Source organism: Nomascus leucogenys, chromosome 3 (assembly GCF_006542625.1).
Source record: "Nomascus leucogenys isolate Asia chromosome 3, Asia_NLE_v1, whole genome shotgun sequence".
NCBI classification, from domain to species: domain Eukaryota; kingdom Metazoa; phylum Chordata; class Mammalia; order Primates; family Hylobatidae; genus Nomascus; species Nomascus leucogenys.
In genome coordinates, this window is record NC_044383.1 from 44594938 (window position 1) to 44883295 (window position 288358).

Below are 288358 nucleotides of genomic sequence, written 5' to 3' on the forward strand. Positions count from 1 at the left end.
GCCAAGTTCAATCTGCGAACTTGGGGAAGGGAGAGTATATGATTGTAAGATTTTGCATTGGAGCCCAATGTGGACATGTCACAGCAAAAAGCAATACCAGGCAGAACTTAGCCAGCATATACAGAAGAAGAATTTAGTCCAGCCCTAGCCAGGGGCAAATCATCCATCCCAGCTATTGGAACCTGAGTTCTGTCAAGCCCTGCTACTGTGAGCTAAAATTCCCCGGGGTCATAATAAACTTAAAAACCAGTCTAGTCCACAAGGACTGCAATTCCTGGGCAAGTTCTGGTGTTGTGCTCGCTCAGAGACAGTGGACTTTGGGAGCACACATCCTAGCAAGATACCAGCTGAGGTGGCCAAGGGAGTGCTTGTGTTTCCCTTCCCCAACCCCAAAAAGTGTAGCTCATAGCTATGGGAGAGATTCCTTCCCTTTGCTTGAGACAAGAAATGAGAGAAAAGAGGACTTTGTCTTATAACTTGGATACCAACTAAGCTACAGTAGGATGCGGCACCAGGCAGAGTCCAGGCCCTAGATCCTAAGACAACATTTACAGATGTACTTTGTGCCAGAAGGGAAGCCAGTGACTTGAAAGGAATGAGGCAATCCTGGCAGAATTCATTACCTGCTGACTAAAGAGCACTTGGGCATTCCATAATCAGCAATGGTAGCTAGGTAGTACTCGCTGCAGGCTTTGGGTGAGACTCAGAGCTGTGCTGGCTTTAGGGTGTGACCCAACACAATCCAGCTGTGGTGGCTACAGGGAGAGACTCCTGCTTGAGGAAAGGAGAGGGAAGGGTAAAGGGGACTTTGCCTTGTAGCTTGGGTACCAGCTTAGCCACAGCGGGGTAGAGCACCAGGTGGACTCCTGAGGTCCCCAACTTTTGGCTTTGGTTCTTGGATGGCATTTCTGGAACTGCCCTGGGTGAGAGGGGAGCCCACTTCCCTAAAGAGAGTTCCAGGCCTGGCAGCATTCACCAAATAATGACTGAAGAGTCCTTGGGCCTTGAGTGAACATTGGCGTTGCCAGGCAATACTCGCCATGGGCCTGAGTGGTGGTGGCCATGGGGAGTCCTGCTTGAGGAAAGGGTAGGGAAGAGTGGGGAGGGCATTGTCTTGCAGCTTAGGTGCCAGCTCAGCCAGAGTAGAATAGAGTGCCAGGTAGATTCCTAAGGTTCCTGTCTCCAGGCGTTGGCTCCAGAGAGTATCTCCAGATCCACTCAGGGCTGGGAGGAACTCACTGTCCTGAAGGGAAAGACACAAGCCTGGCTGGTCTTGCCATCTGCTGATTGTAAAGCCCTTGGGCCTAAAGTGAACATAGACAATAGCCAGGCATTTGTCACTGCAGGTCTTGGATGTGTCCCAGTGCTGTGCTGGCTTTGGGTCTGACCCAGTGGAGTCCCAAGGATGGAGGCCACAGGGATGCTGTGTCACCCACCCCCACAGGTCCAGAGAGAGAGAGAGAGAAAGAGAGGGACTGTTTATCAATGGGAAAGTAAGAGAGGAGAAGAAGAATAATTGTTGGTAAACCAGGTAATTATCCTGAATTTTACCCCAGACCAACAAGGCAGTACATTTATGATTCTGCAAGAGCCACAGTGTTACAGATACAGCTGCAGTGACCAAAGATTTAGATCACAACACCCAAGTCCCTTTAAATACTTCGAAAGCCTTCCCAAGAAGGATGGGTACAAAAAAGCCCAGACTGTGAACACTGCAACAAATACCTAAGTCCTCAATGCCTAGACACCAACAAACATCCACAAGCATCAAGACCACCCAGGAAAACATAATTTCACCAAATGTATAAATAAGACCTCAAGAACAATCCTGTGGAGACAGACATCTATGACATTTCAGACAGAGAATTTAAAATAGCTATTTTGAAGAAGCTCAATGAACTCCAAGGTAACACAGAGAAGGAATTCAGAATCCTGTCAGATAAATGTAACAAAGAGACTGAAATAATTACAAAGAATCTTCATCAACACCAGACCTGTCCTACAAGAAGTGCTAGCTAAAGAGAGTTCTTCAATCTGAAAGAAAAAGAACTTAATGGGCATTAAGAACTCATCTGAAGGTACAAAACTCACTGGTAATAGTAAGTACATGAAACACAGAATACTGTAAACTGTAACTGAAGTGTGTAAGCTACTCACATCTTGAGTAGAATACTGAAAGATGAACCTATAAAAAATAACTACGGAAACATTTCAAGAAATACACAACATAATAAGATATAAAAAGAAACAACAATAAAGTTTAAAAGCAGGGGGAGGAAGTTAATGTGTGGAGTTTTTATTAGTTTTCTCTTTGTTTGTTTATGCAATCAGTGTTAAGTTCTCATCAGTTTAAAGATAGTATAAATTATAAGTAATCAGTTTAAAGATAGTATAAGTAATAAGATAGTGTAAGTTATAAGATATTATTTACAAGCCTCATGGTAACCTAACATCAAAAAACATACAACAGGTACACACAAAATAAAAAGCAAGAAATTAAAACATACCAGCTGAGAAAATTGTCTTCACAAAAAAAGAAGACAGGAAGGAAGGAAAGAAGGAAGGAAGAGAAGACCACAAAACAACCATAAAACACATAACAAAATGCCAGGAGTAGTCCTTACCAATCAATAATAACATTGAATGTAAGTGTACTCAACCCTTTAATCAAAAGACATAGAGTGGGTTAATGAATAAATAAGCAAGACCTAATGATCTGTTGCCTACCAGAAACACACTTTACCTATAAATGCACACATGTCTTTTTGCATGATTATAAAATAGTTTTTGGTTTTTGGAAAAGATAAGCAAAACTATAGAATAGTCATGCAAAAAGATATCCCACACAAATGAAATTCAAAAAAGAGCCGGAGTAGCTGTAGTGATATCAGACAAAATAGATGCCAAGACCAAAAGTATAAAAAGAAACAAAAAAGGTCATCATATAATGATAAAGTGGTCAATTCAGCAAGAGGATGTAACAATTTTAAATATATATTCACTCAACAGATATATAAAGCAAATATTATTAGAGCTAAAGAGAACAATAGACCTCAATACAATAGTAGCTGGAGACTTCAACACGCCACTTTTAGCACTGGACAGATAATCCAGACAGAAAATCAACGAAGTAACATAGGCCTTAATCAGCACTATATACCAAATGGATCTGATAGATATTTACAGAACATTTCATCCAATGGCTGCAGAACACACATTCTTCTTCTCAGCACATGGATCATTCTCAAGGATAGACCATATGGTAGGCCATAAAACAAGCCTTAAAACGTTCAAAAACATTGGCCAAAATAAAATAAATCTAGAAATCAATAGCAAGAGGAGTTTTGGAAACTGCACAAACATGGAAATTAAACAATATGCTCCTGAATGACAAATGGGCCAAAGAAGAAATTAAGAAGGAAATTTAAAAATCTCTTGAAACAAAAGAAAATGGAAACAAAAACTACCAAAACCTATGGGATTCAGTAAAAGTAGTACTAAGAGGAAAGTTTATAGCAATTAGCACCTACATAAAAAAAGTAGAAAAACATCAAATAAACAATATAACAACGCATCTTAAAGAAATAGAAAAGCAAGAGCAAACCAAACACAAAATTGGTAGAAGAAAAGAAATAATGAAGGTCGGAACAGAAATAAATGAAATTGAAACAAATAAATACAAATAATCAATGAAACAAAAAGTTGGTTTTTGGAAAAGATAAACAAAACTGAAAAACCTTTATCCTGACTAAGAAACAAAGAGACCTAAATAAATAAAATCAGAGATTAAAAAGGAAACATTACAACTGATACTTTACTGCAGAAATTCAAAGGATCGTTCATGGCTGCTATGAGCAACTATATTCCAATAAATTGGAAAATCTAGAGGAAATGGAGAAATTCCTAGGTACATACAACGTACCAAAATTCAACCATGAGGAATCCAAAACCTGAACAGGCAGATAACAAGTAATGAGATTGAAGCCTGTAATAAAAATAAAAAAGCTAATGGCTTTACTGCTGAATTTAGCTAAACACTTAAAGTAAAACTAGTGCCAATCCTACTCAGACTATTGTGAAAAATAGACTAGGATGGAATACTTTCCAACTTATCATATGAGGCCAATATGACTCTGATACCAAAACCAAAGAAAGGCACATCAAAAAAAGAAAACTATAGGCCAACATCCCTGATGAACATTGATGCAAAAGTCCTCAATAAAATACTAGGAAACCAAATTCAACAACACATTAAAATGATCATTCATTATGATCAGGTGGGATTTATTCCAGGAATGTAAGGATAATTAACATATGCAAATAAATCAATGTGATACATCTTATCAACAGAGTAAAGGACAAAAATCATATGATCATTTCAACTGACGCTGAAAAAGCATTTGATAAAATTTAACATCTCTTCATGGAAAAAACCCTCAAAAAACTGAGTATAGAACAAATATATCTCAACATAATAAAAACCATATACAACAGACTCACAACTAGTATCATATCAAGTGGGGAAAAATTGAAAGCCTTTCCTCTAAGATCTGGAACACAACAAGGGTGCCCACTTTCACCACTGTTATTCAGCCTAGTACTGGAAGTCCTAGCTAGAGCAATCGGACAAGAGAAAGAAATAAAAGGCTTCCAAACTGAAAAGGAAGAAGTCAAGTTATCCTTGCTTGCAGATGATATGATCTTGTTTTTAGAAAAACCTAAGACTTCATACACACACACACAAACTATGAGAACTGAAATTCAGTAAAGTTGAAGGATATAAAATCAACATACAATAATCAGTAGTATTTCGATATGCCATTAGCTAACAAATTGAAAAACAAAAAAGTAGTCTCATTTAGTAGCTAAAAATAAAATAAAATACCCAGGAATTAACCAAAGAAGTGAAATATCTCTACAATGATAACTAAAAACCACTGATGCAAGGAATTGAAGAGGATACTGAAAAGAGAGAGAAAAATATTCCATGTTCATGGATTAGAAGAATCAATATTGTTAAAATGTCTATACTACCCAAAGAAATAATCCACAGACTTAATGCAATCTCTATCAAAATGACAATGATATCTTCACATAAATAGAAAAATAATACTAAAATTTATATGAAACCACAAAAGACCCAGAACAGTGAAGTAATCCTGAGCAAAAAGCACAAAATGAGAGGAATCACATGATCTGACTTCACATTATACTACCGAGCTACAGTAACCCGAACAGCATGGTACTGGCATAAAAAAAGACATGTAGACCAATGGAACAGAATAGATAACCCAGAAATAAATCCATGTATCTACAGTGAACTCATTTTTTACAAAGGTGCCAAGAACATGCAATGAAAAAAGGACAGTCTCTTCAATAAATGGTGCTGAGAAAACCAGCTATCCATAAGCAGGAGAATGAAACTAGAGCCATATTTCTCACCATATACAAAAACCAAATCAAAATGGATTAAAAATATAAATATAAGACCTCAAACTATGAAACTACTAAAAGAAAACATTGGGGAAACTCTATAGGATACTGAACTGGACAAAGATATCTTGAGTAATGCCCCAAAAGCACAGGCAACTGAAGCAAAAATAGACAAATGGGATCACATCAAGTTAAAAAGCATCTGCACAGCAAAGGAAACAGTCAATGAAGTGAAGAGGCAATCAAGAGAGTGGGAGAAAATGTGTGTAAACTATCCATCTGACAAACGATTAATAACCAGAATATATAATGAGCTCAAACAACTCTATAGGAAAAAATCTAATAATCCAATGAAAGAATGGGCATAAGACATAGACTTTTCTCAAAATAAGACATACGAATGGTAAACAGTTATGCTCAATATCAGAGAAATGCAAATCAAAACTACAATAAGTTATCATCCACCCCAGCTAAAATTGCTTTTATCCAAAAGATGGGCAATAACAAATGATGGTGAAAACATGGAGAAAAAGAACCCTTATACAGAGCTGGTGGGAATGTAAATTAGAACAACCACTATGAAGAACAGTTTAGCGTTTCCTCAAAAAACTAAAAAAAGAACTGCCATATGATTCAGCAATCCCATTGCTAGGTATACACTCAAAAGAGAGGAAACCATTATACTGAAGGGATATCTGCACTTCCATGTTAATTGCAATAGCTAAGATTTAGGAAGCAACCTAAATGTTCATTAACAGATGAATGAATAAAGAAAATTGGCACATATACATAATGGAATGCTATTCATCCATATAAAGGAATGAGATCCTGTCATTTTTAACAACATGGATGGAACTGGAGGCCATTATGTTAAGTGAAATAAGCCAGGCACGGAAAGACAAACTTTGCATGTTCTCACTTATTTGTGGTAGCTAAAAAAATGAAAATAATTGAACTCATGTAGATAGAAAGTAGAATGATGGTTACCAGAGGCTGAGAAGTGTATTTGGGGTGGGGGTGGGGGTTGGGGGGTAGAGGTGGGGCTGGTTAATGGGTACAAAAACTATACTTAGAAAGAATAAATAAGATCTATTATTTGATAGCACAACAGTATAGCTACAATCAACAATAATTTATTGTACATTTAAAAACAACTAATAGTATGATTTCATTTTTTGTAACACAAAGAAAGCATAAATCCTTAAAGTGATGAATACCCCATTTATTCTGAAGTGATGATTTTTATGCATTGCATGCCTGTATCAAAATATCTCATGTACCCCATAAAATATATTCCTATTATGTATGCACAACATTTTAAAAAAATTAACTATGTGTACATGCACACACACACATACAAAGTAAAGAGATAGAAGAAAAAAAGACTAAAGTCCAAATTCTGTCTTTACCTTATGAGCTATATAACTAGAGTGGGTGGGAGCTTCAGGAGAAGAAGAAATATTTAACTTCTCTGAGCCTCAGTTTCATAATTTGTAAAATGGAGACATAAATAGAGTTCACGGGTTTTTGTTGGAATAAGACAATGTGTCTAAAGTGTCCAGCTGTGGGCCAGGCACTTGGTAATTGTGCAGCAATATTTATTCTTCTTGGTGGTGATTTTTAACTTATTTTCAACATGGATTTTAAAAAGCTGATGAACAAAAGGCGTTGCTTCCTAGACAAATTTATTTGCAAGCCAAATTTAATATATAATTTTAGAGGATTCCAAGCCCCTTGAAGACCATCTACAGGTTCCTTATTTCTCAAGGGGTTATCAATGGGAACACATTAGGGATTTAGATCTCTGTGCTGCACCTCTGAATTAAAATCTCAGGCATGAGTACAGTCCTCCACATTTTAAACATCCCTCCCACCAAGTAATTCATGCACACTCACTGCCGTATGTTAAATGACCACAGTTAAGATGCCCAACCTGCCATCCTGGGTTGCTGAAGAATGCTACCAATGTGCACTCGGAATGTGTTTATATGTGCTTGGCTTGGCTTTTCCACTAGACAGCAAGCTCCCAAGTAGTGCAAACTCTCTTCAACATCTTCCTTTGCATGCACACATGGTATAGGTGCTCTGACTTGAGTGGCTTCTTCATCAAGGAGGTTCAGCTCTTGGTGCTGCAGGAAAATTAGCCATGTGTGATAGCTTCTATTAGAGTCCAGCAGACGCTGACTGTATTTGAGTTTGTAATGAATATTTTGCAATGTGTCCCTTGGGAAAAATGCAGTATCTGAGATTTCCGAAGTCCCTGTGTAAGTATCAAATAGTTCCTGAGTAAGTCAACGCTACAAAGTCAAAGGCACAAAATCAGCAGAGTAATTCCCCTATAGATTTGAATCAATTGTGCCTTCAACAAATGCCTGTGTACTTTATCTGCATAGTAAATGCCTTTGAAATATAATTCTTGTGGATATTGTTGGGATTCAGGACATTCTGCCCCAAAATATGGCACCTTGGAACTTGAAAAAATAGCAGAAGCAGGAAGGTTACTCTCACCTTACACTGCCCTTCTCCCCTTAAGCATGTCATAAGACCCTCATTCAAGAGGTACCTTCCCTATACCCAGAGGAAAGAAGCATTCTTATCTTCAAAGACACAGAAATGTCAAGAGGAATCTAAACAAACAGGGTTTGCTAAGTTATTCTCAATTACTCCTGTTAGATCATACCACCGTTGTCCAATCCTACTTGCTCATGTCCATCCACCTCATCAAACCCAGCATTAAAAATAAACAAGTTTACCTGTGTCTTTGGATCTTTTTTTTTTCTTTAGGACAGAGTCTAGCTCTGTCTCTCAGACTGGAATGCAGTGCTGCAATCATAGCTCACTGCAGCCTCAAACCCCTGGGCTCAAGTGATCTCCCCTCTGCCTCCCCAGTGGCTGGAACAACAGGTCTTTGAATCTTCATTTCTGAAGGCTTCTGTGTCACATCAAACTTACGTTAAATAAATTCGTAATGCTTCTCTCCTGCTAATCTGTCTGTGTCAGCTCTCTCAGGGACCCTAAGAGGGTTGAGAGAAACCTTCCTCCCATATTATATGAATACATATGGAAAAAATAATCCCACATAATTCCACTGCCTGGAGATAGTCACCTTTAAGTTTTCGTGATTATCCATTCATGTCTATACAGAGATACATTTAGATATGGAAGGAAACATAGGTCATTTCCTCGGGAAGCCTCTCCCTGATCTTCCACCCACGCCCCAGTCTAAATAAGGTTTTCTTGCTATATCAGTTCATAGCATCTGTACTTTTTCTTGATATTCTTTATTAGAGTAGACAATATTTAATTATTATGTTTATTTTCTGCTGTATATTTTCATCATGAGATAAACTCATTGTGGTAATAACATTGAGTACATTGCTATATGCGCAGCATTTAGATGAGTGCTAGGATGTAGTTGGACAAATATTCAATACATATTTTTTCAGTTAACAAAATGTAACATGACAGGTGTGTACATATGTTTCTAAAGTCAGCGAGCTGCCGTCTCAATCATATTGCCAAATGCCATCAAGAAAGAATCACCTGGAAACAAACAAGGCCACTGTAGCTCTTGTTAGAAACCACTGGATCTTGTAAACTTGAAACAGAATACAGAATAGGGACTTCACAACACATACACACACGCACACACACACACACACACACACACACACCCCACATGTTTGTGAAAGACAGTATGAGGCACAGAAAGTACCTGGGTGACCTGAGCCTGGTCTGTTCACCTTAAAAAAAGCATCAGTTGAGAACTGACTCGGGGTGAGGGACAAGCACCCACTCAGCTAACTCTAGATCTCAGGCCAGATGCCTGTTGGTGTTCAGTGAAAGTTCATTAGGCTTCCAGTGAAGGCATGACCACGATTTCCAACAAATGACATTACTCATATTAGGAATCTCTCTGGAGTACAAGAATTCAGTTTGAATTGTCAGCAGAAAGACGTGTGAATATGTACAAAGTCATCTTCTTGGAGCCTCAGTTTCTTTATCTTTAAAATGAGGGTAATAAGACCCACTGCAAAATGGAATATATATATATATAGTACATGTAAAATACAATATTCGTCCTTGAGGATGCAAAGATGCCTTCAGCAAAGTCCTTGTCCTCCAGTATATATATATATATATATACACACACACACACATATATACATACACATACACATATACATACATATGCATACATATATGTATGTATATGTGTATGTGTATGTATATATATGTGTGTGTGTGTGCGTGCGTGTGTATGAAGTGATTTTATTATCTTGAATAATAGTATTATATTTATCCTGCAATTCAAAAAGGTAGATTAGTTTAGAAAGAAACTATTTTGTGGGCATGAAAATCAAAACTTGATCCTTCTGTTGATACAATTTATTTAACACCAAGTTTGTGCAAGGTGCTGTGATATATATGATGTATATGATGTCATATGATATATGATATATGATGCATATTTAGATATATGTGTATGCATGTGTGTGATATACATGATACATACAAATATATGAATTATATATACAGGTTAATATACAAAAGTTTATTGACTTACTATACACATATATGGATTGATCTTCAAAACATCATATTGAGTGGAAATATCATGAGATATATTAACATACAATCAACCTGGGAGGTGGAGGTTGTGGTGAGCCGAGATCGCGCCACTGCACTCCAGCCTGGGCAACAAGAGCAAGACTCCGTCTCAAAAAAAAAAAAAAATTTAAGTACACAAGACAGCAATAAATAGTTCACATTACTACACACAAAGAGAAAGGTGCATTTTAAATACATTAGAATGGCTACCTATTAGGAATGCCAATAGAAGTGGAGTCTGGGAATAAAATACATAAATGAAAAAATGTTTTCAAGTGTTCTTGCATGGACTGATGATAATATACCACAAACTGAAGAATAAGACAACCTCAAACCTCTCTTCACTCCCACCCGCCACAGAAAACCAGCACAGTAAATTTACCTGTTCTAACACTTGCTGTTATTGACAGCTAAGGGCAGAACATGAGGTAAGGTTGTGAGGTGATCTATCAGAGCTATTACTGATGTCGTCCATATTCTGGATCTTTATCCAAAGCTTACTGGCTCTAGGAAATAGAAGTCTGACAAGCATTATGTACATTTCATTTTCCTCATGTCACCTTCAGAAGCTGAAGAAATCTTGAAAGCCTTGGACTGCTGCCATCAGACATAACTAGCTGCCACTGCATTACCTTTCTGACTATGCAGTAATTAAAATTTGCATCTTTACTGGATTGTTTTTAGAGTTAAGAAACGCATTTCCATGAATGAAACTGGATGCACAAGGCTACACAGAATATGATTCTATTTACATAAAATATCTGGAAGAGTTCGTCTCATTAAGACAGAAATCAGATTAGTGGTTTCCAGGGACTGAGGAGAGGGAGGGGTGGGGAGTGACTGCTTAATGGATTTTCTTTTGAGGTGATGAAAATGTTTTGGCACTAGATGGAAGTGGTGATTGCACAACATTGTGAATGTGCTAAATGCAACTAAATTGTATACTTTAAAATGGTTCATTGTTATGTGATTTTCATCTCAATTGAAAACAGAAAGGGGAAAAGGAGAAAGGGACTTTCCGCATTCCAAGTTCTCAAGAAAGTCCTTTCTCAGTGAAAGGATGACTAAGGTGTTATGCATAGGTCAGTTGAGTGCTGAGTGGGCAGGGGGCGGGGTGGAGAAAAGGTCACAGGCACAAGTAGAATATGGGAGGATGGGGTGTAGAAAGTGCTGCAGCGGGGACCTTTCCCCATACTGATTTAGGGTCCCATTAATTCAGCAAATGCTCTTCTGCAGCTCTCCACACTGCAATTGAGTCCAGCATGCATAGCATACCCACTTCTCGTGAATTATCTCTTTTCCCAAAGGGGTGCCCATTCCCTGAAGGCTAGCCCTTCAGCTCTTTCCTGTGGCACAACCTCCCCCAAGGCTTTATCCTATCCTGAGGCCAATCCATTTGAGCATCTGGTGCATGCAAAACACAATATTCGTCCTTGAGGATACAAAGATACCTTCAGCAAAGTCCTTGTCCTTCAGTAGGACCAAGTCTATGTGGTCTGGATTCCCGTGATCTCCCTCAGCTCATCCACTGAAGCTGCACTGGCCTCTTTGCTATGCCTCCTGAGTGCCTGGCATGCTCTGGCCCTAGACCCTTGCTCTAGTTATTTTCTCTGTTTGGACAACTCTTCTTCAAGTCTTTGTTCCAATCTCACAGAGGCCTCTCCTCACCATTCTATTTAATAATACACCTTGCTTCTTCCCCTCACTGACTTCTCCCCAATCTCCCATACCCGCATTACTTACCAGATCATATATCCCTTCCTAACATATTTTATGCAATCATTATGTTTATTATTTTTCCATCTCCTGCTGCTGGAATCTCAGCCTCACGATAGCAGAGTCTTTGGATATTTTACTCACATTTTAATTAAAGGCCTAGAATGGTTCCTGCTGAAAAACAATTGTTGCTCAATAAATATTTGCTGAAAGATTTAAAAGCCCATGGTTCAATTTAAGCATTTTCCTTTCTCTATCAATGTGAAATTTGAATACAGCAAGTTTCTGTAGCTGCCTCTGACAACTTTGCTAATAGTCTTCTTTGCTGTTACGTAAGAGGAGATTTGAATATCCACATTTAGGGGCTGGGGATATCACATTCGAGCTATTGCACCCTGGCCACAGGCCCAAGGTGCTAGACTGCACATCTCTCCTGCTATATTCACCTTTGAACTCGACTCTCTCTTAGAGCAACAGCTCAGCAGGGAGCACCGTCTGAGGAGTAAGGGGGCTAAGTCTCTCTTAAAGACCCTGAAAATGCTGCCAGTACTGGTTGAAAAGCCCTGGTGATCTGTGATAACCGTAGTGACAGAAAACTCTGGGAGGTTTATGGAACCTGATTGCTAAATTTCCTGCACAACTGTTTCAGCAGAGTGAAGCCCATGATTCAGCAATTGCTAAATGGCACTGATCACATATTAGGTGACAAAAATGAGCCCATGGGGGTACAAAGGCAAAGCTCAGGTCAATTCTATTGAGTCTACCAGGTCCTATCACCAAATATCCCTATAAATGGACTGACATTGCTAGGGATGCTCTACAGATTACCTCCATTAAAGATTCAGATAACCATTGTTATCTGATTATTATCCAATTAACATCCTAACAATTGCTGTGAACATAAGGAGGTGAATAAAATATAGACTTCTACCCTCAGTTAATCTAAGGGTAGTGGAGTGTTTGTAAAACTTTTACTCAAAATAGAGAAAAATAAATACCGTTACATGAAAAGGTAAGAGAAACTTTTTTTTTTTTTTTTTTTTTTTTTTTTTTTTTTTTTTTTTTTTTTTGAGACGGAGTCTTGCCCTGTCACCCAGGCTGGAGTGCAGTGGTGCAATCTCGGCTCACTGCAAGCTCCGCCTCCTGGGTTCACGCCATTCTCCTGCCTCAGCCTCTCCGAGTAGCTGGGACTACAGGCGCCCGCCACCACGCCCTAAGAGAAACTTTTGTGCCTTAACCTCTCACTTTCTACTGGTATGTATTTGCATAGTGTAGTTTCTCAAATTGTGGTCCCTGGGCCTTCATCATCTTGATACCTGCAAATGAATATGTAGTAGTATACAAACTCTCAGGCATAGGCCTGGACTTCTTGAAACATCTTAGAAGCTGAGCCATGAGGGTGTGTATTTTTAAAATTTCCTCGTGTGATTCTTATATTAAAAGTTAAGAACCAGTTTTATAGTACATTATAATTGACCACACTTGCATATATAGTTTATTATTGTGCCTGACAATTATAAGAAGAGCAGGCGAGATGTATCTTCATTTTGTGGATGAGCAAATTGAAACTCAGATATGGTAAATCCAAAGTTACACAGTTAGTTCACGGCAGAGCTAGAATTAGAACCTGGACTACCTGATTTCACATTTAATCCTTGCCTTATCCCATGCTGGCCTGTTTCTCTGTTGGGGAAAAAAAAAATGAACCAAAATGTGAAATGACAGACATTGTTTCCCTAGGGAATAAGTCTTTTTTATACAAGCTGGAGCAAATTTTAGTACCAGGAGAAACACTGCCACCTTGTGGCCATGTGGAAGTGAAGCACAGCCTCGTCTGTCATTAGAGAAGTTGATTCCTCCCCGCCCCCACCAACCTCGCCCCTGCCTTGGTTGCATTGCTTTCAGTGATGGATTTGTGTTGAGCTATCCTCACTTTCTACTGATGAAGCTGACGAGTCCTTTGGACTTTGGCCTTTGGTTTTGTAGCTAAGATTTTTTCTCCTAGCTGAGGTTAATTTACTCATTTAGGGCAGGGAACACGAGGTCATCATGCCATGCAATAGCCAGCAAAGCCAAGACCATTTATCTTGGTGGATACTTTTTGCAGCTGACACATGTCTAGGTTTCTAGAACTTTGGCCTTAAAATGAAAATTTTAAATATATGTATATATATATGTATATATATATATATATATATATATATATATATTTGTCATAGTTACAAAATTTTCCTGAAGAAGCCAAGGCTGATTTCAATGTTGGGAAGAGGGACCGCCATCCGTTTCAATTCCCAGGAATATACAGAGATAAGAGGGACTCTTCTCCATTCAATTTCAACACACTAACATCTGCAAATTCACAAGAAAATCTTCATGGGGGGTTGCACTTGGCAGACACATGATACAGACCACAGAACTACGTGGAAAGCCCCAAACATAGCTAGTGCTGTATGGCTAGGCGGACATGAAACACGAAACATTCAGCCTTCAAGATAACAAAAAAGTTTGCTCAAGTCATCCCAGGAATCTGTGGAAGTTGCCAGCTACTAGTAAGTCCTCAGTTTGGGCAGTCTTTACAAGTACTTCTCCTGCCTTGAATGTCAAACCTCCCAAGCTGCTGTATAAGTAAAGCCACAGTCAGTGACCACCCCCACATGCCCAGGCTTCATGCTGTTCTTGATCTCCTTTCCTCCAATCTCTCTGCTCTTCTTGCTTGCTCCTGCCAGGGAACCTTTAGCAAGCCCTTCCTTTCTTGAGATTTCAGATCCTTGGTCACTTTCCTGACTTCATACAGTAAGTCAAGTCCTCCTGTCATGCTCCCACATTACGTTTTCTTCTAATGACATCTGTGAAAGTTGTGTTTAGCATTTAACTCTGTCACTATCCCATTAGTGTCTGCCTCTTGACTAATGGTTCCAGGAGGTAACCATGTATATAAGCCAGACCTAGTACAGTGCCTGGCACAGAGTAGAAATACAATAAGCATTTATTGAATGAATGAACAAACCCATAAACAGGGCTAATTTTGGTTCAATAACTTCATTTTTATTCCCCTCAAATCACATCTTCCAAACCACATATTTGATGAACTTTCTGCTGCAGCCTCCAGAGTGAATCTGATATCATTTGTTGTTTAGCATCTCCAAGTTGCTGCTGAAACCCTATCTATCAAACTCAGATTTCAAAGTAGGGAGAAGAAAGACACAATTTTATAGTCCTAGCAGGACTTTAAAGATTGCAAATGTTCTTAACAATAGCCTCCTGATTTCTTAGAATTTTCTTTGTATAACTTTATACAAGTTAATTGATATTTTCAGCCCTTGTCTCCTCTATCTGTAAAGTGGGGACAACAGAACCATTGGATGGAGTAGTCAGATAACATACATTCAATTCTTTTCCATTAAGTCTGATGTTAGTCAATGGTTTTTCCTAGATGCCTTTCACCAAATTGAAAATATTCCCTCCTATTTCTAGTTTCATAAAAATTTTTATCATAAGTAGATATTGAATTTTGCCAAATACTTTTTTGTGTAAGCATATACCATGGTACATAGTAGGCACTCAAAAAAGTTAATTTCCTCCCTCTTTAATTAAGTACTTTCTTTTTTTTTCCTCCTCCCCATAACTTCCTGGCTAGCTGTTTGGCCAGTATTGAGTCATATGGAAACGACCTTGTTCTGTTAGGAGCAGCTCCAGAACCTACACCTTTGAACTTGGCTTAGGCTTATACCGGAAGTTGAGAGTTAGAGAGGCCCAAAGCCCCAGACAGGGCCAACCCAAGTATATCTACCTAGAGAAGTCCATTTCAACATCGATCTGTTCTCTTTCATCCTTTGTCCAGAGCCCTCCCTTTCCTCAGCCATCTGGAGACACTCTGTTCACCTAAGCCTGCTAACATAGCAGACCTATGCCCAATTCCTGGGGCATTGCCTCCTTGCCCTCCCCTACCAAGTCTTTAGTTTAAGGTTAAACAAGTCAAGTAAGAACTAAAGTGTTCCTGACCCATAGTGGTTAAATGTCTTCACGTTCTTTAATAACATTTATATTTCAGCAAAATAAATTATGATAACATTTGTATTTTACCAACATATGATACCCCAAAGCAGTGAAATATTATGTACCAAAAAAGAATATTATTGTATTACTCTATTTTCACACTGCTAATAAAGACATACCTGAGACTGGGTAATTTACAAAGGAAAGAGGTTTAACGGACTCACAGTTCCACATGGCTGGGGAGGCCTCACAATCATGGCGGAAGGCAAAAGAGGAGCAAAGTCATGTCTTACATGGTAGGAGGCAAGAGGGTATGTGCAGGGGAGCTCCCCTTTATAAAACCATCAGATCTCATGAGACGTATTCACTATCATAAGAACAACATGGTAAAGACCCATCCCCATGATTCAATTACCTCCCATCACGTTCTTCCCATGACACATGGGAATTATGGGAGCTACAATTCAAGATGAGATTTGGGTGGGGACAGAGCCAAACCATAACAATTATATTTAAAAGGAATATTAAAAAGAAATTATTTTTATTTATTAACATGGAAGAGCAACCATAACCCATTATTGAGTAAAAAGCATGTTATAAGCGTGTATGGTGTGATCACCTTTCTTTAACTTTGTGTGTGTGTGGATATCTAAAAATTCACAAGAGTTACCTTTGAACAGTGAGATTGGGATTAATTTGCACTTCTTTTTTTTTTAAACAGATCTTGCTCTGTTGCCCAGGCTGGAGTACAGTAGCATGATCTTGGCTCACTGCAACCTCCACCTCCCAAATTCAAGTGATTCTCCTGCCTTGGCCTCCTGAGTAGCTGGGATTACAGGCACGTGCCACCACGCCCAGATAATTTTTGTATTTTTAGTAGAGATGGGGTTTCACCATGTTGTCAGGCTGGTCTTGAACTCCTGACTTCAGGTGATTCACCCTCCTCGGCCTCCCAAAGTGCTGGGATTACAGGCATGAGCCACCATGCCTGGCCTTTTGCACTTTCTTTTTAAAACTGTTTTGTGTTGCTTGAATTTTCTAGATGACTATGCACTGGCTTCATAATCAGGAGGAAAAACAATGATATACTTGCTGGGTTGTACTGCAGATTTAGAAACACACAGCACCAGAAGTCATTTGCACATTATGTTGTCTCAAGGATGAGTTAGATATCATTTCGCTCATTAATTTGTATGATCATTTGTACAGCAAATTTTTCTTGGATGCCTAGACCTGTAAAATTAGTCAAACATAATCCTTACTCCCTTCCACTGCCTTTAGGATAATAAGCTCTATATATAATAAATTAGGATGAGAGTGATAATGATAATAATTTCTACCATTTTTGAGTAAGCCAGACACTGTTCTAGGTGCTTTTCAGAATTGTCTTTAATCCATACCACAAAAAAATGAGGGAGGCATTGTTGGCCCTAATAAACAGATGTGGCCTACAGTGTCTTTAGCCTGAGACACCAGAGAAGGTTTCATAAAGAGGTGGCCTCCAACTAAGACTTGAAAGAGGGGTGGTATTTGACCTTCATGGATGGGAAGAAGGGAATTCCAGGTCAAAAGCTAAGAAAACGTATAGAAGAGAGGCATTCATGAGGTCAAGTTATGAACCATTTAGTTTGTTAGAACTGTAGGGAAGGCTTCCAAAAGAGACAAGGTTATTGGGGGTAGATTGAGGAGGAGAAAGCTTTGAGTTCCAGATTTAGGAAACAAATCTGAAATCCTTGCAATCCAGAGGTTTGCTCTGTGCTCTTTAGACAGAGCGGTTTGGATGGCTGGTGGGAGGGTGCCACCCTGGAAAAGAAAGTCCATTTTGTTGCACTCACTTCAGTGTCTTTTGTTTAGGTGAGTAGGACACATTGCTCCCACTGATGGCCCTTTCCCAAATTCCTTGCTGCAGCAGTATCCACAAGAATGGAAGGAAAGCACACAATGAAGGGACACTTTTACCTGTGGCTATTTCATTTGTCATGACCTTTGAATGAGCCTTCTTGGTCACTTCCCTGCATTTTACTGCAGACTTGTGCTTTTTATTTATAAAGCAGATAGCCAGAAGAATCCTGCAGCTGGGGAAGTCAAGCCCAAAGCTCTGTGTGAAATCTCATGTGTATTTGAACATTGTTAGCTCTTTGTGTGTTCTCCTCAATCTGCCAACTCTAGCATCAATGTCATACTATTCCTGTACTGGTGCTGGGCTGGGCCTGTGGAGCCCCGGGCATTACTGTAATTATAGGAAAGCTATATTTAGCACTTATCACGTGCCAGATACCATTCCATGTGCCCTAAGTGGAGTATCTCATTTAATCCTCAGAGCAGCACTACATGGCAGATACTGTCATTTTCCCTCTTCTAGAAGTGAGAAAACTAAGGTGCAGAGGAGGTAAATAAGTTGCCCAAGGTGACAAGCTCCCAAATCTAGGAATGGCAGGGATTCAAATGCACAGTCTTCAGAGCCTACACTCCTACCCACTTCTTTATGCCTCCTTTTCTGCCTTCAAGGACCTTACAATGTATATGGGATACAAGATCTATACATGCAGACCACAGGTCAAATAACATAGGAGTGCCTGATGGAACGAGGCCAAGCACAGAAGACCTCAGAGAGGACTCAAAGCTTTCAGAGAGCTGGTTACAGCCTACAGCCTCCCGTGGGAACTAGTGATTTCCCTGGGCCTGTGAAGAGGGGTGGAATTTGGGTAGATTTTTTTGAGAGAGAGGAGAGCACAAGGTGCAGACAGTGAAGAGCAAGATTTGGACTGGGAGTAATAGATCAGAAACAAGAATGGGGGAAGCATGGAAGGAGCAGCTGGATACAGCTGGAATGACACAGGGATGGCGGCAGGGAAACTCAAAGGAGCTTGGATACATGTGATAAGTTAATGATACAATGTTTAAAAAGAAAAAGTTCAGCTTCCCTAGCACTCGCTATGACTTTTCCATCAAATGCCAGTTACACAGAACACAAATGACTACTGCATACATATGTTTCTTCATTAACTGATTCATTCAAGAAATGTTGACTGAACACCTACTCTGTGCTAATCATGATTTCTGCCCTCAGATGGCTTATGGCCTAGCAAAGGGGAGATAATTAAACATCTACAGAAGACAATTATATGTGAGCGCATATCAGAGGTGTATGGTTTGGATGGCATAAGGGTAAGAATTCCACAGGAGTGGCCTTTGGACACCCACAAGAGTGGAATTCCCCTTATACCAAAGCAAGATGGTGGTTTGGACAATATGCATGTGTTATGGAGGAGAGGGGAGAAGGGAGGAAAGGAAAGGAAGATTGAATGTCTGGATAAATCTGCACTATATTTTGACACAGGGATGAGAGACCAGTGTTTTCCCAAGCTTTGTAAAATAGCTCTTTCAACTTTCTTTATTGATTTTTCTTTGCTTTCATCCATGGGCAAGAGATTTAAGCAATAGACGCCAATCTATACTGAAAATTAATGTCACCAATTAAGGTGTTCTTAATAAACAAAATTCACCATGCCCATTACCTTTTTCATGCAGAATGAGTTATCCCATGAGACACCCTAGTCCTTCTATACTTAGACATCTCAGCAGCCTGCTCTTTGCCATAGACACTATTGGACCCTGAATCATCAAGAGATCACCTGCTAACAAATGTGACACATGGCCTCCTCCATCTCTCTGCTTAAAGGTGTCTGTCCTCAGGATACCAAAGCTGGAGGGAAGAAGACAGGCCAGAAGTATTAGGTAGTTAATGCCCTAGAAAGGCCCCTCAACCAATGAAAGACTGGAGTTGGTGCCAAGACTCAGCTTCCCTGTGCCTTATTGGTACAATGTGGAGGTTTGTCCTACATAGCCTTTCAGAGGGACCCCAGTAGAATTGGGCCCCACTTGTCTATAGCAATAGCGTGGTTATCAGGGCCCGCACTATGGGCTTTTCTTTATTCCCTGTCTTACTTTACAACATCATCACCATGTTTCCTGGAATCACCTCTTAAATGAACCATCTGTATCCAAACCTTGCCTCAAGGCTTCTTTCAAAGAAATCCAATCAAAAACATTCCCCAGCAGCCATGGCTTGACCTAGACTCAGTTGAGAGTCATTTAAAAGGTGTAAAGATTCTTGAAGATCTCTTTACTTCATAAAAAAGTCCATGTGTCTCTTTTGGGGGTTCTGAAACATAGTAAGGCCAATAACAACCACCTTCCTTTTGCCCTAGGATCTAGATTTCCTCTATAAGTGCTTACTCAACTTGTGAAGGACTTGGAGAATATGTGTAGTTGACATTGTTTGTTCTTTTCTACAGAGGAAACTATCCAGCATCCATTTCACCCTTTTGTTTTTCTAGTAGTATTTCCATTTTGATCTACTTTTTCCCATAACTCATAAAGCTTAGGAGAAACTGATCCTGTCCACAGCTCCAGAGGTGGCTCCTGAGTTGCCTAAGTCAATCAGTATATGGCAGACCACACGGGTAGGCAGATGACTAAATTTGGCTCAATCATACTAAAAGGCCAGGTATATGATCCATATCTGAGGGGAGAATTTTTTCCTGTTTCTCCCTCTTTTCTTTGCTATTGGATATGGATAAGGAATCATGCTGTTGATTCACTGATAAAGCCATTGGATGACCATGCAAAAACAAACAACTCTAGTCAAATGCCAATGTTGAAGCTACAGATTGGAAAACTAGAAAAGAATCCTGTGTCCCTGATAATATCACTGAGACACTGAATCAGCCACCAACACTGACTTCTGCCCAGTAGCCAGTAACTGTCTTTGTGGGGGTCGGGGGAGATTCCTGATCTGTAGCCTTTGACAATTTCTATAGTGTAAATACTCCCAGTATGACAATGTCAAGCTATCAATGATTTAACAACTGGCTTTCAAAACTCCTGAGAATTTAGTAATTAGCTTTTGTGAGCTGGTACAAGTAGGCTTCAGTGAGCCACACCTTTGGACTGCCTGTCATATGAGGTAATACATTTTTTCTATAGTTTAAGCCAGCTTGAGTACCTAAACACATCCTGACACTCCTACCCAGAACCCTCTATCATCCTCTTAACAGAAGTCCTCCTGCCTCCCCACTCCCAATCTTTTGACACTCAGGGGAAGCTGATCCTATGCCAGGCTCCAAGAATGGGGCCTGTGGATTAAGCCAATCGACATATCCAATTCCCCACTCATAAGTCATTAATTCAGAGGTCGTTTATGATCTAAACAGTTGAATAAGAATGGCTCTCAGAAGCAAGGACCAGCAGGAGCAAGGATCAGGGGAGGTGCTTGGAGGGCTGGGGTCATAAGTGTCATTTCTTCTGGACTGTGATATTTAGATAGGTCGAGAATGGTTGCAGGCACTTTGTCACTATCAGTTTGGCAAGCAAATATATGAAGAGATGGACAAGAAGTAGATAAATGAAGAGGGTAGATTCAAGAAAATAACAAGGAATCTTGACTGGAGACACTGGTTTAGGTTAGTCAAACCCACCCCATATCTGAGCATCTAGTAAGATATGTCAGTAAGTTTCCATTTTGCTTAAGCATCTGAGGTTTTTTATTGTTGTTGTTACCATCTATCAAGGTACAGAGCTAAACACTGTGGTAGATACTTCATATACACTTTAATCTTCACAAAAAAATAAGGAAATTAAGACTCGAAGAGATTAAGCCATTTGTTTCTACCTTTATGAGGAAAATAAATATTTGATCCCAGATCTGTATGACTCTCAATTCACCACTATCATAAGATGCAGATCTATGTGGGAAACCCCACAGTCTCTTTTCTTTTCTCCTGAGTCCTATATTAGTCTGTTCTTGCATTGGTATAAAGAAATAACTGAGACTGGGTAATTTTTTGTTTGTTTGTTTATTTTTTGAGATGGAGTCTCGCTCTGTCGCACAGGCTGGAGTGTAAAGGCACGATCTTGGATCACTTCAACCTTTGCCTCCTGGGTTCATGCAGTTCTCCTGCCTCAGCCTCTCTAATAGCTGGGATTACAGGTGCCCGCCACCACACCCAGCTAATTTTTTGTATTTTTAGTAGAGATGGGGTTTCAGTATGTTGGCCAGGCTGGTCTCAAACACCTGACCTTGTGATCTGCCTGCCTTGGCCTCCCAAAGTGCTGGAATTACAGGCATGAGCCACTGCACCCAGCCGAGGCTGGGTAATTTATAAATAAAAAATGTTTAATTGGTTCCTGGTTCTGGAAGCTATACAGGAAATATAGCTTCTTCTGCTTCTGGGAAGGCCTCAGGAAACTTACAAATATGATCAGAGGTGAAGGGAAAGCATGCATGTCTTACATGACCAGGGAAGGAGCAAGGATCAGGGGAGGTGCTACATACTTCTCTTTTTCTTTTTGAGATGGAATCTCACTCTGTTGCCCAGGCTGGAGTGCAATGGCACCAGAAGGAAGAAACTCCGAACACATCTGAACATCAGAAGGAACAAACTCCGGACACGCCACCTTTAAGAACTGTAGCATACACTGTGAGGGTCTGCGGCTTCATTCTTGAAGTCAGTGAGACCAAGAACCCACCAATTCCGGACACACTAGGGCTCAGCGAGGGCAGAAGGAGGAAGGGACGGATCCAGGCACTGATCCCTTCTGCCTGCTCTGTGGGCACCTCTGCTGTACTAATAAATTCTGTCTGCACTGCAAAAAAAAAAAAAAAAAAAAAAAAAAAAAAAAAAAAAAAGAGACAGAAAAGAGAAAGAAGAAAGAAAAGAAAAAAAAAGCAGGAATGAAACATATACAAGTAAAAATGTAAAAGGAACAATAAGAAACATGAAGAATGAAAAATATAGAAAACAAAATACATACCTCAGTGGATAGACTATTCTAGCCAGGCTTAGTAAAAACTAAGAGTTAATTTAAAAAGAGTAATGAGAAATTTCCTAAAATGCAACATATGGAGACAATTATTGTTTTAAAAAAAATTAGGAGACCTAGAAAATAACTCAAGAAGCTTCAACAGATAATAATAACAGTTTCAGAAGAAGAGAATGAGAATGGTAAAGAAACACTATTTAAAGAGAAAATAGCTGGGATTGTTCCAGAAATGATGAAAGCCCTTTCTAATTAAATTAAATCTTATTAAATAGATTAAGTAAAAATAAATACACGTTGAAAGTCATTGTTGTGAAACTGCAGAACACATAGGAAAATGGTAGGGGAAGCTTTAAAAATTACCAGAGGAAAATAATTAAAGATTACCTACAAAGGAATGATATTTACACCAAGAGCAGATATAATCAACAGCAACAGATGTTAAGAAAACATGGTTTAATATTTTTAAAGTGCTGAGGAAAATTACAAATGGCCTGGTATAGAATTCTAAACCCAAACAAATTACCATTCAGGAGTGAGCATAGAAAAAATTCTAAATTTCATTGATGATATGCCTTATTCAGATAGTTGTACAGAAACTGATGATTCAATATCTAAAAAGTGTCTGATCTAATCAGAGGTCAGAAGAGCCTGTGGGCATGCCAATAAAGAAGACCAAGATGTTTGAACATGCAATGCTTTCAGTGTGATCTGTGAGCTCCTTCTGCAAATAGCCTTTTTTCTGCAGATCATGAGTGACCTTTGGGTGATTCTCCTACCCAGTATGCCCACCACAAAGAGAACCAGGTTCACCAGAATGAGGATGATTCTGGACCATGGGGTCACCTCAACTCGGGAACATGGCTGTGCTCGTTGACTTGGGAGAAGTCATGCTTGGGGCCACTGGGTGAAGCCATGAGGAAAAAAGCCACAACACCAAGTACAAAGACTTCTCCACTGCCCTCCTCCCAAAGGAACTCAAAGTTCTTGCTTTGAGTTCACCAAAGTGGAATAGGGTGTTCTCTAGCTTAATCTTGCCTTGAAAAGTAGAACTTGCACTTCTGGCCATGAAGAATAACTAGTACCTGACTTGCCCTCCTTCTGTCTAGAAATAGAAAACTGGAGAGCAGAAAGCACAGACTGTGATCGCTCAGAGAAGAGAAATTAATGAGCGAACCCTATGATCACTCAGACTTTCTGCCTAAAGACACTTTCCAGACCATAACACAGGAGGGAACCCTAAGCAAAGCACAACTATCTCACCGACATGCTTACATGTTGAAATGCTAATACTTTGGGAGTCATGGGTTAAATAGAATATATTACTAGCATTAAATTGCAGAAAAGAAAGATGTCCTACTGGCCAGCATGTAGCTAGAATGGATAATATGCAGGAAAGAATATTTCAAAATCCTCATTTGGCTTTCTTAATAATAAAACCTACCCCTTGAAATGTATACTTTCTTATCCACATTCCAGTATCTGGAATATGATGCTGTTTGACAAATAATCATGTGCTGTCTGGAAGAGGTCTTCTTGGCAGTAGCAACCTATGGAAATAATTATTTAACTACTAAAAGGGTTAAGGTTAAAAAGGAAGTACCTTCTAAGGGACCCAAAAAGCATTAAAGATTCATAAACAAGTTATATTTAGCAGCAGTTAGAGAAAAGGAACACAAAACCAAAAAGCAAGCCCCTACCAAAAAAGAGAAAACCAGAAATACCAAAAACGTTATTATAATTAAGTATTTTTACCTATATTTTATAATTCCAAACACAAGGGGCAAAAAAATCCTCCATAAATGGAAGTTCTTTAGGTGGTTCCAGGTATCTGCTTCAGTTTATAACTATCTTCACAGTTTACATTTATAGAAATATAAATATTATATCTTAAAATTCACATTTAATACAAACTTTCAAAGATATTTAAATGTAGGATAGCAGTAAGGAGAAGGCTTTTAAATCTAAGAAACTTCAGGGCATGACAAGAGCAATTCCTAAATCCAGATGATGATTTTACTATTGCTAGGTATAAGCTTCCATTGGTAGCAGGTTTTACGTGGGACATTATTGAACATTTTCGGGGGTGGGGGAAAAATAAGAATCTATTTTATCATCTTTGATAGCAAACGTGGGTTCATGACATGTCACAAAGCTACTTTCTCTGAGAGCAGTTAGTATCTCCAAACCAGGCTAGAATTTCTAAGGACAGTCTTGCCTTTTGGTGGACTATTAAGTATTTTTTTGGTGATACTTCCATGTTTGTGGGTGCATTAGGCCATTAAGATGAGCACCAAGGCAAAAATGGAGAGGTGGCAAAGCTCTAGTAATACTCTCCTGCTCAAAATGCTTTTGATACCTGAGAAAGAAGTAGGCAGTTTTGAGCTAGTAAAATGCATACACATATATAATAGTCAAACATTATAATTTAATGTTTTCTATGTGAATTCATAATTGAAATATTGTATAATATGACACCAATAATCTGTGCAAAGGTCTTTGAGGTAGAGCCTTATTTAAATTCCGCATTCAAATGCATACACTTTACATAAATATGATCTTCTCAGAGCTATAAACAAAGTTTAGAAATATGGTAAAATCTCTAGAATTATCAGAGGTAATTTAGAGGCAAAGTGGCCTGTTCAGTAACTGATATTTCAACAAAAGGTCATAGCTTTTTCTATTGATTCATGGAGTGGGGTTAGCCTGTGGATAGACATTTGTACTAACACAACTGATTACATTCATACTACAGAATCACATGTTAGATACCAGAGCATAATCTTAATCTTTCATCCTCTGCATACACTCCTATTTGGGTACTTAGCATGCCACTGCATTTACTCTTGATGATGTTTGTCTTCCCAACTAGATTTTAAACATCCTTGGAGGCAGAATCATGAGATATTAAAAATCTATAAATATGTTGGCTCTTCAGCGCTAATAAATGATAAAATGTACCCAGTAAAAAACCAAGCAGTATTTACAGCCAGGTATTAAGAATCTTTTCAAACACTAACTGCATATACTCAGAACTGAATTTGTTGTTTTTCACTCTAGACCAAGCTTTGGATTTCATTTCCGAAGTTTGAATTTTCTGAGTCACTAGTAATGTCCTTGAGGATGATAGTCTGAATTTTCTCTGCAAGAGTACAAAGATTGGCTTTTTTGAGACCTTTAATCAATGTGTCATACGCATCTTTCTTTCCATGAAGTTGATGCCAATTACGAAGCAGCTGAACTTTCTGTTCTGCTGTGTCTTGGACATTGTCATTCTTGATCTCATCTATTTTGGCTTCATTGACACCATTCTTTCGAACAAAGCCTTTAACTTGACTTAGTGTCATGACTCCAGCAATAGTGGTGATATATTTACTCAAGTCAACATCTGAAAAATAGAAAATAGTCGGAAAATTTGTTTTTCTAAATGAAATTCCCATTACTGAAAACCATGTTTATTTCTCTTTTTATAGTACTTTGGAATATAGCTAAGTCCTAAAGGTCTATGAAGAGCTGGCTGGGGGAAATACAGAAACAAGACAACCTTGAGTTCTAACCCCAAATCCTGCCATATACCCAGTAATTTGTTAAATAAACTGGGCCACAATACATAACATTTCTGTATCTTCTTTTCTCATTTATAAATTAAGAGGATTGGAAAAGATCACCTATAACATCTCTTATGGATCCAATGATCAATGACCCACAAATCTAAAACTATAAGCAAAGAGCTTATAATCATCTTAACTCTAAATCGCAGATCAAAGAACAACTGAATGGAATCATGTATGTTGTCATAGAGTTGAGTACACTGATAACACCTGAGTCTACAGTGCACTTTCACCTCTAGATCTTTTTAGGCAGGAGTTCTGTAATACATCTAGCTGATTATGAAGGAAAAGTTTCTTAAGCCTCAGACTATTGTGTCCTATTGTTACTTGATTATTTTTAACTAAGAGTATTCATTATAAATTTAAACAAACTGCCTGCTAAACGCTTTATGCTGAGCAGGTAGAATTGTATGAGAAATAACAAGATCCCACAATATGTCACTGAAATTAGTAACATTATTTTACTCTGAAATTGGCCTATTACTCTAAAGGAAGCCATCTCTATGAAATAAAATGATAAAAGCCTTACCAGATAAATTTATTGCCACTGTTTCCTAGAAAGCAAAAAATGGAAGCAGAGAAAGACAAATAAAAATATATCTTTAGAATATTCTAAATGTGAACTTCTAATTTTTCCTTAATTCGGAAAGAAGTACAATCAGTTGCTTGATGTATAAAATTAGAAGCTAGACTAAGTGATTAAGAAGGATACTTTTACCATTCAATTTTTATTCTGAAAGGTTCCAGCCTTGCCAGAAACTAAGCAATATTGTCTTAATTTTTAAAGGCAAGAAACCTAAAGAATTCATAAAATAGGTTGAGGTTGTTTTTCATATAGACTTATTAAAATAAATAATAATACTCTAAAATTTCCTTCCTTGTAACTATTCTTACTTTTAATACCAGAAAACGGCTCAAATTGAAATTTTTTTTACCATATTAATTAAAGAATCCTAACTCCCACTGAGCCCTGGCCCCAAATAAGAAAATAATTCCATTAAGTGCAACTGGTTTTTTTTCTCGGTGTATTTCTTGCTATCTGAAATGTATTGATACCATGTTGGGAAAAGATATGGTGAGACATAAGGTTAACCGGCAGCCAGAGAAAGTTAAGCTGTGCCCTTATGACAAACTTTAAGAGCAATCTCTTTGCTCAGGCTTGCATAATGAACCCATGCCTGGTAAAGGCTGTTTCTCTGCAGGGATAACAACAACACAGAACATGGAGGTTGGCCATGTTCTTTTTTCAGCTCATTTTCAGCACACTCTCAATTCCCTCCTTAGTTGATTCTTACGGTTTTTGTGTACAAGTTTACTTTTAATTTGGGTACCATATCATAATTCATCTGTGAGGCCCCTTTAACCTATGCACACACAAACACAAGCAATGTTTAAAAAAAGAAAGTAACAGGCTGGATGTGATGGCTCACACCTATAATCCCAGCACTTTGGGAGGCTGAGGCAGAAGGATTGTTTGAGGCCAAAAGTTTGAGACCAGCGTAGGCAACAAAGTGAACCCTGTCTCTATAAAAAATAAAAAATAAAAATTAACCTGGCATGGTAGCGCATGCCTGTAGTCCCAGGGTCACAGTTGAGGCAGGAGGATCACTTGAGCCCAGGGCTTTGAGGCTGCAGTGAGCCATGATTGCATCCCTGCACTCCAGCCTGGGCTATGGAGCAAGACTCCATCTCAAACAAAATGAAACAAACAAGAAACAAAAAAGTAAAAGGAAGTAACAAAAAGCCAAATCACTAATTTCTCTATTTTTCTTTTCAAAGAAAGCTGATACCTATTTCAATACCTACAGGATTTAAGGTTGGAGATTCATGAGGACCTTGGTTTTCCTTTCTGTGCTTTCTGCATGTTTTCTGTATTTTCTTTCTCATCACTGAAAGAACAAAGAAATTTTATCAACTCAGGTCTCAGCCTTGTAGAATGCATGTGAGAACATACTTTCACACTAAGAGAAATATAAGAAGGAAAAAGGAGAAATTCATTGAAACTTAAAAGTGGCCAAACATCGCGGGAGACAGCTGATTTTGGAACTTTCGTACCACTAAGTCAAGTGTTCTAGTAAAAGGACATATCTTAATTGGTCATCTAATTACCACAGGCTGGCCTAGCATGGAGATGACTTTTGACTTACCATATGGCAAGCACCACTCTCTGTCCAGCAAAGATGTGCACGGCAAGACTATGGCAGGAGGCAGAAACCGTAGGACAAGCAAGTCAACATCAACTTGCTATGGATGCCCAGAAATGAAATAACACACACAAATAACTCAAGCATACATACCCAATAGGTGTATGCATTAAAGTCAATGTGAGATAGAAGAATCTGTATGTCTCTGAGCACAATTACAGTGTTTAAATATCCCAAATGTATTTTCAGCTAAACAACCGCTAAAGGCAAGGCAAACTTTCTTCTTCAACTGAACTGAAGAAACAGATAATTGTTCTGAGAAGGGAAAATTGGATACTTTTAAGTTATTGAAAGTTGGTGTGACCCTGTAGTTGATGAATGACTTAAAGGGATTTTTCTAGACTAATTATGATTATACCTAATTTTGGCTTTTCTACTGACTCTACTAAGTCACCTTTGTATAACATGTATCCCCATAGTATTATAAGTTAAGAAGGAGAAATAATTAAAAACAAGCAATTAGGCCAAGGAAGAGGAGGCAGAGAAGTACAAGTTTTTAAAGTGTTCCCTGCAATGTGTTTCCTGGGAATGTCTTTGCTTCTTGTGTTCTCTTTTTGCATAGGGAAATCTCAATGAATAGTGAAGAATTACTTCTGATTTCTGCCAATTCTGCTGCTGCAGAGAACCCTTGTTCATAGGAAGGATGAGAATACCACTCAATGCCCCAAAACTGTTGCTCAGAAACTAGCTGAGGAATAATTTCATTTGTTCTTATCAGTCAGCTCTCAAGGCTGCATTCAGGGGCAAGAAATTAACAATATATAAATCTACCAAACTGGTGGCTTTTTATAGGTAAGAATGAGGCAAATCTTTGAGAACTACTTCCCAAGTTATTTCAATCTGCAGTTTGAACAAAGCAAGAACTTACCCCAAACAGTTAGTAGAATTGGGAAAAGAAGAAGACAAAACCACCACAAGTTAGATCTGGATCCTGTAGGTTGGAACATTGGACATTTTATATGAAAATAAGCAATCTTTAAGATTAAATAAAGGACTTTCTAGTAATCAAGAGTGATTGGTTTTTCTTCACATCTTTCCATGGGGATGGGGGAAAGGAGAATATAACCATAAAAAAATAATTACCTTCCTCTTTGCACTTGGTATTGCTGGTGAGTGTGCATTCGTTGATGATTCCATGTTCACATCTAGAAAAAAAAATACAGGAGAAATTCAAAAGCCTGGCAGAATAATTCCTTTATCATTTTCAATGGCACTTTATAAATTAGGGGCCATTTTATTCATCTTTGCATCTCTGGCAAATGTATTCCCTCAAATATTTCTAAATTAGTATCTAAAGCTGGCACAAGTTAATATAATTTGGATGGCTGGATGAAAAATATCATAAGGAATGACTCTGTTTTAAGATTTCAAGAGTTAAGGAAGCTAGGAAAATAGTGACACACAAGTGAGATGAAGTGGATACAAAAATAAACTTAAACCTGGTAATAAACCGAACATGTAAATCCTATAGCTTAAACTAGCTCTTAAAATAAACTGCCAAAAGTAATTTCAAAAAATTCCTATAGACCAAGAAAATGGCTAGGTGATAGCCACGCCCATGATGCAGCTCAGGGAGGGTACTCAGCTGGCCCTTAGAGGCTGCCACTTTTAGCAACTGGTGGTGATCAGGAGACTCAAGAGGTTCATGTGTGATTTCCTTCAGACAGACAAACATTCACAATCAGGTTGTCTGAGTTCAGAGTCTCTGCCCATTACCTGACTAGGTGAGCTTGGGAAGTCACACTGCCATGAGCCTATTATCTCATCAATAACATGGAAATAATATTATCTATTTCAAAAGGTTATGATGGCAAGAAAATTAAATCAAGATTATGAAATATTTGGAACTACTATTATTGTTATTATTTTACTAAGTCAGTGGCTTCCCCAATGCCTACCTAGCCTGTCATCATAGGGGCACTCTCAGACACTTGGGGCCAGGGGAGAGCCTGGGACAACTGTACATAAAATTTTCCTAGCAAATAAAACATAAGGCATCATGTCCTTATTTCTTAAGCCTATTAGATGAACTCCTAAAAGCGTCCCAAGATGACTTACAAGTCAGGTTCTCTAACTTTGGGTCAAAACCAACCTCTTTAGCCTAAAAGACAAGGCCCTTCATGATTCAGCCCTGACCACTTCTCAGTCTTTCCTACACTCCAGCCAGGTACTCTGTTTTCCTGAGCTTCCTTTGTCTCCTTGCAGCTGCTGTTTCCCTGCCTATCATGTGCATTCCATCCATGTGCACCTGTTAATGCTCTTTCTTTTCTTTCTTCAAGATTCAAGTCATGAGATACATTCACGTCTTCACCTCTATCTCCTCAGGCAGAGTTGAAAAGTTTTCCTGTATAATTTGTAACATCTGGAACATAAGTCTCTTCTGATGCTATTTTCATGCTGTTGAAACACAATAACCATTGCTTTCCTTGACTGTCTGTGCTTCTGGACTGATACCTTGATGCCGGGCATATGTCTAGCTCATATCTTTAGCTTAAGTGGCCAGCAAAGTGTCACCTACACAGGAAGTGTTCACTAATGTTTAAATGAGCAAACAGTCATCTAGTTGCTTGGAGGCAAAGCAGGACTAGAATCCTAATTCTTAACTCTCAGTCAGTGTTACTTCCCTAGGAAAATGGTAACTCTCATGTTATATCTAGTGTTTTAATCAGAGAAAGACTAAAACTTACTTGGTGCAAGGGTCACAGTGTTCACATACAGCAGAGTTACAAAAAAAGTTTGGTTTACATCTGCACTTGGTATTCTGGGTCCGGGTGCAGTTTATTTCCACTTCTAAGCCTAGAAAATCAGTTTGGAAACTATTAGTTATAGCAGCTAATTATAAGTGGACTATGAAAATGGTGGGCAGGAGCTGCATGGATTTTTGAGATCCACTGCTTATATCAACAGTCACAGCATGACACCAGTAATATAGTCGGTGTTTAAACACAGAACAGGAAACCCCAGGTTGAAATGGCCAGCAATCATTTAGTAGCAACCAAGACAAACCTCACCATTGCCTAGACATCTCCCCTGTTCCTCTAGTCTCTAGCCTTGACACTTAAAGGGTGATTTGGGGACTCGCAGCATGAGCATTACCTGGGAGCTTGTTAAAAATGTAGAATGTTAGGCTCTACCCCAGACTTACTCAATCAGGCCAATACCAAGGTCCTCACTCAGAGACTCTGATGTAATTGCCCTGAGGTGGGACCTAAACATGAAACACTTTTAGTAGCTCCCTAAGCAATTCTAATGCACTGCCAGGGATGAGAAACATTGCTTTATAGGCTGAATAGGGATGGGAAAAGCTTTATGTCCAGAAGTTTCTTCATGTCAAACAAAACTAGAAACACTTCTGTTATACTTTAATCTGGGTCCTTAGAATACATTGAGATATCCATGAAAATTTAGGTCCCCAAATGGAATTATCAGGACAAACTAAATCCCCAAAGAAAGGGGGAGCATTCCTACCTACCTTATGGATTTCTGTGTCCTTGTATCTGCAGGCTTCTGAGTTTTTTCTGGCCAGGAACAAGCACCATTATATAAGCATAAGTCAAGGCCAGAAAAAAAATAATTTCTGAGCTTTTGATTTGAGCTGATGAACCCTGTTCCTAGGGTTCATATTTAGTCATTCTCCTATATCTGGAAGAATTCCCTAGACTTACTCATAAAGGTCTAGACCAGTAATTAGCTCGGTACCTGGTCCTGCGGTACCCTAGCCACCTGTCCTTCCCTTTCCTGTGTGTCAACATAGCACCACAGTAGGCCCCAATTTCAAATTGTCTTATAAATGGTTCTACATGAAATTCCAAGATTGGTTTCTTTCAATTGCTTTTTAAGACTCTTACCATGTCCTTCATCACACAATCTACATCTTCTGCATTTGGAAGAAAAATGGACTTTGTCTGTGTACTCCTTCCCTTCTTGGCAGGGCACGCAGTCTGGTTCATCCTCATTGACTGTGCAGTCCCTAGCTTTCCTTTCGCCTGCCCAAGGAAAAAACGAGCAAGTGTTTGAACAGGACACAGGCAGGTAACAGGGTGGGAAGTATGCAGGGATGACAGACAATAAAACTCTTCTAAAACACAAGGGGAGTGGGGGTAGGCTAATGATATGTAAATACAATGGGGGAGAAGATTATTTTAAAAGTCATGTCAAGAGCCAGAAAGTCTCCCAAGACAAAAGCTAAAAGAGTGACTGAAGCCCATAGAAATAGGATGATTAGCAACAGGAGCATACAAAAAAAAAAAAAATGGAAGGTTAGAATGACAAAGTACACTGCACGAAATGCCTTTGCCAACAACTAACTTCCTTGGAGAAAGGGGAGAGGTTGGTTGGTATATATTCAGAGTGGGGATAGCTGTTACTGGCCACTGAGATTATCAAACTAACTCACATTGCTCTGACTTTTCATTTTACTTTCCAAAGTCCACAAATCCTGATAAGAAACAGTGTAGTAAGGAAAAGAACATTTGAAGTTTTAAAAGCTTTGGTCAAATCTTGAGCAGCTATAAAATCTTTAACAAAGTGTTGTTTTCTCCAAGCCTAAATTTCATCCTGCATATGATGGAGATAGTAATATTTCTCTTGCATTGCTGTCAGAACTGCACTCGGCCTGCCTAGTGAGCACGACAGTTCTCTTTGTTCTCCCCTTTCTATTACTTTTTCATCAAAAGACAGGGTACGTACTGATGAGTTTTGATAAGCATTAACATATTTATGCCAAAATTTATTATCTATCAGGCTTTTTATTTTAAAAACAATTTTAAATAATATACACATTTGCATTAATTTACTTTAAAAATAAAGTTTGTCACTGTATTGCTGTTAGTAAGCATTATGCAATGTGTTCTCTTAAAAAATTCATTTATCTGATAGGTGTTTATTAAATGTCTATTGAGTTCTAGGAACTTTTTAGAAGTTTGATATTATGCAGGAAATAAGATAAAGCCTTCATCACCAAAGACTTCACCTTCTTGGGATGGAGGCAGACAATACACAAATAAATATATTGATATCAAGTGCTAAAAAAATTCTATGGGGAAAGCTAGATGAAGGTAAGGGAATGGAGAATGAAGAAGAAAATGACAGAAAATATCAAGGGAAGTGTGAGAAAAACATTACTAGTGACTCTAATTGTTAATGGTATAACTAGTTTTAAAAAAATAAGCAGTTTAATCTGCTCTGCTCACCTATACAGCAAAATTAATTTCTGCTGTTTCCTAGGAACATGAATTCCTTAATAACTTCATATATTCTTTTTGATAAAACAAAATATTTACTACATGAGCAAATTATGACATGTAAACATATATGCTATTTTAGTAAGTAAAGATAATAGTCTGTCAATAGTAAAAAACAAACAAACTGGAGATTCCCAGAACAAAATTCAAAAATAGTGCATAGAGCTATATAACATTGTGGCAATATTTAAAGAAAACAGAACCCAAGTCCAAGTATAATTTTATTTTTTGCTAGTGGTATTATACTGGCCTCTGAATGAATTGGTCTCTTTAATGAATTGTCTTGCAAAATGTGCCTAGCACAACTTCCTTGGTATAATGGAGATACAGTAAACCACAGGTTCTTTCGTTCCTCCAAAGTATGAAAACAAAATTTATTAAAATAAGAAAATAAGTAGTTGTTTTATGGAAAATCAGATTTTAAAATACTTTTTTTTAGTATAATGGTACATATGCTTATTATAGAAATGTTGGAAAAGGCAGGAAAGTATAATAAGAACTTATGTATCAGGCCGGGCACAGTGGGTCATGTCTGTAATCCCAGTAGGTTGGGAGGCCAAGGCAGGCAGATCACCTGAGGTCAGGAGTTTGAGACCAGACTGACCAACACAGCGAAACTCCGCCTCTATTAAAAATACGAAAAATTAGCCTGGTGTTGTGGTGTGCTCCTGTAGTCCCAGCTACTTGGGAGGCTGAGGCTGCAGAATTGCTTGAACCCAGAAGGCAGAGGTTGCGGTGAGCTGAGATCATGCCACTGCACTTCAGCCTGGACTACAGAGTGAGGCTCCATCTCAAAAAAACAAACAAACAAAAAACTATATATCAACAATCTTGAAATATTGTCGTTATTTTGTTGCATTTGTATGCATATAATACATACATACATGTATATGCATGAGCATATATATAACAGGTGTGTGTGTGTATCTATATAAATATATGTACAATGTGTAGATATGAAATATGTGTGCAGTATACCATACAATCCTTCTTATTGAATATGATGATGTGGGGAGGACTTCTTTGGTCATTTAATCAAAAATGTCAATTTACATAGGAAATCACTTAAAAATACTGTAAATATTTTGTTTTAATTTATAAAATATAATTATATAGTCATTTGACAATCTTGTGATATAGAAGTTATTATAACCCCAGGTTCTTTCTTACGTAAGTCACATCCATAATGCATCACCTATAATTTCCTGTTTGTCTATTTTTCTCTTCCTTTCTTCATTTCTTTCTTTTTTTCTCCTCCCTCCCTCCCTCCCTCCCTTCCTTTTTGATGACATGAAAACATAAACATACCAATAATCTGTATGAATGGCTTTAGAGATTTTTGTGATTTTTCCTACTACTTAACTTTTATTTTTCCCTCACAAAATTCATCAACAACATTTTAGCAGCTCATCTTTATTGAATTATCCAAAGCACTCAACCTAGTTTTCATAGAAATAAAATCTGTCTTTTCTCTGTATTTGTATTTCATTAATTTATGCAATATTCAATCAAATTACATATGAATATCACAATGCCAATGAGCATAAACAGATTTGGAAGCAACTTAAATATTGATAAGCCTAAAATTCAACAAGAGGGAATTGAAGTGGGAAGAGTATTTAACATGGTTGGATGCCATCCAGGATATTTTATAGACGGATCAGGGAGAATCAGTTAATCCAGCCAGATCAGTTGGAAATCACTTAAGAAGGTTTATATAATTGAGGATTATATTAGAAATATATCAGAAAACATGACTTTGTTTGATACATACTATTTCAGTCTTTAAATATTCCAAAATTTACCTAAGGAATCCCACATCATATTGATAATGAAATATCATGTGTACAATATTTTCCTTTATTTTTGATTATTTTCTCAGGGTATTTTCGTATAAATTAATTGCTATCTTAGCAAGTATAAACATTTTCAAATTTTTGACTCATATATCCAAATGTCTTTCTTAAAAGTTTGTAACAATTTACATTCACTTCTTAAATTAAAATAAAATAAAGCAAAACCAAAAAGCAATAGACAAAAATCCTTGACAGTTTGATGTGCAAAGCATATTTTGTTCATTTTAATTTGCATTTTAGGTTTTAAAATTATGAACAAAGATTTCAATTCATAGAGCAAATTGATTGTGTTTAGCAAGTTATAATAAAGCCAGGAAGCCATTCTTTATTTGTGTTGGAGAAGATTTAAGTGTAAATGGGTTTAAGTATAAATGGGTTGGGTTATTGGGGAGATTTTTCCATAAGGGTTATTAAAATCTGGACATGAAGCACAGGGAGACTGGTAGAATCTTTTCACAAACAGGACCCATCCTGTTTTGCAGCTTGAGTGCTGGAAGCCTGGGAGGCCAACCATGAAACATACTGCAGTCCTTTTTTGTTCTATTAATCTATCACATGAACCCATGTGCTATTTTCCTTTTTTCAACTCTACTTAAAGTTGAAGAAATGTTTGCACAATTGCATTTTGCTTAGCTTCTAATTTACCAGTGTTTGAAGGATTTGTGATCTGAAATTAGTTTGCCCTTCAAAGTATTGATTTAAAAAAAAAAAAGCTGTTGGTTTTTGCCTGTTGCTTTTCTTATTCGTCTAGTTATTCAGCTGCAAAATGCAAATATATTTTGCAGGCTTCAGTGCCAGGACAGCTTTCTTAGAGACCTTCTGATTGAAGGGAAGTGCTGAGAAATAGCCCTTAAGAGTAGAAGTCTCTTGCTTTCAGAGTTCCACTATTGTTATGATAGATCCTAATCAGTTTTGACATGATAAGCTTTCATATTCACAAATGAGTCATTTTTGCTTAGAAAAAAATGGAGCCAAATAGACCAATATTCTCATTTCAGGGGTGCATGTCACTTGTAAATTAAATTTATCCATAACCACATCAAATAAGCTTGATAAATATAAATAAAACTCATCTTTGGAAAATAATTTCATGATTGTTTTTCTCTCAGTTATGTTATATAATATAAGGGAACCAAAAGCTGTAAAATTATTATAGTCATGATTACTATGTGCTACTCCTAACTGTGACTTTCACTGTAATCTCTGGGTGTTTTGTGTAACATACCTGGAGGACAGGGCTTATGGCAGAATTGGCCATCATGATGCAGGCCTTCCAAGTTCTGAGTCTCAATTGTAGTAACAGTCTTCCTCAGTTCCAATCCCTTGGAGTTGATATCAGTCACTTGGGCATTAACGCTTTTGGACAATAATCTAGCAACAGACGTAAGAACCTGTAAAATAAAAGCATGAAGAGAATTTTATTGATTTCTGAAGTAAGCAATGTGGTAAACAAGTGTAACCCACCCAAAATTGGCAGTATCTGCTGTGCACAGGCAAAGCCAATGTGAGGGCTCCACTATCTTTCAGATTTCTCTCCAAGAAGGCAGCAGGTCACCTGTATAGCAGTTCAGACCTCAGGTTCTTCAAACCACACTAGAAACAGCACCATGGATGATAGAAGCCAGGTGTTCTAAGGTGAACAGGGCCTCCCACTTACTGCCCTGTGTTTGTGAGTAAAATCACTTACATTCTCCAAGTCTCAGTTTCTTTATCTATAAGTGGAAATAACCTCTTCCTCACAGGCTTGTTGTGAAAATAAGTGGAATAATGCACTTAAAGCTGTTAGCACAGAACCTGGCACATAACAAATACATGCCCAATAAGTGTGCTACTTTTATTATTAAAGTTTCAGTGAGGGGGAGCATAGTGGAGGAGGAAAGAGAAATTTCAAAACAACTGTGGTTTGAACCCCAGGTCTGCCACCAAAGATGAATATCCGAGAAAGGCAAAGAGACAGAGAGAGAGAGAGAGAGAGAGAGAGAGAGAGACCCCTACGGGTATAGTGCCCTGCCTTCCTTGATATACTAAATTCACCCAATATTTAGGAGACAGTATTATGAGAAGGGCTACAATTCCTGGTTTAAATCATCAAGTACCCAGGTGACAGATTACACAGAGTGTGAGAAATGATTTGTCCAATAATTCACAGTTAAGAGTGGCTAACAAGAGACTCAGAACCAGGACTTCTGGCCCAAAACTGGGCTGTTTCATATTTGTAGAATAGTTTCCTAAATATTTTACTCCATCTAGGAATGCAAACAACTCCATTTGTTTTAAGACAATTATCGGCAAGAAGCCTGCAAAGAACCATCAAAACAAATGGATATTGGGGAAAGGGGAGGTGTTTGGCAGGAATTCGCTAAGAACTAAAATCCAGCCCCAAGACCTCCAGTCTGGGAAAACTGTAGCAAGACCCCTAAAGCCAGGGCTCTTGCTGGTGGAGAAGGCAAAACTTGCCAGCCCTGCCCTGAAGCTTGGGAAAAAGCTGAGTTTGCGATCCCCTCCCTCCAGTTTGGGCACTGAATTTCTCAGAACAGCCGTGACCATGACTGCAACCTCTCACAGGGGTGAGGAAATGGAATGCACAAATAGTTAGAAGCTGGAAGTCATCCTATGCTAGAATCTGTGCATTTGCTCCCTTTGAACCCCTCAGAAACAGGGACACATGAAATTTGTTCTTTGTATCCGATGACAAGAAACTGAGAGAACAATTGGATATTCACCCATTGCCTGCAGCATCAGTGAGGAAGAATCACTTTTCATAGCCAACCAGGTTACAGAGTAGAAGAAATGATGCAAGAATTAGTAGACACAGAAGATAATGACTGAACCTCTGCCCTAGCACCATGCCAGTCTGAAAGGATCTCTACACTTTCTCAGGAATAGTCAGCCCTCGGATCTAGCATGATGGTTACAAATAGAGCAACAGCTCAATGACCGAATTAAACTAACTACTGGAAGAAATATAGACCCCCATTCAGGCTTATTCCATTGTCAGTGTGGCAAATGGCCTTGATGAGCTAGGATCTGAAAAGGAACCAAAAGAAGAAGGAAAAAAAAAAACCCCAAAGACAAAATAAAAGCATATTACCTTCTTACCCCCTGTTTTTATTGAAGTTCAAAGCAAACAGGAAAAGACTTTTAAAAAGAAGCAAAAAAAAAAAAAAAAAAGGCATTCAGTGGTGAGAAATGACAGCCCTCAGCATGGCAAGAATGAGTAGACAGAAGCCTGGAACAGTCAGTGAGAATTCTCAGTTTTGAGCATAGCATCAGACTGCAAATGGTTTGTTTTGATTTAGAGAGGCAAAAGCAAGCTTTAGAGTCATCACAGTGAAGAGGGTTTTACTTTGTTTTTCTTGTTGTTGTTGTTGTTGTTGTTTTTAGACTGAGTCTTGCTCTGTCACCCAGGCTGGAGTGCAGTGGCACAATCTAGATCTCGGCTCACTGCAACCTCTGCCTCCGGCATTCAAGCGATTCTTCTGCCTCAGCCTCCCAAGTAGGTGGGATTACAGGAATGCACCACTATGATGGCCAATTTTTTGCATTTTTAGTAGAGACAGCATTTCACCATGTTGGCCAGGCTAGTCTCAAACTCCTGACCTCAGAAGATGCTCCCCCCTCAGCTTCCCAAAGTGCTGGGATTACAGGCATGAGCCAATACCCCCAGCCAAGAGGATTTTATTACCTCTAGGCAAAGCCCCACAAGGGAATTTCTTCAATATGACCATTGTGCTCAGCTACTGCAGAAAAAAATGCCCTGTTGATGAGGGGGTATAACAGTGGTCCAGAAAATTCAACAGTAAAAGGTTAGGGATTAAGAAAATGAAAAGCGAAAGAAAAGAGGGACATTTCAAGAAAAAAAAGTTTCAGCAGTATATTATCCTTTAACACACAGAAATTTTAATGGTGCTTATTTCTAGTTGCTAAGACTATTTTTCTTCATTTTGCTAAACTCATCTTTTCTTGATAATGCATATGTGTTTGTTGTATAGTAAAAAAATTTAAAAGGTAGCAGGGTTGTGTTGAGCCTAAAGATCTATACTGATTTATCATAATGACCTGTGTTTTTATTTTTTAGTAAAATGGAAAATCTGGGTAATAATAGTAGTAAATCTGTAACAGCAACTTAGTATTTGAAAGGTGGAAAAAATTCTAAACCTTTGAATTATTAACATTTAATTCTTTATATAAATTTTGGTTCTTTTGCTCTTCTAGTTTTCTTTGGTAGTCTTATAATTTTACTAAATCAAACATCATAAATATTAATGTCTGTTTAATCGGATATGTTTTCTTAAACCAGCATAATCAAAGCCATTTTATTTCTCTTTGGTCCTCTAGGACTAAATATATCACCACTCATTATAGCAACGTTGTTTGATGGTAAAGAAAATTCTCTTTTATTTTTGAAGTAAAATTATTGGACACAAAAATATGTTACACTAAAGAGAACTTTTTAATTTTTGAAATCAAAAGCTCAGTTATACAAATCACCAGAAACTGGTAACTACAGTTTGCAGTAATTTCTGTCTCTGATGAAATCTTGGTTTATTTTTTCTTAAAGAATACTTACCATGGAAATGTACTTTATTAACCACACCCTGATAGATTCCCATGTCAAAAATGCAACAGGAGTTGCTGGTTGCCAATGAGACAATAAGATAAACAAAAGGTACCTCATAATTTGGGATCTCATTGCGCTGTTACTGAACTAGGAATAAACAGATATATTTCTCAGAACACTGTCTATTTTTATGCCTCTAGAGACGACATGGGTTAACTTTCTTGTGTGGCTTATAAACTGAAAAAAATCTAATAATGAAGTATTGTTTAGGCACCCGTAGAGACTACTCTGGGGAGAAAGACACATATAAGTTCTAGGAGGTTTGTCATAAAATATTACGAATATTATTTTATATTTGAACCGAGTGTTTTTGAAAGTGCACTTTATTATACAAGCATAATAGTTACCCTTCTGTATGAGCTTAATAAAATAAAATGCTTAGCTTAAAAGTCACTTAGAAATGCATGTTAATAGATTTATCTTAAAGTTAGACATCTCAAATTGAAAGTGGACATTTTAACCCCTGGCTTTGAATTTCAAATAGATTGATGAAAATAGATGGGTTATGGGGTTCCACAGGAAAGAGTGCTCCCCACCCCATTCCTCTCAGAATGCAGCAAAGAAGTAACAGAAGGCAGAGGGGTACTTGAGAGAACAGTAGAAACAGAAAGTGAGATTTTTTTTTTTTTTTTTTTTGAGACGGAGTCTCGCTCTGTTGCCAGGCTGGAGTGCAGTGGGGCGATCTCAGCTCACTGCAACCTCCACCTCCTGGGTTCAAGTGATTCTCCTGCCTCAGCTTCCCAAGTAGCTGGGACTACAGATGCACACCACCACGCCCAGCTAATTTTTGTATTTTTAGTAGAGACTGGGTTTCACCATGTTGGCCAGATGGTCTCAATCTCTTGACCTCGTGATCTGCCTGCCTCGGCCTCCCAAAGTGCTGGGATTACAGGCGTGAGCCACCGTGCCCGGCCGAATTTTTTTTTTTTTTTTTGTAAAGGGGAGTGTTGACACCAGCAAAGCATCCAGTTAGCTTCTAAAATTTTAAACAATTAAACTAAAAGTTGGTATCTCATTATATTTACAATTTAGAGCAGAAAGGACTTTATAGATGACCTAGCCCAAACCCCTTTTCTGATAGAGCTGGCAGTATCCCAACTGGTGAAGTGACTGGCCCACAGTCATGCATCTAGCAAAGGAGATTCAGGACTGTCATGGGCTAAATTGTGTCCTCCCCCAACTCCCAAATTCATATAGTGATACCTATACCCTAACTTCCTGAGCATCTGAATGTGACTGTATCCGGAGATAGGGTCTTTATGGAGATGATTAAGTTAAAATGGTGTTAATAGGGTGAGCCTTAATCCAATGTGACTCCTGACATTTTAAGAAGAGGAAATTTGGTATATACAACTTCCAGAGCTCTTGTATTTGGAAGGTTGGAAGGGTCCAGACTTTGGAAGAGTGTCTTGGCTTCACTGTTTTTGTTTTTTTTTTTTTTTTTTTTTTTTTTTGCTTTTTTTTTTTTTAACTAAAGCTATATAAAACTTGTAGATTAGACAGGATAAATTTCTAAATTAAAAAAAAAGAAGAGGAAATTTGGACACACATACAAACAGAGGAAGATAATGTGAAGACACATGGAAAAGAAGGCCATCTACAAGCCTGAACAGATCCTGCCCTCGTGGTCCTCAGAAGGAACCAGTCCAGATGGCACCTTGATATCAGACTTCTAGCCCCTAAAACTGTAGCCACCCAGTTGGCAGTCCTAAGAATTTAATATAAGGAATGAACTATAGTCTCTTGATTCTCTTGGATTCTTGATTTGTGAGACATTAGTGGTACATATAAACTTGAGATCCCTCACAGTTGAGCCCAAGATTTTCCCGTCTTGGATGATCACTGAGCTAAATAGGCAAGAGATTTCCCATGGTCTTCAGAACTAGAATTAGCAGGTGCCAATATGAACTAGAGCTACTTCTTTCCAGACTTATTGGTCCTGCTAGGCTGGGTTGAAATCTCACCACCCTCTACTGCTGAGGACAAAAATGGAGCAAGAAATGAAGTTCCACTGACTAATTCTGCTTGTCTGCTTGTAGACTTTCAGTTACTTATCAACACTTGAGGAAAAAGAAATTCTAAAAGACTAATAGTTTATTATTAAGTAGCTTAAAATTTCCAATAAGATAATGCATCTCTAATATATCTGTGTAAAAAACAGGGATATAGTGATGCCATCTTGTCCTACTACATTATTGAAAACCTGAAATAGAAGTAAAATAAATTTTTCTACATGAAAGAGATAAGCAAAGATCCCATTCATTTGTATGTTTTTCAAAATGTGTACATAAAAATACACATGGTAATCTTATCCCAGGGATGCCTTTCTTTCTTAAAGCCAATCTCTGGAAAGTCCAGGACAGAGGTAGTTGAAGCAACAGTTGCAAGTTACTGATTAGATCCATGACTGGCCAAGCCATAAATAAAACAAAATGAATGAGCCTAGGAAATTCCATCTGAAATTACATTTTGAGTTTAGTGCTAGAGTTAGAAAAATAGTTCTCAAGACACTGACAGACATCAGAATCCTGTGGTGATGCATTATTTATTAAAAAATGCTAAGGCCCCCACATAGACCTAAGGAATCAAGATCTCTGAGAATGGGGAAGTACCCTTGGTGATTTTGATGCTCATCACAGTTGCAGGGCAACTAGGTTAGAGGAAGCAGAGTCTGAGGTTAGCAGGTTACTACATTTACATGTGAAAATATAAGAGTTTTATAGACTAACGGCATCTGTGTTCAGCACTTGCAAATCAGAATTTGACTTCTCATGAAGAAATAATGACCCTTCCAAAAATAAGCTTGAAGATAAGAGAAATGACCTTTGGTAGAGGAAATGGGTAATGTAAGGGCTATAGAGTCCTGAAATACAGCCCCAGAGCCCTTACAAGCCCAGAGGGGCCACGTGGGTCATATAAGAATAAAGCAACCTGGGATAAGGGACTACAGAGAGAGGGAGGGGATTGGGACCAGCTCCGCCTGTGGCCACTACCTATGGGCAGTATAGGCCCAGGGTTTTTTTGTATATTTTTATTTGACAAATAAAAAATTGTATATATTTATGGTATATAACATGATGTCTTGAATTATGTACATATTTTGGGAGATAATTAGCTAAATCGAGCTAATTAACATTGGGCATTCCTTCACATACTTATCATTTTGTGTGTGTGGCGAGAACACTTAAAATCTACTCTTAGTAATTTTCAAGTATACAATACATTGTTATTAGCTATAGAGATCAAGTTGTACACTAGATCTCTTGAACTTATTCCTCCTAACTGAAATTTTGTATCCTTTGACGAATATCTCCCTAACTCCCCCAACTTTGCCCCCTACCAGCCTCTGGTAACCACTATTCTACTCTCTACTTTTATGGATTCGAACCTTTTAGATTCCACATATAAGTGAGATCATGCAGTATTTGTCTTTCTGTGAGTATAGGCCCAATTTTTAAAATCAAGCCTAAAACCTTACAGACATTCATGTGAAAAAAAACAACCACCACCAGTTAGTTAGGACCAATGATCTCTTTGTGAGAATGGCTAAAAACCAAAGCTAAATCCTCAGCAAAAAAACAAGAGCCTTCACCCGCATACTCTGACTTCCTCTTACGCTCTTTTTCAAGATCTCTGCCCTCACAAATAAAAAGTATTCACATTTCTCATATCTTATATTTCTATAGCCTCATAAAACACAGAGGTGAATAGAAACACAATGCTGCCTGACTTCACTGAAGGACAGGCTGTCATTAATGAATCCAATGTCAAATTGTCAAATTTACTCTAATTTTGCCAGTTTATCACAGTCCATGCCTTAACACAGCCTACAGTAAGCTTGCTCACTTTGCTGGGCTGAGTATATCTGCTGATTGAATTTGTAGTCAGATTTGCTAATTTATAAGGCTGGCCTTGCTCTAAAGGTATAATTTTTTGTTTCTTTGTTTTCTTTGTAGACGGAGTCTCACTCTGTCGCCCAGCCTGGAGTGCAGTGGCATGATCTTGGCTCACTGCAACTTCCACCTCCCAGGTTCCAGCAATTCTCCTGCTGCAACCTCCTGAGTAGCTGAGATGACAGGCACACCACCACACCCAGCTAATTTGTGTATTTTCAGCAGAGTCGGGTTTTTGCCATGTTGGCCAGGCTGGTCTCAAACTCGTAATCTCAAGTGATCCATGATCCACCCACCTTGGCCTCCCAAAGTGCTGGGTGACAGGCGTGAGTCACCCGCCCAGCCTAAAGGTACAATCTTATACTAAATTCACTATCGTTTCTACTTAGTGGGACTCAGGCTAGTTGTCCTATATAACTATGATTAACATTTCTAAATGCCTAAAGATGGGGTGACTGGGCTGTACAACAGTTTATTTCAAATCAAGAAAGCAGTTGTGATCAAAGGGAAGAACCACCTCATTTCCTTCCGGGGAAGGTGAAGTTACCACCTTACAAAAGTCAACTTCTCTCTGATTTGGGCTTTACTACTCACACTGTCACTTCAAAGACGATAAAGGTAGGCAAGTGGACTGAAGATTTGTTCCTGCTTGAGACTGAATTGAAGATATTTAATTGGTGTTAGAAGTCGAACTATATAAAAAGCTAAAGACTTTTTTTAAAGCAAGGATTTTCCAGAAAATAAAGAGGATTTATTAAATGTTATTTTTCCACTTTTATGAATATATATATACATACATAGCAAAAAGAAAACTACACACTAAGGTTCTTGTAGTGTTGTACCTTATAAGGAAGTACAAGGTACAACATATAAAATTATGTTGCTTTTTATCGTTTTAAATTATTTTATTATTTTTCATCATAAGTCCTACAATTTTATTATGTAAGTTCTGAGTAATTTTTTAGTAACAAGAAAAAGTCATATATATATGTATCCCAGTACATTTAAGAAATGCTTTCTTTCTAATAGTAAATTATAAAAATAAGTAATAAATTTAAAAATAAATAATAAAAATTATAGTAATCCCAGCTCATTTAATAAATGCTCTCTCTATAATGTATCCAATAAAAAATACGAGATAAAAATTATGTAGAAATAGAAAAAGGCTTGTGTAACATGCAAAGGAACAAAAAGCAGACTATATATAGCTCAAATTAAACATGCAATTATGTATATGTGTAGAGAAGGCTAAGAATTTATAAGTAAAATCAAATTCTTTACATTAGTATGGTGAGATAAAGTATAAATATAGTTTTTAAATATTTGCTTTTTGTTTCACATCATATGGTCATTTTTTCTATATTTACATATTTAAAAAGAAGAAAGGGATGGGTTCACTGTCCTAAATTTGGTTTCAAGTTGCTTTTTATCAATTTCAAGTTTTAAATTGTGTTATTTTATTTTTCATCATAAGTAAATAGTCTTTAGTACCTATTACAAAACATGTGCTCATCAAGGGACTTTTGGGGCCCAAGATAATTCGCCAAAAGCAATTAACTTCCTAGGGGCTTTCAAGTGGGGGGATTTCCTTACTTAGGTTTCAGACCATCTCTTAAGAAACAGTTATTCTCTCAAACTGGCAGTTTACTCTGGTAATTTGGCACCCCTAAAGCATTCTAGTAGCCTTCAAAGAGGTTCCTTTGAAACACTGACACTTCTTCTATGTGTCAGTATAAGAGTATTCAGAAGGAAATTACTTGTCCAGTGTCTCAAAGAGCTTACTCAGAGACAACGTCCAAATTCCAGATCTTCTTTGCCTCTAATTTGCTGCTAAGGGTGTTAACTGTATTTCAGGCATGAACATTAGAGGATTTTTCAGTAGTCTAACTGTAGCTGGTAGTGGGGGTGCTGCCATTTATCAATTTAATTTTTGCTTGCAAACCTGGCCATCATTTACAAATTTGTGTTTTTCCATCCTGGTTGCTAATGTCTTAATTCATATTTTATCATTTTATTGTATTTATAAGACTTCTCAAGTCCTTTGTGATGTAAATATGGCCCATTAAAAATGAAAATAAGTAGCCCAGTTTATGTTCGTTAGGTTGACTTAAGAAAAATTATTAAATTACAAATTAAGCTACAAAAATGATTAAATAGTCTGTTTTATGTTCTTTGGGTTGGTTTAAGAAAAATGATTAAGTTACAAATTAAATAACTGTTCTTTATTTTCCCCACAAAACTATTCTGTATGACTACTTGTAAATACACAGCTTTATTTTCCAAAGGCCCTCTCCTTTCCTTTGACCATAAGATAACCATTCTACAAAATGTAAAGGAGAGCAAACTGGCTGTCCAGTGATTGCCTGGCCGTCCAGTGATTGCCTGGCCAATGTCCTAAATAATGCAAGACAAAACCTGTTGAGGCCCAATAAAATAAAAGTCCATGGACTCTTAGAGGCTTCGGAATTCAAATGAGCCTCATGGATCCACATCTCTTCGATTAGCAAGCTGGCATTTCTGAGCAAGGGACTTTCCAAAACAGGCTGCTCAAGCTTCTTGGCCAATAACAGGGTCATGCACAATTAAAAAAAAAAAAAAAAAAAAAAGCAACCCACAGCTATTTCTCAAACAAATTTGTAAAGTAAGTTTGACTCTTTTTCTGTCTCCTTTAGAAATTTGTCAACGTTTTGGGATTTCAAACTTTTTTATTGTAAGTGTCAGAGTAAAAACACTCAGAAATAGGAAAGAGAAAACTAACACCGGGAAGGTTGAGAGAAGGAAAGAGAAAGAGAAGCAAAAGGGGTTAAGGATGGGGATACTTGTTGACTATAGTTATCACCAGAGTCAGAGGACTAGGGGAAGAGGGGAAAAGCAGAAAACAGCTCCCCACCCATCTATGTCCAGCCCATTAATAGAATTAAAATTTGCTTCTGTATTCCAAGTAATTAGCACTTTGCATCCATTTTATTTATTGCTACTAGTAAGAAAGCATAACCGTGAAGGCATAAAAGCAAACATTTTCTGGAGACACATGAGGTGACACAAGAGTGTTGAAACTTCTTTAAGGATAAAGGCCTGATGTTAGCGCAAAACCAATTTCTGTGTAACTAAGAGTCATATTAGAGGGGAGAAATGGAAGATAAACTGCAAAACATAAACAATGATTACTTAGGTGATAGAGTTATGTCTGATTTGTGTATTTGACTCACCCGCATTTATAAATTTTATTTAATAAGCCTTAATTTCCTAGGCCATATATCATATACAAATATGTTATACCTAACTTATAGGTATTATAATATGTATATATATATATAAATGTATGAATATTTATATATGAGTGTGTGTGTGTGTGCGTGTATTCTTTCAGAAAAGCAAAGTTTTCTTCAGGCTTTAAACACGCAGCCTCTGGTAAAGGTGCTATTGGTACAAAAGTTCAACAAGCTTTGACAATTTTCTTACACTTTACTAATACTGCTGTCCAAAAACTATGAGATTTTCAAAGCAGCCAACATTGCAGTAGTGCAATGGTTAATAACAAGAGAGAGAAGAGTGTGGTCTGAGGTTGTATGAATGTTTTCTCAATCTTGAATCATAAATTTTCTCCAAGGAAGTTTCTAAAGAAGCCCAAATAGTGCACATTATTTCTGAAAGGAACAGGATTTTTTTTTTCTAATCATAAAATGGACCCAGACATCTCAGCCTCTTGGTGTAATCTGGATATCAGATGCAATCAGCGAACAGCCTGAGTTTTGGAATTAGATCTGAGTTCAATCCCATATCTGCCATTTACTAGCTGTGTGATCTTGGCTGAATTACTGAAGCTCTCTGAACCTCATTTCGCCATCTGTAAAATGGGGATGTGGTCATCTTCCCCACTACATGGCTCTCGTGAGAATCCACAGAGGTCACATTTGTAAACACTTCTCTCGCTGTGCCTGGCACTTTGTTGGGGCCCAATAAAATAAAAATCCATGGACTCTCTGAGGCTCCGGTACTCAAATGAGCCTCCTGGATCCACGTCTCTTCGATTAGCCATCTGCAAGCTGGCATTTCTGAGCGAGGGACTTTTCAAAACAGGCTGCTCAAGTTTCTTGGCCAATAATAGGCGCCGGGTTCTGTGCAGTGGGAACGAGTACCACCAACCGCAGCAGGAGGCCAAGCAGAAATCACCATGGGAGTGCAAGCTAAGAAAGGGCAAAAGAAGAAAGAGAAGGGCAGAAAAGCAAAACAAAATGAAACCACTCAGGCAGCGACTTACAGTCTTAAGGAGAGAATTCCCGGAAGGGAGACAAGGCAGTTTCTTTTTCTGTGTGACAATAAAAAACGGTAAACAAGCCTCCAGAAGCTCATTCAGCCCCCATATAACTTTTTCGAGAAAGAAACGGTGCCGTTCTTCCGAGCCCTCCGGCTTAACCACTGCTTCGGGGCTGACTTATTTCCTACGTCTGAGAACTGCCAGAAAATGAGCAATATCTGTTCTGAAGGCTGCAGGCTCTCTCCCCGCCCCCGCGGGGCGGCGCGCACTCACCCACCCGCGCCGGAGCGGACCTTTGGCTTGGCTTGTCAGGGCTTGTCCAGGAGTTCCGCTCCTCTCTCCAAGCGGGGTCCCCCTCCAGCGACCCTAAAGCTTCCCAAACTTCCGCTTCAATTCCTGTCCGCCCCCCACGCCCACCTCAACGTGGAGCACAGTGGTCCCCGAGGAGCGCTGGAGCTGCCCCGCCTGCCCCGCGGGGTCAGCACTTCGCATCAAGACCCAAGAAAAGCAAATCCTCCAGCGTTCTGAGCACCCGGGCCTGAGGAAAGGTCCTAACAGCCCCCGGGAGCCAGTCTCCAACGCCTCCCACAGCAGCCCGCCACTCCCAGGTGCCCGCGTGCGCCGCTGCCGCCGCAATCCCGTACGCGTCCCGCGCCCGCCCCATTTTGCCTATCCCCGGGACCAAGACGGGGTAAGCCTCCACCCGGGCAGGAGAGGGCTCACCAGAGGTAGGAGGGTCCAGATGCCCAGCATGGTTGTTGAGCAATCCTTTGAAGTGAAAGAGCCTCTCCAACTCCGTACCGAGCGGGTCCACCAACCCGGGAGAAGAGGCAGCTCCGCCTGGGCAGCCAGGGCTGGCCTCAGGGTGTGTTCCGTGCCAGTGCCCGCCCCCGAGGCTCCAGCCAAGTCACTCGTAAACCGCTTCCCTCACTCCCCAGAAGCGTCTTTGAACACCTGTGTGTCACTCTTGCGCGAGATCAGAGACGAGCTCACGAAAAGCCCCCGTGGTCAGGAGGATGGGAAGGAAGCCTCGCTGGGGAACGCCCGGGTTGGGGAGGGCTCCATTGATTCAGCAACTTGGCCTGCGCGCGGGTAGTGAGGGGGAGAAGTCAGGGTGAGGAAGGAGTCAGGGTTGGTTGCACAAATGGGCATTCCTGTCCCGGGGCATTCCTGCAGTGGCTGGCATGCTCCCTTCAGGTGAGGACCTCGAGAGCCGGCCTGCTGTCCTTTCTAAAGGCTTCTGCTGTCGTTCAACCTGGGAAGGTGGGGAGGTCTTGAAGGAAAATGGAGCTCAGAGCGCAGAGGTCCTACCTGGGTGCAGGAGCCTTGGCTAATTGCTGGACTCAATCAGAGGAAGACTTGCAGGGCATTTGACTGGGCTGTCCATGTTGTGGCTGCAGCATGACAGGCTCACAGACGTTCCTGGAATGGACAGTTGACCATATGAAAAAGTACAGATATTGCGCCATAGGGCTCTGAAAAGGGAGGGCCCCTTAGTTTTTATTTCTCAAGAGGAAAACAAAGCTAACAACTTAAGGCAAATCGCACAGCCCCAGCTATATTAAACATTCACAATTACTTCCTGTCCTTCGTTACTCATTATTTCCTGGCCAATTTTCTTAAAAAAAAAAAATCTTGTAATTCTTTCGTGCTCTGGTGAACACTGTTCAAAGTCACTATTGTTTTGGAACGGTAGATAGCTCTTAGGTAGTTTTGCATGCATTTTACAGAAGGTATGTTTGGATAATGACATCATTACTGAACCTGAATTTGGATGCAGTTCCAGACTGGACACATTGAAGGTTTCAGTATTCCTTTGGCATCGTCCACCAAGCTCTGCACCTCACTCTGCAACCTCTCTCCCTTCCCAATTAGATTCAACCCATTAATAACACATTAATAACCCTTTGCTTGGCTCACTGTTCATCCTTCAGGCTTCCTCTTAGTTGACATTTTCTTCTGGAGCCTGTTTGGGCCCTCAAATCCAGGTTAGGTTACCCTCCTGAGTGCTTTCCATCACCCTGTGTTTTGCATCTGTCACTGCACTTACCACCAGCCTTGTAGGTGTTGATAGGCTTCTCTCTGTTCCACGTTTCGGTAGACTGCTAGTGCCATGAGGAAGACCCTGGGCATGCCAGCCTTGTGCACACACTCTGAGCATCTAATAGACATAAAAAGAAGTGGGATAGGGAGGATGGTATATGGGCATTCTCCGTATTATCTTTGCAACTTTTTTGAAATCCTAAAATTATTCCAAAATAAAAAGTTCATTTAAATAAAAAAATGTAAAAAGAAGGAAGGAAAAGAGGTGGGAGGCAAGGAAAGGAGAGGTACGGGAAGAAGGAATGGAAGGAGGGAAGAGAGAAAAAAAGGGGAAAGGACAATTGACAAAATCAGTATCTCTTGAGTGTGAATTATAAGCCAGCAACTCGCATATGTGGATCTTTCTTACTTAATACTTATCATTATAGCCCAGTGAGGTGAGTGATTATTAAACTTACTTTACAAATAAAAAAAAATGTAGCCAAAAAAGCTTAAGCAACATTGGCAAAGATGGTTAGTTAATAAATAGCAGAGTCAGGAATTAAACTTAGATATTCTTGCTCCCAAGGTCCTGCTCTTTCTATGCCATACCCCCTTCCCCTACCCTCTACCCATGTACATCTAATTATCCTCAAGTTCAAGGAGACAGGAATAGGTGCTTTGTGGGGAGAAATATGTTTCATGGTCAAATAATCTTAGAAAATTCTGGGTTACTTTAACTTGAAAGCTTTCTTAATCCAAAACTTCTCAGGGCCCTTAGTATGCTAATATCAAAGGGTGGGGTAATTATATATACCGTTCCCCAAACTTCTTTGTTTATGGAACCCTTTGAGGAATCTATTGAGTGAACACCTAATGACTGCTGGTGTTCTGGGGAAAACAGTTTGGGCACCTCTAAAGGTTATTTTTATTTTACCAGCATATTCCTGAGAGTCCTCAGGCCTTCAAGGGCAAAGAAATAAAATTTTAATAATAGAATTTCAGGCACTCTACCAGATGTTGGAGATATTTTGGACAACCATCCTTATTCAAACCATACCATATAAGTTAAAGTTTGTTTCTTGTACTCGAAAGACATCCTGGTTTCTGAACATTCTGAATAACATTTAAACAAATATCTGACTATGTAAAAAACTGGAAGAGTTAAGATTAAAAAAAAAAAAAAGCTTCTACATTGTTTACCACTAAGACTTTTGTTCTTTTCCCCTTTGGACCTAATGTTTAAAAAATGTTGTCAACCAAATTGTTTTTACTAAATAGCAATAAGTTGATTTTAATAACTTCCAACTATAGTGTATATCCATGACTGTTTATCCTGCCTTTCTCCTTCTTCTTCCTCCTGGTAATAGTACTTCCAAGTTGTCTTTAGAAAAACTGTCCCTCTCCCCTTTTCTTAACTATTTGATGTGAGTGGTTCTTTTAGTCAGGGTTCTCTAGAGAAATAGAACCAAGAGAATGAACAGATAGAAAGACAGATAGATAGGAGTTGGCTCACATGATTATGGAGGCTGGCAAGTCCAAAACTTTAGCATTGGCCAACAGGCTGGAGACCCATGACAAAGTTACAGTTCAAGTCCAAAGTCAGTCTGCTGGCATAATTCTCACTCTCTCAGCGGAAGTCAGTCTTTTTTTTTTTAAGGCCTTCAACTAATTGGATAAGGCCTATTGACGTTATAGAAAGTGAATGTTTTACTCAAAGTGTAAAGATTTAAATGTTAATCCCATCCAAAACATTGCTTTACAGAAACATCTAAGATAGTGTTTGACTAAATAGCTGAATGCCATGGACTAGCTAATTTGATACATAAAATTAACCATCACAGTGGCATTGATACCAATCCCAGGGCTTGGGTATACATGTAGGTGGAGGGAGGTAGTGGGTGGGAAACGTGACCTGGCTTAAGCCAATCAGCACATCACATTCAGTTGGAGTAGATTTTGGGACCTTTACTGGAAACACTAGGGCACAAACCCTTTCTTTTTCATTGGATTTGAAGTAGAAATATGTGAGATGTGAAACTGATGTGGTTGGTTGTGAAGGGAGCTTGTGGCCCTGCCAGAGCTGAAAACAGTCAACTCATGCTGAGAGGAAACCACACTGAGAGGAAACCATGCTGAAAGATCAAGGTTGGTAGAGCCATCCAAGTTCTGGATGCATTTGGTTCTGAAATTGAACCCTGGACCACCCACAGTTACCCAACTCTACAAATTCTTAGTTTTTGCTTAAGCCAGATTCTTACAACTGAAAAAATCTTAACTGATAAATTATCAGAACTTTGATCAGTATAATAATTCTTTTGTTACAAAAGTTAATTGTTACAAATTAGCTATTCTAGTTTCAAGCTCAAGTAAAGATAATTGCTTAAACAATTCTGTAGACTGCTGAGTATCTGGGGACATTACTTCTTCTATCAGATTTTTTTCTGTCACTAGAGGGCGTCAGAGCCCACAGCGGCCAAGTGACAAAATCTATTAATAATTGTTTCTACCAATTAATAGAAATATGTATGGGTTCTTGGGAAAGGAAGAGAGAGGACGGAGATCTTAAATTTGGATAGCTAATCTGTGGATCTAATCATATAGACATTTTCACCTCCCAAAGAACATATTGTTTCCTATAGGATTAAAGAAATGATGTATGCAAAGCACCTAGTACACACAATAAATACTAATTTTTACTTTTACATTGCTTTTCCTAAATGAAGTGACTTCACAAGACAAATTGATAATTTGGGGTCACAGTTCAGATGGAAAAAAAAGTAAGTTAAATGGCTTACAACCACTTTTCCTGTACTACTCCCTTCCTCCACTACTTCCTTCCTATACTTCTTCCTTCCTGCACTACTTCCTTCCTGTACCACTTCCTTCCTGTACCACTTCCTTCCTGCACCACTTCCTTCCTGCACTACTTCCTTTCTGTACTACTTCCATGCTCACATTCCTGAAGGCTAGGAAAAGTGTCCTAAAGCCTAACTGACCAGGGCTGGAAAGCTTGACCACCAAGATATGGAGCAAATTAGTAAGTCTCCTAATTTTTTCCCACTATGAAAACTTGTATACTAACCTACCTCTTGAGCAATGGCTGAAAAAGACAATGCATTAAAGAATGTTTAGACTGTGGCAACTAAGAAGCAGAGAGCAATTGGGTTAGTAGGGTGAAAACATCTGTTCTGTGGGCCCTGGCTTCTTAATCCAATTGAGTACCCGTCCCCTGACATTTTTGCATATGGTGGTCCCCTGAAAACACAGATATTCTATGAAACCAAACATGAGAAGCATGCCTACCCCCTGGGTGTTAAGAACTGACACAAGGAAAGATAAGGACCACTTTTCAAGAGGTGTTGATTTGGGGGCAGATAAAACTTCATCCTGAGTGGGCTTAGCTTAAGGCAATGTTTCTTCAACTTCAGTCTATTTTGCCATTTCTGTAGTCTACTTGTATATACTAAATATATATTTAACTAATAACATATTTTTAAATCAACTTATTTTGTTCCCTAAGTCATTTTGTTTTTAAAATAAAACATTACATTATAACCATAAATGGAAAATCAGCATTCCTTGCCAAAAATAGAAGGTATCCATAAAAATAAATATGCCACTATTGAAACAAAATATTTGCCTGCATGCCAATAAAAATTGTTTCCCAAACTACTAGTGGCAAGGGCATTATACTTCTGGAAAGGTTGGCTTAAGGCATGGCAGCGCCTTCTCTCTACTTTAGACTTCCTCCCTGCCCCCAAACAACCTCCAGAGAAAAGACTAGCTAGTGTGGGCCTCAGGCCCTCCCCATGGGCCTGGAAGGGAGGTGACTGGAAGGAACAAGAGACATCAGAACAGCATGAGGGAGGGGCAGTCATTGTCTCCCAAGCCCATCTAGTGCTGGGGAGTGGGATAGGGGTGGGGGACTCTTTACCAGGGCACCAGCCTTTCCCTGTTAGAAAAGGCTGAGGAGACAGCTTGAGGGAGATAATGGATGGGCAGGGAGGACTACAGGGAGTCCTGCAGAGATAGAGAGAAAATGTGGAATGGGATGTTGGAGGAGAAAGGGCAGGGGAGGAGCCCAGAGCACTTGGGTAGAAAGGAGACATAGATGGTTTTCTGCAGAAGGCAATCTTAGTCGACTAATACAATAGTGGTATTAATATCTAGTTCAACTGAGAAAGAAGAATTGGGAGAAAGAGTTTTGATTTGGATAATCTGTGCATATGAGCATATAGACATTTTCCTCTCCCTGAGAACACCCCCAAATTAGCAACTTGTCCTATGAAGGATAGAGTCCCTGGATATAAATCCTAGTTCAGTTACTTCACTAGATGTGAGAAGCTGTGCATAATATTTAACCTCTCTCAGCATCAGTTTTCTTACCTGGTAAACATTTCTTTCCAACAGTAATGATATGCCCAGATAGATTATGGGAGATAAACTTGGATTTTGTTATTTTATTTATTTTCTTATTTTGTTGTAGCAATTTGCCACTGGCCCCCTAAAGACCATCACCAATGCCTTTTATAGGTGACGATTGATATAGGCCCTGCCTGTATTACCAACTAAATGCCATTTTATTTACCTATACTGCTTTCCTCCTTACTAGGCTAGAGAGCATAAGCATTGCCTGCAGCCTAACATCTTGGCTTCTCCATGAAGAATACCATATTTTTTAAACTTTCCAGAAAATAACTAAAAAGGAATCATTGGATCAGGCTCTCCCCTCCCATGGTCTCCCATTATTGCCTCTGATCAGGTCTGAAGGTGAGAAGATGTCTCTCTCTCTTTCTCTCACTCTAGCTCTTGCTCTTGTTCTCCCTTTCACTCTGTCTCTTCCTATACCACTTGGCCATTTAGACAGGCCCAGTGGTTTCATGAATAACTAAACATAAGAAGTCAAGAGAGGCCTGGCTCAGAGAACATGGACCACGTCAGCCTTTTGAAGTTCCCTTAGTGTATTAAGGCAAAACAAAAATCAACACAATATTGAACCAGTTTGCAAACACTGGGATATCTTATGTTTTCATATAGCAAATAAATGCATTTAATACTTATAACTTAAATGCAGAATCACATTTGGTGCTAGTGTCATTTGCCACTTGACATATGATAGTAGCACTAGTGTGCTACTATCATTTAAGGCCTTTCATGGATGTGAGGTGTAATCCATTCCTACTCACTCTTAATAGATTCTGACCTATACAGGCAGAAAGGTAGTGTGGGAGAGACCACTGGGACCAAAAGATCAACACCTCCCACTTTAAACTCTTCTCTACAACAGCCCTAGGAGACTACGCCAGCCTTAGCTTGACTCCTTCCAGCACGGGCTCCTACTATTTCTCAAGGCAATTTATTACATATCAGAACGCTTTGCAGTGGTTAGAAATTCTTCCGATGTTATAACTTCCTATAGTTTGACAAGTGTTTGCTCAACATCCACTATACAAAGAACACTACTTATAAACAGAACTAGAATAGCTCCATGAAAAAGGAATTATAGTAACCCTCCCATCACCTGAGGTAGGAAGAAGGATTTTACCATCTGAAACCTCCCCACGAACTCTACACAAACCTGCATGCATCTAAAGAGTTTTTTGTCCAGGCAACAAGGATAACTAGGCAGTCTGAGTCTCTGATCACAGTAAACTGAGGGAGAAATTGAGGCCTTTATCAGCCTTTGCACTGAGGAAAGACACTAAGCAGGCATTCCTCCACCTGGCTTTGAAATCCCCTTGGAATTTCCAAGTCATTCAATGGTTTATCAAAGTTCTTTCTGAAATGTCTTCAAACTTATTTTTATTTAAATCACACAAATATGTTGAGAGGAATGGTTTAAAGGGACAGATATTTAAAAACAAACAAAAATAAGATATCAGTAATATCTAATGCTTATATAATGTCCAGAACATTTATGTGTGTGTGTGTGTGTTTTTTTTTTTTTGCATAACCTGTTAACTTATCTGAACCTTACAACTCCCTATAAAGTAGGTCCTGTTACCACCCTATTTTATAGAAAAGAAACTTGGAAAGACTTGCCCAAAGTCACACAGTTACTAGGTAACAGAAGTGAACTTCCAAAGCCTGTGCTGAATCCATTTCCTCTTCAGTTACCTCAGTGGCCTTATCATCAAGATGTAAACTCCCTAAGTAAGTACAAAGCCTTCTTGTTTTGTTGTTCTGTTGAACACATGGTTTCCGGTTGATTAAAACCATACTCTTGTCATATTATTTTCTTAAATTCCGGGTTATATTGACTAAGATCATAATATGGTGAGCTAAGCGAACTCTTTCTTGCACTGAGTAAGCCTGCTAAGTAAGAATTTTTGCTGTTTATGTTCACTCCTCTATCTAAGAATCACAGGTCACATAGCCATGCAAAGTGGATTGAAATAAAGATAATCTAATTAAGATAGTGTGGCCATAACTCCACACTCTAACTCAGTGCATTTCAAACCTCAATATGGATATAAACTGCCTGTCAATATTATTAAGATTAAGATTCTGATTCGGTAGGTCTAAGACGTGTGAGGTTATGAATTTCTCACCAGCTCCCATGTGATGTTGATGCCACCTTCTGGAAAGGACACATGAAGTAGCAAGAGTCCTTGCTCAGGGAAACCACTCATCAGTTCGGTTGTTTACCTCAAACAGATAAGGACCAATTAACCCCACTTCTGCCACTTTGGCCAGTTATATTATTATTGCAGCACTTCTTTAGTGGTAGTAGATGGGAAATGTAGGGAAATCAACAAATTCAATAATCTCATTATGAACATATTTGCATCCAGTCTCCATTTAGCTTCATATTATACTACTTAGGCTGAATTTTTACTTAGCAGAAACAAGTCTTACTTGACTACATAAATACATTTTCCTATCAAGAAAAAGAAAAAAAAAACTTAGTTCATTTTCAAAGACACTGAGCTTTTATTTCTGTGAAAAGCAAGAAAACTGGCTAGAAGCCTGCTGACTCCCTCAGCCAATCAGGATAATATGACCATAAATGTCCATGAATTCCCCCCTCAGTGAATCTCTGCCTTTTTTATTTCTGTCGTGGGACATGTATCTTACAGTTCTGTACCACATATTCTGCCGTTTATGTCTTCCTTTCCTCATTTCAAAAAAAAAACCACACATTTAAGCTCGGTGAGATCTCTCACCAAATAATCCATTGTCTTTTATGTTAAAAGCTGTTAACTTCATACACATGCAATTTTTAATTGCTTCTTAATGATAACACCTCTCCATTTAGATCACTTAATATGAGCCGGGTACCATTTAGTGGGTTTTGTACATATGATTTCATTCAATGCTCATAAAAATCTTGGGAGGTAGGTCTTCTTATTGTGTGCACAATATAGGTGAAACAACCATGGGCCCAAGCACTTGAGGATCTTGCAGTAGTCACCCAACCAGTAAGCTATAGAGCTGGGATTTGAACCAAAGCAATTGCTTCTTGCATATAACAATGTACTGCCTTCTTGAACCAACATATACCAGTTAATCAAGCACTCACTATGTGTTAGACCCTTTTATATATACTAACTTATTTAATTCTCATACCCACACCTACAGGGAAAGAATAGCTTTCCTGATTCACATAGAGGTAACTCGATCAAGTTCATGTGTCAAGTAAAGGTATCAAGATTTGCCTGACTCTAAAGCCTGGGCTGTTTGCACAGTATCATGATAATTCCTGTCTTTTTAGTGAATGGGACGGTTTGCCTCATTGCTGTTTTTCATAGAAAGCCCATCTGAAACCTTTACATACCCACGAGCACAGACTGAAACACGTAGTATCTGGGACTGGGACTAAATTACTTTGCCCAACATTTTATCTACCGTTTCCCCCATCCAGCCTCTCTCTCACTCCCTACAGTGTTCCCTTCCCAGGACATGATGCGTTTCCCACCCTGCCCACCCCACTGCCTGTGGCACTGTTAACAAAGCAGCTGTTGGATTGAATTGGGAAATGTCTCTGTTTTGACCTTGGTTCTTCCTCTGTCCTAGGATCACACCTCTTCAATTTGCCTTCCTTTCCACGGATACTAGTCTAGACCTCATCCAAAATGAAATTTACTATCAACTTTTCCTGGTGTGAATATAGTTAAAAAGTATAAATCACAATGATGGAAGATAAAGCAATGGCCAGTTCTTTCAAAAAAAAAAAAGTCATTTATCTCTTAACCCGATGGTTAATAAATGGCTAATATTTATCAAGGGTTTAACTGCATAGGAAAAGTGCTTTATGCACACAATGTCTCATTTGATCCTCACCCAATCTTAACATCTAATATTATCCTCATTTTACAGATTAAGAAACATAGGTTAGGTGAGTTTAAGTAATTTGCACACAGCTAGTATGTGGCAGAGCTCGAATTAGGACACAGGTCTGGAGGCTCCACACTGAACACCCTGTGGACTGGCCCCGCTCTCTCTTGGATGTTGCTGGGCCTGCCCTTTGCTTGTGCTGACTTCCTCGCAGTTGGCCTCCCCATGCCCTGTTCCTACTCTGTCATTCAAGCATCCCTTCTGGAAGGACCCTATTCCTCCATAGTCCAAATCCCACTTTTCATATAAGGCAAACCAAAGCCTCCTCTGACTCACTTTATCCCTTTGTGACCTTTCCAAATTTAGAACTTTCTCAGCACTTTCGAGGAGGGAGTGAAACTGATTTGGCATTTGGAGTCTGGGAAAATTATCTCTCTCTTTTTAAATTTACACATCAGATAAATCCAGATTCATTTGGAATTGAGCTATCTCATTCTTTCTTATCATTGCCTTGTAACTGTACTTGACTTTATATGGCTTGAGTCTCATTCCTAATCAGAATGCAACTTGCTCCAGAGGGGGGACATATTGGCCACTTTCTTTGAATGGAGGCTTTGAGCTTAAGTCTAAGATCCCAACAATTTTCCTTAACGAAACGAATACTTATGAGTACCTACTTTGTACCATGGACTGTGTTAGGCCTCAGGGAATAGCAGTAGGCAGGATAAGAACATTCCTTGCCTTCCTAGATTCTACAGATTACTGGGGATAACAAATTAGAGTAATTACAAGCATCAGGCCTGGCCTCTCTTTGCCTGTGAAATGCATCTCTCTTTTGGCTCACCAGACACCACAGTTCTGGCTCTCATTTATCTCTGGCTGTTGCTTCCCTGTCACCTCCACTGTGGTTATGTTCAGCGTCCTGATGCTTCCTAATGTGCTCTCCTCAGTCCTCAGGTCCCCTAGCTTCAAAGAAGGACTGAAGTGTCAACCATCACCTCCTCCCAGATGCTCTTCAAATCTATACCTCATGCCGTGACTTCTTAGTTTTACATTTAAATGCATTATGTTTAATTCCTGCTCATGTTCCACTCACCAACTTGAATTCTTATCGTGCCTAAAACTGAACTATTTCATTTGTATCCAGACCAGAAGGGTGAGAAAAGTAGAAGTGGTGAACAAAACTTAAAAATTAATAAATGAAATAAAATTTCAAGTGGAAAGAAGTCCACTTTATCTTTCGGCTCAGTAGGCTATCTTCTGAAACTACAGACTTTGCATATTAGCTTTGCCTTTTTCTGCATCTGTCAAGCTCCATAAATAGCTTGGAAGCTCTTTGAAAGTAAGAACTATATTTTCTATTATTCCATTTTGCCAGGATCTACCCCAAAGCCTTTGTAGGTGCTTTACACATGTGTGAGGAGGTGTGTGGTGAGGACACAGGCACTAGAAATGACCTTTGCTGTTGCTTTCTGGATCCTCCTGGCATTTGATTAGAGAGTCAGGACTAAACAAATGGCTAGCAAATTATACAGTCAAGCACATGTAACCTTTTCTGATCAAATTGAGTTTGGATTTTGTCCTGATTTTTGATAGGAGTATCAAAACCATGGCATTTATGCTGTTCTCGCCCCATCTCACAGGCTATGTAGACTTGTTAAAAAAAAAAAAGTCACCATTAACAATTAAAAGAGAGGGAGAGTAAGAGAGAACAGCCCTAGTTTGAGACTCTCACATTCTCTTTCCCCATACTTCATTAGGGTTATTGCTGCCTACGCTTATTACTGTTTAAAATCATCCCAAATGAGTAGCCTGCATTTTAAGGGTTCCTGACAATTATTTGGCCAGACTCTCATCTCTCCTGAATGCTGGCATCTTCTCCTTGTGAACATCTCTCTTTGAAGTCAGCAAGAATCTGGTCTGTGGCAAGTCACAAGTCTTCCCTTCCCAGGAGCCAAGGCTGGCAAGGCACCCTGCTGCAGAGCCGGGAAACTTGCTGACCCCGTTTTTTTTTTCTGCTTTTTTATCTCAGTAGTCACTTTCTTCCCTCCCTTATCTCTCCTCCCCAGACCCTTACACTCACACACAACATCATAACCCATTAAAATCAGCTTAGTAGAAGCTAAAGAATCTATAATTTTAATTGTACTTAATTTTTATCCATTTTTTTTCAGTGTTTCAGGCAGTGGACAGGGTTCCTAAACATAAAAAGGTTTTCTGAGCTTTTAGTTTTCTGATTCATAAAACAAATGTTAACAGAATAAACTTTATATGCTTATTAGGAGGATTAAAGGAGGTAATTCATAGAAAAGATGCTATGCAGTGCCAGAAACATAGTAAATTCTTGATGAATATTAGTTCCTATTAATAATAATAATAATATAATAATAATAGAGATCAAATTCAAGGACAGAAAGAATAAGGAAGGTTGCTTCTAATAGCTTCAGGTATCATAGAAGGCTTTTTGGAGAAATTACCATTAGACGTGGAACAATTTAGCATGAATTTGTAGAAGAGAGGATTCATTTTAATAAACTCCCCCTCTCAGGGTGACCCAGACACCTAGACATCTTCAGTTCCCTGAAGTAGGGTGAGCTGGAGCCCTGGTGCAAATGAACTGAGCCTGGCTCATGACTAGACCCATCTCTCAGCATGAGCCTGACTGGTTGTCACTTCTTTCCATTGAGATTGGCTTTCAATAGAACACAATCTTTTCTCTCTCTTACCACTTTCTGACAGGTCAGAGCAGGGGCGATGACAGCCTGAGCAGAGTACAACAAATGTATTCACAGTTATGTTTTCTCAACTTCACCCACTGATGTGAAAAGGACAGTCAAGAGCTTATTTTAAATTTTTTAACAATTCAGTCCACACAAGCATTAATTCATTAGATGTCAAAAGAGCAGAAAATAAGCTTCTCCTTTGGGTTATGTAGGCATACATTTTGCTGCTAATCTAAAGGAATCTGGGGAATGTGGGCAAAAATTACCTTCATCACATATAAGGATCTCAAGCACAGTGCAACTTCTCTACAAACATCAGCGTTGGTGTGAGCCTCTAAGAAGCTCTAATAATATTTAATGAAAGAATTATTTTATTCAATTTTCAAGCTTCAACTCTACCCAACACCTGGACCTTTACATTTGGTTTTATTTAGTAAGAATATTTTCAAGAAATTCTGTTCAACACTTTATTTCTATCATAGCTTCTTAATTATGAATACAATTTTGTTAATTTAAAATTATAATGTCTTAATAGTTGGTGTGTATTTTAAAATAACACAATATCACTGAATTGCTGCTCATTATGTTCAGGGTACATTAGAGATATGTTAGTCATTTTCAATTTAGTGGAGAGGAAGTGGGTTTTTGCTATAGAACTACAAAATTTTAGGGTCAAAACACTTGAATTAGTTCAGTACAATGGAAGGACTATTCAAATCTAATTAATGTACTAATTTTCTCCATTTTGCGTGATCCTCGTAATGAACCAATATATTTTCCTTGGACTATCAATCCTTTTGTTAGAGTTTCCCCTTGTTTACTCAGGCATTTGTGATAATATCGATATATTAATTATATGTTATCTATTATACCAACCTTGTCCAATCCATGGCCCATGGGCCACATGCAGCCCAGGATGGCTTTGAATGCAGCCCAACACGAATTCGTAAACTTTCTTAATACATTATGAGATTTTTGGCAATTTTTTTTTTTTTTTAGCTCATCAGCTGTAGTTAGTGTTAGTGTATTTTATGTATGGCCCAAGACAATTCTTAGTCTTCCAATGTGGCCCAGGGAAGCTAAAAGATTGGACACCCCTGTATTACACATTATATTATTACTATAATTAATTGATAATAGTAATGTATGGTTGGGTCCTAATCAGGATGGGACATAAGATTCAGTGGCTGGGTCATTTGACCTTGCCTCAAACTTGAAAGAGACATCAGATTTTGGTGACGATTAATTTGTCAGCCAAATGAAGAGGAACGAAATTTGGCTTCTATTAATCTCACTGCATAGTATTATGGTATAACACAATGGGAGTAGTACTGTATACTAATAGTGCACTAAAAACTCCCCGAATCTAAGCATAGAGGACAGATTCAATGGAGGTGAGCCTCAAAAGCTCGAGTCACCAAGTCACCTCCTGCTCTTCAAGTATCTCCTAGTTTGTGGCCTTTAATTCTAGAATATTTATTAAGAGGCCAGTATGTGCCAGGCACTGTTTTATGACCTGGAGATGCAGCATTGACCAACATTGAAAAAAAAAACCCTACTCTCATGGAACTTATGATCCAGTGCTAAAAGTAGTCAGGTCCCCATTTTCCTAAGCCCAGAGCCCACACATTTATTTGCTAATAGTTTGCTTTGCTCTCCATGCCCCTTCCTGTACCCTCTCTACTGTTCCACCTGATTCTTTACATATTGGAGCACTGGGAAAGCAGGAATGACAGTAAAATTTTCATTATGTCTAGTCTGTAATAAGAAAAAAACAAACACTTTCAGTACTTTCAGTTCTTAAAAAGTATGACAGTACTATTGTCCTTCTCAACTAATTTTTCTGCGTGGAGCTAATACCTCATTCAAATGCACACGCTACTCTGTATACGGTTTCTTCTGCCTCTGATTTATCTCCTTCCTTTTGTATAAATTTAGCAATCTTTTCCTCACAAACCTTAAAATAGCCAAGTGTCAAAGATTTGGAAAATGTAGAGGCAGTATCATTGTTTGCTCTTGCTTGAGAGTTTTTTTTTTTTTTTTAATCGTTGACAGCATTCTGGTTTCACTTTCACTTCAGTCGGTAATTTAATGTGATACTAATACAACCTGTAATAACAGTTAAATGCATGGAGCACGAACTACATGCTAGAAGTTACAGTAAACAATTTGCATCATCTAACTGAATTTCCAAAATAACCTTATTATTTTCCTCACTTTAAATATGTCTTTTGAGAGGTGAAGTAAATGGCCCAGAGTCACAAAGCCAGCAAGGGGCTGATCTGTATAGTATTACAGTGATCTAGGATTTAGGATTTAGAGTGCTATATAGTAGTATAATGATCTCAGCTCATCTAACTGCAGGGCCACATTCCACATACTTTTTGGGCCCACAACATTAGAGCATTAATCAGCTTCCCAAAAATGCTTCCTAATTAAAGTGAAAGAGATTTATTTTATCAAACAAAGTCTTAAGTGAACTATGCCAAAGTCAATGATCTGGTGGAATTCAAAGAAATGTTTGTATTACTTAATAACCATTAACTAGCCAGGCATGGTGGCTCGTGCCTATAATCTCAGCACTTTGGGAAGCTGAGATGGGAGGATAGCTTGAGGCCAGGAGTTCAAGATCAGCCTGGGCAATATAGTGAGACCTTGTCACTATTAAAATAAATAAATAAATAAATAAATAACTGATCTCACTGGCTACAAGAGGAATTCATTTTTTAAAAGACCACCAACATTTAATAAATTGCATTCTCTAGCAATTGCTTTTTTCATATTTTTCAACTAATTGGGTAGGATTTAGTTTCAATATCACTTTTAATACATAAAGTACCAATTTAAAGTGCAAAATCTTTAGAAATCTATTTTGGGGAAAATGTCAAGAACATTTTTCTATTTGGCATTGGTTCACTAAATTGAGTCCTTGAGAGCCTGATTTTTTTTTTTGTTTTCACCAAAGAGTCAAGCCAAATGAAATTCCACCCACTTTATTCAGGGTGTATTTCTGGGTCCTCTCAATGTCTGGTTTAGTTGCAGTTTTAAAATTTAAGAAGAATTTAAAGCTCTGGAGACATGTATTTATGTAAATACACAAAACGGGCAGGGCACAGTGGCTCATGTCTGTAATCCCAGCACTTTGAGAGGTCCAGGCGGGTAGATCATCAGAGGTCAGAAATTCGAGACCACCCTGGCCAACAGGGTAAAACCCCATCTCTACTAAAAATACAAAAATTAGCTGGGCGTGGTGGTGTACACCTGTAGTCCTAGCTATTCGGGAGGCTGAGGCATGAGAATCGCTTGAACCTGGGAGGTGGAGGTTGCAGTGAGCTGAGATTGTGCCACTGCACTCCAGCCTGTGTGACAGAGCGAGACTCTGTCTCATAACAAAAACACACAAGACATAGAGGTAAATATTTATGTATGCAAATATATATACCTGTTAATATTTGGCCTGGCAAAAACTAGCTTGCTAGATGATTTTTTTGGAAAAGGCTTTGGTTCAGTAGCAGAAATGAATATGGGTGTTATTCAAATGTCTGTAAATTAATGAGAGCCCTTTGAGGTTAGTTCAGCTTAAGCATTTTGAATCTGAAGAATGAATGGTCTATGTTAAAGACGCTTTTGGGAATGGGGAGTGGTGGCAAACACAACATTGCATCCTAAACAGCGCCAAGGTGACAGGGTACCTGGCCTCACATCCATGAGTACTTGAGAAATTTGTAATCAAGATGAAACAACGTGTTTTTCTTTAGAAAGGAAAGGCAAAGATAATGGCTAACAAGGAAGAGTTTGTTTCATTGGGAACTCTATGAAACATTTTCACAATTGTTCCCCTGGCAACTCTGGGATTACCTAATCACCTTCTCCATTCCACTTCTTGTCTCTCTCAGAGCTGTTCAGATGGTGATGATAACCTAGAGATCCCCAGGAGTGGGAATCCATTTGGTCCATAGCCAATTTCCAGGGGCTCCATCTCCAAAGCAGTGCCAGAAATTATCCCAACAAGGAATTTCTGAATCTATGGGTCACACAGAAGAAAGGGAGGGTGGGAGGATTGGGAGGCAAGGCCCAGGAAAAATTAAAATAGAAAAATAAAACATAGAAGTTAAAATTATTTTTTGAAAGACTAAGTACTTACAAGGTTAGCTTTTAAAATAAAACAACTACAAACTCTTTATGGTTTCAATTTTGCTTTAGTATTCTGCAATGTTTCTTTTCAATAGATTGGCCCTCACATATAAACACATACACATACACAAACACAATCTTCGTATTTGCCATCTAAAACACCTAGTATCCTACAAAATTACCTGTAAGAGTCTCAGTTAAGTAGACACTGGAAAAACAATCAGAAACAGATTAAAAGATAAATGGGGTCTCACTTTGATAGCACATATAGTTAACTAGAAACAATGCAGAGAAAATTAAAGTAAAAATCATACCATTGTATGAGGCTTATAATATACATTATAATGGGATGAACAGGGGTAAAACCGATTTATACATTTGTAAGGTTACAGTAATTTCCATGAAGTAGATGGTATTTAAGGATGTATATTGTAATCCCTAGAGCAACTTTGTAAAAATAATGCCAAAAGATATAGTTAAAAAGCTAATAGATAAATTACAGTGAAATTTAGAAAAAAAATTAAACAATATAAAAGAAGGCAGGAGAGAAGAAAGAGAACAACAAAAAAGGCAAAAAATAAAAATAGATCAAAGAACAGTAAATCTAAATCGAACTGTATCAAATATTACATTAAATATTAACAGACTAAAAATAAAAGATCAATTTTTTTTCCTAAACTCCCTGTTCTCAAAACTCCTTTTGTGACATCAATTACTATTACAAATAACAGTTACCAATCCCTTAATTTCCTGCTGCCTGAAGACCAGACAATAGCTTAATTTACACTCCTCTCCCCTTAATCGTTAGCAATTGAGGACTTTGTTTCATTTCATTTTAAATGGCCAATTAATAAGTAGTCCCTGGCTGGGCGCGGTGGCTCATGCCTGTAATCTCAGCACTTTGGGAGGCTGAGGCGGGCGGATCACAAGGTCAAAAGATTGAGACCATCCTGGCCAACATGGTGAAACCCTGTCTCTACTAAAAATACAAAAATTAACTGGGTGTGGTGGTGTGAGCCTGTAGTCCCAGCTCCTTAGGAGGCTGAAGCAGGAGAATAGCTTGAACCGGGGAGGCAGAGGTTGCAGTGAGCTGAGATCACTCCTCTGCACTCCAGCCTGGTGACAGAGCAAGACTCCATCTAAAAAAAAAAAAAGGAGTCCCCTTGGACAGCAGCCTTCCAGCACTTCAGAAACTATAAATTTGGCTTAAATAAACTGTTAGGCAAACTGTAGATCTTCTCACCATCAGAGCATCACCCTCTGAACAACAATTCTTGGCTGCTTTCTAGGGGGAAAATATGCAGGAAGGACAAAAAGAGGGATATTGCACAAATTGCTAAAGCCATTACATGCTATGACTCCTGTTTGTATTATAGTCTTACTTTTACAAATGTCCTATTAGTTACAAAAACATAGCAACAAAATAGAGCAGCAAAAGAACTCTTAAAGTGGTTGCCATTATGACTTTTATTATAAGAAAAAAAGGCAAATCCAAATCATCTAAAAAAGGAAGGAGTTAGTCAAATGACAAAATCTGGATCTAAACCTGTATCAGATGGGATTTGAGGAAATATGTCTGCCACTCATTCTTAGCTTATTCTGTTTACCCAAACACTCAGATCCTAACTTGAATTTAAATGGGCCGCGTTGCCAAAGACTGCAACAGAATCAGATGGCTCCATGCCATTGGCACCCTTTACAAAACACAAAACATACTGCATGAAGTTTTCTCATTTCGTGTTTGTGTTTGTCCTTAGCTGTACTTATTTTATCAAGTTAACTCTTTGAGGATGGAAAACAGATACATCATCTGTTACTTCACACACTTGGAGATGAGATACTCATTTAAGTAGCAGAAGTTGTGAACTTTAGGAAAAGTGAGGTCAAGAAAAATATCTGCCTTTTCCAGCTCAAATGCTCAGTACAAACCTTTTCTGCCCAAATCTACAATTGGCTAAGCATTGCTTGAAAATCAGACTCCATTATTCGGGAAAATGTCTATTATTTGTGCCTTCTGTAGATCATGACAGAAGAAGACAAGGTTTGTCTTTACATTTTAGTATTATTTTATTTATTGCCTTTGGGTGGAGGAATCCGAATGTCAGACATGAGCTCAGACATTGTTTTTGTCAGTTTTTGGATGTATAAATATTAAATGGGGAATCCTTTATGTATATATATATATATATATGTACACTTTTTTATTATACTTTAAGTTCTAGGGTACATGTGCACAACGTGCAGGTTTGTTATGTATGTATACATGTGCCATGTTGGTGTGCTGCACCCATTAACTAGTCATTTACATTAGGTATATCTCCTAATGCTATCCCTCCCCCCTCCCCCCACCCCACAACAAGCCCTGGTGTGTGATGTTCCCCGTTCTGTGTCCAAGTGTTCTCATTGTTCAATTCCCAACCATCATTCTCAGCAAACTATCGCAAGGATAAATGGAGAATTCTAATGCTGTGTGAACTGTCTAATTTCTGAACTATCTAAATGCAATTTTAGTAAAACAGTCGAATGTCCTTCTTCCTACCTCCTAGCATTCACTACCCCTCTGAGTTGTGAGTAGCTAGAACCAGACCTATTCAGATAGTCTCAGCACTAACTGAACACCCTCCTCAACAAGCAGGGGCCTAAGCTCCTATGAAACTGAATAAAAGTGAAATGGAAGTCAGAAAAGGGCACAGCAATTTGCTGCATTCAAAAGGAAGTCAGTGAAGAGGACAGACAATCAGGTCAATAAGACTTTACTAGAATTTCTCGGTGGTTCTGGAAGGTGGAATACAAGGGAGAGATTGAAGAGATGTTTCTTGAGATGGAAACATCTGAAGAGCTACTTAAACAGGGTAGTGACTTTGCCTTTGAGTAGAGAAAAAGTTGGTAGGTGCCTTGATCCAGGTACAGTAAAACCTTTCTTTAGGTATCATATCCTGAATTTTAACATTAAGTATAAGGGATTTATGGACTGCTTGAATATTAGAAACATTGTTCTATCTCTAAAAACCCATCTAAATTATTTTTCTTTCCAGTTATCAGTGTGGTTACATCTGAGGTCTGCCATGAGCAATTTTTTCCAAAAAGTGTTTATTTTATGAAGAGTTAGAGGCATTCATTCATTCGTTCATTCATTCATTCAACATAAAGGCCTTGGCAGAGTTTACAATTTAACAACATCCTTGCAAGAGATATTTACTGAGCCCCTCCTATCCCCTAGGCACTGTGCTAGATACTGGGATACAATGGTGAACAATCAGAGTCCCTTCCCTAGGCTGATGAGGAAGATGTATACGAATGAAATAATTGTATCAAATGTATTACTACAAACTACAATAAGTACTATGAAGGAAAAATAGAGTGCTATCAACGTATACGAAAAGATATAGTTGGGAGGATGGTATGGTAGTCAGAGGAAGCTTCCTTCCTTGAGAAACTGGTTATCCCAGAGAGCCAGAAACAATTTGAGTAGGAGTAAACCAGCCAAAAAAAAAGTGATCTTGATGCTGTGAACATAAAACTGATCTAAAAAATAGTCTGTTTGAAAAACGATCATGACAGATGGAGCCTAAAGCTCTGAAAGTCTCCTTTGCACAACAGAGACCATGCCAATGGGGGCATGCTTTCTTTGGATTTGTAGGCTTTTTCAAATACAGACATCAAAAGCAGAGTGGCCACTCAGCCTTACAAGCATGGGTCTGGGCACAGCTGATGCCCTAAGGCATAGCAGAATGTGGGAATACTCACTTCTTCCAAAGATTTTTTTTTTGATGGAAAATTGACACTAAAGACCTTTTTTGGGAAATGAAAGAAATGGCAAGGTAATTTGGACAATATGGAAATCTATGCTGATCCTATGGAAATAATAATGTGCTCCAATTTCCCCCATTCTCACTGCTTAAGATTATACTTCTTGCCTCAAAAATCGAGATCCTACTTAGAAAAGTGTTTGTCTTGAGTATTATTTAATAAGAGAAAGAGAGAAAAAAAACACAAAGTTGTAATACAACCCAGATAACAGCTTTCCAAACCTTTCCTTCTTATTTAGGAGGATCTTCCACCTAAACACATTTTTCATCTCTGTGTAGTATTGCGGGGTGGGGGGTGGGGGGAGACATCAAATAATGTAATGTTTTATGAATACCAAACCTACACAAATTTCTGAAAGACAGAAACTTTTCCAATTCTAGGAGATCCTCCACATCTACTTTCCAAGAAGAAGGCTTTAAAAGGGGCGAGTAAGGTATAAGGGACCTGCAGAATCTCTTTAACATGCACACATTATGGTACTAGAAAAGAGGACAGAAATGCCTATATCAACAGCTGCCTGTAACATTTTTAGCAGAGCTTCATTCCAGGCCAGCCAGTGAGAATTAAGGAGGAAAAGGCTTTCAGTGATTCAGAAGCTCCCTTCCCTTATAAAGTCAAGGTTCTCTGGAGTGGTATTTTGACTACTTTTGGAGGAGGGATTGCCTACATCCACTTCTCCAAAGAAGCCAGAATTTTCTCTTCCTCTCTACCAAAAAAGTACTCTACCGACAAATATGTGTGCAAAATGCAGACCGTGCCTGCATTCTTTCAGGTCAGCAGAGTGCTTGTGTTACCAATGTTCACAGCTGGTTTTGGAATAAAGTTATTGTTGTCATGGATTCAGGAAAACAAACATAGTTTTAATTGTTCCATTATGAGTTTTAAACCCAAGATGATAAAAAACCCTGCATATAGATTTGTCCAGCTCCGGTCGCTGAAAGGAATCACCTGTATTACATATCCTGGCTACAAAATAAGAACATTCATTAAATGCACAGATAGGACCACTCAAAACATAATTAGGTGTCTGGTTAGTCAAATGTTCTGGATAAATGAGGATGTCTATACCTAACATTTCTGAGTTACCAGTTTTTAACGATTTAAATACAAATTAAATATGCAAAATACAAGTTAAATACAAATAACTGCAAACACAGAAACTACTGAATTAAATAGTTTACTTCTGCAGAAATGTCAAGACCATGACAACACACCTTAAGGTCACAAGTAGAAAACTCCAATTACTGTTATATGTTACAGAAAAAAAAAAGGACTTTTATCTGGTTACTATAGTTGTTTGATTTCTGGATAAGCCATAAACTTGAAGTATGATAATCATACTAACAAACTCTTGAAATATCATTCATGTAAAATTCAAATTCATATTTATTTCAAGTAGTTTCTCCAGCAGAAGAAAGGGAACAACTTTGCCAACCATTTTCCCGTTTTAAATTTAAGGATGATTGAAATGAGTTCAGGTGTGTGAGCCATCATTTCTTCTGAACCTGCTGATGTAATTCACAGAGATTCAGCCCATTTTCCTTGTACTGGCCTTTGCCAGACATGGCTTACAGTAACAAAATCATGAAACAAAATATTCTATTTTATATGTTCATCTTCTGTCTTTGAAAGTTCAAGAAACAAGGGCTCTGATACCTGATTTGGTTAGTGTTTGAAGGTTACCAAGCTGTACTGCATGTAATAATTTGGGCTTAGGTAACGTGGATTGTCATAAAATGCATATAAGCATGGGACAGTGCTGAGGAATAGAATATTGAAAGTCACAAGAATTCAGTATTCCACTGTATTCTTGCATCTGTCCTCGTCACCACCTGATGAAGCAGGTGTTACATCCTTCTCATTTTATAGATGAAAAAACTGAGGTGAGATGCTAGATAATTTGCCAAGGGACTCAAAATAAATTGTTGAAAACTGGGATATGAATCCAACCTACCTCCAGAGTCCATACTCTTGCCTTTACTTGATGATGCCTTTTATCATAGATAATAAGAGTCTTGTCCTGTTCCAACTATCTCAAACTCCAATCAGGTTTAAAGAAGTGGGAGCTCTTCAGTACAAAATTACCCTATAGGGTCTCTATTTTGTTGGAAAAGGAAGTGAATGCTTTGAATTCCAAGTTGCAGCTTTTAAAATTCTTGACGCATCCAAAGATATCTCGAGGGTCTCTTCCTGTTCACTTTCTTTTCTAGGGGCTAAAGTATGTCTGATGCTAAAGTAAGTGTTGTATAAACTCCCAGGCTGATCTTGGCACACAGCCTGCCCTCTTGGCGCTGTTTGAGCCATGTTGCTCTTTATGGGATCTTCTCACTCAAGCCTCAGGATCTTCTAATGGTATCCTAAGCTTCCAGTGCTTCCCATGTCACTCTGGACAACAAGGATTTAAACAGCACCTGACACCTAACATCTGCCCTAATTAATCCAAATTTGAGTGACAACTGATAATCTGATTGGCACTTAATAGTTTTCAAAACGTTTGAGCAGGCTATGTCTTTGATCTGCTCAGGAGCCCTGAAAAGTGGTGGCTGGCAAGTGCCATTGTCATTTTGCAGATGAGGAAACTGATATGCAGGTGATTGCCCAAACACAGACAGCCGGTAGATGAGAAGGTCCTGGCTCCCAGGACAGAATTTTAGGCACTTTATCTAAGTCATGCTTTCTTTTTGTGAAACTATCAACCTCTTCTGCTTATTACCTCACAGACACCACAGATAAGCAGAAGAGTTTATACTGCCTATTTATATTTTCAAATTCAGTATTTCAATCAGAAATTGTTAGAGGTAGACAGGATATTAAAATAATAGGCCCACACACTTATAGATTACAAAACGAGGTCCAAAGGGCTTAGTGAACTCTTCAAAGCCACCCAGACAATCAGAGGCAGGGCCTAAAATAGAATGCAGGCCCACAGTCCTGTCCAATCCCCTTCCCTGTCTATAAATCCGCTCTCCATTCTGTTCTCTGAGGACATAAGCCTGGGATCCTATAATCTAAGAAGAAAAAGCTATGATAATATTGATGAAGATCATTCCTCACTATTCTTCTGTACTTTTGAGAGTTCAATATCACATTCCCTTCTTACCCTCTGTCCAAGTGCTTCTGTGTGGCTCTTGTTTAAATGCAGATCTCTAGGCCCCATGCCAGAGAGCCTGGCTCAGGTGAGCCCCAGGAATGTGTTAGAACCCTTACTTTCAATGGCAAAAACCGTGATTACTTTTGCACCAACCTAATAAATTTTAACAAATTGCCCAAGTGATTCTGTTGACTATGGTTCTGTAAATTCAGGCCATGCTTTAGGAAACTCTGCTCTAACTCACTATTTTCAAGGACTGGAGTGGAAAAAAACATTGGTGTACCTCATTTAAGGAATATTTATTTTTGGCAGGGCTCTTTCAAAAGTTAGTCATTATGGTGATCAATAATTAGTTAAAAGCAAATCAGCCCAAACCAGCAGTGGATCATAAATTTGACACTCTTCCATGGAGTCTGCTGTTTCTTTAGTAAGGGGCTCTTTGCTCAGCAATCCCTGGGAAAATCTGTGCTTTGCAGAAACGCAGGGGGAAGCATGATGGTCACCCTTGGATGCTTTGCTTAATGGCTTGACCTTGCAACTATGGTACAACCTGCTTGCCCGAGGACCTCTGTTCTGTGCATTGGCTTTTGGTGGTCAATATGTTGGTATACCTAATGTGTTTGACCTCCTAAAGCAAGTACACTAGGCAGCCGCGTGCTGCTTAAGGAAAACAGGGCAAGGCTTGTACGTTATAATAATCCTGAAATGTGCTAAAGAAAGCCTACAGCCAGAGAATGTCCCTTATCTTACGCATCTTATCTGTTCTTTCCTTAAAATAAATCAGGGAAACTTTCTGAAAATAACAACGTCTGAGATGGTCATTTCAGACAGCTCTTTTAAGGTTTGGGGAAAATAGAAAGTTGCTTAACTAAATTCCTGAGTTTCTACTATATGTAGAAGGGCAGGGTGCCTTAAGGGGAAAATGTACACACTGGCTGCCTCCAGAAGTTTACAACCTAATGGTGAATATACTGCAAATGTGAGAAAATATAAGAGCTTACATCAAGTAAGTGTGCTGATGAAATCACTGGAGCAATTGGAGCATTCTCCCTGTAGAAAAAATGCATCTAAGAAGGTTTGCTGTGGATGAATTTTGAGTAGGCTTTTAAAATAAGGCAGAAACATGTTTTGGCAGAAGAAGAAAAGGGAAGCTATCCCAGCTCTGGAAATAGAATACACAAGGGCTGGACTATATGAATTTGTGTGTTGTGGGGAAGGAGGAAACTTAAGACACTAAAAATGTTTGTAAAGCTTGGAGTGAAAGTTGCAAAAGAGCAGCAAACAGAGGGCAAAGGAAAAACAGGCAGGCAAAAGAAAGTTGCAAAGGAGCAGCAAAAATGGTGCCTCCTTTGAATGACCATGCTTTCATAATAGCTTAATTTGTATAGCTGCAGACAGGGAAAGAGACCAGTTGGTACAGGACATGTAGATACTATATGCTGCAGGGTAGCTGAATATGCCACCCTAAAATATGCCTCTCTGGCATAAGGATTATTTTGAGCTGAAAGCAATCGAGAAGTAGATACAAAAAATCTCTCCGCCCTACCCGTATTTGCTTAAAAGCAGGACATACACTTACAAAGATGTCCCTCCTTCCCTCTCTACCAAGAAGGACAAAGGTTGATCACCAGGGATGACCTTAGGCCCTTGCTTGCCTGAAGATGGCACAGAGAAATCTACATAACAGACTTTACTATATAACCTTTTGTCTACCATTAGTTTCCCATGTATTTGTTTTCCCACAATTTGCCACCCCTAGAAACTCAAGATCCTTTCCCCTTGTCTTGTTACTTCCCCACCAATGTGTTGTTCTTCGTTGATGATGCCACATAAACCAGAGTTCTAAGTCACCTCTTTGAGAATTGCTCATTCCCTGGGTATCTCCCATATATACATGAAGGCTATTTGTTAATAAACTTCTGTTTGCTTTTTTCTTTTTAATCTGCCTTTTTTTTGCAGGGGTTCTAGATAAGAATTCAGAAGAATAGAGAGACAATTCTTTTTTCCTCCCATACAATGCAAAATATATGAAACTAAACTAAAATATATTAAAGTAAATATATGAAACTAAAGTAAACTAAAATATATAACAAAATATACAAATTATATAATAAAATAAAAATAATATAAAAACATACGAAACTAAACCAAAGTAAAGTAAACTAATATAGAACTAAACTTAGATAGAGCCTGTTAGGAAAAATAGGAATACAAAATTAGACGCCAAAGTAGGAAAGAGCCTTTTAGTCTAGCTAAAAGATGATTAGAAACTGTAGCATTGTAATAAAATGTAGACATGCAGAAAAAAAGACAAGTTTAAGAAAAGCTGCCAGAATGTATAGCTAAACGGAGACTGTACATCCTGGTTCTTTACAAGCCAAACACGGATATTAGTTTGATTACTCTAGAATCTACTTCTTTTTAGACCCAAAATGGTAATGTCCAAGCTTGTCAACTCACCTTCTTCACTAGCCTCCAATGAGAATGGCACTTGGCTGCAGACAAAAATCAAATTCACTCTCCAGGGACAGAGACGTGCCAACACTACAGTGATCCGAAAGTATTTGCTATTGGTTTAAATAGGTCCAGAGATCTGAGCATTGGTAAGCATTGCTGAAACTGCTTAACTTCCCAGAGTGGCCTCTAGGAGAGGGACAAAAATGTCTTGACTAAATAAAATAAGGTGACTGTAAAAAATTTAAAATTCTCATGAGATTCTAGTCATTCCTTTCCTAGTAAGTCAGACTTACTGTTTAATCCCTTACTCCTGAAGAGTAAGAAATAAACTATTTTATTCATCTTATTATCTATATAATAAGTACTATACTTGGGGACATAGTAGGCATTAAATAAATGTAAGTTCCATTCCCCTCTGAGAATCTCTGGAAATACATTTACACTAAGACATTAGTAGGCATTTGCTCCAAACCTAGGCTCCTCGAAAGCTTCCCAGAAAATTGGCATCCTGGAAATTTTCCCAGGTTTTCTTATTGATATGGTTTGGCTGTGTCCCCACCCAAGTCTCATCTTGAATTGTAGCTCCCATAATCCCCATGTCATGGAAGTGACCTGATGGGAGGTAATTGAATCATGGGGGTGGGTCTTTCCTGTGCTGTTCTCGTGACAGTGAATAAGTCTCACGAGATCTGATGGTTTTATAAAGGGGCGTTCCAGCTTCATCCATGTGACTTTTTGCAAAAAAAAAAAAAAAAAAAAAATATATATATATATATATATATATATATATATATATATATATATAAATGGGCGTTCCCTTGCTCTCACTGTCTTGCCTGCTGCCATTTAAGAAGTCTCTTTGCTCTTCCTTCACCTTCCACCACGATTGTGAGGCCTCCTCAGCCATGTGGAACTGTGAGTCCATTAAACCTCTTTCCTTTATAAATTACCCAGTCTCAGGTTATGTTTTCGTTAGCAGCATGAGAACAGAGTAATACACTTATGAAGTTTATTCCACATCATGGTAATCACATGCTGATAAAATGGTCATTTCTTTTTATTTTAGACACTGAAATAGTGTGTGACACTCTTATGTTCATACACTTGGGATATAACACATCTGTGGTATTTGTCACCAAAGACAATTAGCCAAGAGCTTTTGTTACTACTTCCTTCCTAAGCGAAAGTTACAGAACCACATCTAAGAAGCTGATAACAAAGTAAGGCAGGCAGATACCTGTCTGAAATATCCTAACTGAGACTATCTCCTCTCTTTTTTTAAACCACTAATCCTTGATGACATTTCATACTTTTGTTTCTTATTATTTAATTACCTATTGAAATACTGTAGGTTGGGGTGTCAGGAAGCACTGGAGCTGTGATTGGATTGGTTATTGTTGTTTGTAGATCAGAATTTACAAACTGAAAACCCACAGAAAACATTGATTTAGCCTGTTGTCCTTTTTTAAAAATGTTAGTTAACTGCCATCATTTTAAATGAAGGGATTTTTGCATAAAGGTTACAATTTCTACCTTCTCATAAAAAGTGGAAGATCTGGCAACTCTGAACTAGCATTACAACAACAGATGGGGCTGAGTGGTGGCCAATCCCTTGCAGGAGACCTAGGTCCTCTGTTTATCAGAAGTATCACTTGGCCTTTTCAGTCATCCCTGCCCCAATAGGCATCTGAATTTGCAAAACTTGTCTTAGATTTTGGAATATAGATTACTGATGCATGGCAAAAATATCATATAAAGGGTGTGCACATAGAGAAGTTAAGAAGTAGAAAGGCAAATCAATGCAGCCATAATAATCCTGTCATTTATATTTTCTAAGGCACCATCAGTAAACACTAACGTTTGTGATTTTCACTGAATAATAAAGCCTAGTGCCTTTTCATTGAAACCTAGCAAACACCGTTTGAGAATAAGGACAAAGGGAAGACTGTATAGAATGCCAGAACTAGAAGAAAACTGAGAGGTGAATTAGCACAAAGTCTTCATTTTAGGAAAGATTATTGAGATTCAGAGATGTAAAGATCTTGTCCTCTTTCATAATAGCGTCTTGATGGCAAAGTCAGGACTGTGGATCTCTACACTGAGGGTCTCTCTCTTACTCTGTGGCTATTCTTGCCTAAGTTATGTCTTCCTCTGATGTGTATAAATCAGCCAGTTTAAGAAAAGCAACACACTCTTCTAAGTGCACGTTGTATATGTGTAACAGCTGACACTGATGAAGAAACAGAGATGAGCAGTGACATCCCAGACAGTTGGCAAGGTGTCACTCATACTATATCAAGAGGATGGAAAGTGAAAGAATTAAAGGATCCTTAAAAGTCTCTTCACATTTTCTACATAGTACACAAACCTTTTCTATAATAGCCTTGAGGTCATCTTGCATCCACTTACTTAATTCAATGGACAAAACCCTCACTATCCCATAAGGCAATCTGTCCTCTGTGTTGCTAGGTTGTTAGAAACTTTAACTTATGTTTCTAGGTGAAGGCGAAGGAAATCTATTTCTTTGTAGACATAACCCATGAGTGCTACTTATATTTTCACAGGGAACATGAAAACCACTCACTCTTCTACCTCACATCACTTCAGTGCATTAAGTGTCTTCCCGTAGTCCTCACTTCTGACTAAACATTCTCAGTTACTCAGAGCTGCTCCTGTGTGTGACCAGGCTTCTAAACCTCCCACAATTCTCAATACACACACACTCCTTGATTATTAAAATTGAACAATGCACTAATTAATGTTCTGAGAAACCAAGAGGTTGAGTTTCTAGCTGTAGCTTTACCAAAGCCAAGCAGCGATCCAGAGAACAGAGACTTTCTGTGGCTTATAAACAGCAATAGTAAAACACTTTCCCCTTGGTAAGACAGCTTTGTTGCTAGTTCAAGGAACCCACTAGTGACAAAGGGTGATTTCTGAATCATCCTTTACACCGTAAACTAACTCTGCTAACGACTTAGTGAATGTTTGTCATTGTTGTCAATAATGGTATTGTAGCTCTAAAGTGTCCTGTACATGCCAGTGGGTCATGGTGGTCCTCTTCACATGGCCATATATCCCAGGAACATTCTGGCCACCAGTTCCCTATTTCTCTACCTGACACCACTGATATTTTTTCTTCTTTAGGGAATGCCTCTTAGTTGCTATGATTTTGGTCCAAAGCACTATATGTATCCTTCTTGGTATGGCTTTTTTCTCCTCTGATATGCTGGATTCCAACTCCAAAACACTCCTTGGTGGTAATATCAACAATACTATGTTTATTCACTGTTCTGTGTTTAGACGAGCAGTGATCTGGTTTCTAGACTAAATAAGTGACTATCAGCTAGTCTTCACAGAAGTCTAGCAAATCCGCCAGTTCACCATGTCATCCACACACAGAGAATCAGGGTCAAACTGGATGTCATGTGGTTCTGCCTCCTTCAGCTGTTTGTCTGAGTGATTCCCAAATTTTGTTATGAAAAAGAATCATTGAGGATTGTATCAAAAATAGATTTTTATTCTGGATAATTTATATAAATACTCTGTCCTCAAGGGGGTTAAGTGTAACTCTCCATTCTTTAAGTGTGTGCTGTACTTAGTAACTTCTATCCAAAGAGTATAGTATGCAAGATACTGACAGAAAAATAATTTTACAGTAGTGAAACCTGGCAAACATTAGTCAAGTGATTAAGATGAACATCTATAGTGATAAGTCATCCTGGTAGCATCTCGTCTTGATATCAAGGGATGAGAATAGCAACTTACCTCTAGGGTCTTTTTCCCAAAAACATGTGATTTCAGTCTAATCATGAGAAAAACATCAGACAAATCCAAACTGAGAGACAGTTTACAAAACATCTGACCAATACTCCTCAAAACTGTCAAGGTCATTAAAAATAAGAGAAGTCTGAGAAACTGTCACAGCTAAGAGGACATGGCTAAAGAGACTTGATTTAAATGCAGTGTGGTATCCTTGAACAAAAAGGAACATTAAGTAAAAGCTGAGGAAATCAGAATGAATTCTGAAGATTCCTTAATAATGTGTAAATATCAGTTCATTAATTATGGAAAATGTACTGCAGTAATGTGATATGTTAATATTAGGGGAAACTAAGTGTAGGGTATATGAGAACTCTCTGTACTATCTTCACAACTTTTCTATTCTAAGATGAAAAGTTTATTTTGGAAAATTGACTCTAAGGTCTTCTCCAGGGATTATAATTTAGGAGGTGTGTTTAAGGGGAAAGAGAGTCAGCTTTGCATATTATTAATACACTCTTCTGTTGATTCTGATGCAGTCAATTCATAGGCCATATTTTGGGATCCCTGGTCTATTCTGAAGGTTCTTATTCTTGGATACACATTAGACATCTGTGTCCCATCTCAGATGCTCTGATTTAATTGATCTAGAGTGTAGCCTGTGCATTGGGATTTTTTAAGCCCCTTAGGCAATTTCAGTTGCAGCCAAATTTAAAACTTATTACTCCTGTGCTGTCCAATATGAAAGTCAGTAGCCACATGTGGCTATTCAAATTAAAATTTAATTAAGATTAAATAAAATTTAAAAATTCCTATAGACATTTCAATGATCAGTAGTCACATGTGGCTAGTAGTTACTGTATTGGACAGCACTGATGTTGAATATTTCCATCATTGCAGTAAGTTCTGTTGGACAACGCTGGTCAATACCATTGGTATAAATGGCTGTTTGTGGTCTTCTCCAAAGGCTTCTGAAAGGAAGAGTCCCTATGAGTAATATACAGGACAGGCTGCTCGAATCATTGATGATGATTCAAATAACCCACTCATCCTAGATTTCCTGGGACTTTTTAAAGCACTGAAAGTCTCATATCCTCCCTTCCCCCCCAGGACCGAGGAAACCCCTCGGATACACCAGGAACCTTGGCCATCCTGTAGATCCAAAGTCTTTTGTGAAGGAGAGCTTCAATCAGTAGGAAGCTGGGGCAGTTGGGTCTAGTCAGCTTGAGAGAAAAGAGCTAATACTGGGTTCACTTGAGCTAGCTGGTGCCAATATTGTCCTGTGTGCCCAGGCTTTCATGAGGCAAGGATGTTGAATAGTGAGGTCATCTGCTTTTGCTTGATGATTTAACCTCATGCTCCCTACTACCTGGGTGGAGCCTGACATACAGGCCACTACCCACACCTCTGTGCATGTGCTTCAACTCAATTTCTGGTGTCAGATGGGTCTGGGTTTGCATCCCTGCTCTACCACTTACCAGCTCTGGGGCCATGCAAGTTATCTGGCTTATTTGATCCTCCATTTCCTCATCGGTAAATGGGAAAAATAGTATTCCTTATGGCTGCTGTGAGGATTAAATGAGTTTATGTATGTAGAGCAAATAGCTCATAGCATTGTCTGATAACTATTAGTTGATTTATTTTTATTTGCCCTCACTTCAGAATATCCTTGACCATTTGCTAAGCATTTTCTGTGCTTTATTCAGTTCAGTTCAATAAACCTTTACTGAATGCTCCAGGCTCTAGGAATGCAAAGATGAAATCAATTTAGTCTGCCTTCAAACACATTATAGTTGGACATATTATTATAGAACAATATAGTGAGTGCTATGAGAGAGGCAAACACAAAGTAGTATGGATAAACAGAGGAGGCACCCTTAACCAAAATGAGTTGGGTAGAACTGGGTAGGGAGTCACGTCTGTAATCCCAGCACTTCGGGAGGCTGAGGCAGGCAGATCACGAGGTCAGGAGTTCGAGATCAGCCTGGCCAAGGTGGTAAAGCCCCATCTCTACTAAAAATACAAAAATTAGCCAGGCACAGTGGCAGGCGCCTGTAATTCCAGCTACTTGGGAGGCTGAGGCAGGACAATCGCTTGAACCTGGTAGGCGGTGGTTGCTGTGAGCCAAGATTGCACCACTGCACTCCAGCCTGGGTGACAGAGCAAGACTCTAGCTCAAAAAAAAAGTGGGTAGAGAGGGCTTCCTAGGGGAAGGGGGTACTTAAGCTGAGTTTAGGAGGATATGTAAAGTGTGCTAAAAGAAGAGATGGCATTAGGAAAGGAGTTAGAGGAGTAAATGGGGGAAATACTGTTTCAGGCAGAGGAGCAGCATGAGCAAACCTCCTCAGTTATGAGCTTGTCTGACTTGTTAATGGGAAAGTCCATTGTTCCATATCACCGGGGCAATATTGGCACATATTAGTTCTGAGTTGGGGTAGATAAGGCAGGAGAGGCAGGAAAAAATGTAAGTGCAATTGACAAAGGAGTAATAGATATTATCCTTCTTTTCCAGGAATTTAAAACATCTTTTAAAGCTCTCTGTTCTTCATGGTTAAACCTAATTTCTCAGGTTATCTTTGATGACAAAGAGAATGTTAAAAGTTGTTCTGTCTCCTAAATCTAACGGTGCTATTCTGCAATCTGACATGTATTTCGTTCTTTCATAAACAAAAATAAAATACAATAAAGCTCTTGAAGGTGCCTCATGAATCTTATAAATACATTACGTTATCTAGACATTCTGAAAAGCATAAAGGAGTGATACGAGTTTATTCCACTTTCCTAGTTGGCCATTACAAGATCATGGGCATGTAGCTTTACAGTTTTCTGATCCCTTTCCTAAGATAAGACTTGTGTACCGTGTCTTAAGTGTCTGCTATAATCTTAATATGTCTCCCAAAATTCATGTGTTGGAAACTTAAACCCTAGGGCAACAGCGTTGAGAGATGAGGCCTAATGGGAGGTGTTTAATTGATAAGGGCTCTGCCTCCATGAATGGATTAATGCCACTATAAATAAGACTTGTGGGAGCAGGTTCGCCTTTTCTTCCACCATGGGATGGCACATCAGGAAGGCCCTCACCAGATGCTGGCACCTTGATCCTGGACTTGCCAGCTTCCAGAAATGTGAGAAATAAATCTCTTTTTTAAATAAACTATCCAGTCTCAGCTATTTAGTTACAGCAGCACAAACAGTCTAAGGTAGTGTTTATTAAGTGTAGTAAGTACATCTGATGCCAGCATTATTGGTAGAAATACTTTTTGGAAACTGAGAAACTGGTATAAACACCTTGACATGTAATGGGAAACACATTGGGTGGTGAGATGGGGGTATGTAATAGGCGGGATAATGAATCCTCCCTGCAAGATGTTCACCTGCTAATCCCCTAAACCTGTGGATATGTTACCTTACACACAAAATGGTGACTTTGCAGATATGATTAAATCAATAACCTAAAAATGGGAAGATTATGTTGAACTATCCTGGATTATCCATCAGAGCCCAATATATTCACGAAGGTCCTTCTAAGAGGGAGACAGGAGGATTAGTGTCGGAAAGAGAGTTTGAAGATGCTCTGCTGCAGGCTTTGAATAAAGAGGAAGCAGCCGTGAGCCAAGTGGACTCTAGAGACTAGAAAATACAAAGACACAGACCCCCACAAGAGCTTCCAGAAGGAATGCCTTGATTTTAGCCTATTGAAAACCTGTTTTGGACTTCTGACCTCAAGAATCGTAACAGAAAACATTTGTGTTCTTTGAGGCCAGTAAGTTTGTCATAATTTGTTAGAGCAGCAATAGGAAACACAGTGTCAGAGTCTTCTGGGTAAGAGTTTACCTCTGCACTTTTGTTGTCTGAAAAAGTGTCTGTCTCACCTCTAAAACTAACTTCCTCATTACAGAGCATCCGACGATAATAATAGCTAATAATTACATCATGCTCACCATGGGCCAGTGTTCTAGGTGCTTCTAACCCATTAATGCCTCATATCTCATTGCTACCTTGTGATAAGGCATGAATATTAACCCTATTTTTCTTATAAGAAAGCTAAGGCACAGAGGGGATACAGTGGTAGTAAATGATAGCTTTGGAATTTCAACTCTGAATCGTAACCCCCGTGTATTGATCCAAAATGTTTGCCTTTACACAAAGTCAAGGTCTGAGGGCCAATTGTCACTGCATTCCTTCCTCACATCCTCATGTTGCATGGTTCTTCTCACATTTAATATACCATATATCTTCTCTCTGATCTTCTCACATTTTGAAATAAGTGAAAACATTATGAAAATACAACCCTGAAATACCAGCCTTTAGACCTTGATAGAAAGTGTCCAATCAAATTTCCCATGAAGAATATTAATTATGCTCAAATGAGGAACAGAGCAGAGCCTGGCAAATCCCTGCAGATGTGGTGGGATGGCCATTGTGCCAGCGTAGACTCCATTCCTTTGTCTTCCTGGGCTGTCTTAGGAGAACTGTTTGTGACTCTCCTGGAGAATTCCAAAGATGGGAAATGGAAAGGTTGCCTTGCTCTCACTGTGTCTTCTCAGAAAAATGAATTTTATGAACTGAACAAAATAGCCAATGCATATGATCAGTCTAGAAAAAAACAATTTCTACAGCCCAATTTTTCGGCACCAGCAGAAAATCATTTTTCTTACCAGACATCAATATTATACAGCTATTTGCCAGTATTTACATGGCCTAATCTAAATCTACAGAGTGCTGCCCCAGTGCTCAAGGAATTTACAATAAATCATAACTAAATAATCTTACTAAGATGGTGCATGATGTTTGCAGAACAACCTGTCTGGAAATGATTCTTGGATATGTTCTTTAGCTTGGAATTTATTTTATAGTGTCCCTGAACTGCAACCAAGTTACCCGACGCTACTGTTTTTCTTTCTTTTCCTCTTCTTCTTCCTCTTCTTCTTCTTCTTCTTCTTCTTTCTTTTTTTTTTTTTTTTTTTTGACGCTACTGTTTTTCTAATTGTTCCATAACTCCTTGGATACATGGCTGCTGGCCCCAGGAAGTATCTGGCCGCTTGGCTGGAGATATCTTTGCACACCCACTCATACCCATACAGTGCTGGTTTCTCTCACTGAAGAGACTTGGATGGGATGTGAAACTATAAATCTCAAACCCAGGCAATAAGATCATTTAATCACCTGTTTAGAAATTTATTTTCAATCGTAAGTCTTTCCTGGTTAGTGTCATAGATTATTCGGAAAAAAAACTTGCAAGAAAAACTAAACCTTGAGTCCTCTTTCAGTATGGGTCTCTTTATTTCATCATAGTCTGATTATTTTCAGAGCTTTGGATATACACTACCATAATCAAGGAAGAAATGATGTAAGAATCATAAAAGTGAATGCAAAAATTCTTCTCTTTGGTGTTTAGATGAACAGTAACTTCATAAAGATCGCAAGGACTACACAGACACTGCGTGAGTCAGAAGCAGGAGGAAGGGGAATCCTTCCTCTACTCAAATTGCCCTCCTACTCAAGAAAATATGCAAATTTTGCTTCACATGATTCCTGTGATGAAAATTAATGAATTAACCCCAAATGCCCAACTTTATGTTGTACCGTGTAGATTTTATATTTTAACATTCTAACGGCTGTGTTTTCTGGTTGGTAAAAGCTAGACAAATCCCGAGCAGTATAGAGAAATCCTGTTATGATTTAGTGTTAAGCTATTTAAAATTTTCTAATCAATAGTGCAATTCTTCAAAGATATATATGTATGTATATGTGTGGGCACCATTAATCAAACAGATCTGACATAGTAACATGAGTGAACAGCTGGTCATGGCTGTAAAATAAAGCCACTCATTCTGGGATTTTTCTCACATGTCCACAGTCCAGAAATACTCACAGTGCCCACAAAAATATTTCTTTATGAGTTTAGTGAGAACCTAGTAGACAAATATAAAATCATTGAAGCTATTCATTGATGCTTGAGATGAGGGCTTATATCTTTGAGAAATGAGAGGGTCACCTGGTATCTTAGTCCATTTTCACACTGCTATAAAGACATACCCAAGACTGGGTAATTTATAAAGAAAAGAGGTTTAATTTACTCACAGTTCTGCATGGCTGAGGAGGCCTCAAGAAACTTAAACTCATGGCAAAAGGGGAAGAGGCGTGTCTTACATGACAGCAGGCGAGAGAGAGCAAGCAAGAGCAGGGAAAACTGCCTTATAAAACCATCAGATCTCGTGAGAACTCACTCACTTTCATGAGAACAGCATGGGAGAAAACGCCCCCGTGATCCAGTCACCTCCCACCTAGCCTTTCTCTGGACACGTGGGGATTATGGAGATTAGAATTCAAGACAAGATTTGAGTGGGGACGTAGAACCAAACCATATCACCTGGTCTCTCTACTTCCTGTCAAGTAGGTTAGTGGGCGGAGAGGAGGGCTAGAGAGGCTTCCTCTGAACAATCTCCTTTCTTTTCCAAACTATTTCTTTGACAGGCTGCTGGGTAGACTCTCTGGTCAAAGGATGGTCCCTACTTATGCTGCTAAATTGCTCGGTGACAAATTAGTAGACAAAGCTAATGCACCAAAAAAATGAATGTAGTTATAGTAATGCTAACATCCAAATTCCTCTTTGTAAGACATAGGCCTGTCAACCTTATCTCCATACTTCAATTCCTATTTCCACTCACATCCCTCAAGAACTTGATTTATAAACAGTGTGCCTACCATAAAACCATCAATCCCTCTATGTATTTATAGACGACTGAAGGAATATCTTTCTTCCTTTCATGCTACCGTGGTAGAAGAGTTTTAAAAGTCCGTGCTAGGCAGAGGCAGCCCTTTCTGCCCCTTTCTGTTCTCAGTTTATTAGGAAATGGCCTGAAATTCCAGCATGATAGCAAGCTGGCATCCTCTGTGGAATGTGCAAACCATGCCTGCATCTGCCCATTACCCTAGCTCAGTGTCTCTGGGCATTTCTGCAGTTGTTCTGAAGGCTTGGCGTGTTTATCTCCCACAGGCAGCTGAGCCGCCTCCCGTTTCATGAGCAGACCAGTGGAATGCAGTGGGAGAGACCCAGGCCTCCGGCCACCCAGATTAGAGAGTTTTGTGCTGAGGTCCCTATATGGTTGTGTTAGACTGAACGACAGGCTCAAGTCTGTCTTTGTTCCTTGTTTGGGAAGCAAGTGGGAGGAGAGCAGGCCAAGGGGCTATATAACCCTTCAGTGTTCAGCTTCCCTGAACACCACCCAGTGTGGAGAAGCCCAGCCAAGCACTGTCAGGGTAAGTGGCGTCAGCCCAGGGATGTGACTTATAGATTCCAGTGGCTCTTTTAATTACCCGGTATAATAAGACATCGTCTGCAGGGATTTGGCTGGGTACATGCACTGATATTTCTGAATGAAGATTGTACTACTAAAATGATTGTAGCTTTTGGCTTTACTGATCTAACATTAAAGACAGGGCTAATATGTAGTTTGGTATGATGGAGGGGGCAGAGAAGAATATGAAAATTTTATTAAAGCATGTCATCTGTAAAATGTTCATCCTAAACAAACAGCCCAGATCTTTCAGCACAATACAGGTATGCAGGTTAGCTGTGTGCAGTAAGTTATACATTTATTTGTATTTAGGCACTGGAAACTCAGATTTCTTTTTGGTTCTGATTTGGTGCAGGAGTTTTTTTCATTGGGCTGTATTATTGGTGCAGCTAAGGTGTCTGGAAGTGGATTCTGGAAGTGAACAGAGAATAATTGCCTAGTCTTTGATTGTGCCTGAATTTGTGTATTTGCTTCTGGGTTTCCCTGGCTCTAACTGGTAGTGTCTTTTGTTGGAAATGTATATCTCTTTTTTGTTGGAAATGTGTATGTGTGACCTTACAAGTTCGGATCTACATCATTGGTCATTTGCAGCAGAGCACAGCAGGTGACCAGCTGAATTTTTCTCTGGAAAGAAAGAGGGAGGGAGCAGAGCCTGCATCTGACAGCTGTGTGTGCCTCCCGGCTGGATATCTGGTTTGCATCTCTCTCAGCTTAAAGCTCCCTTCAGCCTGGTGAGGCAAGTGTGCCTGTGGAGCCAGCCCTGCCACCCCAGGCTGAGTTTCACTGCAAATCAAGGCTTGGCAGCTTCAGCCCAGACTGGAGTTTTCATGCTGTGATTTTCCGAGCATTTTGTGTTTCATGACTAAATATGGTTTGCGTTTCAAGACCAATGAGCTGGGAACTTGGTACTGTTCTTTCCCCTCCCATCAACGACTCATTTTTGGCACAAGATGCACTCTAGTCAGTTGGAGCAAACCCCCTAACCCGGGTGCAGTTCCAAAAGCAGACACTCGAACATGTTTTACCTAATTAGGAAATGCTTTGCTCCAAACCAAACTGCTCATTCAGGTTAGAGAGGAGCTGTAAACCACTGAGCTGACTCTTTCCAGGGACACAGTGACTTCTTCAATGACAGTGCTCCTTTTGGACATTATAATATTCTTCCTAGATTTTTTCTTTTTTTTTTTTTTTTGGCCAAGTAAAAAACATTTTTCTGCATTCTTGCTGATGCTGAGGGCCAGTCTACTTTTTCTGAGTATAGTCAACCCCTCCTCCCAAGCCATCACTGCCCAACAAAACAGTTATTAAAAATATCCTGGCATTCATGGTAACCATACCTTCCCATTTTCAGAGACCATCCTAATTTGAATGTTTTATCCTCTTTTCAGCCCTTACTTTTGGTTTGGAAAGTGCACTATGTGCATATCCATAGAGTGCCTGCTTATCCCCTGGGGCTGGCTGCTTCTGACAGATACCCCAGGCTCTTAGGCTTCTTCCCTTTTGTCTCCTTTATAGTTCTCGCCCCTTTTCTAAAGCTTCTTAATCTGCTATGAGGGAAGCCAAATCACAGGAATGCCAAAATAATTCAGCATCTGGAAAGGGAAAAGAAGGGTGGGAAAGGAAAGGGCAAGCCATTCATGAGTCCCATGTCCATTCTTGCAAGTGGAATCCACACGTTGATTATTTTTATTCTAAGCCTGGAGCAGTGTGGAAAGAAAGCAAAGGTTAGAAACAAAGAGATCTGGATAATGAAAATAATCACACAGTGATAGTAATAATAATGATGATGAAATTAGTATTTATTGAGAACTTGGAGTGTCTCTGCCACTATAAATTATTTTAAACACTTTTAAAAATCCAATCTCTATAAGAACTCCATGAGGTATGTCCTGGTATCATTACCATTTTATAGTAAGGAAATTGTGGTTTAGAGATGTTAAATAACTAAAATCACACAGCTTTTAAGTGTTGGAGCCTGGACTCAAATCCAGGCAGTCTGCCTTCAGAGTCTAAGCTCATAATCACTGTGATCTGAAATCTTTGTTGTCCTAAATGTATCAGTTCAAGGCTCTTGGACAAGTCACTTCAACTCCTTAAGCCTTGGTTTCCTTGTCAGTTGAAGATAATATTACATGCCTTGACTTTAAAATATGTCATCTCAATTGCAGTTTTATGTTCTTTGCAAAGAGTTATTTTACATGAAGCACTGCTAAGGAAGTTTTAGGCCTTTGGCAAGATGCACGTTTGATTTTGTGGGAATGTTTTGGCAGAACTCCAACTCTGTAATAGCTATTTTATTTCCCTACTTCTCAGACGTTTCCTTAAAAGAACTGCCTTTTTTATATGGATTTGGAGGTGCAATCAGTTCATCCATTTAGAAGAAGAAATTTTCTCAATTTGAAATCCTAATTGAGATCTCAATGCCAGGCAGGTAACTCTGGGTGTCCTCTTAATGGAACATTTCGACCTAATTGTGATTAGAAAAGTGGAAGAGATCTTGAACTGGAAGCCAAGGGGTGGCTCAAGAGTCCCTGATGTCTGGCTGGAGCTCTGCCTCTAATGCCCTGTGTGCCCTTGAGCAATCACTTCCTGATTTTATTATTTGTGAAAATGACAGCATTGGATGAAAATGTCCTCTAATGCCTTCAATTTCTCAAATTTGTAAGTTGATATGCTGCTCCAGCCTTTCTAATTTTATGAAAGGATCCAAGTATAAGATCCAAGTATAAAATGGGTTATTTAAAATTTTGTTTTATTACCAAAGAAATATACATTCAATATAGAAAATTTAAAAAATACGACAGAACCAAAGGAAAATAATTAAAAACACCTACAAAACCTACCACTTCATAATAACGCCAGTCAACATCTTGGTAAATATGATTACTCTTTTTGCAATGCATAAAAATACATTTTAATGAGATTTACAATGTTACTTTTTCTAACCTATTACTCTTACATAAGAACTACCTTTTGCTTATCCTCTTATTCTACCTTTTTAATGGCAGTAAAGTATTCTACCGTATGATATATAATCCATCAGGCTCACCCTCACTTGTTGGAGTGTTAGCTTAACAGTGACATTTATTAACGGTGGATAATTGCAGCCCCTAAAATTTAAAGCACCTTCTCAGAAAATTTTATTTCAAAGCTTCTTTGAGGGTAAAGTAAAAGTCCTCATGATTCAAAAAGATTTTTCCATTAAACACTTGACCATTTTAACATTTCTAAATTTTTACATGCTGCCTCTCCCTCATAGCATTATCTAGAAAAATGTGCATTTGGGTTGATACAGACAGGAAAATCTAGATGCTTCTTTAACATAAGGTAGGCAACTTGTCTCTGCAAAGATCTGGTCTCAGACTGTGGATTTCCCATCTGTGCTCTGCAGTTTGTTTATTCATTCACTGGCTCGATCCGCCTTTAAAGTGCTAACGAGAACACATGATATGCCGGCCACTACACTAAGGTTGTATCAACATAGAAGTCAGAGTTTCTGAAGTCAGAGTTTCACCTTACTGAAAGCTTATAGTCTAACTAAAGTACCTCCAGATACATGCTATATTAGATAAGGATCAGGGGATAGCACTAGGAGAACAGAATAGGGCCCCCAAACCCAGCCTTGGAGGTGGGAGTTGTCAGGTAAGTGCCACAAATGCCCAATTACAGCTGAGGCTCCTTCCTCCCTGTTTTCTATAGAATCCTGTGAAGCAGCTCCAGCTATGTGTGAAGAAGAGGACAGCACTGCCTTGGTGTGTGACAATGGCTCTGGGCTCTGTAAGGCCGGCTTTGCTGGGGATGATGCTCCCAGGGCTGTTTTCCCATCCATCGTGGGACGTCCCAGACATCAGGTGAGGAAAATCATGATTGGAACATAACAGGGCACAGATTAGGTTCCTCTGTGTCCATGTTTATCCACAGATTGCCTATCTCTTTCTGCCCAGAAGTTATGTTAAAAATATACCTCTGATGATTAAGGTCCAGGAGTAAATGCCAATTTCGCATACTATGTAGACAGATTATCTGATGGGTGTCTATCAGATACAAAGTCTGCCCCTTTTTCATATGTCCTTTTTGTCTAAGTATAGTCATTATCATCATCATCATCATCAAAATCATTTCATCACTGTCAGAAATGCTTATACATTATCCTGATGTATACGAAAGCTACTGTTTGGAAAGAAACTAAAATAAAAGTCCAGGTCACTTAACCATACAGAGCTGATGTTAGATGAAAGCAAGCATTGATACCAAATGCAATTTTACATAATATTAGCTGTCAACAAAATATATTTGGACAGCCACATGGTAATTTTACATATTATGTGTAAACAAAGTATTGGTGGCATCACATGGTAAAAACTCAGTAATTTCATCTCAGAAATTCTCCTTCACATCAGAAATGTAGTTTGTGCATTGAGGCTATCTGATTGATGTTTATGCCTCTCTGCTTGGGACATATTCATGAGAATAAATAATAGAAACCTCTCCCAATGAATGTAGTCTGTCTGAATTCGTTGATCTTTATGCAGTGGAGATATTCTGCACAAGCTGCTATTTTTTGGGTCCATAGTAGCCATGGCTGTTTTGTAGTTCTAAAATAGTCACTCCAGTGCAATTTAAAATCTAGTAACAATAATTTTTTAAGAATTGCACCTTAATGATTTTTTTAAAAAATGCAGCTGACTAATTTAGGCAAATGCCTTCACAGTTGATTGGTATGAACTTATCCATTAGAAATCAAGCCTCAAGTGGTTATTTGTAGATGCAACGCTTTTGCTTATAATAGTTAGAAAATAATGCTCATATTCTTTTGGGTAGGTGATGACTTTAAAAGTACAGTTTAAAGGACTTATAAGACACAAAATGCCATTTACCAAATATGTAAAATTGTATACATTCTTTCAACAAATAATTATTGAGTGCCACATATGTGCCATGCAATTTGCTATAGTGATGGACAAGACAGACATGATCTCTGTCCTAAAAAAGCTCATCAAGGAACATAGGAGATAAAAATACAAAGTAAAGTTGACTTTGCCCCAACATCTCCTGTTATTTGGAGGCAATTCAGGTCTTTTTCCAATCAACTACAGAATGTTGCTTAAAAGCATAGTGGCAATGAGACTCAATATGTTTATTGTTGCTGATAATCGGAAGAGGAACTTTCCATCTCAATGATTTAACCTTTTGTGCCTTGCTGTAATTGATTCACAAGTTTTGGGAGATGCTGACTCATAATGTGTTGAACCTTTTTAGGGGGTGATGGTGGGAATGGGACAAAAAGACAGCTATGTGGGTGACGAAGCACAGAGCAAAAGAGGAATACTGACCCTGAAGTACCCGATAGAACACGGCATCATCACCAACTGGGACGACATGGAAAAGGTATGGGAGGTTTTCTGCAGCTTGGGCCCTCAGGATGCATAATCCCTGTGTTCCCTGATACAGAACACCACACTACTGCTGGGGAAATAACTGGCTCACATTGCTCAACTGTACTTTTACTTGTTAATGTTCATTCTGGGTTATTACCCATTGAAAAAAAAAATCCTGAAGTGTTTCTTTAAAAAAAATTCCCTTGCCAGGCAAGGTTGCTCACACGTGTAATCCCAACACTTTGGGAGGCCAAGGTGGGAGGATCGCTTGGCCCAGGAGTTTGAGACCAGGCTGGGTAACATAGTGAGATCCTGTCTCTACAAAAAATAAATGAAATTAGCCAGGTATGGTGGCACACACCTCAGTCCCAGCTACTTGAGAGATTGAGGTGGGAGGATCACTTGAGCCTGGGATATGGAGGCTGCAGTGGGCCAAGATCCTACTCCAGCCTAGGTGACAGAGTGAGATCCTATCTCAAAAAAAAGAAGAAAAAAATCCTGCAGGGCACAGTGACTCACACCTGTAATCTCAACACTTTGGATCACTTGAGGCCAGGAGTTTGAAACCAGCCTGGGCAACATAGCAAAACCCTGTCTCTACTTAAAAAAAAAAAAAAAAAGTTTAATTAACAGTGTATGGTGGCATGCAACTGTAGTCCCAGCTACTCAGGAGGCTGAGGTGGTAGGATCATTCGAGCACAAGAGTTCAAGGCTGCAGTGAGCCGATCATACCATTGCACTGAAGCCTGGGCAACAGAGCAAGACTCTGTCTCTAAAGAAAAGGAAAAAAATGTCCTTGCCTATTAGGGTTTAACTAATTAGAGGATGATAGTTCTGTAGATGAGAAGAGTAGCCCTTTGCCACTGCAGGGAATTAATCATCTGTTGCTCATGTCAACTTGGTTGCCCTCCTAGGACAAGCAGTGCATGAGCAGCAGCTCAGAGAATAACCCTCCTTTCATTCTCATCAGGGGCTGCATGGTTATCCCTCTCAGTGCAGTACAGCTAAAGGGGCTTGAAATGCTGGGAGTAGCCTTAAACAACCCATTCTTGAAAGGTTTTCATTAACTCACTCTAAACATCTAAATTAAAAATGTTTTTATTTTCACTATAGTAAACAGGACTGTAACATTGCAGATTTGGTACATTTCTGAATGCCTCTCCACACACTGAAGCACAATAGCCACTGAAAAAAGCTATACGATAAATATTTTAAAAATTACTTATCTGTGTTGCATTACATGAGGCCTTATCTCCCAGACACTTATAAAAGAGCTAAGGAGAAGAAAAGCTAAATTCTAAGATTTTGATGTTTGGTCATTAAACATTACAGACACCAGTGATCAGAAAAAAAATAGAAGAAATAATGAGAAAGTGACATAAAAAAATTTAAATACAGCAAGATATATCAGAATCACAACATCTGGTCTTTTATTTATCTATCAGCTCACTACTACTATTACTACTACTACACACACACACAATTTATCACTTAAAAGAAAAATACATAGAATTTACCTACTACACATACACATAGAATTTACTACTACACACACACACAATTTATCACTTAAAAGAAAAACACATAGAATTTATCAGCAGTAATGCTCCAAGCTCTATCTTTCTACAAAAATTTCATATCAGTAGGTTTGCTTAATTGAGGATTCTAGATTTGGTAAGATTGCAATGTGCACAGAGAAAAAGATACCACTATCAATAGGAAAATATTCTTTAAGAATTTCTCCATGGAGCTGACAACATCTTAGAATGTATCCTCCTAGAGAGAGACTATTGGAACAAAAAACTTTCCTTATTTCTAAAATTTAAATTCAAAGTATCTTCTGGTGGGGGTGAAGAGAAAGAGAGAGAGAAGGAGAAGGGTTGCTTGCTGTGACTGGCAGGATTTTTTGAGCAGTCTGCTGCTTTCACTCCACCAAAGAAACAAAACTTTCTGAAGTTTCATTTCCCTTCTATAAACCACAAATCCAAAACAAAAGAGAGTGGAATAACATAGTCTTTAAAGCTAATCTTGCTTTAGCTAATTTATAAGCTTTCACCAGCAGTTCTTGTTTTGCTCTGTTTTGATTTTGGGTGAATCTCATATTCCTGGCTCTGGTGGAGAATTTTCATGCTTTTAAAGATTAATTAATTTAGTCGTTTTTGCAATGGTTTGTTCTTTTCAGCATCTAGGAATTAAAGAAAGTGCTCAACCATAAAGCAAATGTAGTTATGTCCAAAGTACCTTCACATAGACACACTATACACAGGTGTGGGCCTTTTGGAAACACCTGAAGGCCAAATGTCTGACTGTGAGTGGAAGATCCAGAGTGTGCTGATAGAAGAAGCTTTTCTCATCCCTCGAGAGCAAAAAGGATGATGGAGGCAAGAGTCAGGGAGCCCTGTTCTCTTCTTCACCTACACTGCAAAGGGCAACTTCTCTAGAAGCATTAAAAGTGTCAATTAGGTTTTCAAGTAAGCATCACTTATTCATATATACATTCATTTGTCTTTTTATTTACAAAATTAAATCATTTTCCCATGAACATTAAAATGGGAAGAGAGAACCAAGAAAATAGAGTTGAATAATAATAACATTGATTCTGGACCAGACACTGGGCTGAACAATAACTCGAGGGTTACCTTATTTATTTGCACAAAGACCCAATGAGGTACGCACTAATTATTTTCATCTCCCTATTACTAATCATGAGACTGAAGCTGAGAAGGGTTAAAAACTTGCCTAAGCTCACACAACTAAGAAGTGTCTGAGCTGGGCTTTGAACCCAAGGTTTGATCAAGAGTTGTGCCCTTAACCACTATACCATCCTGCCTCACAGATCTGGATTAGGGATTCTGCTCAGTCACTTAGTAGATGTGAGTCCTTTGGGAGGGTACTCACACACTTTGAGCTTCAGTCTCTGCATCTATAAAACCATGGACACATGATGAGTACTTGTAGCATTTCCTTTGGTCTTGGTTTCAAGTAGCTTCTGGTCCCTTTTTGGGAAATGCAGGGCCTCATGACAGCACATCATTGTGTTTCTCCTCTGTCCCCCAACTCACTAGATCTGGCACCACTCTTTCTACAATGAGCTTCGTGTTGCCCCTGAAGAGCATCCCACCCTGCTCACGGAGGCGCCCCTGAACCCCAAGGCCAACCGGGAGAAAATGACTCAGGTAACTATGCTACCCCAGCACACAACACTTTGGGGTCTGGGGAAAGTTCTGTTAGAAGGAGGCTATGCAGGACAGCAGAGAGAAGGCCACAGCTGGGAGTCCACCAACACACTGACAACCTTCAATGAACTCAGGGATCCCAAAGGACAGGAACAGCTTGAAAGTACTTGCATCCTTCCTGCAGGGACCAGCCCTTTGCCTCCAAAAGCAATAGAAAATTTAAAAGATTTCATCAAGAAGGGGCCACGTTTAAGTTAAAATGTCTAAGGAGAAGTCACTTCATAATGCAGCATCACATAAAATAGGAATTTGGGTTCTAGAGTCAGGCATATCTAGGTTTGAAAACTGGATCTGCCACTTATCAGTTATGTGACCTTAAAGAACCCTGTTAATTTCTCAGAGCCTCAGTTTCCTTGTCTATAAGTTGGGAGTAATATTAATACTGTCATTTTTTAAAGGATTGATGTGAACATTAATGAGGTGAAATGACAGATGTGTATCATGGTTCCTAATAAACATCCAACAAGTAATAGTTACTATTGTCATTATTATTACTTGTTTGAAGCTAAAGACCTCACAATAGAATCCCATCCAGTCCACCAGACACAGGAGTTTTCTAGTATGGATGAGCTATTAAATAATAACTTCTAATGTCAATTCTGTTCTTGCTATGGTCAAGTACTAGGCTCAACATTTTACATTCATTGTCTCTTTAAGTTCTAGAAATGTGAAGCAGGAACTATGATTACATTGATTACATAAATGAAGAAATTGAGGCTCAGATACATTAAGTGATTCTCCCAGAGTCACATAGCTAGAACTGGAAGAGCCTGGGATTGATCCATGATCTTCCAGCATTGAAGAATCATAAATGTAAATAACTGCAAGGCCTTTTCCTCAGAAGAGCTCCTGGTGCTTGCACCAACCCACTAGCACTTGTTCTCTACAGAGGAACATCTGTGGGCCTGGGAATCACTGCATGTCGCAAGAGATGCTGCTTCTGATGAGTTATTGTTCCTGTCAGTGGTGTGGAGGCAAAAAAAAAAAAAAAGGTTGGAAATTATGACTCGCTAGCAAATGATGTCAGACATTCTGGTTAGTAGAGTAGGAAGGGTCTTACAGATGGAGAAATGAAGACCCATGGACATCTCCTGATGCACAAACTTCTCACAAGTGACCTGGAGGGGCTCGGTTCTAATCTTGTCCCTGGACTGCACCAACTGGGGCACTGACATTCTACGTGGTCCTCTATTACCAGTGGGCAGGTCCTGTCTTCCAGGAATCAGGGTCTCTCCCACTGCAGCCAGAATGGCCTCAGATTCTAGGGTTAGCATTGACCCAGCAACTACATAAAAAAGTGGAATAGATTAAATAGAACCTCAGGCAAATCACAGAAATGGGGCTAATCCTAGCCAGCCTGAGCTTCAGATTTAAAAGTTCTCTTTCTTTCTACCAGAGAAATCAAAACCTGGATGTTGTCTTCTCCTTTTCTTCTGGCTTTGACAGTTAACAAGCCCTGGGATGTCTGCACTGGAAAAATGGGAGATCTCATTTAGTCCAAATTCCTCCGCTGTTTATAGTTAAGAGACCTGGAATGAAGCCACTATTAATCAACTATTAGTTTGGTGACTATTAGTCAAAGCCAGGACCAGAGCCAGAAGTTAGACTTTCCTTTCCCCTGGCCAAACCTTGTGTGCACATTCCTTCTTCCCCTCCCCACCCTGTCAGGCCACTGATGTGATGGCTCCCCATTCACACCTTCATTTCTCCTCTTTACATGACCAGGGCTGTTCTGAACCTCCTTACTTTGGCCTCCTCTGCCCAGAACAGGTCAGGCCCCTCTGCATCCATCAACCAGGTGTGCTCTCCTGACCATTCTTTGTCAGATGGGCACCTTCACTAACTCAGCTCTTTGGATTGCTTTGCAGATTATGTTTGAGACTTTCAATGTCCCAGCCATGTATGTGGCTATCCAGGCGGTGCTGTCCCTCTACGCCTCTGGACGCACAACTGGTAGGTGGCTGGGAGGCACAGGAAGCTGGTCAGAGCGCACTGCCAGAGATGGGATTGAATGGTCATTAACACGTGGGGGTGACGGACTGGGGTTGAGTTAGAATGGACACGGCTGAACCCAGCCCTAAGAGCTCTTCCTCTCGTGTTCAAAATAAGCCCTTGACCTCATATTTCTAGCAGAACTTTTTTCTACTGTTTTCCTCTTCCTGTTCTTTCCTTTTTTCCATCTTCCCCGAGCCCTGTCCCACCTCACCTCTCCTATCACATGACCTGTTTTCTCTTTTGAAATAAGAAGCTCGGAAATTCCCTCTCCCCCAAGGCTTCCCTCTACTTGGCCAGCAAGTAACCACATGCCAGCTGCCATGGTGACTTATCATGCCCAATTGTCTCCCAGGCATCGTGCTGGACTCTGGAGATGGTGTCACCCACAATGTCCCCATCTATGAGGGCTATGCCTTGCCCCATGCCATCATGCGTCTGGATCTAGCTGGCCGAGATCTCACTGACTACCTCATGAAGATTCTGACTGAGCGTGGCTATTCCTTCGTTACTACTGGTGAGGCCTGTGGGAGATAAGGGGGAGAGGAGAGCAGTGTGTTGCTCAGTAACTTCCAGGACCATCCTCACTATCCAAGGAGATAATGGGATAAAGATTTGCAAATGGCAAGGCCTGGCTCTAAAGCACAGAGCAAAGCACATCTTTCTTTGCTATGTGAAGTTGCAAAATGATTACACTATTTCCTTGAGGAGAACAGTTATAGACACCCAGTGTTATGCATTAGTCAGTGTTGTGTAATTGATCTTTTTTTAATCCCCTCCACTAGCAAATAGAAGAAGATTGTGCAGAGACTGAAGATGGCATGGTGTGGTGATTGGCAGGAGGCATTGTGATAGGACTCGAGTCCCAACTCTGCTACTCAGTAGCTCTGTGAGCTTGGACAAGTTAACCAACCATAGTCTCTTTATTTGTAAAATGGGGATAATAATAGATCCTATATCACATGATTGTTATGAGTATTAAATGGAAGAATATATGTGGAATACTCGACATACAGTAAGCATTCAATAATTGTTAGTTATTAACAGTGATACATATTAATAGCTAACACAGTGACATATGTGTATTCAGATTCTAAGCCGGTGCACCCAGTCCTCCCTCACAAGAGGAAAGTGTCAGCATTGCCAGAAACATGGTATGTCCTCAGTGCTGGTGGCTCCAGCTACCTGCCCTCCCTTTAGCAATTTGGTATTGTCCAAAAGTTTAGGTTTCTGAACATGCCTGAGGCTTATTTTATACTCCAAATTTGAGCCTTGAAACTTGAACCCTGCCAATGTTAAAGTCTCCACTTGCAATATGAAGTTGAATAATTGCATTCCTCCTCTGCTCCCTACAAAGAATCCCAAGATGCCTCTAAAAGACTCCTAGAGCCTCAGATATAATTAATCCCCTAGAACTTCAGAGAGCAGAAGTCTGAAAGGTCTCTGCCTGCCCACTTCTTCCATATCTCGTTCAGTATGCACTGCTGAAACCTTCTGGACTAGGCCTGGTCCTGAGACAGCACCATCTCTTTCCTGGAGGGTGAGAAATGTGCCAAAGGTTTGAGCTGCTATCTACTGGCCCAGGCAACAGGATCTCAGACTTTTTGAAAATTGTGAGGCCCCTGAGGAGCTGATTCAGCATAAGATATCCTGGTTAACTGAAAATACAATATAACAAACTTTGTTATAATTTTAACACAGAGTAGTTATCCTGCCTACCCACCCCAAAAAATGTTAGGTACAAAAGGATCCCCTACTGTGTGCCTTTCTCTAGCTAGCTCATTTTATTCTTGTTATGCATTTCCCAGACAACGCATACTGAGGGCCTACTATGCATGAGACACTGTGCTAGGAACAGAGGTGGTTCCCTGGTGGCCCTACTACATCATTATCATTGTGGATTTTGGATTGCAGAATATTGAACTGACGCATTTTTTGATGGCACATGTCTTGAGGGAGGGACTGAAGTAGGGCAGGTGAATCTTTACCACCTGTGCAGACCCTAATGTTTGCCACAATGTTTGTATCTGGTTGGCAGCTGAGCGTGAGATTGTCCGGGACATCAAGGAGAAACTGTGTTATGTAGCTCTGGACTTTGAAAATGAGATGGCCACTGCCGCATCCTCCTCCTCCCTTGAGAAGAGTTACGAGTTGCCTGATGGGCAAGTGATCACCATCGGAAATGAGCGCTTCCGCTGCCCAGAGACCCTGTTCCAGCCATCCTTCATCGGTAGGCAACAAACGCCCTTTTCCTGGGAAGGGGAGTCATTGTCTTCTTCCGTATCAAGCCAGCCTCCAGAACATGGAGACAAGTGACGGTTGCCCCAAGACCAAAAGCATTTCTAAACCAGAAAAAGGGAAAGTGCCACATTTTCAAGGTGAGAAGACATAATGAGGCCAGGAAAGAGGTTTTCTTCCTAAGAAAACACTATCTATCTATGTTGCAGTTAAGCCCAAAGCATTCATGGTGTATGATGAAAGAATTAAATAATGCCTGTGCTTTGGAGACAGTGGAAAGGGTAGCAAGGGTGTGCTGAATGCTGAGAATCTGGGAATGCTGGGGGAGAGAAAAATAGAAGAGCACTCAAAGTGAGTCTGTTCCTACATTCACATAGTCTTGGAGAGACAGGTTTGCACAGTTGTTTACAGAGGCAGGCTCTGAGAGGGGTGAGCCTGGGTTTCAGTCTTAGTTCTCTTGATCTTGGGAAAGTCACTTAACCTTCCCAACTTGTCTCCTCATGTATAAAGTGGAGACTGTAATATTACTTACGTCCTAGGATGGCTGTGAGAATTACAGGAGATAGATAAAGAGCACTTAGCCCACTGCCTGGCAAAAGCAAGCATTCAATAATTATCAGATATCACTAGTAATTAATAATCAGGTAGCGGTATTGTTAACGTTATCATTACATCACAGCACTGCAGAAGATGAAAGGGCACCTACAGGTTTTTTGAAAACACCTGCATCAGAAATTAACAAAAGTCCAGACCCCCACCCCCACCCAAAAAAAATGTTAGCAAGATTGGAAAAAGGAGACTTTGTCTAAATAGGATAAAAAATTTCCCTGATAATCCAGCCCCATTAGCTTTGGGGGCTGGGGCAGATGCAATGTAGCTGTTAAATGGAGACCTGGGAGAGTTCTGAAGAGTTGCTGCAACATTGGCTCAGCGTGGAAGCTTTGCAGGGAATCGGAAGGCTTCACCCCTTATTTAAACCACACGGAGTGAGTAGTGAGTCTATTAAAAAATCAGTGATACCTGTTGTAGCCTGCACCTCAGGATGCTGCAGCAGGCCTTCCTCATTAGAAGGGAGGCAGAAAGACAGAGCATAACAAGGCCCTTTGGTCTCTCAGACAGGTGGTTCCTAGATTATTATGTCTTCCCACCCTCAGTCTACTGCAAGATCATCCAGATGTTCAAGTTTGGTCTTCCGTGTCTAGCCTGGGTTTTACTCCCCACTTAAGGACCATGGCCTGTGTCTCTTTTCCAGGGATGGAGTCTGCAGGCATCCACGAAACCACCTACAACAGCATCATGAAGTGTGATATTGACATCAGGAAGGATCTCTATGCTAACAATGTCCTATCAGGGGGCACCACTATGTACCCTGGCATTGCCGACCGAATGCAGAAGGAGATCACAGCCCTAGCGCCCAGCACCATGAAGATCAAGGTACTGTTCAGTGACAGACCCGGTGGCAATGCTGCCAGCAGTGTCAGCCCTATAACCACAGATAAGAACTCTTCAGAGACTGTATTTTGGTGACATGCAACTGTGGGCTTTAGGGGTAGGTAGTGGACACAAATCTCATATCTTACAGGATGTAAGTCAATCCAGTTCATAAGAAAAATTGAGTGACTTTATACAAAATTTGATCTATATTTATCCTTGTCTATCAGCTACTTTCAGTAGCTGCAGTCAAGGTCAACAGAGCTCCCCACATGCTTATGTCTCTTTAAAATACACATTTTGTTGTTTTTCTCGACACAAAAAATAGTGCATCGTGCATGTAACACATTTTTTAAAAATACAGATGACCTAGACTCATTTCTGAAGAACTTCAAACACTGTAGATTTAGGAGGAGCTTATACTCTTCTTCCACTACTAACCTCAATCCTGTGGCCAGGAATTCAAATTTTATCTTCATTCCTCTGTCTAGCACATCTTTTGGTACAGGTGCTCAAAAGCACAGAATGACTCCAGGATGACCAAGCTCAGTCCCTGAGCCACCCAGGACCCCTGTATGTGGTGTGAATGTTGAGCCCTAGTGAAGGGAACTCAGGGATTAAATGGAGAAAATTCTTTGGAGGCAAACTTAACCTGTGGCTGGTCACTTCTCAAAGGCTATTATCACTCTCTGAAGTCAGAAGGCCACACCTGGGACCCTCTGACCCATGTCACAGGAAAAAGAGGGGCAATTCTAGTGCAGTTCACACACGTGGGTATTTAAACAAATTCTCTCCTCTTTGTACTCCCTTCTGTTTTTTAGAAGGAGTGTGCAGCTAACACTTGAGAGCATGCTAGACTGAAACATGCACACTTTCTCTCTCCATGATGGGCTCTGGCTAGTCCTGCCCTAAAAGACTTCAGCATGAGAGAAGAGAGACTGTTTTCCAACAGGGTTTGTGTTTCTTGGATGCCATTCTGATCAGCTCTTATCCCCCTTACTTCCACACCAGAGGGAGATGAATGAAGCCAGCAGCTGGGCTCACTACTGAGTTAATCTCGTGAGGGTCGATAACAGAAAGAGGCTATTGCTAGAGTTGGGCAGTTCCTAGTTCTCTAAACTTGGTTTCCTGAATGGAAATGAATGTGAAACTCTGGGCCCCGATGTAGTGAGATAGATAGTATAGAGAACCAAGAAAAACCTGGGACAATAAGATGATAACATTTGGCGAAAATGAAACTGGATGAGAGACCTAGGGGAACTCCCATAGAATTTGTCATAGGCTGTTCTTGCATTGCTATAAAGAAATACCTAAGACCTGGGTAATTTGTAAAGAAAAGAGGTTTAACTGGCTCACAGTTCAGCAGGCTGTACAGGAAGCATAGCTCTAGCATTAGCTTCTGGGGAGGCCTCAGTCTCAGAAAGCTTCGAATCATGGTGGAAGGCAAAGCAGGGGCAGACACCTCACCTGGCAAAAGCAGGGGCAACAGAGAGGGTACGGATGGGGGGAGGGTGCCACACACTTTGAAATAACCAGATCTCATGTGAACTCAGAAGAAGAGCTCACCTATCACCAAGGAGATGGTCTAAGCCATTCATGAGAGATCCACACCCGTGATCAGAACACCTCCTACCAGGCCCCACCTCCAACGCTGGGGATTACATCTCAACATGAGATTTGGAGGAGACCTCCAAACTATATTAAATTCTTTACAACTTTTCTGAAAACCTAAAATTGTTCCAAAATAAAAAGGTTATCTTTAAAACCAAACCAAAACAAAAAACCACCTGGGAGAACCCAGGTTTGAATATTAGATCTGACACTGATATAGCCGGTGTTACCTGGGCCAGTTACTTAAACTGTCTCAGCCTCTGTTTCCTCATATGTAATATGGGAGTAATTTAAGACTTATTCTTCAAGATGTTTATGAGAATCAAATGAGATAATACATGTAAAATGCTTAGCATAGTGTCTGGCATATAATTACATGTTCAGTAAATATCAGTACTTTGTATTAAGAAGTAAATGCTCAAGCAGAGCTCAGAAGATAAAGATTAAACTGGTTAGCCACAGTTTTCACTGTTCTCTGTGCCTAAACCATTCATTTATTTGATAAACATGAGCATGCCTTGCAGGTTAGGCCTGTGCACTGGGAAAGGCCAACCAGTGCAGCTTAAGAGGCACCTATTGCAAGGGAATATCCCCAGCAGGGGACCCTGAGTCCCCCAATGTTAAACAGAGCATCTGGGTGAAAAGTGGTAGTTCACTTCACCACGTGGAAACACATTTGTATAGTAAGTTCTAGCACAATTAAAACTTCTCCTTTGAATAGGCTAGGGTTTGTTTCTACAGAAAGTGTGTCGTGTTGAATTCTGAGGCAGAGTTCATGGAAATCAGAGGCATTGCCAGGGTTCTTAAGTGGGGGCCATGGCTGGATTTGGAGCCAACTCTCAGTTTGCTCAATAATGTGGTCAAGGAGTTACAGATGAGAAAAACAAATGTGCTTACTGAAGAATTTCTAAATCCGTGGCTCCCTCTGGCGGTCCTGCCAAGAACATGACACAATTAGGACACAATTGGCATCTAACACACAAGCCTGTGTCCCTGCTGAACAAGAAACTAGGCCATGGTAGAACACCCAGGCTCTGTCCTACGGCACTAACGACTGCACTAATGATGACATTAATGACCCTTCTTTTTCATCTTGACTGATAGATCATTGCCCCTCCGGAGCGCAAATACTCTGTCTGGATCGGTGGCTCCATCCTGGCCTCTCTGTCCACCTTCCAGCAGATGTGGATCAGCAAACAGGAATACGATGAAGCCGGGCCTTCCATTGTCCACCGCAAATGCTTCTAAAACACTTTCCTGCTCCTCTCTGTCTCTAGCACACAACTGTGAATGTTCTGTGGAATTATGCCTTCAGTTCTTTTCCAAATCATTCCTAGCCAAAGCTCTGACTCGTTACCTATGTGTTTTTTTAATAAATCTGAAATAGGCTACTGGTAACTTCTTGTGTTGGCCTCCAAACAATACCCGACTGATACCATTTGATAGGTTGACCTCACCCGTTACAGGATGGCTCCCTCTAGTGGTCCAGCTGAGCACATGGCAATTAGGATGGATATGTTTCTCAGGCAAAGGGTAGAATCACATTACCTAAAGTGGGGAGCTGCACTTCGGTTCTGTAAAGAGGAATAATTTGAGAATACATTGGAGATTTTAAAAAATAACATGGATTAAAGTGTATCAATGGGATAATCTACAGTACCTCACAACTTGCAAAGTGATTATATTACTTTACACTCATAACCCCAGTACTGGTAACCTGATGGGTGAAAAGAAAATAATTCACACACACACACACACACACACACACACACACACACACACACACACATATGTATGTGTGTATATATATATATGTATCTGTGTGTGTATATATATATGTGTGTGTGTGTGTGTGTGTATATTAGAGATAAGGTGTCACTCTGTTGCCCAGGCTGGAGTGCAATGGTGTAATCATAGCTCATTGCAGCCTTGAACTTCTGGGCCCAAGCAATTCTCTCCCCTTGACTTCCCAAACTGCTGGAATTATAGGCATGAGCCGCTGTGCCTATATACCTTAAAAGTCATATCTTGTATATTAAAAGTCACACACACACATATAGATACATTTCCCATACGTATACAAATATATATGTGTGTGACTTTTAATATACAAGATATGACTTTTAATGCATATACTATGTATTAAACTTATATATATATACACATACATATATACATAGAGAAACAGGTGGTCTGACTTTTATGTTTATTGAGGGAAACATGGATTTTTTAAAAACATTGAGAAACACTGCCTTAAAATCTCACTACACATCTGGACCACCTGTTTCCCTTCTCTTGATCTATCTGTCTTTGAAAAGGATACTATGGATATATTCATGCCAGAAGGAATGAGAGAGAGAACAATACTTTCCAAGGACTATTAGTATCAATCATCAGGTAAGGGTTTTACACATATCATCTCTCAGCTGCTCTTCACAACTATCTGGGGAAGTATTACTATCAGCCCACTTTATAGATGAGGAGACAGAGATTGCTCTAGAAATGCAATTGCATAGGAGAGCTACCAACTTCCATTTGGCCAGAGAGGCACAAAGATATAAAAAAAAATACCGACCCTGCTGTTCAGGTTCTTAGCCTCAGAGCACTCCTTGCCCAGGCTGTTCACCATCCTCAGTTGCTCCCAAGCTGGGAGCTGCTTGCCCTCCAGTGCATAGTGTGTGTCGGCACTCACTGGTTGTCCTGAAGAGTGAAGGTGGCTCTGTCTGTGGCAGCACCTCACTGCAGAGACCTCCAGGCCCAGGACTGAGTGTCTGTTTGGTGTAGAAAACCCGAACTCCGCTAGTCTTCTCTGGCCCTGTAACTTGCAGATAATTAGGATTAATACTACAAATAATAAGAGCTGGGATGTACTAGTGCCTGCCATGACCAGAGCCTGAATCAAGCTCTTTATATTAGGATCTCATTTTCTCCTACAACAGCCCTATGAATTTGGCCTGACTTAAAAAAAAATAGAGATGGGATCTTGCCATGTTGCCCAGGCTGGTCTTGAACTCCTGGGCTCAAATGAGCCTCCCACTTTGGCCTCCTAAAGTGCTGGGATTACATGCGTGAGGCACAGCACCTGGCCATTACTGCCTTTTTACAGAAGAGTAACTGAAGCTAGCAGCAGCCCAATGTCATGCTGCTGGCAGAAGTATCAGGTTGCTCCTTCTTGTGCTTGGTTTCCAATTCATATTTTTAGCCATTAGGCCAGGATTTCCCAAAGAATAGGCTACATGGACCAACCTCATCGGAAGCTCATTTTAAATGGGTAGAGTCCTGGGTCACATCTAACACCCGCTGAGCTAGAATCTCTGGAGCTGAAGCTGGAAACCTGAACTTCAATCAGATTTCCCTGGTGATTCTTATGTACATCAAAATTTAAGAACCACTGGAATATGATTGAGGGAAATCTTCCAGCTGCAAATTCATGCTCGCCAGGCAGCGGCACTTCATAGCCACTAGATTTAAACTTAAGGATTAGTGTGCAGATACTTGCCACCAGATCACTTTCATAATTGAGGCAGAAATCACCAACCATTGCTGTCATCTCTACAGGGTTTCCTTGGAGTAAAACTGGTCTGTTGCACTGCTGTACTTCATATTTACCACCAGGCGGCATGAGCTCTCTAGTAAAGAAACATTCTTGGAACAGTCTCTCAGGCTGAAACAGCCATGCCCAGAGGCAAAAATCAGGCAAACCAGAACCACCCACTGAATATGCATTAGTGAAATATTCGCTCCTTGTGAGCCACTGAACTGCAGTGCCTAAGCACCCTCCTCCCAGTCAGCGATCAGTAATTCATCCCCTGATTCCACGAGATGCCCAGTGACTTAAAGGGCTGGGCTTTGCACAGGTGGCTGGGTCCCCTTCATGAGTATCACACCAATCTCCAGAGGAGATAAAACCAGCAACATACAGGTTTGGCAGCCTTCTGAATCCTCTTCTCTCCTCTAACAATAGCAAACCAGACTCTCAAAGGAGGGGAACATCCTTCTATGACTACAGAATTTTCCCATGACAGGCTTTTGCAACTCTGGAGGACAGCATGGGTTTCTAATGACATTAATTCACATCACGCAGCCATTACTGTGAGCAGATGTGTGGGAAGAGGCATTATTTACTTAAAAATAATCCTCCGTTGTCTTGGGAGGCTGAGGCAGGCAGATCACGTGAGGTCAGGAGTTCAAGACAAGCCTGGCCAACATGGTGAAACCCCATCTCTACTAAAAATACATAATTAGCCAAGTGTGGTGGCACGCACCTGTAATCCCAGCTACTCAGGAGTCTGAGGCAGGAGAATTGCTTGTAACCCAGGGGCAGGTGTTGCAGTGAGCCATGATCGCGTCATTGCACTCCAGTCTGGGCCAAAAGGAGTGGAACTCCGCCTCAAAATAATAATAATAGTAATAATCCTCTGTTGTTAATGTAGTATCATTTGTGCAGCTAGGAAATTCTCTTTAGAAGAATTTCTAACACAGAACAGCCTGGAGAAGAACGTCTGATTGTAGTTAGGGAGGAGGCTGTCTGGACCAACACACACTCGCAGGCAACCAGAAGCCACTGCTGCAGTGCAGCTCAGCTTATTCAGAAAGAGACAGCCAAAAAAAAAAAAAAGAGAGAGAGAAAATGGGGCAGCCTGAGATAGGGTTCTTCCTTATCAGAGTATGAAGTAATGTTTATTCCTGGTAGAGCAGAGTCAACTTCAGTAATGTCTGAAAAGCACTATGAGCTAGGACAGAGAGCAGTGTCAAGGAAATAGAACTAGGCAAGGTTCTGCCTGGATGGAACCTGCAGCCGAGTGAGGAAGATGGGCATTAAATAAGGAGTTGGGCACATTGTAAAAGAAGAATTATATGGGGTACTGGCTTTTATAGCCAGGGGCTCAGGAGAGGCTGCATCCCTGAGAAGACAGTGCTTAAGCAGAGGCTTAAAGGGTAAGAATTGAGTAGACAAAAAAAAGGGCTGGAGGCTAGAGGGGGTTGAGGTTTGGGAAGGGGAAGTAGACCTGCATGGGACGTGTTCCAAGCAGAGGCCCAGAGATGTAAGAGTGCTGCATACCTGGGAAAAAGGGAATCCCAAAGAACTGGACCACACACATAAGTGTGACCATGACTTCACTATGATTTTCCAAAGTAATATTCATAACATTTTTTCTATGAAAAAATCAGACACCAATTTCAAGCAGTGGAGGCAATGTTGAATGAGAAGTATGGCATCTCTGGACCATCTGCTTTTCCTGAGAATTTCACTTTTCAGGTTAAATTATTGCTTTTCCTGAACATTTCACCTTTCAGGTTAAATTATTCATCTCATATCTGGGAAATGAACATGCAAACATCACCACCTCTCAGTCTAATTTATTCATGGAGGCTGTAGCTCTCCCAGAATATCCTCCTTAGAGCAATTTCTAGCTCCTTCTGGGCTAAAGGGAATAAAAATGATTACTATTTGTCTGGGTTTGAAACAATGCTCTCCTCAAGGAAAACTGATGATGGAACAGGCTTCTGTATCATGAGGTTAATGACAGTTTTCCAGAGGCCTAAAACTCAGGGGTCCTTAAGCAGATTTCCTTATCCTTGGAGAAAAGTATATGGTACTGCAGACACACCACATCAAAAGGTGTTCTTTTTATACTCTTCTTAGTTCTTGCCTTCTGTTTCTTTCCCTCCACATTTAGTTTTGAGCCTTAGTCCTCTGTCCTTTCATTGAATCAATTATTTTTCCTCCTTTAAGACCTCTCCGCATATGCCACAACCTGAAATTCCCTACAAAATGACCTAAAATCATGTAACTTCAAGCCTTCCTTTAAAAAAAAAAAAAAAATGACATCGCCTACTCAGGCAAAAATATATTAAACAAGTAAATTCTATTTTTCAAATTTAGAATGAGCTCTTGCTCTTAAGATTTAAAAAAGTCTGTGATTTCAGAGAGATGCCTCAACATAGTATTCTTCCTTATGAATGCTTAAACCACTGACTTTGATGGAAAGCAAGAGTAGTATTCCAAAGTGCTATGACTAGTGCCTTTTGTTGGTTGCTCTCTTTTTGTATTTCTAATCCTACCCAGCTGAAACAGCTGACCTATCCTTGACAAAAATAAATTCTCCCTCTAAACATGGTGCTAGTGACCTTGATAAAGACTCAAGACTGGTGTCCCACAACACTAAGAGTGATTGGAGTGAGTGAATTCTGGAGGCCTCAGACATCTTCATCATCAACTTTATTTTACTATTAAAATTTGACTTTAGAGGAATTAAGCTGATCATATATTGCTCCGTCAAAAGGAGAATGAGATGCTACTTTACATTTACTAGGATGGCCGTAATAGGATGTAGAGAAATCAGATACTTCATATGTTGCTGTTGGGAATATAACATGGTACAGCTGTTGTGAAAAACAGTTTGGAGGTCTCTCAAAAACCTATGCCTAGAGCTACCAGATAACCCTGCAATTCCACTTCTAGGTACAGATCCAAAAGAATTGAAACAGGTACTCAAACAAATGCATGTACATGCATGTTTATAGCCCTACTACTCACAATAACAAAAAGGAAGTGTCTTTTTGGTTATTGCGTCCATTAATGGATGAATAAAATGTCATCAATATCCATCAATGGATGTCCATCAATGTCCAACAACGGATGAATAAACAAAATGTCATCAATATCCATCAATGGATGTCCATCAATGTCCAACAACAGATGAATAAACAAAATGTGGTATATACATAAATGGAATGTTATTCCATAAAGATGAATAAAGGACTGATTCACACTACAACATGGATAAACCTTCAAAATGATACGCTAAGTGAAAGAAGCTAGACGCAACAGCTCACATATTGTACAATTCTACTTGTATGAAATATCCAAAATAGATGGATCCATATAGAATGCAGATTGGCAGTTGCTAGGAGCTGGGGGGAGAGGGAGGGAAGGGGAGCAACTGCTTAGTGGGTGATATGGTTTGGCTGTGTCCCCACCCAAATCTCATCTTGAATTGTAGCTCCCATAATTCCCACATGTTGTGAGAGGGACCCAATGGGAGATAACTGAATCATGGGGGTGGTTCCCCCATATTGTTCTCGTGGTAGTGAATAAGTCTCATGAGATCTGATGGCTTTATAAGGGGAAACCCCTTTCGCTTGGTTCTCATTCTCCCTTCTCTGCTGCCGTGTAAAACATGCCTTTCGTCTTCCATCATGATTGTGAGACCTCCCCAGCCAAGTGGAACTGTGAGTCCATTAAACCTCTTTTTCTTTATAAATTACCCAGTCTCGGGTATGTCTCTATTAGCAGGGTGAAAACAGACTAGTACAGTGGACAAGGGGTTTTACTCTGGAGTGACAGATATCTTTTGGAACTAGATAGGGATGGTGGTTGCACAACACTGAATGTGCTAAATGCCACTAAATTGTTCACATTAATGGTTAATTTTAAGTTATGTGAATTGAGCTTCAATAAGTTATTTTTAAAAAATAAAAAACATACTGCCTTGGAAAGAACCTTGATAAGTACAAAATTTTACTGCTGAAGACAGCCTGCTGAATCAGTTGATTCACATGCCTTGTTTCTGTAGGTAAGGAAATTAAATTCCCTAAAAGTGATATAATTTGCCCATGGTCTTTCCCAAAGTCAAGAGCACAGCAAATGTCTTCCAGTTGCTTGCTTTGCCTTCCTTGTCTGTCAGCCTTTATATTAGGAGGAAACATAATTGAGCTTTTTTTCTTTTTAAATCCATCTGCAAATGCCTTTTTCTCTTGGAGAAAGTGCAGAGGAGAATTTTTAAACCTCCTCTTCAGGCTCAAGAATACAAATTCACCATGCATTTCATTGGTACATCTGGGACCCAGTGAGACAATGACTAACTCATGTAAACAACCGTAATTTTTCACTGCCATCTCTTGTTTACCTGATAGAGACGCACGAGTAATCCTCCTTGATTGAGAAAAAAAAAATCTAATTATCTCCATTTGGTTTTAGAATGTCTTGTCATCCAGATAATGTCAAGGCATTTACTTCAAACAAACAAATTAAATAAAGCCAGTCTGCAATGCTCTTAATCTACCTTCCCTCCCCCAGAGTCCTTCTCTGTTTTTTCCTCTCTCGTGTTCTGCATCTCCTATCCCCATCCTGAAATCCAGCAAGCTGTAGTGACAGACCTTAAGAGTATCAAAGGCTTCCTTTCCAAATGATATTCCCTTCCCTGGATTTTCTTTCCCTTTTCCATTTCTCTGTCTGGTTATTCAAACATATACAGGAATATGGATTTTACTAAGTCCTTTAATTACAAAAACATTATAAAATTAAAAATATAATTATATAGCAACATTACTAATATGAAAATATACGGCTTTAATTAAGAAATGTTTTTTTGTCAAACAAGTTTGTTCTTCCATGAGGTAAAATTTAATACCAGTATGATTTAATCAACTGGCAATTCCTTTTGAAAAATATCCTTTTAATGAGTAATTTCTTAAAATCTATTTGAAGGCATCTTCACACCAGATCAGAGGTAATATAAAAAAGCTATTCACATTCTCATCGGAATGGTACTTTTTAATATAGTAACTATGGGATCTCAGAAGATGTACAGCAGAGCCTCCATATGGCACTGAAAAAAGACAAGAAACTAGCTAGTTGGCACTCGCATAGTTATGGATTGAATGTTGGTGCCCCCGCCATTAATATGCTGAAACCTCATCCTCGTTGTGATGATATTTGGAGGTGGGGTCGTTGGGCGTTGGGAGATAATTAGGTCATGAAGGTAGGGTCAGGCCCTCGTGATAGGACTTGTGTCCTTATAAGCAAAGATATGACAGAGATGATTTCTCTCTCCCCCATTTGAGGGTAGGGCAAGAAGGCAGCCATCTGCAAATAAGGAAGGGAGTCCTCATCAAGAACTGGACTGTGCTGGCACCCAGATATCAAATTCCAGCCACCAGAACTGGGAGACAGAAATACAGTGTTGTTTAAGTCACCCAGTTTATGATATTTTTGTTGTAGCAGTCCAAATGAAGACCTGCCTTCTGATAGTTTAAAAAACAACAACGTCTTCTTGGACATTAGTATGCTAAATCTCTAAGAGCCACTAAATCGTGTTTTCATCAGCTGTCCCTGAGAAAATATATTCTGGCCTTATGAAGAACAAAAGAGTAGAAAAGAAAACAAATTTCTTAAAGGAGCAGAAAAGCTCTTTGCATCTTAGTTGTCTTCCCAATAAATAACAAGCCAAATTCTTTTAAGAGCGAAGAGTTGAAGGTTTACCTTTCTTTCTTAATCATTGCCAAATGCATGACATTTCTCAAGCATTCTCTTCACAGAAGATATTCTCTTGCCAGATAATTCTGCAAGACATGCCAGAAGAGAAACATCTGCTTTCCACATTTAGGACCTCCTCAGCTGGTTTTGCAATAGAAACCTCAATCTAAGGTCAAATCATTGTAATAACACAGTCTCCAACACAGTTGATGTGGTTGCAATGTGAAATGAATTGGGAGAAAACAGAAGTGAACCAATGTGGCCTCAAATAAAATGTCAAATTTCCACAAGCAAAATCCTACTAAAAAGAAACTAGGAACAATTTGAGTAGCTGAAAATAATCCACAAACATTCTGCTTTGCTCTGCTACAACTGACAAGGTCTACGGAAAGAATGATTTCTGCCCTGCATGACAACAAAGAAAGCCATTTCCAATTCAGTCTGTAAGAAAAAAGGAAACAAACAACTTCAGCAAATATTTATCGAGTACCACATTAGTTTGTGAGGGCTGCCAAACAATACCACAGACCAGACGGCTTAAACAACAGAAAATTATTTTCTCACAGTTCCAGAGGCTGGAAGTCTGAGATCTAGGTTTTGGCAGGATTGGTTTCTTCTGAGATCTCTCTCTCTCTCTCTTTGGCTTGTAGATGGCAGTCTTCTTTCTATGTTTTCCCATGGTCTTCCTTCTGTGTATGTCTGTCCTAATCTCTAATTATAAGGAAACAACGCATACTGGATTAGTGCCCACTCTACTAGCCTCATTTTAACTTAATTATTTATGTAAAGACCCTATCTCCAAACTCAGTCATATTCTGAGGTACTGGGGCGTTAAGGACCTCAACACATGAATTTGGGGGACACAATTCAGCCTACAATAAATACATATGAGGTGTCAGGCACTGTGTGCAAACCGACTAGCATTGAAAATCAAAGGAAGTTCTTAATTGTTTCATTTTTTTTTCTACAGAAACACAAATCTGAAAGAAATGAAGAACCATCTTTGCCTTAGGATGTGGCGAATGGAGCTTTGGAACTGATTCATATTCAAAAGAAGGATCTCCTGCCCTAGCAACACAGCAAGACCCCATTTCTACAAAATAGAAAAAAAAAAAAGCCAAGTGTGGTGGTGAGTGCCTGTAGTCCCAGCTACTCGGGAGGCTGACATGGGAGGATCGCTTGAGCCTAGGAGATCAAGGCTGCGGTGACCCATGATTGTGCCATTACACTCCAGCCTGGGCGACAGTGTGAGACCTTGTCTCAAAAAGAGAGAAGGTGCTGTCTGCCTGTTGTGAAAGAGACCTTCCATAGATAGCTTATCCAATGAACACTGGTGCTCATGCACATGTGTGTGTAGTGGCGTCTCCAGGTTGGTTAACAGGGTCTCTGCCTCGTGACCAGTCCATTACTAAGTGATGTGGTCACACTTCTGTTGGTTCTTCTTTCAGACACAGCCCCAGGGCCTCATTCTGCCAGCCAAAGTCAGGCTCTGGTTTGCCGCCTCCAACAGTCCCACTCTGTGAGATCCTGGTTAATTTGGTTTGTACTTGGCAAAAAAAAAAAAAAAAAACCTACAAAAAAACTACAAAAAAAGTGCCAAGAATGTCTCCTTTCTTTAGGAAATACAATATACTTTCTTAGTGAAAATGAGTTATCTTCTAATTTGCTATTCAGAAGGGACATAATGGTTTTGCACACTCACAGCTTCTCTTTCTAGTCTTTCTGGAAACCTAAGATGCTAAATGTTCTTGGCTCTCAACTGAGTCCTTTCTATCTTTAGGCACCATTCAATGTCCATAGCTTTTTCATCGGACAACTCTCATTTTACATCCTCTCAGTGTATTACTATAATTTTTAATTCTATACAGAGGATCTCACTCATTTCTCAACTATCCGTTGTCCCAACAATGATTTTTACTTGGATAAAGTATATAACATTTTCCTTTGATCAAGTATATCAGAATATCATGGTGTGTTTAAGTGTTAAGACACTGAGGACAGCACCACTCAGGAAAAAGTGAGGTGTCTATGGAGCCAGCCTTGCAGAGTTAATCTGCTCTTAACTAGTGGTGGCCATAGACTAAAGTCTCCATGCACAAGGCAAGCCAAGCTCTACTTCTGAAGTCTGAGACCTAAGCTCTGCATAGCTAGAAGATTTCATGAAACAGAAACAAGCCACTGACCTGCCCATAGTAGGTGGTTCTGTATAAATGAGAACAGGAACAGAATTCAGGTGACATGATACCAGAATTGAGGACTAGACCAGCAGACCAGCAGGGAGGGATGTTGTATTAGTCCATTCTCATGCTACTATAAAGAACTGACCAAGGCTGAGTAATTTCTAAAGGAAAGAGGTTTAATTGACTCACAGTTCTGCATTGCTGGGGAAGCCTCAAGAAACTTAAAATCATTGCGGAAAGGGAAGCAAAATACGTCCTTCTTCACATAATGGCAGGAAGAAGTGCTGAGCAAAAGGGAAAAAGCCCCTTATGAAACCATCAGATATCCTGAGAACTCACTCACTATCATGAGAACAGCATGGAGGTAACCACCCCAATGATTCAATTACCTCCCACCAGGTCCCTCCTACTATGATTTAAGATGAGATTTGGGTGGGGACACAGCCAAACTATCCAAGCACAGAGTACAGGAAATACCACTCTGGAATATAGAAATCATTGAACTAAGCAGTGGAAGCTAGTACATGGAAACATGAGTTGTTTAGGCAACTCAGACACAATGTCATGAGGAAAGCAAAGGCAGGGAGAGCTGTGGCTGGCACGGAAGACACTGGGAAGACAGAAGGTTTCATAGGATTAGTTTGGCCCTGTTGAAAAGTCGTGGAGATCCAGGGAGAGACGGCTGGAGAAGGAAACTTAAACGTTGAAAAGAAAAAAGAAGAAAGCTAGATTAGAGTAAGGTAAGGCCCTAAAGGATGAGAAGGGAGACTAAGAAGTGATCACAAGCTTCTCGATTAAGGAAAGGGCTGTCAGCCCAGGATTTCCCAACGTGCCTGGGAGCGATGTCTTCCAAGATAAAGATTTCACCTGCAGAACTAGTCTTCAGTGTCCCGAAGGACCTATTCTCAAAGAACTCAACAATATCACTTCCATTCTGCCCTCTGTGTATCTGCAGCTAAGATTTCTCCACACTGTTTCCATCCTCAGGTTTTTCCTACCAATTCAACTTGCTAACAGAGCACCCAAGTTTCTCATTCCTTCTATTTAATCTGTCTCTTTTTATCCAGATAAATGCTTGTACTATCTAGGTAATAGCCACAAATGCCATTTCAAGCCTTAGTAAAACATTGTATTTATGTCCCCCTATTCAGTTTCAAACTTATTTGGTTCTCATTCTCTGGGGACTAATTTATATAGAGATACCTTTAATGACAAAACTTTCCAAATTATTTTCTGATTCATTCTTTTTGACTAAGAATTATCAGTTATTTCTTATGTCTCATTTCTTCTTCCTATCACCCCTGTTCATTTTCACAGTAACAGGCTTTGCACTTTTATCTGAGTCTTTTTTTAAAAATTCCTCTCTCCAGCTTCTCTACTTTTAGCCTTCTAAATCAAGTTAATGAATTGTCTGCTATCCCAGGCCCTCTGACACCTGATCCCTGAATAGAAGCCTGTTGTTCTTGCATCTTACACAATGATTCACTGCAGTGATATCTCTCTGAGCCTGGGATTTCATGATACTGAAAACACAGAACGAGCTTTATCAATGGCAGCCATATTTCATCTACACATGGAAGCTGTTCACCTACCTCAGGGGAAGGTTTCAGAAACAGATGGTCTGCTTTGGAGACTACACACGCTCAGAATTTCTTATTTGGAATCACATTTTACATGAATAAAAAATACAGCAAATCATCTAAAGCTCTAAAAATGTATGCAGAGACCTCTATAAATACCAGACATGTTGTTTGCAGCACAATTTATTATCTGGCCATAGTATGTGGGTACATTATTAGGTACCAATTTAACACTATGTAACCTCTCTTGACACAGAGCAACCCAAAAAGAAAACTTCAAAATGTGCAACAGCAATAAATATCAAGCTTTGTCATCTAAAATGTATAAATATAAAATATCAGTCATTTCTGGAAACATCTTAAGAAAATCCGGCAACCACATGTCCATGAGTAGGTGTCTGATGTTGATGGTGCTTACATTCAGAACATATCACCTCAGATCCAACACAATTATTTTTATGTCTTTTACCAACACATGTTTGCATATCTAGGAAAGAAAAAATTGGTTTTACCATATGTTTGATTTCACCATAATGTTTACCATATGATTTTCTTTAGGGAGTATAGATTTCCTAATTTTAAATTGTTCCTGATTTTTAAAATATTTCCAATCAGAACAAATACAATCACATTTATTCATTTTCAACAACAACAACAAAAATATTTACAGGGGTTGCCAAATGATTTTCATTTTAAGTAAATTCTAACTTCAATATAACGTTCTCTGATGTTATAGCCACAGAACCTCAAAGAAAATTAGAAAAAAAAAAGGCGTAGTCAAATGTTTCTTTTGGACTATGCAAAGGTAATCAAGAAGTATGATTGTAGTTTCCATCCAATTGCTATGAAAAAACTAATTTGGCCATATCAAGCAGAAAGAGTTCATGCAACATTTTAAATGTCATTTTCTATGATAATTGCTTACTTATTTGGACTCTGAAGAAAACTTTTAAATATCATACATATATATAAGTGGAAAGGTAACTTTGTGCACCATTAATTCTGCTACAGAAATATTGATGTTTCCTTGTAAATACAATGATTTTGAGAATAAATCAGAAATTAAGTATACAGATAGATTAATTTTCTGAGATAAAACTCCAAACTAAGCAGTATAGTATTTTATCTTATATTAGACTGCTACTATTTATTTAAAAACAGGTTGGGGGGCCAGTGAACAAGAAATATCTGGAAAAATAACTAATATGATGTACTCACACTGAACAGCCTGGGCTCCTTGGTGTGTGGATGAAAGCCCTTTTTTTTACAAGCAGAAACCTCAAGCATGCCAGCATTGGTGAGCCTGAAGATGCCAGTGCTAAATTTCAGAGTAAAAACAAGGGAGAAAAATTAAGGATCATTTGGGCATTCCAGGTGCTTTATCTGAACAGCACACACATACATATTCCTCAGATGGGATTGAGAAATCACAAACTAGGAATTCCATAGTGATTTTTTTTTTTAAACCAATGACTGGCCCAGAGGAGAGAAACCCAGGAGGAGGCAATGCTGCTGCTAAGAGCCTGCAGGACCGTTAAGGGGACAAGGCAAATAAGCTATTGTGTGTGACCCCAGAGGAAAGGCCAAAGCCCCACCAGAGAGTCTCATGAGAGGAAATTACAAGTGGCAGACATTACGAATTCCTCTAATAATGTTAATACAGATTATAGCAATAGCAAATATGTATCGAGTGCCTGCTGTGGTACCAGGCACTATGCTAAGCACTGTACATAAACTATTATCTAATTTCATCTTTACATCCATCCCTGATGGGCAGGTATCAGGGATGAAGAGGCAGAGGCTCACAGTGGTCAAGTATCCTGCCTAACACACCACTTGAGGGGTGGAGCCAGGATTTCAATATGTTTGTTTGATTCCCATACTCATAACCACTCTACAATAATCATTGTCCCCCAAAGCTAGAAAGGTTTTTTTCTCAGCTAAGGCTAGAACATTTCTTATGGTAGAATATGATACAGTCGAAATAAGTCCTAAAAAGGCTAACTGGGATAGCATCTTTCTTAAATGTTATTCACCTCAAGGTCACGCTAACTGAAGAAAGAAAATCAGTAATTCTGCCACTGAAAGGACCTTAAACTGCAGAGCTATAGGTCTATGGCAGCTGACTACTACCCATCTCTTTTTCCCGAGGGCGTTGTGTGCTTGCCAATCCAAGTACCACAACCTGGTGTCTGGACACACAGGAACCCAGCAGCCCTGGGCAAAGCCTTCTTTGGTCTCCCCTGAAGAGTTACACTTACTCTTTATGCTTTGGTGAGCAAACAATGGCAATGGCCTCTGGCAACATGAGTTGATAGGAACAGTGAGTGTGAAGATCGACGCTGGATAAAAATGCAGTTTGAGTGGGATGTGTCTATAAATAGAAAATAAGATAATCTTACTAGGATAGCTGTCTTAGCCAAGGCCATAGCCTATTTTAATAGAAAACTGTTTTTTTTTTATTTTTTGCCATCATTAATCAAATAAGGATTTTTAAAAAGGTTTTGCTGACATAATCCTTCCCTTAATGCCTATTATTTGCTATTTTGGAATAATTACGACTTTGAGAAGAGGCTCCTAGAAGTCTTAGTGTACTTTCTTCTTTTTGGGAAAGAAAGAGCTGGAAATTAATTTGCTAGAGGCTTTAAACAGATTCTCATATAATTATCACAACTAATTTATGAGATACTTATTTTATTATCTCAATTTTACATACAAGGATCCCAAAACTAAGGGGGTTACATAACGTGCCTGTGGTCACACAGCTGGTAAGGAGCAGAGCTGTGATTGGAAACCCTGGGCACAAGATACATATATACAACTTTATGAACATTAAAAGAAAGTTTTCACTAAATAGACCACATGTTACTGTGCATCCTTTTGTGGACTGCCATTTCCTATAAACGGGAGAATGGGAGACTCCAAGTTGTTGAAGGTATTTGGGACTAATCTTGCATAGCAACTAAATACATGGGGAGAAAAAAAGGAGGATTATAAATTAAAAGAAATCTGCCAAGTTTCTGGCTACATACAAATGTGTTTATGCATGGCCAATAGGAGGTTCATACTTGAATATAAAAAATAAATGCATACCTAGTTATTTTAAAAATTCATATTAAACCCTAATTACTCTTGAAAAAAAGAATGTGACTATTTTAATCATGAAACAAAGATTCTTGGCACCACTGTCTAGGTCCTGACTCCGTTACTCACTAGCTATATGACACTGAAGATTTCTTAACCTTCTCTTGCCCATTTCGTCATCTGTAAAACTGGGATAATATTTTCTGCATGGGATTGTTATGAAGATCAAATAGGACAGTCCATTAAAATTCTTGGAACAGTGCTTAGCACATAGAAATAAAAGTCATTAGCTGTTGTTATTGCTGTTGTTATGTTAATGACTTTATTAACTAAAACGCACAGAGCCATAGTCGCAGCTAAATTCTTTTACACAAAACTATATTCTCTTAAAGAAATGTAAGATTTTAAAATTATTTTTAGGTCAGGCATACTGCTTCATGCCTGTAATCCCAACACTTTGGGTGGCCAAGGTGAGAGGATCAGTTGAGCCCACGAGTTCAAGACCAGCTTGGACAACATGGGTAGACTCCATCTCTCCAAAACAAACAAAAAAAGAAGTTTTTTAAATTAGCTAGGCATGGTGGCATGTGCCTGTAGTCTCAACTACTTGAGGGGGCTGAGGTGAGAGGAGCGCTTGAGCCAGGGAGGTTGAGGCTGCAGTGAGCTGTGATCACTCTACTGCACTCCAGCCTGGACAACAGAGCAAGACCCTGTCTTGAAAAACCAAAAAGGCAAGACAACATTTTTTTCTGCTTTAATAGAATGAAGGTAAAATCAGATGATGATTTACAGAAAGGTACATGTTCTGCAAGGAAAAAATAACACTTGGTATACAAAAACTTAGATCAACAAAGGAATGGAAATTATCCTAACTTTTAAAATGCAAATCTTCAGTAGGGGGTATGAGTGGGAGTATCTGACAGCCTGTTATCTTACAAGGAATACCTTCTCTTTGTAAAATAGAGCCTTCTATGTCTGCATGAGAAATTAAAAATTGTTCAAAGAAACTATAGTGCTGTGGAGGCAGCAAGCAGGTTATTAAACAGACAAATCACTCTGCTTGTCAATTTATTTCCACACGGAATGCACACCACATGACCTGAGTCCTTCATTTGTACCAAAAGGAATTATGACTATTCCAATTAGGACAGTTTTCCCATGGGAGAATGAGGCTCCCATTCCCTTACTCTACGGAAATGAAAATGATGATGATGATGATAACAATGGCAGCAGATGCCATTTATTGCAACTGTATAATGTGAACTAATCACTTTCCATGAGTCATATCATTGAATTATCACAGCAACAAGATAAGTGCTATTATTATCCCCATTTTGCAGATGAGGAAACTGAGGTAAGCAGGAAAGTGAGTAACTTGCTGATGCTCATAAAACTAGTTAAACCAAACGTCTAATGTCAAATACATGTTTGTCTATGTTTCAGACCTTTCTTTCCTATGACTAATTTGTATTTGAAAAAAGCCAGCTCTGGAATTTGTTGTTATTATTATACTTAATAAAAACCATCATAAAAAGTCATTACGATCACTGTGGTTTAGAAATGTAACATTTTTGTATTTTCATCCAACCACAATAATTTGATAAGGTGAAATGAGTTTAACAAAAAGTCCTAGAATTCAAGAATTATGCTAAACTTATTAAACAACTTACCTTCATAATTGCATACATTATGTCCACGGTAGGTCATAAGGGAAAAATTTTTGTTTCTAATTTGGAAAATGTTTTGTTAGATAAACTAACATTGACTTGTCAATGTAAATGCATAATTTAATGGACTGTCATTTTTGCTAGAATTTGTTTTGCTTTAAAATGCATTCTTGTTACAGAAATCATGTTAAGCTAAATAAGGCATTCTTTTTACAGAAATCATGTTAAGCTAAATAATATAGCAATTTCCAGGCAAACTGTAATGCATATTACTTACTGTTTAGTAACGCAAATAGACATATGAAGAGTTTTACAAACGCTTCATTATAAATAATTTCTTGCATTTAAGAGGCAGTTTATACTTTTCAAAGAGCTTTCACACCTGGTATCTTGTTTCCTGTTCACAGAAATCCAGTGAGGACAGAAGGTATTCATTAGCCTCACTCAGTCAATGAGGGAATCTGGAAACGAGGCTAGAAGTCCTAACTGATAGCACATAGTAATTTACAGGAAGAGTTGGGACTATAGTCTCCTGTACCCTTCAGAACTGCATAATAGCAAATGCTTAGGAAGTGTGTGTGTGTGTGTGTGTGTGTGTGTGTGCGCGCTGCCCCTCCCCAGTGCTTCTCTATAAAGCAAGTAAAATACAAAATGATCATGTATCATTCCTCAAGGACACTTGGAGGTCCCCAGAATGTGTCTTGGAAATTTTCTTGGCCAGTATCCTATCTCAGTGGGATGCCTTATCCTAACCTGCTATGGTTTGAATGGTGGAGTCTCCACCAATATTCATGATGAAACTTAATCCTCAATGCAACAGTATTAAGAAGTGTGGTCTTTGGGAGGTGATTAATCATGAGGGCTCCACTCTAGTGAATGGTATTAAGACCCTTGTGAAAGGGCTCAAGGTTGAAGGGAGTGCTGTCTTGCCCTTCTGCCTTCCACCCTGTGAGGACACAGCAACAAGGTGCCATTCGTGTTTAGTGAAGCTCGTGGAAGCTGAGAGCAGCCCTCACTAGACACCAATGCTGGTGCCTTGATCTTGGACTTCCCAGTCTCCAAGACCAGACAAAATAATTTCTGTTCTTTTTAAATAACCCTGTATCAGGCATTCTGTTATAGCAGCAAAAACACACCAAGACATTATCCTAGATCCAGCTTATGTAAGACTGAAAGGAAAAAATTTCCCTCGGCTGGATTGCACTATGGCTAGAAAGGATAGATTATTATCACCAATTATAACAGTTAGAATTTTCTGAGTCCCTCGAAAAATGTGCTATGAAATTCACCAATAGTATCTCATTTAATATGAAACATCCTGCGAAGTCAATTATTATGATCTCCACTTTGTGGATGATAAAACTGATGCTCAGATTGCTTAATTAAGTTGCCAATGCTCCTACAGTGAATTCTTACCAGAGCCAAGATTTAACCTCATGTCTATTTGCTTTGCTCCTATGATGGCCTGGTGGGTATTGGAATTCAATGCTTTGGGCCCTATCCTCTTGCCTTACTCTGTGGCTGTTTGTACAGTGATCCATACATCGTTTGCCTATCTGAGGGGTGTCGGGGAGTGTAGCTGATATATACAAACACATGTTTAAAAGAAACATTTTCAGATATTTTCTTAAAATAATCTAATTTAGACCCACACTAACAGCTGTCTAGCCAAATCAGTTAACAATTTGGCTAAGCCTTCACTAGGCTATGTAAAATCATCTAAAACAAATCACTGATTTCCAAGTGTTACTCTCTTTCTTTCTATGTCTTTTAACTTCAGATGATACAAAAAAGCATAAGATATACGTTCTCCAAATCCAGATTTGACAGATTTAGGCACAATCTAAGACTGAAAAATATGCTGTAATATGATGACCTTTTTTTTAAATATCTGTTATTCTTTTCTCTTTGCTTGAGAGCCACTACTTAAATGATAACCTTTATTATATTTGAAAAAATTAAAAAGAAGAAGCTATTTAAATGAAGCTAAACTTTTTTTCAAGGAGGAAAATAGCACGCCACACAAAAATAAACTGAAACCCAAAAGGTCAAACGTACATGGATCCATCCTAGAGTGAGGAGATCATGTTGATCCTGAACATTGAATAATTCCTCTACATTCTCCACGTCACAATAGTCTGGTCCCGCAGACTGCTTTGGCACAATTACATGGGTAATAGTAAATTCATTATGTGTCTAAAAAACAAGTAGCAGAAAGAATGACATGCATCTCACAGAAAAAAAAAATAACCGAACAAGAAGTGCAATGTTTAAGACTAAAGAGTCCCCCAGCAGTGGGGTGTGTCCAGGTACAGGGACCACTTACATCATCCCTCCCTGTACCTGGACACACAACGCTTCCCAATTCAAAAACAAAGTCCCAACAGTAAAAATGGATTCTTTGCCAAAAGTTTGAGAATCAGTTGTTTGTAGCTTGAAACCCACTTTCACAATAGAAAACATAACAGAAATAGGAATTTGCATTCCAGGCTGGTCTGTGGAAGTTTAGTTAATAAATGATGTCTTGATATATCTATAATGGAAAAACTGAACAAAACAAGGACAGATTTATTTGGAGGGGGAGATACTAGTTAAATAATTCTGTGGTGCTACCAAAAGGCATTTCTTAGGGTTGTGAAGGTTGATGGTTTTGTTTCTATTTTACTAATTATATTTAATGGCACTTCAAGACTTAAGACATTCTTAGAATGTTGGGAGGACTTATTAGGATCTTCTGTAATAAGATAATGTTTTGGGTTTGCAATCAGATAAAGAGAAGGGAAAAGCAAATTACCCCCCTTAGGCAAAAGATAAGAGTTGAGAGGAAGAGGCTTGTGAAGTGCCATGGGATCCTCAAGGAAGAGATGTTTGTGCAATGAGAGGTTATCTTCCCCCAGGCAGGCTGGCCTTTCTCCCGTCCAGAGGACCATCCTCTCTCCAGCCTTAGGGCTTTCCTGCACACTACCCACTGCTCCTTTCCCCTGATTTCAACTCTTCCCTCCATCTAACCTCCTCCTTTATGTATTCTTCAGGCCTAGCTCAAATATCACTTCTTAGGGAAGCCCTTCTCGACCCCTCAGACAAGGTTAGATTTCCCAGTTACACACTCCCATGATGCCCTACACTTGCACAAACAGCACTCAGCCCCACTTACTATTAGTCATCTGTCTGGGTCTCCACAGCATCGTAAGCATCGTGAGGCAGGGACTGTGGCTGTTGCAGGACACCAAATGCTAATAACCAGCACAGTGCTTGGCACATTTAGATACTCAGTAAATGTTTGTGTGACAACGGAGTGAATGAATCACAAATGAATCAATCAATCAATCTGAATACAACAGGATATGGGGGTGAATGCTTCAATAGCACACTGTCCCCTTAAGTGCAACAGAGGCGACTATAGATGCCCATTCTCCTGTGCTTGCCACCAATGGCTTCCTCTCTCCGGGAAAGTAATGACAAAACACTGGAATGCAGCAGGAGATTGTGTACTGAATACAACGTATTATTATTCAATAAAGCAGAGGTTCCTAAGCTAAATTTTGAGGACTGAAAATATACCTGGACCCAGATATATAAACTGGTACTCAAAACAGACTATGAAAGGACACGTCCAAAGAAACGTTATCTTTGTTGTAGATAGGAAATTGAATGCATCTCCTCTCTTTCCTCTCCTTCTATTATGACATTGTCTTTCATCACATACTTATGATGACATCTTCCATAATTAAATATGTCCTGTGCTTATAAGCTTTTGTTTAAACTACTGCCTTAAACTAAAGGAAACAACAAAATCCTAGTTTTATTCCACGTGTATCTGAAAAAGAACAGCAAAATAATACATGCCACAGATAAAGTTAATTATATGAATGTATGTGAAACTAACAATTGCAATGAAAATTTGATTTGGCAACCAGATAGATTTGGAAATCTGAAGACCTATATTTCGTACCATTTTTCTAATCAAAGATTTAATTTATAGGTTGATTCTTTAGGACAAGTTTTTATAGTGTCTCTGAAATTTTACAATCTATTTTCTAGAAGGATCATTCCATTAGTAATGACAGTAGTTTTATAAAGTTAATCTGTGTAATGTTAATTTCATAATATTGACAACTCTTAGCATGGTTTTATTCTGTTCCACTTATCAGAAGAAATCTAGTACTATTAAAAGTATCCTATGCAGATATATATATATTTACATACATAAAAAGATCATACCAGTTTTCCACAGAGTATTCCACAGGTTTCTATTCCTCTCACTGTATTGGATTCTGCCAGCTGCAGAAATTTGTGGCAAAGATCTTTTGGCAAAACTACACATCGCAGTCCTTCAACCACTAAATCTAAGAAACAAAAAAGGGAGAAAAGGCTAAAAAACAAACTATATGTCCCATCTTTCAAAATTGTTATTGGCAAGCAGTTGCAGTTGGACATAAATTTCAAAAATAAAAGTATCAGGTGTTCCACTTTCCATATTTTATTTTAAAACTCTTAGAAGTAAACATTAACTAGAAGTAAAATTAAATTATGTATATAAATTATTTTATAAGCAAAATTGGAAGGTACAAGCACTTTTACATGTTTGTGCCTTGGGTCAACTATTTACATGTTATGTTATCTTTTGACATGAAGCAAATATAGGGTTAAATGCATAGGCTGCATAGAATGCATCTCATATCCTATAAGACATAGATAAATATTGTGTTTATCATGTTACTTATATCTTTATGAAAGTTGGTGATCAGTAAGTAAAAGCACAACGTTTTGGTAAACAATTAGCAGTAAAGTAACTTTAAAAATGGTTGCCTATTATCACTCATTTCAAATAAATGGGAACACAAATTCTATCTGACAGTGTCTGCAAAGAAGAATTCTGTATTTTGGAAACTTGCCAGCACTGATCTGGCAGTACTGAGCAGCACTAATTCTTGCAGAAACACACGGTCCATTTGGAGGTTAATTATCTATGTGTATGAGATTCTCTCAGTCCAAGGATGATGCTAAACTTACTGAGTATAAACATTTATTGCTGAGCAAAGGTCTGGATAAACAATTTTCTCAACACCTTTTCTCTCCAGAAAGATGGATGTATTTACGATGTATGTATTTCTTAGTTAAAATACATAGAAGACAAAAGTACTTGAAATTCTTCTCATTTAAAATCTCCATTCAATGATAAAATACTTCCCATTTATTATAGAGTCTCTGCTCTACCGGGGGCATCATATTTCCTGAATTTTAAGGTTATATATAGTAAAAGCCAGAGAGTATTGAAAGGTTAGTTCTGTCATTCATACCATATTACGCAGGGGGCCTACTACAATTAATAATGAAATGAGAAGGACCCTCCCAGATGCTATAGAAATATGGTTCCATCCGATGAGCCTCAGTGTCTCACGTGGGTGCATTTCATCACTTACTCTGAACAGCACTTAGAGTAGCAGCTGGCGTTAAGGCCCTGTTTACAGGAGGAGAGTGGCTAGCATAATTGGTTGCATCACTTTTATTAGGTTGATCTGCAAATACATTCAGCAAGGAATTGTTCTGGTGTGTGGAAAAGCAGGACAAAGCACTCCCATCAATCTGCTCTGACAGCCCTGGGGTTTGCTGACTTCGCATTTGACCTCGGGCTAATTCTTGCTTCTTGAGTTGATCTTCGAAAAACAGAAACTGCTCCGATTCTAGCTGCTGCTGGCGCATCTGAGCAATCCGCTTCCTTTCTGCCTCTATCAACCTCTGATGTTCCAGTTTTTTGAGAATTTCAGCTTTATATTTGTTCTAAAAAGTGTGGCAGCCAGAAGAGAAGGTTAGTTTCCAAGGAAAAACTTTGAACTGGAATTAGACATTTTCAGTCTTCAAGCAGACAGAGAAAAAGGCTAGATACTGTGATACGCCCACAGGGACACTCAGGGAACAGTCAGAGAAATACAGAACATCAGGGCAAAAGCCCCTTGATCTGATTAAGATAGCAGTTCTAAATCCACTGATATTTTACCAGAGACAGGCCATGACAATCAGGATCCCTTCATTCCGTTATGCTTTTAAATACTGGAAAATCAATGTCAAGGTTGTTTGCTCAGTCAGACCAACAAGACCATATGAAACAAAATATCTCACCCCTACCGCACTTATAATATAGTGGCCACTAGTCACATGTGGTTATTTGAACTTGATTAAAATTAAACAAAGTTAGAAATTCAGTACCTCAGGCACACTAGTCACATTTAAGTACCCAGTAGCCACATGTGGCTAGTGGATGCCATATTGGAAAGTGTCAAACAGAACACTTGCATCATCGCAGGGAGTTCTATTGAACAGTGCTGCCCTAGAACCTTTGCATTTGACTCTAGAACTCACACTCTGCTGGAAATTTATGGACAAGAAGGAATCACTAAAAAAGGGTTATTAAAATGTGTTCCAACCTTCTCTGTCACCACTAACTGAGAGTTTTGCTAAAAATGAGGAGTCCCAAGCTCTCCAGTTCTAACAAAATATCCAGGCTTATTAGGTCAGATAATATGAAATATTAATGAGCCTGTCAGGTGATTTTGATAGAAACTACATTTGGGAGCTACCGTAAGATGGCGGTACCATGGGGGACACAGCTTACAGTGGCACATTCAGGTGCATACAAATCACCCTGGGGCTAATTGCAAATCCTGATTCAGCAGGTCTGGGGTGGGGCCTGAGATTCTGCATGTCTAACAAGCTTCCAAATGATGCTAATGCTGGCTGAAGCAAGGGCTCACAGACATGGCTGTTCATCTCTCCTAGGCTCAGTCCTGCTATTCTAAACCCACAGAGATTCCTACATGGGACACTACTGTCGGCTATGAAGTGACTGGTATCAAAGGCAGAACATGCAACAGCTGCACAGCCTGTTCCTCCCAGGAAGATCATGAAGAGGAAGATCATACACATTGCTGACTGTGGAAAGGAGACTTGAACTCGGCTTTCATCTCCCTTGCTGTTGTTGCTTTGTCTTACCCTCTAAGATAATTTCTATCTTTCATATTTCAAGTCACATTATTAATATACACACTTGAGGGACATTTCCAATTTCAACATTCCCTCTACCACTTCGTTAAAACTCTCCACTCAAGCCAGCCTTCCACCTATGCACAAAGAAACTCAAAAAGCTCCATGAGCATTCTCAGAGCTGATGAGATTGAACTGAAGTGAGAGTCAGTGAAGGTGGTAGCCTCTAAAGCAAATAAAACACAAACAAAAAAGCAAAATAACATTTATAATGATGCTATGTTGAACTGAGTATCCCATACACTCATTGGCCAATTTCTTCTTCCAATGCCTTTCTGCCTCTCAGACAATATCATAATGTTCACTCTTTATTAATAACAATCCAGAAGCCAACACTTTTGGGTGATATGATTACATTTCAACCACAAAGTTAGCTGTTATTCTATCTCAGTGCAATACTGACTGTAACATTCTAAGAATCAAATTCACATTTCTAAGGCCTAATCATTAGGCACATCAAAAACCATATACTGCTCTCCCTACCTCCTACTGGCTGTTCATCTGGCAAAAGAGCAGCCATCTGGCTCAAGGTTATATTGGCAAGAGTTAATCAAAAAGTTCTACTTAAATCGCTGCAGGAAATCTGTTTTCTAACACATTGCTTTGTTAGATATTGTAAGGAAATAGAAATACCACATTGTTGGTACAACTGCTTAACCTGGATATCAGCATAAATTTTTTATTGGTTTCACATCACTGCATCTTTAATTTTTAATGTAAATGCACAAAACATTTGAAAAACTCATCACATAAAAATGAAATTCAAAAAACACTTATACATAAAATAGTCATGAAATAAATGTACCAACTGAACTTACTTTGCTTTGCAAATATTCTTGGTATTCTATGTTATATTTCTTTAAAAGGTCGTTTTTCAATTCATCTGTCCTTGGAAATGCAATCTCCTTCAGTTTCTTTTAAAAATATATATACATATTGATTAGTGGGATTTTCAATACACTCTTTCAGATCATCAGGTGAGAAAGAAAAACAGCTCGTAGGTATATTGCAAATAAAGTCATGGGTAACCAAAGATGATGGCAGAAAAATAAATCTCTCTGTTTTATGGGTCCAAAATATAACTTTCCAGCAGGAAACAAACACTATTATCCCTTTTGTAAGACCTTTATTGGCCCCACTGATTAGATAAGCATTTTGTTATAGCCCAATGCTATAAAATGTAAATAGCTAGAACTTTGTGGCTACCTTTGTGGTACCCCATTTTTAGGCAGTGAGTTTGAGATCAATGACTTGTTCTATAGTACATAAATCATGTAGCATCAGAATTAGAAGGGATGTGAGAGAATATATGGTGGGTAGGGATTTCTAGATATGCTAGACTGTAAAAAGAACAGCTGGGGCACTTTTTATAAAAATACAGACCCCCCAAGCCTAATCTGGATCTACTGAATTAACACCTCTAGAGAACGGGTCTGGGAATCTGGATCTCAAACAGCTTCCTCAGAGATTGTTAATGGCAGGAAAATCTGGGAATTCTTATATAGTCCAACTACCTCTTCTTTTTTAGAGTTGAGGATATAAAGGCCTGGAGAGACTGAGAGTCCTGTTCGGTATTATGCAACCAGCTAGCGGCTCATTTAGGACCAGAACTCAAGTTTCCTGACTCTAGCTCTTTCACCAAATTTCTATTCTCTTAATCCTTCGTTATTCATTTATGTATTTATTCATATATCTATTCAATAAGCATAAACAAGGGAAATGTATATGGTTTTGGAGAATTTTTCTCCTACAAAAACAATAAGCATAACCCTAAATTATAGTACAAGAGTCACCGTGACAGCCTGGCACCTTTGGTTTCCAAACAGACTCTCTGAGGTTGAATGAACAAGAGAATCGAGGGGAAATGTTACACAAAGATGTGATAATAAACGATACTTCAGGTAAGTGACTGTAGACATTAAAAAAGTTGGCTGGGCGCGGTGGCTCATGCCTGTAATCCTAACACTTTGGGAGGCAGAGGCAGGCAGATCACTTGAGGTCAGGAGTTCGAGACCAGCGTGGCCAATATGGTGAAACCCCATCATCTCTGTTAAAAATACAAAAATTAGCTGGGCATGGTAGCAGGTGCCTGTAATCCCAGCTACTCAGGAGGCTGAGGCAGGAGAACTGCTTGAACCCAGGAGGCAGAGGTTGCAGTGAGCAGAGATTGCGCCACTTCACTCCAGCCTAGGTGACAGAGCAAGACTCTGATTCAAAATAAATAAATAAATAAATAAAGTAGATGACCATTTGACAAAATCTGCATTTTGCTTATGCATCCTCAGGTCTGAAAAGACTCATAGAAAAGCCTTTATTTCATTATTTGGTAAAGTGTTTTTCAAAAATTATTTAAAATTTCATGCTACAATTGGCTTTGTGTACATGATTTTATCTTCCTTCATATAAGACCAATACAAACTATTAAAGACAAATAAATGGGAGACATTGTAAATGTTTATATAAAAGAATATATTCGCAGCTAGACATAACCAAAATTATAGATATAGCAATTATTGGTGATAAACGAATCATTAAAAAATTGATGATAAATTGCAGCACTCTTTTTCCTTGATAGTATTTTAGTCTACCACCTCCTGCTTCCCCCACAACACTTTATAATTCCAGTTCTGTAAGATGTAAATAGCTAGAACTTTGTGGCTGTCTTACTAACTAACACTAATTTTCAAATAGTATTGAGTTCAGGGCTGTATCAAATAATCAAAAGCAGCCAAAATGACCGTCTGAAAGAAGTTCGGAGAAATATACAACATTCTCTTAATCTCTGGGGAGATTATTGTAAAATAATTCCTTCTTCACACCATTAGGTAACGTTTTTCTTTCTTTCTTTTCCCCCAGCATCAATTAGACAAACCACACTGGCTCAGTGATGATCATTAAATGTATAAGAAAAAATCGAAACATCATAGTTAATGGAATGGATTTCTTGCGCTCAAACTCTCAAGAGAAAGAGAAAGGGGAGGAAGGGGAAGGGTGAATCAATAATGGATACTTATGGAGCATTTGATTCCACGGTGGAGAAGAAAACCCACAATACCTTCATAATATCCTGCTTTTCAGGTACTGCACATTGCTGGTAATCTCGATGGTTAGGAAGCTTTTCTACAAACAAGCTAAGAAAGAGAAAACATGTCCTTAGCATTATGTGACAGCAAAAGCTCAATAATGGTTTATAATAAGGGAATGAGGATCCTTTTTCAAAACTGACATGTTTAATAACTTATTCATTTACCTTCAGTCTTGCCATCTGCCTTTTCACTAAAGTCTGGCATGAGTATCATTTTGGTATTAACGGTTAAGCTCAACAAACTAAGCACCATAGCTAACAAGGCTAAGGTCAGGGTACTCTCTAAACAGATCAAGTAACCTTGATCTTTCTCAGGTACTGCATGCTTAACCCCTAAAGAGCACCATCTTACTTTTGCGTACTGCTGGCAACAGAGAGAATCACATAAAAATATCAGAGCATAAAAAGAGTGATGTAAATCCCTTCTCACTCTTGAAAAAAACTCAAACGACCACTGATGAATCAGCAGCGCCATCGTGTATCAAAAAACTCTTAACCGAAAACTCATAACTAAGAAAAGTGACAACCAGAATCCCTAGTGAATTAGGAGTTGCTAATTAGGAATTCATTATTTTTTGTCACCGTTTGAGGAACAAGAGACAGCAGCAGTGAAAGAAAATTCCTACAGCAAACCAGGTGCATCGCTTCCAGGTAAAGTGAAGAAACTGCTACCATGAAGGCAGGGAATTCTCTGTTTTATGCACTGATGTATCCTCAGCCTGAAGAATAGCATCCAGCTCATAATAAGTGCTCAATACATATTTGCAAAATGAATGAATAACCCTTCCTTGATAAATCATAGAGCTGTAAATGCTATTTCTGATCAAATAATATGCCTTATATTTACTGATTCTGTAAATCAAATCAAACACACATATACTCATCATTTAATTTCATCTGATGACAAGGCTATAGGTTAGACAGAAATGTTAGCATAATTCCCATTTTAAATGAGAAAATTAAGCCTTAAAGAAGCTTTAAAAGTTGTTAGCTATCTAAGCCTTTATAAATAGAATAAATTCAAAGACATTTAGAGCAGAGGGGACCTCAGAGATTTTCTCCCATAAATCTTTCATTTGTAGATGAGGAACTAAGGCCCAGGAAGAATAAGTGAATTACAAATTATCATACAACTAATAATACAAGAGAATTCAAGTATTTTGATTACACAGTAATTCTGAGATATAGGGGCCTTTTCCCTTTCACCAGGCTCACAATTCCATAGGAACATATGCAAGACCAGAGCAGAAGGTGAAAAAGAAATATCATTAATTGGTAACTTATTCAGAAACAAAAATTATTGGAAAAGTTTGGCTATCAATGGTGGAGAATAACTTCTAATTTCATATTTATTACTTAACTTTCTAAAAACAAGTGATTTTCCCAGGTAGGGTGAAGGTTGCCAACCATTCTCTAAATTTTCAAGTTCAGTAACTTGAATAAAATGCAGATCTCAATTTTGCATACCATGTAAACTGCCTTTAATTTTGCCCTCAGTAGAATCACGGAAGGCAATTTTTAAAATATTGTATCTTTCAACTTCTTAAATGTTCTCAGGCTAAGTCCCTGACTAAGCTAGTGAAATTATATGTGAAATAAGCTAGGCACAGAAACACAAATACTGCAAGATCTCACTTATAACGTAGAAGGAATCTAAAATAGTTGAATTCACAGCGAGGCAGAGAGTAGCATGGTAGCTATCAGAGTTCCAGCGGTTGAGGATGGGGGTGAGATGTTGGTCAAAGGACACAAAATTTCAGTTAGACAGGAGGAGTAAGTTCAGGAGGTCCAGTGTATACGATGATTATACTTAATAACAATGTATTGCATAATTACACAGCTTGGGTCTGGCACAGTAGCTCATGCCTATAACCCCAGGACTTTGGGAGGCCAAAGCAGGAGGATCACTTGCATCCAGGAGTTGGAGATCAGCCTGGGCAACATAGTAAGATCCCGTCTCTACAAAAATAAAAAATTAGCTGAGCATGGTGACACATGCCTGTAGTCCCAGCTACTCGGGAGGCTGAGGTGGGAGGATCACTTGAGCCAGGGAGCTCGAGGCTGCAGTGAGCTATGATTGTGCCACTGCACTCAGCCTGTGCAACAGGGAGACCCTGTCTCAATAAAAGGTCTGTGAGGTAATAAATATGTTAATTGGCTTGACTTGGTCATTCTACAATATAAGCATATATGTATCAAAACATGTTGCATACCACAAATATATATAATTTTTGTCAACTTAAATAAAATTAATAAATAATAAGCTAGCAAAAGTAATCGACATGTGACTTTCAATTAAAATTAAAAAATAGAAGGTTCATCTTAGAAGATATAATTATTGATAACAGGACATAAGTTATCAACTAGTAAGTTATCAGATTTATAGTAAGGAAAGACGGAGTCCCATTTCTGTTAACTCTTAAACTAGGATATGTCACTGACAAATATCTATCTAATAGGAAACATGATACTTTGACATGGCTGTTTTGATGTAGCCACTTTTACTCAACATTTTGACAGCTCTTTTGTACATAGTGTTCTTAATAGCCTAATAAAATGTTTTTTAAAAAGAAATAAGTGCTATATGAAACTTGAATGAGTTTCCTGAACCTATCCCTGAACCTGAATCAGATCTTTCCTGGGTCTCCCAACTTGTCCCCTAGACTCAACCCACCAAATCAAATTTTTTAAATGTTGATGGCATGTTCTAGGTGCTGTAAATGGAGCTGCACTGCAGTTCCTGCTCCCATAAAGCTTCCATTTCTGTTGGGGAAAATCGCATGAAAAAATAAATTATATTTATGAAGAGTGAAACATGCATTAAATAGATTACTGTGCTGGCCTTGGGGAGGAAATCTGATAACCCTGAGCCTCCTGCCCTCCCTGACCCTAAGCCTCAGAGATGGTGTTGGGATGCCTGTGAGTACATTAGTTGGTAATTTAAAAACTTGAACATTTAATGCTCCTAGAGACTGTGCAATTGGTCTGAATATGAAAACATTACTGATACCCAAACTGCCACATCAAAATAACTATGTAAATATTTTTCCAATTTTCTCACTTCAGAGGCCTTTAAAACACTTACGTTATAAATTTATTATAAAGAACGAAGGCATTTTCCAAATTTCCTTCTTCCAAATACACAGACGCCATCCTCTCCATCTCTACTCCAGACCTAAAGTAACGTCGTGGAGTGATGTCTTCACTGATGGTGATATTACAACCAAGCTTGCTTAGGGCACGGACTCGCTCTTCTGGGCTTAGGGAAACATCTGTATGGTCAGGCATAGCAGCTAACTTTTTCTGCAAAGCAAAATTTAAATCTCTGATTAATTGGTGATTATAGTAAGAAAAGGATATGACTAATAATATGGACGTATTTTCTGTATGAGGAACCTAACACCATTACCTAAGGATATCTTTTCATAAGTTAATGATATAACCAAAGTAAAGCATTTTTGCTTAAACACATGGTTTATACAACAAAAAGACAAACCTCCAGGGTAAGCATACAGTTTTATTGGAGTGGGATCTCACTTTAGGTTTCAGGGTATGCAAATGTTTCAGGTCATTTTAGGTAAAATATCATTGCTCCTCATATCCCTGTGCATGCTTCTATCTGGGATCATGTGAAGCAGGTCATAAGATGAATTCCTGCCATTGCAGGGTTCATGTCAGTCTACTCTGAAGGGTCTCCAAGGAGGTAACTTGGATTCAAGTTACTATAAAGATTCAATTCTATTCCAGAATAAGTGTTGTTTAGTAAGAAGTTTACAGGGCCTCTCTGCATCTTCATTGAGTTAAAAAAAAAAAACCAAAAACCCACAGGTAAGTCCTGGAGAAGCCTTTTCAAGCATAAGAATGCCCCTCCCATTTTTTTTAACATAAAAAGAATCTCAGACCTCCATATAATAGTAATTACACTGTTAAATTAGTCCTTGACTAAGAAAATAATGATATGTTACTAAGAAATGTCAGTGATGGTAATTTGAATTTTATTAATAAAAACAGCATCTATACACTTTTGGTAAAGCATAGAACATATACAATTCAGAATAATTATTCAATAAAAAGTCGGTGCTTCAGAAAGGAAATTTTCTCTGTTAAGTGCCACATAGCAAGTATCTTAGGCTCTGCTAGCCATACGGTTTCCGTTGCAACTTGAATTCAGCTCTCAGCATGAAAGTCACCATAAACAATATGGAAAAAAATGACCCTGGCCGTCCCCCAAATTTTTATTTATAAAAACAAGTGGGTGGTTTGGCCCTTAGACCATAGTTTGCTGACCCCTACTTTAGATCAGCATGTTTCAAAGCATGGTCCATGTACTGGCAGCATCAGCATCAACTGGGAGTTTCTTACAAATGCAAATTCCTAACAGGTCTCACCTCAGACCTACAGTCAGCATCTCTGGAGTTAGGCTGGAGAATCAATGTTTTAATCCATCTTTCCAGAGGTGCTTATGCATGCACAGTTTGAGAAGCAAGGCTTTAGACCAACCCCTTCTACCATTGCTGGATGCTCCCAGAACGGAGTTAGCCTAGAGCAAATTTAGCTTCTCAAGGCCTCCTTGGTCAGTTAAGGGTAGGTTGCAAGTCTGACTACTGTGTGGGTGGAGCACTTCATTCAAGTCTGTAGAAAGCTATAAAAGAAGTCAAGGTAAGCATACTTTTAGTCTGGCCATGAATTACCGAGCCAACCTTCAGGGGCAGGGTATAGTGAATTAGATATCTGGAGTTCTTCCAATGCCATCTGGTCTACTTTGGTGGTAATTTTATAGCCAATAAAACCCCAGAGATCTGAAATGATTCTTGGTCCTAAAGGTTTAATATGTAACCAGAGACCCATAAACTTGTGTCTCAAGGCTTCATTAAGTAAGAACCATACCATGTCCCTTGTACGTTTTATTATGTGGCTTCCCCACATCAGAGACAGAAATTGGAGTTTCTGAACTTTGAGCCTCAGGCTTCAGTATATAGTCTTTTCCAATTGAGATGTCTCAAATCCTACAGCAATCCATCCACTTTTCCCTAACCACACTCACCTATAGAACTCAACAGCACCAAAAGAAAATATTGTCATTTGACCACAGATGATTGCTTCAATGACATCAGAAAAATGACTAGAAAAAAAACCTATGAAAATCAGAATGTTCTCCAAAGGGGGTTCCAGCCTTTCATATGTATAAAAGTAATGTGTTCATATTTTACTACTATATAGTCCACACTGAGTTATAATTATTTCTGTACAAGTGTGTCTGATCCCTTATGAACTCCTTGGGGTTTTAAAAGGGATCATTTTCCATTTATCTCTGTTCCCTAGAATGTAGCATATTCCCTGCCACATAAGTGATAATTAATAAGTATATCAAATGAAAGAGAGAAAGAAGTGAGAGAAGGAAGCAACAAGAGATTATAATTAGTTTTTTTCCCTGAAAATGAAAATTAGATGGATTTTTCCTCTTCTGAATGGTCCTATCCTTCCCAAATTGAAAACTGATTTCAAAGATAAGCTGGAAAATAACCTAAAGTCTTCATCAATCTATAATATTTCATTTGCATGCAGGCTTCTTGGATGAAAACACAAATTTCCCAGATAAAAAGCCTTTGTGTTCATTTTTACAGTGACGTATACAATAAAATTTTAATTACTGTTATATAATGTTCTAGAAAAACACAGAAGACATCTCATAAGGATGACTCCTTCCTCTGAAGAGGTGGAAATGGGTCAGTCTTTATTAACCATAGTGGAACAATAACATCGGGACAGAAAGTGAAAATGTTTCTGCAATTGTCTACCTTTCCAAACATACTCTGAAGACAACTAAGCTTTGTGAAGGACTTTCTTGGTCAAGAAAAAACATTAGGGGCCGGGTGCAGTGGCTTACGCCTGTAATCCCAGCAATCTGGGAGGCCGAGGCGGGCTGATCACGAGGTCAAGAGATAGAGACCATCTTGGCTAACACGGTGAATACCCGTCTCTACTAAGAATACAAAAAGTTAGCTGGGCGTGGTGGCGGGAGCCTGTAGTCCCAACTACTCAGGAGGCTGAGGCAGGAGAATGTCATGAACCTGGGAGGCGGAGCTTGCAATGAGCCGAGATCATGCCACTGCACTCCAGCCTGGGTGACAGAGCGAGACTCTGCCCCCACCCCCCAAAAAAAAGAGAGAGAAAAAACACTAGGTCACAACCTATTTCAGTACAAGAACCAGGCCCTCTCTTTCTTTATGTCTTGGTGCTAGTCTTTGTGCGTACAGGGTATTTAGTATACTGCAGCTCATGGGGCTCCTCCTACAAGGTCACCATGAGTGGCTGGGGAGGGTCACCAAGAGGAGGAAAATGGGAATGACAGTTTCCATTTATCGTACCATCCTGGTAGGCTAGGAGCATCAAAAAATATTGTTTCCAATTGTCATTGGGAAAAAATAAAAAATCAGGGCCATGGAGATTACATAATGAGTCTATATTCACACTCAGAGACTGATCTAGGACATAGAATAAGCCCATGTGATGTAGCTAGAGAAAGTGTGCACAGTGCTGGGCAGTGAGGGGAAAAGTGAGAAGAACAAGAGCTTCAAGTACAAAGACATTTACACAAAGATCCAAAGCAATACCCAGGTGGTATGTATGTTTTTCTCAGTTAACGCCATACAAGGTGAGCCTCCAATTCTTATCCATAAAGAAGCTGAGGCACAAAGAGCTTTAAGCAGCTCCTCAGATATCAACTCTGAAATTCTTCTCCCCAGTGTTTTGCCAAAGGACTACACTCCTGGAATCTAGCCAGATAAACTAAAATTTTAGACTTTTGTGGGAAATAAAATTATTTTTAAGTCTTACAAAGATAGCTTTATTAGTCACTTCCTCAAAGAAGACAACCACACAGATGGATGAAAAACTACAAGTGCTAAACTTCTTAAAGTAATTGTGACTCATTTCACATTTGTATGTTTCTGTTCTTCTTTTTGGGCTTTCCAACCAAATGTTAGATATCAGCTGGTGTCACCTACCAGAGAATTCACAGTAAAAGGCTGATCCATGTTGTCTTATCTGTGAAATGAGGATGTTCACTCTTTCTTCGCAATCACTTCATCTGTTTCAAACATAAGAAACAGAACTAAAGTTATTTTTGAGACCCAAGTTTGAAATCCCAAACCCCAGGGTTATCTCTGCCTCAGACAAACAGGAACAAATTGAAATAACTTATATAACCCGAGTGTTTAGAGAGACTGTTGGAAATCTCTTCCTGAAAATACAAAACTGCAAGTGGTTATAGTTTCTTGAAGCTGACCTTTAAAAGTGAAGGTGTGAAAATAATTCACATTTGACTGGCACCCAGTATGAATCTGCTGGGGGATACCTTACTTAGAACTCTATGCAAGGTTATAAAGTAGGTTCGCTTTCTTCAAAGGAATAAAGAAGATAATATTGATTAGAAACATGGACTGTTAAACCTAGAAACAGTCTGGATTTAAACTCAACCTTAGAACTATTGACAGGCAGAATTCTAAGATAGCTCTGTGATTCCTGCCCCTTGATATCTGTAGGTTTGTGTAATCCTCTCCGCTTGAGTGTGGTTAAGACTGTAGCTGGCTTCTAACCAATGGAAGATAGCAAAGGTCATGGAATATTATTCCCATGATTATGTTGAATCATATGGCAAAGATGAAGAGATATTGTAGATATATGAATCCCCCTAATAATGTTAAGTTAATCAAAAGAAAAGTTATCCTGAGTGGTCTGGATCTAATTAGGTAAGACCTTTAAAAGAAGTAGATTCTCTCCTGCTGGCCTTAAAGACTCAGCCACCACAAGTTCCAAAGTTGCAAGGAAATTAATTCTTCCAATGACCATACAAGCTTGGAAGACGACTGCAAGCCTCTGATGAGACTCTAGCCCATGTCAACAAGTCAATTGCTGCCTTATGAGACCATGAGCAGAGGATCTAGATAAGCTGTGCCTAGACTCCTGAACCAAAAAGCAGCAAGATAATACATGTATATTTAGCCATTAATTTCATAAAAATCTGTAAAGCAGCAATAGAAAAAAAATATGTTTAGCTGTGTGACTGCAGGGAAGTTATATAGCCTTTCTGTGCATCTACAAAATGGGAGAAACAGTGGTCCTACATCATGTGGTTGTTCTAGGATCAAATGAGTTAGCATATAAAGTCCTTAGAGTATCAATAGCTCCTAGCATATAGTCAATATTTTATCAATGTTAGCTATTATTAGAATCTTTATTTTATAGTTGAGACAACTGAGGCTCAGAGAAGTGAATGTACCCAAGTTTAAATATTTATTCAATAAATATTAGTAATTCCCATCCTTTTTATGCTAGTTTAGGTCAAGCTCTGTATCACCACTTTCCACTTCTAAATTTATTTTGTCCTTTATACCCCACTCATCACTTAGATGACTTTGAACATGGATCTCCTCAGTTCCTCATCTAGGAAACAAGGGGTTAAGATGGATTCTTTTCAGTTATAATAGTGATTCTAGAAATCTCAGAAGTAGATCAATCAACAGCTCCAGTGCTATTTTCTGGCCTAAATCCATGGTGGAGGAACCCTTCAAGAAAAATTACTCTTGTATTCCAGTCTTTCCCCTCCATTGTCTCCAGTAATCCCTGGGGTAAACATTGAGCTCTAAGCCTGCAGGTTAAAAAATGCCCAAGAAAGAAAAAACATGGTTCACCACAGTGTAGTTTAGAAGCTGAGTTAACAATTTTGGCACCACTGAATGTAGGCAATCCCAACTGAGGAATTAATACTTCTCAGTGAGAAGAAATAAACCAGGAAAAAAGACGTTAAAAGCGTTAAAAAGACAGAGCAAAGGCTTATGGGGAATGTGAAGCCGGGGAGGGAGGGGAACAAGAAAACACTACTAAGTCATTTATTAGGGCCTTATAAAAGAGTAGAATTGGCCAGACACAGTGATTCACGCCTGTAACCCCAGCACTTTGGGAGGCCGAGGCGGGCGGATCACTTGAGGTCAGGAGTTCAAGACCAGCCTGGGCAACATGGTGAAACTCCGTCTCTACTGAAAATACAAAAATTAGCCAGGCGTGGTAGCGCACGCCTGTAATCCCAGCTACTAGGGAGGCTGAGGCAGGAGAATTGCTTGAATCCATGGGGCGGAGGATGCAGTGAGCTGAGATGGCACCACTACACTCTAGCCTGGGTGACAGAGCGAGACTCCAGCTCAAAAATAAAATAAAATATTTAAAAAGTAGAATTATTTCTTTTGATGATTGCTCAGATCCATCAAGAGAGAACATAGAATTTAAAAGGTTGAAAATATTAGGATAGCAGTTTTACATTTTACTGCATCTAAAATCACATAAACCTGAGATCTGTTTAAAATGCAGTCTCCTAAGACCCACCCTAAGGATTCTGAATCCATCGGTTTTAAGCCCACAAGTAGGTATTGTCAGATATGGCCCAGTGATTCCAATACATGAGGTTTCCAAACAATACTTTGAGAGACACTGCATTTCAGAATGAATTAAGCAGGATTCTTAATTGCAGGCAAAGATCTGACTCTTGAACTCACAGAAGGATAATGAAAAAAACACAAACTTCTAGGAGGGCCAGAGAAATCAGGTTTGGAAGCTACATATCCAAGAACACTGCCCCAGACTACACAGCAGCACTGGTCTGGTGAAAACACCTCTGCTATCTCTATCACTTGATGAACAGGGGATTCTACAGCTTCTACTACCAACACCGGCAACTCCAGCAACTAGCTGCTGCCCTGGGAACGATGTGCAGCCGCCATGTACTTCTGCATGTCTCTAGTTTCTATTTCAAAGCATGAGATGCAGGTGTCTGACTGGCAGAGTCTGGGTCCCACGCCTGCAGCCTGGCTGAAAAGATGGCCGAAGATGTAAATATCTAGCACTTTATCCTCCTGTAGGAGGCAGTGGGATATGCCAAGAGAGGAAAGGCGGATTCAGGGCTAGGTGACCAGAAAACAATGCTAAGTGTGAGCAGAAACAATAAAACAAACATCTCTGTAATGAGCTTCTATATGTATGAAACGTTTAAAGATATCTTAAACATCAGAGTTTATTAAATTACTATAGATAAAAACTATTCACTCCCACATACAAATATATTAATAATTTAGAAATAGAAGCCAACTCCCCTCAAATCTAAGATGAAAGAAGTTCACAGACTAGTCAGTCAACTTATTTTTTGAACCATTTATTAGCTGATGGTCCTGTCTTAATTCCTTTATCTTTTGCCCCCTAGTCCTGGCACTTACAGTTGCATTATAAACAATTGCAAGATCAACATAAACAAGTATGTTTTCTAGTTCAGTGGCTCCTAAAATGTAGTCCGGGTTCCCCACGATCCTGTCAGGGAGTCTATGAGGTCAATATTACTTTCATAATATTACTAAAACATTATTTGACTTTTTAAATATCAATCTTTCATAGTTGTATAGTGGAGATTTCCAGAGGGTACAAGAGTTAATGGAATGCTTACTTGCATACTCTTATAAATGTCTGTTTTGATTTTTAATACAGTAAATATAAATAGATATAACTCACATAAACAAAGCTTTTTAGTGTCCTTAGTAACTACCTCAATCTAATCAGAAATAAAGTGGGCCAGGAGAATCTAAAACAGGAAAAATTAACAGCAAGTACCACTTTCCATTTGTGCTACTGTGGTCTTACTAAAACAATTAGAAAATTTGAACTGAGGGTACAGTAAGAGGTACTTCACCTCATAGTACTTGAGATCCACAGATGCTGACTAATGGGAAGTATTCAGTATCATACAAGAATAAAATAAATTCCCCCTCCAAAGTGGAGGTCCGAAGTGCTATAAAGCACACGGTGCAAACAGCCTTTGGAGTGAGATAAGCCTTGGTGTGAGTCTAGGCTCTTATCATTTGCTTGCTAAATATCCTTTACTGAGCCCCCTCCAAGGTTTACTTTCCTTATTCGGCAGGGCGCTTGTCACAGCCACACTTCACTGCTTTTAGAGTGGCTTAAAACTAACGGAAAACATTCATCAGAAATGCCCGCTTTAATCTCAGCCTACTCCCTAACCTCTACCCCACATTCTTGTGGCTTGATAACATCTGAACATCTGAACTACAGCCTTGTGATCTATTTAACCTGTAAGATAGCTCTTGAGAGTTCTTGCATCAGAGCTCTTGCCTTCTTGCTTTTATTGCTAGCCCCTTTTCCTGACCATAACCTCCAAAGACATCATCATTTTTTTTCTTTAATCTGACCTTTTATAGAGGAGTAGGGGAGTGTCTACTTTCTGTTAATCCGACTCACAAGAATGTGGGGAATCATGGCGTCAGAACCATACATATTCACAAAGAGCACATGGAGGCCAACCCCTGTCCCAGAGATTCAGCTAACAAGTAGCTCCCAGAACCAACTGAGCAGTCAACTGTGCCCAGAGGGGATGTGGCAAAAATGCCATCTCATCCATAAGAGGCCCGGGAGGGGGTAAGTATCCTCTCCAAATTGGTATTTCACAGCTCTGAGCTTATAACAGTTTATTCTCTATATAACTATAGCAAAATCCTCTTGGCTTTTGTGTCCCTGAAATGTCTCCAAGTCTGAAGTCCCCCATGGAAACATGGAAGAGTCTCAACAATTCTGCCCTTTAAAATCAGCAGCAAACAATGCAAGAATGAACAGAGGAAAATATCTGACCTAGCATGGTGCTTATTTTGTGACTTTTTCAGCCTTAATTTCCTTTTCTTTTCTTTCTTTCTTTTTCTTAAAATAGTGTGTGTGTGTGTGTGTGTGTGTGTCTGTGTGTATGTGTGTGTGGCAAAGTTCAGAATCCTGACCCATTTTCATCCACAGAGAAATATTTTCCAGAATTCAAAAAGGAGGTGACTACCAGGCAGTGAACAGTCTCCTAAGAGACTTAGCATACAGTAAACAGCCAGCGAGACCATCACCCAAGTGTGCCATTTTCTCCCAGGCACTTCTTTTGACTTGAGTGCCCTAGTGACCTGGATAGATAGGTGTGGCCCACTGGCAGTTAAGAGAGGACAGAGCACCTTATACCACCTCCAGCAGTCTCATTTCTAATTGGCCAAACCAACAGCCACTGGGTTAGTGGTCATGTTTTCCAGGAAGAACATGGTGCAATTTACTCAGTTGGAGGTAGATAAAGAAAATGATTGTAACTCAGCCTGTAGGCTACAATGACCTAATCTAATTTAGATAAAGGGAGGTAAAGGGTCATTCCCATGTCTTAAATGACAGAGACACAAAGAAGGATCTCCTGAGTCACAGTCTTACAGATTGGGCCCTACTTCAGGAAAAATAAATAAATCTAGGCCCACCTTTCATGTCCCTTTTGAAGGAATTTTAAAAATTCAGACATCAAAAGCAAAAATTACATTGATTTGTTTTTACACTTATCTTCTGTAATATCTGCAATCAGAAATATGCTGTGACCTAGATGATAAATTATCTTTACTAAAATATTGATAAGATAAAAATGAAATGATCATAATATTAGAAATAGCTTTTATTGGATTTTTCCCTATATTTGTAAGTACTATATATTGTCATTTACTAGGTGCCAGGTGCTTGTCTGTTACTTCTAGAGGTATATTCCACATTAAATATACCAGTCACAACAGAATGGTTTATATTAGATCAATGAGCAAGAATGCAGTTGTTACAGGAAAGACGATTAAATAAACCACTCCTGATGTATGTGTTAAATTACTTTGAGGTAGATCTAGGCTACTCTGAGTGCAAGCAAGTCACACACTGGGCCATAAAATAATTATTTTGCACAGTGTAATACAAACTTTTTATCCAGCCACCAAGATGAAGTGGTTTGGTGCCCTTAGCACGAAGAGCTCAGGTTTGGGGGCCGTATACTACTTTAGGAGGGTCCAGTTTCTATCACTAGTTGGGAGTGCTACAGCAGCTTATTTAACCTTTTTGTGCACCTTATCCTCATCTATTAAATAGGGACAACAATAGCTTTCCAGAAGAATTCAACTAAAGCTTAAATGAGGTAATAAAGCTCCCATTATAGTTCCCAGCTTGCAAGAAGAAACTCAAGAAAATCAGTTTTCTCACAGCAAATGTTGAAGAGGTGAGGTTAATGACCTCTGCTGAAAGTTGACTTCTATTACAGATGTCAGATGGCTGGTTCATGTGTAACTACTTGCTTCTTTGCAATGAGCTTCTGACAGGCAGTTATCTATCCCCTAGCCACCACTACTTCTTCCTCGCCAGCAGGGCCCAGTCCCACTAGAGATAGTCACTTTCTCAGTCTCCCTTGTAGTCAGGACTTGGCTGGTTGGCAAGTGACCAAATATTGGACAATGAGGCCTGAGGGGAAATCTGTTGGGAGGATTCTGTGAGAAATTTTCATCTCTAATACAAAGAGACATCCTAGGGAATATATGCCTTTTCATCAGCTGAACATGTGACTTCACATAAGTCTTAAAAGGCAGCAGCCATTTTGCAACCTAGAAGGGTCAAGTCTAAGGACAGCCAGTGTCTGGAGGATGGCAGAGCCCAAGGGTGGAATGAGCCTGGCTCCTTGCTCACATGGCTGAGCTGCTGATCTTACCCTGCAACCGTTCTCTTCTAAATTGTTATTATATAAGATTTAAAATGCCATTATATAAGGCACTCTTGGGATTCTGTAATATGCTCCCTAGTTAGTATAGGATTCCTCTGGAAATATAAGAAAATCTTTAGCTATATGAATCCCATGACAAAAGAGGTGATTCTGAATAGTAAAATAGTAAATAATAATCATAAAATGTTGTGAGATTTAAATATTTTTGAAGGAAACAGTTCTAAGATACATTATTTACTCCTTAAAATAGAAACATTAACCCTTTCTTCATAATTCAACATTAACAATGCTTCCCTCCATTTCTAATTTGCTCCATTTAATCTGTCATTCATTTAGAAAAAAATCAATTAAAAGGCAACTTACTTACTAAACTTCTTGACTTCGGTCTTTTTCCTCCTTTAATCTATTTTCTCTCACTGATAAAATTATTTGAGATTATTTACAGAATGAAAGTATAGACTAGGTGTGCATCAGGAGAGATCTTCTGTGAGTGAACCACCTGCTGATGACAGTGAATGTGCTACATGATTTCTAATTTTGCTGCTCAAAAAGCCTTTTATCTTACTCGTTTTTTTCTAGACTGTCTTCCAGGTAAGAGTGAGCTGAATTCTGGGCAGGCGAGGTACTATGTCGCCTTCAATAGAAAAAGATAGCCAAAAAAAAAAAAAAAAAAAAAACCTGTGTAATAATAACAGGTACCATTAACAGAATTCTTTCCTTCCCTGGCTAACTGGGTGCATGAACACACATGATCTCAGTTAGCCTTTTCCAATAGGAGGTAGTTGAGCCTTGGGATTAGACATGCAGTCTCCAGGGTTAGAACATCTGAATTTAAATTCTGGCTCCAGGAACCACTAACTGCAGAATTGCAGCTTCCCAAACTGCAAAGGAGGTTGATAATGAATAGGGGTACTGAGAAGGTGAAGTGAGATAATGCTTGTAAAACATATAGCACAATGCTTGGTGCCAGTAAACACTCAACAAATGATTACGACCATGATTTCCATTTTACAGATAAGAAAACTAAAGCCTAGAAGAGATAAGTAACTCAAGCAAATGACAGAGCAGGGACTCTAGGTGCACAGGAGTTCAGGGCTCATACTCACAGCCATACAGCAATACTAACGACTGGCCTCTCATAGTAATCAGGAAAATCCAAGAGAAGGTCACATCCTTGGGCCTTGGACAAGAATGACAAAATTTACTGTGGAAATGAAGATTTCACTTCAGCATTACAAATATCTGATTCATAATCCCCTCCCTGCCAAAGAAATAAAAGGACATTCATTCCCCTCACATGTTTTTTTTTTTTTTGAGAGGAAGTTTCACTCTTGTTGCCCAGGCTGGAGTGCAATGGTGAAATCTCAGCTCACTGCAACCTCCGCTTCCTAGGTTCAAGCGATTCTCCTCTTTCAGCTTCCTGAGTGGCTGGGATTACAGGCATGCGCTACCATGCCTGGCTAATTTTGTATTTTTAGTAGAGATGGGGTTTCACTATGTTGGCCAGGCTGGTCTCGAACTCCTGACCTCAGGTGATCTGCCCGCCTCGGCCTCCCAAAGTACTGGGATTACAGGGGTGAGCCACTGTGCCCAGCCCCCTTCACTTTTTTCATCGGCAGAATGATTCAGTGTCTGTGGACTGACTACATGGTATATGTAGTTAAGAAATTCAAATCCATAATTATTCTATCTAGACACAGTTCAATTCAAAATATTTGCTGGTTTTTAATATAAATTCTACATTTTTGTGCTATATGAAAGGCATTTCATATGCTCATCAATGTACTAATTTTAGATTCTTTTCTAAATGTGATGATTCAATTAATATGCATTATAAAACACTTGGCAAATGAATTTGAGATGCTGGAGAGAGATTCATATTTGTACACAGATATTTTTTCACCACAAATTCATATGAGCTTGCTAACTGTGCTCTCCTCCTGTTAAAATACTAAACATTCCTGGAAATAATGCATTTCTAAAGATAAGCTACCCATAAGGCACTAAACTTTAATGTACATTTTAATATACTTCCTTTTTTATTGCAATTTGCTTTTAAGAAAATACTATCCAAAAGATACTTAGTTCAATGAAGTATAATGAGTCACAAATAAATGTTTGAAATAGCATCATTTTCCTCTCTGCCAGTTGCCTGAAAGCTCAGAAATGGAGTTAGTCCTTGGGCATTATTAATCAATTTTATTTAATTTTCAGAACTTTCTTAAGGACAGTAGTTCTACAAAATGAACTGAGTCCAGCACTATTACTCAAAAGCAAAAGAGGGCTATCCTGAAGTACTTCTCATCCACTGCTTCTCCAGTGTTCTCCAGCCACAAGAATCTTAACTGTTCAACATGTTGCAGTGGAGGCTGTATTCATACATTTGGTTTTGCACTGGACAATCTCTTCAATGCGGTAGGCAGAAACAGAAAAGACAGTTTCCTTCTTAACTTTCCCCGGCAATCCATTTTAAAGTGTTCTCTTGAAGAGCTCCTTATTCTGGCAAAGTTGTTAGCAAGTGGTCATCTGCTGTCCCTATTTGCTCACCACTCACCCCCTTCCTACCTTCCTACCCTAGAGCTGACATCCCCCTGATTTGGATGCCATGTTCCCTCTGGGAGTGGTTCCTAGATAACCTGCCTGCATTACAATGACTTGGTGGAGGAGGGGTGTGCTGGCCACACACACACACACACACACACACACACACACACAAACCCCACAGATTTCTAGGCCCCACTGAGTCAAAATTTCTGGGAAGGGTGCCCCAGGGATCTCTAGTTTTTAATTAAGCAGCCCAGGATGTTTTTATGCACATTAAAACTTGAGACTCACTGCATTAAACAGTTACAAACCCCCACTAAGCACCTGACCCTGATCAGCTGAACTTTCCCTATTTAAAATCAACTCCTGCCTTGGCCTCTCTGAAGTGGAGGTGTTTCCTTTCTCCTCCCTCACCCTGCATCTCAAATATTAATACTCCATCTTTTTCTCTTCATATATCTTTATTCTACAAGACACCTTTTTTTTTCATGGCTTCAGCTTAATTCATGGCTTGAGCTTTAGCATTGTACCTTCAAATGTCCTCCATCCATTTCCACCAGGATACCCAACTGTGATTTTTCATTCAATACAATCCAAGGCTAAATGGATCTTTCCTGTAAATATTGATAGCTCCAAATAAATTTATTTATTCATTCATTTATTCAGTGTTACTTATAAAGCCCCTACTTTGTGCTTTTATGGGCCTTACATTCTGCTAGGGACCAGGAATGGGGCAGAGAGGTGTAAAAGTAATAAACAATTATCTACGCAATTATCTAATAAAGATTGTGGTAACTGTGACAAAGATGAAATACAGAAAACAATGAGAGTTATGCATTTTTTTGGCAAAAAATACCTTATAAGTGATGGTGTATCCTTCATGAAGTATCAGGAGACATATGTTATTCATTTGTTCAATTATTAATGATGTTAATCTTGATATTTGTTTAAGTTATATCTGTCAGGTTTCTCGCAGATACTATTTTTGTCTTTATAATTGAAAAGTATCTTGTAGGGAAACTATGCAAATATACCACTGCCCACTAATTTTAGCATCTGAAGATTTTTTTCCCAGAGACAATTGTGGTGTTTGAAAGTGGCCATTTTTCTGTTTCCATTATTCCTGCTATAATTATTAGTTCAGTTGACATTCTTGCTTGAAAGATGTTCAATTTTTACATAGAATTTTTAAAATTTAAGCTTTCAAGTGGACCTATTTTCTTTATGGTATCTAGGTTTCTCAACATTCTTTAAAAGGTCTTCAAACTTACTCCTCATAAACAATTTTAAAATATGTCTACCAATCTTTTCTTCTGGTACTTCTGTGGTTAGCCATTTTTGGATAAACATATTCGACCTGTGTGGAATTTATTTTTATGTAAGGAGTGAAAGAAGAATATGGTCCTTTCTTGACCGCTAGGCAGAATGGCCTTTTTCCTTCTGCCTCAATTATAACTCGGAATTGACTCCAGTTCCATGAAATATACTTAACTTACTTAATTCCCAACTCTTCCCAACAAAGTGATCTGCCCAAACGAGGCACTTAGTACACATTTATTAAACACAAATACTCTGGAAGCGATGGATAAAGTTACAGAGAATAGGGGAATTGGTAGCCCAGAGAGGAAGCAAGTATGCAACACTGGAATGAGGAAACCCTTGTCCAAACTGAAGAGCAGTGAAAGAAATGGAGAAGGACAAACAGTTATTGGGAAAGATTCTGAGGAAAAACCATAGAACTTGGAAGCTAAGTGGCTATAATGAGATACAGAAGCATAAATAAGCAAATATATTGTAAATGTTGGCATCCAAAATAATTGGAGATGGTGATGCTTCTGACTTCACTATCAGAGGTGAAGAATTGCCTCTTTCATCTCCATGGATGATACCAACATCCAATCACTTACACAAAATCCAGCAAACTCTGATATTAGCAATCCTGCACCTACCCCTTCCCTTAATCCCACATCCAATCTATCACCTGCATGTGCAGATTCAGATTCACCCTCCAAAACATCTCTCAAAACTGCAGGTTTTCACCATCTTTGCGGGGAGGCTCCTTAATGTACACCCCACCCTTTTCTCTGCCTGCATTGCTAAAACTGCCTTCTAGTTGTTGTATCTATTTCTATCTTCCTCCCCTTTGATTAATTCTACCTGGTGAAGAATCTACCTGTAGTGATCTTTTAAAAATCTGATTCAGATATTGCCATTCCTTTGCTTAAAGCCCTTGAATGATGTTCTATTGCTGTTAATATTCTATATCCTTAATAAGTCCCACAAAGCTGGGTCTGACCAGACTGCTTCCTTAGAGCCTTCTTTCACGCCACCTCCTCCACTGGCTTCTTTCAGTTGCTGAGATGCACTATGCAAAGTCAATGCAAAGGCACCCCAACCTCAGTTCACACTTCCAACTTTCTACCCATCTTTCTGGTGTTAGCTTACGCATCTCTTTTTCAGGCAAGTTATTTTCGACCATCATCAGACTAGGTCACTCTCTTGATTACATACTCATGAAGAAACATCAAATAAACCCAAATCAAGGGATTTTCTAGGAAACAATCAGCCAGTGCTCTTAAAAAGTGTCAAGATCATGAAAGACAGAAAGACTTAGGAACTACTGCAGATTAAAAGAGACTAAGGAGGCATAACAGATGAATTCAATGTATGACCCCAGATAGGATCCTTGCCCAGGACTTCAGTGAAATTTGAATAAGATCTGTAGATTAGACAATAGTACTGTATCAGTGTTAATTTACTGATTTTGACAACTAATGTGGCTTTGCAAGGTGTTAATAAAGGTTGTATAAAAACTTTGTGTACTATTTCCACAATCTTTTGAAAGTCTAAAATTATTTTAAAATAAAATATTTTGTAAATGCTTGAATAGGCCTTTTAAAAATCTTTTCAACAAGTAAAAGAACAAAAAAGTTTGCACCACTGACAGCTATAATATCTATTATCTCTAAACTATAGGAAACATTTGCATAACAGTAAGAAAAAGAGTAAAAATGGGCAAGTGACATGAGCAAGTGATAAGAGAAATATAAACAGTTAAGTCACAAGAAATAAACATCTAAATTCACTAGTAATTAAGAAACTGAATTTAAGCCAGGTATTTAATGTATTTGATTGGTAAAATTTACGTGATTGGTCCAACTCAATATGGATGAGGATTGAAATAAATGTCAATTTTTAAAATAATATGCATTCCTGTTGACTAAGCAATTCCAATTCTAAGATCTCCCCATAGATTTCCCTGACCATTTAATATATACACACACACTGCAGCATGGTTTTAAAATATTAAAATTTTGGAAATAAAAATAAATAGCCATCAAAAGAGGAATATTTAAAATAAAGACTCTATAGCATATGAAGCTGTTAGAAAGGACTTACATCTATTTGTACTGAACCAGGATGTCATCCAAGTTAGAGCATTAAGTGAAAACAGCTAGCTGTGGAATAACATAAAATATAGCTCCATCCTTGTAATATGAATACAAATGTATTCATTACATATACTGGAATTTTTAAAGAAACAAGTCTGGAACAACATTTACTGAATTTTTCTCAGCTGTTCTCTCAAGAGTGGGATCATGAGGGACTTTCACTTTTTATTTATTCATTGCCGTACAATTTGTTATAAGTATGTATCACTTTGTAATCAGACAAATTATACTTTTTTATAAAACCTACAAGTTTTGAATAGGTTGCCCTGAATTTGAATCCTAGCCCTGCCAATTTCTACATGTGTAAATTCTGGTAAATTACTTAACTCTCTGAGTCTATTTCTCTCGTCCAAAGTTAAGAACAATTGTGCCTTCCTTGCCTCACAATATTAAGGTACTGGTAGTTGTAGCAATTATTCAAGGTCTTCCTAACCTGGCCTGAAGCTGAGCTGGGTGGCCTTCATGTATACACCATAACATCAATAGCAGAAAAAAGCAATTTACCAAAAAGCTATAGACCTTTAGGAACACAGAGTTGGAGAACCCTACCGCATAAACCCTTGAAAGTCAGTCCTGCCAAATTCTGGGCCCCAAGTCCTCAGCCTTGTTTCTTTCTGCCTTTATGGTGACAAACCAGCCTGCTTCAGCCACCTGTTCCTTGATCCTCTGTTTCTGGACAAGGTACTGTGTGTCTCTAGTTCAGGTGTGCACTTGTTTGCATCCAGTTAGTCCCCCGCTCAAAAACTGCACCATAGTAACTCGGTGCCTGCCAGAAGAGGTCTAAACCCTCGCCAGCCCTTCAGTGCCCTCTGTTATTTGAGCCTTTCCCCTTCTCTGTATCTTCCACTACTCACTAATATGTCTTCTCTTACTTTCCTTTGATCAAATCCATCTCTGCCCTATCCAAATATCTGTCACTCAGAAGAATGTACATTATCTCTAAAAATTCCCACCAACCCTGTGGTTTCCTGATTCCACCCATCAAAAGATAGATCATATTAAAACTAGAAAAAGCAATATATCATACCTTTATGAGAACTCCAAGGCAGCACTGACATATATGTTATCACACGAAACTGTCTATCAAAATCAGGAGAAACAAATGCTCAAAACGTAAAAGTAGAAGAAAGAATTTGAATATAAGATTAGATTTAGCTCTTAAGCAGATTCTTCTCAAAAGGGTGGTTTACTGAGCACCTGCATCAGAATCTCCTGAGAAGATTGTTAAAAGGAAGGCTGCTAGGTGCAGTGGCTCATGCCTGTGATCCCAGTACTCTGAGTGGCTGAGGTGGAAAGATCACTTGAGCCCAGAAATTCAAGATCAGCCTGGGCAACATGGTGAAACCTCGTCTCTACAAAAAAAAAAAAAAAAAAAAAAAAAAAAAAAAAAAAAAAAAAAAAAATAGCTAGGTGTGGCAGTACGCACCTGTAGTCCCAGCTACTTAGAAGGCTAAGGTGGGAGGATCGCTTGAACCCACGAGGTCAAGGCTGCAGTGAGCTATGATCATGCCATTGCATTCCAGCGTGGGTGACAGAGCAAGACCCTTGTTTTAAAAAGATAAAAAGGAAGGCTATCCCCATCAAGCTACCAATGACTTTCTTCACAGAATTGGAAAAAACTACTTTAAAGTTCATGTGGAACCAAAAAAGAGCCCGCATTGCCAAGTCAATCCTAAGCCAAAAGAACAAAGCTGGAGGCATCATGCTACCTGACTTCAAACTATACTACAAGGCTACAGTAACCAAAACAGCATGGTACTGGTACCAAAACAGAAACATAGATCAATGGAAGAGAACAGAGCCCTCAGAAATAATGCTGCATATCTACAACTATCTGATCTTTGACAAACCTGACAAAAACAAGAAATGGGGAAAGGATTCCCTATTTAATAAATGGTGCTGGGAAAACTGGCTAGCCATATGGAGAAAGCTGAAACTAGATCCCTTCCTTACACCTTATACAAAAATTAATTCAAGACGGATTAAAGACTTACATGTTAGACCTAAAACCATAAAAACCCTAGAAGAAAACCTAGGCAATACCATTCAGGACATAGGCATGAGCAAGGACTTCATGTCTAAAACACCATAAGCAATGGCAACAAAAGCCAAAATTGACAAATGGGATCTAATTAAACTGAAGAGCTTTTGCACAGCAAAAGAAACTACCATCAGAGTGAACAGGCAACCTACAAAATGGGAGAAAATTTTTGCAACCTACTCATCTGACAAAGGGCTAATATCCAGAATCTACAATGAACTCAGACAAATTTATAAGAAAAAAACAAACAACCCCAGCAAAAAGTGGGCGAAGGACATGAACAGACACTTCTCAAAAGAAGACTTTTATGCAGCCAAAAAACACATGAAAAAATGCTCATCATCACTGGCCATCAGAGACATGCAAATCAAAACCACAATGAGATACCATCTCACACCAGTTAGAATGGCCATCATTAAAAAGTCAGGAAACAACAGGTGCTGGAGAGGATGTGGAGAAATAGGAACACTTTTACACTGTTGGTGGAACTGTAAACTAGTTCAACCATTGTGGAAGTCAATGTGGTGATTCCTCAGGGATCTAGAACTAGAAATACCATTTGACCCAGCCATCCCATTACTGGGTATATACCCAAAGGACTATAAATCTTACTGCTATAAAGACACATGCACACGTCTGTTTATTGCGGCACTATTCACAATAGCAAAGACTTGGAACCAACCCAAATGTCCAACAACGATAGACTGGATTAAGAAAATGTGGCACATATACACCATGGAATACTATGCAGCCATAAAAATGGATGAGTTCATGTCCTTTGTAGGGACATGGATGAAACTGGAAATCATCATTCTCAGTAAACTATCGCAAGGACAAAGAACCAAACACCGCATGTTCTCACTCATAGGTGGGAATTGAACAATGAGAACTCATGGACACAGGAAGGGGAACATCACACTCCGGGGACTGTTGTGGGGTGGGGGGAGGGGGGAGGGACAGCATTAGGAGATATACCTAATGGTAAATGACGAGTTGATGGGTGCAGCAAACCAACATGGCACATGGATACATATGTAACAAACCTGCACATTGTGCACATGTACCCTAAAACCTAAAGTATATATAAAAAAAAAAAGATAAAAAGGAAGGCTGCCAGGCTCCACCTAAACCTTTTGAATAATCATCTCTACGGGTGGGATGGAGGACATTTTCCTATTTTGAACCTAGTTTGAGAATCACTGCCCTAGTTATCTAAGTTATTCAATAATATTATACTTGACAAAAGAAAAATACGTGTGCCATAAGAATATGAGTTATATTTCTTTCAAGAGCCACATTTTAATTTATTAAATTTTTCATGAATTGAAAAAACACAAAGTTCTACACCCACCAATGATTTTGAGTGATTTTCATCTTATTTATCAATTTATTTATTTAGCTTAAGTACTTTATAGATTAAGTAAGCAGTTTCTTTGCCCAGGTTAACAGGAACATTAGCATAGGAAGGGCATATTTCAGGCCTCTCTTTCCCAATCTCGTTCCATCCACCATGTCCATTTGTTCCTATAGTTAAAGAAAACTTATCTTGCGGAACAATTTATAAACCAACCTTTCAAGGTCAAAACAGATTGGGGAAAAAAAGCCAGAGTCAACCCACCAGAAGACTGAAGCATGAGCCCAAAGGCAGAACGGCCTCTCTGTATTTCTAGTGTTAAATGATACAGTTGTAGTGACAGGATAAATAGAATCACAGGGTCCTCAGATGAGCCAAATTCAGCCATAATCATCATTCCTGGCTATAGTTTTCCCTGCACTTTTAATTAAAGGTGCATAGCTGATTAGTACACTAGCAGGCAAGTTTGAAATGTAACACTCTAAAGGGGAACCTGCACCTGAGCCTGTCTCTGAACACAGACAAATGCAAAATAGGCAGGCAGTGTTCACAGGGAGCTAAAAAGGGTTAAAAATGAGTCATCACTGGCCTCCTGTTTCTAAATTAACCCAGAGAAGCATCAAATCACACAATTAAAATGAGTAATTCCTGATGGGCCTCTTAACAGTTATCTCTTGCTTGAGCTTTTGCTGAATCTGGTTTAGTTACTGTGATGCCACTAAACTTAAGTATTGCAGCAGTTTAAAAGCCAAATTCACTAAATCTCAAATTCTTTCATCTTTAATCAAATTTAAACTCATGAAATTTAAAATGTTTCTTTAAAAAGAATTGAACTTTTGCCAAATAATATAATGTGTAACTTACACAAAAAGGTAAATCAAAGGATGCAGAGTATATTTTTAACGGTGAGATTTCAAAATTTCCCTCAACAAAATTATTAGTGTTTTATACTTGCATGCTGGGTACCGAGGATACTGACAAGGGCAAGAAAAGTGGGGGCTTGCCCTCACGGCACTTCAGGGCTCCAACTATCTCCAAAGTAAATCTATCATCTTCAATGTAAAATTAGTACCCAGATGATTGCTAGTTTTCCTTGATGTTTTGGTATTTTGTAAGTAAGGCTTTTTATTAAGTTCTTTATTAAGAAGCGTTCCAATTTGCATTTTCGCGTATGCTTTTAAAAATTGATTATTTTGTTTTTGTTTTGCGTAACACTGTTGACATACACAACACATATATCTCTCCTTCTACTCAATGATTCTTTGCTGGAGGCAAATTCAACTTCATACAAGACCAAGAAAAAGTTTCACCTACTTAGAAAAACACAATACTAGCTATAGATTTCTGAGAGTTATGAGAACAAACATTTATAAGAATTAATGCAATAAAGTCAAAATACTGCAATCAGTGATGGCAGATTCCATCCTAAAGCTCTGAAGGAGTTAAGAATTGCTTATTCTTCACTGCCACAGGAGTCTTCCCTCCTTTAAATAAAATCTGGCTTCTTATAATTAGACATAATTACTTCAACAAGTCAAAGAACAACTAAAATTTGCTTTGCCATTACTCTATAAAATATTCCGAATAAGCTGAATTAAAAGATGGTTAGAAATGTCATTATCACTCCAGCACAGCTTACAATCGGAGATACCTGAGACTCTGGGAGTGTGGAGGGGAGTGGATGGCATTTTTCAGAATATTAAAGCTTGCCCCAGAATCTGATATATTATATGAGGGAGGCATAAGAAGCCTTGAGTATAAGGAGAGACATAAATATTGTATATGCCAACGGTGTTAGGGTAAAGACCCAGAAAATAATCCATTTATAAAGCATATATGAAAACACAAATTGGAGCACTTCTTAATAAAGAACTTAATAAAAACATTACTTACAAAATGCGAAAACATCAAGGAAAAACAGTTATAATCTGGCTACTAATTCTACATTGGAGATGACAGATCTACACTGGAGAGGACTGGAACACTGAAACTCCATGAGGGTAAGCCCCTACTTTTCTTGCTTTAATCAGTATCCCCAGCACCTGGCATGCAGTATAGGAGACAGGGATCCATACAAGTTAGGAAAAGAGGTGTTGGAGTCATATTGCCTGGGTTTGACGGCCAGCTCTATCATTTACCAGCCTATGATGCAGAGCAATTCACATAACTCATTTGTACATTTTTTAATCTGCAAAATGGTACTTAGGCATAAGGTTGTTTAAAGAATAATAACAAGAATAACAACGAACACATATAGCACTTAATTTTGTGCCAGACATTGTTCTAAACACTTTGCATTTACAGCTATTTATTTAATCCTCCCTAAAACCTTCTGAGATAGAAACTAATGTTTCAATTGAAAAGCAAGGAAACTGAGACTCACAGAAGTTAGTAACTTGCCCAAGGATACACTACTAGTAAGTGGGGAAAAAAAAAAATCCTGTTTCCAACCACTCCATCATCATCGAGATAAACTTGTGTTAAGGCTTAGTACAGTGCCTGGCATATAGCACATCTTCAATAACTAACAGCTATTAATAAATATTTGTCAAATGTTTGCAAGATTCTGAGGTTACACTAGGGCTCCGCAGGAAAGAATGCTGTAATCCACTGGTGATGTCTCTGTGAGTGTGAAAGGTATTAGTGATTACACTTGTGCCACAGGTTTTCAATCTTTCACATAAAACAAAGAATCCTGATACCTGTCTGAGGTTTTCTTTTCTACATCTCAATGGGATCTGAAATCAGGCTGTCATCATCAGACACTGGATTATTGCCTCCACTCCCTAATACTAATCCACTCTCCACCCAACTGCCAAAGTGTCAAGATGCTTTCCTCACCTGCTCCCTTTCAAGGAACCTACAATTGGCTACCACCTCAAATCAAAATTCCACCCCCACCTTTCAAGGGCCTTAATATGACATGGAAGAAACCTGCTTTTAACTTCTGTTCAAGTGCTCAAGAGCCTACTTGTCAAATAAATACTTGGTAGGAATGGCCACGTTTCATTATGCAGAGAATAGCAGTGTTTGTGCTACTTCAGAACAGTGATAAGCAGTTTTTTACTTTACGTAATAGTTTACTTTTATGTATTTATCTTTGGACATAGCCCAATTTTTTAAAATAAATTGAGAATCTCATTTTACTTTCATTCAGAATGAAACAAGCTTGATCAGAGAAGGACATAAAAGGAAGAATTTCAGGAATAAAACTTGCATTATTATTACCCACTAGAAAGTTAATATCCAGGTAAATTTCAGATAGCTTTCTAATCTGTCATCCTGAAACTGGAACCTGAATAACCGGGAGACTTTCTAATAATAGGAGATGGAAAGTCAGAACTAAAACAAAAAAAAAAGGAGTGATAACATCCTTAATATTCAAGACAATGCACCCATTTCCAAAACAGTACCTTGAAAGGTTAACTAGAGCAAATCAAGACATAAGAATTACTGGTGTTTATATCAAGGGACTTCTTTTAATAAACACAAGTTACTAAGCAACCACTAGTCAAATTAATGTCTCTAAGCCAACCACATCAATGGAAAAAAATAACATGGATTTAATTTAAAAGTTAGAGCATCAAACAATATGTGTTTTGAAGACTCAGCAATATGCCAAATGTTAAATTGGCCTGTCCACTTGACAGGCAGAGATGCAAGATTGTACTAGAAGTTAATCTGATTTGCTTAGAAATGCAAATAATTTCTGACAAAAGCCACATCCAGATGTAGCTACATCCAGATTATTCCTGAGTTGAACATTCTGATGTCAGCTCAGGATTTCTGAATGTACATTCACACGTTCAATTGGACAGTTCACATGTTCAGATAGCTGGAATAAGCAAGTCAACAGGTACCAATAGTATTTTTTGTTGGTTTTTGAGTTTTGTTTTTGTTTTGTTTTATTTTGTTATTGTTTTTTCAGTCGAGGATGTTGGCCTTCTTAGTTGATTATATGAACTGGGATTCAATTTGATGAAATGTTTGGTGATTCATATAACGTTATGATTTAAAAAATAGCAGAAGAGGTGATGTAGTAAAAAAGGATGAGTTCATGTCCTCCGTAGGGACATGGATGAAGCTGGAAACCATCATTCTCAGCAAACTATCGCAAGGACAAAAAACCAAACACCGCATGTTCTCACTCATAGGTGGGAATCGAACAATGAGAACACTGGACACAGGAAGGGGAACATCACACACAGGGGTCTGTCGTGGGGTGGGGGGAGGGGGGAGGGATAGCATTAGGAGATACACCTAATGTAAATGACGAGTTAATGGGTGCAGCACACCAACATGGCACATGTATACATATGTAACAAACCTACACGTTGTGCACATGTACCCTAGAACTTAAAGTATAATAATAATAATAAAAAGACATTCTAAAATTTGTCATTTATTTAGCAAATATTTATCAAAGAGCTGCTATGCATCAGCCCTAAGGAATGGAAAGCTGGCTCTAATATCTTCAGGGATAACCATGAGTCATTTCCTGTAGTTTCAGCTGAAGCCATCTGTAAATCTTTCATAAGGTCAAGAAAAAGATGTTAGTAGTAGACAGAATCACAAATCCAGTAGATTAATTAAAATGTCTCTAATTGGTAAATGTACCCACCAGGAAAGCACCTAGCACTTCCTGGACGGAATCTACATTATTTTCTCTCACATTCCTTCTACTTCTCATGTTTTGGGCAAGAATTATCAGCCTTCTTTTCTTGTAAAATGCAATCTCATTTCTTGGATTGTAGCTGTAAATCTTACAGCTGGGAAGGGTCCTAAAGGAAGGAAATGATCAAACGGCGTGAATTAAGTCCTATGTGCTGAAAGTAAGAAGCGAGAACTATTATTAACAATTCTTTATAACTATTTTTATCAGTCCTTCTTAGGAATCAACCCCAAAGACACTCTCTCCTACAGAAGCAAATCTCTCTATTGAGGACATCCTCAGGAAACTGGTCCCTCACTACTCCCTCCAAGCCTCCCACAAACCATAAGAATTCTATGAAACAGGGCAAGAGTACCAAGAAACAGGCCTTGAAGGTTGAGATAGGGATAAAGGACTTAGGTTATCTGCCTTATAATTAAAATTTTGGTGCTTACTTTACAGGTGAGGATAAGAAAACAAGTTTCTTCTTGAAATTCCCAAGAACCAGTTGCTACATAAATTACAGCCAAAGTATATGCAAAAGCAGATTCTTGGTGGCAATTTGCTGTATCTGTGTCTGAACAGAAAACAATCAGCCAATTCATTTTCCAGGTAGATTCCAATAACATTTTATGCCTTTGAATGGAGAAGCTCTCATGGTGCAAATGGTAAACAAAAAGAGCCTACTGCTCAGCGACATTAACTTGTATTAAAAATAAAGATATGCATATGTAGCTACATAATGCCCACTATAATCCAGTGGCAGAGTATATTTTTGAAGTACAATGTGGCACCCATCCTGAAAACACATAATTTCCAATGGAAACAAGGTCGGGATAAAAACAAAACACGGTGGCTTAATTTCTGTGTAAAACAACCGTCAAAACCTACTCTCAAAAAAATTGACACGAACAATCAAACATTCAGGTATAATTTATCTGCTGGAACAAATCTACGTTATTGACCTTGACAGGGCCTTAAATCATGAGACCACAAACCAGCATCCCAGTGATATCTATTATGTCTTCGGAAATAGCTTAAAATCCAGGACTTCATGTTATTGTCAGTAATGAGCAAGATGTTTGGAAAGCAGTGTGCTCACTGGGGCTTACTTTGAAAGCTGTCTTTTTCACTTACTACCGAACACTGATTTCCAGGAAGCAAGCCACCCCACCCCACTTCCAAGGCACTTGATTTTTTTTTTTTTCAAACCTCTAGATTGGTTCCGTTTCCTGAATTACTTATTCCTTATATAAATTTTCTTTTAAACTTCAGCAATTATGGCACCTTAGGCTCTGGGAGTATCAGCATTGTGGGTTGTTTTAGAGAAAGTTCTGAAAAAATATGTTTTGGAGACATTCCATTTCTTTGTGCATCTCACTGGGGGCTTTCGGTGAAGGCTTTAAGTTATATCAGGTGAGGGGCAATGTCTTAGTCGCTCATAAACGGCATAAAAGTAACATCATCTCGAAAGGCATGGCACCTGCTCGGCCGGGGTAAAGGTCCGTTTTTCTAACCCTCGCCCCTCCCTCCTCCACACCGCGCCGCTAGAGACAGTACAGTGGTCTCTCCCAAGGTCGACATCATCTCCAAGGCTGCAACCCAGGGCTGAACCAGAAAAACAGGCGCACCCACGTATAGGTCACGGCCAGAGTCCCGCCCTGCCACCAGTAGCCAAGGCTTCCTGCCTCCCTATCAAGGTGAAACTAACCCCGAGGGCCCAGCGGAGGGGCGCATGCAGGCGGCGCCGATGGAGGCGGCCGATCGCATGACTGGCAGGAAGGAAGCGACCAGCCGCCAAAGTGCCTTTTTTCCTCCCTCAGAGCCAGCCCGGGACCGGACGCTGCCAGCGGAAGGGCCGGCGCGCGCCAGGCCACGAGGCAGACGCACCCGCCGTGCGCACTTCCCCGTCCGCTGCGCGCTCTCACTCACGCGCGCGCGCCGCTACTCACTAGCAACCCTCGGTGTCCGCAGCCCGTGTGGGACGGCGACTGCGACGGCTGCCCCCGTGCCTGCCGTGTGGCCTTGGCATCCGTCCGGCTGCTGCAACCCGGGCCGCGGTGGGTTTTGTTGGAAGGCGTGCAGCGGCGTGATACCGGCACCCGGCAACAAGGCGTCCGCTCGTTTGCCTCGGCCGTGCCTCCTCCCCCTTCTCCTCTGCCGACCGATGGAGCTTTCTTTGCTGGTTCCACTCGCGCGGGCTCCGTGCTTCGTTCTCCTCCTCCTCGCTGTCGGACACCCCAGCGCAGGGGACGAAGAGCGTCCTCGCAAACCCACGCGCAGGCCGGCCGACCCCGAACCTGCAGCAACCGTCCTTGCTGCCGCTGCTGCAGGAAAATAAATTGTCACTGCGATGGTCCCGGCCTCCCCTGCCCCGGCCCCTGGGTGCCGCCTCCGCCTCTGCCTCCGCCCCCTCCTCTGTGGCGGCGGCGGCGGCGGCTTCCCGCATTCTGCAGAAAAAGCTCGCAGGTGGAAGGAAGCAGGGCCCCCGTGGATGGCCTAGAGCGAGAGTGAAGCGGTTGGGTGCGACTTTCGCATCTGAAACCCTGCACGTCTTCTCCCCAGACCGGAACCACCTAAACTCCCTTTTGCTCCACCATCAATTTCACCGAGATAGACAGGAGTGGTGCCTTTTAAGACTGCACAGTACACAAGCATTGATGCAGCTGGCCGTTAAACTGTCACTGGAGTCTGGGGAAGGATAGGGTTTTGGTGAAAATCCCACTTATACCTCATATTAGGAATTCCTTTTTGATACTTATCCACAACTGGCTACGCCCACTATTAAGCACCTTAGCTCTTCCCCCTACCCCCAATTTGTGTGTACTTGGAAAATACGAAGTATTAGAGTATCTCCTGGATGTTATGTTACTATCACATGCGGTGTTCTTACTACAGTTCTGGCACTGTGTCAGGCAGTCGGTACACAAAATCTTATTCCATCTGCCACAACCCTGTATATAAAAGGAACTCATTTTTTGTTTTCGTTTTTGTTTTTTCCATGAACGAGAGACAGAGAAGTAAAATAATTTATCCCAGGTTACTCACCTAGAAAGTAGTAGAAGCTACAATTTAAACTCTGATCCAACACTGAAAGCTGTTTCTATTGGCCTGACAGGTTCTATTAATTGATAAACATTTTATGAAGACTGCTGCTGCTGGATGAAATAGAGTCGCTTTTCTTGAGCTTGGTCGGGAGCTTACTTCCAAGTGAGAGAAATGGCTGCAGAGTGGGGTGGGGAAACACTGGCTTTTCTTAGTTAGCCTTTCCTCTGGAAACCAAAATTCTAGCCCTGGCTCAGCCACCAACTGAGTTATTTGGTCTCAGGCATTTCACCTTCTTAAGCCTCATCTCCCTGGATTCTTTTTTTTTTTTTTTTTTTTTTAAATGAAGAGTTTGATTGTTGGAGGCAGCCTGCAGCCTTGATTTTTAAGAAGCAACAGTGTTGTTTTTCTTAGTTTGAAGTTGGTTCCAAATGTTGAAGTTAGGAAATTTCACAGAAATTCAGACTTTTCACGTTTTCTGTAAAATTGTAACATCAGACATTTGGTCCATGGCAAGTTCTAGCAACCATCAGCGGAAGCTGAATAGCAGGTGTCCCCTTTAGACTGTGAAGACACTCTTCAGTTTTCCACAGTCCTCACCACTCCCATACACCCCCACCTCACTGACATTTGAGAATATGGTAGGCATTTGAGTTTGCAGTATTGGACCAGATAATCTCATGACCTACTGGACAATTTAAAATTCACTGATAATTAAGAAGGTTAGCCAGATTACTAAAAAGCATTATGAAACAAAAAATTCCACATACGTATTTAGAGTGGTCATTGATCATGGTCTTGCTATCTAGCATCCAAATTCTCATAAAAGCCAAACTGGCCCAATACCCATCGTCCCCTGCTCCCCGGCGGCTGGAGTACCATTTTGTGACCCAACATCAGCCTCAGAGACTCCTGTACAGTTATTTGAATCTGGATTATGTGTTTCAAGAAGAAACATTTTAGAAATGTCTCCATTATCTGTGAAGTGGGTTTTGTGTTCAAGGACAGTAGTGCCAGAGGTAACACTGTGGCAATGCCAGTGGTGTCCTAAGTGAGCTGTTTGAATGGTGTGATGACCCACCTGTTCTAATTTCAGCTGCTAAGCTTCCCTTCCTGTGTAAGGAGCCTGATTTGCCAAACTTCCTGTCTCTTTGGTATGCTACTTAATGACTTTCCAATATATTTCTCTTCTGATTCAGTTAGCCAGAAATGATTTCAGTGTTGCGCCCAAGAACTCTGATATAGCAACTTTAGGTGTGATTTAAGTTATTTCCCTTTTATTAACTGAGTTAATGAAGAGCAAGCACCAGTGTATTTATACAACTTTTATCTTAGAGAATTTTTAAGTGACCTATAGTTTTACTTGCATTTTTAAAGATTCAATCTCAATAGTAATTTAAAATCCAGATTTCTTTTTGCTCCAGAACCTTTATTTCCCTTATTTTTAAGAAAATTTTACCCTACTAAACTTTGAATGAAGATTTCAAATCTATATGCAAATGCACATAAGCACTATTATTTTGCAGATGAGAAAATGAGGACTCAAGTTACAGAGTACATGAAGGCAGAGCAGTGAGGAAATCCTGGGCTATTTTCTGATATGGTAGAACAGGGTTTCGGACCTCCTGAATTCAGCAAGGGTATAATTTGCAAGTAATTACTCCCTTGAAAATCAGAGTTGACCACACTTGTAGTGAAATTCATTCCTGATGGTGCCTACTGGGTTCCACTCCAGTACTGGAAGCTGGACTGGAGACAGTGACCATGTTCCTTCACGAATCCTCAGTAGTGTGCACAGGGGAAGCCTGCTTTCTGAGGGAGCTGAGCTTTCTGTGCTTGTATCTAGATCTTCACAGTGGCACGACATAACTTCTCAGAGAGCAGCATGCCACCATTCAGTGATTTTAGGGAGGAAATCAAGTGTCACTGTATTGTCTGCTGAAGTGTGGTGCCTGCTTCTTAGGGAAGCCAATAACTCACCGGAAACAGGTCTTCATACCCACAGGTGGATTGAAACTAGGGTTTACTCAGCCAACAGGGACTGGCCGAGCACCTGGAAGGTCTAACAGGTGACCATCCTGTTGTTTTATGGCAACATGTGGGATTTCCTGTCCCTTACATTTTTAAAGGGATGTGTCAGAGCAGAACATTCATAGTGTAAGTGGTGACCTGGACAACGATGTGCAGTTTTCCATACATCTCATGGAATCTGGCCACAAAGACAAGCGCATCTTTCCCTTTTTTCCTCACTTTGGCCAGCAGTTCCTCTGAGAACTCATGTCTTTCAACGAATCTTGATACATTTCCTTCTGCAACGCCCTTTAATATCTCTGTCACAGTTGCTAACATATTTGACTGGATATGGATGATTGTGTTTAAATTAGTAAACTTTATGCTTTCTGGATTCATGATGTGAGAAAAAAATGGACATAGCTTTTGCCACCTGGTTCTGATGTCACAGGAAACAGGATGCCCTCCTGGAGAGAACTCCTTTGATTAAGGCTTCTTTTCTTCATGTAGTACAGACTTCGAAAGATTCAGAGCTATTCAGTTTGTAGCCAATTGCAAAATCAAGAACATAGGTATCCTGGTGAACTTTATATCTGAGTTTTTCATCTCTGTCAATATTTCCAAAGCACTTACATATTTGCTTTTGATAAATAACATAACCATCAAAATAGTAAATTGTGTGGAGTCTGAGAACCCTTGTAAATACTCATCTTTCATGAGCTCCATTGCAGATTCCTCAAGATTCGAGTCGTAACACAGTCTTATGAAAAGTGGTCCAAACTTAAATTCCGCCAAAGTGACATTTTTGTTTTCTGTATGGTACTTGCAAGTGACGTTTTTAGCCAGTTCCACATGGTCCCAGGACTCACGCAAATGAAGTAGGGTTCTTAACTTCCCCTTCAAGATGAGCTTGTTCTAGTTCAATTTCTCTTCCAAGTTTCTAAAATAGATTTCTTTGGTGCCAGGAAGATTATATGCAACAGCCACCTTCTTATGCTGAAATTCTTTTAATTTCACAATATTATCTGTAAGTAGATATCTTTTTGCTCCAAGAGGACTGTGGCAGCAAGTGGAGCCGGAGCCTCTCATCCCGGGATACACTGAAATCTGCAGCGCTGGCAGAAGAGCTCATCTGGAGGACCAAAATGCCACAGCCATACTGTCTCAGATTATACCAACTCCAGACTTTTTTAAAAGATAGGATTTTTTTTCTCTTACCAGTAATATTAACAAATGGTGCTTATCAATAAACATTTCTTCATTACTGGTGAAAGTCCAATGAAATCAGCCCTCTTATCTGGTGGTGTGATTTTGCTACAGTGCTGGAAAGGAATTCGTCAGTGTGTCAAGGAACATTCTAAAATGTACTCTTCCCATCGCCCACAGTAATTCCACTTCTAAGAAGCAATTTATGCTAAGGAAATCTGAAATAAAGAATAAGATTCCTCCACTGAGATATTTATCACCAACTTTGGGTATTAAATTATGTTTACGAAGGACTTTTAATGACATTGAAACTGCTTCTGATACAATGTTAAGCAAACGACACAAAATTGCATGCATACATATCTCAAGTAGGTAAATCTTAAATAGATAAGAATGTAGGAGCAAATCCAGGAGAAATTATTTAAATGGCCTCTTAGAGATTGGTTATGGGCAATTATGGTTGACTTCTTTACACTTTACTATAATTTTAATTTTTTCTGTAAAGGACATGCTTTCCTTTTATTTTGGAAGAAAAAACATTTAATCATTAAAAAATAAATAGGCTTGGCGTGATGGCTTCTGACTGTAATCCTAGCCCTTTGGGTGGCTGAGGTGGGTGGATCACATGAGCCCAGGAATTCAAGACCAGCCTCTACTAAAAATACAAAAAATTAGCCAGGTATGGTGGTGCACACCTGTAGTCCCAGCTACTCAGGAGGCAGACATGGGGGAATCACCTGAGCCTGGGAGGTTGAGGCTGCCATGAGCTGTGATATTGCCACTGGGCTCCAGCCTGGGCAGAAGAATAAGACCCTGTCTCCAAAAATAAAAAATTGAAAAAAAAAGAAAACAGATTTGGCAGCCAGATAAATATGAGGTGGAATCTGCCACAGTACCTCATTCGTGATGGGTACAATATAAATATTTGAGAAAAGGACAAAGATAAGAATAAAGAAGAGAGGAAGGAAGGAAAGGCACATTATTTCAAAAAGAAGAGTGATGAATTGAGTGATTGTGACTCCCCTGTCATTTGCTTAGTTTATGCCATACATGGAAATAGGCCATTGCATTCTAAATTTCTTCATTAACTAATGCTGCATTTGAGTATTTCCCAACTGATGACAAGTGACAAGACATTAATGCCTTTCTCACTGAATGGGGAATATGGAGCCAGCACTCAGATTTTTTTCTGTTCCACAACATCAGAGCTAGATCTGTTCTGAGAAGCTGCCATAGCCTCAAAGTGTTGGTATTCAAGACAAAGAGGACCTTTCCTGCCTCTGACTGGTCTTAATATGGAGGTCTGTCACTCTATCTTTAAGGTACCCCAAAGGCCACGAGCTTGGAGTAATCTCTCATCTCCCCATCTGGCAACACCCTACTAGGATCTTATTTCTTGGAACTGGTGATACAAAAAGAGAATATTTAGTGTTGAATTTACTGTAATCAGGGGATTAAAACTATTTTCATATACTGTACTGGAATCGTTTGGTGTTATGCACACAAAGTGGTGGTTCTCATTGGCTGTTCTTGCTGACACAAGATAGGCTGGAGTCCTTGTTCTTTGTTTTAAATTTAGAATTTCCTGGCTCTGGATTATCTCTAAAGACAAAGCATCCAGGGAAAGAAAAGAACTAGGACTCAAATGATTCTGTTGGAAAAAAATATCCTTCTCAGAGATTATTATGCACTTAAAAGTATGTACCTCAGAAATTGTTATATTATTGAAAACACATGTTTTTAAAATTCTGGCTTTTTTATTGTTTATACCAGTAGTTCTCAAAATATGGCTCAGGGATCCCTGACAGCCTGTAAGATCAAAACTATTAAAAAAAAAAAAACACAGACACATTATTTGGCTTTTTCACTGTCATTCTCATGGATTTGCAGTGGAGTGTGTCAGCTACACGTATGATATCACCACAGCTAGAATGCAAATGTAGATAGGAGAATCCAGTCATCTCTTAAGCCAGACTCAAAAGATATTTGTAAAAATAGAAAGCAATGACAGTTTTCTCACTAATTTTTGTTTCGTTTTGGGAAATAAATTGTAATAAAAATGTGAATATTTATTTAGTTTAACATGTCATTAATTTACTATTTTTAAATAAATTAATAAAATATGTTTAAAGTTTTTGCTTTATTTTTCAATGCAGTAAACATGGGTAGATATAACCCACAAAAACAAAAGCTCTCTGGAATCCTCAATCATTTTTAAAGATAGTTTTTAAAAACATAAAGAAACCTTTAGGCCAAAACGTTTGAGAAACACTGGTCTATGCTATTAAGGAGTAATAAATTCTAAATAACCTATTATTTATTTGAGGAATTATAACTATGGTAATTTAGCCCGTGTCATTAAATGCAGGAAGCAACTGCTCCAAAACTGGAAATGGCAGGCACGGTTGATTTTTTCCACTCATGTGGTTTATTTTGGTGCTTTCTTCCTGTTACTTTAAACTAAGACAATTTTGTATCCATTATGTCCCCATATCCAGATACTGAATGAGGTTTGGGAAATACATGGAATCTTTTCCTCTGCTGCCACTTACAAATTATCCTGGACCTAACCTACCTGAGCTTATTTTGTCCCATTTGAAAACGGGGAATAATGGCTCTCAAGGTAGTTATGAAGGAAGTGAAAAAGCATTCTGAAAAATTATGTGTTTTGCAGATATTAATATAAGGCTTACTACTAGTAAACATTTCAATATACAGGCAGACATTTGATGAAAAATGTAAATTCTCTTTTCCGATGGTATTATTTAACCCCTTCGATTTAGGTACATAAGGAAGGCATTGGTAAAAGTGGACCAAATATTAATAGTGTTTGGGATGTTAGGTTTTTTAAAAATACCTTTTTTTTGCAGGCTGGTGTACAAATGTAAAATATATGTTTACAAGGGCAGAAAGGTGGAAGGAGACCTGGCAGGAGGTCATAGAACGGCATCTGATCCCCACAATCAAAATATATAAATATACTCTGTAAAAATTGCATCTCCCCTGGGGCTGCTCCAGTGCAACAGAAATCCTTCCATCATAGACTTTTGCTGTTATTTAACAGCTATGCAGTAGGTTTGAGCAGCTTCCTTTTTAAAAGAAAAGTGGTATATATACAAGATGACACTGTATCGGTATTTAAATTTTCTTTGGTCAGGAAAAAAAAAAATCTGTTTAAAGAAAAATGTGACCACTGGATATTTTGCTGCAGTAAATAATGCTATCTTAAAATGCAACTCTTAAATTTATCTATGGTTATATCAACAAAGACATGACCTTTCCAAGGACAAATATTAAAAATTGCAAATCCCTAAGTACATATTTGGGCATGTGCTTCTGGGCTTAACACTCAGGCTCATAATGCTGTAACACTATGTCTTAGTCTGTTCAGGCTGCAATGACAAAATGTCACAGACTGGTTGGTTTAAACACCAGAAATCTGTTTCTCACAGTTCTGGAGACAGAGAAGTCCAAGGTCAAGGTACCTGCTGATTCAGTCCTGGTGAAGGTCCTATTCCTGGCTTGCAGATTGCTGCCTTCTAGCTATGCCCTCATAAGGCTGAGAGCGAGATCTCTGTAAGGTCGGCGGTCCTATCAGATTGGTGCCTACCTGTGTGACTTCATTTAACCTTAATTACCTCCTAAAAACCCTTTCTCCAAATATAGTCACATTGGGGACTAGAACTTTCACTTATGAATTTTGGGAGGTTACCTGTTATTTGCCATTTGAAAGTAAGTACAAAATAGACCTTGGATGAAGCCCCATAGTTTCATACCAGTCTCTGAGGAACTACAGCATTACAAAGGAGTTGTAATCATGGATTGGTCATTTTATACATTAGTTTATTCAATTTTTCTGATTAAATGTCAAACTTTGTCGTCGTAATTCACTCTGTGATAATATATTATTTATATTTTCAGAGGCTTGAGTGAACACAAAGAAATGCATGCCCCTCTCCAAAAAGAGAAGGAGAATTTCTAATAAGTTGTTGATATTGTCTTTCTCTGACTTAATAATTTTATTTTAATCAGAGAAACCACTATCATTCTTTGAGGTGGAAAACAGGGTGCCCCCTGAGCAAGAAGAACCTTCGAGTTTTAGTATCAGAAGGTATCAGAAATATCATTTAGTCCAATTTCCTTACTTTATAAAAGAGGAAACAGATCTTGAAAGTGCCAATAACTTATCCAAGTCATTGAAGACGGTACTACATCTAGCTATCTGTTCCATTCTGATCAGGAAACATGATTAGCTTGCTACTACCTAGGTTTCTTAAAGATGGATTAAAGATTTAAACATAAGACCTAAAACCATAAAAACCCTAAAAGAAAACCTAGGCAATACCATTCAGGACATAGGCATGGGCAAGGACTTCATGACTAAAACACCAAAGGCAATGGCAAGAAAAGCCAAAATTGACAAATGGGATCTAATTAAACTAAAGAGAGAGCTTCTGCACAGCAAAAGAAACTATCATCAGAGTGAACAGACAACCTACAGAATGGGAGAAAATTTTTGCAATCTATCCATCTGACAAAGGGCTAATATCCAGAATCTACAAAGAACTTAAACAAATTTACAAGAAAAAAAAACCCCATCAAAAAGTGGGCAAAGGATATGAACAGACACTTTTCAAAAGAAGACATTTATGCGGCCAACAAACACGTGAAAAACACTTCATCATCACTTGTCATTCAAGAAATTCAAATCAAAACCACAATGAAATACCATCTCACGCCAGTTAGAATGGTGATTATTAAAAAGTCTGGAAACAATAGATGCTGGAAACAATAGATGCTGGAGAAATAGGAACGCTTTTACACTGTTGGTGGTAGTGTAAATTAATTCAACCATTGTGGATGACAGTGTGGCAATTCTTCAGGGATCTAGAACTAGAAATACCATTTGACCTGGCAATCTAATTACTGGGTATATATCCAAAGGATTACAAATCATTCTACTCTAAAGACACATGTACACGTATGCTCATTGCAGCACTATTCACAATAGCAAAGGCATGGAACCAACCCAAATGCACATCAATGATAGACTGGATAAAGAAAATGTAGCACATATACAGCATGGAATACTATGCAGCCATAAGAAATGAGTTCATGTCCTTTGCAGGGACATAGATGAAGCTGGAAACCATCATTCTTAGCAAACTAACACAGGAACAGAAAACCAAACACCGCGTGTTCTCACTCGTAAGTGGGAGGTGAACCATGAGAACATATGGGCACAGGGAGGGGAACATCGTACACGGGGGCGTGACAGGGGGAGGGGAGCAAGGGGAGAGATTAAATTAGGATAAATACCTAATGTAGATGACAGGTTGATGGGTGCAGCAAACCACCATGGCACGTGTATATCTATGTAACAAACTTGCACCTTCTGCGCATGTATCCCAGAACTTAAGTATATAAAAATAAAATTCGATAGGCACCTGTGTTCAACCAACCAGCCATTATTCGCCCCAAGACAGTTGAATTTTAGGTCATCAGGTGTGATCTTTAGAAAATTAAGGTTGAATCGATGACCCTTTACACTCTTTTGATCCAAAATGTTCCTCTGTACTTGGATTATTGGAACCATGAGCACAAGCCACTTTGGCAGAAAGTGAAGCTATTTACTCCAATGGTTAAGAGAAAAAGCTCTGGAACCAGACAGACCTGGGAAGCTTAGTTTGCCACTTTGCAGTTGTGTGGCCTTTGAGCCAGTAAATTAATTTCTGTTTCCTCATCTATACAACAGGGAGAATAATCCTAATTTAAAGAGAGTTTGTAAATATTCGTGAGCTGGTCTACTAAAGTGCTTAGCCTGTGTGGATACCCAATAAATTATCATCATCATGGTTAGTAGTAACAGACAATTCTCAATTAGGAAGTAGTAGTTAAGGCTGAAACAGATGAAGAGACATCCCTGAGCTATCCTGTAAGTTCATTAATTCACACACACAGCAATAGGAAGTTGTGTGTGGTGGGGGAAGCAAACTCTGTCTTTGATCAAGGTTCCTAGCATGTAGTAAACAGTCAGTATTAAATATCAGTGTTAGCATTATTTATAATATTATTGAGCTTCTCTCTACCATATCTTTCAAGGGCATCGATCATCCTGACCCAGTAGTCCATTTTCCAGTGAAAATTCCTGTCTTCTTTTCCCTTCTTGGGGCGTTGTATAGTTTCACAGCACATTAGCCACTGTGTTGGTCTGGAAATAACCAGCCCAGTCTTCATTTACATCAGTAAAGACACATAAAATCTAACTTTACATTTGCTCATAGCCATATACACTGTATGCCTACCATTCCATTCAAGTCTAAGGAAGCCCAATTCAAAATTACTATTAGGAAAAAATTAACAACAGACTATTCATATGAAAGTAAAAAATAAATTTGAAAACAATTTAATGTCATACAATTATTTTATAAAACTTAAGTTTTTTGTGATAGTTAATATTGAGTGTCAACTTGATTGGGTTGAAAGGTTATATGGATCCTGGGTGTGTCTGTGAGGGTATTGCCAAAGGAGATTAACATTTGAGTCAGTGGGCTGGGGAAGGCAGACCCATCCTTAATTGGGTGGGCACCATCTAATCAGCCTCCAGCGAATATAAAGTAGGCAGAAAAATGTGGAGAGACCAGATGGGCCTAGCCTGCTAGCCTACATCTTTCTCCCGTGCTATGCTTTCTGCCCTCAAACATCGGACTCCAAGTTCTTCAGTTTTGGGACTCGGACTGGCTCTCCTTTCTCCTCTGCTTGCAGACATCCTGTTGTGGGACCTGGTGATCGTGTAAGTCAATACTTCGTAAACTCCCATATACATATACGTATGTGTGTGTGTGTATATATCTCCTATTAATTCTGTCCCTCTAAGAGAACCCTAATACACTTTTCTCACCACTTAGGGGAAAGAGGGAGAATCTTTAGAATCATTGGGACTTAAATAACAAAAAGTGACATGCAGCTTAGTGGTAAAACAATCAAGATGTAAATGAAATATGCATTTTAAATCAAAGCATATGAAAATATACACAGAAAGAAATAAAATGATTGGAAAAAATGCACATAGATATTGATAGTGAATTTTCCCTGAATGAGTTTTTAGAATCATGTTTCTTTATTTTCCAATTAAAAAAATAAGCAAGTGTTACTTTTTTGCTTTGATTAAAATCTAGCAAATGTTATGTTTAAAAAAAAATAAGAGTACAAACAAGAATTTGTAGCATGTGGAATTCCCTCCTCCTGTTTAAATTGAGCAGTAAACCAGAAGACGATCCATAAGGCCCCTTCTGACTCTAACAGCCTATAATTCTTTAAGAGAGAGTGCAATGTGACATTTAATTAATGTAAACCATAGAAATGGGAACATAATCAAAGCAGCTTATCTTAGAAGGAAGATGATATAATATGTACGATTCACTTTGGAAAATTGCTAGAAAAATATTATTTTGTTTTACTATAAGGACGAGGCAGAACACTTTTAGATCAGAAAGTCTATATTGTGAACTTTTTGAGAAGCAATCCTTCAGGTATAACACTTTATTTTATAATCTCAGCATTGAAGTGTACATTAATTAAGAAATATTAAAACTTAGATCATTACCCAACTAATATAAATGTACTTGTATAAATCAAGGAACAAAAATTGTATCTCACAAGAACTGAGAAACACTATTCTAGGAAGCATTGTTGCAGAGTAAGCAACCAACAAGCAGTTACTCTCATCAGTGGTCCTCATGAAGAAGTGTTTTTTCATATAGATTAAGATAAAATCTCTAAGATTCTAGAAACTTGCAGGTCAGGGATTTAACACTTTCAGAAATTGTATTGTTTGAAGATTTTACCGCAGGTCCAGGCCTTCTGGATGATATAAATACCCAGTTCCTTTTTCTTTAAGACTGAACCTAGGATAGATCTTACACCTGGCTTTAGTAAATGGGAAGGCAGATGATTTACCCAATGTCTAAGAGGCTAAATGAATCAACCAAAATAAAGGACAAGAAATGGGTGTGTATAGACATTTTCTAGGGAGAAGCAACCACTTCTTTAGTGTTTTAGACAGGATTAATAGTTGTGAATGAAAGAAACCAAGCAGAAAATATTGGCTAGAGCTCACAGACTCCAGATGGGTCCAAGAATCAGGTTTGAAGACAATGCAGCCAGGGCCAATAATGAAAATTATGCGGCAGAACTGGTCTGGTGGATATACCACTGGCACCATTGTCAGGTTGAGTCACTAATCAGTGAGCTAACACTGGTTATTGAAACCTGTCTTAGGAGACAATTCTTCACTGGTGTCTTGCATTTCTTCACATCTTGCAAGCAGAAGCAGAAGCACTGGTTTGCCTTTGTTCCAGATTAACTTTTCAAGTATGTTCATGTAGCAAAAGCCTTGGAAGATATAGTATTTTCCTCCAGAGCAAAGGGCAGACATGCTTACTGCCCATTATAAGGGATTCAGGTTCCTCTTTTGTAACACAGCCATTGTTTGTTCAGGCATCTATGTGAGCCCATCCATATCATCTCTAAAAGAATGCAGGTCAGGGGGAACAGGGTACATGCTGACGTTCATGTGGCTTGATGTGCCTTAAGTAGTAGAGACTTTTGTCTATGACCCGTGTGTTTCATGTCTTCTACCAGCATTCCTTAAAATGGCAGATTAACCTGGTAGCCAGTGAGTAGTGTAAAATCTCAAAACCTTCACAGTTTTTGCATCTTTCTGCTAGAATTGTTGCCATTACTTCGTTTAAAGATTAGAGGGAGACACTAGAATGGAAATGGCAGAATATCAACTTCTTCTCTTCTGAGTTTCTAATGCCATGCTCAGATGGCAGATGCTTCTAATTGTTTTACAATGTTGGACCCCAGGTCATATGTCTAAGGTGAAAGGAATCTGAGAAGTCTATTTTTTTTTTTTTTTACAACTTCCATGGTAGGAAATTCTCCAAACATAGCTTGCTTGGGACCACAGCCAAAATCATAGACAAACGTCTACTGTTAGTAGTCATTCTATATTTTTTAAATTGATACATAATTGGAACTTGACTCTGTCAAAGGCTCATTCCAACAACAATAACAAAAATAGGTCTATAACATCCCTCAGGGAAAGGCCTTAAAGTCCATGGCTCTTAGCAGAGTTGTTTGTGTCACTTGGCAAAAATACACCAGATGGCACTCTAAGTTGTAATTCTACTTCTGTTTTCTTCTAACTAAATTGAATGAAGTATTTTCATCCCCCATAGCCTATTAATGGGAGGGCAAGTCAGTGCACATCGGAGTCCAGGAAACGTAGGAAAAGTAGAGGGATACATCCCAGTTTTTCCTACCATGCTTCTTAAATAAGATTGTTTCCAGTGGTGCCATGGGTGATTCAGAGCTTGAATGAAGCATGTGCTAAGGGTGTCCAAGCCCTTACATAACCGTAAGTGGGACCGAGCCACTACTACCTGGGACAGCAAGAAGATGGAAAGACTGAGGATGGTGAGTTAGTGGGAGTGGTAAAGCAGCACTCAGGGGAGAGGGTCCTAGAAAATCACAGTTCTTGGGAACTAATTTTAATCCCATTTGTCCTGCTCGATCTGTGTGTGTGTAGGTGTATTTTAAATCTAAGAGCAACATACATATAGAAACATGTACAGATCATAAAGCCAATTGATTATCCTACAGTGAATGTGCCTATAAAATCACAATCCAAATCAAGAAATAGAACATTGCCAACACCCCAGAAACTCCCGAAAAGCTGTTTTCCAACTACCATCCCTTTTCATTCCTCAAAAGTAACCACTACTCTGATTTTAACATCATGCATTAGTTTGCCTCTTCTAAAATTTATCAAAATGGAATTATATCTTCTTTTGTGTCTGGCTTATTTGGTCAATATTATATTTGTACAATTTATCTATGCTTTGCAGGTAATAATAATTTTTAAAATTTTATTGCTGTGTAGTATTTTATTAGTGTACAAATTTTATTTATCTGTTCCACAATTGATGGAATTGGGGTTAAGCTAACATTTGTCTATTGCAAATAATGCTACTTAAACATTTTTGTGTGTCTTGATGCAGGCATGTTTATATTTTGATTAGGTAGATTCTAGGAAAATTTCTTGGTCATAGGATGTTCACGTGTAGAAATTTAGTACATACTTCCAAACAATCCAGAGTTTTGTAGCAACTTATACTGCTATCTGCACTGAAGTTAAATGTGGAAAACCAGCATGCTTCACACAAAGTAGATACTCAATATATATTTATTGACAGAATTAATACATAAAAGTAAGTAATTTGTTCTACAAGTGGACTCAACTCTGAGTTCAGACCATGTGCTTTTAATTTCTACACTGTACTGTTGAAGAGAAGTGTTCCATTCAGTTTTTACACTAATTGATGAGGCTCCACCAAGATTAAGATACATAAAGAGCTATTGAGACAACAGATGAATGGAGATTGGAAGGAGAGGAGATCCATTAAAAGGAGAATCAAAATGTTTTTCTGGGCTCTCTGAATCGCTGATGTACTGATGCAAATACATTAGTGGCAGTTATTTCAACCAAGCATGTTGGACCTAGCATTTAATATCCTGACTACACCATATGGGTAATCCAGCTGTGGGTCCAAGCAATTGAATTAAGAGCTGAAAGAAACATTCAAGGTCAATGAGTTACCTCATCTAAGGCTGGTCCCTTGTTCATCCCAGGTTTAGCCTCTTCTTGAGTCCACAGAACTCATATTAAGTGCACTTAATCAGGTTGGCTTCTCCCTTTGTTTCCAGGGTAAGTTGTATCTGTTAAGAAACTTTGAATATATGTACCACAGTCATATCCCTACTTTCTCCTATTCTGATTATATGGGAAATATTTGGAGGACAGGGAAAGATAATGGCCACTCATCATTTGGTAGCCTAACCTGGGTTTCTTTTTGTGGTGGCTGGATTTCAAAAGAAGGTAGAAAAGAAATTGGCAGACCTCTTAAGACTTAGGTGCAGAACTGGCATACCATCCCTTCTGGTACATCCTAGTGATCAAAGCAAGTCCCAAGGCTAGCCCATATTGACAGCAAGAGCAGCCTGCAGGCACAGGTATGGGAGAAATTGTTGGTGGCCATCTTTGCAGACAATTTCCTACACTCTTCATATTCTTGACACTTCAAATCATTAGTTCATCTAATTTTGATGACTGTTATTTCACTGTTCTGCAAATTTGATTTTTTTTTTTTAAAGACAAAATCTTGCTATGTTGCCTAGGCTAATCTTGAACTCCAGGGTTCAAGCAATCCTCATGCATCAGCTTCCCAAGTAGCTTGGATTACAAGCATAAACCACTGTGCCCAGCTTATTCTTCCACTTTTCAGATGAAGAAACTGATGTTCAGAAATCTGTAGGTCAAATAAATGCCCAAAGTCATCAATCTTGTAATGATAAAGCCAGGGAAGGGATCTCCTTCTCTCTTTTTTTTTTTTCCCGAAGAAGATGGTGTTCTTTTTAGTTACCTACAGCATTTTTCGTTTCTGCGGTATTGGTTAGGATACAATTTGAGTGTAAATTTAAACAACTTTGAGTTCAAGGGCCAGATGAGAAAAGTGAAGCCTAAGTAGGTTTAAATTCATACAGGGATCAGAGCAGGAGCTTGAACCAAGGTCCTATATTGGTCTTAGACATCCAAAGCCCCAGAGAAGCACCTGCCACTCCAGCTCACCCAAATAACTCAGCATCTGTGGCCATGCCTGCAGGGCTCCCCATTATCACATCTGAGTGTTACGACCTGCTGAGTGTTGAGCCCCTTGGGTGTGCTTGGCCATCCAGGAGGCAAAGGTGAACTAATGATTGTTTCCACCTGTTCTGTGTGATCAGGAGCCATGGGGGAGAGGAGCCCTGAGGTGAAGGACTGGGAAAATGTACAGAAAATCTCACATCAGCTCCTAGCTAATTCAGCCTTCTTGTTGGAACACTTGTAAAGGATTCTGCCTCATGCTGTTTGCCTCTGGGCTAGTGTCAGAGGGATTTTGCTCTGAGAGGGAAAGACTAAGAATTGTGAATTTGCCCACCATGACATTTATATAGTGTTAATAACACCAGTGTTGTAATGCAACCGGACAATAGCTGGTTAAGTTGTATTTTATAATAGAAAGGTCAGGGAGTGCAAGATCACAGTTAGCAATATGAGTGTCAATGGTTCAATGGTTCTTAGAGGCCAAAGCGAGTCAAGGTCTGGAAGCCAAGAAACCATTATGATAGCAGAAAGTCTACATGCATTTAAGGAATAAAGCACATTCAAATGAAATAAAGTACAGTTCCTAGGGGGAACAGGAGTGTATAATAGTATGGAGGAGGACTTTAGAGGCAAACATCTGAGTTTGAGTCTGAGATGATGTCTGTTCATCTTGAGCAGATAATTTTACCTCTCAGAGTCTTAATTTCCTTATCAGTAAAAAGGGAATAATAATAGTGTCAGTCTTCTAGGGCTACTGTAAAAGAGCATTAAAGGGTGCCATGTGGATAAGGTTCGTGAGCTACGTCCAGTGAACAGGAATCACTCAATGAATACTAGCCATTATTACTATTTTTTACAAACATTATTCCAAAAAGCCATTATTTTTCATTATTGTCTAAAGAGACTATCATGATGACTGAATAGACAATATGTGTTAAGCACATGGCAGAGGGCTCAGCATATGCTGAGTGCTAAATAAATGAGGACTGTTATTATCAGTATCAAGTAAATGCTAGGTAGTCACTAAAAACGATATTGAAGCCTATTTTATAACATGGAAGGATGTCATTATGTACTTTTAAAAGGCAAGTGTAGATTGTAAAACGTGCACAAAGTCTCATTTTTTGTAAGTACATAAATTGTGTACATATCCATATGAAGGAGATTAGGTTATATACCCAAAGAGATGTCATATACTTTAATGTTAAAGTAATAGATACTGAAGCTAAATCTCCTGGCTTTGAATCCTTGTATTGTCATTTATTAGCTGTGTGACCCTAGACAAATTACTCAATGTCTCTGTGCCTCAGCTTTCTTATCTGTTAAAAGGGGATGATAATAGTACCTACCTCACAGGATTGTTGACCCTGTTAAATGTGTTAGTACACGTAAAGGGGTTAGACTATTTTCTGGTACAACAAATACTATCTATATGTTTGAAGATGCTATGTGTGTGTGTATTATATGTATGTGGCAGAATTCTTGGAATTTTTTTTCTTTTCTATTTTCCAAATTTCAAAGTTTTTATTTTAAAGACTAGAAAATCAATTGGGATCAGTTGAAGCAGTATTTCTCAATCTTTTTTCATTGTCCTTCCCCAAGGCATCTTTGTAGACTTTTTCTTTTAAATTGTCCTTCCTCCATAAATTTTATTACCATATATATATACTGTATATCCATTTATGTACTTGAAGGGAACCAGAATATGCCATTCCAAAACATGATACATTGGTAAAAAGATAATTTTAACTTGAAGACATTTGTGATTGAGCAAATTTAGAAAAGGGGAAAAAGAAAAAGCAACTCTGAAGCTTCCCTTTTCTGAAAAAAGGAGCAACTTCTGGGAAACAAGATTGTCACAAATCCGTTTCAGAGCATATCTACTCCCAGAAGAGGGAGAGAAAGAAAATAAAACCTACCCCAAATCTCTTCTCCAGGAGGGTTTCATGAAAGACCATTTTGTCCTGTGTAGGAGATGAAAGGAGATGAAAGACAATTTTGTCCTGTGTAGACATTTTCACAAACTTTCTTATTGCCTGTTTTTTCTCCTGCAAATGCATTTATTTTTCCAAAAAGTCATTTGTTTCCCGTAAGTGCCTTTATTCCTTTACTTATTAAAATGGTATATAAGTCCCAAATTCTAACCAGCCCTTTGAGTTACTCATCACCAAGCTCTCCCACATGTACGCATGTTGCATGAATGAATGAACATTGTAATTTTCTCCTGTTAATCTGTCTTTTGTTAGTCTGATTCACGGGCCCTGGTGACTAAACATAAAGAAGGTAGAAGAAAGTTTTTTTCCCCCTCCCCTACATATTATATTTCTACCTGTGCTATGTTTATAAGGATAATAGGCTTTTTTCCCCTCAAGAAGAAATTTCATTTCCTGGGAAAACAATATTACTCTCATTGAGAATGTATGAGTTAAAATACAAAAAACAACCCATATTAATGATCAAGGAAGAAAGCTACAGTGTCTAGGAAGTTTAGTAGGTCAAAATCCTGGTAGTAGCAATTCAGATACACAAAAAAACCTGTTGATATTTCATGGGTTAATTTACCACAAGGGCTGTTTTGAGTTTCATGCCTGGAATAGAAATGAGCAGGCAGCTCTGGCCCCAAAAATGCCCATCAAAAGATGAGTGCGGCTGTTGAAAGAGTAAGATTAGGAACATTATTCATTATACACCTTCATTAATTTTATGTAAAGAATTCTCGGAATCTCAAACCCAAACACATTTAAATATAAGTGCAAAAGTGCACCTGAAGCCAGATAAAATGTGAAATTTCCCATTGTGCTATTTCCTTTCTAGGCTTTTGTGTTGGAAAGATCAAAAATTATCTTTTTTCTAAGTGGCCCCGTACCCCTAACTTTTGAATCACTTATTGGAATGCTTATTCAAATGCAGGTTCCCACGTCCTCACCTAGAGATTCTGATTCATTACTTCTCATGTTGGGGGGGAGGGTGGTATTTACATTTTACTAATTCCCCAAGTAATTATTATTTTTTTTCTGAGACGAGTCTTGCTCTGTCACCTAGGCTGCAGTGCAGTGGCTGGATCTCTACTCACCAAAACCTCCACCTCCTGGGTTCAAGCAATTTTCCTGCCTCAGCCTCCCAAGTAGCTGGGATTACAGGCGTGTGCCACCACGCCTGGCTAATTTTTGTAGTTTTAGTAGAGATGGAGTTTCACCATGTTGGCCAGGCTGGTCTCGAACTCCTGACCTCGTGATCAGCCTACCTCAGCCTCCCAAAGTGCTGGGATTACAGGCGTGAGCCACCGTGTGTGGCCAAGTTATTCTTAGGCACATTACACAATGATGATGAGGATGATACTAATGACAATGATAGAGAAAATACATAGAGAGATTACTGTGTGCCAGACACCAATAATTCTTGCTCATCTCAAGGAAAAGGGAATCCTAGGAAACTGGTTCAATACTGAATTTCTTCAAAGCTTTGGAAAGGCTCAAGACACTTATAATTTGATTTAAAAAATAAAGATATATGATGTCTCTTATACACTAAATGTCAGCCAAATTTCTCTCTGTCACAGTTTTATTAGTCTTTTTAAATACTGCGTCATACACCTGGCTCAAAACATAATTGTGGGGGTAAGAAATATAAAGTAGAGGAGGAGAAAAGAGGCTAAGAACATGGAAAATAATCTTCTATATAGTAGTATGCTAAGTGCCTTATAAAATGGTTGGCCATGAATGAAGTTTTAGTCTTACAGTTTTTAAGTCTTTTAGATGCTCAATTCTCAGTCCTTTCAAAGCGATTTTAAAGTCAACAGAATAGAATGTTTTCTTTCAGGTTGGTGAATGGGTTCTGTTCACTTGTTTTGGTGGATTTGTGAGTGATAGAGGAAAAGAAAGAATGTTTTGATTTGATAATGAGGTACATGATAGTATTTCTTTGGATAGCTGCCTTATTTCATGATAAAAGGTTGGTTGTAAAAGGTCTGAGTATTACCAAGAAGTAGTGGGGAAGTAAGTCGGATTTTAGAGAGGAAGGATAGGCATCTGGCCAACCTAAAGGCAGACTGCCATGACCTTAACAACAACTTAATTTAAAAAGAGAAGCAAACCTTCTCTCCCCAACACAGTCCAAATAACCCTTTATTATATATAAAAAAGGACAAAACAAACAGACAAAACCTTGTGAAAATGTGAGACTACATTTCATAGACTCAGAGTGGAATGTGATGCATGAACACTAAGGACCTGCCAGGGAGTTGAGATACAACATCTCTTTTTCAACCTGAAAAGGCACATGGAATACGAAAAAAAATGTAGTGCAAAGTTTAAAGTAGGCAGCACTCTTCATCTTAGGTCAGAGTAGTAGACTTACACCGTAAAAAGTATAGCTTGTCTCATACTGTGAAACTGGTTTCACTACACAATTCCTGAGTCACTGGAGGAGTAATGGACAGTTTGCAGAAGCAGGTGACTATTTCTGGAAACAGTCATCGAGCACAACAGGATTTCTCAGTAAGGATTTATCAGTAATAGAGTTATTTCTTATTCTATTTTTACCAAGAAATGTAAACTCCCTTGTCTTAGATATATTAAGTTATCTCAAATACTAAGAAACACAAATCACAACATTTCAATGACTATGGAACCTTGATCATGGCATGTACTCTGTGTGTTTTCATTAAAGCAAATGATAATAACTAATGCTGCAAGTACATGGTAGAGGATGACAAAGAAATAGAACACAGCATGAAATTAAGTGTTGCATAAGTGGTAAACAATTAAGTGACTTATTTTTAATTTAAACTTATAATGCCAATATTTTTATTTTAAGGACTGGCTGATACTATTTCCTCCCCCATTAGAATAAGTTTCTTAGTTACTAGAAAATTAAAAATTGATTCCAAATTTTACAAGATTTTTTGAGTCTTGGGAGAGTTAAAGTGAATTAAATTAGAGACCAGGCCTGAAGAATCCCTGAGCACACAAAGTCAGTCAGGCCTCATAAGTGACCTTAACCTTGCTTGATTTGCAAACATAAGCAAAACTTATTTGGGCTTTTTCTTTTAAATCTCTATATTAAAGAAAAAAGAAACTTAAAGTTAGCTAATCAGAAGTCACCAGCTAATTAGCATATGGCTAGGGAGTTTTCAGAAGAATAAACCAAATAAGGCAACTGCATTACTATAATCAATCAAATATTTTCTTTGCTTTACTTCCATGTTCATCTTTGTTCCCCTTGCATTTCCTCCAAAGAGCTCCCAAACCACTTCTGGTTTGGTGCTGCCTAATAACATGAATTGTTATTTGTTCAAATCAACTCTTTAGAGTTTTATTGTGTCTCAGTTTACCTGTTAAAAGGAATAAAGACCCTATGTTAGTGCAAAGCAATAATTACTATTGCAATTTGGCCTCTGACTCCTGTACTTAAAGTTAACACTCAAAATCAAAAAGCCTCCACAAGTAAGAGAAAAATAGAAAAAGATAGTAGGGTTCCAATGCTTAAAACTCAGAAACATAAACATCCTGATTAGCAAATGTATTTATTTAATTAAATAGTAACTGTCAACATTAAAAGGCATACAATAAAAAATGTCCTTGAGTGAGTTAAAGAAGAAATAACTTTGTACAACCAAGGACTTTACAAAGTTGTAGAGGGAAAAAATAACTTTAATAAGGTTTCCCAACTCTTTGATTTCTTACATTGAGGATTATTAATCTAATGCTAATGACCCTCAAAAATCTTAATCTCTAGTGTAACCCTTACTCTAAAACTCCAAAATCATATAACAAGCTTTCTATTGGCATCTCCACTTAGTGTGCTAGAAATATGTTCCTTAAATAAAATTTGTGCATACCTGAGCTAATCATCTCTTCCCAGCCTTTCCCTAATCTTGCTCTTCCAGAGTTTTCTGTGACAGATAAAAATCTACCAAATTTCCAAAGCCAGATACATGCATATTATCCTTGTTCTGCCATTTCCCATGTATCTTATATCAGATGGATAATTCCTGTTATTTCTAGCTTCTAAACATCTCCATAGTACTATGTCAGTCCAACTTAAGTAAAGAAAACAACCTAGTTATTTAAACACAAAAATTGAATGCCTGGAATTGGTTAAGTAGGTATTGGAAGACTAGAAAGTAAAAAGAGAATATTAAGGTAACACAGAGATAGAATTGCAGGAGCAGCTACCACCCCTTGGACTGAGGGAACAGAGTGAGGTTGGAGTTGTTAGAACTTAGGAGAGAAAAGGGCCTTGAAATTCTGGGCCCCAGGCCTTGAGGAGGGGCCGTTTCTTGGTAGCTGCTCATACCTCAGAATCACAAGGGAGAAATTGCATGAATTTGGGTTCAGGGAGAGAAACAATTAGTGCTGGGCACCTCTGAAAGGTGTAAGTAGGCTGGTTCTGGGAATGTGGAAAATCAGCTCGATGAATTGCTTTTTCTTGGATGAAGAGCTATTGGTGGGATGAGGCCGACAGGATTGCAAGCATGTAGAAATGAGTAGATGTCTTTCTCCCTCTTTAGCGTTGTAATCTCACATGGAGTGCTCCTTAGAAAATAGACCAGATTTCATGAAAGGGTCATATATGCAAAGCAATCTCCAAACAAGGAAGGAGCCAAGAAACCAAAGAATAAGGCAGACAACATCAGTTTTTTGATAAAGGGTAATTTATTGGGGGAACTTAGAGAAGGAAGTGTTGCCTGCAATAGCAAGACAAGATCTCCATACCAATACTCCCCAGACTCAGGGCTTATATATCATAAGGAAAGGGGATACATGCTCTATAGAGACAATTAAAGACAACCCCCCAGAACAGGCAAGAGTGCTATGTGCATCATAACCTATCATTTGTGTGATAACATCAAGTTTGCTTTGGTCTAAAGGCAGGATTTACAGTAAGTATGTGTTCTTACACTAAGGACAGTAAATAAAGTAGGAATCCGAAGGCATTTATGGAACTGGGGTTAATGAGAAGTCAACATGGTGGATTAGCAACCAAGATGAAGTTACTTTTGTCTCCACAGACCAGTAGGAAAAAAAAAAAAGGTAGCTTGCAGAATGCCAGGGTAGGCATTGATTGAAGAACCAAACATAGAAAAGTGTGCTCAATGCTAGGAGATAGCCTAATAACTCACAGTTGGCAAAGTCTGTTATTTCTACCTCCTAAACTCTAGAGTTTATCCTATTCTCTCTATCCACACTGCTGCTCTTCTGCCCCAGGTAACTATTATCATGCGGCTGACCTAATGCAATAACCTCCTAACTAGTTGCCGTTTCTTCTTTCCTGCCTCAGATCCACTCTCTGTACAACAGCCAGAGTGAGCTTTATTATATAAATAAAATTCTGATCACAACACTCCTCTACTCAAATCTCTCCAATGGGAGCCAATTTTACAGTAAGTAGCTAGTCAGAGATGAGCAGAGTAGGAGAGGGCTCCCCCCACCCACCAGGAATGTCAAGTGAACATCAGGTAATAGTAAGGAGGTTGTTAATCATCTCTCTAAAATAATAGTTGAGGGCCAGGCATGGTGGCTCATGCCTGCAATCCCAGCACTTTAGGAGGTCGAGGTGGGCAGATCACCTCAGGTCAGGAGTTCGAGACCAGCCTGGCCAACATGGTGAAACCCCATCTCTACTAAAAATACAAAAATACAGGTGGCGGGTGCCTGTAATCCCAGCGACTCTGGAAGCTGAGGCAGGAGAATCGCTTGAACCCGGGAGGCGGAGGTTGTAATAAGTTGCGATTGTACCACTGCATTGCAGCCTGGGCAACAGAGCAAGACTCCATCTCAAAAATAAATAAATAAATTAATTAATTAATTATAAAATAACGATTGGTCACAGCCAGTGCCAGGGAAAGGCAGTCTCCCAATAGACAGAAAAAACTTGAAACTGGTAATCAGCAGCTTCCTGATAAGATCTCAGGAGTTGAGCGAGTGGGTTCAAGCATGCACATTAAGAGGCAGAATGGCAGAGTTTATCTGGTATATTACCTCCTAGGGACATTCAGCTGGTAAGAGAAGAGTGCTTCAAGTGAGCATGCATACAACTCCAGTAAACACACTGTGCATGCTCCCCTCCCAAATCCTGGTGGGCTACTGCACACGTGGACAGCCCACCAAAGGGAAGAATCAGGGGAAAAGGAATGCAGGACCCTGGAAGTATGCCAACATATAAAAACCCCGAGTCAAAAGTCAAACTGCACACTTGTCTTTCAAGTTGCCCACTTGGTCCTCTTCCAAATGTACTTTACTTTGTTTATTCCTGCTCTAAAGCTTTTTAATAAACTGTCACTCCTGCTCTAAAACTTGCCTTGGTCTCTTCTTCCATCCTATGGCCCCCAGTCGAATTCTTTCTTCTGAGAAGGCAAGAAATGAGTTTGCTGCAGACCCATACAGATTCACTGCTGGCCGGTAACATATTTTGGTGCCGTGTGACTCAGATAACTTCCGCTGCTAATGTCAATGTTGGACAATGTTAGATAATGTTGAAGGATTAAGATATCAGCGTAAAACTGAGTTTCTGTGGACTATACTTCTTTGTTATGCTCTACTGAACCCCTCTTGGGGGGAAGTCTTCGGGATACACCTTACAAGAGACTCATCTCTCACAGACAGCTGGCTGCTGGTCAGTGGACGTTAGCTGCATTTACCGCCAGGATCAAAGGATGCCACTAATTTTAAGGCCCTAGTGTTTAATTCAAATGTTATTTCTTGACAGAAGACATTTACTTGTGAAAGCTGTTTTCTGGAACTTCTTTTCTTTACCTGTCTTTGTAATTATAGGCTCAAAATTGTCAGAGGAAGAACCCTAAACACTTAAAAATATATCTGTTTATCCAACTTCATTCTGACAATATGCCACCATATTCTAATTTGACAGTATAGTTTACTAAGTCCTCTTCCTTCACCTTTAATTCTCCTTTTGGCTTAGACTAGAGTTTCTCTACCTTAGCACTCTTCTGAGCTGGGTAATTCTTTGTTCTGAGAGGCTGTTCTGTGCACTGTAGGATGATGAGCAGGCTCCCTGGCCTCTGCCCCCTACATTAGAGTACCATGCTTCCACTCCTAGTTGTGACCATCAAAAATATCTCCACACATTGCCAAATGTCTTTAGTTTCCAATAAAACAACGTTCTCCATTAAGCAACATAATTTTTTAGTGTGTGTATGTCCCATATGACATTTCAGAAATTTATCTGAAATTCAAATTTAACTGAACATCTTATGTTTTTCTTTGCTAAGTCTGCAGTCTATCAGGGAGCGAGATCACCCCTGGTTGAGACCCAATGGCCTAGAGTTAAATCCAAGTGTTTTACCAATGGCAATGAGTCAACTGCTTTTTTCATTGGTTTGTTTTTTGAGCCAACCCTACATCATTTGCAATTATGAGTACTGTTCCTTTAGAACCAGATGTTGTCAAGAGATGCAGAATCTAATAAAATGAGTTTTGGTCCTGATTGAAAGTTAAAGAAACATTTAGAGCTCAGTCAGGGAGGAAAGAGCTTGAAGAAGAAAGCTAGCAGCAACCTTAGCAGAGAAGCAATGACAGTGAAGAGTTCTGTCCACACAAATTAGTTGAAAGAGGTTACAAAAGAGGCTACCAGAGGTTACAAAATATTGCATAACAGAGTGAAGTACCCAATGGATATACCATTAATCTTTTTCTAAGTCGATGGGAAGACACTTAAATGTCTTAACAGACTACAGAAATACAAAATCAAACCAAGCCAAAGAGGAAGTCAGCTGTAATTTTAGTGGGTATTGCAGACTTCCCTCTCCTCCAACGGAAGAATTAGCTAATTCTTAAACTCCAGAAAGGCTGGACTCGATGTCAACTGCATACTGAAACATAAAATCTTTGAAATAATTATAAAAATAGCTCAGTATATCCACCAGTGGAGTAAGAAGAATTTCCCTGAATATTTATAAGCACAGGCCTAGTATCCTGGTCACTAGTTTCTGGTCACTAAGGAGCCTCAACTGATTGGGAAAATCACATCAATTTGTTTGAGATGGTTGAACTATTTCTTCCATGATATTATTGAGCAAATAGGCTTGCTGCCCCGTGCTCACAGAAGCCAATATCTGGACACTGGGTTTTGAGGGAAGAAAAACTTTATTGCAAGACGAGTCAGCAAGGAGACAGGAGGTGGGCTCAAATCTGCCTCCCCAGTTTGGAATCTGAGAAAATGTATGGCTTAGAGGGTGAGGGAAAGGATTTAGGAATGTTGGTTTGGCAGGGACTGATTGAAGGGCTTCAAATTTGACCACTTAAGGTAAGGTATGTTGAGGCAGATTTCAGCCCTGGATCTTCTGGGCCAATGAGCCCTTAGCTTCTGAAAGAGTTCCTGCATTTAGGTTCCCGTCATGTCCTTGTCTTCTTGGTTCCCAGGGGAGGGATCATTGGTTCTAGGTGCTGTTAGAGGCAAAAACATTTTTATTGTGCATGCCTGGGCTAAATGACTTACAGTTTTTGGCTCTGTTATATCTGCAAAGTAACTTGACATTTGTTATCAACAAAGCACGGCCCGTTTGGGCTGGTACCATGGGTATAATGGGTGTGTGGACGGTCGAATGTTTCAATTCTGGGAAAGTTTGATGTGGTTGTATTCAGTTCAAAGAAAATGTGTGAATAATTGATATTATATGTAGTATATAAAATGTTTACAATATTTAAGAGATTGGGCATACTAGCATGTTTGATAAAAAAATGATGCAATTTAAAATACATAACAGAGTATTTGATTTTAGACTTATGATTTTTAAATCGAATATTATAAAGTAATTTGGCTAAATGTGTGAATAGTATTGGAATATTTAAAACAACTTAAGATTTATTATGTTAGCAAATTTATTAGTTTACAAAACTGCATAAATAGCTGGAAAAGAGTTACTTGTTAGGCTGAGAATTTTGAAGATTATTTTTCAAGTTCTTTGCCAGACGCGTGTGGCTCTCACAAGTAAGTTTGTTGGTCTCTAGCCTTTCTCAATGGCCACTGAAAACCAGATTTTGATTACGAAATGTCTGAAATACAGCATCTTGGTTTGAACCCTGAGTCCTTCCTGCCAATGTAAGAGCTTTTCTTCCTCCCTTAACTTTGCTTCCTTCTTTCCAGCATGTTACCACTGGCAGAGCAAATATGACTCAGAAACCGGCTCCTCAGGTTAGATGATACAGGCTTGGGTCATTACACATGACACCAGTGCCTTTGTTTCATTGGGCTGGGCTCTCTGGAAGGTGTGCTGCTGCCTGAGCTGCTGGAAAAGCACTCACAGGTGTTTGCTAGAAAAGCACTCCCGGAGCTTGCCATCAGCTTGGACTTCTAGGGACTTTCTTCTCAGCCAGGAAGGATTTTGATATTCATCAGAAATACCTCCGGAAGATTCAAGGAGCTGTAGAGGTGAAGTAAGCCTGTGAAGGACCAGCATGGGAATCCTATACTCCGAGGTACATCCCCTTTCTGAAAGCAGAGTTCCAAAGATGTTAAAAGTTGCTCATACTTTTCAGATGCAATTTTCTATCGCTGTTAATATATTTCTGTTTTGTCTGTTCAACTCCCTGGGGGAGCATTAAGTCAGAAAAAATAAAGTCCTATGTGTTATTCTTTTTGATATTCTTAATAGTTTAAGACAAAATATTTTGTAATTCTAAAATATTAGCTAGATCTAATTTGAGATGAATATAATACACATTTCATAGTGTCTGGATGTTTGCAGGGATAATTTGGACAAAACTGAGTTTGAGTTGTGCTTTTCTCATGACAAACACTCAGAGAAAAAGAGAAAATTGTACCCAATTGGATTTTCTAAATATCCAAAAGATTGACTGCCTCTTTTATGGAACCAGATGACCAGAGTAATGCCTTTCAGCTTGGTATTTGAAGGGAAATTCACCTTTAGTAAATATTAGTAAAGACTATCACTATGAAGAAGAGGAATAATAACAATATATTTTGATAATTTGATTATTTTCTTTTCACATCTGATAAATACTAAGGTACTTTTACTTGTATTGGAAGTAACTTATTAGAATCAAATGGATTTTTAATAATGTTTCAAGAAAGTACAAGCAAGGAATGTTTAGACAAGAGTACAAGAGGTGTAATGATGTCATTATACATAATTTACTCCCTCTCCTCTCTGACACAATTAAGTGGTTAATCTGCATTTCATTGCAGATGCTCAGGGGAACCTCCTTGGATAGTTTTGATCTCCTAGTATTAAAGACAGCTTATTTGCAGTTATTTCTAATGCCGTGTGTGTATATATCTCTCTGTGTGTGCAAACGCAGTGTTTGATAGTTTATAACCCTAGGTATGTCTTGCTCAGTGATTTTAGCCTCATGATGAGATCATATCCATGAAAATGACAAAACATGTAGTGCTTTTAAATGCTACTCCGGTAACTCTCAAACTTTAGACTGCCCAAGTGTCGGGGAGAGAAGTTTGTTTGAAATGCAGTTTCAAGGGACTCCAACCCAGACAGTCTGTTTCACTCAGTCTGTGGTAGGATACAAAAGTATACTTTTTAAAAGGAGCATCCCAGGTGGTTCTGATATAGGGGTGATCTGTTTACCACCATCCTGAGAAAGAAAGACTGCCACAGGCCAGTGCTTTTCCGTTTTTAATGTCTATACAGATCTTCTGAAGGTCTTGTTTAAATGCAGATTCTTAGTCTGTAGACCTGGGTGGGACCTAAGATTCTGCATTTTGGTTGCTTTTTCGGATTGCATGTGGGAATTATATGTGATTTGGGAAAAGGAAAAAAAAAGCCTAATGTCATCCTCAGGTATTCTGATGTAGAAAGTTGGAAGTAGGACCTTTCGTCTATAGTTTTAAAGAGTTTGAGACCCTTTAAAATTAAATAGTAATCTCTTAAATATTTAAACATAGCCTACTCATTTGTAATATATCATTTGCTCTGTGTTTCCTAAGGATAAAGACTGTGAGCTACTCATTAAGGACAAGAAAAAAGCCTGCTGGATCCCTGGCTCTATGTTGCCTGGAAGAATCTATTTAAAAAAAAAAAAAACTTCCCCCAATTTGAGTGTGGGAAGCTCCTCTAGATTGGGGACATAGGATTATCATTTTTTCTTAGAGCTTTGCCGTGCTAATAGTTATGCAATATATATTTTTAAGAAAGAAGGAGAGAATGAGGGAGGATCCCAGAGAGCTGGTCCTGAAATCTGCACTAGAGGATAAGCTTAGAGCTCAGTGAGAGGCCCTAATTTTGAATAAGTAACTCCAGCTGCGTAAGATGGACTTTTAAACAAGGCTGATTCATTTAAACCCTTATCAACGATATTTGTTCATAATATTTACAATAGCAACAAACATTTATTTAGGGCGTCTTATAGATCAGGCCCTATTTTAAGCACTTTATATGTATTAACTCATTTAATACAGCAATCTTATAAGAGTCAGTTTTAGTATCCTTATTTTACAAATGAAGAAACTGAGGAAAAGGTATTCACTGGCTCATAGTTATACAGTTAAAAAGTGCTTATTGGCTGGAGATTAGTGGCTAGGATGAGTCCTGTGTTTACTCATTCAAAGAGATTCTTCTTACATCACTGCTGAACTACTAAATTCTTCTACTACTTGTTATTTCAACAGATATGTCATGCTCCATAAGAGTTGGTCTTAACCACTCTGCTGCCACTGTTCTAACTAGGATGGTGCCCTGTTCCCTTAGTGTAAAGAATGAGTAAACTAAATCCAGGTCCAATGAGATACATTCTACTCCTACCTTGCAACAGAGAACTGTTGCATTGTGAAGTAGTACAAAAATTGGAAAGAAGAAAAATGCTGAGAACTTAAAAGAGTTCAGGAACTAATACTTAGGAGACTTTAAGAATCTTTTATAGACTTTTGATCTCTTCAGGTGCAGACAAAGTCCCCAAAAAGTGTTTCTTGAAAATCATATCTTAAATGATGTATTCCTTTAAACATTGGGAAGTTCTCATTATAAGGCTGTGAGTAAAAGGATGCACACACACACACACATGCACATACACACACAAAATTAATCCTTTGGCAATGGATATGTTTTTCAGAGAAGCTGATGTTACTACAGAAAAAGGAAATATAGTTCAAAAAACAGAAAGATTGTCTTGAAATATACAATGCCTAGGGAGAGCAATTTAGGTCAAGCAAGTTTTATTGGAAAAGCTGGCACAGTTGAGGAGAAGTCAGGGAATACAGGAATAGAGATGTGACTAATTGAATGGCCATTGGACTGAAAGTCAAGCAAACCTGTATTTTAGTCCTGATTGTGCCAGGAACTTCAAGGGATTTGAGAGGAAGTCATTTAACCTCTCTGAGTCACAGTTTTAATATTACAAAACAAGAGAGCTGAATGAGATCTGGTTTAACATTCAACATCGTGTCATTCTGTGATACGAGAAAGGCAAGGCAGAGACAATGGGGAAAAATTGCATTCTCACAATCTTCCCAGATCTCTCCATCTACTTGGTTTATGTATGAACTCCTAGCAAGATTTTGGTATTCAACAACATATGCAAGAAGAGCATCAGGCATTTTCATCCCAACTGGTTTTCTAATTGAAAGTAATTTTACAAATTAAAATGTTGTGCTAAGTCACAAAAGTTCAGAGAGAAAATGATAACTTTCACATATGAAAAGACATCAGGATTGAAAATGTGTATACCTTTATTTATTTATTCATTCACCCATCCATTTGTTTAATCAACCATATTTATTGAGTACATGCTATATTTAAGGCATCTACTAGTTCCTGATATATATATATATATATATATATATATATATATATATATATATATATATATATATGTTGGGCATCCCTAATCTGAAAATTTGAGTGGAAGTGCTCCAAAACTCCAAATTTTTGAGCACAAACATGAAACAAGTAGAAAATTTCCTACTTGACCTCAAGTGATGGGTCACAGTCAAAATGCAGGTACACAATGCACAGTTTATTCAGCATTAACAAGAGAAAAAAGACTTTCCCAGCCCCTTTCGGCTGTGATATATCTTTTTCTTGAACACCCAGATTTTCCCATGAAAGTAAGTCCACAAAGGGTAAAAAATGGCACCTGTGCAGGATGAATGAGCCTATAGCAGATTCGCCGCTCTGCCTCCATGGGGCCAAGATTTATGTGTATGTCTGTGTGTGTGTGTTTTTGGTTTTTTTGGGGGAGGGTTTTTTGTTTTGTTTTGTTTTTGTTTTTTTTGTTTTGTTTTGCTTTTTCTCTACTCTGTGATGTAAATATACTTTTGAAAATATCAAAAAGGTCTGCAGATACTTATGGGTAACAGTGATAAGAAAAAAAGGAAGAATTTATATATACTTATAACACAGAAAGTCAAGCTTTTGGATAAATTGGACAGCGGTATAGGTATAAAATGTCTGATAGAAGAGTATGGTGTTGAGGCCAGGCGTGGTGGCTCATGCCTGTAATTCCAGCGCTTTGGGAAGCTGAGGCAGGTGGATCACCTGAGGTTGGGAGTTTGAGACCAGCCTGGCCAACAAGGTGAAACCCTGTCTCTACTAAAAATAGAAAAATTAGCTGGGTGTGGAGGCACGTGCCTGTAATCCCAGCTACTTGGGAGGCTGAGGCAGGAAAATTGCTTGAACATGGGAGGCAGAAGTTGTAGTGAGCTGAGATCACATCACTGCACTCCAGCCTGGGCAACAGAGTGAGTCTCCATCTCAAAAAAGAAACAATAAAAAAAGAGTATGGTGTTGAAATGACCACCATATATGACCCAACGAAACAGAAGGATAAACTGTTGAAGTCCTATGCTGAAGTTAATGAAAAATGTAAAAAAACACTCCACAAAGCTACAAATGAAGATCTCAATTGTGTATTGAAAAAGTGGATCTATCAGTATCACAAAGAATACGTGCCACTTAATGGTATGCTGATCATGAAACAGGAAAAGATTTATCACCGTGAACTGAAAATTTAAAAGAACTGCGAATATGCATAGTTCTTTGGCACAAACTTAAGAAAAAACGTGGCATTAAATTTTCAAATATTTGTAGTGACAAAACATCTACTGATCAAAAAGCAGCAGAGAAATTTATTGATGAGTTTGCCAAGATCATCACTGATAAAAATCTCACACTAGATCAAGTCTATAGTGCTGATGAAACATCACTGTTTTGGCATTATTGCTCCAGAAAGACATCAACTTCAGCTGATGAGACAGGCCTTGCAGGAAATCAGGATACCAAGGACAGGATAATTGTGCTGGGATGTGCTAATGCAGCAGGCACACACAAATGTAAACCTGCTGTAATAGGCAAAAGCTTGAATTCTCACTATTTTCAAAGACTGAATTTCTTTCTAGTCCATTATTATGCTAACAAAAGGCATGAGTCACCAGGGACATCTTTTCTGACTGTTTTCACAACATTTTGTAGCAATGGCTCATGCTCACTGCAGGGAAGCTGGACTGGATGAAGGCTGCAAGATTTTGTTATTCCTTGACAACTTTTATGCTTATTCTTCAGCTAAAATTCTCATCAAAAGTAATACTTATTCCATGTGCTTTTCCCCAAATGTGACTTTATTAATTTAGCCATGTGAGAATGGTATCCTTAGATCAATGAAGTGTAAATATAAAACATTTTCATAAACAGCATGTTATCAGCAGTTAATATAGGTGTGGGTGTTTCGCATAAAAGATGTTGTATATGCTGTTGCCAATGCTCGTAATGCAGTAACTAAAGACAGTTGTGCATGCCTGGCATAACCACTATCCTGCAACTGTATTCAGTGAGGATTATAAACAAAGTGACTTTGAATGATTCTGCATGCCAAATGAGAAAAAAAGATGTCTGACCATACATATGCAATAAAAAAAATACCTTCAGAGTCCATCAGTAAGTTGGAAGAAGTTGATATTGAAGAAATTGTTAACACTGATAATGAGGCTCCAGTTTTTCATTTATTAACCAATGGTGAAATAGCTGAAATGGTTCTGAATCAAGGTGATTGTGATAATAGCGATAATGAGGATGGTGGTTAACACTGTAAAGACGTTGTCAGGGGCCAGATCAGGCAGGTCTTGTAGGCCAAGGTGAAAAATTTAGATTTTATGCAAAACACAATGGAAAGCAAGAAAAGGATCTTAAGAGAGGAATAATACGACAATTAGGGTTTAAAAAGGCCACTCTGATAGCATGGGAGAATAAATTTGAGAGATGCTAGAGGGAAAGCTGGATCCTGGAAGGAAGATGTTACAGTAGTTTAGGGAGTGATAATGATGGTTGCATTAGACTAATGGATGAATTTTAGATAAATTTTTAGCTGAAAGATTTCCTGGTTTGCAGGTTGGCAGTGAAGGAAAATAAGAAATTAAAGTTGATACTCAGTATTCTGCCTTAGGCCAGCCAGTGGATGGTGGTGCTGATGAGATGGGAACACTTAGAGAGGGGCAGAAGGAAGGACGCATTTCAGGGTTCTATTTGGACATGGTACCTTAGCGATATCCATGAGACATCTAGGCGGGGATGGAAGATGAATACAGGAAATGTACCTTTAAGGAGAGGCTCGGGCAAGAGATAATAATTTAGGAGTTGTCTGCATATACATGGTATTTAACGCCAAGAGAAGGGATGAGTTTAGATATGGAAAGAATGTAGAGATAGCAAAGGATACCAGGTCATTATAGGAAGGTATGGTCTTGCCAGAGAAGGAAGGCAATATTAAAGGACAACCTCCTTTGAGCACCCTTGGAGCTTGTAACGTTCAAGAAACATAAGCATTTAGTCAAACAGGAGATTTTCTGGGGTTGAGAGGGAAGCACATTTTTCTCTATTCAAAATTGAAAACTTAGGGAGTTTCAACTTTTGTATATGAAGTGAGCTGATCAGCACCAAAAGTGGTGAGGAGAAAAGTGAGTTTCTCAAGTTTTGTAAGAGGACAGGACAAGGCAAAAACAGCTTGTGCCCCAGAAGTTCTCCTTGTCTAAGAGCCCACAGCAGGAATGTATAATTGCTAAGAAGCCAGCTACCAAGCCAGCTGTTGAGCTCAGAAAGACAGGTTCAAATCTCATCTCCACTACTATCAAGGAGAAAGTGGGAGAGAAAAAAATCCCCGAATAAACTTGTTTTCTAAGGGGAAAAATAAGTCATTTTATTTGTATATGCCTTCTACAATATAAGATTTTATTTCATATATGTGTGCATATCTATTGAAATAACAAATAATTTTCAGCTAGAAAAATTGTGGCTTTTTTTAATCAACTAAGGAAATCCCACTTGTATTTTTAAAGGAAAATCTAAGTTATTTGAGATGAGATAAGAAGGCATAAAAGAGATCTTTTACTTTTAACCATAAAGATTCCTTAGATTCTAAGCAATAATTACTTTAATTAAAAATCTGTAATGTTTACTTATGTTATAGAAACAGCTCTTAATACATAGCTCCCCTAATCTCAAAATTATTAAGATTAGAAATACCTTTTTTGGAAAACTGAAAAAGAGATGAGAATGGGAGGTGTATACTATTTGGGAACCCATAAAGTACTATTTAATACAACAAAATGGTTTGCATACTAATTAACTGGGAAGTCTTAACACTAACTTTCTAAACTGAAGGTAGATTTTGTCAAAACACTGCTAACATTTCCCATCAAACATAAAATAAAAATCAAAGTCCTAACCATGGTCTACGAGACCCAATGTTCCTTGGTCCCATTTGCTTCTCGAATTTCCTGCCACTCCCCTTGCTCATGCAGCCATGGTGACCTTCCTGCTATTCCTAGAACACATCAAATCAAGCTCTTGTCTCAAAGGGCTTGACAGTTGGATTCCCTTTTTCTGGAAGTTTCTTCCCCCTGAAAGTTACCTGGCTCACTCCTTCACTTAAGACAGATCATGGATCTCTGCTTGAATCTCACCTTCAAGAGATCGAAAAGCGTGGCTGTGTCATTCTCTATGTATTCTCTTACTGTGCTTTACTGAAGTATTATAATTTTTAAAAATGTTGGGTTTGTTAGATGAAAGTTGATCTGAGAGTCCTAGGTGTTATGATTTTCATGATTCTCAGTTTGCAGGATGCTGAAGAGGAAGGTATAATGATAGCTTCCTTGACCTAAATGTCAGTTTAATAAACGTGTCTACCTTGTAGAAAATAATATGGTAGATTATGTGAGAGTTACAAGAATGTGAGAATAAAACACTGGTTTTCTCTAAAGAGTTTACTGTGGTCATAAGACCAGACACAAATAATTCTCCCAATCAAATCCCTTGTGGGAAATTCTTGATGTTAGTTGATTTCTAATTTGCCACAACTCAACCTTCCTGCCCTTAATGGTCAAATTTATTTTAATTGGACTTTATAGTAATAACCAAAAACTTACTTGTTACACTGAAATAATACAACTAATCCTGGAACCCTGGCTAATTGGTGCCACTAAAGTAAAAAATGTGAAAAATGAAAAAGATGCTAATTGCCTTGATGCACCATCAGACCACATGAATCTTCAGAATCAAGCAAGCATTTCTGCAAAGGCAACGTTTTCTCCCAACATGCTTAAGATTAGGCATGATGAGGATTTGAAAGGGGATTTTAGCACTATGGTTTTGTGGCTTTACCAACAGTTGACCTTTGGCAGGTGTCAAGATCATATTATGCTTAAAACAAGGTGGGATGAGGTCTTTCACCAACCTCAGGACTTCCCATTTCTATATATGTGAATAAGAATTTCTTCCGCCACAGAATATTCAAGACACAAGGAATTGGAGGTAAGAGTTGATTTTAGAAAAAGGAGGAGAAGTAGATGGCAGGCAAGAGAAGAAGCTTTTATAGAGAAGCCTTCCTTGAGAAAAGTAAATGAAGATGAGGGCAAGAAACAGTGGCTTCAGAGCTGCACGCTAATGGAAGTCAGCACCTACCTGGGAAGCAGTGGTAATTTCTGGGACATAAAATCAGAAAGTCATCATATATTTGGATGAAGGACCAGAGAGGAAAAAAATAATTGTCTTCAGTATTAGTATGATCCAAAATGGAGTAAAAACTATTTGCAAGTATATTATTGAAACTACAAATCAGAGTAGACCTATAAAATTTCCTGTAAGCAAGAATTGATAAGTGACAATTCGTAACACTATGTCTATTATTACCACATTACAATGTGTGAAGTGTTACTGATTTTTTTTCTGTCATTATTTTTCCAAGTATATGAAACATTTATAGTTGTTTTTATAGGTTCACTTACATGCTAGTCCTCTAATCCAAATTCTTTAACTGAATTTAGGGGGATTTTAGTAATTTTGTTAACTCTGCAGATGCTGGGGAAGGATTGTCGTATAACGTGATACAGAATGTGATGAATGCTGTTATGTACCCTCATGTGAGTGTCTACTGGGTTTTCATCATCTCTATATCCCTAGAGCCTAGCACAGTTCTCTTGGCAAGTATTGAGAACTCAACGTCTGTTGAATTGAATTGAAGAAAACAATCAAGGACTATAGGTACTCCTGGAACTTTTGTGGGTAGAGTTTATTATAAATTAGTGCATGGAGTTGCATAGGAGTGGAGAGGGGCTTAATGGGTTAAAACACTGGCTCTGGATTTAGATAGACCAGAGTATAAATTCTAGTTATGCTACTCACTAGCTATAAAGAGCTCTGAGCCTGTTTTCTCATCTGTAAAGAGGGATAGTATTATTTTTGTTCTAAGATTGCTGTAAGGGTTAAATAAGATGCTGCTAAGGTGCTTAGCATTACAAATGGTATATAAAAACAGTTCAGTATATAGTAGGTATCATTACTGTTAAACTTTTTACTGTTATTTTTTATTTTTTCCCAAAGGAGACTTACATTTAGAGATTTAGTGCTAAAATACCTGTTTGGGTCCATTAAATGTCTAGAGACATTGGCTGCTGAGAGTTCAAATCCTGGGCCCTTCCCCAGCCAAACTGTCTTCTACATTAAGAGTAAGACAGTGTAGAAAAGTCTTGGGATGTCAAAAGGTAAACTGAGGCACAGTTAAGCTCAAAATAATTTATTTGAGCAAATACTGATTCAGGAATTGGACAGCTGTGGTTGCAGGCTTCTTGGAGGGAATGCAAGGAGAAGGCTTTTATAGAGTGAACAAGGGAGTAAAGCAAAGAAAATATTTGATTGGTTGCAGTTATACAGTTGCTTTATTTGGTCGATTTTGCTATGTAAGTTAGGCTTCTGATTAGTTAACCTGGTTTCATTTTTCTTTAATATAGGGATTTATAAGAAATAGCTGAAGTTTTGCTTATGCTTGCAAATTGAGCAAGGTTAAGGTCACTTATGAGGTCTAAATGGATTTGTCTGGCCCAGAGATTCTTCAAGCCTGGTCTCCATTATGATTTACTTTAATGGAAATATATGCCAGTTCCTATTGCTGGTGTGTTGGAGCAGGCTGGAGCTGGCTTGAGTCAGCTTGAACTGGTTTGTGAAAGCCAATTTTGCTCAACTCTGAGTTCAGTGCTCTCTCTTTTGTAGGTTGAAACTAGCCAGGTGGGAGTAGTTACGCCAGTGAAATGGAAGAAGACCACAAAGAAGGTTTTCTTTCTTTCTTTTTTTTTTTTTTTTTTCTTAATCCCTCCTTTTGTAGAACTGGATGTTACCTAGTTATGGGCACCCTACTGCTTTCTCTCTCCTCTGTGACTACCTCTGTGGTGGCCTGAGGTAGTAGGGGAATATCAGGGCTTCTGATTTGCCATTTTCTAGCAGCCGGAACCCACTCTTCCTCCACCCTTACTCCTCGCTGGAGGTGAAGGCTCTTCTGCTTTCCCCTGGTCCTCACGACCTCAGAGTTTCTGATGTCCTGGAGTCAGAAGTGTGGCAATGGGGTTTCTTTAGCTTCCCGGCAAGGAACATAACTTCATGTTCTCAAAGAGACCTTTCAGGATAAAGAGTAGAAAACATAGATCATTATGTGCCCTGCTTCTGTTTCCCCTTCTGCTCTCGTTCATGAGGAACTATGACTTCTCTACATGTTCCAGCCAGTGCTGGGACCTTCCTCCACATTACACAGCGACTCGGTGGGCCTAGAACAGCCTTTAAAAAATAATTGCGACTTTTTTATTTGTCTGAAAGAAGAAATTTACTAAGGAATTAATAAAATACAGTATGTGAAGAATGAGTCATCAGAAACAAAGGCTTGGGATTAATTGTGGAAATCAAATTAAACCAAATAGGTGTTTATTATCATTCTCCAAGGTTTCTTAACTTGAAGAGAAAGAAAAATATCTTCCTTCCTTTTCTGAGAAGACATTTCATGAATCACAAGGCTCTTTACCGGAATCATTTTGCTCCGAAACCTACAAATCCTTCTCAGAAATTTTCATGGAACATTTTAAGTGAGGGGAGCTTGTAGCATGGAGATGGCTAATAAACAGTGAACCAATTCCTCTGAGCCACAGGCAAAGTTCTACGTGGTCTTTCCTTAGATTGGGAATTACAGAAGCTCCATTATACTTTAGGGAAAATAACACTAAAAAGTGGGGGTAATTTGGGGGAAGCTTTGCTTTTAAAGACATCCATAGTTGTACAAATTGTTCAGATGTTTATACACTATTAAAATAATAATAAATATTTTTTCAGCTGTGATATCTATTATACTTAGAGCAGTGCAAAACATTATTAAGTAATACATACAGTTAATCATCAACATGCTGATTATTTTAGTTAATCATCAACATACCAGGTGCGTCATATTCTACCCATGGACACTTCTTAAATTTTAGTGCCTGGGCAAGTAAGATGGAAGTGAACAGAGTGAAACCTTACCTCCAAATTCTTGGCTACTTTTAAAGACAGACATGTGGGAAGGCAAAAGGACACAAAAAATTTTTCCTAATATTCCATTATTCCAGAGTTTTGAACGCTCCTTAGCTAATATGAGTTTAAAAGCTGCAATGTTACATTAAATTTTTACTTCCATTATGGGGGGCTTGTTTCTTTTACCTTTGCAGAGATTCTCAACACTCACTGTGCATCAGAATCACCAGGGAAATTTAAAGAGCACTAATGCCCCAATCCTATTCTTACAGATTCTTACTTAATTGGTCAATAGTGGGGCCTGGGTCATGTTTTAAATATTAAGTTGGTGCAAACATGATTGCAATATTTAGCCAAGGTTGAGAACCACTGAGGCGAAATATTGTCCTGGTCCTTACATGATCGATTACCTTCTAAACATCAACCCCTTTCCTAGCCTCACTTCACAGCCAGATTGGATGAATTCGTGTGTCAACCAACAAATGACTTCTATCCATATTCTGTGTTCCTGACCTTATGGAAGTCTAACTTCAGGAGGGTTGCAGTCTAGTTAAGGAGACTACATTTAACCCACTAGCTCATTTAAGGCCAATGAGCTGCTTGAGGTTCTGTATATTTCCTGCTGCAGGTAGGAAAGATGAAAGAGATTTCTTGGAGATAAACCATGAGATGGGCCTTGAAGAATAGATAGCAGAATTTATTTTTTATTTTTTTTGGGCGGGCAGGGGGTTCCTAATTATCTTTATTTATTTATTTTTAATTATTATTATACTTTAAGTTTTAGGGTACATGTGCACAATGTGCAGGTTTGTTACATATGTATCCATGTGCCATGTTGGTGTGCTGTACCCATTAACTCGTCATTTAGCATTAGGTATATCTCCTAATGCTGTCCCTCCCCCCTCGCCCTATCCCACAACAGTCCCATGAGTGTGATGTTCCCCTTCCTGTGTTCATGTGTTCTCATTGTTCAATTCCCACCTATGAGTGAGAACATGCGGTGTTTGGTTTTTTGTCCTTGTGATAGTTTACTGAGAATGATGGTTTCCAGCTTCATCCATGTCCCTACAAAGGACATGAACTCATCATTTTTTATGGCTGCATAGTATTCCATGGTGTATATGTGCCACATTTTCTTAATCCAGTCTATCGTTGTTGGGCATTTGGGTTGGTTCCAAGTCTTTGCTATTGTGAATAGTGCCGCAATAAACATACGGGTGCATGTGTCTTTATAGCAGCATGATTTATAGTCCTTTGGGTGTATACCCAGTAATGGGATGGCTGGGTCAAATGGTATTTCTAGTTCTGGATCCCTGAGGAATCGCCACACTGACTTCCACAATGTTTGAACTAGTTTACAGTCCCACCAACAGTGTAAAAGTGTTCCTATTTCTCCACATCCTCTCCAGCACCTGTTGTTTCCTGACTTTTTAATGATCACCATTCTAACAGGTGTGAGATGGTATCTCATTGTGGTTTTGATTTGCATGTCTCTGATGGCCAGTGATGATGAGCATTTTTTCATGTGTTTTTTGGCTGCATAAAAGTCTTCTTTTGAGAAGTGTCTGTTCATGTCCTTCGCCCACTTTTTGATGGGGTTATTTGTTTTTTTCTTGTAAATTTGTTTGAGTTCATTGTAAATTCTGGATATTAGCCCTTTGTCAGATGAGTAGGTTGTGAAAATTTTCTCCCATTTTGTAGGTTGCCTGTTCACTCTGATGGTAGTTTCTTTTGCTGTGCAGAAGCTCTTTAGTTTAATTAGACCCCATTTGTCAATTTTGGCTTTTGTTGCCATTGCTTTTGGTGTTTTAGACATGAAGTCCTTGCCCATGCCTATGTCCTAAATGGTATTGCCTAGGTTTTCTTCTAGGGTTTTTATGGTTTTAGGTCTAACATGTAAGTCTTTAATCCATCTTGAATTAATTTTAGTATAAGGTGTAAGGAAGGGATCCAGTTTCAGCTTTCTACATATGGCTAGCCAGTTTTCCCAGCACCATTTATTAAATAGGGATCCTTTTCCCATTGCTTGTTTTTGTCAGGTTTGTCGAAGATCAGATAGTTGTAGATATGTGGCATTATTTCTGAGGGCTCTGTTCTGTTCCATTGATCTATGTCTCTGTTTTGGTACCAGTACCATGCTGTTTTGGTTACTGTAGCCTTGTAGTATTGTTTGAAGTCAGGTAGCATGATGCCTCCAGCTTTGTTCTTTTGGCTTAGGATTGACTTGACAATGCGGGCTCTTTTTTGGTTCCATACGAACTTTAAAGTAGTTTTTTCCAATTCTGTGAAGAAAGTCATTGGTAGCTTGATGGGGATGGCATTGAACCTATAAATTACCTTGGGCAGTATGGCCATTTTCACGATATTGATTCTTCCAACCCATGAGCATGGAATGTTCTTCCATTTGTTTGTATCCTCTTTTATTTCATTGAGCAGTGGTTTGTAGTTCTCCTTGAAGAGGTCCTTCACGTCCCTTGTAAGTTGGATTCCTAGGTATTTTATTCTCTTTGAAGCAATTGTGAATGGGAGTTTACTCATGATTTTGCTCTCTGTTTGTCTGTGATTGGTGTACAAGAATGCTTGTGATTTTTGTACATTGATTTTGTATCCTGAGACTTTGCTGAAGTTGCTCATCAGCTTAAGGAGATTTTGGGCTGAGACAATGGGGTTTTCTAGATATACAATCATGTCATCTGCAAAGAGGGACAATTTGACTTCCTCTTTTCCTAATTGAATACCCTTTATTTCCTTCTCCTGCCTGATTGCCCTGACCAGAACTTCCAGCACTATGTTGAATAGGAATGGTGAAAGAGGGCATCCCTGTCTTCTGCCAGTTTTCAAAGGGAATGCTTCCAGTTTTTGCCCATTCAGTATGATATTGGCTGTGGGTTTGTCATAGATAGCTCTTATTATTTTGAGATACATCCCATCAATACCTAATTTATTGAGAGTTTTTAGCATGAAGGTTGTTGAATTTTGTCAAAGGCCTTTTCTGCATCTGTTGAGATAATCCTGTGGTTTTTGTCTTTGGTTCTGTTTATATGCTGGATTACATTTATTGATTTGCATATGTTGAACCAGCCTTGCATCCCAGGGATGAAGCCCACTTGATCATGGTGGATAAGCTTTTTGATGTGCTGCTGGATTTGGTTTGCCAGTATTTTATTGAGGATTTTTGCATCAATGTTCATTAAGGATATTGGTCTGAAATTCTCTTTTTTGGTTAGGTCTCTGCCAGGCTTTGGTATCAGGACGATGCTGGCCTCATAAAATGTGTTAGGGAGGATTCCCTCTTTTTCTATTGATTGGAATTGTTTCAGAAGGAATGGTACCAGTTCGTCCCTGTACCTCTGGTAGAATTCAGCTGTGAATCCATCAGGTCCTGGACTCTTTTTGGTTGGTAAGCTATTGATTATTGCCACAATTTCAGAGCCTGTTATTGGTCTATTGAGATTCAACTTCTTCCTGGTTTAGTCTTGGGAGGGTGTATTTGTCGAGGAATTTATCCATTTCTTCTAGATTTTCTAGTTTATTTGCATAGAGGTGTTTGTAGTATTCTCTGATGGTAGATTGTATTTCTGTGGGATCGGTGGTGATATCCCCTTTATCATTTTTTATTGCAACTATTTGATTCTTCTCTCTTTTCTCCTTTATTAGTCTTGCTAGCGGTCTATCAATTTTGTTGATCTTTTCAAAAAACCAGCTCCTGGATTCATTAATTTCTGGAAGAGTTTTTTGTGTCTCTATTTCCTTCAGTTCTGCTCTGATTTTAGTTATTTCTTGCCTTCTGCTAGCTTTTGAATGTGTTTGCTCTTGCTTTTCTAGTTCTTTTAATTGTGATGTTAGGGTGTTAATTTTGGATCTTTCCTGCTTTCTCTTGTGGGCATTTAGTGCTATAAATTTCCCTCTACACACTGCTTTGAATGTGTCCCAGAGATTCTGGTATGTTGTGTCTTTGTTCTCGTTGGTTTCAAAGAACATCTTTATTTCTGCCTTCATTTCGTTACGTACCCAATAGTCATTCAGGAGCAGGTTGTTCAGTTTCTATGTAGTTGATCGGTTTTGAGTGAGTTTCTTAATCCTGAGTTCTAGTTTGATTGCACTGTGGTCTGAGAGACAGTTTGTTAAAATTTCTGTTCTTTTACATTTGCTGAGGAGAGCTTTACTTCCAACTATGTGGTCAATTTTGGAATAGGTGTGGTGTGGTGCTGAAAAAAATGTATATTCTGTTGATTTGGGGTGGAGAGTTCTGTAGATGTTTATTAGGTCCACTTGGTACAGAGCTGAGTTCAATTCCTGGGTATTCTTGTTAACTTTCTGTCTCGTTTATCTGTCTAATGTTGACAGTGGGGTGTTAAAATCTCCCATTATTATTGCGTAGGAGTCTAAGTCTCTTTGTAGGTCACTCAGGACTTGCTTTATGAATCTGGGTGCTCCTGTATTGGGTGCACATATATTTAGGATAGTTAGCCCATCTTATTGATTTGATTCCTTTACCATTATGTAATGGCCTTGTTTGTCTCTTTTGATCTTTGTTGGTTTAAAGTCTATTTTATCAGAGACTAGGATTGTAACTCCTGCCTTTTTTTGTTTCCATTTGCTTGGTAGATCTTCCTCCATCCCTTTATTTTGAGTGTATGTGTGTTTCTGCACATGAGATGGGTTTCCTGAATACAGCACACTGATGGGTCTTAACTCCCTATCCAATTTGCCAGTCTGTGTCTTTTAATTGGAGCATTTAGCCCATTTACATTTAAAGTTAATATTGTTATGTGTGAATTTGATCCTGTCATTATGATGTTAGCTGGTTATTTTGCTCGTTAGTTGATGCGATTTCTTCCTAGCCTCAGTGGTCTTTACAATTTGGCATGTTTTTGCAGTGGCTAGTATTGGTTGTTCCTTTCCATGTTTAGTGCTTCCTTCAGGAGCTCTTTTAGGGCAGGCCTGGTGGTGACAAAATCACTCAGCATTTGCTTTTCTGTAAAGTATTTTATTTCTCCTTCACTTATGAAGCTTAGTTTGGCTGGATATGAAATTCTGGGTTGAAAATTCTTTTCTTTAAGAATGTTGAATATTGGCCCCCACTCTCTTCTGGCTTGTAGAGTTTTTGCCGAGAGATCAGCTGTTAGTCTGATGGGCTTCCCTTTGTGGGTAACCCGACCTTTCTCTCTGGCTGCCCTTAACATTTTTTCCTTCCTTTCAACTTTGGTGAATCTGACAATTATGTGTCTTGGAGTTGCTCTTCTCGAGGAGTATCTTTGTGGCATTCTCTATATTTCCTGAATCTGAATGTTGGCCTGCCTTGCTCGATTGGGGAAGTTCTCCTGGATAATATCTTGCAGAGTGTTTTCCAACTTGGTTCCATTCTCCCCATCACTTTCAGGTACACCAATGAGACGTAGGTTTGGTCTTTTCACATAGTCCCAAATTTCTTGGAGGCTTTGTTCATTTGTTTTTATTCTTTTTTCTCTAAACTTCCCTTCTCACTTCATTTCATTCATTTCATCTTCCATCAGTGATACCCTTTCTTCCAGTTGATCGCATAGGCTATTGAGGCTTCTGCATTCTTCATGTAGTTCTTGAAACTTGGCTTTCAGCTCCATCAGCTCCTTTAAGCCCTTCTCTGCATTGGTTATTCTAGTTATACATTCTTCTAATTTTTTTTCAAAGTTTTTAACTTCTTTGCCATTGGTTTGAATTTCCTCCTGTAGCTCGGAGTAGTTTGATCGTCTGAAGCCTTCTTCTCTCAACTTGTCAAAGTCATTCTCCGTCCAGCTTTGTTCTGTTGCTGGTGAGGAACTGCGTTCCTTTGAAGGAGGAGAGGCGCTCTGCTTTTTAGAGTTTCCAGTTTTTCTGCTCTGTTTTCTCCCCATCTTTGTAGTTTTTTCTACTTTTGGTCTTTGATGGTGGTGATATACAGATGGGTTTTTGGTGTGGGTGTCCTTTCTGTTTGTTAGTTTTCCTTCTAACAGACAGGACCCTCAGCTGCAGGTCTGTTGGAGTTTGCTAGAGGTCACTCCAGACCCTGTTTGGCTGGGTGTCAGCAGCGGTGGCTGCAGAACAGCGGATTTTCGTGAACTGCAAATTCAGCTGTCTGATCGTCCCTCTGGAAGTTTTGTCTCAGAGGAGTACCTGGCCGAGTGAGGTGTCAGTCTGTCCCTACTGGGGGGTGCCTCCCAGTTAGGTTGCCGGGGGTCAGGGACCCACTTTAGGAGGCAGTCTGCCCGTTCTCAGATCTCCAGCTGCATGCTGGGAGAACCACTACTCTCTTCAAAGCTGTCAGACAGGGACATTTAAGTCTGCAGAGGTTACTGCTGACTTTTTGTTTGTCTGTGCCCTGCCCCCAGAGGTGGAGCCTACAGAGGCAGGCAGGCCGCCTTGAGCTCTGGTGGGCTCCACCCAGTTCAAGCTTCCTGGCTGCTTTGTTTACCTAAGCAAGCCTGGGCAATGGCGGGTGCCCCTCCCCCAGCCTCGCTGCCGCCTTGCAGTTTGATTTCCTACTGCTGTGCTAGCAATCGGTGAGACTCCGTGGGCGTAGGACCCTCCAAGCCAGGTGTGGGACACAATCTCCTGGTGTGCCATTTTCCAAGCCCATTGGAAAAGCGCAGTATTAGGGTGGGAGTGACCCGATTTTCCAGGTGCCATCTGCCACCCCTTTCTTTGACTAGGAAAGGGAACTCCCTGACCCCTTGCGCTCCCTGAGTGAGGCAATGCCTCACCCTGCTTCGGCTGGTGCAGGGTGCGCTCCACCAACTGTCCTGCACCCACTGTTTGGCACTCCCTAGTGAGATGAACCCAGGACCTCAGATGGAAATGCAGAAATCACCCGTCTTCTGCGTTGCTCACGCTGGGAGCTGTAGACCGGAGCTGTTCCTATTCAGCCATCTAGATAGCACAATTTAAAAGATAAGGATGGCAAGCTGGTAGCCCAAACATAGAACTGAGGAAATTGACCTGACCAGAGATGGGAGAGCTTGCAGAACAGCAGTGGTTTATACACAATTGGCCCACTGAGGGGCACTTTAAAAACCAGGTAAAAGTCATAGATACCTCACTCTCTAGGAACTTGGGCACATTACACCCAATTTCAATACCAGTTAGTGCAATTTAAAAAGATAAAACAAGATTATGTGAGAGAGAGAAAGTTCCTGGGCTGGGAGGCTGAGTGGTCAGGGAAGGCCTCTCTGAGGAGGTGATTCATGGGCTGATACTTGATCTGGCCTAGCAGTGAGCCCGCCATATAGGTTACATGCAAGTGTAAAGGCCAGAAGGCAGAAATGAACCTGGAATGCCCCAGAAATCACCACAAAGTTGTGAGCAAAAGGGAGATTGATAGATGAGGCTGAAGAGAAAAGTTAGTCAGTGGGCCCTATTAATCCTGTGTCTTAGCTTTTCAGACCGTCCAGAGCACAGCTCTAGGGAGTGCTGTTCACAGGTTAGCCCATGGGAACTCATGCACCCTGCTGGTAAATACTCCTTCTCTTCAATCTCCTCCTCACCTACTTGTCTGTTTTACTCTGTGCCTTCACTGAAATCTGGCTTTTCCTGGGCATTATGACACCTTCTCTTATGGTGGCTGCTGATTCAGTCTACTTCTTGGTCACCATTGTTTTTTGACCATCGTTCAATTTCTTACTTGAAATCTTTGCTTATGGCCCTTTCTCTATATTCTCACTTCTGTCCACTGTATTCCAGGACCCACTTCCACCTCCCTAGAACACAAGTTCCCCTTTCTTTCTGTCCCCCGGGGTCATCCTCAGTGACCTCAACATCCACAAGCCTCATTCTCCCTTCTTGACCTGTGTTTCTACTCCAAATCAGATACCCAACAAGGCCACCCTTGATTTCTCATCCCTAGACAGTGTTTATCTGTAACATCTCTCATGATAACTTCTAAACTGGTTACTTTTCTAATAGACCACATGTATGAACTGTGCTCTGATCCTTCTCTGTGTTTCTATTTGCTTGTCTCTCTCTTTTTGCAAGTTCATTTGTCTTTATCTGGCTTACATATGATACCCATTCAGACTGAATTTAATGGTAAACCACTCTCCTCTCATTTCTCTTTCCTGGCAGACATGTTTCCTAATCCTTGCTCTTGGCCTCTTCACTTTCTGTACTCTTCCCTCATCTAGTTTTGCTGAAGAAAATCACAAACTTACACGGCAGGCTCAGTCAACTCTATCTTCTTACTGTGTTTCTACAACCTTGTTTTCAAAGCCATTTTATATTTTTATTCATTTCATGTAGACAGTTTTAATTATGATGGTCCAAAATCTTCCCCATTGTGCTCAAAAGCCTCATCTACCCTTGTCTCAATCACATCTCCTGTCATTAATCCATTCATCTATTTAAATGTCAATGCTATTTATTTAGTTATTGGATTATTCTGTTCTCATGCTGCTAATAAAGATATACCCAAGACTGGATAATTTATAAAGGAAGAAGTTTAATTGACTCACAATTCCTCATGGCTGAGAAAGCCTCACAATCTGGCAAAAGGCAAATGAGGAGCAAAGTCAATCATGGCAGCCAGCAAGAGAGAGCTTGTGTAGGGGAACTCCCCTGTATAAAACTACCAGATCTAGTGAGACTTATTCACTATCACGAGAACAGCACAGGAAAGATCCACCCCTATGATTCAATCACTTCCCACCAGGTCCCTCCCATAACATGTGGGAATTATGGGAGCTACAATTCAAGATGAGATTTGGGTGGAGACACAGCCAAACCATATTAGTTATCTAGCTATATCTATTTATTTATGACAAATATATAGTAGTATAATGAATGAAGATCAAACCTCTGACTTTCTGGCAAAAATTTCAGTCAGTCTAAAGTTCTTTCCATCCATGTAGCTCTCTTTTCTCCCTTGCTTTGGCCTTAGAGCCAGAATTCTCCTTCTATGTAGGAGGCTAATGCTTCCATCTTAATGCTCTCTATCCTATCATCTCTTCACTCTCTTTGATCAGTTATCTACCCTCTCATAACCACTCCTGTCCACTTCATTGGCTCCTTATGCTTTAATAATTATAAGAGTAGCTCACATTAACTGAGGTTTACTGTGACTCAGATCTGAGCTAAGTGCTTCATCTACACAGTTACATTTAATTCTTTCTGAAACTTAATAAAGAAGGCATGATTATCAAAAGCAGAAGGAAACTTAGCATGAAGAGTTTAGGTAAGTTGTCCAAATAACACAGGTGTTAAGTCACAGAGTTGAGATTGGAACCCAGAGAGTTTCCTTCCAGAGCCTGGATTTGTAACCACTTGATGACACCACTTTGCCTACAAATGTGTGGAACGTTGGCTGGACACTGCTACCCCCCTCTTTGAAGTCTCTAGCTTTCACTAACAGCTTTTTCACTGCCGAACTGACCACAATTCCTCTCCAATTGCATTCTCTAATTCTTCATAGACAGTGTGCTCAGACCTCTGTATTCTTCCTTCAGCCCCATCACTATGTGAAAATTGGCCTCTGCATGGCTGCTAATGATCACATCCAGTGATCTTTCTGTCTTCCTTCTTGAAACTTTCATTTCTTTGCCTTTGAGTCTTATATTTTTCGGTTTCCCCTGCAGACTCTCATGACACTTCTTATCTCTTGGTGGATATTGCTGATTCTAGGTCAGGTTGGAGAAGGAGTCTGGATGCATAACCAAGAACCAGCAAGCCAGTGCCACAAGTGGACAGATCAATATCCTGAGTATAGACTGTAGGTTAATTTTGGACACAAATATCAAATGCAAAGTCTTGTAGCCAGAAGACATTTTGAAGGCTGATTTTTAAGACTAAAGTGATTGGAGATAGAACATATGCATTCTGCAGTCATTCCCCTTGATTTGACTCTTGGCCATGCCAGTTGTGAACTATGTCACCTTGGGCAAGGAAGACAATTTCCCTTAGTTTCATCTGTGCAAAACAAGTATATTAATACTACTTGAGAGGGTTGTTGTGAGGATTAAAGTAGAATAACTGAGCTATTCAATAACTGTTAACTCATCTTACAATTTCTTCCTTATTTTATTTACTCACTAAGTACATATTGAATGCCTACCATGTGCCAGGCACTATGTTAGATACTGGGGGTAAAATGATGAATCAGTACAGATGAAATGTAGCCTCATGTAGCCACAGTGCCCTTATATACCTTACAGTCTAGCTGGGGAGATGGCTGTTAATAACACACATACCTTTATTTAGATCAAGGTTGTGGATAAGACAGTGGTAGGAGATGAAGTTGGAAAAACAGCATATGGAATACGTGAGATTGAAAGAATTGTGTGCAATAGTCTTTGGTGAGAATGACGAAGATCTGAAGCAGTACTTTAGCAGCGAGGATGGACAGAAGGGTTCTGAGACTATTGGGGATAGAGTTATTATAATAATTTCCCAAGTGTGTTTCTTCTACACCCAGGGTGCCCCCAAATTCCAGAGCTTAAGGGGTTAAAAAGGGTTTATGATAGCTCTTCCAGCAACCCAAATGGACAGCCTCTTCTCTTCTTCATACCTGTCTTGTCAACCAGCACTTTCTATTGGACTTCCCTTCTGCCCGCTGTCAGTACTTTTCTTACGCTGCGCTGCCCCCTAGTGGAAACTGCCGGTTCATAACAGCATGGAGTCTTCAGCTGCTAGCGCGACTCACTTTGAATTATAGTCATGCACCACATGATGTCACGATCAGCAATGAACAGCATATACAGCGGTGTTCCTATAAGATTATAATGGAGCTGCCCTATACAGGTGTACCATTTTATCTTTTACGCTATATTTTTACTGTATATTTTTATATGTTCACCTATGTTTAGATGCACAAATACTTACAATTGTGTTACAACTGCCTATAGTATTCTGTACAGTAACATGCTGTATAGGGTTTTAGCCTAGAAGCCACAGGCTATGCCATATTAGTAATAGGCTCTACCATCTAGGTTTGTGTAAGTGCACTCTGTGATGTTCCCACAATGACAAAATCACCTAACAACACATTTCTCAGAACGTATCCCTGTTGTGAAGTGAAGCATGACTGTACTTGTGCATCTCAACCGAGAAGGGAGACACTTAGCTTCCTGGTAACTCTGTGTCTTGGATCTAGGAAGCCTAAGAAAGACTAAAGATAGGGTTAGTATTTTACGTAATATTGCTCAAATGGGGTTGAGAAAGCCCTCAAAAGCACCGAGTGACTCTTGCAGAACAACTCCCCATCTTTTCCTCTTCTTCTTTTTAGTTGGCTCTTAGTAGACTTTGAGGAGCCTAAGCAGAGAGCTCCTGGAGGTCTATGTTACCAGGCAGGTAACATAGATGAGTGAAGTGAACCAGTGTAATGTGATAGCGAGTGGTGGGTACTGTGGAGAATTGGGAGTCACTGCCACTAAGCACCAGTTATTTGGTATCCTACAGGAATATGGGCCCAGTGTTAGCAAAACTTTCTTTTTTCTTTCTTTCTTTTTCTTTTTTCTTTTTTTGAGGCAGAGTTTCACTCTGTCGCCCAGGCTGGAATGAAGTGGCGCGATCTCAGCTCACTGCTGAATCAAGCGATTCTCCTGTCTCAGCCTACAGAGTAGCTGGGCTTATAGGCACCAGCCACCACGCCTGCTAATTTTTTTATTTTTGTATTTTTAATAGGGATGGAGTTTCTCCATATTGGCCAGGCTGATCTCGAACTCCTGACCTCAGGTGATCCACCCACCTCAGCCTCCCAAAGTGCTAGGATTATAGGCGTAAGCCATCGCTCCTGGCCAAAACTTTCCATTTTTAAGGAGAAGCTGGAAAGCCAGATTAATATATAAAATATTCTAGTTTTTTAAATGTTGTTATTTAAATATTTGAGAAAAGAGAAAAAGAGCTCTAATGCCACTTGTTTCCAGGCTCTTCATGGCAGACCACCAATTTCCAACTGCTTGATGAGTAGTGCTCACTGATAATCACTCCATTATTAAATTTTCACTAGTTTACGGTAAAATCTTTTTAAAGGACAGTAAAATGAATTTTTCTATAAAGCTAACTAAATTTATCCAATATAAAGAACTGCATTCCCCCCGTGATTATATTCTTACATATTTTGTTAAAATATCCTTCATTTATCTTTGTATTTGTTAAAATATCTTTTATGAAATAATAGTATTGTTTTAAATACATTTAATTGGAAAAAGTAAGAGTTGGTGACTTAACACTGTCTTGTTGCATTTAGTTTTGTTTTACTTATTTTTTAACTCCAAATGACTGGGCATTGCTGCTAGGACAATGGCAAGTCACTGAAGGTTTTATTAAAGCACTATTGTGTTGACCTAACCCTGGACGCCAGCAGTGATGTGGAAGATTTGTTGGTTGAGACTAGAGTCCCAGAAATAATAGAATATGAAAACCCAAGGGAACTTCTGCCTTACTCCTTAATTTAATGACTGAGTACACTGAGATAGAGTAGGGAAGTGAATTGTCCACAGTCGCTGGGGGAGGTAGTAACAGAGCCACAATTACATCCTGTTTTTCTGACATGAGACAAATGTTTCAACTGCCCCAGTCCTTTCTACATCAGCCACACAGTACGCTGAGACACTGAAGTGCCCAACTGTTGGAAAGCTTAGTAAAGGGAAGACTTCAGGATAATGGAATAGGTGATTTGTATAATTGTGCATTTCTAGTGAAACTTAAAGCCCATATATCATGTTCATTTCATTTTTAAGGTACAGAAGTTTGCCTTTAATTGCTGCTGAGTTAATTTTATGTTAGGATGTTTCTTTCATGAGTAGGCCTTTAGGTTTAAGAGTATAATATAGTTCACTCATTGTGATATTTGGCTATGTTAGAACCTCAGTTTATTAGCAAATACACCCCCTTGGCTTTCCCCTTGATATGTCTCGGTTTCTACAGGTGCTTATGTACCTACCCATACCAAAAATTTTTTTCTTGTCATTTACTCTGTGTATGTGTGTCTCTGTCCTATTTCCCCACTTGACAGATACATTTTACATGGATAAGATAACATTTTATTCTCTGGTACCTGTGACTGGCACACAGTAGGGATTTGACTTGATTATTAAAGAATGACAGTAGCAATAATGATAACTTTCATACACTAAGCACCATCTATATGCCAGGTATTACTCTAAATGCTTTTTAAAAAAACATCATCTAAAGATTAGTCTAAAAATATTTAGTGTTTGCCTTCCATGTGCCAAGTGCTGTGTTGAATGCTGGGGAAATAGCAGTGAATCAAATGGGGTTTACAGCCTGAACTTCAGTGCCTTCCTTCTCAGCACTGCCTCAAACCTTTCCTGATTCATGCTAGCCCCAAATACATGGTTGTACATAATTAAGAAAAGAGTTACCATTATGTCAGTTGCTGTGAGGGAGAGATACTGAATGTTGGGAGTAAGAAAAGACTTCTTGGATAAAATGAAAATTAGATTGTGACACGAAGGGTGAGCTAGGTGTTATTCAGACGAAGGGCAGGTGGTGTGTTTTATGCAGAGGGAGTATTCAGGGCAGAGGCCCAGATGGAAGGTACCAAACATGGTTTGGTTCAACCGAACTTTGAAGAACAGGAGTCGAGAAAGGCTGGAGCAGAGGAGGGAAAGAGGACAAGACAATGCTACCTGAAGTCTTGCTATTAAACTCCCATGGCGCCTTGTGAAGCTCTGTATAATGCTTTTTATAAACAGCATCTAATCAAGTGTAGTTAATCATATAATTTGTTATTTGCATATTATTTGCCTAAAAAACTGTCTTTTCTGCTCTGTTGAGCTCCTTGAATACAGGGGGCTATGTAGGTCTTATTTCATCACTAGTGCTGCCCTAAACTCCTCCCCATATGCTTGTTTTCTATTTTATCTTTAGTAAAAATAAAGATAAAGGTATGTTATCTTTAGTATAGATAAAGATAAAGGTATTTTATCTTTAGTACAGATATAGATAAAGGTATTTTATCTTTAGTACAGATAAAGATAAAGGTATTTTATCTTTGGTAAAGAAAATGAATGCTTTTCCGACAGGCCCACCTGCCTGTAAGCACTATACATAGTTTCCTTACTGAGTTGAATTTGTAGTATTTCATTTATTTATTCATTCATTTGATGGACATAAGTGTGTGCCAAGAAAACTTAGGAAAATGTAGGAGTTTCCTCATGGGTTAATTCTTGATCTAGACTTAAAGCTAGGCATGACCGAGACCAAAAAATCTCACCTACAAAGCAATATATTACAATTTTAAAACATTTAAATTTTAATGTATTGGGTTACGACTTTTTTTTCCTTTTTGTGGTTTAATTATGCCAGTATTTCAAAACCTGCTTTTGTTTTTCCCGACTCAGCCCATCTGCCAAGCGGCCTATCAGAATGACTTTGGACAAGTGTGGCGGTGGGTGAAAGAAGACAGCAGCTATGCCAACGTTCAAGATGGCTTTAATGGAGACACGCCCCTGATCTGTGCTTGCAGGCGAGGGCATGTGAGAATCGTTTCCTTCCTTTTAAGAAGAAATGCTAATGTCAACCTCAAAAACCAGGTGAGGTCATGACACGAATGGAGAGTGTAATTGTTCATGGTAATTCTTTTCTCCTTGAATCACTAGAAGTGGTGCATGTCATTTTTAAAATTGCTTGTAGCTCCTAATACGAACAATTATCTTAGCCTACTTTAGAGAGACTGCCACATACCAAGGACATTTTATTAGACTAAACAGCAAAATAAAACATAGTTCAATCAGCAGGCATAACTTGTGATAAATTATGTCTTTTTACCTCTGGTTCACTCATTTGGCTGGATAGAGCTTCTTTCTTTTCCTTCTTCCTCTCTTCATCCTCCTCTTTCTCCCTCTCCCCTCTTTCTCATTACTAACACAGAAGCAATGGCAAAGATTTCTTGGAAAAGAAATGCTGTTTCATTAGTTAGATTTTTACCTGCTGTATTAATGTCCTGATCTCCAAAGGATCCTATAGTTTCCTTGTAGAATGAAAGAGTACTATTGAGAAATTTACCAAGGACAAATAAGCTCATGAACTAGAGGTTACTTGAAGTCACACAAAAAGGTGTAAAGAATATATTTAAAGATGCAATATTAGCTACTTTGGAGCCTTCAGGACCAAGGAAGAGAAGAATATGTGTGTATTGCTGTGAAAATCCTTGTGGAGCCCTTTCTGAACATCTAGCATTTGCATCATAGTGAAGGCAATATTTAAATCACACTGAATAAATATTAAAAGTCATTTTTTTGCAATCATTATGACTCTCCTTTACCCACTTATATGCCTTCAAGGCGAGAAAACACTGGAATTCCCCTCTTGCCCCTTCTAAGTCATTTGGAGACTAGCTCATCAGGAGTAACAATGTATTATCAGAAAATTGATCATTACTGGACTTTTGTATTTGTGCTTACTATTTTTCGTTTGGTTGGGATTAAAAGCAAGTTATGCCTGTGCTGAATGGAACAGATGTGCAACATCGTAGGCTATAATAGGATCTCTGTAGATCCCTGCTGTGAAACCAGATCTGTGGAGTTGTGGTGAGTGGTAGTGCCAGAAGACAGATGTCTGTGGGTTCCTGTGCTCTTTTAAGAGATGCACTCATTAGGAAACTGAGGGAGGAGGCGTTAGCCCATGGGCAAGGCTGAGGAGACACTTTTATCTCCGCTTTGCAGAAGAGGAGGCCCTCAGCCAGCCTGCTGGGATTTTCTGGTATCATAAAAACCATGAAAAAGACTTTAGTGGATACATTAGATTAATAGATTTTATCAGTAGAAGTTTTTGGTTTGCATTTTCCACTTTCAAATGTTTCTAATATGTTAGCATTTAATATTTTTATTTTCTCAAAATATTAATATTTGTACATTAATAATTTCAACCTGTGATTTCTCATGTCTGAAATCTGTTTATAAGTTATTTCCAGAAGCACTAAACAAACAAAGGCCTTAAAAACAAACAAACAAACAAAAAGCTCTGCTGGAGATTCAGAAGCACAAGCCTACGGATTCTATTGATAGCAAATGAAAACATAAAGATCCTTGTTTTTCTCTGTCCAACTGACCAAGATTGAAAAAGAAAACAAAGGTTGATCAGAAAGTTTAAGTTATTGTTGTCTTATTAGAACACAATTTGGTAGCAATATGAAAAGCGTTAATACATTTTATGCCAGGAATTCTATTTTTAGAAATGTAGGCAAAGGACAAATTTGGAAATGTTGACAAAACTTTATGAATGAGCAGGTTCAGCCAATATTATTTATAAAAATGAGAAGTTTAAAACTTGAAATGGGCCGTGTGCAGTGGCTCATGTCTGGAATCCCAGCACTTTGGGAAGCCAACGTGGAAGGATAGTTTGAGACCAGGAGTTCAAGACCAGCCTAGACAACATAGCGAGACCCCCCCCATCTTTACACAAAATAATAACAAGTAAAAAATTATCCAGGTGTGGTGGCACATGTTTGTAGTCCCAGCTACTTCAGAGGCTGAAGTTGAAGGATCGCTTGAGCCCAGGAAGTCGAGGCTGCAGTGAGCTAGGATTGTGCCACTGCACTCCCGCCTAGGTGGCAGAGCAAGATTCTGTCTCACAGAAAAACAAAAACAAAAACAAAACCCTCAAAAACCTTGAAATGTTCAAAAGGCAGGGCTTGCCTAAATAAATCAGAGTAGTTCCACTCAATACTAAGCCATGCAGCCATTACAATCATATGTTTAAAAATATTGAATTGCATGGAACAATGTACATATTCTAAATATACATTTCTGAACTGAAAAAAGCAAGACATGATATTGCATATGCAATATCATTCTATGTTTCAAAATTCCACATTTATGCATTTAAGAAGACTGGAAGAAAATACAACAAAATGTCAACAGTTAACTCTGGGCCATTTAATAACGGGCAATTTAAAATTGTATCATTATATTCTCTAGTTTCTAAAATTTTTTACAGAAAATATAAATGCCTTCATATTAGAAAAACAAAAAGTGTTCTTATTTAGGTACAGTGCCTCGCATAAGTGGAAACTAACCTCCTTTCTTTCTCTTGCGCTCCCTCTCCTCTTATTGATTTTGTTGGTATTCCAATTACCACCTTCTGTTTTGCCTTATATTTATTTGTGCATGTTTCTCTCCATCTTTGATTATGAGGCCCTAAGAGTTCACATCTCCCACAACCCTTGGAAGCTTACATCTATTACCTGACAAATATTCACATATTTGAAGAATAAAACTGAGTTATATGCATTCTTCTAGACTATGCGCATGAAGGAACATGAAAAATAGCCATGTGGTTAAGAGTTTTCCTATGAACAAACCACAAAATGGATAATCATATGCATGGTAGATGATTAAGGGATAACTATCAATTTTCACAGTAAATTCAGTCCTAAGTTTACATCTCAGTGTATCTTGTTTTCCAGAAACTAAATGGGTATGAAAATCTGTCTTCTGATGAGCTCTGCTGTGTACATTTCACCTTTGTTGACTCCCAGGAGCCCTTCCCTAGCTTTTCCTTTACACTGGACTGAGTTCTCTGTTCTGCTCCATGGAAAGCCACATTCATTAATCAGATGTATCCCACAGGAAAAGATACCATGGGTACTGGAAAAACAAAAAGCACAAACTAAACTTTTTGAGATGGTCATCTGAATAAATTTTGAATTGAAATGCTTTATTAGTAAAGAATCCTTTTCTTAATTTTCAGAAAGAGAGAACCTGCTTGCATTATGCTGTGAAGAAAAAATTTACCTTCATTGATTACCTACTAATTATCCTCTTAATGCCTGTTCTGCTTATTGGGTATTTCCTCATGGTGAGTACAACACTTGTTAGAGCAAAGGGCAAATATGGAGATCGATGGTGTGACTCATTGACTCTTGCCAGGCCAGTGAGATGTTGAAAAGAAATAATAACAAAAAAAGCCTTTGGTTTGTATTCTGTAATTGACATGTTCAACATACATCCAATGCTATAATTGAAGTACAGCAAGAAGAAAGGTAGCAAAAATAGTTAATCATAACGTAATCCATGCAATGTTGATTTAGAAAAATAATTTAACCTTAACTAAGACTTTTCTGAAGGAAGCAAAAAAATTCTGAATATTAAAAAACACCCCTTCTAATATTTTTTCTCCTTTTTTTTAAAGAGGAGTTTGTGTTTTTGGATTTATCTTTCTGACTTTCTGATTTTTAAGTACTCCTCTGGTGGTGTGTTGAAAAATAGATCCTAAGAGTTTGCATCCAGAAGCTGACATACACAGAAGATGCTTGTTGAGAATTTAAGCCCATTTTCACCTTGATGAATTTCTTCATGCTTGGATGAATCTTGGCAGACAGCAATTTTCTTGAATAAAGAAATATGTAGTTGGTATAGGGATGCAGTCACATGAGGAGTAGAAGATGAAGCTTGAGCTGGTTTTTGTTTTTGTTTTCCCAATAGGGTAACAGATCTGCACTGACTTACTCACTTTTATCCATCTGGTTTCCTTTGTGCCCAGTTCCACTTCTCAGACATGACTCAAGAGTTGCATAATTTACTCTAATTAAATGACCAAGCTCCCTCCTTGTTGTAGCTGATAAACTGTGAATATTGGTTACACCTGTTAACATAAGCCCCAGAACAAGTCTGCCAGTCAAAAATGTTATTATTTCATTGGGTATTTAAATGCTACAGAATTTGAGGAACTATAATTAAACATGATAATGTTGATTTTTATATTTGGATTTATAGGAGAGAGAAAAGAACTTTAATTCACAAATAAAAATATAATCTGCTCATATCCTCAAAAAATTCTTTAAAAATTCATTGTGTATTTAGCACATAGCATTTAAATATATGTATTTTGGGGGCAGGGAGAATCTGTTATTTATTTACAAACCTTTTTAGAGATTCTAAAGATAAAAATTACAACTGTGATTAGAAGGCTCATTCAGAATTTATTGACACACAACTCTGCTTTCTAAGATGGTTCAATGTTTAGAGGCTAGAGGACTGGGAAAAAATACTAATCGTAATGAATAGCTCAGCTCTAGTTTCATGTACATGCAATTTATTAATGGGGCCTAAAGTTGTAAATTTGTGATTGATTAAAAAATAAGTGACATGCGAGAAAATGATAGGGGAGGAGACAAGAAAGCATTGGGTTATTTCAGAGAAAAGTAGGCAGAGAAAGGCAGTTTAGGAGGTGACACAAGAGGGAAGCCTAAGGAGAGCGAACTGGATGGAGCTTCCCAGGTGATGACAGGGTTGAACTCCAGGGCTATACCCAGGTGAGCAGGGAGAGCTTTGCCTCTTCAGGAGACTGGAAGTTGGGGAAGACTCCAACAGGCTTGTGGTCAGAAGCTCAGGGGACTGGGAAGGAAAACTGAATTTCTGAGGAGTCCTAGTTCATTTCATTAATTTGTTCAATTATTTAACACATGTTTATTATGGAACTACTGTGTGCCAGATGCTGTGCTAGGTGTTAGGGACACAATGATGAACAAAATAGTCATAGTTCTTGACCCCATGAGAGTTAGAGGGTGGGGGGGAGAGCCATTAATCAAATGGCACAAACACATGTAAAATTACCATGAAGCAGGTGATACAGAAAGGCGACTGGTGTTACGATAGCTAAAAAAGAGGGATTTCACCTGGTCAGGTGGGTCAGGGAAAGCTTCTTGGAGAAAGAGGGACTTGGGCTGATGAATGAAAGGTGAATATGCCAGGCAAAGAAGAGAGGGAGGAGGCTTCTAGGCAGAAAGAACTTCATGTGCAATGATTCTCTGGGAATGAAAGACTAATAAAGGCCAATGTAACTAGAACAGAGTGAGCCAGGAGGCGCAGAGTGAGAGAGAGGCCAGGGCAGGGCCATACGTGGAGCCAAAACACATGGGACTTTGTAGGTCATGCCGAAGAGTTTCCTTTTGTCCTCAGAGCAATGGGAAGTAATTGCACAGCTTTGAGCCAGGAAGGGAAAGACAGGTACTAGGCCCCATCCTCAGTGGAATTAGGTAGGTTTGGGGTGGGACCTGAGAAGTACATTTCTAAGGTTCTTAGGTGTCAATGCCGCTACTTCAGGACCACAGTCTGAGAACCTGGCTTTAATTAATTGATATTAGAGTGGGTGAGAAGCTGGGGGAAATTTTAGGAAGGGTGCATGCATGCATAGGAGTGTTGGGATTAAAATGAAGCCTATTGATTAAATAGTCTCAGGCATAAATTGGAGAAACTATTTGTAAATAAGCCTTTCTTATAATTACCATTTGTAATAGGTATCAAAGACAAAGCAGAATGAGGCTCTTGTACGAATGCTACTTGATGCTGGCGTCGAAGTTAATGCTACAGATTGTGTAAGTTTATATTTTTAGCCATTTTGAAAAAATATTCAAAATGGTATTTGTAGGTAGTGTATTTGTCATCTGTACAGTTGCTTGCTTTATTTTCCTAGACAATTTTACATTTAGTTTTCTTTTTTTTTTCTCCTTTTATTCCCACTGACAGGCAACGTTGAGGTTATTTATATTCTGCTGAACTCATGGGAATAATACCTCTATTGATTATAAAGCATTTTTAAAATAATTGGCTTTAATGTTGTTGAGACGTTAAGGAAAACTAAGGCTCCGATAACAAAATACCAGCCATAATAGTTAAGAAGCTGGAGCAAGAATGCCCATGAGTAAGCCTGGGCTTGCCACTTTTTACTTCTATGAGTTTGAGCAAGTTGTAAACTTATTTTACTCTCAGTGTCCTCATCGGTAAAATGGGATATGTATAATACTTATCTTATTGGGCTTGTTCATGTAAAGCACTTAGCACATGCTTAGAATGTAGTAAGTGCTCATTGAATGGCAATAGCTGCCACAGCAGCCAAAATCCCAACCCACTGATGAGAGGCCCCATGTGTAAACTAAAGATAGATAAGACAAAGGTCAAAGAAAAATCCCACTGATGGTAAGAGCAGTGATAACAACAGTAGCAGCATCTGCTCACTTCTTCCTGTTTATAAGAATAAGGTATTGTTTTCACTTTCACCTCTGTGCTCTTGCACTCATCTTTCTTTCTCAATGATCACAGGAAGACAAAAGTTTATTTCTATGGTGTTTTGCTTATGGTGATTGAATAAAATTTTGGATTCCCAGTTCCTTGTTGAAAAAGTAGGCAAGTGGAGATTCTATTCCAAAATACTAACATTCTATTTGTGATGCCTAACATATTTTACGTGTGTGCACATCTGTGTGTATTACCATTGTTTTATGATAGAGACCATGGCCCCATTCATGTTTCTATCAATTACTTACATCATTGCGGTTTTGCCTATGCTGGTATCATGTTTAAATGCAGGCAGTTTGTGTGTGTGTGTGTGTGTGTGTGTGTGTGTGTGTGTGTATGTGAGAGAGAGAGAGAGCACAAGCAAATAACTTTATGTAATTTATATTTTCCTTTTATTTCAAATAGAACTTTTGGATAAATTTGTATTGAAAGTTACTGTGCATTACCATTTCTTTAGATAGCTTTGAAATATATTAAGTAAGAGATTATTAAAGATGAAGTTAAAAGTTTGTTGAAGGTTTTTCTTGGTCTTTTCATTTAAATTCAATAGATTTAAAATTCGTGCCTATGACCAAAATTTCTCTAGTATATTTTCCCAGCTATTTATGTGTATTTCTCTCTCTAGATAGAGATATCACATTCCTTCAGCTAGGCAGTGGCACTAGCCTGTAGTCCCAGCTACTTGGAAGGCTGAGATGGGAGGATCACTTGAACTCAGGAGTTTGAGACACATGCATGTACACACACAGACACCACTTCCAATACCAAAAATTTTTCAAAAACTGTCTGAATATTAAAATCTGCTTTCTAGGTAAGACAGTGTTTTGTATTTTTGGATAATTAGACTCTATTTCACATGACAAAATTCAGAGCCAGAACTTCCATTTGTCATGCCACCACTTAATAAAAATAAATGATTGCAACATGATCTCCTGTAATTTTAGAGGTGTTTCTAGGTAATAGGATCCAGAGCTAACTCTGTCTTGATAGCCAAAGATACTATTTCTTCACTTACCAGCACCATGGTTGCTTGGCTACTTTTCCAAAGGCCAAATTTTGGACACTAATGCCCTAGCTATATTTTTTTTGACCTGTAGTGTTTTAAATTAATACCAACAGAGTAGATGTACTAGTTTATAACACATAATATGAGCTGTAACAAATCACGTTTGGGAGACCTCTCTATAGAACTGCACTGATCTTGTAGGTGTCCCGCAGCAGCAAGAGCACCTGACTTCTTCAGTAGGAATCATCATCAAAACCATAGAGGATAAGATTTATGTAAAGGGACATGTGGAGACTCTTTAAGGGAAAAGATGGTGACATGATCAAGGTGATGATCACCGAGGCATATAGCATGCTACAAAGAAACTTTGGCACAATTCAGCATCAGCTTTTTATAAGTTGCATTCTTTAGTTTAGAATAGAAAGTGAAAAACAAAAAGGCAGAGATTGATTGCTTATATGAGACTAACATACATAAACATTGAGGCAGAGAAGAAAATTTTTTAAGTACTAGAAATAGTTGTCTATCAATGGTTTGCAGACTATTTTTCTGCTTAGTTGCATACTACAAAGTGTGAAAAGGATTTGCCAATGAAGCCACATGCTATGGTCTGTGGAGGGCCCGACTTATGAGCTGAAGTTTTGGCCCTTTGTGTTTCAGTATGGCTGTACCGCATTACATTATGCCTGTGAAATGAAAAACCAGTCTCTTATCCCTCTGCTCTTGGAAGCCCGTGCAGACCCCACAATAAAGAATAAGGTAAGGGAGGGTGGAACGTGGTCTGAGATTCCTCTAGCAGCAGCATTTTCTAATCTAGGCCTTGTGTTGAAGTAAATTATTTGCCTCTGATGTAAACAACAGTAAAATTAATCATCCTCATTAAGGAATGAAGTTATCCTATTACTATTAGGACTGACTGCTTTTAAAGCCATTGCCAACCCAGAGAGTCAATTGATCTAAGCTATCTACTAGATCTTGAGCACTCTATTGGAAATAATTGTATATTTTTCCCCCCTCAGCATGGTGAGAGCTCACTGGATATTGCACGGAGATTAAAATTTTCCCAGATTGAATTAATGCTAAGGAAAGCATTGTAATCCTTGTGACCACATCGAAGGAGATACAGAAAAAGTTAAAGATTGGATTCTATCTTCATTTTAGACTGTTGGTCTGTGGGCCACTTAACCTGGATGCCACCATTTTATGGGGATAATGATGCTTACCATGGTTAATGTTTTGGAAGAGCTTTTTATTTATAGCATTGTTTACTCAGTCAAGTTCACCATGGCCGTAATCCTTCTAAGGGAAACACTAAAGTTGTTGTAGTCTCCACTTCAGTCAGAAACTGATGTTTCAGCTAGGCACAGTGGTACATGCCTGTAATCCCAGCTACTTGGGAGGCTGAGGTGGGAGGATCACTTGAACTCAGGAGTTTGAGAGCAGCCAGGGCAACACAGCGAGACCCTGTCTCAAAAAAAAAAAAAAAAAAAAAGAGCCCTGGTGTTCCAAACTCAGTCTTTCCTGAAGAAGAGGATCTGAGTTATCTTCTGAAACAGCGTTCTCTCTTCCCAGTTGTATCACTCTTATAAAAAGACTGTCCAGTCTATGTCATGCCCTAGGAGACAAACTGTTCCTTCCAGCCCCCTTTGAGTACTGAGCAGAAGAATCAAATTATTAAATATGTATGTTTGTATAGAATGGTATGTGTATGTGTGGGGGCTTAGAGATTCACCTGTAAATATTCCTTTGAAGAAGCAATTTCAATAAAAACATCTATCAAGTGACAGTGGTGAGTGTGTTTACACCACAGAAATTGGCAAATTGACAAATCAGAATTGTTTTTTGTTTTGTTTTTTTTTACTTTCTGTAAAGTTTGTTTACCAGCATACCACTAGAGATTTCGGTGTAGAAATAAAAACCATCTTGGTTTGAGCAAGACTATGCAACTATGAAAATGTTTGTTTAAAACAATCTTCGTGATCTTTTTGTAAATACAAGGTAGTTACCAAGCTTGTTAGTTTTGTTTATTTTATTGATAAATGTAAAATATTATTGTAACTTATTTGGATAAAGTTCTTCAAAAGAAATAGAGCTATATAATGAGGTAGGATCTGGATTATTTGTCTAAGTGAGAGATTGTGAATATCAAAATATCTGTCTCACTTCCTCTGTGAATGAGACAGAGTAGAAATAAATTCACTTTAAAAATATGATTGAATTTTGAAAATCAAGACTGAATCTCACATAGCTGCAGCCAGGGACTAATCCAGCCTCTCTGTATGTGGTAACAAGTACAGTCTAAGAATGAAAGATTTACCATCCTTGAAAGCTCTAATGAAAATCAAATCCAGCAATATATATTCAACTGTGTAAAGGGCTTTAAGAAACTTATTTTATGAAGGAAGTAATAGTGTGTAGATATAGATTCTGAAGTCTTTAAATGTGTCTTAATAAATTAAGATTCACTGGCATTGAGCTGAGCTACCAGGTGATCCTTGGGGACAAAAAACCCACACAAGTGAATTTCACACACCGGTATACATTCAACAATATACTTTTGACACACACAAACCTTTGATTTGGTTTCAGAGATTTTGCAAAATAGTACCAGTGTAATTTACAACAGTCATCTTTGAAATTGTGTACAAGTGGAATAATTTTCTGAAGAAATAAATCGTGGTTTGTGAATGAGTTGCAGAGACTGACATTAACTTTGTTAAGATTAAAGGATAAAGTATATGACAATGTGTTTCATCATGCTCATGACATTATGCAGTTTTCTTCCTAGCTTTTAATTTTTGGAGGCAGAAAATTGAGCCAGAAATTTCTAGTCATTAGGTCTCCTAGCAACAAGCTGTAAACCCTCCAACAAGCTTGGACTAGAATCTAGACACTGAAATGCACATACATGCTTTATGTAATGCAGAGTGCATTTATTGGAGAACTCATAAACATCCTATAAAATTTTCTTCCCTGAGATCCAACTATAAAACTTGGCCTTATTCTGAGAATGCTTAACATAGATTTCATCCATATTGTAACACTGATTTTGTTGTTGTTGTTGTTAAAGCAGCTCAGCTTCCTGAGGTACTGTTATGTCTCTATGGCAACAAGGTGAAAATGTCTAGCTTATTTTGTCGAAGTCAACAATAATCCAGAGACTCCAGACCTCAATATCTGTCCCAATTTGTCATTTTACTTTAGCGCTCCAAAAATATGGCTTATAGAAAAAAAATAAGGGTTTTAAAGAGATTTACCTGAATGATATAGAGAATGTCTAGATAATTTCTGGCTGGTAGGTAAAACCTACCCTTCAAGATGGTAGAATATATAATAGCATACAAAACTTCTATTTACCTAATAAGTACTTTAATTTACTGAAAAAAAAATTTAAATGTAAGTGTCAGATTTAGTGCCAAGTGCAGGGAATCTGAAAAACGTATACTAGGTCTCTGCTGTCCATAATTCTGCCTTCATGGGTCCTAGCCCCATCCCTCATGAGGTTGTCCTAAGATTGTCCGTGTCAGATGCTTCACAATACGGCCTCACACCGTCCCTGGGAAAGGTTGGTCTCCTCCTGCTGCATCAGATGGATGATTTCATTGTACATACGGTGAGGAGCATCCAAACCCCAGATGAAATCCACGTGAGCCCATTCAGGAATATTCTTATGGTAGATGAGGTTGGTCACCTCAGAGAGCAGCATTTTCACGTCTTCTGGATTTGAAAGCCAGTCCTGACCTCCTGTCCACATTGCTGTAGGGACCATCATATCTCTGACTCTGTACCTTACAGGAGTTGGCTAGAGAAAAGGAATAGTTCTTAACTCTAGGTAACATTTGGACTTTCAGACTCATAATTTATGTTTCAAATAGACATAATAAACATGCCATCTGTTGTGGTGAAGGGTACATGGGTGTTAGAGCCACACAACTCTGTTAAGAATTTCTGTTCCCACCCTTACTTTAAGGTAAAATTACTTAACATTACTGAACCTTGGTTTCTTCTTCTGTGACTAGGGATAATTAATAACTTGCTAGATCAAATGAGAAAACACATAAAAACACGTAATGCCTTGTACTTCTTTTTACTTTCTATTAAATATTTTGTAAATAAATTGTTTTTAAAAATAATGCCCCTGTTCTTTTAAAAGATAATTTCACAAACATTTCATGAGACAAGAATTATATTCCACAGAGAAAAGCAAGGACTCTGCTGTGAAGGGCTCTGCATCTTCACAGTCTTTATGTGATCCCAGGCAGCCTTTGAGGCAGGCCCGGCTTGACTGCATTTGCCAGAACCATGGCCTATGGCACTCAGGTAATTTGAGCTAAAGGGAAGTAAAAGTTAAATACCTGCTCCAACCCTTATTCCTCACCCTTCCCCACCAAATATACCAATTAGTATTCCTAATTCCTGGGAACTTTCTGTATTTGTGCAGTGTTAGTAGAATTAGCCTAGCCGGCTGAGCCCTTGAGATTAATCAGCACCCAGAACTTTCCTCAGAAGTGGTAAGGCCCATTTCTTACTCAGGAAATCCACCATGGAGTCTTGGTGCCAATCCTAGATGCTCTGGTTTCTCTTTGTGGCTCCCTAAGAATTTAGAGTTATGGCCTAATTTGGATAAGGAAGGTTGAAAAATTCTATGGGGCTAGTAATATTTTTTTGTCATCTTATAGGTGAAAAGATTGAACTAAATGTCATGTCTCACTCTGAGTTTCTGTAATTCTATGATACTTTTTTGTGTGTTTGTTTACTCTTCCCTTCCACTCCCATTTTCTGGTGCCTGTTCTGCATGAATCAATTTCTCTAGAACTCAGTCCATTAAATGTTGACAAATTAAAACCACCTTAGGGCCGGGCACAATGGCTCATGCCTGTAATCCCAGCACTTTGGGAGGCCGAGGTAGGTGGGTCACTTGAGGACAGGAGTTCGAGACCAGCCTGACCAACATGGTGAAACCCCATCCCTAAAAGTACAAAAAAAAAAAAAAATCAGCTAAGCATGGTGGCGTGCGCCTGTAGTCCCAGCTACTTGGGAAGCTGAGGCAAGAGAATGGCTCAAAGCTGGGAGGCAGAGGTTTCAGTGAGCCGAGACTGCACCACTGCACTCCAGCCTGGGTGACAGAGCAAGACTCTGTCTCAAAAGTAAATAAATATAATTTTAAAAAATCTTTGAACAGGAATACTTTCTCTAAAGACATATTTTGGGAAACAGTGAAGAAGGACTTCAAGAGAAGCAGCTGATACCAGAGACTGAAAGTTCGCTATCCAAGGACACTGCACAGTTTGTCCAGTTTCCTAGCATTTTACATCTAGATAGACATATGGCAGTGGATGTTAATTTATGATGTGAGGCTCTCAAAGAAAGACTAAGCTGTGTCTAATCTGCCCCTTCCAGCTTTGCTTCTATGGTAAATATTTATTTACATTCATACACATGATTACCAAAAATCTTCAGAAGATTTTATGTTCTAAAGGGCATACCTGTGCAATTCTGAATCTCCACACTTTGATATCTAATTTTAGTTCATAGCATTAGCTACATATTTTCTTGGGTAATGTAATAACATTTTAAAAAAATGTAACTTGCAAATTACAGATTCATTGAAAGTATAACCAGGGAGAATGCCTATGGATTTTTCTAAGTCCAGAATGTTTATTTTCAAGGTAAAGAAATTGAAGCCTGAAAAATTAAAGAAGCCTCCCTCCTATTACAGAAGTTCATAGTGCAGAGGCGAAACTTACACAGCAATCTTCACTTGCCATTTAATGTTCTTTTTACTGTGCCATGAAACAAACTTACTGCCACGATCCCATTTTTTTTAATTCTAAAATAATCCTTCTAGTGTCCACCATAGACTACACTCTTCTGTTGACTAAATCTACTTCATCTTGCTCCTGAGAAGGCCAGTACCTTGTTCAGGGAGACAGCCTCAGCAAAAAAGTTCTCCTACTCCGTTGTAAAAGCAGAGAGGTTTCTTGGCTAAGCTGTGAACTTAACCATTTTCAAATGGAGTCAAACATGAACCACTATTTTCTGCTTAAATTTTCATATTTTATTCCCACATCTAGAATAAACTGTCATTATAACTTCCCTGTCATACATTTCCAATGTATACATTTTCAGCAGACGGTATTTGATTTTCTTACCTGATTGCATTTTTCCAGATTTTTGGTCTCACTCCCCCAGTCAAATGCCTGGAGTTCACCAGAATTCACTGCCTAAAAGAAACAAAAATTTACAAGGAATTCCAATGTCTCAGTGGGTAAGCGTGGTGGGGTGGTGGAAAAGTGCTACCCAATGTGCACTCATGAGGGAAGCAGAGAGCAAAGGCTGAGCTGCTCTTCCATTCAATGTTGGGATAAGCATCTCAGGAAAATTGTAAGACAAGAATGAGGCCTTTTGAGAAGAAAGAAGGACTACATAAATTCTTGATCATTGCATTATCAACTCCAGGAAGTGCATCTTCATTGTAATTAATGTGAGTGGGTATCCTCCACAACTCTGTGGGCTACAATGGGGCATCGTGCCCTGGAATTGTGCAATGTGGTGATCCTGGAAGATAGCAACCAAAATTTAATTGAACTTAGAATTCTTCTCTGGTTTTGATGGTACAATTGCTCTCTCTGTCTCTCTCTCCCCGCCTTTCAACAGAGAGAACTCTGTCCTTCCCCCGTCCCGCTGTCTTTCACACACACTACATAGACACACAGAGGTGTGTGTTTCCTGTAATTGCAGGTAAAGTTTGCAGTGTGAAGGACTCCTGTGAATATCTCTTTTGACAGACCCCACATTAGCATTTTTGTTTCTACTTGACTGTATTGTTGGAGGAGCTGAAGAGAAGATGCAGAAACATAATTCTCTCCAGCCACATCTTTGAGGATTCTAGAGACAGAGACAAGTCTCACTTGGATCATCTAAATTCATACTTTTAACATCTAAAGAAGTCCTTAGGCTACTTCTGTCCTTTCTTCCCATTTCTTGAAAAGTTTCAGTGATCTAGATCAAATTCTCCATCAAAATAGCATTGACAATATTGCATTTCATCTTAGAATCAGTGTGAAATAATCCCTGGCCTATCTAAATGGTGTCCTTTGACTATTCTACACAAAATATAACAGGACATTTAGCAAAGACTGCAAATTCAACATTCTTACCTGGCTCCAGTGTAGAATATTTTGCACAGATGTTCCGGCAAGAGTGTGGGCAACATATACACTTGCTCGGCTCTGTAACAAACCATGAGTGTTTTGGGGGACATAGAAAAACTCACAAGATGTATACCCTGTCAAGACCAAATCTCCAGGGTGTCAGACTAAGAAATGGTAACATCATTAAATTATCAGCAATTGTCTATGAAACAAAAATATGTACATGCACATAAATAAAATGTCACTAAATGTATTGCCAGACACCGGTATTTTTCATCTGAGAATAACTTCTCATCAGAGATCTGGCCTCTAATTAAAAAAAATTTTACTAGTGATATTTAGGATGAGGGCTCTAGTATTGGGCCTGTATTCAAATCCTAGCTCTGTAGTTTAATTTTTAGGTGAATTTGGGTGAGTCATTTAATCCACTAAATCTTAGTATACTAATCTGCAAAGTGGGGATATTAATAACACTCATAGGCTTGGTATAGGTAATAAATTAGCCTGGTACATAATATATGCTTATCAAATCCTTACTATAAATCAAATTATTCATCTTAAAGAAGAAGAAAAAAATCTTCAGAATTAAGGAAATGTTGCCCCAGCTGCTGGGAGTGCTGCTGGCAAACAGCCCTCCACTCTCAGCCTGCTTTGAGGATTGCTCCAATTGCACTTGCCCAGTGCTCTCCTGTTACTGGTGTGGCAACATTAAATGACTGATTGATATGGTGTATAAAGACCCAGCCCTCTCTTCCTAACTTGAGACAGTTCTGAAGGGTCATCCTATATTCACAAATACCTGCAGGATCAACTAAGTCTCCTATTGAGACTGCATCACTACTTGACTTTTTCATCTACCTAATCCTGTTTCTTTTCCTTCTCTAGGTATTATCCCTAGAGCAGAACCCAAATCATTGTTCACATTAATCTCCATCTCAGAGTATGCTTCCTAGGGAACCCACCCAGTGATACCAACTGGTAGCCTAAGCCAAAATGAAGGTCCCTGGTGTTCCATCAAAGAACTTAAACTACAAACCTACAGGACCCCAGTGGAGGGTAGAGGTGGATGATGCATGACAGTTCTCTCTGTTGTCTAACTCATGCTAATTGCCCTTTTTAATTTAATTCACTGTAGTAAAGCTGGCTTCAGACCTCTTCCATCCATAATCTGTGATTTAATATCTAGCAATGCCTTTATATGTTAACCTTGTTTCAGTCCATACTGAAGCATTTCCCTTATTTCCTTACAGTTTGGACAGAACTGAGTTACTGGGAATATATCATTACTCTGAGTCTTCACTGGTATTAGCACTCCCTCCAGGGGTGAGCCATATGACTCCCAGATTTATGCTGGGATTCTGGGAATTTACTAGGCTCCCACTTACCATGTTCATATTGTTGGTGTTGAATCCACCCAGAAGTAACATGACATTACTACAAATCTGATCAAGAATCACCTGGCCACAAAGGTAAATAACAAGCTGTCTGAGAAATCTGGTCTGATACAGAAATTCTTTTTTGCCAAACAATCCCTGTAAAAATATGAAGTGACATAGAGTCATTACATGACAGACAGAAAAGATGTGACTGTAATTTAAAAGTTTATGTTTTAGGAAATTGGGCTGGAAGATTTTTCTGTGTACACAGGAAATTTTCTGAGGAGTCACATACCTTGATCATCATATCTGGCAGCAACAAAAATTTGGTCCCAGGGCTTTTTGCATGCTTAACAGTGGCTATGGGCGCTAAAGCAAAATACATTTTGATTTTCTGAGCCAGCTCTGGCAGGGTGGAAAATGCAATAAAGCCTACAAAAGAAGAAATATGTCAACATGAATACTGAATATTTTTAGAACTCATAAAATATGTATTTTGCTTTTAACAAGATATTTCAATAAGTATATATGTGATTGCATCTTACCTCTCCTATAAAATGACAAGGTCCTTATGACACCAGCATATTTGCTTTCAAGTAGTAGGTGCTCAATTAGTTAAATAAATAATTGAATAAAATGATGTTGGCTTTGAGAAAACATTTATATTGAGAGATATGCTATATCTAGACACATATAGCACAGAGATATGCTATATCTAGCACATATGTCTATATGCTAGACACATTGCTGGGAGCTGCATGATTCTGAAGATGACAAGACCAGGTCTGAAGGAAGCACAAGGTGACAGATTTCAGGGACAGCTAGTGTCATATGCTCACATTTCTTCCGAGTATACAAACCTGCTTTTCTTTGAACCTACCCATGGTGGTGCCCTGTGAATAGCCGACATAATAGATCTTTTCCTGGCCCGTTTTCTGCAAAATAAAGTTTATCACTGCAGGAAGGTCAAACCTAGCCATCTCATCATAACTACAAGGGGAAAAGACAAAGTTATATGAAAAATTATAATCAGAAACAAACAAAACACCCCCCACACACACTGGGTTTACAAACAAGCCCTTGAGTTATCAACTCTGACAGCTTGTTACTGTGTCCCTCACAACACTCAGAATGGATTTCTTTCAAACCTATGATGCATGGGTGTCTCTGGAGTCACAGGCTGTCAGCAAAGTGCTGTTTTCTCTAGATGTTATCACATAGCAATAATAATCTTCAGTGAATATTTACTGAGCACATAACCCAACTCTTAGTGGAAGTGTCCTGTTCTACTGTTAAGCAGAACAGCACAGGGCTCTGCAGATTCATTTACAGGAATAGTTATAAAAATGCTGAAGTGGCCCTTCTCTGATAGGTATAAAAAGTGAGTTGAACATCAATAGGTGATTTAAATAAAAGCATTAAAAATCTTTTGTAAGAATACGACAGGTGTGTAAGTCAAATTGATGGTCCTAAGGTGATATAGTTAGGCCTTGTGTTCCCATTCAAATCTCATCTTGAATCGTAATCTCTATAATCCCCGTAATCCCCAGGTGTCAAGGGAGGGACCAGGTGGAGGTAGTTGAATCATGGTAGTGGTTTCTCCTGTGCTGTTCTCGTGATAGTGAGTTCTCATAAGATCTGATGGTTTTATAAAGGGCTCTTCCCCCTTTTGCTCAGCACTTCTTGCTGCAGCCTTAGTGAAAAGGGTGCCTTGCTTCCCCTTCGCCTTCTGCCATGATTGTAAGTTTCCTGAGGCCTCCCCAACCACGCTGAACTGTGAGTAAATTAAAACTACTTTATAAATTACCTAGTCTCGGGCAGTTCTTTACAGCAGTGTGAAAATGGACTAACACACTAGGCTTAATAGTTTCCCTTTTTTTTTAATGCTGCCTGGTCTCTTCTCCTTCTGGAGTACTGTTATACTATTACCCTCCCTACGAGGAAATTGATCTACACTTCTCTCATTCCAATCTCAGTCACCTACACCAACCACCATTCTCACCCTATTAAGCTAGACCCGTCTTTTACATGGGGAACTCAGCATTCCTCACTACTTCAACCAAGGAATCACTAATTAATTAAGAAAACTGGGGGATATCATGTTAGGATAATGATGACTCAACCAAAATAAATCAACCATATACTAGAAGCCGTAGTTTTTTACCCATTTTTTTGAAAGTCAGACATGTCTACCTCTATTCTCAAGATTTTCATATACCTGAAAGCCCAAAACTCATCTTGGTCTATGGAGAGGGTCTTGTGTTTTCGAGACCAGGCATTTCCCCTGCTGTTCCCCATCCACACATCAAAACCAGCATCTGCCAGAATGAAGCCCAGGCTATTGTTGGGCAGGTTGGAAATCCAGTTGCTAGCACCTCCAACTAGGCCATGCTGCAGTAACACCACAGGCCTGGAACCTGCAAAAAGAGAAAATTTCAACTCTATGAAATGTTCTCTCCCTTTCTTGTTGTCCAGTAATGAATAAGAGCTTTCAGATCAAACAAACCTGTGTTCAGATCTTGATTCAGCTGCTTGCAAGCTTAGTTATCTTGGCCAATTACTTGATCTTTGGTGTGTGTCTTGATTTCCTCACCCGTAAAATAAGATTTTTGTTATGCTTTAATAAAATAGGGCACAAGAAACGGATGGCATGTTGCCCGGCAGAAAAAGAATCTATAAAGTTTAACTTCTGTTCTTAGTTTTGTGTAATTATTATCAGACTTGTCTGGGCTCTTCAGAAATATTGAAAGTGCCCCAGTAGATGGTATAGTATGATTATTAAGGTATATGTATACCACATATATATAATGGTTTAGTGATTAGGAGACCTTCATGTCAAAAGGACCCACAAGCTGGCTTGAAGGAGCTCCCACTGTTCAAATACAGAAATATTGAGCATCAAAATAATTACAGTAAATATATCCCATTGAATAAATTAAGAATGGTCGAGTCCATATAGAGACCAATAAATAAATGAACAAGTAAATAATTGGAAGGAAAAGCTCTTATTTACAGAATGCCTATTAGTAAATACAAAACATTGATTTACAGTATACCAACTAACAAATTCAGAAAGATTGAAATTATCAGTGAATGTTAAAATTAGTGAGTAAAAGTTTAAAGACAGAATATTACATATCCTGAAAGTATCTTCCCATAACTTATTAACTACAAAAGGAAAAATACTAACTTTAGAAAAACCTGGCAGATACCACCTTAACAAAGTCATTAAAGTTATTATCAGTATTGGAACAAGTCAACATTATTTACTTCATAATATGATGAACCAAGAAAGATATAACTTCACTTTTGTGTTATTCCTGCCAAAAACATATCACTTGAATCACACCATGAAGAAACATGAGATAAAGCAGATTAAATCCCTATCCAAAACTCTTCAAAAATGCAAAAATCAAAAAGACAAAACCTTAGGAATTGTTTGTTTATGAAGGAGACAGACTTGATGGCCAAATGTATAGTAAATGATCCTGGATTAGATTATGGACCAGAGGAGGGAAAAGAGCTGTAAAGGACTTTGGGACAATTGACAAAATTTGAATATAGACTACGAATTAAATACTAATGTCAATATTTGTTTTCTAACTTTGATAAAGGTATTACAGTTATAGAAGAGAATACTCTTGTTCTTAGAAAATACTCACTGAAGTACTTATGGGCAAATAGGCATGGTGTATGTCTCAAATTTACCATCAAAGGATTTGGAAAATGTATTAAGATACACATAAGAGATGGGGGAGAGATAATTATAAAATAAATGGGGTAAAACTGTACACAGTTGGTAAATCAGGGCAAAGGGCATATGGAAGTCCCTTGTACTATTCCCAGAACTTTTCCATAAATTGGAAATTACATCAAAATAAAGAATTGTAAGAATATCAGTAGAGAATAGAGAAGGATGAAGGGTTTTAAGAATTCTAATGTGTTCAATAAATTAAGGCATATATATTATTTTGACATTAGCAAATTTGGCTGAAAGATTAATAAAGTGCTGCCCTATTAGGAGTAAAAAATACGTCATGCCCTCAACAGGGCTTGTGAGAATTAAATCAAATCATGAATGCAATATCCACACCACATATGGCTTAGAAGAAGTCTGTAGTAAAAAACAGCTTTATTGCTTTCATTATTATTGTTATAATTCTCTAAAGCAAGTGACTTTCTGAGCTTCCGTGTTCTTATTAGCAAAATGAGGACAACTGCCCACTTCACAGGGTTTTGGCAGGGGAGGGTTAAATGTGGTACTGTGCATTAAGCACTTAGCATGCTGCCTGACCTCAGATCAGGTGGGTAGCTCTTGTTGTTATTGCTATAAAGGGGCACCAAACACACGTGCAGTCTCCCTGTAGGACAAAAGCCCTTCTACACCAAACTCATCCAGCATCTTGACAGTCTTCATGAATTCCATCTGCCTCGTTTTATCTCTCAAGGGAGAGAATGCGTAGATCACTGTGGACTATGAGTGAAGGGCCAGGAGAAAGGAACTCAGTGTTATTTTAGATTTTACTTGATGTCTGGTCGTTTAGTTCATCCTCTTACCTCTTAGGGAGGTGGCCTCAGCTGTGTTAACACAGGACAATCAAACCAAGGTGATCAACGCTCCCCTTCAGAGTCTTTAGGGCATTTCCCATGGTTGAGGTCACCTTGGTTCTACTTAGTCATATAGTTTGTTCTTGTGATTCCCCTAACAAGAGGACTGGCTCATTTATATCATTTCAAACATCCCCTAGGTCTTCTATTTACCTTACAGCCAGCAGGTGAGTGTGTAAGGGCTACACTTACACAGCTGTCATTTCTGAGGATGGCCCAGCCTGTTTTCTCTCTTGATATTGAAGCCAACTAAGATTCTTTGATAAAGATAAAAGGCCTACCAAGCTATAAGCTTTCAGTAACATTTCAGTGTGTCTGTGATCCCTAACAGAGGACTGGCTCATTTATTATTCAACATCCCTAGTCTTCTGTTACTTACACCAGCAGGTGAGTGTGTAAGGGCTACACTTACACAGCTGTCATTTCTGAGGATGGCCCAGCCTATTTTCTCTCTTGATATTGAAGCCAACTAAGATTCTTTGATAAAGATAAAAAGGCCGCTACCACAAGCTATAAGCTTTTCAGTAAACATTTTTCAGTTGTTTTCAATATGAATTTCATTGGCTCTCTTGGTTGGCGAAAAAAATTTTTTTTTTTTTTTTTTTTGATACGGGAGATTGCCTCTGAAGAGGCACATGCCAACGATATTGGCCACTAGAGGGAAGTATTCTGCACTGACTGGACCAAGGAGGAGGATTCCTTGAGCCTCAAACACCTGGGCAATGTGTGAACAGTCTGAATCAACAGGATGTAAGAAAACAAATTCCATCCATGAATAGCGGCTGCAGGTGACCCCCACGCTTAGTAATTGCTAAGTCACTTGACTGCTTGGAAGAACTGTGCTTTGCCCACTCCCCTGGGATTCATGGGGCTGTGTCCCCAGGCTATTCATTTATTTATACAAAATCTATAATTCATCCCACAAATATTTATTAGCACCAGAATGTGCTCAGCACTCATTTAGTTACTGGTTCTAGCCTTGAGCAAAACAAATGACGTCTCTGCTCTCATTGAGTTTATACTCTGGAGGGAGACAGACAATAGACAAACATGCAAATATCTATTATATCAGGTGATGGTAAGTGCTGTATGGAAAAGTAAGCAGGGTAAGGGGCTAGAACTCAATAGGTAGCAAAGAGCTGCAATTTTGAGTAGGGTGGCCAGGGAAGAACTCTGATAAAGTCGGCTGAAAGAAGGGCCAAGGTAAGCTGCATAGACATGTGATGAAACAGTGGTCCAGAGGGAGAAATACAAGTTCAAAGACACTGAGGTAGGTGCACGCTAGACATGTATAAGGTACAGCTGTGCAGCTAGTGAGAAAAAAAAGGTGGTTTTCAAAAAGCTACACAAGTACAAATTAGAGTAAAACAGAACCCCAAAGTTTCTTTACACCAAAGCCCAATAGCATTTGTCCAGCATTTTCTGGTCCTAGTTAAGAACATGGGCTATAATGGCAGAGAGACAGATTTGATTGGAGTGCAGGCTTTACAACTCACTAGCAAGCACTAGCACAGACTTTTTGGGCAAGTTGCTTAACATATGAGTAACAGTTTCTTAGGGTAATTGTGAAAATGAGACTAATACAAATAAAGCACTTATCAGTGTATCGGGCATATCAAAATAACAAGAAATTATATTACCTGTACACATGAAAGACAATATAGTTGCTACTGTAAACTTACTGCTAGAGTATTAAAAAGAATCCAGCCAAATAGAAATGAAAAATAGGCATATTTTAGTAACGAAAACAAGTGTTTTAAAAATAATAGCTGAAAATCCCACATACAAAAGGGTGGAATTGTATGAACTATGGAAACATGTATCAAACATTTAAAATGTACATATAGGCCAGGCGTGGTGGCTCATGCTTGTAATCCCAGCACTTTGGGAGGCCAAGGTGGGTGGATCACCTGAGGTCGGGAGTTTGAGACCAGCCTGACCAACATGGAGAAACCCTGTCTCTACCAAAAATACAAAAATTGGCCAGGTGTGGTGGCGCATGCCTATAATCCCAGCTACTCGGGAGGCTGAAGCAGGAGAATTGTTTGAACCCAGGAGGCAGAGGTTGCAGTGAGCCAAGATCCTACCACTGCACTCCAGCCTGGGCAACAAGTGCAAAACTCCACCTCAAAAATAAAATAAAATGTATGTGTAGAACTTTTATTTTTCAAAAGCCCTTAGTAACAAGCTAGGCAACATCTTAAATATTTTAAGTGCTCTTTAGATGAGGAATGCAGACTATACAGGAGTGGGCACCAGGTGCCATAAAGAAGCTTGAATTATTTATAAGCAGAGGTTGGTATGGTCTGTTCAAGGAATTGTCAGTAAATATTTTAGAATGTCTACATAGGAGGAGTTTTGGGGAATGGGTTAAGTGCTAAAATAAGTCAAGAAATTAACTTTTCTTGAAGGTGTGCTTTGAAAAGCAAACGCTATATGTTTAATTGAGATAATTGGTGGCAGTGGGGAGGGACAGGGTGGTAGTGATGGAGATTATGGGGGAACTGACACCATCCTTTGACCTGAACAATGGACCTCAGTCTGCACTAAGAACCCAGGCTCTCTTCTACATTCAAATCACAAGGAAGTCATGACTGCAGAGAAGACTGGTGTGTTGTGGTGACATGGGGTGACCCATACCTGTCTTCTTAGGTTGCACTAGGCCTCGAGGAATCCTGTTAACAGAGAGGATATACCCATCTTCAGTTGTGACTTCATATTCCTCACAGGGATAGCCTTGATGTTGGATGATTTCGCTCTGTGGAAAAAGCACAATTTCTTTGAGTTCAGTTCTCTGTGGCTATATTCTCAATGATCCAAAAGTAAGAGTAGATTCCTTGATGCTGTAAGACACAGTCAAAGTCCTTGCTTTTCCCTAGCTAATCATGTTGCCTTAGAAAACTCTACTAACCCTCTCTAGTCCTTACTTTCTTTGTCTTAATATGGAAACTGGAATAGAATTATGATTCTTAAAGTATGGGCCCTGGGACAAAGGCATCAGCATCACTTGGACTAATCTGTTAGATATGCAAATTCCAACCAAACCTATTGAATCAGGAACTCAAAGGATTGGGCCCAGCAGTTTGTGTCTCAAGCTCTGTAGGGAATTTTGTTGTACCCTAATGTTTGAGAACGACTGGACCAGAACATTGATTCCAAAACCTCGTTGTGCATCAGAATCTTCTGGACACTGAAACATACAGAGTCTTGAGCCCACTTCAGGTTACAGATAAGATGGTTCTAAAGCAGCCAGTGGGACATCTGGTCTAGGACAACTTATGGGCATTCCTGGGCCATGCATTTCCTAAGATTCTTTCCAGTTCTAAAACCACAGACTCAAGAGCATTGATTCCTAACATTTTCAGGTTAAAGTTTCCTCTGTGAATTTGAGGAGAACTATAAAAATGGATATACAATGGATACAAAAACAAGGTTTTACATTCAATTTCAGGAGTTTCAGATATCTTGTTGCCTACATACGAACCCCTGGTCAAGAATCCGTATTCTGTACAGTAGTTACATGTAGACAGTCTTTGGAAAATTGGCAGCTGCAAGTATCTTCTAAGCATCCTCACTATTCTTGCTCATTGTTATCACTCAGAGAAGGAGAGAACCATTTGCATCAGAGGCTGCTTTAAAAAAGAGCAAGAGAGAAGGCCAAACATCACATGCCCAGGTAGAATATAGGGCAAAACCAAATCATATTCGTTAGGAGAAAGCTCCTGGCTCCCACGGTTTGAGTTTTAACCCTGATTCTAACACTAATACATAAACTAGCTATATAATCTTGATAAATTTAGTTAAACTGTTCCTATGCTTCAGTTCACTCATCTGTAAATTAGGAATTCTAATGGTTCATACTCCATGAGACTGTTGCAATAAATGCAAAAAGATAATGCATACATAACACTAACTAATTCTCAGCACATACTAAGAACTCAATAAGCATTAACTACCACTATAAAACTCAACCAAATATTATGGGATGCAGTGTATATGTGTGCATGTATGTGTGTGAGACACCATTGTATACTTAACCTTAAAAAATGTATAGGCTGGGCACAGTGGCTCACACCTGTAATCCCAGCACTTTAGGAGGCCGAGATGGGTGGATCACAAGGTAAGGAGATAGAGACCATCCTGGCCAACATGGTGAAACACCATCTCTACTAAAATAATAATAAAAAAAATTAGCCAGGCATGGTGGTGCATACCTATAGTCCTAGCTACTCGGGAGGCTGAGGAAGAGGAATTGCTTGAATCTGGGAGGTGGAGGTTACAGTGAGCCGAGATCGCCCCACTGTATTCCAACCTGGTGACAGAGCGAGACTCCTCAAAGAAAAAAAAATTTATAGAAGTGTCTCAAATTTTAGCATGCATCAGAATTACTTAGAGGGTTTGTTAAAACACAAATTGCAGGACCACACTCACAGTCTGATACAGCAGGTCTGTGTTGAACCCAAAAAACTGACATATAAGTTCCCAGGCAAAGCAGATGCTGATGATCTGACAACTATCCTTCAGGAACCACTGTTATCAACTATTTGGGGAGATAAATATAATATAAAAACATGAGAATGGAGGACATCTGACAAGTAGTTATTGAGAGGATATGTGTAATATGTCAGATGAGGGATGAAGGATGAGAGTGAAGGAAGGAGCAAAGGAATTCTGAGCAGGAGAAGCAAAATGAGCAGGGCTGGACAGGCAAGGTCTTATGGAGGAAGAATTTGAACTGGGCCTTGAGGATTGAATAGAAGTTGCTCAAAAGAGCCAAGGAGGTAGGGATAGGGACATGGACATCTGAGAAGAAAAAGAACTAAAAATGCTGCAAACATTGTCTGCAGGTGGCAAGATGGTCAACATGCTATACTTGGCAGGAAAATTTATGCAGGCAATAAAGGACTGGTCCCATCCACTGGAAGTGCTGTCAACAGGTAACCCTTGGCTGTCATCTTCTGTAGGAATGGCCTCAGCTGTAGAAAGCCACTTCCTCCAAGTTCACGTCCCTTCCTGCCACAACCAGTGACTGACCTGTTTGCGGTCTAAAGGCCTGGTCAACTCAGCCCAACGTAGGACATCTCTGAAGAGCAGTTTTAGCTCCATAGCTCCTCATGGAGTTGAGTGAGGCTGTTTTGAAGTCTGTATCACAATTTGGCTTATCTCTTTCCTTACTCCTGATTCGCTACTTCCTTTCCACAGGTGATGATGATGATTCTCCTTAATAAACATTATTCTGCCTCAGAGTCTGTCCCCCAGAAAATCCAACCTGGGGCAAATATTTATTTAAAGAAATGGAACATAATTCAGCAAGGTGAAATGATGTTGTAGCAGGGTATTTAAAACATTGGGAAGTTCTTCATGATATACATTGTTAAGCAGAAAAAAAAGTTGGAAAATAGTAAATCGTGCATGACATTTCTTTTTAAGAAAACAAAGCCTCACAGATTTAGAATGAAGATAAAGCCATGACAAAGCAGTTCTGGGTGCAGAGTACATTGGTGACAATTGCCTTCTTTTGTATTTTTTAAATTTTCTATAATGAGCATATATTGCTTTTGTAATGGTATAAAAAAGTCAATGTTTAAAAGACCATCCAGATATGGGCTGCTTTCAGCTCCTTGAATCTGGCATGTTCTTAGCTGTTCCAGCTGTCCTATGTGCTGACCTTTTTGCTACCACCCTCTCAAGCAACTGCCATTTACCTTTCAGATTTCAGGCTTTAAAACCCTTCTTCAGCAAAGCTTTCTGGATTAGTTCCCCCTATTTTATGTTTTCTTCTTTTATTTCATTGCTTTTATAATGATTAATTGATGATCTGTCCTTCCTGCTGGACTATAAGCTCCATACAGTCAGGGCTTTTAATATTCTTAGATCTGTCTAACCTTAGTGCATAGCACAATATCATGGACCTAGTAGGTGCTCAGTAAACACTTGCTTAAAAAATACATGCATAAGGCCAGTTATTTATGAAAGTATAAGATAGACTATAATCCATATGCATGAATATCCAGAGTCAAATCGATTCAGGACAGGTAAACTCCAAAATTGGGGCTTACCCTGGAAAAGTTCTTGGCTTTGCCCAGGAAAGAATTCAAGGGCGAGCCAGTAATATTAGACAGTAATCTTTTACTGAATGGTACTGCTCCTTGAAAAGCAGGGCTAATTCATAGGCAGTGCTCCCAGAGTCAGCAGTGTATGGGCTATTGGCAGTTGTATTTATGCCTACTTATAACTATTAATTTCATGCAAATTAAGGGGCAGGTTATCCAGAAATCTCCAGAAATGGGACAGTAACTTCTGGGCCATTGCCATGGAAAGGGGTACTAACTTGTGGGTCATTGCTATGACATTTGTAAACTGTCATGGTGCTGGTAGGAGTGTCTTATGCTAGTGAGCAGCTGGGGCAACTAGAGGATGCCTTCCAGGCCACTGCTGGTTCTTGTTGTTTTTTTTCACCACCTGCTGGTTTGTGCTTGTTTATTCACTGTATCCTGTTGGGACCAGAAAGTAAGTCCTGCCCTTCTCCTACCTCAGAACTGGTTCAAACTCGCAACTACTTTTATTCTATTTTGTTGAATTTACACCAATCATATGAATTTTCTATTTTACTTTGTTTTTTCCAGGCAAAGCTGCTTAAAGGCAGAGCCCAATTCAATGGGCTTTAGTCTACAGACTCCTGAAGCCCCAATAGTGTGTAGGTGCTGGGTACACCCAGTGGGTGGAGCCCAGGAAGATCATCTCTGTCTGCCACTACAGAGATTCCCCTCACCTCCAAACCAGAGGAATTCAAGTGGGACAGTCTCAGGGCCAGAAGGATGACTCCTGAGGACTGACACCAATGTGCTAACTACCTAGACAAACCACCTAATCATTGGAATGGTCGAAAGAAACCTGATATTCAGCACCATGCAGATACAGAATATTTCTATTTCCTCTCAGTTTTTAAACCCATATAAGGAAGCTTCTGTAGAAAGGGTCTTAAATCGGTATAAATATATGTTAAAGTTCCATTTTCTGAGAGTTTGTTAGATAAATCTCTGGAACATGGACATCGTACACGATCATCTTACTCATCTGGAGGTAGCCTCTCCTCTTTCTCACCTTGGAGGGTTTATTGCATAGTATTTGTAATTATAGACTTTGTGTTTAGGCAGTCCTGAATTTAAATAGTAGCTATGCTATTACATTGGTGTGGCTTGTTCAACTTGTTTAACCTCTTTAATCTCAGGATCTGGATTTGAAATATGTGAATGATCCTATCTACTGCACAGGGCAATGAAATTGAAATAGAATAGTATCTCTGCTTGTGTCACAATCCCTGCTACGGGATAAGTGTTACCATAGGGTGACCATTACTAAAACCCAGCTTAGAATTTGAAAAGCTACCAAAAAAAAAAAAAAAACTCCTGGGAAAACTAAAGAGATGTATTGTCATTTATGCATTTTACTTGTAGGAGGTTCTGTGTAGCACTAACTCAGGGTCCTTTTATTGCTATTCAGCAAAGTACCAGTCCAGAAACAGGATTAAAAAGAGTAGATTAGAATGGTATAAGATGCTACTAGAAGTGTGTGCCCTGACAGCAAGAAGCAAAGGCTGACACCTTTACAATATGGAAAAAAAGAATAAAAGAATAAAAGGTACAGACAAAATGGAAATAATCGAGGGACTGGGGTGAACTTAAAAGGCCTTAATTATTTCTCCACTCATAGGATGAACCAAAGTATTCAAGGAAAAGTTAAATTGTGTTTGAAGCTAAAAGAGATTAAGTCATTTGCCCAAGTTTACTAAATTTGTGTGAGGAGACCCCAGGTCTACTGACATCCAGTTTAGCATTCTTTCCAATACGATTTGCTAGTTCATCACTATGCTCTTCTAGTATGAATCACCACCATGTATAAATATAATACATAATGTAAATAATACACAGATACAAACATTAACATATTAAGTACCTCATTTCCCAGAAATCCCAACTTACAATGTTCATGAATGCTTCTGGGTCCACAGCTTTAGTTGGCATATGTACTGAATTCACATTTCTCTGGAACATATACGCCACCAGAATCAGAAGCCACATTTCCATTCTGTGTGAGACAATCCACTGTCTTGACAAGGTTTCCAACATGGTCCAACATCTGCATTTATTTTTTCCTGCCAATGTAACAACTAATTCTAAAGTAAGAAGAATCTGTAGGTTTAAAAACTCTTTCACATATTTTCCTGCTGCAATTCCTTCTTCCAATTCTGAAGCAAATTAGGCAAGCTTAGTTGGTAGGGAAGGGAGAACAAAAAGTAGGCTGGAAACATCGCCTCGGATGTCCCAATACTATCTGACTCCTCCCATTCCTCCCTCACACAACTTGTAATCCCTGTTCCTTCAACTGTCAGGTGTGTAGAACTTTCTTTGATGTGACCTGGAATTTTGTGCATTTGGTACAGCCTATTAAAACCCCTGTACTTTATCACCAGGTAATAAGGAGTATGGGGAACCTCTTTCCTTCCACTCCTAGATTTCATCTTTCTCTGATAGATAGCAAAAGATGGAGTCTACAGAAAGCACTGAAAGTTTCTATAGTCATATTCTGGGTCTTCAATGATCACTGTTTTTTGGTTAAAGATAAGTGTTGTGATAAGTACTTTCATTTAAAATATCTAAAATTTTATGGACATTTTCTATTTTTAGGGATGGGTGAGAACATTGATTAGAAGAAAATGAGTGTTCCATGTTTAGCCCATTTCTTCTAGTTCAATTAAATAGATATACACAAAATTTTTATTTTAAGTTGTAATCACCAGTTAATCACTGGGATATGATTAGATGGATTATCTAGTAAATAAATCATCAGCTATTGTGTATTTTATTTTTTTATATATTATATTTTAAGTTCTAGGGTACATGGGCACAACGTGCAGGTTTGTTACATATGTGTTCATGTGCCATGTTGGTGTGCTGCACCCATTAACTTGTCATTTACATTAGGTATACCTCCTAATGCTATCCCTCCCCACTTCTCCCACCCCACGACAGGCCCTGGTGTGTGATATTCCCCTTCCTGTGTCCAAGTGTTCTCATTGTTCAATTCCCACCTATGAGTGAGAACATGCAGTGTTTGGCTTTTTGTCCTTGCAATAGTTTGCTGAGAATGATGGTTTCCAGCTTCATCCATGTCCCTACAAAGGACATGAACTCATCCTTTTTTATGGATGCATAGTATTCCATGGTGTATATGTGCCACATTTTCTTAATCCAGTCTATCATTGTTGGACACTTGAGTTGGTTCCAAGTCTTTGCTATTGTGACCAGTGCCGCAATAAACATACGTTTGCGTGTGTCTTTATAGCAGCATGATTTATATTCCTTTGGGTATATACCCAGTAATGGGATGGCCGGGTCAAATGGTATTTCTAGTTCTAGATCCCTGAGGAATCGCCACACTGTCTTCCACAATGGTTGAACTAGTTTACAGTCCCACCAACAGTGTACAAGTGTTCCTATTTCTCCACATCCTCTCCAGCCCCTGTTGTTTCCTGACTTTTTAATGATTGCCATTCTAACTGGTGTGAGATGATATCTCATTGTGGTTTTGATTTGCATTTCTCTGATGGCCAGTGATGATGAGCATTTTTTCATGTGTCTGTTGTCTGCATAAGCATCTTCTTTTGAGAAGTGTCTGTTCATATCCTTCGCCCACTTTTTGATGGGGTTGTTTAAGGGATAATATCCAGAATCTACAAAGCTATTGTTTAAAATAATGGGTTGCAGCCTAGTTATTTTCATGAACTAAATGTCCCAGTTCAACTGACTATGAGGCAAATGTGAACAATTCCTTATCATACTAATGATTGAGCAGGTCAGGAGGGTTGTTTTATTTGTCGTTTCAAGTAAAGAATGTGTTAAAATTTAAAAAAATATTACTTAAAGTGAAATATTTCTCTATTACATCAATTCTTCAGGGCTGAGCTAACAGCGGCCACACCAATATGCAGACTTTTGGAATGTGGTGGGTGAAGGAGCCAGATGCTGAAACCAGAAAGATGAGTCTATCAGAACATATCTTCCCAAATGACTCAGCCTCCTCCAGTTTGGGCTGGTTGCATGGGTGTGAAGAGGTAAGTCTGCATCCTTATCTGGACAAGTGTGAATGTCACTAACACAGTTAATCTGATGCCAGCTAGAGGAGCCATTTGACCTAATTAGAAGAGCAGACAAAACACTTATCCAACACTCTGCCCAGCCCTGTGTCTTCAGCACCCCATGAGTTCTTCCTCAAGGTAGGCAAGATGAGATTTCAGAAAAGAATGTGGGCTCCCGTCACTGACATTTTAGGATTTGTAAATGTTATGTAGCCAGAAAAAAAGATCTCATTCAGCTTTCATTTTCAGAAATGTGAAGACACATTAAATGACTTGCCCCACATTGCCTAGCTAGATTGTGGCAAGGCCAGAACTGAGATTCAGATATTTTAATTCGCTGTTTAGCATTATGACTACATGGGAAAATATATACCACTTCAATGTCCTCCATCAAAGATGAAGCCTAACCTACTATCAGGAAGCAATTACATCAATCTCTGTGAACTGTCTTTTTAAAAAGTTATCTTCTGGATTTAAAATTCAGAATAATTCCCAATGATGTCATTATGAGTTTGGCAGATACCATCTACTCAATCTATTATTACTTTGTTGTAATATGTTCAGGTAAGATCAACTCCCGCATTAGATTAATATGCTTGTGAATACTGTAGAGACTTTTTTAGGAGAGAGTTTATGGCAATAAACTGATTGGTTCAATCCCCCACCCATTCCTTTTTATTTTATTCCTTTTATTTTTTAGCTTTCTGCAGCTGTGGCCTTGGGTACTGAGTATATTGCAGAGGAAATGTAATTAAGTTTGGCTCTCAAATTCCTGGGGAACTTTATAAGGTCATAACTGTCATTTTGGAAGCAGGCAAAGTCACATCCCAAGTCAGCTCACAAAGTGACATTTTGAGCAAATATTAAATAAGTGCAGTTCTTCCCCACTGCAGAATTTTACAACACGCTTACCACCTCAGCAATCCCCAGCCCAAGGAGGGCATCAGAAACATGATAAAAGAGATGGGAGGGGGCCGGGCGTGGTGGCTCACACCTGTAATCCCAGCACTTTGGGAGCCTGAGGCAGGTGGATCATGAGGTCAGGAGTTTAAGACCAGCCTGGCCAACATGGTGAAACCCCATCTCTACTAAAAATACAAAAATTAGCTGGGAGTGGTGGAAGTCGCCTGTAATCCCAGCTATTTGGGAGGCTGAGGCAGGAGAATCGCTTGAAACTGGAAGGCAGAGGTTGCAATGAGTTGAGATCGCGCCACTGCACTCCAGCCTGGGCAACAAGAGTGAAACTCCATGTCAGAAAAAAAAAAAAAAAAAAAAAAGAGAGAGAGATGGGAGTCCAAGTGTGCCAGAGTGTCTGCCCACTTCAAGGTGCTGATCTTGAGAGATTTCTCTTTAGAGGCTTCTATCCAGGAACTCTGTGACCTTAGAAAATTGATTTTTGTCATCTGAGTACATAAAGAAGTAGGATCTGAAGTATCTGGATTTCTTAAAATGAAGAAAAGTGATCTCCCTTAATGTACACTATCTATAAATTAAATATTAAAATACAGAAAAGCAACAGGTCAAGTAGAATAAACATTAAGAAAAGGCTTTCTAATAAAAAAGTGAATGCAAATCAACCTGTGGCCCTACGCATTCATATACCATGTGTAAAAACTGTAAAAACCAAAACAGCTAAAAACCAACCAAACCAATAAAACGGTACAAAATAAAAGCAATAACACAAGAATAAGAAAAAAAAAGGCTTGAAACTGTAAAAACAAAAACATTCCCTAACCCGAAGGAAAGAAGTGGGAGTAAAGAATACGTGTCAAAATCAGCCTCAGAAACTTCCACCTTTTATACACGGTACCCAGTAAAGCTCACCTCAAATTGGCTTAGTAAGTCCCTTTTACATTTCATTTGAACCATGAGGTGTAAAACAATAACATTTTCCTTCCTCTTTTAGATATGAGGTCAAACTATCAAGGATTAACTCTATTTGGACATGAGAAATTATTCCTCTCAAAAATTAATGAAATAGTAAAAAAAAAAATTTTAGAGCTTTTACAAATCTTGGTTCAAGTGAGAATTCAAGAGTCAGAATGTACTATTAATGTGACCCAATTTATGCCCACAGTTTGTGAGTATCCCCGGTAATACATATGCACTGAAACATACTTTTCCCCACATTTATTTGGCTTTAGAATATATAAAGATCAAAAGTCCAACAATTGTTTCTAAACGTTTTTAAGTTACATAATGTTTTGAGACGCTGACAAAAACAAGACTGTTTCCTCAGAAATATGTACATTTGCATATCCATGCTAAATTTCATAATTTTTCGTGGGATGCATGGTCCTCTTGCATTTCTTCTGTAGAGCCCTTGGGCTTTGATATGGTTTGGCTGTGTCCTCACCCAAATCTCATCTTGCATTTTAGCTCCCACAATTCCCACGTGTCGTTGGAGGAACCTGGTGGGAGGTAATTTAATCATGGAAGCAGGTCTTTCCCATGCTGTTCTCGTGATAGTGAATAAGTCTCATGAAATCTGATGGTTTTAAAAAACGGGTTTCCCTGCGCAAGCTCTCTTTTCTTGTCTGCCGCCATTGGAGACAGCCTTTCAGGCCTCCCAAGCCACGCGGAACTGTAAGTCCAATAAACCTCTTTCTTTTGGAAATTGCGCATTCCTGGGTATGTCTTTATCAGCAGTGTGAAAATGGACTAATATAGTAAATTGGCACCAGTAGAGTGAGGCGCTGCTGAAAAGATACCTGAAAATGTGAAAGCAATTTTGGAACCGGGTAACAGGCAAGGGTTGGAATAGTTTGGACGGCTCAGAAGACAGGAAAATGTGGAAAATTTTGGAACTTCCTAGAGACTTGTTGAATGGCTTTGACCAAAAGGCTAATAGTGATATGGACAATGAAATCTAGGCTGAGGTGGTCTCAGATGGAGGTGAAGAACTTGTTGGAAACTGGACTCTTGCTATGTTTTAGCAAAGAAACTGGCGGCAGAAGGTTTTCTGTTTGAGTTACAGGTTAGAGGGCTTTCAGGATAGTGCTGTTCTACCCCAGTGTTGAACTGAGTTACTGAGTTTTATTAAAACTATTCTTTCAGGTTTTGAAAACTACACCGTTTAGTGTGGGGCTGTGCCATGGAAGCAATCTGAAAGTCAGAGTCAATGCTTTTGTGAGAACCAGTCTATAATAATGACCAAAACTGTTGCACTGAGTCAAGCTTATGTCCCACTCCTTCTCTTAACATGAGTTATCTCATGAAATACCCTGAGGGCTTCAGGCAAATGGTCTTCAGAGTGTTTGGATTACTTGCCCTCCCAGTTTGTCAGACATGTGCATTTAGAATCTAATTGATATCTTAGCTACATCAATTGACATGTGATTGTTCTTCATATACTGTACTCCAGTGTTGAAATATTGCAATCCATTCCGTATCAAAGTAAGCAAACAACCTTATCTCTGACTCTAGGCATTAGCCTATGAATTGCTTAAACACCTACCATCTTACAGTTTTAAGGTTCTTTTTTCAAAGTCTAGCTAGTAGCGAATAATTTCCACCCTAGTCTTTGTATCCAGTAATTAACATAGGATGAGGAGTCAGACCGATAGCTTCACTCCTTTCTATATATGTGACTTTGGGCAACTTTTCTACATTTGCTGAGCCTGCATCCTCATTTGCAAAATGGTAACAGTATGGTACCTCCCTCTTAAGGTTGCTGTGAGAGTTAAGTGTGGCATGAATGCAGGACCTGGTGCAGAATAAGCATCCACCACGTCTCAGCAATTTTACTTCCTGCAGGTTATGATGGTTATGCTACTGGACAGTTGCTTCTCCACCATGGCCTCTTGCTGTCCACCTTGAAGTTTATAAGATAAACCAGAGTTTCTCCATCAACTCAGGAAACTACAAAACATATTATTGTAGTAGAGCAGCAATAATATTTCCCACAGACTGATTCAAGTGTGAATCCTGGCTACTTTCCTTTCTGAGCCAATGATCTTGGTCAGGCCACTTAACCTCTCCGAGCCTCAGTTAATCTAACATGAAAATAAGGTGCTGTGAGGATCAATGCAAAAATCTACCCCACATGGAACAAGCATATACCAGGGGCTTAAAGAATTGTAATGCCTTTCTCCTTTTCTTTTCCTTCTTAAAGGAATTTGTGGTATGAACACAGTTTTGGTAGCTTAAATTTTCTTTCTCTCACTTTCTTTCTTTCTTTGTTTTCTTTTCTTTCTTTCTTTTCTTTCTTTCTTTCGAGACAGTTTCATTGTGTCATCCAATCTGGAGTGCAATGGCACCATCATGGCTCACTGCAGCCTCAACCTCCTGGGCTCAAGGAATCCTCCCACCTCAGCCACCTAAGTATCTGGGACCACAGGCACATGCCACCATACCCAGCTAATTTTTGTATTTTCTGTAAAAACAGTTTTACCATGTTGCCCAGGCTGGCCTCAAACTCCTGAGCTCAAGCAATCCTCCTGCGCTAGCCTCCGAAAGTGTTGGGGTTATAGGTGTGAGCCACTGTGCCCAGCCTAAATTTTCCATGTTATTTCTAAACCAGAATTAATTAAATCACAGTGTGTTAGGGCTGAAGTCATAGATTTCAGAAATCATTTAATTCAATATCCTCATTTATTTTAAAATTATATAGTTAAAAATTATAAAATACATGTTTGTGGTAAAACTTCAAACACTATAAAATGCATACAATAATATGGACATAATACTTTTCTCCCTGAAACTAATTTCTATTAACAGTTTGATGTGAATTGTTCAAGAGATTGTTATATGCATAGATATACACCAAATATTATATACAGACATATATAACTTTATATAGATTATTAAATATGTGTCTATATTTACATATTTATATACAGTTCTGAAATACTGTCATCCAAAAGTCTTTTTCCTTTCAATATTTTAAATATGGCTTATTTAACTACTGCATAAAGCTACCTTATATGAATGTATCACTATATGATGATATATCAATCATAGCCCTTAGTTGGCTTGCAATGTTTAGCTATTAAAAGCAATACTGTAGCAAGTAATCCTTGTATGAAACTGTTTTTTTATAGACTAGATGTACAGAGGTAGAACACTAGGTGAAAGGTCATGCGTAGTCTACATTTTGACAGCTACTGCAAAATTGACCCTTAAAAGATTGAACCAATGTAACATAATAGGGCATGAACATGGCTGTTTCTCCTGCCTTCTTTCATCAATTCTTTTTAATTTTCACAAGTATTTTTAACTTTGCCAATATGATAGGATCAAAATGATATCTCATTATAGTTTGTTTGTATTTTTCTGAGTTACAATGAGACTGAAATTTTTTATGTATTTTGGCTATTTAATTTTTAGTTATGAATTGCTTTTTCAAATTGTTAACCTGTTTTCCATTTATTTTTAAATTTTTTAATGATTCGCTTGGGCTTTTTCTTTATTATGAATATTGATCTTCGGTTATAAATGTTACAGATATTTTTTTCCTTTTCCATTTTTTAAAAATTTACATGTTTTGCCTTTCTTTAGTTATTATTTCATCATAGAGAAGTGGTAAAGTGTTATAGAGTTAAGTCTTTGGGGGTTTTCAATTTTAGCTTCCACATTTTCTGTTTTTCTTAGGCAAGTCTTCTTTACCCTAAGGCTGTAAAATATATTCTTTATATTTTCTCAATATTTTAACTTCTTTTTTCATTTGAAATTCGAGACCATTTGAGATTTATTTTTCTGTATGGGTTGGCATTAAGTCTGAATTATTCTTTTTCTAACCAGTTATTTAATTTTACCCGTATTAGTCTTTTCTGATTCTACTGCTATGAATACTGCTTTACTACCTGATCTTACATTACAGAAATCTGAAGCCCCAGAGAGATTATGTGATTTTTCTAGAGGGATGCTTTACAACTGGGAGCAAGTCTGCCCTGCCAAGGAATATTTGGCAATGTCTGGAGAAACTTCTGGTTGTAATTACTAGGAGAGTGCTGCTGACATCTAGTGGTAGAAGCCAAGGATGTTGCTAAACATCCTAAAATACACAAGACAGGGCCCCCACAAGAAATTATCTGTCCTAAAATGTCAATCGTGCTGAGGTTGAGAAATCTTGGAATCATCACAATATATAAATACTGGTCTTAAAAAAGTTTACTTAATAAAGGTATTCAAATATGTTTTTTAAGGTATTTAAAATAATTAGCTTTTGGTATCTGTTGATAAATCTTCAAAAGTTGTTTGCATATAAGCTTGCCATTGTGTGTTAGTAGATATCCATTTTCCAGGTGAGAAAAAGATGGGAGCTTTTCTCATTGTCTCAGGAGCAATGTTACTTCATTTCTATGAGATGCTCCCTGTTCTTCATGACACGGAAATTTTTCATTCTCACCAACTCTAGAACAGTTATTGAATCCTCTAGATAGCAACTGCATATCATAATTGTGTGTTCTTTTCAAAGCATTGGTTTTAGTCATGCCAAGTGAAAACAAATTTTCAACCACGACTTTACCTTTCATATTAAAAAAAAATCAGACACAGAATCATCAGAAGCACCAAATTAATGGTAATGATTTCAGGTCCCACTCCAGACCCACGGAAGAAGAGATTCCAGGTTTGGGGCCCAGAACTTTGTATTTTCATCAGGTGAACCAAATGATTCTGAGGGTGAGCTGAGTTTGGGAGCCAGTGCTGTGCCACACTCACAGGCATGCTACCTGCAGGAAGAGAAGCTCTAATCCTCGTACTACAAATTCTCCCAGTTGGCTCCTTTCCCCAGAGAGGAATTTGGCCTCAGAAACTGAAAGATTCATGTCTGCGGTAGGATAGTGCATAAATTAAAAATAAAAATAAGAAAGTGAAAGAAGACTAGTTTTTTAGGGTTAAAGATTTTCCTATATTCACCGCATCAAAAATGTCGTAAAATGGTGACTCATACTAACCATGACGTCTTTGAGGTTTTAAAATGTGTAAGGAGAAACTACAGAGGTTGAAGACACAACCATGTCAGTTACTCGTTTCTGTAACAGCTAATGATAGTTTTTGTTGGTTCGGTTTTCTTTGATCCCAATGTGGGTTTAAATATTAATTAAGCATCGTAAAACCAGCTTGCATTTAACAAATATAGCAAAGCCTAGAGAATAGGATCACATGGATTTGGTCTGCAGAATTTCAGTTGGAAAATGCTGTGAATCACCACCTAATGCTGCACATGGATGCATTTTGCTTCACTTTTAATCCCAAAAATGTATATCATATTATCAAATTGCAAAACATCCGTGGCCACATATTCACTAACTTGCTAGAACTTTCAAGTAAAACTTCCTTTGCTATCTTATACAAGATAATTGAAGTTGTTTAAAACATTTGTTTAAAAGCAACTATGACTTCAACTACTTATCTGTGCAGATTCTATCATATCATATAGCCAAATAAAACAAAGCATTATGGTGTAAGTCTAGGCGGATATAACAAAGTTCTGTTATTTGTAAACCCATTTCTAATTTTGGGGATCACTGAATTAGTGTCACTCTTATCACTGTACTTCATGATACATGAAGGTCATAAATTTGAATTTTATATGATAAATGTATACTACTGCTACTCGTTTACTTTATATGTGTTGAAGTCTCTGCAACATTTTTTGTTTGAAAAGATTTTTTGCTTCGAAATACGTCCCTGGATAAGTTGGTTTCTATAATCCTTCTCTCCTCTGACATTATATCTAGATCCTTTTAAAAAATTAGAAAATGTCTACTTATATTTTCAGCCTTTGCGAATTTGAAGTAGGAAGTAGAGAAATGGCTGGGAATTATTTTAGTCCTGAAGCACTTAGAGGGGAGTCAGGCTTGTGCGGCTTCCAAATTTAGGGTTTAAGATCAGCCAGCAAGCAGCACAAAGCACCACAAACCTTTATGGAGGAAGAGGGGAACTATATGATAGGAGAATCACCCAGATACTGAAGTGGCAGGCATTGAGATTTCCCTGGCTGGTGTGGGGCAGAAGGGCAAGGTTGTGCAACTCTGCTGTTGTCCTGCTCTGATTTTTAAAGTGATCACATTACAGGACTATGTGGTGTTGAGGCTGACAAACCCCTGGCAGATCAGATGAGTAAAGTCAGGCCAAGAAAAGGGAAACAACTTGCCCAAATGTTTAAGATCAGCTTCAGCATGATGGAGGCTAAGGCAAGCAAGGGGCAGAAGGAAATGAAGAGATGAGAGAGAGCAAGTAGGGTAAGAAGAGGCCCTTTCAAGCACCTCATAGCATTCAGGAGACATCCCAGCCCTTTAAAAGAAGTAAATGGTTAAGTGTGTCTGTATTCAGAGATTGCCTCTCCTTACGCATTCTGGGTTTTGGATTGAGACCTTGGGAGTCTCAGCTCCATATCAGCATGTTGCCTACTTTGAACTATCACTAATGTTGACATATATCATTCCCAAAAGTGTTCCCCCAAAGGTTCCTGACCTAGAGAGTTATTTGATTGTCTGTGATGTCTGGCATATCTTTCCAACAAAGGAAATGGAGCCTATTCTTAATCACATTAATACAGACCAAACAAAATAAATCAAAACACACAACAAAAAAATCCAGAAACTTTATAGACAATTTAAAAAACAATGCCCTTAAAGATATAGAAGAAAATTGCTTCCCCCTCTCCCACCCCTTCAAACCTGTAATAATACCTAATGAAAGATGGAACAATCAGGGATCAGAAAAGACTCCAGCTGTCATTGGATTTCTTTAAAACTTTTTTCCCAGGGCCACTAGAGGGGCAGGCACAAAGATGTGCAGATTTGGTTTGGGGCCTGGGAATCCCAGACGAAGCCTAAAGCCACAGGGTCACCTAGCAGGGAGTCTCACTTAGAAGATAAAGTAGAGTTCCCCTTCCTGTGTCCAAGTGTTCTCATTGTTCAATTCCCACCTATGAGTGAGAACATGCAGTGTTTGGTTTTTTGTCCTTGTGATAGTTTGCTACCAACATGGCACATGTATACAATACATATGTAACAAACCTGCACGTTGTGTAGGTGTACCCTAGAACTTAAAGTATAATTTAAAAAATTCAATAAACAGTCCTTTGGAAAAAATAAAGTTTCTCACCTACAAAAAAAAAAATACAGTAGAGAAGAGTGGAGTTCAACAGACCTGGGTTCAAATTCCAGCTCTGCCTCTCACCAGCTATGGGCCCTTGGACACATTTCTGATTTTCAGATTGCTCACTCATAAATGACTAATAATAACAGCATCTTCCTCACAGCACTGTTGTAAAGCCTAAGTAAAATATAGGTGTGAGTTGCACAGCATAGCGCCTGGCGTACGGAAGCTACTTAAGATGTTGTTGCTATTTATTGTTATTATTAGGATGAATATCAATTTGTAGGCTTGAGATAGAAAAAATTAGAAGAGAAGCTGATTACTTAGAAATCTTCTATCTCATTTTTCAGTTAACATATTAATACAAAAGAAGCCTGCAACAGGCAATCTCAACAGTAGACCATGCTCTGTAGTAATTACAGTTTACTGGGCTGGGTTTAGCTCAAGCTGACCTAGTACTCAGCTACTGTGGATGCCATGGGCTTTGCCACATCAATACTTAGCAAGTGGGTAATTTGGATGTTCTCTATGTAGCAGTCTGTGTAGACAGCCAAAGCAGAAATGTACTTTAAGGCTATACAGATCGATTCTCTGTATTTATTAAATTATCAGATCTATTGTTGGCTATGTACCAAGAGAATTTTGAAATAGGCAGGCCTAAAAGACTTTCTACATTTTGCCATAATGAGGTTTGTCCATCCACAAAACCCATGTGACACCCCAAAACACTGATACTACTAGTGTTTTGTTTTTATTTTACTGTATTTTTTTATTTTTTTTTAGACAGGGTCTTGCTCTGTTGCACAGGCTGGAGCAGTGGTGTGATCACGGCTCACTGCAGCCTCAATCTCTCACATTCATGTGATCCTTCCACTTCAGCCTCCCAAGTAGCTAGGACTGCAGGTGCATGCAACCATGCCTGGCTAATTTTTGTGTTTTTTGCAGAGACAGGTTTTGCCATGTTGCTCCTTGAGCCCAGGAGCCTGGCCTCAAACTCCTGGTCTCGAGCGATCTGCCCGCCTTGGCCTTCCACAGTGCTGGGATTACAGGTGTGAACCACTGTGCCTGGTCCTAACAGTGTTTTTCATCTAACTGTTCTAGGAAAAAAAAATCTCATTTATTTTTTCCCCTTTAAGAAGTTACTCCATTCCATGTATCTCCTTCTTCCCTCTTTCTCCAGTAGGTTGTTAGGTCAAGAGGAAGGCAAACAGGCAAGCAGATTCTCTTGCTTAACACATGAATACAAAATAAAAGGTTTTCTTTCTTTCCCCAAAAAAAGTTTACCACTTATTTCCTTCTTTCATATTTACTCAAATTTGCAATTAATTCCCTTTAAAATTATTCTTATTTATAGATAAATTTTTATAACTCCCTGATGGGAAATTTGGCAATTTGTGTAAAAAATTTAAATACCCCTAACTCGTAAATTTATTTTTAGGAGCCATCTGTGGTGAACCAAAATATTTATAAGAAAATAGCGAAAAATTGGAAGTAGCATAAATAGTCATGGGAGTGAACTGGTTATAGAACTTATAATTCATGTTTACAACAAAATATTCAGTCATTACAAAAATACTATAGAAGTATATTATAGGTAGTGCAAAAGTGTTCATAATATGTTTTAACAGAGAAAATGAAGGCTGCTAAATAACACTTATTGAATACTTTTCCAATTATAAATGGACATGAACAGAAATGGGACCAGAGAGAAATCTATCAAAATATTAACCAAGTAGGTTTCTCTGGGTGAAAAGGAAATTATTATTTTTGTTAGTTTCTATTTTCTAAAATGGCTATAATAAACACATCTTATTTTTATAATTAGACAAAATACGGTAAGTTTTTTTTTAATTTAAGAAAGTATTTGCCAAGTCTAATTTCATCTAAGAGAACAATAGTTCAATTTAGGAGTGAAAAGAGCCATAGGCATGACCTACCTAAATGCAGAGTCCATTTGTTGAAGGAGGGCTGATTCTGGAATGGCTTTTCCTCAGGTCAGATGCTATATTATAAAGGAAAGCCAAAGTAGTGGAGGCAACAGGACATTGACCATGCAGAGCTTTCCCTATAATCAGCCATCACCTTAGCAACCAGCTTTGCTGCCTCAGGCCTAAATTCTTCTGTAGCTGCTTTAATTTATGGATACCATTTTCCCCGTCTGCCTAGTGGGAATTCATTAGGCAGTATCCCAATGTGTAGGTGTACATCACTGGGGCTATGGAAGGTTTTAGCTGATAGATGAACATGGTATTACATGACCTTTAATAACATGGTATGCCAATCAGTCTCTGTATTAGTTTCTTCTTGCTGCCGTAACAAATTTCCACAAACTCGGTGGCTTAAAAAGCACATAAATGTATTCTCTTACCTTCTGGAGGTCATAATTCTAAAATCAAGGTCTTGGTAGGGTTATATTCCTCTGGAGACCAGAGAAGAACCCACTTCCTTGCCTTTTTTACTTCTAGCTACTAGAGACTGCCTCCATTCCTTGGCCCCTAGCGCATCACTCCAACCTTGGCTCCATTGTAACATCTCCTTTTTCTGACCTTGGCCTACTTGCCTCTCTCCTATAAGGGCCCTTGTGATTACACTGGGCCTAACCAGATGACCCAGGATGAACTCCTTACTTCAAGATCCCAACTTAATCACATATGCAAAGTTCCTTTTGCCATATAAGGTAACATATTCACAGGCTCCTGAGATTAGAATATGGACATCATTGGGGGCCATTACTCATCCTATCTTATTACAGTCTCCCTATCAAGTTTCCTTCAGTCTTCTGAGCACATCAAGGAGGAAGTCTAGTTTTTGCTCATGGCATTGTTTCTAGCACTTGCTAATCTCCCTTTCAAACAAAGAGCATGCATTTAACAAAAAGAAGGCAGATATTAAACTCAGGTGTACTGGCTAGGCATGGCATCTATCTACTTTATTATCAGTCCTCTGCTTTTTATTATGTTATGGTTACCTTCAAGTTTTGGCAAATGATATTTTTTTTCTCATTTACACTATAGCTGCATGAAATTTCTTTTAAAAAGCGAAATAGTGAATCAATTTTGAGACTTTTAAACAAACAATATTATTGGTAGCATGCAGATTTTGCAAACATTGTGAATGAAGAATGTGAATGACTAACATTTGGGAAATATTGCCATAGGAGAATACTGCCCTATTAAGATTAGGGAAGAGTCATGTTGTTTGGGGATGACTATGCTCCCTCCCTTAGCTCGCATGAGGCCTCTCTTGAGGAATGTGATGCTATTTTCTTTCTGCTTGTTTTGACAGTTGATTCTTTACAGGGGTAGAGGGTGAGCCAGCAAGACAGGGAGAGGTACTATCCCTTTTATTCATGAAGAATGAAAATTGACAATGGCAAATCTCTGGAACATTATGTATTGGTCATTGGCTATATGCAAATCTCCTTCCAAGGTTTGCTGAGAGGTAAAGGCAAGTCCCTGCATTACAGGTGTCAGCCCCTTTCTGGTAGAGGACTACAAGTCAGGGCAGTTAAATGTAGAAAAGGGATGGGTTCATAGGAGAAGGAACAATACAGTGCTGTGGAGTTTAGACAGAGAGGTGATCCCTTTAGTTAGAAGCAGGGGATGGAATAGAGTGAGAAGAGGGAGGATCAGCAAACTCTTCATGGTGAAGGCAGTTTTTCTTCAGAAACTTTGCCAAGAATTTTCTCAAGAAGCATTTAGGGTGGGGGCCTCATTATCACCAACACTTTAGGTTTTTTTCCTGATGGTATTTTCAGTATTAGGAAGTTTTCCTGAGTACCAACTACTTGCCAGACACTATGCTTGGGACTCCATACATGCTACTATACTATTAATGCTAAAACTGCTAAAGCAATGAGGCTGGTTTTCTTACTTCCATTTTTCAGAAGTGCAAACTGAGTCTTACTTGCCTGAGATCATATAGCCTGTAAGTAGCAGACATTTTCTTCAAGTGCTGTCTGGTTGCAATGTTGATAAGCTTGCCCTGCAATAAACTGATTTCAGCAGCTTTAGTCTGAAGTGATTCTCCCAGTCTGGAACTAATTGAACTAATCGAACTAATCGAGCCCTGTGTCAATATGTCCTGCTTCAGCTAGAACTTACCCAGTCTCACTCAGCAGCTTTTTCCTAGGGCTTTATCCAGAGCTGTCCAGCAGACAGCGCTGATGGAAATACTGCATATGTGTGCAGTAACCACTAGTTACACATGGTATCAAGCACATAAAATGTGACTAAGACTGAGGACTAAATTTATTTGATTTGACTTGAATTAATTAGAATTTAAATTAATATAGCCACATGTGGCTAGTGGCTACTGTATTGGACAGAACAGTATATAGCTAGACTCATTCATATTAAAGTTAAAATCATCCAAGCAGTAACAGTGATCCAGGAGGCAGAGTGGACATGGCTCAGGCTGTACTGAGTCACATTAACTTTGCTCTAGAAGACAACTTTACAAGGAACTAAAAGGGACAGGATTAAAGATGACTGAATACTGGGCTCCAGAAATTTGTAACCGTCAGCTTAGCAGATCATATATTCTTCACTGGAGCTGAGAATTGAGAAGTCTGCTCTTCACAGTGATTTGGAACTTTCCAATCCCAGAGAAAAGTTGACCAAGGAACTGCCCAAGACTGAGTCCATATGGAAGAACTTCATCTTCTCTAGGAAGAAAGTGGCAAGGTTTCATAAAATAAATGAATGGATTCACAGAATCAGCAATAAAATTACTTTATTACATACAAAATGTTATAATGGTAGGAAATCCCCAAAAGCCAATACAGGCTACTCGGTCATCTTTGAATAAGTTAGATGTGGGAAAGTGGGAGAACTGCAGTTAATTCATCAGGCTTTTGTCTTTGGCAGTGCTGGTCATGAAGTTTTATATCCTACAGTAATATCCTGGCATAAACTGCTGTGGCTGTTTGAGGATAGGTAACATCCAGAGCACCATCAAACCTCGGAGACTGGATTCTTTAAGTGGCAAAAAGATAGCCAGCCTTAGCTGTGGGAGTGGTATACACATTGTCCTTGCAATAAAAGAAGAAGTCTTTACTTGGGGGCCATAATGTGTATAGCCAGCTGGGCTCTGGGACAACTAATCATGGTTTCTCTATGAATTTGTCAAACAAGTCATTGAAGTTGCCTATGGGTCTCACCATTCTTTGGCGCTAATATCTGATGGAGAGGTATTTGCCTGGGGTTATAGTAACTCTAGGCATGTAAGATATGGATCAACAGTTAATCAGCTCAAAGAGTCACTGGATGCTTACGGAATAAAGAGGCTGTGAACACAGCATGTGGACAGGTGTGCTCCATGGTGGTGGCAGACACTGGGGAGGCTACTTGCGCCTACAGACATACATTACTATTAACAGATGAAGGCCAAGTATATGCTTGGGGTGCCAATTATGGGCAGTTGGGCACTGGCAATGAAAGCAACCATTCCTATCCTACCTTTGTCATTGTGGAAAAGGACAGGATTATAGAGATTGCAGTCTGTTACTCTTCCCACACATCTGCTGCCAAGACCCAGGGTGGGCATGTGTACATGTGGGGCCAGGGCCAGTTGATGATCCTCCCTCACCTCACCCACGTGCACTGATGACACATTTGCCTGCTTTGCTGCTCATGCCATCCATGGCGCCTCCTCTCTGTGGAAGCTGATGACCACCCTTGCAGTGGCTGAGTTACTGAAGAGAGAATTTGACAACCTGGACACTGCAGTCTTGAAATTTGTGGTCAGTGGAAAGTACATTTATGCACATAAAGTCCTTCTCAAAATTTGATGTATGTGAGCATGTTCATTCATTGTTGGAAGGTAATGAGGATGTTATTGTAGAAATGAGTGAATTTTCGTACTCTGTTTACTGGGCCTTCCTGGAATACCTGTACACAAACAGCATCAGTCTTTCTCCTGAGGAGGCAGTAGGACTGCAAGATTTGGCTACATTTTATAAAGAAAATCATTTGAAAAAAGCTCTGCCAACAATCAAGCAAGGCATCTGTGAGCAGAGTGCAGTCCCTCTGCTCTCAGCTGTCGTGAAGTATGACGCCTGGGATTTGGAAGAATTCTGCTTCAGGGTTTGCATAAACCATCTGACTACAGTAACAAATTTCAGGCTTTGCATAAATGGACGATGATCTCCTGAAGAACTTTATCAGAAAAGAAAGCAGAGTTAAAGCCTTTAAAAATGGATCCCATCTTCAGAAAAGGAGTTTCTGAACCTTTGTGTTTCTCCTGCAAAAGCCAGAGATAATCATTTCTCTTGAATTGATACTATGTTTGAAGAGTTACATTTGGCTGAGTACTTGTATCTGTCAAAAGAAGGATGATTGTAATTTTCATCTGCCTAAATCCAGAGTTTATGTAGAAAGCATTGAATACTCTGATAAGATGTGACTAAGTCCAAGGAAAAAAAAATGAAATATCTTATTTACCATTTCCTCTTTTGAGTCACTTAAGTTGGATACCTTTTGTACCCTGGTATCAGTATATGCTATTCTGGCCCAAACATTCCGTTATTCAGCTGGCTGATACTACATAGACAGCCTGATAAGGAGTGCTGTTCCTACCACATTGTCAGTACCCAGCATGGTGCCTTGCATATAATAGGCACTCAATTTATTATAAATCTTCAGTATGCCCGGATAATAGCTTTAGTTGTAGAGTACTCGATGAAGGAATAACTTGCACAAAATAAATCTAAAATACTCTGTAATTACTGAAGTTCTTATTCTTCTGGTACAGGATTCTGAGAAATAGTGGCTAATTAAGAGCATTAATTACAATTCACCAAAAGGCCTTGGCTGTTAAATTGCCCAAGATCCAAGGGCTAATTTTGATTTGTTATTTACTCTGAGTCATTAATTTCTCACATGGGATTATTGAGTATGAATTATTATTTTTGAATGAAATCCCTGTATTGATCTGCCTCACATAATGACATAAGATCCTTTACATTTATCTGTGTTGAGGGACTTGCCTCTGTAAGTGAAAATGACTATGTATTTTTCTTGTAGTTGGCTTTCATGTCACTATAAAATAGGTCTCTTAATCTGGCACTAGTATAATTATAAAGTACTATCTGAAAAGGAACTAATACTTACATTTCATGGCAGCATTAATAAGAATGAGATAAATGTATACTATTTATTTATTTATTTAGAGAGTCTTGCTCTGTCACCCAGGCTGGAGTGCAGCAGTGCAATCTTGGCTTACTGCAGCCTTTGCCTCCCAGGTTCAAGCAATTCTCCTGCCGTAGCTTCATGAGTATCTGGGATTACAGGCATGCACCACCATGCCTGGCTAATTTTTTGTATTTTTAGTAAAGGTGGGGTTTCACCATGTTGGCCAGGGTGGTCTTGAACTCCTGACCTCAAATGATCCACCCGCCTTGGCCTCCTAAAGTGCTGGAATTACAGGCATGAGAATTTATACATTTTAGATGAAAACAAGTCACTCAATTGCAAAAGAGAAACTGGAATGGAACATAGTGTCAGATTCTTCTAATATATATCCACAATATAATATTATGTAAATGAAGCTCCTTTGGAATTAGGAATCTTGTTCTGATGCTAAACTATTTGATAATAAGGTGCTTATTTGCAGATAACAGAAAAAAATCATCTAATCAAATTATTTTGTTTTATGGTGGAAGACAATAAGGCCCAGGAAATGTGACTTGCTCAAGGTAAAACAAAATAAACCCCCAAAAATCAAATGAGCTAAACAGATGTAGATCCTTGCTTTTAGAAATTAAGATTCCTGACTCCCAATCACAAGTTTTCCCATTCTGGAAAGGGAAGAAAACACTTGGAGTAAGCTGAGAAATATGGTTACCAGCCTGTGGTGAGATGGTGGATGATCTCCAAAGATCACTCATGAAGGACGTGGTTACCACTAAAGCCCGGCCACATGTGAATCACAGCTGATAAAAATATTGCATCTTCTTTGGGGAGTCCTTTCATTTTTTAGAACAGCTAATGCTAAGATCTTTTGAATAAAATATAAGAAACAAGAATATACTGAAATAAAAAGAATATGGTATGAAATAAAAAGAAAAAAGGTTAAAAAGGTGGCTTTCATATGTAATATTTTACATACACCTATCCAGAAATATATGCACAGATATGTATAATTTAATACATACATTAATATACATACATAGAAAGATACATAAATTTAGGTGAAACAAACACTATCCTGGAAAAACCAAAATTGATGCAATGAGACAAACTTCATTTGTAATATTTAATTTCCAAACCCTGATAGCAAATATAGATGTTCAGTGTAGTGTATTTTATATGGTTTTGCAGGTCTGCAGTTGTTCATAATAAAAATGCAAGAGTTTAATGGATAAAGAAAGATGGACAAGATAAAAACGGAAAGAAAAATAAAAATGATTAAACACACTGGAGACTGTAAAGCACAGAATTGCATAGAAGTACGTTAGTGATCCTGAGAAAAACTTGATTACCAAGCCCACAGGTCAGAGAAGAAGACAAAGAAATAAAAATAATCTTTGACAGAGAAGATGGTAGACATTGAAGAAACATATAGGTAACAGATTATTGACTAGATTAAAACAGAGGACTAAAAGGAATTGACATCAATATTCGAAGGCATGATAGAAGAAAACTTGGGTTAAAGAAACATGTAAGTGCAGATTGAAAGAGTTCGCTTCAAAATTAAAATCAAAGGGGATACCTTTGCAAAAATATGCTTGCTAAGTTCATTACAGAGATGAAAACAAAACCATAATAATATAAAACAAGTATATAAGCAGAAAGTTAATTATTTTCTAAAAAACCACAATAGGTTACCTACAAATAGTTAAAAACAAAGGTGACTTTACGCACTTCTGTTGTAATGCTAAACTCCTGAAGAAAATAGAAAAATGTCTACAGAATTTTGTGGTAGAAAGATGTTTTAACCTTTTGTGTTAAGGCAACAAAAAAACATTCTCAGACATTCAAGGGTGCAAACAATATTTAAAACATATTTCTTCCTGAAAAAGATTACTTAAAACATATCAAATGGCTAACAGGTATATCAAAAAAGTGGAAAACAAAGTTAAAATTAGATAAATATAAATAACTATGAAAATACACATATGTATTATGCCAATGCCAAAAAATACACTTGAAGCTATTGAGTATCATACTATACTTAAGATATTTGCATTTTATAATTATTAAAATACACGTGTAACTTTAATATGAATACATATTTCATTATAACATTAAACATTCTCAGGTTCCATGTACACCTGACACAAGTCTTGTGGAGTATGTGGTCAGTAATTTTCCCTTGGCTTCACCCCAATACTGATTTGTTTGCTTCTGTTTTGAATGTTTAGAACTCTTTGAATCACACACTGTTGAAGTCATACTTTCATAGACTCTAGGACCAGGTTTTCATTACCTAGAGTTTCCTTGGGAATCTTTGAGGTAGGGGTAGAGTGGCAGGATGTGGAAGGTATTTTTAAGTGCTTATTTTGTTTTTAATTTTTAATTTTTGTGGGGGTACATAGTGGGTGTATATATTTATGGGATATATGAGATACTTTGATACAGTCATACAATATATAATCACATCAGGGTAAATAGGGTACTCAGCACCTCAAGCATTTATCCTTTGTGTTACAAACCATCCAATTATACTCTTAGTTATTTTTAAATGTGCAATTAAATTATTGACTATAGTCACTCTGTTGTGCTATCAAATACTATAAAAGTGCTTATTTTTATTAAGCTTATTAAGGCCACATCATATCCCAAATAAATAATCTTTCTTAGCTAAGTCGACTGCTTTGATAAGGAAAGAAATTCACACACAAACTAAAATGGCAAATATGTGTAGAAGGTACAAAAAGAAGGAAGGTTTGACTCCAGAATTCCTCCATAAATGGAACTTATGGACAATCTTATAGGAAATAGAATGGAGGAGAATGATGAAACTTTCTTGAAGGTGCATTCCATAGAAAGAATACTGTTTTTATAGAATTTACCTTTTTATATCTATATACTAAAAATTGTTGGTGTTTTATATTAATACTTCACATAGATTTTTAATGATTGCACACTATTACTATGATTATTTTCATTTGGTTTGGCTCTGTGGGAGATATGATGATGCTGATGGAGGTTTTGACAGAGCTAAAGACATGTCACATCTTGACAATGGCTGGAGGAAGGACTTCATAGTCAATCAAGGTATAAATAGCGATCTGTTTTCACCCTACTCCAAAGCACTTCTTAAATCACATTAGAACTCTAAAATGTAATGAGAACCACATCACTGTTTTGCAATCTCTAAATGTCAACATATGAATCAAGGATTGTGTAGTCAAGTCAATGGGAACTCTGACTTGAGTAACATTTTCCCTTGAGGCAGTGTACAGATTACAGAAGGTATTAGCATAGAAAATTTAGCTTTGGGTGGGACTTGCAATTAATTCACATTAATGAATCTGAACTGAGTGTTTTTTTTTTATTTTATTTTCAAGACATGCCATTAAGCAGTGAAACGCCAAAAAGATAAAGCCAAAACTTGGAAATAACCCACGTGTTTTTCAGTGAGTGAATGGTTAAACAAACTGTGGTGCATGCATACTGCGGAATGCTATGCAGCAATAAGGAGGAACAAACTTGATATATGCAACAACTTGGATAGATCTGAAGGACATCATGCTGAGTGAAAAAAGCCAATATCAAGGCCACATACTCCATGATTTTATTTAGAAGACATTATAGCAATGGAGAACAGATACATTGTCAGGGATCAAGTTCAAGGAGAGCTGGTTATGGTGGTAGTGGTGGTTGACCATAAAGGAATAGCAAGAGTGAATTTAGTGTGGTAATGGAGAGTTCTATATCTTAAATGCTTCTGTTTTCAAGCTACTTAAAATTTATTAGGGCAGTAGACTTACACAAAACTCTCCAAAAAGATAATTTGGGAGCATAATAAAAAGTGATTTAGGTCAGGCACGGTGGCTCATGCCTGTAATCCCAGCACTTTGGGAGGCCGAGGTGGAGTGGATCGCCTGAGGTCAGGAGTTCGAGATCAGCCTGGCCAACATAGTGAAACCCCGTCTCAACTAAAAATAACAAAAAATTAGCTGGGCATGTGATGGGCACCTGTAATCCCAGCTACTCGGAAGGCTGAGGCAGGAGAATTGCTTGAACCTAGGAGGTGGAGGTTGCAGTGAGCTGAGATCGCACCATTGCACTCCAGCCTGGGCAACAAGAGTGAAACCCTATCTCAAAAAAAACAGTGATTTAGAAGAGGGAGCAGTAATTCTAGGGCATATAGTTCAGGGAAAACGTTTCAGAAATGGTGGTATGGCAGCCAGACCTTGGAAAACATGGGTAACCTTACTATGAGAGGAGAATGCAGAGGTGATCAAAGTTGAACAAAGCCCTGATGTTGAAACACGTGCCTTGTTCTTTGGTTAATGAGTCTCAAAAAGGCTGTCACTTGAGCAAGACTTCGCCTCTCTGAAACTCATTGATTATACCGTTTGAAAGAAATTCACCAAAGTTCAGAGTCAGAATTTACATTTGACATAAATTTGTATTGAATGACATTCATGTTGTTATTTACCTTATTCTATTAAAAATAGCAATGGGATATTGAGGCTTGGGAAACTAGAGGAACCTGGTAAGTCTGTTTCAATGTTGTGAGCCAAATTTCTTTCTTTGTATAAGTAAGAAAAATAAGGAGAAACATTGTCAACATATCCAAAAATTTGTATTACAAGTCTGTGGCCAAGTTCCCCATCAGTAAAGTGTTGCTAGACTCCATTCCTGCTTGGAAGTCATCTTGGTATTCCAGACAAAATAATGAAATGTATTATAATTAATCTGACTGCACCTAGCTCTAGTATTAGAACATTTCTCTGGACCCTAGAACCCTCCAAGGCATGATTCTCCTCCTAAAAGTAAGCTTTTTAAGGCTTCTAGAACCATCAATTAGCCTACATAAAAATGTATAATAAAATATGTATTCTTTTATGTTTATCTTCCTTTAGTGAATATTAAGTTTGTGAGATTTAGACAAGTTGTAACATTATATCATTACTATATTAAAAATTAAAAACTATAAATCACTCATCATGTTACTACCCTGACACAACTGATTTTATTTTTTATATTGCTTCAGTTTTCATGATATACAAATATTTTATAAAGTCATATAATTGTTTTAATATTTGTATGTATTTGCAATCACATAGTTCTACCAGTTTCATTTTCTTCTCTTCACATAACATTATATCATGGGTATTTTTCCATATTATCACATGGTTTTCATAGTGACCATTATTCCCCCTCAATATGTATACATTAAATTGATGAATGTTAGTTTTGAGAGAAGAATGGCTCCAGGGGCCAGCCGCTTGTGGATTTGCAGCAGAGCAGGGCAGTATTATGGAGCTGGCTCTGGATTTTGCAAGGATCATCTCTCTTAGCTCAGAAGGATATCGGCCTGCATCAAAACACTTGATCAGATTTACAAACTTGCTCAGAATCTTTTGTTGGCATCTTCTAATCCATTTTCTATGCAGCAGCCAAAGTGATCATTACAAAAATATGGCAATCAGGTTTCTGTTAGGTAAAATATTTTGGTGGCTTCTCATTGTTTTTAAGATGGAGGAAGAAAATACTTAATGTTTAGAGACTATCTAGCCTAGTAGTTTCTGCTTCCATCTTTAGCTTAATCTTTTATTGTCAGTTTCCTATCTGTCAGTTTTTCATGGAATATTCAAACCCCTCAAAGAACAAAAAGCCTGTAAAAGGGGCATTACATGCTAAACAAAGAAGCCTGCCTATAATTATAAAATGATATTGATGCTGTACAATTTATTTCTGTTTTAATAAGGAAGATTGTATACATGTATCCTCTTGTGGGTTCAAGATTCTATTTACCCAGATAGCCAGGGATAAGATGATAAGAAGAGAGGGCTTCTCTGGAAGAATCTTTGGGGACTTTTTTGAATTTCTGATGTTGAAAATACCTAAAAAAGTAAAAATGTCTAGTACATCTTCAGAATAGCTAAGAAACTTTTATAAAGAAGTTACAGGCCCTCCTCCTAATCCCACACTCTGGCCATTGCCATAGCAATCCATATAAATAAAATGACAACAGAGGTTTCCATATAGAACCTTAAAGGAATTTCACTGTTCCTTTGAACCTTCAGACATTTCTATACTTCATGGTATGCCCTAAAAATTACAATTTAATTAGACTTAAATACCAGATAGAGTAGCAACTTATTTATCTTTTTGCCTAATCTACCTCATTGTTTATAAGGACCTGTAGATGGTCCCATGCAAAGATTTCTCTAAACGTAAATAACACTAACACAATTAACTTGGAAAACAGACTCCATTGTGCATCTCCGCCACGGTGCTGGGGGACAACCTCATTGTTGGTTACTATTTTTTCTAAAGTCCCTTATGGGCTTGGAAGCAACTTTTAACTGAAAAGTAAATGCATTGCATTTAGGAATATGCCTTCATTAAAGCTATGATTTCACTGTACAGCCGTTGAGGGGCATCGAGGCCCCAGACAAAATCAAAGTGGTTCCAATCTGGCAATAGCTTAAAGTAATGAAGACTCTTGATTTGAGGGAGTATCCTGGCCATATCCTGGGGTGTTACGAGGACATCATGTCCACCAGCCCAAATAGCAGTAGGCACTTTCATGGCAGTCAGGTCATATATAGGGGGATGACTCTGTGGGAGAGAAAGCAAGGGCATTCGTGAGAGGAAGCTCCGCAAAGCAATAACTACAAAGGCTGCTAAATGAATACGGACGATGGCCATAGTTCTGTTAGGTACCAGCAACATATGAAGAAAACATACAATGGTCTCCACCTTCAAGAAATTTGCAGAAGAGGGAGCAAGGCAAATATTTGTATACAAAGTAAGGTATGTTAAATGCCATAAACACTCCCAAAATAAAATGGAAATAAAGACAAAAAATTATTTCCACCTGAGGCTTTCATAGAAAGAGGGGTCCTGTGAAATGACTCTTGAGGGAAGGTTGCATTTTGACAGCAGAGATGAGGGTGGGTGGGAGGCAGGAAGAGTTTGTAGGCTATGATCAGGAATGGCAAGCTTCCCAATGTACCTGTAGAACAGAATATATAAAGGAATATGATAGGATATAAACTTGGAGGCAGATAATCAAGGTCTGAATGTCAGGCTAGGAAATTTGGATATAGTGCAGAAGTTTTGGAGAAAAGGGTTATTTCTCAGAGGTCTGTCTTCGGACTACCATATGGGCAACAGTTAATGGAATCACCTAAAGAAAGAATAGGTTGAAGGCAAGTCCTGAAAAAATCTAGATGAGCCATACAAATGGTCCAAATTAAAGCTATGGGGATGGCTGGCTTCTCCAAGGAAGAAAGAGAGTTTTGAAGAATCCTTGGGGAATGCTAATGATTTCAGAGTGGTGGGAGGAGGAGTAGCCAGTGCCTGGGACAAAGGGAACGATCACAAACAGAAGGAAAATCAGAAATCATTGTGTTATGGAAGTCCAAGTCAGGGGACTGAGTTGCAAGGAGACTGTGGGAACGAACATAACACATTTCAAAAGGTGAAGATAGGCCATTGAATTTGGCAATTAAAAGCCATGGGTGACTTTAAATAGGGTAGCTATAATAAAAAGATGAAGACCTAAACTACATTGTACAAGGTTCAGGAGTGAGTAGAAGAAGCCCTCTTCAATATTAAAAATATTTTGATAAGAACAGAGTGATGTAATGATAACTTGATAGAATTGATGATCTTGCTTGTATTTCATAAGGGACAGGAGAATGCAGCCGGGAAGGAAGGGGAACTGAGAAGAGATGGGATCAAGGGCACAGGACAGGAATAACTTGGAAAATAAGAGGACCGTCATTTTCTGATAGAGAAAGGAAGGAGAGAATCAAGAAGATAGAGACATTTTGAGGTAGATAAAAGTTAAGAGATTTCATTAATACAACACACAGATATTGGGAGCCCAGTAATTGTCACGTACTCTTCCAGGTGAGAAAACACTGGTGAACAAAACTATGAGAAATCCCCACCCTCATGAAGCTTACATGGGTTAATTCTCTTACACTCAATAAAATATAGATATAGCAGAGATAATGCTGTGAACTTGAGGAGAGGGCAAACTGTTGAGACTAGTTTTTTGGAGAGAATGTAATAAAAATTGGCATCAAATGAGATTAATTCACAAAATAGGACTGGCTTGGAGCAGAGTAGGACCAGCTAACTGAGGACAAATTCTAAGGACATTAGGACTCTCACATACTTTAGTACTAGAGCATAGTGATCTTGAGTGTGTGTGTTTGTTTTGTTTCATTTTCTTGTAAATGTAAACAATTTATGAATATTACATGTTTATTAAAAATAATGGAAGACAGTTTGTTATAATTTCTGTTCTTTTACATTTGCTGAGGAGAGCTTTACTTCCAACTATGTGGTCAATTTTGGAATAGGTGTGGTGTGGTGCTGAAAAATATGTATACTCTTGATTTGGGGTGGAGAGTTCTGTAGATGTCTATTAGGTCCGCTTTGTGCAGAGCTGAGTTCAATTCCTGGATATCCTTGTTAACTTTCTGTCTCATTGATCTGTCTAATGTTGACAGTGGGGTGTTAAAATCTCCCATTATTATTCTGTGGGAGTTTAAGTCCCTTTGTAGGTCACTCAGGACTTGCTTTATGAATCTGGGTGCTCCTGTATTGGGTGCATATATATTTAGGATAGTTAGCTCTTCTTGTTGAATTGATCCCTTTACCATTATGTAATGGCCTTCTTTGTCTCCTTTGATCTTTGTTGGTTTAAAGTCTATTTTATCAGAGACTAGGATTGCAACCCCTGCCTTTTTTTGTTTTCCATTTGCTTGATAGATCTTCCACCATCCCTTTATTTTGAGTCTATGTGTGTCTCTGCACATGAGATGGGTTTCCTGAATACAGCACACTGATGGATCTTGACTCCTTATCCAATTTGCCAGTCTGTGTCTTTTAATTGGAGCATTTAGCCCATTTACATTTAAAGTTAATATTGTTATGTGTGAATTTGATCCTGTCATTATGATGTTAGTTGGTTATTTTGCTCGTTAGTTGATGCAGTTTCTTCCTAGCCTTGATGGTCTTTACAATTTGGCATGTTTTTGCAGTGGCTGGTACCAGTTGTTCCTTTCCATGTTTACTGCTTCCTTCAGGAGCTCTTTTAGGGCAGGCCTGGTGGTGACAAAATCACTCAGCATTTGCTTTTCTGTAAAGTATTTTATTTCTCCTTCACTTATGAAGCTTAGTTTGGCTGGATATGAAATTCTGGGTTGAAAATTCTTTTCTTTAAGAATGTTGAATGTTGGCCCCCACTCTCTTCTGGCTTGTAGAGTTTTTGCCGAGAGATCAGCTGTTAGTCTGATGGGCTTCCCTTTGTGGGTAACCCGACCTTTCTCTCTGGCCGCCCTTAACATTTTTTCCTTCATTTCAACTTTGGTGAATCTGACAATTATGTGTCTTGGAGTTGCTCTTCTCAAGGAGTATCTTTGTGGCGTTCTCTGTATTTCCTGAATCTGAATGTTGCCCTGCCCTGCTAGATTGGGGAAGTTCTCCTGGATAATATCTTGCAGAGTGTTTTCCAACTTGGTTCCATTCTCCCCGTCATTTTCAGGTACACCAATCAGACGTAGGTTTGGTTTTTTCACATAGTCCCAAATTTCTTGAAGGCTTTGTTTGTTTCTTTTTATTCTTTTTTCTCTAAACTTCCCTTCTTGCTTCATGTCTCTCAGACCACAGTGCAATCAAACTAGAACTCAGGATTAAGAAACTCACTCAAAACCACTCAACTACATGGAAACTGAACAACCTGCTCCTGAATGACTACTGGGTACATAATGAAATGAAGGAAGAAATAAAGATGTTCTTTGAAACCAATGAGAACAAAGACACAATGTACCAGAATCTCTAGGACACTTTCAAAGCAGTGTGTAGAGGGAAATTTATAGCACTAAATGCCCACAAGAGAAAGCAGGAAAGATCCAAAATTGACACCCTAACATCACAATTAAAAGAACTAGAAAAGCAAGAGCAAACACATTCAAAAGCTAGCAGAAGGCAAGAAATAACTAAAATCAGAGCAGAACTGAAGGAAATAGAAACACAAAAAACCCTTCAAAAAATTAATGAATCCAGGAGCTGGTTTTTTGAAAAGATCAACAAAATTGATAGACCGCTAGCAAGACTAATAAAGAAGAAAGAGAGAAGAATCAAATAGATGCAATAAAAAATGAAAAAGGGGATATCACCACCGACCCCACAGAAATACAATCTACCATCAGAGAATACTACAAACACCTCTATGCAAATAAACTAGAAAATCTAGAAGAAATGGATAAATTCCTCGACAAATACACCCTCCCAAGACTAAACCAGGAAGATGTTGAATCTCTGAATAGACCAATAACAGGTTCTGAAATTGTGGCAATAATCAATAGCTTACCAACCAAAAAGAGTCCAGGACCTGATGGATTCACAGCCGAATTCTACCAGAGGTACAAAGAAGAACTGCTACCATTCCTTCTGAAACTATTCCAATTGATAGAAAAAGAGGGAATCCTCCCTAACACATTTTATGAGGCAAGCATCGTCCTGATACCAAAGCCTGGCAGAGACATAACCAAAAAAGAGAATTTCAGACCAATATCCTTGATGAACATTGATGCAAAAATCCTCAGTAAAATACTGGCAAACCGAATCCAGCAGCACATCAAAAAGCTTATCCACCATGATCAAGTGGGCTTCATCCCTGGGATGCAAGGCTGGTTCAACATACGCAAATCAATAAATGTAATCCAGCATATAAACAGAACCAAATACAAAAACCACAGGATTATCTCAATAGATGCAGAAAAGGCCTTTGACAAAATTCAACAACCCTTCATGCTAAAAACTCACAATAAATTAGGTATTGATGGGACGTATCTCAAAATAATAAGAGCTATCTATCACAAACCCACAGCCAATATCATACTGAATGGACAAAAACTGGAAGCATTCCCTTTGAAAACTGGCAGAAGACAGGGATGCCCTCTCTCACCACTCCTATTCAACATAGTGCTGGAAGTTCTGGCCAGGCCAATCAGGCAGGAGAAGGAAATAAAGGGTATTCAATTAGGAAAAGAGGAAGTCAAATTGTCCCTGTTTGCAGATGACATGATTGTATATCTAGAAAACCCCATTGTCTCAGCCCCAAATCTCCTTAAGCTGATTAGCAACTTCAGCAAAGTCTCAGGATACAAAATCAATGTACAAAAATCAGAAGCATTCTTGTACACCAATAACAGACAAACAGAGAGCCAAATCATGAGTGAACTCCCATTCACAATTGCTTCAAAGAGAATAAAATACCTAGGAATCCAACTTACAAGGGACGTGAAGGACCTCTTCAAGGAGAACTACAAACCACTGCTCAATGAAATAAAAGAGGATACAAACAAATGGAAGAACATTCCATGCTCATGGGTTGGAAGAATCAATATCGTGAAAATGGCCATACTGCCCAAGGTAATTTATAGATTCAATGCCATCCCCATCAAGCTACCAATGACTTTCTTCACAGAATTGGAAAAAACTACTTTAAACTTCATGTGGAAGCAAAAAAGAGCCCACATCGCCAAGTCAATCCTAAGCCAAAAGAACAAAGCCGGAGGCATCACGCTACCTGACTTCAAACTATACTACAAGGCTACAGTAACCAAAACAGCATGGTACTGGTACCAAAACAGAGACATAGATCAATGGAACAGAACAGAGCCCTCAGAAATAATGCCACATATCTACAACTATCTGATCTTTGACAAACCTGACAAAAACAAGCAATGGGGAAAGGATTCCCTATTTAATAAATGGTGCTGGAAAAACTGGCTAGCCATATGGAGAAAGCTGAAACTGGATCCCTTCCTTACACCTTATACAAAAACTAATTCAAGATGGATTAAAGACTTACATGTTAGACCTAAAACCATAAAAACCCTAGAAGAAAACCTAGGCAATACCATTCAGGACATAGGCATGGGCAAGGACTTCACATCTAAAACACCAAAAGCAATGGCAACAAAAGCCAAAATTGACAAATGGGATCTAATTAAACTAAAGAGCTTCTGCACAGCAAAAGAAACTACCATCAGAGTGAACAGGCAACCTACAGAATGGGAGAAAATTTTTGCAACCTACTCATCTGACAAAGGGCTAATATCCAGAATCTACAATGAACTCAAACAAATTTACAAGAAAAAAACAACCCCATCAAAAAGTGGGTGAAAGACATGAACAGACACTTCTCAAAAGAAGACATTTATGCAGCCAAAAAACACATGAAAAAATGCTCATCATCACTGGCCATCAGAGAAATGCAAATCAAAACCACAGTGAGATACCATCTCACAGCAGTTAGAATGGCCATCATTAAAATGTCAGGAAACAACAGGTGCTGGAGAGGACGTGGAGAAATAAGAACACTTTTACACTGTTGGTGGGCCTGTAAACTAGTTCAACCATTGTGGAAGTCAGTGTGGCGATTCCTCAGGGATCTGGAACTAGAAATACCATTTGACCCAGCCATCCCATTACTGGGTATATACCCAAAGGACTATAAATCTTGCTGGTATAAAGACACATGCACACATATGTTTATTGTGGCACTATTCACAATAGCAAAGACTTGGAACCAACCCAAATGTCCAACAATGATAGACTGGATTAAGAAAATGTGGCACATACACACCATGGAATACTATGCAGCCATAAAAAATGATGAGTTCATGTCCTTTGTAGGGACATGGATGAAACTGGAAATCATCATTCTCAGTAAACTATTGCAAGGACAAAAAACCAAACACCGCATATTCTCACTCATAGATGGGAATTGAACAATGAGAAGTCATGGACACAAGAAGGGGAACATCACACTCCGGGGACTGTTGTGGGGTGGGGGGAGGGCGGAGGGACAGCATTAGGAGATATACCTAATGCTAAGTTACGAGTTAATGGGTGCAGGAAACCAACATGGCACATGGGTACATACGTAACAAGCCTGCACATTGTGCACATGTACCCTAAAACCTAAAGTATAATAATAAAATAAAATAAAATAAAAAGATGATGAAATCGAATCAAAACAGTTAAGTAACTTGCCCAAGATTAATCAGCTAACAAGAAAATATAATAATAATAATGGAAGAAACCAGACATATGTAAAGTCCAAAATGAGAGTCCCTTACTGTTTCATGTCCACCCACTTCTTTTCTTCTTTCTTCTCCTCTCTGAAGATAACCACTTTAACATTTATTGTTTTTTTTTTTCTAGACCTTTTCTAAGCATTTGCAAATACATGCATTTGTGTCTATAAATAGTCTCAGGAGCAGGAAAAAGACTTTTAGGGGTGATAGAAACATCCTATATTTAGATTGTGGTGTGGTTACACAAATATATTTGTCAAAACTTGTTAAATGGGACACACAAAATTAGTAATGTTATTGTATGTAAATCACATCTTAAACTGATTTTTAAAAATAAATAAAATATACATGGTCTATCTCTTTTAGTGGTTTTAAGGATTAGTAGAATTAATCCTCTAACAGGCCAATTCATTATTGAGAAATTGATTAGTCTGATTGTTTTGATCCTCAGAAACAGCTTATTAATAATCTATAGTTGCACCAGTAAATAGCTTAAAATATGATAGCCTGGGAAAATACTTAAAACAATTTAATTTAATTTGCTTAGTTCATACTTATAAGCCAAGCCCCTGGCTATGAGAACACAAAAGTGGTGACAGGATTAATTAAACGTACAGTGCTAAACAAGGCTACAGATTTTTATGTCAAGAAGCTATATGGAGAAAGATGCCTTACGACCCGAGTCTTCAATGTTGGGTAATATTTATTCAACTTTCATGTGGAATTCTAATTTTTCTGTTGGTATTAAAAAGTTCATATTGATTTATGCTGCAAAGATTTTTATGAAACAATTTCTATTATGTAGCCATTAAAAATACATTTAAAAATCCCTCAGTTATATTAATTATCTCTTACTATAGCTTAAGTAAAATAGAAAGATTAAAAGTTGTATAAAAGCAATATAATACTGAGAAAATTGGAATAAATACACCAAAATGTTAGTACATCTAGTTATCTCTGGATGAAAGGATCACACATGATCTAAGTTCCTTTGTATATGCTTCTTTAATTTATAAATTTCCTGAAATAAATTAAAATTAAAATTAAAATTTAAAAAAAAAGTTCTATCAGTATAAATGCCACCAAATGTCAGGTAGGAGTCTTTCCACCCTCGAATAATTTTTTATTATAGTTTATCAAAGTCAGCATGCTGGGGTTACTGTAAGTAGCTCACCTGATTGTAATGTTTCATATTATCAGCTTCATTTCCCCAGTCATAAGCTCTGAATTCATCAGATTGGTAAAGCTGAAACAAATGTTTTTTAGAAAAAGAATAGTTAAAGAATCATGAGAGCTAACAGCAAAATGTTAGAAAAAATACTGTATGCTAGGAAGAAAATAGGGCTCCTAGATCACCAGAAGGATGTAAATACCCATTTTACAATTATGGCAAATGGGGCTCAATAGAAAGACGAGCAATACCCCCCTTGATTTAAAGGAAAAGTTCATGGAAAACCAAGCCTCATTAGAAAGAAGTTAAATCCCAGATACTTGTCTCTGGAGAAGTCTCAGTTCTCCTGAAGCTTCTCTAGTTTACCTCTTGCTTCAGTTCAGGGCCTATTTTTAAAACTCTGATTTAAGGTGGTGTTCATTTATGTCATCGACTCGGTCTGTACCATAACATCCTTTCTCTTAAAGTCCAGGAAAATCAAGGCATACAGAAGGCAGCAAGGACAAACTGGAAGCAAGCTCTTAAGATTCTTAGGGTAGACCTGTTAACAGGGTCAATTCTGTCTTTTTAAATATATTGAAAATAAGGATTGGAATGGTTTTCCATGACTAAGACTCTACCTGTTTTATATGCAGAATGTTCTGTATTGATGAACCAGTGGGAGCATGTGACATATACACATCCATTCGACTCTAAAGGAGATAAAACTCATATTACAGCAATTGACCAACAAAATTTTGCCTTTCAGAATCAGAGAAAAATGATGCACAGAATTAGCAAACAAGACTGGAGCTTTGAAAATAACAAGGTAGAATTATCTAGATAAATATACCATTTATGTCAATACTTGAATGTGAGTGAACCACAAGCTGACTAATGAATGGGCTGCTTGACAGCACACCTGCACCAGCTCTGAATCTGTAGGAAAATTTGCTTATTTTGAAGTAGGAGGAACAGTAATGGTCATCAAAGAGCAAAGCCAACTAGGAAAGGTTCTATGTGAAGTGTGGGGGTGATGCGTGCATGCGCACCCAGGTACACTGTCACAGATTAAATCAGAAAACCAGGAGTTCAGGCCCTGTTGTTGTTAATGATCAGCTTTGTGAACTTGGCCACCATATTTAACATCTTTGAGTTTCTGTTTTATCGTCTATTAAATGAACATACTAAAAGTCATAGTACCAATTTCCTAGGCTTTTTTGGGGATAAAATAAAATATTGCAAAAGTAAAGCTAAAAGCCAATTTTTTCCAAAGGTTATTTCAGTATTTGCAAACATTATAGAGATGAAAATTATAGAGATAAAATAGTAATCATAATTCTATGTCTTAGAAAATAAGAGAAACTATTAAAAATCTTTACTTTTGAACAAGTCAACTTTGAACAATGGTTCCTTATGGGTTTCAGTCTAACACAATTTAGCTTCTTAGAGAATAGGTGTACAGAACAATTATCTTGGTACTGGCTTCACTGTAACAGCCGCATTGGCTGCTATTTGGAATACAGTAGAGACAACTATTCAACCACACCAGTCTGCGGATGTGAACTCTTCCTCCTCCTTCTTCTTGAATTCTCAATAACAGAAAATGAAGAGGTGATAAAACAGGACTGCTGCTTCTTCATAAAGAGGGGATCCCATCTCCCTTCCACCGTGTCCTGTTATTTTGCAGGTTTTATTTCAAAACAAAAGTCACCCACAAAGAAAGGAACATGTGAAATAAGATGCAGGTTTATATGTGCTTCTCTCCTTTTTTAGGATTTTATTTTGAATCCAATATATTCAAATGCAATAAATTCAAATTGACTGTAGTAAGTTATGGCTGATTGAGAACATGTAAGAAACCGCTACCCATTATAAAACATCCATTCTCCTAAATTTCACCAGGGAATAGAAGAATGAAGCTGCCTATTCACTTCCCCAGTCTTCACATTCAAGGTTTGTTGAGTACTTAATCTTCTACGTATAGCAGACATCTACCTTCATGGTTCCACTTAAATTTTAGGCTTTTTTTTTTATTTCAATGAAGAATGTCATTGGTATTTTGATAGGGATTGCATTGAATCTGTAGATTGTTTTGGATTGTGTGGACATTTTAACAATATTGATTCTTGCAATCCGTGAACATGGAATACCTTTCCATTTTTTAATGTCATTTTCAATTTCTTTCATCAGCGTTTTATAGTTTTCATTGTAGAAATCTTTCACTTCTTTGGTATGGTTTATTCCTAGGTATTTTATTTTATTTGTAGCTATTATAAATGGGATTATTTCTTGTTTTTTTTCTTTCTTTTTTTAAGATTATTTGCTCTTGGCATATTGAAATGCTGCTGAATTTTGTATGTTGATTTTGTATCCTGCAAATTTAATGAATTTGTTTATCAGTTCTAGCAGGTTTTTTGTTAGAGTCTTTAGGTTTTTCTAAATATAAGATTCTGTGCAAAAAGAACAAAGCTGGAGGCATCACATGACCTGACTTCAAATTATGCTACAAACCTGTAATAACCAAAACAGCATGATACTGGCATAAAAACAGACACATAGACCAATGGAACAGAATAAAGAACCCAGAAATAAATCCACACATTTGTAGTCAACTAATTTTCAACAAAGGCATCAAGAACATACATTGGGCAAAGAACAATTTCCACAAGAAATGATGCTGGGAAAACTAGATATCCATATGCAGAAGAATGAAATTAGATCTCTATCTCTTGCTAGATACAAAAACAAAATAAAAATGGGTTAAAGACAAATTTAAGACCTACAACTATGAAACTACTAAAAAACAAACATTGCAGAAGCACTCCAGGACATTGGTCTGGGCCACTTTGAGGTAAGCCCTCAAATGCACAGGCAACCAAAGCAAAGATGAACAAATTAGATTACATCAATCTAAAAATCTTCTGCAAAGCAAAGGAAACCATCAACAAAGTGAAGTAACAACCTGTTGAGTGAGAGAAAATATTTGTAAACTACCCATCTGACAAGTGATTAGTAACCAGAATATATAAAGAGGTCATATAACTCAATTGCAAAAAAAAATCTGATTTAAAAATGGACAAAAGATCTGAGTAGACATTTCTTGAAAGAAGACATACAAATAGCCAAGAGGTACATTAAAAACAATGTTCAACATTACTAATCATTAGAGAAATGCAAACCAAAACTACAATGAAATACTATCTCACTCCAGTTAAAATAGCTTTTATCGAAAAGATAGGCAATAATGGATGCTGACAAGAATGTGGAGAAAAGAGAACCCTTGCACAGACTGTTGGGAGGAATGTAAATTAGTACAGGCACTATGGGGAAGCGTATGAGGGATCCTCAAAACGCTAAAAGAACTACCATATGATCCAGCAGTTCCAGTGCTAGGTCTATACTCAAAAAGAAAAAAGGAAATCAATCCATGGAAGAGACATCTGCACCCCCATGTTTAGTACAGCACTATTCACAATAACATAGATATGAAATCAACCTAAGTGTCCACCAACAGATGAGTGGATAAATAAAATGTGGTACATATAGACAGTGGAATACTATTCAGTCATGAGAAGAATGAAATCATGTCATTTGCAATAATGTGGATGAAACTGGAGAACATTACATTAAGTGAAGTAAGCCAGGCACAAAAAGACAAATACTGCATGTTCTCACTCCTATAGGGGAGTTAAAAAAAAAAAAAAACTGACCTTATAGAGATAGTGAGAAGAATGATGGTTACCAGAGGCTGGGAAAGGTAGCAGGGGTGGGGGAAGGATAAAGAGGCATTGGTTAATGGGTAACAAAATACCGTTAGAAGGAATACAGTCTAGCATGCACAATAGGATGACTATAGTTAACAATAATTCATTGTATATTTCAAAATAACTAGAAGAGTCAAATTAGAATGTCTCTAACAAAAAGAAATGATAAATGCTTGAGGTGATGGATATCCCAATTACCCTGATTTGGTCATTACACATTGTGTTCTTATATCAAAATATATGTATCTCATAAATATGTACAACTATTGTATACCCATAAACATTTTTAAAAGCAAAAAAAATCTGTCTTTAAGGGTTTGGAATACCATATGAATTTATACAGTAAACAGATATATCAAAATGAGTCAAAGGAAAGCTGGAATTTCTTAAGGTATCAAATGGCCCTATAATTATCATACATACCTGATTCATATTTTTCTTGTTGGATCCAGCCCATAAGGACATAAATTCGCTACATATCAACCAGAGCATCTTATTGTTGCAGATTTTGGTAGAAGCTATCTTCGTTTTCTTATCTTCTAAAAAGAAACCTTTGGTACCAAAAACAGCCTATGAAAGTAAATAATAATTATCTTTGAATGAGATAAAATATTTGCAGACTATCCATATTACAAGGGATTAGTAACCAGAATATATAAGGAGCTCAACTCAATAGCAACAATAAGGACAACAAGCCCAAATAGCAATAGCAAAAACCCAAAATTCAAGAATAATCTTCAGACTTCTTGACATTTCCTTCATTCTAGGAAAGAGCCATACTTGGGGATCTATTTGTACTTACTGATTCAGTCAAGGAGACCAAATTATTCAGGAAGAGTGACTTAGGAATGTATCTCCAGATGAGGAAGATTATCAAATATTATTTACAAGGAGATTGCAATAAAGGCCCTCAATCCCAAATTCACTTCTCCGTAGTGAAGCTTCACTGTATTCTGCCCAGTCAGTGCTTGCCAATATTTTTTTCTCATTAATTGGTACAAAATGTAAAACAGTTTTTCTTAAGGTCAAACAATACCTTGAATATAAGTGAAAATCAGGGTTTTCCATGCTACCCATGTGCACACTGCATTCAAGTACTGTCCCAGATTAGCCAGCTCTCAGGCAGAAAAGTAGAGAATGGTGAGCCAAAGAGGAGGAACCATTGAACAGAAAAGATATGATAATGTCACAAAGGCAGCACGATTGAAACTTCCAGGACTTGGGAAAGTAAACTTGGATGGGGATTCCTGGTGGGGTCTTGGAGCTTCTGGGGGAAAGTGATGGAAGAAAAGACCAGGATATGGGACTTAAAAGTAGCAGGAATATTGACAGTGGGAAATATTGACAGTGGGTTATCCTGAGATAACCCAGGAACATTATTTGCCTTATAGCTGACCTATGTAGGAAGAGCAACACATACAACGCATATATGTATTTACAGGTAGATGTATCTCTCACTGAATTTAATTTAACAAATTAGTTTTCTCACGCTGCCCAAATATAGAAAACATTAAAATCTAACTGATGTCAATACATTTTGAAATAAACTAGAAAAGCTCTTTAATAAGGAAGTTACGTCATTTGTGCTCTCAGTAAACAATACAATAAAACTATTATCAGACCAATCACTAGGCCCTATGGAAATTCTTCCTTGTGTTAGCTCACAAATAATTTTTTCCATTCCTACCACTCCACCCCAAACCAATGTCTCATTTTCTTATATATGAATTATTTTGATATTCTAACTGGTCTCCTTGACTTCAATTTCGGCCCAAATCCATTTTATCCCTCATCCCAAATTCAAAGGCCAATCTTGAATTTGATTAAATGCTATGTTCATTGTGGCAATGACCTTTGTAGAGAAACAAAAGCAAAGAGAAAAAAACAAACAAACAACCCTTTAATAGTAAAATTCCAAATCCACAATTGGCAACCAAACGACTTTTTCAACTCTTGAAAAATATCCAATAAATATTTGAATTAATACTTGAGCTGTAATACACTTAGCCTTTGGAATCTTAGCTTTAGTAATTAGGGCAAGTTTCCATATTGGAAGGAATATATTAATCAGGTTTTTCTAATGTCAAAATTGGACACATCAGTGATTATAGGTAACTTGAAGTGTCTTTCATTTGGGCAATGTGAATTCATTGACCTACCTGACTAAATAGAACAAAAAAAACTTGGGAAAACAAGAAAAATTCTTGTTGTCATATAGCACTCAGCTCAGCTAGAAATTCTGACATATACTCAGCTCTGCTGATGACCTCGTATAGTAAATTGTATTACAGAACCTGCACAGACATGCGCACACGCGGGGACACACGTACACAAGCACATACCCACAGAGTCTAAGTTCTATAGATTTTATCTAAATTTCCTACTTTTACTTTACAGTAGATTTGAAAATAATAAGGATTTATGATCCAAAATGAGATTCTCGGGTACATTTTGTTGAAAGGAGCCTACCTTGATTATGGAATTTGGAAGTAGAAAAAACCTGGTAAAAATGCCCGTGGGATATTTGAATGAGATCATAGGACCCAAGGCAAAATTCATTTTGATTCTTTGTGCCAGTTCAGGCATGGTGGAAAAGGCTACAAACCCTGAGAGAACAGGAGACAAGACAATCTTGTAAAAATAAATACTTATGCAATGTTTCTAACAAAAGTGGGGCTCTGCTTAGTCATTTTTCCTTCTATCGTGATCATATTGGGGATGAATTGGAAGTCTTCTGCGTTATTATATAAAGATAATCTGCCTTCAGTCTTCTCTGCTCTCAAGTCTCCAATTTTATTTTATTCTATTTATGGACAATTTGACTTGATTGGGGGAGATGGAGTAGCTGGCAGGGGAAAGGTGATGATGGTTAAGCTGCTGGAGTAGCTACTGCTGTGTGAACTGAAGGCGACCTCACTTCCCAAGTATGGGGTAAATGCTGGCAACATTCTCATTTCATCCCTAACTCTGAGATGCCAGAATGAATCACAGAGCTTCCAGAAGCAACTAATCAGTCACAGGAGGTGAAGTGATTTCTTTCTGCAGCATCACCCAGTTATTCTAACAGGTTTTCTTTCTCACTATGGAATGAAATTTCACTGCTCCCAGTGCCTTGCTGGGTGTTTTTCAACCCTCTAGACTCTTCCCTGTTTTCCAAAAAGAAAGGGGCTTTCCCTAGTGTCCATGATGACCCAGCAAGGACCAGGCATCTCCATTTGCTTTGCTCTTTCAGCAGTAGCATTGCACCCCTTTGTATATCTGTGAGGATGGAGATCAGCACAACACTGGGTAGGCTAGGGAGAATATCCATATAATTTGGTTTCCAGACGTCCCTTCCTGGGCCTCGACTGGCAGGTGTGTGTGTGTGTGTGTGTACTGAAAAACTTGTTGAAACATTGAAACTGTCTTGGCCAGAAAAAGAAGAACTGAAATAATTGACTGAACAATTGATTAAAAGACTCTGAATCAGGAATAGTACTTCCCCAGAGGGTGTTTGGAAATGTGTGGAGGTTAGATTTTTGAGGGTCACGCTGACTGCAGAGGCCTGTTTAATGGGCTGGGACCTAAATGTCCTACAAAGAGTGGGGTGCTCCTTACATAACAGAAATTGCTCTGTCCAAAATGCAAACAACAATCACTAAAAATATTTATGCCCTAAATGTAACACAGAGCACAGATAATCAAATTCTCCATGGTTTTGTTTTTTTTTTTTTTTTTTTGCAGATCAAGTATAAGAGCATATCTAAGTCCTACCCACTTTCCAAAACCAACTAAAGTCAGTCCTTCTTTACACCATTTCTCCAGAATCCTTACATTACACACCCCATTGGTGAAATCAGATACATCTGGTATGAATCTGTGCTCTGAACTTGTGTTTCTTCTTCTACGAGATGGGGATAATAACATTAGGGTTGTTTTGAAGATCAGAGGGAGATACTGTGGGGAAGGTCCTGAACACAAGACCCTACACATAACAAATGCTCAATAAGTGTTAGATACTACAATTATTTGCCTATTGGTGGCATTTTTGATCTCCTGTGAGTTCTTTGATACTTTTTTAGTATACGCTGTCTGATGCTAACTGCCTGCTCTGAGCTCAGAAAGTGCCTCTCAATCTAAAGTACTAATTAATATACGTTTGTTACTGATGATAGTGGTGATAATGAAAATATTTCCCTAAACTAAAATATTGCATTTTCACTTGATTTATTCTCTTAAAATTGGAAACTTTAGTGGAAGTTCAATGACAAATTCAAAGCTTTTATTAGTATGGGTTCCTTTCAACTTTTACTTGGAACTAGATTATTGATTTCTTTCCAGAATATCTGGAAAGGAAATTGTAAAATAAATTAAGTAAAGTAAGTAAATCGAGAAGTAAATTGCAAGCTTAAAAAACTTTAGAAATTTCTACATAGTGCTTACATTTACTTGCTATTTCATAAATACTAAATCATACACTGAATAGATAAGCTCAATTGATTTATTATAGTAAGCTTTTGTGTTCCAACCCACAAACAAATATACCAATGTCTTTTCAATTTGTTTAAGTATAAGCCCTTCCCTTTTATTTTTTAAAAATCCCATTTGGGTTGTGAGAAAGAGGTGATTGATGCACATTTATTATGTTTCAGCCATATTCCATGACATTAAATTTTACTTTTTCAGCTCAGAGGGAATCTAGAAACTTACTCTGCGGGATTATTTCTTTGAATTTGGAACACATGTTACTCCTGGGAAATTGCATCACCATAGTCAATATGCTGCTGTGACCAGAGACCCAGGAAAGGTTTGCCCTACATGTAGTCTGTGCACTGCAGGCTCACAGCTACTTAGAGTACTAGGGTTATTCCCAGCAGAGGACAGGGAATTGAGGGCACTATAAGTAACAATTGTTTTATTCCAACATAAAGGTGAACTCCTGTAAGACTCTGAGAAAACTGACCCTTAAAAACACACCTAACAGTGACCCTCATAAACATACCTATTGTAGTGCCAAGTGAATGTCCAATGAAATACAATTTCTCCTGACCAGTTTTATTTACAATGAAGTCTATTACTCCTGGGAGATCATACTTGGCCATTTCATCAAAACTGCAAAATAAAACAGGGGCTTTTATAAATACTTGCAAGTTTAAGTTTAATACTCAGAGCACTTGCTCACTTCTTTTTTACACACAGGTTCTATGCTGTTTACTTAGATTCAATGTGTATTTCATTATTTATCCAATTATATGTAGGCTATTGTAGCTTTTTGTTTTTCTGCATATGTACATTTTACTTCCTTATAAGAGGAACACTTTCAAAACTTGTGTATGATGTTTTAAGTTCAACTTTATGATTTCTCCTCTTCCTTCCCTTCTCTTGCTTTTCTTTGCCCTCCCTTTCCCCATCTGGCTTGTGTGCTTCTACTTCTGACTCCCACATGAGGCTTCACAATTCTTAGGGCCATTTAATACCCATCTTTGGAAACAGGGGTTTTGTAAATCATGATTCTACCATTTATGACCTTTGCAACTCTTGAAAAGTTACTGAAATGCTCTGAGCCTATGTTTTCTCACGTTATCTCATAAACAGGATAGTGCCTGGTTTACAGGGCTGCTAACGGGGTTTAATAGTATGAAAGAAACGACTCTGGCTGCCAGTAGGCACTCAGTAAGATGTTGTTAGTAGTAGTATTCCTGTCCACGTGGATATATAGATATGTATTTAATATATACCAATAATCCATAGTACCAGTATTTTGTTCTTCAGACAGGAGGAACAGAAGGGCCTATATAACATTTAGTCAAATTAGGTATTCCATAAGCTAGAAGCCTGTTTATTAAAAGAGCATGTGAGGAAATCTATAGATTGGAACTTCCAAGAATAGGAGAATTGTTGTGACACCTCCTAAAGACTAGTGATTCAATATTTCCTGATGCTTGCCCCTGCCCAGGAACTCTATTCTGACTCTAACATTCTATTCTATTCCTCCACTATTCTCAAACTTTCAGTGGGTACTGAATATTTTATTAATGTAATAGGAATACACACTCTGTTCTAGCAGCAGGTTTACAAACCAACAGGGAGCTTAGGCCTGAAGAAAGAAAGTCTATTGCAGGCATCAGCCTGTCCTCTGGTAACAGCAGAAAACTCTTCCATTAAAAGAAACAATTAAGATATCAAAAAGATTCTTCTTCATTGCCCGTTAGCCACGTTTTAAAAATCTAATATTGGAGTTTTCCTGAAAATGGTACTATGTGCGATCTCAATCACAGTTTCTCTAAATCAATAAGGTCCTGCTCCAAATCATCTTTACACAGTTGATTGGCCATCCAGGAGAAATGACTTGTAAAATTATCACTAAAATGAACATAAGCTTTGGGAGGTTCGAGAGTTTGTCTGTTCCCTGTTTGAATGTTTGTGGCCTAGAACAGCGCGTACAGTAGCCACTCAGTAAACACTGGCTGAATGAAAGTGCACATTGGTCATGATAATTTCCTGAGCTGTCTCTTTGGACATACTTTTAATGCATAGAATTGACGGAATTGGATGTAAAAATGATCCTGTTGTAATGCCATACTTTGCCTGTGGGAGAATCGGTGAAAAATCAGAGCTTGCTGTTTCCCTCCTTTGAGTTCTTAACAGAAACTACAAGGAGCTATATGACTTCAAGCGTCAAAGATTATCATGAATAGCGTCCACGTTATTTTTTTTTAAACTGCCTCCAATTTCCCCCTTTAGTTTTCTTAGCTAATATTTACCTAAAGGCCCAGAATTTCTCATCTGTCTCTGAGAGTGTTTTGTGTCTTCTTGACCAAGTGTTTCCCCGACTGTTTCCCATCCATACATCATAACCTGCATCTGCTAGAAGGAATCCAAGGCTTCCATTGGCATAATTCTCAAGCCAGTAGGCATTGTCTGCAAACAGGGCATGCTGCATATACACAACTGGCCGGGGACCTGGGAGGAGAAAGGACAAGATGAGAGAGGGAGAAAGAGAAAGAGAGAGAGAAAGAGCGAGAGTAATTTATGGTAAATAGAGCATGTCAGAAACATCACAGTAACACACACACATACACACATGGTAAAACAAAAACTGTTTTCACTTTTCCCTTGTCAATAGTATAGAGCATTATAATCAGGTAACTTCAGTTTCTTGAGCACATATTTTGTATCTGGTGCTATGTTGACCTATTTATACATATTAGCTTACTAAATTTTTGCAACAACTCTATAAACTAGCTGCTATTTTGAGAACCCTCATTTTGTAGATGTGGAAACCAAACTTTACGTAGTTAAGTAACTTTCCCAGAAGGCCACCCAGATAAGAAGGCCAGAGCAGGGACTCAAACCCAGTTCTTTTTATGTCAAAGCCTGTACTGGTAACTACTCTGCTCTATGTATTCGTACATACAAATTTCCTGGGTGTGGTTTACAAAGACTTGAAATTTATCATGCTTACTCAAGTCCTATAGCTCTTTCAGGGAGGAAGAGGAGGTGAATGTAAATGGACACTGATTAGTTCCTCACCAAATTTCTATTCAAATCCCCATCCTCTGCCCAGTGGAGAGCATTTAAAAACTACAATAGTATACTCAGCTCAGTGTCCCTCTGCCAACTTCCAGATTCCTGAGGGAGAGACAGCATTCAGGGAGATGCAAAGAACCAGGGCGGAAGGTCAAGTAAGGCACTACAATGACTAAGAGCACAGACTCTGGAGTCAGCATGCCTGGGCTTAAATTCTCATCTGTCAGCTTGCTATTTATGTGACTTTAGGCCTCTTAACATAACCGGTTGTGCCTTAATTTCATCATTTGTGAAATGGTGACTATTAGTGGTACCCATCTCATATTGTTGATGAGAGGTTTAACTGATTTAAAGTATTTAGAACATTACATCTAATGAATGATCTTTAATTCTAAATGTTTCCAAAATTCTCTCTCCTTAAGCAAAACCTTTCCCATAAAAGTTTTCTCCTTTTATATTTCACAGCTCCTTCACAACTGTGCCTAGGATTGCCAGATTTAGCAAAAAATAAAAACAAAAGTAAGCAAAAAGATCCAGGATGCTCTACGAAATTTTATAAATAGTGATAATAGTGAATAAATAATGACTAACTTTTTAGTATATCTTAAAATGAGTCTTATAAAAAATTATTTGTTTATCTGACCTTCAAATTTAACTGGGTGTTTCATATTTTAACTAGTAAAACTACTCATATCTCACTCTTATTTTTCATTCTGAAACTGGAGATATAAGAGGGAGAGAATGTCAAACATGACCTCAGCTGCTCCTTAATATGTGTGGTGGGAGAAAAGATGCAAAATGAACATGGTAAGCAGCTGCCAATAAATTATTTGCTATTGAACCATTGCAGATATTTTGGTTATTCTTATCATTTCTACTTCAGAGGCTTTGCAGTTAAATTTTCCCTTTTAAGGAGTATCATTCCCCTGCTATGGCATGGCTGGCTCCTCATTCTAGAATTCAAGCCTTATTCACACCATACTCTTTCATTCTATGAGCAGTCTGTCCCTTAGATCAAAGTGTATGTGGATGTTAAGGTTTTCAGTCCTGCAAAACTTTTCAGAAATGCCATTGTCATTTAACTCGATTGTTTTTTATCCTGCAGAGGGAGGCCCCTTGATTTTAGTGGGGGCAGGAGAGGCTCTTCTTGGGTGCCCCAGAGTCAATTTCACACAACCCAGCAAATCTCCTTCTGACAATGAGGAGATCCATTTTCCTGGGACAAAGCAATTTTCCACATGATAAATCAGTAATGAGGTGACAAAATGTAGGCTCCGCCTTTCTGTTTACACCCTAACAAGTACCTCTGGCTGCAGTTAGCAAGATCAGTCTTGCTGTTTGTATTTTTAGGTTCTTGTCTGTCTTCAGAGAATTATCAGGCAAAGAGTAAGCCTCCCTGTTAACTATTTAAAGACTAATCCAATAATTCAAGCCAATTTTGATAAACTCTGTTGAGACATATCTAGCATTAAATTCCTCCTGAGAAGCAGGAGGTCAATGCAGTCCCCTTTTCAGGAGAGACATATCTTGTACCTGTGCTCCTAGCATGTCTTCGCCCATAAGGAATTCTGTTGACAAGGAGTATGTACCCATCTTCAGTGGTGACTTCATACTCTTCACTGGGATAGCCATTGTAGATGATGATTTCACTCTGCCCAGTAAAAATACAGTCGTTAGTGGAACTTCTCCAAAGGATATAAAAAGGAATTAAACCATCTGTTGTGTGCTTATTAGGGTGAATTATCTGAAATTTGTAGCACCAGGTAACTGTAAAATTAATAAATAAAGTCTTAATACAAAACAAGTGGAATGTTCAAAAATATCTACTATTGGCTAATGTTTTGGGGGGTTAGGGGAAAATTTAGCGTTGACTCATTCTTTCTGACAAAGCTATATTATCAAGTCAATCGTCTTTTGAGACCCCTCTTGGTTTAAAAGTAATAGAACTATAGATCAATAGAAGGCAATCGTGTATATCAACAAATAGCTTGATATTCTTAAAACATAAATTCAAAAGAGGAGGTTCTATCTATAGATAGATAGATGGCACAATAGCACAATTTTGTTTTTCATTACTGGACAGTATTCGTTTTTCAGCCAAAGATGTAACTAGCTTGACTCTTGCAGAGGTTAAAAACCATCTACATTTTATCTGTTTTATCAGAGATTTTCTGTTATAACAGGACCTTTCGTAACTTCATAATCCATTAGTCCTGCTTTATTTGATGTTCTTCATAGTTTTCCATGACTTACAGTATTCATCCACACCTCAGGATTCACTTCATTTTCAAAATCAAGGAATCCACCAGCATTTAAAGTTCCACAGATCAAACAAGTTGTTGTTAAAAGCAGCCACATCATAGAAATGCCTGGCATAAAACATTTAGTATTCATAGATTAATTTTATCTATCAATGTTGATTAATGAAATAAAATGATTAGTGAAATTATTAATGATTAATGAAAACTTGAATAACACTGAAAGCAGATAATGTATAAAAAGGAATAAATACAGTGAACTAACTTGGAGCACTATTAATCTATTTTTTCATGTAGAAGTTGTCTTGATTATAATCCAGTTCCTAAAATGAAATAATCAAGTATGGAGGAATTTTGGTCTTATTTTAATCAAGGTTGAATTGCTTTAAGTCTTTGTTTGCCTACAATTTGCCAAAATATCTAAAGATTCAGAGGACAGGTTTTCATACCATGGCCAAGTGAAAAGTGGAGGTATCCCCTAGTTAAGCCCAGTATCCCACAAAGTAAACAAGAAAAATGGATAAATAAAACTTTAACCAAATGAAAAAGCTTATGATTAGTTTCTAGTGATGTGACTATTTCTCATGTGGCACCCAAAGACAAGTTTTGCATATTTCAATGTGCAGTCTCACTTCCTTGCCATGGTTTAAAAGTATGTCTGTTCAAATGTAGACCAACACTATAACACTAAACAGCATGCTCATCATATAAGTGCTGCAGTCAAATAGTCTAAATTTGAAGTCCAGCCTCACCACAAAAGAAGATGTCTAATCTCAGGCAAGTGTTTTAGTAGCTTTGTCTCTTGGTTTCCTTGTTAGTAAAATTAGGACAATAATGTAACCTAGCTCATAAGGTTATAGTGAGGATTAAGTCATATATAACATTTAGTGCAATGTAAGTTCTTAATAAATGGTTTCATTATTTTTCTTATAAAAGTGAGCAAGTGATAAGTATTAGAGATAATTCACTATAACAAAGTAATATTTAACTTCTAGAAATGCAGAGTTTACTTCTGAAGCTAAATAGCTTTGCATACATTAGCTATCTGGTTGAAGATCATCTTATATCTGCAAATGTTATGAAACTTTTCAAATTGTATGAAACTAATAATAAGCTACTGAGTGCC

The 288358-nt window shown here is 38.6% G+C and overlaps 6 protein-coding genes and 2 pseudogenes across 12 annotated transcripts; 3 read left to right on the forward strand and 5 right to left on the reverse strand.

Moving 5' to 3' along the window:
- Nucleotides 1-23017: 23017 nt before the first annotated feature.
- Nucleotides 23018-49360, reverse strand: FAS (Fas cell surface death receptor). Of its 2 annotated transcripts, XM_003255184.4 has the most exons (9): nt 48988-49360; nt 36718-36883; nt 32242-32379; nt 31081-31189; nt 29477-29538; nt 29262-29324; nt 27996-28078; nt 26719-26743; nt 23020-25966 (listed from the first exon to the last, which is right to left on the reverse strand). In XM_003255184.4, exons 1-9 carry the CDS (start codon nt 49015-49017, stop codon nt 25635-25637), a joined length of 1008 nt encoding a protein of 335 aa, XP_003255232.2. In that variant the 5' UTR covers nt 49018-49360; the 3' UTR covers nt 23020-25634. The 2 variants fall into 2 exon arrangements, with proteins under 2 accessions (XP_003255235.2, XP_003255232.2); XM_003255187.4 differs by lacking the exon at nt 29262-29324 and having other exon boundaries at nt 23018-25966; nt 48988-49178.
- On the forward strand, nt 48497-103125 carry ACTA2 (actin alpha 2, smooth muscle). Of its 2 annotated transcripts, none has more exons than XM_012505699.2 (9): nt 48497-48955; nt 89541-89692; nt 91101-91229; nt 94285-94395; nt 96324-96408; nt 96803-96964; nt 98486-98677; nt 99938-100119; nt 102832-103125. In XM_012505699.2, exons 2-9 carry the CDS (start codon nt 89564-89566, stop codon nt 102973-102975), a joined length of 1134 nt encoding a protein of 377 aa, XP_012361153.1. In that variant the 5' UTR covers nt 48497-48955; nt 89541-89563; the 3' UTR covers nt 102976-103125. The 2 variants fall into 2 exon arrangements, with proteins under 2 accessions (XP_012361153.1, XP_003255231.1); XM_003255183.4 differs by lacking the exon at nt 48497-48955 and adding an exon at nt 84874-85803.
- STAMBPL1 (STAM binding protein like 1) lies at nt 63150-159996 on the reverse strand. 4 transcript variants are annotated; one of them, XM_030809293.1, is made up of 12 exons: nt 159215-159635; nt 157233-157392; nt 136634-136716; nt 132712-132929; nt 129597-129672; nt 127360-127455; nt 124924-125281; nt 123722-123846; nt 121559-121696; nt 117011-117123; nt 115968-116067; nt 114917-115236 (listed from the first exon to the last, which is right to left on the reverse strand). In XM_030809293.1, the coding sequence occupies exons 3-12, from the start codon at nt 136661-136663 to the stop codon at nt 115180-115182; spliced, it is 1311 nt and encodes a 436-aa protein (XP_030665153.1). In that variant the 5' UTR covers nt 136664-136716; nt 157233-157392; nt 159215-159635; the 3' UTR covers nt 114917-115179. The 4 variants fall into 4 exon arrangements, 3 of the variants coding, with proteins under 3 accessions (XP_030665150.1, XP_030665153.1, XP_030665151.1); XM_030809290.1 differs by lacking the exons at nt 114917-115236; nt 157233-157392 and adding an exon at nt 63150-65313 and having other exon boundaries at nt 159215-159996; XM_030809291.1 differs by lacking the exon at nt 157233-157392 and having other exon boundaries at nt 159215-159614.
- Nucleotides 159997-162330: 2334 nt separating this feature from the next.
- On the reverse strand, nt 162331-163571 carry LOC100585081 (annotated as a pseudogene).
- A 22720-nt stretch (nt 163572-186291) lies between these two features.
- On the forward strand, nt 186292-224103 carry ANKRD22 (ankyrin repeat domain 22). Its single transcript, XM_003255182.3, has 6 exons — nt 186292-186671; nt 212290-212481; nt 215639-215746; nt 218187-218264; nt 220631-220729; nt 220990-224103. Exons 1-6 carry the CDS (start codon nt 186651-186653, stop codon nt 221065-221067), a joined length of 576 nt encoding a protein of 191 aa, XP_003255230.1. The 5' UTR covers nt 186292-186650; the 3' UTR covers nt 221068-224103.
- Nucleotides 223458-241408, reverse strand: LIPM (lipase family member M). Of its 2 annotated transcripts, XM_012505662.2 has the most exons (10): nt 241091-241186; nt 238143-238328; nt 235749-235866; nt 230719-230917; nt 229381-229490; nt 228796-228932; nt 228510-228656; nt 227131-227202; nt 226123-226194; nt 223458-223772 (listed from the first exon to the last, which is right to left on the reverse strand). In XM_012505662.2, the coding sequence occupies exons 2-10, from the start codon at nt 238212-238214 to the stop codon at nt 223503-223505; spliced, it is 1197 nt and encodes a 398-aa protein (XP_012361116.2). In that variant the 5' UTR covers nt 238215-238328; nt 241091-241186; the 3' UTR covers nt 223458-223502. The 2 variants fall into 2 exon arrangements, with proteins under 2 accessions (XP_012361116.2, XP_003255229.2); XM_003255181.2 differs by lacking the exon at nt 238143-238328 and having other exon boundaries at nt 241091-241408.
- A 1685-nt stretch (nt 241409-243093) lies between these two features.
- Nucleotides 243094-258525, forward strand: LOC101179617 (annotated as a pseudogene).
- A 7280-nt stretch (nt 258526-265805) lies between these two features.
- Nucleotides 265806-287335, reverse strand: LIPN (lipase family member N). The gene is made up of 9 exons (XM_003255180.1): nt 287228-287335; nt 286508-286625; nt 284209-284407; nt 282447-282556; nt 279935-280071; nt 277889-278035; nt 274340-274411; nt 273723-273794; nt 265806-266039 (listed from the first exon to the last, which is right to left on the reverse strand). The coding sequence occupies exons 1-9, from the start codon at nt 287333-287335 to the stop codon at nt 265806-265808; spliced, it is 1197 nt and encodes a 398-aa protein (XP_003255228.1).
- Between the last annotated feature and the right edge of the window lie 1023 nt (nt 287336-288358).

What these genes read in the sequence shown, in the direction of transcription:
- LIPN (XM_003255180.1), bottom strand. Translation starts at nt 287,335, where the DNA reads ATGATGTGGCTGCTTTTAACAACAACTTGTTTGATCTGTGGAACTTTA. An exon ending in AAGACATGCTAGGAGCACAG is followed by an intron (nt 284,408 to 286,507) that starts GTACAAGATATG and finishes TTCTCCTCCCAG; the next exon opens with GTCCCCGGCCAGTTGTGTAT. An exon ending in GAGAAATTCTGGGCCTTTAG is followed by an intron (nt 282,557 to 284,208) that starts GTAAATATTAGC and finishes TTTATTTTGCAG; the next exon opens with TTTTGATGAAATGGCCAAGT.
- FAS (XM_003255184.4), bottom strand. Translation starts at nt 49,017, where the DNA reads ATGCTGGGCATCTGGACCCTCCTACCTCTG. An exon ending in CACTGTGACCCTTGCACCAA is followed by an intron (nt 29,539 to 31,080) that starts GTAAGTTTTAGT and finishes TTTTTTTTCTAG; the next exon opens with ATGTGAACATGGAATCATCA. An exon ending in TACCAAGTGCAAAGAGGAAG is followed by an intron (nt 29,325 to 29,476) that starts GTAATTATTTTT and finishes TCCAACCTACAG; the next exon opens with GATCCAGATCTAACTTGTGG.
- ANKRD22 (XM_003255182.3), top strand. Translation starts at nt 186,651, where the DNA reads ATGGGAATCCTATACTCCGAG. An exon ending in ATGTCAACCTCAAAAACCAG is followed by an intron (nt 212,482 to 215,638) that starts GTGAGGTCATGA and finishes CTTAATTTTCAG; the next exon opens with AAAGAGAGAACCTGCTTGCA. An exon ending in ACCCCACAATAAAGAATAAG is followed by an intron (nt 220,730 to 220,989) that starts GTAAGGGAGGGT and finishes TTCCCCCCTCAG; the next exon opens with CATGGTGAGAGCTCACTGGA.
- STAMBPL1 (XM_030809290.1), bottom strand. Translation starts at nt 136,663, where the DNA reads ATGGATCAGCCTTTTACTGTGAATTCTCTG. An exon ending in AAGAATATTTGCAAAGCAAA is followed by an intron (nt 125,282 to 127,359) that starts GTAAGTTCAGTT and finishes CACACTTTTTAG; the next exon opens with AACAAATATAAAGCTGAAAT. An exon ending in TGCTCACCAAAGCATAAAGA is followed by an intron (nt 116,068 to 117,010) that starts GTAAGTGTAACT and finishes TCTGAAATTTAG; the next exon opens with CACTGGCATCTTCAGGCTCA.
- LIPM (XM_003255181.2), bottom strand. Translation starts at nt 241,237, where the DNA reads ATGTTGGAAACCTTGTCAAGACAGTGGATTGTCTCACACAGAATGGAA. An exon ending in TTCACAGGGCACCACCATGG is followed by an intron (nt 228,933 to 229,380) that starts GTAGGTTCAAAG and finishes CTTCTTTTGTAG; the next exon opens with GCTTTATTGCATTTTCCACC. An exon ending in ACACCAACAATATGAACATG is followed by an intron (nt 227,203 to 228,509) that starts GTAAGTGGGAGC and finishes GGTTTGTTACAG; the next exon opens with AGCCGAGCAAGTGTATATGT.
- ACTA2 (XM_012505699.2), top strand. Translation starts at nt 89,564, where the DNA reads ATGTGTGAAGAAGAGGACAGCACTGCCTTGGTGTGTGACAATGGCTCT. An exon ending in ACTGGGACGACATGGAAAAG is followed by an intron (nt 91,230 to 94,284) that starts GTATGGGAGGTT and finishes CCAACTCACTAG; the next exon opens with ATCTGGCACCACTCTTTCTA. An exon ending in CTATTCCTTCGTTACTACTG is followed by an intron (nt 96,965 to 98,485) that starts GTGAGGCCTGTG and finishes TCTGGTTGGCAG; the next exon opens with CTGAGCGTGAGATTGTCCGG.